Source organism: Temnothorax nylanderi, unplaced genomic scaffold, assembly GCF_030848795.1.
Source record: "Temnothorax nylanderi isolate EJ_2023f unplaced genomic scaffold, tnyl_v1.0 TNYL_tig0012_pilon, whole genome shotgun sequence".
In the NCBI taxonomy this organism is placed as follows: domain Eukaryota; kingdom Metazoa; phylum Arthropoda; class Insecta; order Hymenoptera; family Formicidae; genus Temnothorax; species Temnothorax nylanderi.
The window spans coordinates 2,106,730-2,331,822 of NW_027249074.1; the positions used below are offsets into that span (position 1 = coordinate 2,106,730).

A 225,093-nucleotide genomic window follows, 5' to 3' on the forward strand; every position below is an offset into this window, starting at 1 on the left:
GAGAAATGAAACAATAAAAAGTACAAATACGTATACGTGTATATACTGTATATGTACGTGGCGTGTATATACAATGTGGCGTACATGCATGTGGCGAAAAGGAGGAAATAAAAATTAGAAAGCAAGAATACAATATATTTAAAGAAAATGAAAAGTATAAATCATTAAAAAAAAAATTATGTACCTTTTCGAAATTGAAATATCTTTACTAAACGTATTGTATTGTTATTGTTAGTAGTAAATAATATCACACCGCGTTTAAAATTCGAAACAGTAGAAGAAAATGTGCATGTTATCAATTGAAGAAATAATAATTTTAGATATTAATTTTAATTTAAATAATTCAATATATTGCGGAAGTGTTTCATATTTAAAAAATCAAAATTTTTTGTTATTGTAATAAAAACTTTAATTATAAAATCCTACGAATACAATGAAAGTGAGAAATTTTAGTAACAATTATTTTTCTACATTCGCTGTAACATGCAATAAGCATTATAGAAATAATATCCAAATTCTCTGTAGGATTTAATACTAACATTTTAAAAGAAAAATTGAATTATTTGAAACTTTTACATTATACATTATTATATATCATATATTAACATATTAATATATTAATATGTTAATATATTATTACAAGTAATTTTGTCCATATTATCAAAATGCTAAAAAACGTTTTCTTTAAAAAAATCAATCTTAATCGAGAATTATAAAATTAGAATCGACCGTGTCATGTTTGCTTTCCATTATTTTCAAAGTGTGATGTATATAGTATGAATAAAACGTGAGAAAAGGTATCATTCAATGTACGATTTGTGACAATACAAATTGTATTAATATTGGTCAGTGGAGATCTTGCATAATATGCTCTTCTTCAATTCCATATCGTGTACTTGTCGATAGTCCCACAGAAAGTTGTCAACCAGACACATGCAATCAAAACTAGGTAGACATATTTCGGGTATTTTGTCTTGTTCTGTGTAGATCTCGCACATGTCCATCACCATCTTTTTCACGTATCTTGCTATGATTATCGAACAACAGAATATCTCTAATTCTTCTCTGCTCCCATGCGTCAGCAATCCGTCTACAAGAAAATATTTTGTGTGTGTGTGTGTGTGTGTGTGTGTGTGTGTGTGTGATGAGTTTTGTTGTGATAAATACGATAAATCTTCCATATAGAAATTATAATTGGCAAAAAGATCCTTTGGCGAAAAATATTTCTTACATGAAAACTTTTATGTAAAATATCGTAGTCAGCATAGTAAGAAAAGTCGAATAAATACATGAATAAATGTGATAACAAAAAATTTATAAAACTAAAGCAAAGGATATATTAGATAAAAATTAATAATCTATATAAGTCTCTTTTTTCTAGAAAAAAAAACGACAGAAACTAATAGGAAAAATAATATTTGCGAAAAATAATGACTTGTATTCTCTGCAACATAGTTTATTGCTATATATCAGTAGTATTTCGTAGGTATTATATCTATCGAAAGAGCATAATTAAAGAAACACAGTAATTTTTATGTATTTAATATAATATTCAGAGAATGAAACTTCGTGGAGAAGCTGATATTGATAAAGAATGACAAGTGTCTTACCCTTTTCTTCAAGTTTGTCCAAAAAATTCTTACTATAAACAAGAGCCTTAAAATGATTAAAAATCTGAGGAACACGATAATCGGCAAATATCGTAGGAGGTTTCTCATTTGCCCATTTTAGATTAAGCCTATGCTTTGGACCAAAGTAGGTCACCATGCTGGCTGTCAATATCATAGCTTTATTGTACAAACAAACTAAAAGGAAGTTTGAGACAAATGCATTATATTATTAAACTATATTTACATCACAAATGTGATATATTATTTTAATTATCATCAGTCAAAGATCTCTATCCAGGAGATTTTATATTAGAGAGACTTAGCCCTCCCTTCCCTTCCCTATACATTACTTACAAACTTCGCGTTTTTATGCGGTAACTGAAATGGCTCGTGACATACAAGAGCATTCTCGTTGATCAGGTATATGTTCAAATATATTTATCGAATCTTGATTTAAAATTCTTTCAAAATGTGCTCGAAATTACAGACCAATCTAATTTTACGATATTATTTTGATTTCAGGACCTCTCTCTATATAATATCGCATATTCTTCATCATTCATAAATACCTGGTTGTTCGCCGTATTTTGTTAGACTGTCATCGTACGACGGGAATTTCTTAAGTATAAGCAACAACTTCGCGGCATCGTGTTCACATAATCTGATACATTCGCTGAAAGTACCTGACAAAACGAAATCTTATCCTCATCAAATAATTAAGTATTTGAGATTTAAGATTTACTAATTAAAGATATATATTTTTTCAATATACCCCATCCAGGACTTTCATGAACTTTTGAGTCATCTATATAATCGAGAATAAAACGAGAAATATTGATTTTATATTACAAGTCAATTTAGATCGTTGATTTTCTTTTCTTCGTGACAACATCTGTTTCTCGACAAAGAGCTCTAGTTCCGTTAATTTTTCTCCGCTATTTCCAATTTAATACTTTATAATTGTAATATGAATTAACATATTTTCATATAAAATATAAATTGCTTCATTAAAAATAGTATTTTAAATATCTGACGATACTTTAGTGATTCCAACAGACAACTTTTCCTCCCTTTTTCCAGAGAGAAAAGAAAAAACAGATCGGTCCTAGACGAGTTATATGAAATAAACGAAAATGCTATAAAATCGTGTATGTAAAATTTTGTCATGTGATAGTTTATACCTTTGTAGCTGTCCAATAAAATTTCTCCAATGTCGTGCAAAATCTCTAATCTTTCAGATATGCGTGGAATGTAATTATTGTCATCACCCCGGAATATGTTTTTCATATCTGTCATAGATAGGTCCTTATAAAACATAGGGCTCCACATTGGCTTCCCATCCTATCGCAAGCATTACACGTTAGTCTCAAAAAATGAAAAATTTCAACCACGTTTAAATTGAAAAAAAAAACCAATGATACAATGTAACAAAATTATGGAGACAGAGTTTACTACATATCATGTTCAATAAAATTAAAATGGAATATGATTTACGCGGTTATCGAATTTTTTTAAGGACTTGAGATTTATCTTGCCTGCATAGAAATACAGATAAATAATACACGTATACATATACAGAAAAATAAATATATACATATTTAAAAAATTAATTATTAATTGTATGAATATTTTATATTACAGACATATGTTACAAACATTACTTATCTAAAAATTTTAATAAATGATGGCATGGAACACATCGTGATAATTTTTTTTAACGGTTTATATCAAACAAGTGAACGAAAACAAGTAAATGCAGAATTTGCATGCGTGCACGACATTGTCAAAATATATATAATTTTGTGCACTATTATGTATTCAAATATGCTGTGAAAAAATAAGACTAATATACTAAATTTACGATATGAATTATTCACCTTGTATATGAATCAATAGCATTATGATCGGAATTAAAAGAATTACGTAAGTATTGTTTTTCTGTAATTTTTGTGGAGTTTAACCTATATATAATCAATACTAGATATTTTTTATTTGCAATATCTAATATTTTAAATGCAAATTTCCAGTTATACAAATTAAAAATAAATTAAAAACAAAGATTTCGTATATATCTTAAATTTACAATTTAGAATAGTAAAAATTCTTAAACGTTAGTAGATTTATTCGCGTTTCAAAGCAAACTCTAAGAACTTAAAATTAAGTCCAGATTGATACACGAAACTAATAATATTAACATTAAAAGTGACTGGCTCATCTCTTCTTTCAATTATATCAGTTTTGAATGATAGTTGAATTTATCAAACTTCTCAGATTTAAATATTATTATTTACCGATTAATTGTCGCCACTTTTCGTGTATACAAAAGAAATATATATATTTTAAAAATAATATAGAAATATATAAAAGATAATACATTTGCGAATTAAAAATTATTAATTGACACAGGGATTTAGAACGGTTTGCCGAGGCGGTTCCCAAGCCGAAGGGCGCCGTGCCCGGGTTTGGTCTACCAGGGTGGAAGATGATGCCTTTGGAACATAAGATACCTATGATACCTGGACCGAAGGGCGCTTACAGCTTCACGCGACGCAAAGTAGGAAAGAAATTGTGGGGGCCGAAATTAAAATTTGATCTGAGCGACCCTTATTGCCACGAGACCAAATTCCCTTATGAACCCTTGCACGACGAACATCTGTTCGAGTTCTTCTCTAGACCAATTAATCAGAGGTGTCTACTGAAAGCTGACCTAATCACGGACGGTATGGACGTGAAGTGTTCGCTGCGCGATTACAATGGGTATAGGAAATATCTGAGGCAGGTACACGCTGATCGTATAAAGAGAGAGCTGAGAAGAAGAGACCGTCTATTCGTCGAGAGAATAGCTTTGCGTTTCGCTGAGGACCAGGCGCGCAAAGAAGCGGAAAGGTATAATTCGCAATTGTTTGGCAAAGAAAATATCATTTTTAATTGGCAGGTTTTTTCAGACGAGAAAGAGATGTATCTTCATCTTAAACATACACTTTTTACTTCGCAATATCCTTTTCTTGAATATAAATATATTATTATTAACAGAATCTGTTTTATTATAAATTCAGATTGAAGGAGAGAGAGAAACTGGCTAGCGAGAGACAGCGTCTCGTGCAGCAACAGCAGTTCCAGGAAGAATTGAGAATCCGGAAGCTAAAAGAGCGAGCGTGCAGGACGAGGCGTAGATTGAAATTGTTAAGGCTCATTAGGCAAGAAGAACGAAGATTGATAAACATAAAATATGAAAAACGGGCCGAGCAAATTCGGCAGAAATGCAAAATTGCGACGGAGATCGCTCGACGTAAAGTAATCGATACGCTGGTGGATTGGAAGAAAAAGGACAAAGCACGAAAGAAAGCCAAGGAGAAGCGACTATTGGATATCGAGCAACGGAAGCAGAAAGAAATGGAAGAAAGGTACGTAATATTGTTTCATATAGAAAGAAAACAATAAAGCATGTCACGCGATATTTTCGATGTACAAGTAGTGATTTAATTTAATTTAATAATTCTCGTAAGCAAGTAAAAATTTATTCGGAAAGAAAATCCTACCATTGGCGAATTTCAGATGGAAAAAAAAGCAGCAGTTTCAAGAAAGAGATATTGCGAAACAAAAAGTTTTACTACAGCGTATAGACATTCGTCGTCAAAAATTTATAGAAGATTATAACGAGAGAATAAATAAAGAGACAGCAAAAATGAAAAGTAATGCTATGAGAAAAGATTGAAAAAATAGTGAAGACTACATTTTCAATTATAATGTTCTCAATCATGAATTATCATCGTACAATCGTTTGAAGAAATTAAAAGATTTAATTTTATTATCTATAATTAATTTCGCGCAGGACTTTTGGATGATACGAAGTTATTTACAAAATGTTACATGAAGAGGCGCTTGCCAGATGGAAGGACACTCATTTGCTGCAAGAAATACTTTAAAAACAATTTGGTAACTGCGTAATATAAAGCATTTTAAATAAGTACAAATTTTACATTAAATATTTTTTTCATTATATCGCAGGATGGAAAGAAAGATAAAGTAAAAAATAATTTGCAAAATTCAGTAAATCTTTCGTCGAAATTCATGAAGCGGAGAAAACAAAGTATAAAAAGTTGATACTTTTAATTTACGTATACTTTTATTGTACGTTGATGCTTCAAACTTTAATAAAAATTATTATTTCAAATAACAGATACAAGTGGCAAACGTCAGAATGTAACGCACAAATCGAAGCAGATCGCACAAGTCATAACAACAAAATAAAACAATGAACGGATAAATCAATCGTTAACAGAGAATCATTGGTAGAAAAAAAAAAGTTAGTGTTAACCGATGAAAATTGGGCCAACGGAAATAGAGGCAATGTTGTTAGCAAAGTCAATATTTATAGAAGACAAGCACAGATAAGTCACGTCGTAGAAAACAATGTACGATTAGTATTAAAATGTTAAATTTGATTAGGTACTCGAAGGCATTATTGAGACATATTGACAAGCGAAATATTAGTGTTTTAACAACATCACGTAAAGCTGAATAAATATATTCACGTCTATAGCCCTTTTAATAGCAGTGCACAATCCCATGTAGCCAGTTAGTCCATGAACTTTCCATTCCTGCTCATCCTTTCGGGTCCAGAGTGCAAAATTCAATGTATTTAACACAAATAGCCAGTCCGCTGCTCTGAGGTCGTTCGGTTTGGGGTGAAATCCGGATGACAATCGCACGTAACGAGATGTGACCTCACCGAAATTTAGATTTTCGTAATTACGAACCATATAAGTTATCACCTATGCAAAATAAGATCTCATTTAGCGGCGTACTTTTTCTACAATCGTGAAATTCTAATAAAAAGTTGACATTATGAAATTGTATATAACAAGATAATTTATATTTTAAAATATCGGCAGATTTTTTGTAATATTCTCGAATCATAAATAAATAAGTTTTAAATTTTCGCTGAATATATTCATATATATCGAGATGTATATAAACTATACTGACGGATATATCGTTTTCATATTACTTGTGTTAAAAAGAACGATTTTGAACGTCCGAGAAAGAATTAATATTTTTCTCAGTTTTCGTTCGATGTAGCACTTCGTTCATGATCAATACTAAGTATCTCATTTCTTAAAATTATAGAGATTACAGAAATAATAACGTCATATAAATTGAAACTGCGCGTCTGACTTATAATCGAAACTTTTAAATATTTTCGCTTTCTCAAGGTTTACGAATAAATTGTCAAAATATTGCGGATTAGTAAAATCAAATTTTCACAAAAGATAAGAAAAACCTCCATTGCTATCTCTGTTATGCCTGACATGTTGATGGATACGTCCTGCGCTTGGTTGGCAACAAATTTAATCGCATCTACCCCTTTCGTTTGCACATTTTCCGTAGGCTTATTTTCTGTAGGCACATTTTCCGTAGGCTCATTTCCCGTAGGCACATTTTCCATATTTTCAGACTGTGACTGCATAATGTTACGTTACGTTTAGCTTATCGTTTTAAACTACTGCGATCACCTCGACAAGAGTCTCACGGTTGCGGTCACCTCGACAAGTATCACAATCGAAAAATAAACATGACATGAAAATACAAAGTTTCTGACAATATGCTGAAATCTGTTGTTTGCGTTATCGCGTTTTAATTCCGAGATCGGCATTGCCACAATATATAGTATTGTTTTTTAACCAAATTACGTTAAACTTTTGTAATACTTATCTAACAATTTCTGTAATATTTATTTAAGATCATGTTAGTCTGGGATTCCTGATAGGGTTCCCTGCGGAAGCGGTAAATTTGTAATTGACGAATCTCAAGTTCGATTCCTCATCTCATGTATCTTAAAAATTAGTAATTTCCGTAAACTAAGGAAGGCCCTGAAATCTTCCTGGTTTTTCTAGTTAAAGATTGTGCATGTGACTGATAACTACATGAAACACTCATTGCCTTTCAGGATGAGACTTGGACAGTGAGTTAGTAACCCATTCCTGTAAAAAAATTCTATATTATAGAACCTTTAGGAAACTAAGGAATGTTAAGGCCCAATTATTTCCTGAGGGAGACCAGGGTTCGACTTCAAGTGTGGCTCCATTAGATGAATAGATGGCAGGATTAGCTTCAAATTTTTATTACAAATATTTCGTACACGACGCCAGCAACGGCGTTGTAAACAGATCGTAGAAATAATGCTTTTGAGGGAAGCTGGACCCCAAATATCCCCATTATTTCCGATCCAGAATAGGATCTATTGTTTGACCGCCGCAAATCTGTCCCCATCCGATCAGACGCCAGTGCTTCTCCACTCGTCTGGACAACGCAATCTTCTCGTCGATCTCCGTGCACACTGGATTCGTCAAGCTGATCTTTGCTAAGTCGGCGCGAGTAGCCAACACTCTGCCACCGGTGCTTAAAGATCCGATATTTACCAGCAGTACCTCTCCCCTCGACAGTTTCGGTACCTATCGAGATATTTACAACAAAAGCAATAAAAAAAATTAAAATCCTTTTATCTATAGAATAAGCATAATTTTAGAGAAAAACAAAGCTAGATCTAACTACGAATTGTACATAATCAGAAACTATATACATATAACAAGTGTACATGAGAGAACAAAATATTACATAAAATATTCTCTATAGCCTTAAAACTTTTGCAATATTTACGATAATATTAATTACAGATAGTCTTAAAATCATGTAGTTTTACAGAAACATATATTAATTTTAGAATGCAATAACATAGATCTTTAAGATTGTATAGAATGCTACAAATGGACTTACCCTAGCGCCCTTTTTATCACCTTCGGTTCGGACACCTAATAAACGTTTCAATAAATAATACGAGATTTCCAGCTCGATGAATATCTGTGGCAATGCGCCGACACTTCCAAGAATTTGCCCAACTAGACGATCAGCACGGCACAGAGTAGGCTCGATCTTGGTCCCGACACCTTATACATAATTTATTACTCTTATAAAATGATTAAGACATGCTACGATTCTGTTCATATTAGAGTAATTAATAAGGAACATCTACGATGAATATTATTTACCAATTAGACCACCAGGTACAGCAAATTGCAGTTCATTCTGTTCGGCGAACAGTGACACGATGCGCGAGAATATCGGACGACAGGTCAGCTTGCCCTCGCTATCCTTGGACACTAATCCTGGACGAACTTCAATTTCCATACCAACCTGTGACAAAAGTGGTATTTATGATACGTTTCGGAGAAATTAACCTGGTTTAAGACTGATCTAACTCATACTTTCAACACTCCTCTGAGGATGCTACCACCAGCGACCCCGCCCTTCAAGTCGTCCACCTCGCAGCCCGGCTTATTCACATCAAAAGATCGGATAACGATCAATCGAGGCTCAGACGTAAAATCTCTCATTGGCACCGGGATTTTCTTGGTAATGTACTCGCACAGTACTTCAATATTGTATTTTAGTTGCGCCGAAATCGGAATTATTGGAGCGCCTTCCGCCACCGTTCCTGATTTAAAATTATGCAAATAAAATGTAAACACAGATGCGCGTGTGCGTCGTTATGTATTAGCAATAATGGCAAGTAACCTTGAATAAACTTCAAAATTTGCTCGTATTGCTCCTTGGCTTGCGCTTCTTTAACCAAGTCGATCTTGTTTTGCAAGATGACTATGTGCTTAAGTTTCATAATTTCGATAGCGGCCAAATGCTCCGACGTTTGAGGCTGCGGGCATGACTCGTTGCCAGCTACAATTCAGTAAAAGAGCTTATTACTTTAGAGAAAGAACGGAACAAATAAATTTCGTATAATCAGTACAAAAAAATATATTATTTACCGATTAAAAGCAAGGCGGCGTCCATAACAGCTGCTCCGTTAAGCATAGTCGCCATAAGAATATCGTGTCCAGGACAATCGACAAAGGAGACGTGCCGTACCAATTGGAATCGTCCTGAGCAAATCGGGCGCATGCAAGGAAAGGAGTCATCTTTGCTAGACCCACCGGATATGTAGCGTCCAGGTCGAGGACATTTCGGACTTTCACACTCGTAAATCTTCGCATTTGCGTATCCTGAAATAAAAAAGAGCAATCAGACAACTCGTTCCTTCAGTCTTCTTTCTTTTTGAGCTTACTAGGATTTTTTTTCACAGAAAGGGACTAATCAAGCGCTGCACGCGTCGACTTTTAAAATAAATTCTTCGGAATAAATTGTAAGAATTTTAATACCAAAAGCATACATATATATAAAAAAAACAAACATTTTTCAGATAATGTTCTCTGATACTCCACGTTTCTCGTTGCTTGTCGCCTACATTCGTCAGACGGCTTCCTTGATTCATCATAAAAATTCTAAGCTAAAATTAGCTATATGTGTTACATTACTATATCGAAATGTCATCAAAAATAATCTCATCGACTCGTTCCATGGAAAAATAAACCGACTATATCATGTCATAGACTCTTTCTGCGATAATAGATTAATTTTATCAAAAGAGATAAACGCGACATTGTAATTCACCTCGTGCGAGATTTTATTTTCAGATTCATCCATCGACAAGACAACGACATGTGCACGAATCTTATAGTATCTTACAGGAATCTTATGCTTTCTTAACTATTAACTGTTTAATCTCTTATATTACCGACTTGTACGTATAAACAGTGTCGTAGGCCATAAATATAAAATGTATTTTCGTGATGTTTCGCGCGTGAAAAGACGTAAGAAAATAGTCATCGATTAAGATTCTCTGTGAAGAGAATATGACGACAGAGTGGCATATATATTCCGAAACAGTCCTGAAGCTCTAAGACGACATACAACTTAAAAGTAATGATTTATTTTTAACAACTAACGCATGTATATAAATTTACGTCGACCCTTTACGTTCCGATGTGGTAGCAATCAAAAGATACGATGACAACGTAAAACATTAATTATTTAATACTGCAATGCAATAATAACCATTTACTACCGTACTATTAATTGCGTGATATTGTTACAAAAAAGCATATTTGAGCAATAAAGCACGCAGTAACGTGTTCCATTTCGATATTTTTTAGTGGAAATTTAATCGAATCACTGCTACACAGAGAAATTCTTGGCAAATCTTTCAACGCGATCAAACTCTTCACTATAAAGAATTTGTCGAATTAGGCTTTATACATTGTGTAATGTGTACCTTAATTAATTACCTGCACTAAATTGCCTATTCAGAATGTAAACAGTCGACTCCCGGCATTACACCAATCTCCAGAAACCCTTACGAAGATTTACTAGTGACTATCAATTACCGTACAAAATATACAATATAGAAGTAATTGGAACACGCAATTTCTTGGAATAAAAATAGAACACTTCTTTGCCCGTGGCGTTGAATCGCGTTTATCGTAAAATTTACATATTAAATCGGACGACGCATTCCAGAAATGCAGTACCAAAGATTCTATTTCTTTACTCTATAAATAAAGACCCTAGTTGCACCCACGGACAAATTATTGAACACTCGCGGTTGTGTGGCGAGCAAAAACAAAATAAATATTCATAAATTCTATGACGCGCTGCTATAATATAAATTATGATGATATTACAATCAATGTGCTGAGGTGAACATTAAGACACCGAGAATGTGTCAGCACACGTTTTCACTATAGCAGTATCATTTTTTAATATATGATTTATGCGCTCAGGTGAATGACTCACATTCGCAACGTCTCTTGTCTTCTTTCGAGAAGGTCTTTGTTTTCCCCCCTTTAACTTTGTTTCTTTAAATGTCTCTAATCATTTAATTAAATATGAATCATTAAGATTTAAAAGGTGAAACAAACAAGGTTCTCGACTTTCTTCGAAAGTCTAATCAGAAGACACTGCAAACTTGATGCATCCAAAATGTAATACGTATATTATAGATACACGCAAGGAATATATACTTGCGTTCTCTAAGAAAAGAAAAAAAGAAACTAAAAAAACAACATTAATATACAAAATATATGACCAATTATACAATAAAAGCCACTTGATACTACCCCCACGTTACCACGCGATTAAAAAACGCGAATTTTTACCTCATATTTCTCGCGTTTGCGTCTAACTTTTGTACAATTAGCTGAATATAAAAATGAGCATAGAACGTATTAAAACAAAACTGACAAACAGCTTTGTCACACTCTCTTATAACAATTCAGTATACATACCACATAACAATTCAAGAAACTCAACATTATTATTATTCGATGGCAATATATTCACATAAAATGTCTATGTGCAGTCACATCCATCTCCTAGTTAAGCTCCTAGCATTATTTTCTTCTTCTATGCTCATCCACGACTCTCCACTAACCCATACACGACGATTTTCTCACAATTTAAAGTTTGCAAGTTTGTACTTTAAAGTCCCATTTGTTTGGCAGACGTCAAAAAATGAAGGTAAATTTTTAATCATTGTCATCGTATTTCGACACATTGTCACATCGACATATTGTCACCAATTGTGAATTATGAACACAATACATGCTACAATGTACATGCTACAATGAGACACAATAGTAACTTCAGTTATTAAGTTTTCAAAATTTTTCTTTTATTTATTACCTCGCTTGAAAGACTGTTTCATTTTTATAATATTGATTAATTATTTTAGCATTCAGCACTTAAAGGAACATAGATAATTTATTAAAACTTGGGAAATTGCCGCGATTACATACGACAATAAAATCACTTTCAAGTTAAATAAATTTAAGAAGATAACCGCAGACTATAAGTTTGAAGTAACTATAACTGTTTGGTCGAGTTACTATTCCAATCATAGTGCATTTTTTCTTTTCAAATTATAGTCATCGCTAACTCGGTAATATATACAAAAAAAAGAAAGAGGATTGAGAGAGTTAATCAAGGTCAACAATTGACGCTCGTGAAAGTTACGCGGCAGGCAGGCTCCTTAAAACAAATACCGCCGGCACGTCGCGGCGCCGCACTTGCAAAGCATCCTATTTTTCGTAGCGGCACTTCCGCTCTCCGGTTTGTCTTCCAGCAGCTGTTGCCTCTTCGCGTTGTCGCGTGGCGTCTGGCACATATAATCGAACGTGAGTTCCTCGTTCTGCTTGATGTCTTTGATAGCAAACAGTGCGAGATTCGGCAGATTTGGGTCCAGGCAGTTGATCCAGATTGCGTAGACTCCGAGATTGGGGTCGCACGAGTGATTGATGAAGTGCGAGACGTTGCCGTACATGGCAGCGTCCACGGTGTACGGACACTGGTCAGTTTCGTTGTAGTCGAGATCGAAGAGATATGTACGACCGGTCAAATTGTATTTTTTACCGCGCTTCTCCGCTTCCTCATTACTAATCACCTCACCAACGTATTGGGTAACGAAAGTGCCTTTCTTGATCGCGCGCCGGGTACGCACGCCCCATCCACGTCCATTGCTCGTACGGAAAATGCACAATTGCGTGCCGGTACCTTGCTGCACCACCCGATTCGGACAGGTCAACGCGTCGCAGGCACAACGTTTGTTGCACTCGTAGATAGGTGTACCCAGGGGCACGCGTATCCGGCGCGCTGACGTGTACGGCAACGACGTGACACCGTCCTGCGCGAAACAGCAGCCGGACTTTTTGCCGGTCCCGCACTCGCCGTCGCATTCGCAACCGATCGGCGGATCGTCCGGTATTATGACGCCCGCGCCTGGCAAATAGCTGTCGATGTAGTAGAAGTCTTGCGGCGCGCTCTCCAGATCCACCAGGTTCTCCACCTGTATCGTCGGTTTGCCCTTTGTAATACTGTTCATCTCGTTTTCCCAATCCTGCAGCGACTCGAGCTGATCGCGCCGCAGCTCGATCAACAGCATGCGCAATATCTGCCGTTTGATCCTTGCCTCCATTCTGAGACTCTGCGACGAATTGTTTAAGAAACGTCTGATTTCGTCGTATACCTCACCCTCAGCGACGGCGACGGCAGCGGCGGATGTGGCTTCAACAATCGATATTATCTTCTTATGTTGCCGTCGTTGATCCACAAAAAGCTCAACATCGCACATGTCCGGATAGAAATTCGTCTTCGCCTTGAACTGATCGATCAATTTCTGCTGCTCGTTATGAAATTCACGCAACAGATCCTCGCAGTTGACGAGATTGTGCAACGGTTCCCACGAATTGTACGTAATGTCCCAGTCTTTCCATTTGATTAGATAGGACGGTTGCCCATTCTGTTCGCGCTTCTGCAAGATTCTTTCTACCTCCCAGAGCTTTGTCTTCTTGTTGGACACAAGAGAGGACTCGTCGGGCGCCACTGCCGCTGATTTATAATGCTTCTCACTGCGCATGATATCATACAACATCACTCGCACCTCCTTCAGTTCAAGACGCGGAATTGTAACGTCCTCTCGCGCGGACAATCTACCATCGGATGACAATTCCTCATAGTCGGATTGTCGGCCATCGCTGCCCGGATCCCTCGCGTTTGTACTTTTGCTACGCGTGCGAGAGCTGCTGTGGAACGCTTTGAGCATCTGCTGCGTGATGGGTACTTGCCGCGTTCGCAAGCGTCTCGACGACGATGATAATGATGATAATGAAGATGATGACGATGACGATGATATAGACGATATCAATGAGGAGGAGGAAGAAGTGGAACAGAGCGAGTTTCGGCTGTCCAATCGATGAGACATGTTGTTGCGGCCTCCTGTGTTGAAGAGTCTGAGCATCTTGGCGCACGACGGTGCGTCAGTGATTCCAGCAGGGGAGAGGTGTCGTTTTTGGCTAACGGCTGACGTTTTGCAATCTACGCTGCTAGGTATACCTGCCGATTCACCGCTGCTACCGCAATCCACCGCGTCTGCAATGCCAAACATTTAAAACAGCGTCATTTCTCGTTCCATCTTTTTTTCCCTTGTTTCTAATTCGAACGATCACTCTCCCCTTTCCGTTCATTTTTCCTTTTCTTATGTTTCGTTTTGTTTTCGTTTCCGTTTTCCTCCTCCTCAACACTCCTTGCACCTTTTATCTCGGCTTGCCGGACGAGTGATAGCAATGAATAGCACCGGGATGCTTTGTTCATGCCATGAACGAGTGGTACGTAATAATAGTGACAGCGTGTGATTCTAATATCTTCTTAAGAGATATTCGGCTTTTCACCCTACTCACAGCTTCACGAATTAAAAGAGAGTTAAGTTTCTTTGCGCATTTTTACACAGTATTTTTTTAAAGCATACGATATATCATTTTGGTTTGTATTTTAATAATAGATATCATAAATGCTAACTCTCGGGATACAAGTATCACGCCAGACATCCACCATAAAACCCCCTACTAGATATTTTGTTTTATAAATAAACTCCAAGCGATAATGCATAACGATGTAGAATATACATAAATTTTTAGTAGATATTAACGTAATGTTAATATGATTTCCCATATACCACAGTTTTAATATTAAACGTCGATGAGATTTATATATATACATATATATGTATATATACATATATATACATATATATATATATATATATATATATATCTTTGAATATAGACAGAGTCGTAAAGTGCTAATTAACTTTTAACTTGCAGTATAAAGACTATACTTACCTGTTATTTCATTTTTTTCATATCAAAATTCACATTTTAAAAGATTTAATTAATCAAGATTTAAATCAAATCTTATTAATTTAAATAATCATTCATCATTACTTTAAAAATAACGAATATATGAATAATTTTACCGTATATTATTTTTTTTTATCACTAATATTACTAAACATTGTTACTTTTAACAGAAAGTAACATTTAAAGGATTTGTTCTATTTAATTTCTTTACTGAGTGAACTACATTCTTATAATATAATTCACTCGGTAAAAAAATTAAATAATTACAAAAATACTCCTTCGTAGAGGCATTCCGAAAGGTACATTTGTGCAAAATTTACTTCCCTCAAAATTAAATGAGGAAAAAGAATTAATATATTCAAGTGTACTCACCGAGTTTAATAGTAATATTCCTCTCTAGTTCATTCTTAAAACGAACAGTCTGCACTCCTGAAATAGCTTTCACAATTGTCGATTTTCCATGTGCTACATGCCCAATAGTGCCTGTAACAAGTTTACACATTTATTTATATCTTATAATGCATATATCAGAATATGTATAGCCTATACATGTAACTCCAAATACTTAAAAATCTTATACACTTACCAATATTGATTGTAGCCTGTCTACTGATCACTTCAGGCGACAACGCAGTTAATCTACTAACATCCTGCACAAAATCAAAGAAAAGGAGCATGAATATTTTTTTATGCAATACTTTAGGACTGATCAAATCAAATTCAAATAAGAATAAATAAGAATAAACTGTTTCACGAGCTAGTAAGATATTCTATTATTATTTCGACTTAAATTTTATCCACGGAACTTTCATTAATTCTTCATTAAACTTGAAACCGGCAATATCAACAGAAAAGGAGAAAAAAAGTGATTAAGATCGCCATGTGTACAAGAGAATGAATAAAACTATCATCGTGCACCAATCAACAATTAGGTTGCAAACTACAAACATTAAATGCTTAAGCATTTAAAAAACTACACGTTTGACAATTTACCCCTCTTACAGCTACCTACAGTTTAATTGACGCTAATGAGCATCCAATAACTCCCCCCCCCCCTTCCCATTTATTTTCTTCTCTCAAAAGCTGCGTTCGGGGAGCGCACTATTAGCGCTATTGCATCATTCTATCGCTCATCAGGTGTAAAACAAGGATAGAATAATCAAATAGCACTAATAGGCGCGCTCCCCGAATCCAGCCAAAATTCGTAGCTGATGATCTGCGCGACAGCTGAGAGAGCAACATATTTAAAGATCGATCGGCCACCATTTTCCGAATCACAGCGTTATCCTCCACGTTTGTACACACGGCGAGAAAGTTGATTTTCACGTTGAAGCGATACCAATCTCGTCCGCAACTCGCGCCATTAGGTCTCTTCGCGAGCGACTCCGTGAGACAACAAGGGACGTCTCGAGTCCTTCTTTTCTCTCTCTCTCTCTCTCTCTCTCTCTCTTTCGCCGTAGAGCTAGGGCATCGTGCGAGTTCGATTCGGACGAGGAGCCTCGTGCCCGAGGGGCCCGGGGTTCGGCTATCGCCATGGCGAGTCAGCGGTCAATGTGCCGGAGCACGCGAGAATCGAAGCGAGGTTAAGTCGCGTCGGGCGGCGGGCGACGGGCGTCCGACGGGCGAATGGCGCGAAGACGGTCGCGACCGTTCGCAACTTACGAGCTTCGACAGGTCCTGCTTGTGGAGATTCGGCTGGCCGGTGGTTACGCCTAATCCTTCCTCGCTGCCCATCTTCCGCGAGTCTCACCGATTACGGTATCACTCAGGTCGCCTCTAGCCTAGCAGGACCGTTTCCTTCCGTAGAGTCCGTCTTGAGGTTTTGCCTACGTTTCTCGTAGAACCGGATCGTCTGGTCGACGTCCTTTAGCTTTAAGCCACGAATGCCACGATGCGTTGGAACAGCGCCCTGTAGTCAACCGTCGTTCACATCGAATCGAGGGGGGCCATATGGCAGGAACGTTGCAACGAAGCGGAATCGACCAATCACAGCGGAGATCACCGAAAGTTCGAATCCTACATTGGTGAAAAAATACTCGATCGCGATTGGTCGATATCATCGTTCATGCGTTCCGCAAGAGATGCGCTATCGGCTATCCTATCTCATGCGAGATTCCGGAAACGCTGAAGTCGATCCCATCATCTAGCTAGATAATGGAGGATTCACACCGCGTCCAGCGTTCGACCGATAAATCCTCCATAACTAGAGACCTTCTAATTAAGAGTCTGGCCATAAGGCGATTTTGTCAAAATCCTACGAGAGAGAATACACATTCAGTACATTCACTATCGCTTTCCTTCTTTTCTATCTCCTCCTTTGTCTCTTTTCTATCTCTTTCTCTTTTTGTTTCTCTCGTGTTTGACAAAACTGGCGGAGCAATCAAAACTGGCTGTCTTAAGCCTTGTGTACACGATACTAGAAATCGGTCCGAGTTTCGGTTTAAGCCAATCAACTTGCAGCTCTTACAGAAAAGCAGCAGTTTCATTGGCTTAAACCGAAACTCGGACCGATTTCTAGTATCGTGTACACAAGGCTTTAAAGCCCGGTGTCCACGATGCTAGAACTGCGTCCGAGTTTCGGTTTAAGCCAATCAACTAGCAGCTCTTACAGAAAAGCAGCAGTTTCATTGGCTTAAACCGAAACTCGGACGCAGTTCTAGCATCGTGGACACAAGGCTTAAGCCTTGTGTACACGATACTAGAAATCGGTCCGAGTTTCGGTTTAAGCCAATGAAACTGCTGCTTTTCTGTAAGAGCTGCAAGTTGATTGGCTTAAACCGAAACTCGGACCGATTTCTAGTATCGTGTACACAAGGCTTTAAACGAGGTGAAAATGCGAGGCGAAATGTGAACAAATTTATTAGATTTTGACCAATGAAATCGTAGATACTCTAGTGAACAGAAATTGCATAAATGCAATTCCTGGAAATAAAAATTCATAAATTTTAGCACAAAATTTAAATTTACAACACTCGACAAGAATTTTCAATTCTTGATTTATCAACATCAAGAATTTTTAATTTTTGATTTATCAACATCAAGAATTTTTCGATTCTTGAATTTATCAACATAAAGAATTTTCGATTCCTGAGTTTATCAACATAAACAATTTTCAGTTTTTGATTTATCAACGTAAAGAATTTTCAATTCCTGAGTTTATCAACATAAAGAATTTTTAATATGGGATTCAAAAGATTTTTTGGAAGGAAAGGAAAGAAGATAATGGTGTAATACTTCATTGCTTCTGTAAAATACTTCAATTTTATTTTCCTTATTTTATTTACATCAAGAGACCTGGTGGATGGCCGGTGGATTAAACGCAGACCGATGGATGGTCGGCCATGATGTAAAAAAACTCCTCTACACTCTTTCTTTTGTATTATAAATTAGACATCACTGGCTCTACCAAAGAATTGGAATTCGACCAATCGGACCGCTTTTAAATTTCGCTGCGGAGTCCAAGACGGGGACTTGTGTCTATTTCTAGAAACACGTGGTTTTGTAATTGGATTGATTTATTGAACAACTTGGACATATAAATAACAGATAGACTTATAATATTCTTGATGTTTATCATGCAACTCCGCGGTTGATCGAACATCGTCCAAGTCAATGGGGAACTTTATCCTTCGGCAGCGTAACAGGTTTGTCTCCCCGTTCTTCCTTTTCCAGCAGCGTATTCTCTTCCTATTTGCCGGCACTATAAATTGATAAACTAAATATTCCCAGCGGGACACTCTTACTCCAAAGCGGCGGCACCGGAGATAATTTCGATCAGTTCCCTGGTGATCACGGCCTGCCGAGTGCGGTTGAACGTGAGAGTGAGTTTGTCGATCATCTCTCCGGCGTTCTTGCTGGCGTTGTCCATGGCCGTCATACGGCTGGACTGCTCGCTGCAGGCGCTTTCCTTCATCGAATAAAACAACAGCGAGGCGAGCGAGAATTCCAGATAGCTCTGTATTACTTCCTCGTCAAGTGAATCATACACCGACAGCTTCGGTGCAGTAACCACCGCATTCTTATCGAACAACGGTAGATCATCAATCGCGTACGATACCACGGACTTGAACCTGTTATATATTATGCGTCCAGAGCCGAAGGAATAACTGCAAAAGAGTAGCCATTATTTATATTATTTATACAGCGCTGCATTTTTAAAAAGAATATACAACTTATATATCCAAAAGATGTATAGTTAAGCAACAAACATTTAGGAAAATTTATAGTGAATAATCTCAGCTAATACTGCAAATTAACTATTTAAATTGTATAGTTAGTTCTATCTAGCCTTGGATTTATATGTTTTTGGCAACACAGCTAACGTACCCACTGTTCATTATCTGTATAGCTATCTTGGCCGCATCGTTGAATGTCGGTGGTTTACGGCCGACCTCAGATGCGACGAAGAGTATGTTGCTCGCGAACAGCCGCTGGAGGATCGCCCGGGACTTATCGCCGATGCATATGATCTTTGTGTTCTCACGTTCCTTAGGATCAGCCAATAATCGATCACGAATATTACGGGATATACCAGAGTGCACAGCGCCGCAGAGACCGCGATCGCTGGTCACGGCAACAACAAGCTTCTTCGGCTCCTCCGGCGGTGCTTGGATCTCAGCCTGCTCGTAGAATATCTTTGTGCCGACGCCGAGAGGACGAGCCTGCTTCAAATCGCGCTCAGCTCGACTGTATTTAGCTGCTGACACCATCTTCATAGACTGAGTAATCTTTTGGATATTCTTGACGGACTTCAAACGCATAGAGATCGCCTTGAGGGTGGCCATCCCCCTCTGCTGCTGCCATTGCTGCTCCTGCGCAGCCAGCCGCAGGATCATTGACATACGGTTGCTAAGCATCGTTGTCGGCTGCCAAATTCCTACAAATTTAAATTCTCAGGAAACCATTCTATTTCAATCACGTTAATATAAGTCTTAAGTAATTACGCATCTTGTGTAAGTTGCAAAATTTAATTCTGCATTATTTATAGGATATTTACTTAATATTCCTTTATAACTAACTTTATGACAGAAATGCAATCATTTGCTATTTTCAATATCGTTCATAGATAATTGAAATGTGTAATCCAATAGAGCATCAATACAGTAAGTAGGAACAGTATCAGAATATAAAATATATGACAGAAATTACAAATAACCCAGTCATTCTATACGAGTAGTTTTGAGACAGCAGCTAATGCAAGTCATATTTCTGATGATAATGACAAATATAACGAAACGAAAGGGTCTGTTGCATTTGTGGGGGTAGATTTCTCTGACATTTTGCCTGACACAACCTTCCTTGTGTCAAAAATCTTTCGCGAACAAATACGCTCTCGCTCACGAGATGAATCGTAGGACGCACGCTGCGTTGAATCCGTGATCGAGTCCAAGCTTGAAATTACGGCGATGCGTCAAGCTCGACGGTCAGGAAGCCCCGACAGCTTCGAACGCGGCACAATATTGCTCCGTTTACATAATCGCGGGGTGGACTGGCCCCGGACGTGCGCCCGGGTAAATCCTCGGCTCGACGCCGCTCGGGTCGAGCCGAACGCGGAGTAAGGGCGAGGTGCATCGCCTCGGGGACGACGCAGGGGAATCGACTCACCAGCCAACTCGGAAAATAAAGCCCACGGATTATCGAGAACCCTCCGCCGATCAGCCTGAGTGGTTCCCGCACACGGACGGAGAGGAGCACCACACAGTCACACGTAACCACACGTAACGCGGCCGCAAGGCAGATTAGGCAGATTCTCAATCGTTTCAATCACGTCATCTGTGGGAGTCGGATTGGACTGACAAGAAAAGAAGGTCGACCTCAGCGCGATCTGGAGACGAGGATAGTGTTCCGCTTGTCTTATCAACGTCGATAACACAGTAACTTATTATTAATGAAAACAAAAATATAAAAAATATTTTTGAAAATGAATTATATAAAATTAATATTATTATAATAAAAGAATAAAAGTAACATGATTATTAATATCTGTATATTGTAACACGTAAAGATATATATCATTTTACAATTTCAACATTCAGCAGATATTCTGAGCTACATTCTTGTCACAATTCTACGTGGATTGATGAATGTTTTAATATTAATTTAATAAATGTCTTAAAGTAATGTACAGCGAAAATATTCAGAGAGAGAGAGAGAGGAGTAACACATATTGCAATTCTTGAAATGTACCTCACTCAAGAAACATTCCCAGGGAAAGAAAGATGAGTTTTCAAGCAATAAACTGGTGCGACAAGTTTTCTGTAGGTAAAACGCTTTTGTTGTCTATCAAGTTAAATCCTTTTAGTCCGATACATTTACACGTAAACTATGCATTTGCCCGGCGAGAAAGGGCGCGATTTAATACAGATCGAGTGGCGGAGTTGGCTCGAACACGTCCTCCTTCTTTTCGCCGGCCCTCAGCCGACGGTTTCGCTCGTCGCCCATCAGTTTGACGCGCCGACCTCTCTTTACTTTCATCACGCATTCGTACATGTCCTCGAGTATCAATCTGCACTTCTCCTTGCCCCTGTGATAGCCGTACGCCTCCATGCAATCCACGTACTGCACCTCGTAGGGCGCGCACTCTTTGACGCACTGAAAATTGCGTATATGGAGGAAGAGATCTGTAAAGGGACTCTTCAACAAGGGCGTGCCGTATCTCATGTAAACGATATTATCGTGGTTTATCATGATGTACCTGAAAAGCACAGCGTTTAAGAATCCCAACGATAACATATTTCACTTATATTTCAAACAGCGCAATTCTTGTTATAAACAGGCATTCTCCGAGATCATGAGAAGCTCGGCACAACGATCCCCAAAAATATAAAGCCCCGATCCAACGTGCTTTTTCGCCAGAAAAATTTCGAAATCTGATTAATTTAATTAGCAATTAATTCAAATGGAAGAGATGCCCGAAACAAGATTTCCAACTATATAATTTCTCGTTGTTAATCCACAATCCTTCTTATAACACGTTAAACAACAAAAATAGATCATTCTGTCCATGTTAACAATAGCATAGGCGTAAGTTAATCACCAATTAAGTTAATCAACGTTTGGCCACAGTCGGTCTAAATATATAACCGTGATTCTTGATTTATGGATAACATCAAAGGAAATCTCTGTAGATGCCATTGTTGTATGGTAAAAACTCATCGCAATTTATTCGCATTGCAAAAATACTGATTCGATAAAAAAAAATATTTTCATGAGAAGGTATAACCCTAACCCCAAAAAATCACATGTACGCACAATAATGTAACTTCTAATCGCGCATGTAGAAACGAGAGGAACTGTACGATGATACGTACCGGTGATAATCAATACCCCGATTTTTGTAATTATTATATACGCTCTTGATTACTCGGAGAAATCTTGAAAACAACCTTCCTACGTCTGTGTCTTTACGTAATCAGTGAATATGTCAAGCTAGGTTATGCTGGTTAAGGTTTTTATGGCAGCGGGAAAATCAAAATTGTCATCGCAATAAAAGTTATCCCAGATTTTGCGGAAAAACTGCAACAGTTGAGAATTCGCTAATCTTACGCAGTTTATCCTTTCATTTCATTAAATTATTTGCGATTTAGACACTGGTTGTCAAAAATTCATAATTTGAACTAATTAGAATAGGTAATGAAGCAATATAAACGTGGCAAGTGTATAGAAACTATAACGTATCGTTTATGACGGAAATTGATTTAAGGAGCTGAAAAAAATTTCGAAGGAGAATATAAAGTAATTTGACTCTGGAAAAATAAGCTAATACATACAAATAACATGTTATTATGTTTAACAAATCTCTTAATATATTTCTACCCTGTTAAATGTACAATTGTTCTCGTTGCGTTACCTTGTGCGCAAGATCTTGAAGCAAATATTCTATTCATAATAAAAAGTCACTGATTTTCTCTCTCATACTCTTCAAAGCTATTCTTTGTTTGACGGCGAACAATAACGGCGCTGGCAAGGTGCGTAAAATCTCTGAGCTTCGAAATATCCGTCTGCAACTGTAACAGAGATATCTCCAAACGTCTTCCGCGGTTACTTGTCTCTTTATATCGTTCTTACAACCACACTCGCCACTGTCGTTACAGCATTCTTCGTTATCTGACTGCGAAACGAGGCAATTCGATTCTCCGTTTTCTCGATTACCGGGAGAACTTGCATTAACGGATTTGGAAGACGCCAGTTTGGAAACCTCAATTGCCCTCATGGCAGTCACTTCATTGCCAGAAGTCACGCAGTCCAATCTCCCTTCACAAAGCGCGCAATTATCCTCTATACTTTGCTGTACGTTACTCTTTGGGCTCATTTTATCGGCTGTACGGAATACGGTGGATATCGTACCGGAGAATTGAGATTCCAGCCCCGTCGTGAAATTACGCGCTAATGCCTGTATGGAAGTTGCCGGTGCACTTGGTTCCGTTGATTCAACAGAATTTATCCCGTGGTGCTCCGAATAGTACACCAATTCCTGCTGCGTGAAGTCTCTCATCGGTTTGAGTATCTTGATGTCGGCACACCGAGCGTCGCAGAAGTTTGCTTGCGTGGAGAGTTGCGCGCCTCGTCCTAGGCACACATCTCCGAGCACCTTCGCGGCGATGTCCACACCGGAGTCGGCTACAAATATCTTGTTGCAATTAAGTTTTCGAGCTGCCGACAGGAGCAGCCTTCGACGTAGCTGATTGGCAAGATCCGTCCTTGAGGTATCATCCGATAAATTGGCCAATATTGCACGCAGCCGATTATCATTTTCATAGTTTATCTCTTTGTCCATCGGTTTTACGTCCAAAGTATTATCTTCGTTTAAAACTTGACTCATTGATACAGCATAACCGTCAAATCCAGAAGCCTTTGTTTCCTCAGTGATTCTATGTCGTAGCATGTCCCTTTCCTCACTTGTTCTTTCCACAGCGCTGTCTGTTCAGATATTAAAATCTTTCTCAATCACAAAATTCCATATGATAAAAACTTATTGACTTACGAGAGACTTACCGTCTACATACAAAACTACTGTCTTGAAGATAAGTCTCTTGTGAGCAGATTCACTCATGCCAGCTTTAATGAGATGTAAGAGCACGGTGGAGTTTAATTCCCCTGAGTGATCGACCAGTATCGAATCGCCATGGCGAATAATCTTGGATTTACCAAGCGCCGCTCTGAACTTGTGATTTGTAACAATCAGGAAACAAGTCTTGCAATAACCGCTTTGGCCGATTAATAAAACGTCAGCGTTCTCACATTTGCATTTTCTGCATAGTGTCACAACACTCACAACATCTCTGTTGCAAAAAATAAGTATTATTACCATTAATATGATATATATCTTATTACATTATTTTATAATAATAATAATATAATGTAAATTTTGGAATGATCTTATTATATCCTTTTTCTTTTATTTCATATAACTCTACTTACGCCAGTAAATCTTTCCCTTTGTTTTTAGTTATTTCATCATCGTTATCATCAAACCTGCAATCATTTACCGAACACATCTCCCCTTTTGCGACTTGTCAAACAAATTGTATAATTTACAATTATATTTTACAATCAGACGTTACGAAATATTTACAATAATTAATCACAGATTGAGTGTCTCTAGAGCCCGTGAAAGCATCTTCGTACACCTGATTTTAGGTTAGAATGCAGCGTGTATGTACGTGATCACGTGGCTACGTCAAGTTAAATTTTTTGAACTATACTTGTCTCACTCATGCCCATTTCTACCAATGTAGATTAACTTTAATCTCGGTTTAACTTACTTTCTATCTTTTTCTAACTTTTAGAACTAGGGAAAGATGACAGGTAAGTTAAACCAAGATTAAAATTAACCTGCGTTGATAGAAATGGACATCATAGTTTTAACTCGTATGTACTTGCATTTAGATTTAAGATTTAGATTTATTTATTGTTTTATTATGATATGTAGAACGCTCAATGCGGTTGGATCTGATATTGGCGTGGTGGAGTCGTGGACGTGGACTGGCGTGGATAAAGCTACTCATCAAATTATATAGTAGACGCATTAATTTATTATCTACTAAAATACCACAAAGATATAAAAATACTATTCTACGTGTAAATATGGTTTCCAATACAATGTATAAAGTCATGTAAAAGTATCGCGTCAAATCGGCGGCGGTCGGTGAAAACTTTTCATTAGAGTCCCTCGAAAATTCTGTCATGTCGTTCGAGTGTAAATAATTCAGAATTTAATGTTGCGTGGAAAGTTTGATTGAGATAAATACGACTCCATCAGAGACTCTCTCTCGGGTTACATTAGCTGAAAAACATGTTACAAATATGATACCACGCAAATTGAATTCAACAAAGTTCCTTCTTTGTTATGTTTTGCCTCACTTTGCCTCTTGAAAATTTTTCTATGTCGTAAGTTTAATTTTTTATCTTTTGAAAATTATGCCAGATCGCGACTTCAGTTGAAGGCGGAGATCGACGGTGCCACCGTAAAGTTATGCTACGTCGCAGACGAGTTCTCTGCCTTGTGGTTCTTGCCAGCCGCCAAACGTCCTTTCGATTTCTTGCGCAACGGCAATCGTTAAATGGTCACAACCCGGATTTGCGACAATCTGCAAAAGCAACGAGGTCAGGAACGAAGTCAAAACTATAGTCAAATGTAAATTGATAATCGATTCTTAGACATACAGACTCGGCGATTGCAATATTCAAAATTAATGAATTCAAAACTATACGATCTGGATACAGCGCAGTAATGATCGATGAAATGATGAAAGAGGAACATTCTACCTATTTTGCATCCTTATATATCATCGTTAATTAATTATTTTCTTAGTTTTGATTGCGTAATCGTCGAGCTGTCGAGTTTTGATTGCGTAATCTCGCAATCTACAAACGAAGCTATTATATTAGCCCACTAATTTGCATTTTTTTGTTTACCTGAACTCCAATCGGTAGTTGGTTTTTGTCGAGACCAAGCGGACACTGTGTAACCGGAAATCCCAGGACGTTGAAGATTATCATGTAAGTGTAATTGCATATGTTGTATGCACACTCGTGAGGATAATGCGCCGACGAGGTAAAAGATGGGCAAATTAAAACGCCGTTATCACCCAACAACTCCTAATCGAATGTCATTGAACATTGTTTTAATATTAATATAAATCACTATATTAATACATCATACAGACAAAAAGTTCAGAAAATACTATATATGTATATAGAACTTTACCTCAAATTGCTTTTTCAATCGCATCCTTATCTCCATCATTTTTTCATAATCGGAGGCCGGTGTTCTTTCAAAAATGCTCTTGATTATTCCATAACAAATAGCGGGAAAAGTGTGCGACGACATGAAGAAAATAAACTTTAGTGCTTCTGTGAGCACCCTCTTCGATTTCTGGGAAATTGATTTTGAAATGTGTATTCATTTACTGCGACACATCTTAACAATATCTCATTATTTAACTGTACCTTAGGATCATCCCATCGATTAAACATCGAATATACGTCACTGATCTTGAGAAGAATGATCAACCCTAATTCAAAAGACTGTTTCATATCTTCCAAATTTGTCTGCAAACAATAAAAAATATATATATTATGCTTGTCTACAAATACATCAATACTGTTATCTTTTAAATATTTGATTTTAATTCTTTAAAATTTTTAAATATTGTACAACATAGGCTTTAAATCCATATGTGCCCCAATATCACCATTACATAATTTTTTAACAATTATATATGTAATATACGATATCATGTTGTATTATTGTACGTAAACATATTTTACATACTGTATAAGTCATTTTTAATTAATTACTGGAAAGAAGATTCAATCATTGCTGCATTATAATGCTACATGCTCAAAGAAATCTTCTTTTATAATAAATTAAAAGTAAATTACATAATGTAAAGACCTCTGAACGTCTGACTTACTTTTTGCACTTGGACATGACTAGTGTCTTCGAGGTGTCTCATCAGTTTGTAAATTGCATCTTTTACGTCAGTTGTCATAGAACTTGGGATCGGGCCGTAATCATCCATGTAAAAAAACTTTATGTCCTTCAGGCATACCTATACGAATATGCAACTTAGATTTACGTGATCAAACCTTGTTTAAATAAGCATAATAAAATAATATATCTATCTATATTAATTTTATTCATCATTTATATTAATTTTATTATTTAATTTCTTTTATTAACTAATTAATTTATTTCTTTACATTTCTTTTAGTATCTTATATTTAATTAAAAATTTGTAAGAAACCGATAGAAGCATGATTAACCCCTGGTTTCCGTGCACGCGTTTCCGCGCGTCATAACGCGCGTCAAACATGCATTTCCATAATTACCTCAATCAAATGCGTGCTTTTTTTTAAAACGGACGCATTTGACGCGCAATTTTACGCACGGCAACGCATGCACGGAAACTAGGAGTAAGATTAGCATGAAGCAGATGATTAAAATAACAAATTCTGACCTTTTTGTTAAAGGTATTCCTAGCTTCATCCGATTGCGACATTACTGATAACAGGAGAGGCAGATCCGTGGCATATCTAACCATTGAACCGATCGCGAAAAATGAAGGCCAATTTTTATCATTTGCGCTAGGTTTGTGACCTTCTACTGATATCCAGTCTAAGGGAGAAAATATAAAATTGTTCTACCTGTTATTTATTAGTTTATACAGTTTTATAAACAAGTATGCAAGATTAAAATTTTCGTTATTTCATTGTTCTCTTTTTTTTATTGATTGTCCGATGAAACTTACTTGGTGTGGGTTTATGGCCAAAAACGCCGCAAAACATTGCCGGCAGCCTGGCCGATCCACCGATGTCCGAAACCAAGCTCAGGATCGAGGCGCCAGAACCGACAAGAGCAGCCTGATTAAATACACAAGAATTTCTATCTTTTATAAAATTCCATTATGTATTATTTAAATAAGAATCTTTAATTTCTACGGGTTTTAGGAGAAAAAGGAACTCTGGCGTCTACGTAAAAAAAAAAAGAAAATGTACAAACCTCGCCACCGGAAGAGCCACCCGCAGTCCTCCGTGTATCGTAAGGATTCCTGGTGGTGCCAGTTATTTTGTTGGAGGTGTGCCACCACATGCACAATTCCGGAGTGTTGCTGACGAGAAGAGGAATTCCACCGGCCTCGCGGATCCTCGCTACAACTTCGGCGTCTTTTGTCGCCCTCGAGGGAGTATCTTTCATCGCCACGGTATAACTCATCCCTAAATATAGATAAATTATTATTTTGATTGTGTATTATATGCCATAAGCTACGCTATAAAATTATTCTACAGATATTGCATCCAGATAATATATTTTTGTTATGTACTTGCAGAAATTATACAAAGTACGATGTCTTCGAGACGGAAAGTGAATAGCGTATTATCCCTTGGAAAATTTTACATCGATTTTTGTTCGATAAAATTTTCGACATTCAGTAAGTATAAGCAATTTGAATTAAAATTAATTCGCGGTTTGCCATGGCATGCGTGTATTTTCAAATAATATTTACAGAATGCCTGACTATGATCTTGAGTCCAGAGATCTCTGCGATTACTTGCGATTTTATATTGATTTAAATATGCCAATGTACCACTTATTTGAACATACATAGTACTCAGTATATAGAATGGCAAATCGATGTCTATTGCGCTAACATACTACTTCTAAGAAGAGCTCTTAGCGAGTTCTAACACTCTTCTGTCATGAGTTTATTGGTGGGAAAATAATTTCGTTAAACCGTGCGAATTACTACATAGTAGTATGTACAAACAATGAGTTGTCTAAAGTGACTTAAACAGAGAAAAAGATGAGAAGATATTAATATGCAAGGAAAACATCAAAAACCTAGTGACCTTGAGATCTCATATGCGGTTGATATTTAGTTGATATTTAAAAAACTTCTCCTACATTTGAATATACATTATATTTAAATATAAATGCATCCTAAATGTCATAAACATTAATTATTTCTCTTTAAAAAAAGATTATAATAATGCGTGTTTCCGACAATTCTGTTGAACATATATTCGAGAAATTGCGCAAGTGATTAACGTAAATATGGACTATAAATAGTTTTGATCACGAATATCAGGCATGAAATTCCTGATGAATTCCATGCCCTTGCTATTTACTATTTAAAATTTTGTCGTATAAGTTAATGTTTCCCAAATTAAAATGTTATGTAAGAGTATACATATTAACAATAAAAACAAGATACATACGCTCGATAATAGCAAAGCTAAGGAAGGTTAAACGGCCAAAACTCGAGCAAAGAAATTTTAGATGTTAGTTTAAAATTGAAATTTAATAAACATATGTATATATAACATTTACGTTTCGACGGTCTTCTTCAGAACGTTCTAATCGATAAAATTACATTAATAAATTACGAAAAATAGATATAAAAGATTGAGAGAGACAACGGCTGATGGTCAAATTTAAAAAAATCGCATACAATAAAAGAGTTATAACAATTTTCGTCGTTGGACAAGCGCGTTAGAACGTTCTGAAGAAGACCAAGTAGGTCGAAACGTAAATGTTATATATACATATGTTTATTAAATTTTAATTTTAAACTAACATCTAAAATTTCTTTGCTCGAATTTTGGCCGTTTAACCTTCCTTAGCTATACATATTAAATTTAACTAAAATGAGTAAATATATATGGAGGGGTAAAAACCAGAGTGGTGTAAGTCAAATATTTAAAAAAATTTGACTTACACCACTCTGGTTTTTATCCCTCCATATTCAGAATGTGACTGAACTATGTGACTCACCTTGAACAGCGATACTTTCTTTAATCGTCACAGGTAGCCCGAGCAGCGGTTTCTCGCTCGCGATTTTCGCCTCGTCTATAGTTGTTGACTGCAGAAATTTGTCGATTTCACGTGCCTCTTGAATCGCCACATCGAAACGATCTTCTACGATAGCGTTGATCGACGGATTCACCTCCTTGCATCGCTTCACGTATGCGATGATCACTTCCTCGGAACTGATCTGCCGATAATTGAAAGGATATAACATTAAATAACTTTGGTTTGATTCGACTTAAGATGATTTCAAGTGCGTATCCTACATTGATTTGGCAATAATATTGCCTAAAAACCGTTTCAACAGATTGACGTAAATTTACCTCTCTCTTGCGGATTTTCTGCGCAATTTCAGTCGCCGACAGCAGCAAAATTCGATCCTCGATCGGCGGGCATCGCCGTCTCTTCCTCAAACCTCGCAGTTTGAAGAACGGGCCGAGCAAACAACGGAGAAGAAATAAGCCGTACTTTGCTATTATCCTCACTATTATCGCTTGGACCTTCGGTATGAAATGATATATGTTCTAACAATTTCTTAAGTATATCTTTAAGAAATGGAATCTGAAGTAAATATATGTAGAGTTTTACCATAATGCTGATAACGCTTATCACGTTTTTCTCTACAAGTTGAGAGGGTCAGTTTCGCAGTTTTGAGATTAGTCACGTTGATATGCAATCCATACAGCTTAAATATTTCGATTGTTCTAGATACATAAAGATTGAAAGTTATAACTTTCATTAAATATTGTTATCGTATATCATCTTATATTATTAATTTAAACTCACCGAATTGACCAAACGGAGATCACTGTAGAAGATGTTTAATGATGACAATGGAAACTCCATAACGCGTTGTATTACGTTATTGCGATTTATTACGGTTGATTGTTCCTAATTAATCCATCAATCCCATTGACAGTACGCTTACATTAGTTACAGGAGACACGTGTTGCAAAAACTGAAATTACGAAAGCATGTTTAATTTAACTTGAAGTTTTCGAAGTTGCCATCAACAGAAGAATTATCTTTTTTAAGAAAACGTTCCAATAATTGACCGAGAAGAAAAGAAGATCGAGAGTTGTTTGGTAGGTATGTTAAATTAAAGCATATTTAACTCTAACATTAATTATTAATTAACTGATATCGAATTTCGTCAGAAATTCTTTCAGAGAAACTGTCTCGATAATTAAACGAAAAAAAAAATAAGATCGAGATATTCAAAATGTTGTCACAATATTTTAATGAGTACAATATATCTAACTGACGCGATTTTGATATAAAAGGCAAATACCTCTAAATCAACTTTTCCGATCGGGGACGATCGCTATATACGGAATATCGCCGTAAAAATACATACGTCTCGTCATTTGTTCACAGAACTTAACTGGAAGCGTAGGCGATGGAAGTACATGTGAAATACATTGCTTAATTTAACGTCAATGTGAAATATCGCGAAATATCGTCACTGAGGGAAACTATTCATTACACAGAGCCGATTTTACGATTTTAGTTTTACGAAGAATTAGTCATTGACGTTTATGTTAATTCCACGGATGTCTATAACGCAATACTTTGTGGACACTTCCTCGAGGTTTTAGGTCGTATACCGCGCACAGTTTGCCATTGAAACAGCAACGAAGTGCGAGACGAGAATTTTAAAAGACCCACCCTACCTCCTTTCTTCGCACCAACATTCATACGCAATAAGACGCATACCGGTTATCTCAAACGGGTATGACATAAGTTTTTGGCTAAAGGTGCCTTTTCGTCAAAGCGAAACTATTACGTTCACCTTGTTGACGTTCATTTTCAGCGTCTTATGAATTGGCACCTTAACTCCTTCTTTTTTGATTGATCATGTTCAGTAATGAATATCATTTCCGAAAATATCCAATGTTATTGAACAAGATACAATAGTAGACATTTGTTGCTAATGGAAATTAATTCGTCAATAAAAATTAATTTGGATCTAAATCAAGCATTTTATCGCTATTTATTATAAACGAGAAAAAGATTGTTGCTGACAAAAAGAATTTAGTTCTACGAGGCGATTTGTTAGAAATTATGTAATAGAACTTCGTGAGTTTACCTACATACATGCTAGTATTGATAGAATAGTTATGACAATAAGTTTTGCGCGCGTGTGTGTAAAAGAAAATTAATTTAACTGTATAGCATTCTCAAATGTGGGAATTGTCGTTGAGTTTGCAAATCGACTCAAGTTTCGGGAGTTATTATTTCACATGAATGTTATATTAAAAAATTCACGTTTTATATAATTTGTTTCTTGCAAATTATAATTAAGTTTTCTTCTTAAAAAAAGTTTTTTAGGGATTTAAATTTAAAATGAGTTATATTTTGTTTTATTATGTACATTTTTTTCATGCATGAAGAGTAATGATGAGAAATTACTTTTATTCGAAAGAAAGTACTTTCATTTGAATTGATTAAAATTACATAATTAATAATATCGTATCGTGTAACGTGTATCAAATAAATATTTGCTTATCCTAATTACTATTATCTTATTTACGAAGTATCAATTACAAAACAAGTAGATTCTGGTCAAGTTCATTGCAAAAGAACTGCATTTAAGATGTAAATATTTATGTATATGCTACTATTCGATATAAAATTGCGTCAAAACACATTAGAACTATTTAATCTTGATTACCTCAATTTTCATATTAATAATATATTACACTTCTTATAAATATAATATGCTAATATCATCGTGCATCTTAAAATTATAATCTAGAAAAAGAGATAGAGCGAATTGTTAATCTGGTTGTTGCAATTGAAGGATTTAGCGCCACGATCTTTTTATTTAAAAACTTTAAGGAAGTTAATTTAAATTTGAAATAAAATTAAAATATTATAATTTTATATTATACGCATTGGTATGATAGAACACATCTGTATTTGCAACTTTTATATTTTCTCTGAATCCATGCAAAATATAAAAATTTATACATAAAATAACGTTTGTACATTAGTAAATATAAATAAGAAAATTGAGATAAATTCTAATTATCTCACCTAATATTGATTTTTACGAATTTGCAGGAAAGCGTGTCGGATCATTCATTACGTACCGTAGGAGACAATCTTGATAAGATACACAGGATTCGAAGCGACTAATCCAGTAGCATCCGTTACAGGCCACGATCGTTCACGACTGATTCGCATCGATACGCACGAAAGGAAGCAACCGGCATCAAGCGAACTTAAAAAAGTGGGACGAATGCCGAAGTACGTTCCACGGCGCTTTGTTTTTATCATTCTCGATGACGCGCGTTTCCTACAAATACTCTGTATTTTTATCATCCGTGACTTTTTTTCTTAGTACTCACTGTTGAAGCTCCTGTGGTCCATTCACTTATGCCTGATTAGAGGACTTTATAGGTATATTTGACCATTTACGTCAAAATCTTTTCCTCGAAGTTGAATAAATTTAATAATTATAGTCGAAAAAAGTAATCGATATGTAGACCTGATATCTTGTTATTGAATATTAATCAATGTGATTTAAAAATAATTGGTATCTCGAAAACATAAATATAACAATAGTGGACTTTGCTTTCTGCGAACGTATATGTACATAGTATGTGTTTTGGTCGTTGGTCGACTCGACAATCAAGATACCGTAATATTTGGAGAAGAGAAATCTGTATGAAATGAAAAGTGGCACACAAATTCAGAACGCTCGAAAATCATTGAAAAACAGAAAGTATGGATGTGATAACATTTTAATAATTTTTCTATCTAAATACTTTTTCCGATTTTTGCACGTAAAATTATATTTTATTAAGAAAATGATTTATACAGAGTATTTTGAAATTACTGGGAGAAACTGAACCGGCTAATAGAATCTACAAAAATAAAAAAGTCTTAGGTAATAATAGAGAGAGATCCGTAAATTAAACGTTTTTAATTTTTTATTTTATAAGTTAAGTTCTTTGTACGATATGTCATATCGTAAATATATCTCAGAGCGTAAAATATCAACAATTTCTAAATCTAAAAATTCGCAGAATAAATAACTGAATATCTCAGAAAGGATCACTTTGCAGACCTACGTTAAAATTGTGTTACCTGTTTGTGGATTCTATTAGCCAGTCTGATTTTTACCTGTAGTTCCAAAACACACTTTGCATATACAAGAAAAAAAGAAAGAAAACAATTCTTGAGGTGATAATGAAAAGACTAAACGGGAGTTATAAATAAATTAAGCACCTTTTATCAAGCGTTATATAAATCTCTAGCAATTGAAAAATAATTTGGTCGAAAAATAATTTGATAAATAATTATAAAGAGGAATTGATTAATTTTTCGTAACAAGTTCATACAGATATCTGTAATTCATAGAATTTATACTATTTATGATAAGAAGAAAAAAGTAAGCGGATACAATCGGAACGATATTTATTACAGAAAGATTACAAGATTATATTCAGGACTATAAACATTTTAGACGCGGCCCATGCGCCGTGATTAGGACGCGAGGGTTTCCCGTTTAATCATGAAAAATATTATTTACATTGCACATATATCACTAGCGTTACTATCAGACGAGCGGACAGTTGGTCGTTGAGAACTCCCCGCGAAAGGCCGTTCCGAACGAAAAGAATACAACCTCATTTCAACACGATCGTCTTCCCCGACGCGTAAAGAAATGATCTCAAGAGGATTTCTAGCGTAAAAATGGTCCCTTTACGCGATCGAGTTATCGCTTCGTGTTCACAACTCGACTGATCAGATTATCAACGTCAAATCAGTTTCTACAAACCTTGCGTTAATTTTCATCCTTTCTAATCTTAGCAGATTACGATTACTTAGTGCGCGTAATTTTGACGCTAGAAGAGCCGAAGATTCGGCAATTTCTACAATCTTGTAGACAGCCGTCTTTCTTTCTCGAGACGTTCAGCTAAGAGCTTGAAAATGTCCTCGAAAACTTACTTTATTTATATCTAATAGAGATCTATAAAAGTTACAGAATTTGTGAATACTCGAGAAATATATTCCTCGTCAGTTCGGCTCTTCCGGCGTCGAGTTTTTTTTTTTTTTTTTTTTCGATCTTTCGCTATTCTTCCGTGTGTATTATTTTAGGATAATTTCGAAACGTGTTGTTCGCAGATAATTCGCACGACCGTGTCGGACAGTCGCGTTTGAGGCACTCGCGCCGCGGAAAGTCGCTCAAGAGGAAGGTGAGAAAGGACGCGTGTTTTTTTTCTGATCGGGGGAGATCATCGCTAAGCGTCTAAACATCACGAATGGATAGCAGTTGCGGATTAGCGTCGAGACATCGCTGGTATATTCGTACAAGACCAAAAATAGCCATTTGTAACCGGTTATCGAGAATGAATGAAGTAGTCTTCTAGTAGGCGACTATCGTCCATCGCGAACGGGCGCTATTGTTACCGTCTCCGAAGAACGCAGGCGAGTATTTTTTGCTCTCGCTCTCTCCGCTTCTTATCGCCTTTCCTTAAGTACCGAATATAATATTACCATTACTATCATTATCATTTACGTCTACATGTTCAGCGTGTATACGCGCCGCCTTCGTCCCTCGGCGCTATCACCTTACTTCGCTGTCATTAATCACTATTTTGTGTCGTTATAATAAAATACGTCAATATATATATATGCAATATGTATATACGTATACATATACAAGGTTCACGCGATCGAACTCTTAACGTCTACTGCAATGAAAAAAATATGTTTCCATTTTTATGACTTTTTCTCAGCACTTCGGAGTCTTCCTAAAGATTTATCGTTATCGTATACGCGCAGATTGCCGAAAGAAACGACGAAATTACGTCGATACGTTCGTGACGAATCGAGTTATCTTATTTAAGTGGCAATAATAGTCGGCGACCAATTATTATGTTACTTGTGCAATTCGCGACGCGCAGTTAGCCCGAGAGTTGTACAATTATTCTCTTCAAGTACCGACTAAAAAGCACTCGAAGTCGGACGTTGCGGATTGGAGCTTTTGTGGACGATTAGAGTGTTGGCTCGATAAAAATCCTTTGTTCATTAATGCAGCATAAAATCAATTAGACGGTGACGTAGACGAAGATAAATAAGAGCTAGTAAGATATTGTGTTACATCAATTGGCGTTTGCCGATGAAACACCGTGATATCTTTTTTTTTGTCGATAACGTTGTCGTGACGGTAATTTCTAGAAATCGGAAACGGAAAATTGTCGAGAATTATACGGGGAATTGCAGTAAGACGACGTAGACCGCCTGACTACCGGCATTTGAAAAGCGTCTGAAGCGGGAAATATCACTTTCTACGGGGACAAAACGCGTACAAAAACCCTAGTCGTATAAATAAGTCTATAAGCGCTTAACAGGACGATATCTTAAGGTAGTCGTTACATAGTAATGCGATAGCGTGTTGCGCGCGTTAACTTTTCTTTCCTTTTTTTTTAACGGCACTATATATAATATGTTATTACCAACAATGTGCAGTTTTTCGATTTAAAAAAATGCGATACGGGATGCTAACCCGAGAAATGATAGGAAATAATCGTTTACAGAACTATCCCTAAACGTAAAAGTAACCGTACGAAGTTCACGATATGCCGTTGCATTCGTACATAGCCGTACGAAACGATCAGTAATTTCTACATTCATATAATAGCGACAGTATTTTTACATCCGATAATAGAGCGGCGGATAATAATAACAAAATTGCAGAACCCGCGAGCATTACGAGTGGTCTTGTTCGCTTGCGAAAAAGAGACGCGTTTATTTAGCATTTTCGAAACACCCTCTTCTCGAGATGCGCCGACACTTTGTACTGAAAATCGCGCTGCCGGCTGTCTCTCCTTCGCGTATCAGCGGTGCAATTGATAAAACGCAATAAATTATGATTGAAACGTGTTTGGAGAATGTTCGGAGAAAAGACCGAGTCACAAAGTCGAACGCGCCGTCTTAGAACTATCGTCTCGTTATCCTTATCCACTCGATAGTAGTTTTCTATCTCTCTCTTTCTGTTTGTGTTGTGTATGTGTATATGTATGCGGTGAGTATACAGAATACATCCATGCGCCGTCGGAGAAGAATGAGGCTTTAGAGCGAACACCCTAGGCATTTGCTGGTGTTATCAGTCACTTGTTTCCGGAACGGCAGCGTGTTTTCGCCGCCAATTCTTCGAGACGGAGGCAGATCGTGGGGTTAGCGATTAATAGATCAGTTTAAATAATGCAATTGTATGTGTGAGTTAGCGAAGACAGCGTGGTTGAGAGATTCTTTGGAAAAGTTTCGAGAGGACGAGTGGCTCGTAGATGGTAGACGGGCTCATCGCGCGTCTTTCGCCGTCAGTTTCTCTATTAGCTCCTGCAGAGGCGCCAATTCTCTTCTCTCGATCAAATTAAATTCCTATAATGCGAAATCAAGCGTTAGATATCAGAAATAAACATTAGATATCAGAAATAAACTCAAATAATAAAATATTACAGCTATATGCATTATCATATCACCTGAAAAAATGTTATCATTACTCTTGTTATCGATTTACCCTCTTAATCTTTTTTAAATGAGATTATGATTATATACCTGAACGAAGAATATGAAATGCTTGAACGACGTGTTTAAATGCGCCTCCTCGCCGAGCTGCACGACTTCGCTAAAGTGTTGATGGTAGATGTGAGCGTACACTCTGAATAACCGCTTCAGGATAGTCTTCGCGATAGACAAGAAATTTTTAGGGAAAGGAACTCCTGCAAAGAGAATAATCAAGAATTAGTTTTCGGCTCGGGGATAATTGGCGAGAGTGAGAGAAAACGTAAAGAAAATAATATAATTACCGATTTTGGATGGAAATAGAGTCTCGTCATCCAATTGATCTTGCACCCAGGTCATTAAGTAGTCTATGTATTTGGGTGCCGAGCATTTGATAGGCTTTTTCACTGTGTGACCGTCGGCCCAGTGATATTCGTACTTCGGTCCGGCCGACATGATGGGACAACTCTCCTCCGTGCAGAATTCTGTGATGGTGCCGTACAGCATGTTGATTTGATTGAAAAAATCAACGGCTGGGGAGAAGAGACAGAATGACGTTTAGATCTGGTCGATGCGAGGTACACAATGAGAACGGAAAACGGGCGTTTCGACTTACTGTTAACGGCGACCCACTCGTTCAGATCCTCTCCTTCGGGAAGCATAACGGCCAGTCGCAAATTACCGGACCCTAGCGTAGCAGCGGCGTGTTTCATCAGGTCGTACTGATGAGTGCCCTCCGGGATATTTTTCTTTGGTTTAAAGGTCTTCGAAGACCTGCTCCCACTGAGAGAGAAAAGATAAAAAGACAAATATTAGAAGAGCATTATTTGTGATTTCTATTTGCTACTAGGAGATTCGAAGTTATTTTTCTAATACTTTATATATATATATATATATAGATCGATATTTACTATATGATACTATAATTAATTATGTATCTTTACTTCGGAATCTGAAGTATGAAACGAGACAAAAAGATATCGTATAAATGTAGGTCGTTTATCGCTACAGATAACTCGATTAACTGCCGACTCATTCCTGTTATTGATAAGATTAAAAATGGCAAGTATCAAGAAATTTAATTAAAAATTAGAGATGTGTATAATACGTGATTCCAAGTTTACTCCTATTACTTTATTTACCAAAAATTTTGTTTTTCAATAATTTTATCTTCTAATTTACCAGGAATTGCATTTCTTTAACAAACAAATAAAAAATAAATTCTCCATTTAACTATGCTCTGCTACACTTCCTGAAATATTTAAATAAAGTCTGAAAGTCTAAAATATATATATGTATATCTGTTTTCTCACACGCAGAAACGCGTAGAAGTGATTTTGTATTAAACTTTCTATTGAATATGATATTCTCCTACATTCAAGCAAATTCACCCTCTCTTCTTTCTCCCCCAAAAACACGCCTACACTTGCTGCGTAATGAGCAACAAGAAGCAAGTGAGCAAAAGAGCAAACATCATCTCCCTTTCTCTTTCTCCGTTTAGCTACGTCTCTTTACGCTTTCTCTCCTCGATCGCCTCTTTTCTCCCCACGGAAAAGCCTAAATATACTTTTCGTTGCAGACGCGAAAAACGTGAAGGACGGCGCAGCTGGAAGGAAAAAAAGAAGAAGAAGAAGAGAGAAATCGCGCTCGGCCGCGAGTTGTGACGCTCAGCTGATCGTGATCGCACGCAGAAAGCGGCGGCTGCCGTTATTTATCGCGGATGTCAAAGCGGACTCGAGAGCGTCGGCGTCGAGCGGGACTCTCGATGACGAGGAGACCACAAGGCGCGGCCACCGAGACCGATGATTCATAGATTACGCGCCGCGTCGAGCGATAATCCTGACACGGTCGGGGAACATGGTGGGTCCCGCGGGAAGACGCGCAATGGGAAGAGCCGCCCGCACGATAGGCGTGCTATTTTTACCCTCGATCGATCCACCGGCGGACGGCATCGACTCACCCTCGTCGAGCTCGTCGTCGTGGAGAACGATAAATTCGATTTTTAGATTAGATATAGAAAAAAAGAGAGAAAGAAAGAGGGAGAGAGAGAGAGAGAGAGAGAGAGAAGAAAGGAGAACGTCCCGGAGTAGAACGAGAAACAAAGATTCGCGGATCCTAAAAGGAAAAAAAAAAAAACAAGTCGTCAGCTGTCACCGGAGGAGACGGACAAGGGAGGGATCCTCGTCGGCCCCGTCGCGTTCTCGTACTTCCCGCAAGGATGTATCGATCGGACGAGGGCGGCGATTCAATTCGACTCGACTGGACTCGACTGGACGAAGGTGGAGAAAGTCGCGGAGGCGAAGAGAGGAGCAACTCACAATAGGAAACTCATCGTGACGGCTCGTCGTAGCTGTAGCTGGGTGTCGCTCCCGCTCGTTGGGCCCGCACTCGACCGTTCCGCTCGGTCGCGTGGTCCGCTGCCTGCGTCCTTGCTCAACTGGACTTACTGGACGCGTAACGAGACGACGGACTGTGCGATTATCACGACGACGAGAACGAAGACGACGACGACGAGAACGTGTCAGCCAGCCGGCCGCCGCACTCGCGCGCGCGATCGCCTCCTCGCGGTTCTACCCGCTCTTCCCTGTCCTGTCCCGTAAACGTTGCTGTGCCGGGAAAGACGAGTCGCCGTCGCGCAACCCAGGCCGCCCGCTGCGTCGTCGTCCGTCCACTACTCCGCTAATAAGTCGTCCGGTTTCTCTCGCGCTCCTTCTCTCTTTCTCTGTTTCTCCTTCAGCCTGCGAGACGGTGCGGGAGCACCGATCCGGCGAGAGTCACGGCGACGTGGCAGAAGCCACGATTGACTACTACGACGGCGAGTGCGCACGTCGCACGTTAGAAATTCACCAAACTATAATATGGATAGATAATATGATATAAATTATAGATTTATATAAATAGATCGTAGATTTATATAGATAGACCGTCGATTTATATAAATAGACTGTAGATTTATATAAATAAATCATAGATTTATATAAGTAAATCATAAATTTATATAAATGTAAATTAAAATTATATGCGGATAAACTGCATTACAACAGCTGACAGCACATTAGATACAGAGATATATGCATGATGATCAAATGCTTTCTTACATAATACATCAGAGAGAAAGGATATATAAGAAGAGTGTAAGAATAAAAAGAGAGAAGATAAAACGGATATCTCCTAATGAAAGATTTATTTCCACAAATATTGCACAATAGAAAAAGAAAAGCATGTTATATGACTTTAAATTCGCTATCGTTCTCTGTTCTCTCTCACTATTCACTAATGGCCGCGTTCAGCAGGCACAACTGTTGAGTTCGTCTTATCAACACTCTGCGTTGATTGGTTGGTTCTAAAAGTAAGAGCCAATCACGTTCGACTGCTGCTGAACGCGCCCAATGCTCCGTCTTCGCGCTTCCGAAGGGGGCGCGCGCAGTCTTGAAAATCCTATGGAAACGCGGCTTGCGTTGCTCCTACCGAAATCATCAAACGCGCCGCCATCGCGCGCCATTTTGCGTTCGCGAATCTTCGGTTCATCGGTGGTGTTGGTCCTCGGTTCGTAGGGACCGATTCCGAGGACGATACTGTGGGTGTTCCGTTTTTCTAATTGATCGCTACAATCGACCTTGGGTTCTCGAGGACGGTGTGTTTCGACGCCTTCGCGGCGGTAAGTTGAGCAAAGTTGGATTCCGGCATCGCGAATCCGTCTTCGATCGCGTTTCTCGCAAACGGCGTTTCCCCATCCAGGTAGGTTTTCCCCGCGAGACACTCCGTAGATTCTCTACGCATTTGTTTCCTGCGTCTACGCGCAATGTGATTTTAGCTTCTCCACCTCGTAATTCTCCTATGTGATTTTGCTTTCGAATTAAAAGCGAATGCGCGAGCGCAGTCGAGTCCGGACGACCGAACCTTGTCTCGTTCCTCTGTCAATATTTTCTCGTTTAACCTTGTCTCGTTTCTCCCTATCGATACTCAGTATCCGAAAGCGATTCGAAGTCAACGGAAATCCGGGAAATCCTCGTGGTATCCCAGTTTTCGTCTTTTTCTTCCTTTTTATTATTTTTGTTTACGATCGGTGTATATTTCTTGCACGGGCGCAGCTCCCAAAATGTCGACGTAAACCTTATATTACGTTATATCTTGATATTTCGGAAGCTCGACCGCTGCGAAATTGCTGGTACTCGATATGCTCGAGTCTTGTCTCTGTTGCACTAATTGACGTCGTTAAGTTAAACCAAGCGAAATATCTCATCTTTGTATTTACAGGCATTGTTCGGAGCGAGATCATATTAGATTAGAACCATGTCGAGCGGCAGTGGGGATCACGAGGAGGAAGGATACGTTGTTAAGGTGCGCGGGCTGCCGTGGTCCACCACCGTGGACGAGATCATGAAGTTCTTCGGCGACTGTTCAATCTCGAATGGCAAGAATGGAGTTCATATGACTACGTCTCGCGAGGGGCGCCCCAGTGGGGAAGCCTACGTGGAAATGGATACTCCGGAAGATATCGAGAAGGCATGCAAAAGAGATAGGGATCATATGGGCCATCGCTATATCGAAGGTTAATTTATTTATATTTAAAATTAATTCTCTTAACGTATTTAGAATTTCTTTTATGGTTCTTTATGACTTGTTTATCTATTTATGAATGTTCCCGAGATACTGAGATACTAAGTTTCTTATTTTTATATTTTTAATTTACGAATATATCTGTAGAATTATATATTATAGAAATATATTTGTAGAAGTATATTAAATGAACTTAGATGTTAAATAAGTATACTATGATAAATAGGAAAGTTATCTTTTTTTCTCTTGTTACGATATATGTTATATTATCTGTGTCACTAAATATTTTGTAATAATTTATGTATCGTTACTGTTTTATAGTTTTTAAAGCAAAACGCGGCGAGATGGAATGGGTCGTGAAGAGGAGCGGTCTTAATTTGGAAAACGCGATGGACGACGGTTGCGTGAGATTGCGCGGCCTGCCTTTTGGTTGTTCGAAAGAGGAAATTGCGCAATTCTTCTCAGGTACTTGACACGCGACAATCAAAGTATCCAGTATCAATGCTTTTTAATTGATACCCAAGTGTCATTGAGATTTTATTTAATCCTTGGAAAGCAGACACCTGTTCATCTTTTTCAAATACGTAACTTTCTTTCTATTTTTATACTCCCCTTTTCATAAGACGAAAGTAAATAGACGAAATTTGACAATTATCTCAGGAACGCAGCGACGGAATACTTTCGATGGCTTTAGCAGACTAAAATTACTATCTCGCATCAGCAAATCCTAGCAAGCTGCGCAACAATTGCTCCCTGATGTTACATGCTTACTCTAAAATTGGCTACTAAAAGTAACAAGATAACGAGAGTGTCGAGTAGCAGAAATTAAATACCATCTAAAGCGATGTCTCTGTATCCTGATATCGACGATTAGCCTCAGTTAAGATTTAAGATCCCGCAAAGATCTGAGTTGTGCCATACGAGCGCACCGTTAATTTATTATTTTATGATTTGTACGAACGAGACAAAAGTATTTTCACTGCGCGACTCGGTAATCAAGCTTAATTCTTAACTTTGGTTTTCGGCGTGGCAATTTTAATATCCTAATTCATATAAGGAGAATCACGAAGAGAAAGAAGGAAGAAAGAAAAATAAAATGCGCACTTATATGCGCGATATTAGAGTTTAAAAAAAAGATCTTGCTTTTTTTTGTAAGGGTTTTAAATAAGCTTGACCATAACTTCTTTTTCCTAATGGGTTTTCCTATAAGTTACAATGTCGATGTTTGATTATGTGTGGGTCAGGGTTGGAGATTTTGCCGAACGGGATTTCACTACCGACAGACTACACGGGCCGCAGTACTGGGGAGGCTTACGTTCAATTTGTTAACAAAGATGTTGCGGAGCGCGCTCTGCAGAAACACAAGGAAAAGATAGGACACAGGTGGGGCACTGAGACGGTATAGCTGGGTTCGGGTATACTCTTATGACTTTTCCATATCATTTATATTATTGATCGTAGTACATGTAGGTATATACATTTCGTTCAGTAAATAGTGGGAACGAATTCTACGATACGGATGCAGCTTCTTTATCATTCCTTGAAGAGGAGATTTCCCGCGCGAATATAAAAATGGAGAAACCGTTACATTTGTATCGTTATTAAGCTACTCAGCGTATATATATATATATATATATACATGTGTGCGTGTTCGCACGTTTTAAGAGTTTACGACGTAAATTAGTTTGAGAAACTCCTGACCCTCACCGTGTCGAGATGGTTCCTCGATGAATTGCAGACTTTATGACAAACAAATGAACTTTTTTTTTCCTTTTTGGTTGTGAAAGAGGATCGCCTCTTGAGAACTTTTTTCCTATCTGATATAAAGAAACTGCCTCTCTCAAAACACAATTACAACCAGATAATCGTAAGCGAAAGTACTGTGGACCTGTGGAACTACTTATATCCGTGGGTGGGTGCCGGGGGGCGGGAGATAGCCCCTTACCATCATCACCAAATCCCATGGGAGGTGGGTAGGGCAATCCAAAGCTCGGTGGGCACTACAGACAGAAAGAGAGAGAGAGAGAGAGAGAGAGAGAGAGAAAGAGATAATAATCATCGATCCAATACGGCACGTCTATGCTACGCGCATAATTGCATTTTTTGCAGATGAACGTTAAACTTCGAGATCAAACTATTTTACTTTATTACATTAGGAAATTTTTTTATGTTAGCGTGTGCTAAATCGATAATCTACGAGTTTCCACGATTTTCACGTCAATAGAAATGTTCATCTGCAAAAAAGGTGCAATTGTGAGCGTGGCTTGCCCGAAGATCGTCGGCGTCGCATGGGCTTGTGGGGTACATGTGGCGTGGGTACGTCGGGAAGCGATTTCGTCGTGGGAGGGTCTCTCTTCGCAGGTTTAATAAAAGAATGCGGAGGTTTAGTATGAACACAGTTGTTCTGTCACATTTGTAAACTCAACTTTAATGCCAAACTGACAATTCACAAGTTTCCTCTTTTATTTATTTTTTTTTCTTTCTATTGTAGACGTCAGATCGTAAATAATTAATCTCTGGCTACTGCAGGAATGGCTCCTCTTTCCACCTTTTCCATTTCTATATAGAGTCTCCGTGTATCACTGTTTTTTGTTTTTTCTTGTCTCTCACCATTTGTGATCTCTCGAATTAAGTCCGTATCGTTAAGTCTTGTCGAGTTTTCAATTTGGTGGCATTTGTATGGTGAGAGTAATGATAATGATAATGACGATGACGATATTTATTTGCTAACGTGTCGCTCTGCAGATCCTCTCTAACGCGTGTATCTTCAATCGTTAACAGATATATCGAGATCTTCCGAAGCAGTTTATCCGAGGTACGCGCTAGTATCGGGCCCAAAATGCGCGGCGGTCCCATGGGCGGCTTCAATCAAAGGCCCGCGCCGTACACTCGAGGTGATCGCTTCGGTGGGATGAATCGCTTTAGCAACAATGGCCGAGGATCCAGAAATAGAGGTGATTCCTTTCATCTATCGAAGTACGAAGACTGTCGTGCAGGAGAATACCGTAATAGAGACTTATTATACAATTCACGTACTAATTCATTACGTATGTATTTACATGTCTACCATTTACTTCATTTAAATCTCGTAATCTGTTTCCGGCTTTATCGTAAACTTTGTAATCTACTTTAGACTTCGATAACGGCCCATGGGGAAGCGGGAACAACTACGGATCTCGCGGCGGCAATATGGGAATGCGCGGCAGCATGGATATGAAGGGCGGCGGCGGCGGCAATTACAGAGGCGGCAACAATGACTCCTGGGGCGGTAACTCCGGCGTGTATAGTATCCATATGCGAGGACTGCCGTTCAAGGCGACGGAACAAGACATAGCTGATGTAATTCTTATAACCAAACGATAAAAACTCCATTTTTGAAAGACCCTTTCCCAATTTTTATCCCTAACATTTTTATTTTATAGTTTTTCAGACCAATCGAGCCGGTGAACGTCCGCATTATTCTTGAGAATGGCGGTCGTCCATCGGGAGAAGCTGACGTGGAATTCGCGACTCACGAAGAAGCTCTAAAAGCAATGTGCAAGGTTTGTGTCTCCTTTTCAATTATTTTTTAAATCGAAGTCAACTTTTAATTTAAAAACCATTTATATGGGACGATTTCCACCCATGAAAAGACCGTGTATTATACGGTAATTCGTATACAGCGTAAGATAATTTGATTTTAACTTGTTCGTCTTATTGCAGGATAAAAGCCACATGTCGCACAGATATATCGAACTGTTCATGAACTCAACCGGCGGGTCGAGTAGCATGTCACTAAGCGGTATCGGCAATTTCTGTGGAGGTAAAATTGCTGGATCATATCGAAAACTGAAAACGCATAACGGAAGATAAAACGTGTAATTCTTTAAATTAATTTGAAAATATATTAAATGTTGGAATAATCTCTTATGATTGTAAATGGTTCGTATATATTTTCCTTATATTAAAATATTCCGAAACAACTCTGATTTAATACACCTAAATTACACTAATCGCAGGAAATTGTTCAACAATTCGCATTTATCACGTCATATTGATACAATATCGCACATTTATTTAACATGTTTATGTATACATGCATATATAGGTTTCTTTGTACGCAGGCTTAGGTACCAACAACTTCAGGCCAGCATACTCGCCAAACAACAACAGAGGTTTCAACTCGCAGTTGGGCGGCAATAACTACAATAGTTTTTGAGATCGGGCAATGCGTTTCTAACGCTAAACGACGATTTATATTCGTTCAAAATCAAAGTGATCAGTGGTGAAAAGACACTAAATTACGCTGATGCAATATGAATAGTCCTTTTTTTTCTTCTTTTTATTTTCTTTGCGTAGTCTTTAATTATATATTAAATATTAATCGTAAGCCAAATCGGTAGTGTGTAAGTACTTGCTTATTCTTTCTTTTTATAACTTGTATGGGATATTGTAATTTTAAACATAGGATAGGGATAGGATAACATACACAGGGATAAATTACATGGATGATGTAATTTAATTTTCACTACTTGAAGGTGGAAAAACGACAATTTCCCCCTTTATCTTCGATAACGTATATCTTTTTTTTTTCTTTTCCTTCAAACTGAGCGCAATGTCAACAGACAATCGTACGTCGTCGAGATGAAATCCAAAGCGAGTTTCTTGGGGAATATATATCAGGGAAGGGTGTTACACACTTTTATTCAGATACTATTAAATTAAGTGTGAAAAAGGTACCTCTTGTTTTCCATGACGACGTACATATCTTCTGATCTAATATCAAATAATTAGAGTTATAATTTTATAAGATACATAAACATGTTATATGTCGTAATGGCTTTGATGCGAGCTTAGACATAAAGATGATCGTCAATATACGTTGAGACGTAGCGACGAGCTGTAAAGCGCAAAATATACGATTGTAATATACACGGACTGACTAGTAGCTCGCGATCGCACCTCAACAAATTCATCGTATTGTCTTGTGTGTGTGTGTATCGAAGGAACCTAAGTCAGAGAGCTCATTTTTCATCCTAACGCGATAATGTACTATATGACGTATTGTGTAACCTTTGAGTAAGAATTATTAATTTTCGTTGTGTAGGTGTTGCGAACCGCATAAGGAGATGCCAACTGGCAAGTGTCAATGTTGTGTATATCTTAACGCATAAGCCTTATAGTTTCGGTTTATATTCTCCGAGATGTTTGAATAAAAAAAGAAGTAAAACACAACGAGAGGAAAATACGTAAAATTATGCGTAATTCCTTAGATTATACGAACAATACGAACGTGAATGAGTTAGACCTGTCATTTAAATTGAACGTTCAGCAGAACGTTTAAGCAGAATTACGCCGACTAAATAAATCTAACTCGTTTATATTTGTATTGTTACACATTCTTGGCCTATGTAATATATTCTTACAATTAGAATAAAATTCTCGTCCAAGATCATGTAGATTAAGGCTTAGAGGAAAATCCATCATTGAAACCACTTGAAAATCCAGTCAATGTCCCACATTCATCCAAAGCCTCATCTGTCTCAGAATTCGCAGCATTTCGTTTGAGATTTTTTATTTAATATTCGCACATTCAAGGATATATTCTGGATACGGGATCGATCATGAAAACAGGACTCGCCTTTAAGGATTCATTCATTTATCCATCTACTTGAGTAGAAGTGCACAATTTCATTTATTCAATCATTCATTTACTCTCCAAAATCTTGTGTAGACTATTCGAAATTTATTCAACGTCAACAGGTGTCGGAAGTTTGTTCGACCTATATTCAAGTCAAGTTTCGTAGAAATGTTACAAATGTTTTATAATTTATCATTTGACAAGACACTTGAAGGCTGTGATCAGCTGTGACATAACGATCTTTTCGGACACCGCGTATATAGCCTGATATAGCCGCGACCACGGTTGACACGTCGCTCGCATATAGACGCTTCATCACGTCCAGCTTCATTAAGTAAACAATGCACGCAGAGTTTATCGTGCTTGTAAACGGAAGTCCCAGGAGGAAAACCGATCTGTCAGAAGACGAAGCTGAGATTGCAGATATGACGTTGTTCGCCCACGCTTTTTCAGAAGACAAAAGCGGGCGGCTGCTTCGATAGAAGGCCAGTGTGGCTGGCCAGTCCTGCCTGCGCGCAAAGCGCAAAGTTCTCGAGTATACGCTCGAGCACGCTCGAGTACATTGACCTCGATTCGGATCCGTATTGTCGACCGAAAGGGAACTGGTAAGGGATTTCGGTGATTTTTATTTTCGATGCTGTAAACAAAGGTATAAACGAGCACCCGCCGTTGGTCGCGTTGGATTTCCAAAGACAGGAAAGGCGTATTTTCACGCGCTAATAATACTCGAATTTGACCTTTACGCGACGATAACAGTGTACCCGAATGCCGCCGTTAAATGTTATCATCGCTGTTAACAGGTATTCAAAGCCATCCGATACGAGAAGGTGCGTCAGTGTGCGTGCCATGTGCACAGCACGCCAGCGTGTGCTCCCTCTCCCTTCGCCTCAGCTGAGCGCGTGGACGGAAATTCAAAAAATACGCACCTCATTAATGATGTCGAGAGATTAAACCGATTAAACCCCCGCTCTTATCAGTATCGTGCCGATGTAGTCGGCGATTACTTGTCGATGCAAACAAGCGTATCTCGTCTATACTAATTGGTGAGTAAAAACGGTATAACAGAGAGAACTCTGTCGGATGTCATTTATTTACATGTTACGTGTCGATGAAAATATGTGGGAATTGTGTGCCGGGATTGGAATGTTGTTTTCAGTCGTGTCACGCATTTCGCAATTGTGTTGAAGAAGCTTGTTTGAGCTTCGGTATTCCCGAGATATGTACCGAATGTATATGTAATCTCTACACAATTTCGTTTTATCTCCTCGCGCGACGATTACAGATGTTTATCTAGTTTATTCCTCGAGATGTAATTGTGATGTGAAATACAAATTTCAGGTTCTTCGAGTATCATTGATGCGTTTGTGGAAGTGAGCACGTTGAAGAATATCCTGTGAAGATGGGCCAAACCGCAGAAGGCAACAATGATAGTAATGACAAGCGGACTGAAAGTAACACACAGCATAAACATAATGAAAGGTACAAAGTCATTCCACACGAGTTATTTTCCGTGTTCCTTGAGAGAAATCGAATTAACGAAGATATAACAATTCCTTTCAATCTTCTGTTAGATCTTTGGAGCCAGATAGGCAACAGCAGTCTCTCCTACCAAAGGCAAGTGGTAGTACAGCGAGACAAGTTAGAGAATACATGCCGAGGTCTGGAATGAAGAAGTACAATAATGCTTTGAGCAACTTGATACCAGTACGGTACCAAAACCAGTATGTATCGTAATCAAAGTCTCGAAATAATCTTTCGTGATAATTCAAAATGATATATATTTAATAAAATGTACTTTTATAAAATATATATCAAGTGTAACGAATGTAAGAATATTTTAGTGATGAAAATACGTTTTACAGAAAGAAAGAGAATTCACCAGCAGATAATGCTGGGTTATTTTCGTATGTGTATATAACATGGATGACACCGTACTTATGGAAAGCGTACAAGAAAGGTCTTACGATAAATGATTTGCCGGATATTTCAGTATATGATACCTGCGAGTACAATGCACTCAGGTAAACTTAATACATTAGCGTGTCTCCTGTGAACATAGTTACAGTATAAATAAGAATTTTTTTTTTTTTTAGACTTGACGTACTTTGGCAACAGGAGCTAAGTCAAAACGGCCCTAATGCAGCATCTTTTTCTATGGTTGCGTGGAGATTTGTACGCACACGAGTTTGCGTATCATGCTTTTTATTAACATGTTCTCTTATTTTTGGATTTATCAGTCCTGTAAGATCATCCTTATGTTAACAACAAATTGTTACTAAATGTCTCTGTTATAATACAGAATTTTCTTTTATATACTTAGACGATAATAATGAGGAAAATATTGGAGCACGTAGAGTCTCCAGAAGAGAACTTTTGGGATGGCATTAAATGGGTTTTTCTATTGACGGTATGCGATTCTCTGCGAGCTTTCTTCTTCACCTGGACGTGGAATATGAATTACAAGACTGGATTACGATTGAAGTCGGCTTGTACAGCTCTGTTATATAAGAAGATTATGAGGCTAAATAGTCTCGGCAATAAAAGTACAGGAGAAGTAAGTTGCTCAACTTGTTTTATAAATTTTTAAACACAATGAAAGTGCTCTCGATATGACATGTGATTTCTACTTTTAGGTAATCAATTTATTTTGCAACGACAGTCAAAGGCTCTTTGATGTGATCATTTATGGGCCGATGATTATCAGCGGACCTATAGTTATAAGTTGCGGTATAATTTATGTATTGTGGTTATTCAATCCCATCGCTCTGGTAGGAATGGTAGCTTTTCTCTCGTTTTATCCATGTCAGGTAAAAAGTTTGTTATATACGCGTATTTTTCACATACTTCATACACATATTTCGATCAACAGAGCAATATCTGTATTTTAGTACTTCATCTCTCGCGCGACTGGCTACTTTCGCTCGAAGTCGGTAAATATTACGGACGCTCGAGTGCGACTCATGAGTGAGATCTTGGAATGCATAAAGTTGATTAAAATGTATTCCTGGGACAACTATTTTGGCCAGAAACTTCTCGGTGAGAATAATAGAATAGAAAATTAAAAACTATCTCGTATAAATAACAATAGAAATTATTGAAAGCAATGTTGTTGATGATAGAATGATAATTAATTTTTGTTTTATATAATATATATATATATTTTCTTTATTAGAAAGATACATGTATTTATGAAACATAAGTGATTTGATGTTTTTGCAGCCATACGCAAGAAGGAGGAACGATGGCTTCATAAGACTGCTTATTTTCAAAGTCTTAGCATTTCTCTAACGCCTGCTATACCTGTAATATCCGCGATCATCACGTTTCTAGCACACATTGCCTCGGGCAGTGGATTAACGGCCGCGCAGGTATATAATACAATTTATCAATACAATTTCTGATTTTCAAGATGTACAATATTTTTATAAATATCCTAATTTTATGTATGTCAGGAGAAATCGAATAACATCTAATAGGTAAGCACTAAGCAGTTTGATAAAACGATAAAGTTTTCCCTTTGATCAAATCCGTTTTCACGAATATTTGCATTCCTCGTTACAAGATAATTCCTTTCTAGCTTTACACAATCGATGGATTACATTACAGGCTTTCCCAATGATCACGTTATTTGGAAATTTGCTTAGACTGGCACTCACGTCACTTAAGGATACCACGCGATATTTTATGAGCGCCCTCATAGCTCTTAGAAGATTCAAGGTCTCCAGTGTTTTTTGAGTGATTTCATGTACAGCTTAATGGGTCGGATATCCGTACCTATTATTAGGAAGCCAGTTCTCGTGTTCAACAAGTTCGACAAGTTTATTTTGTGTGAATTGTTATTTATTTTTATACAATTTTTATTAAGATTATATTTAAAAAAATGAATAACTTTAATAAAAAGTTGATCGAATGATACTCGATCATTGTAACAAAATTATAATAGAGTAATTTTCACAAAAAGAAATTGGAAGAAAGACAGCACGAGCACTATTCCTATAATAATACGTACATGAGGTCAATGTCGTTTTAATGTAAAAAGCACAAGCTTTCTAAAATGAGAATAATTGTGATGGGCAAACACTGCATGCCTGTAAAGCATCCTGTTACATTTAAACAGCTGTTGTTAGCGATTCCTTTAGTATACCGAATACTCGAATTGCCAGCTGTAAATAATATCGAATTGGGGGCATGACGTTCCCACGCTTACACGTAGTACAAATTGTACTAACATGATCGTTCTAATTCTACACTTTTCAGGTGTTTCCCTTCGTATCGGTGCTCAATGCTCAAATTCGTACCTCTTTCATGTTTTTACAAGTGGCCTTAATTAATATCGCTGCAGTAAAGATAACTTTTGGCAGAATAAAGGTGTTTATTCTTGTTTATATCTATAGGAATGCACAGTCGACTGCACCATACGTGTTGTATCGTAACATTGTGGTCAATTAACATTTTCAACTTTCGATATAACCGAATAATAATTAATCGGCTTTTATTTTGCTAACAAAACGTTTGCCTATTGCTTCGTTTGTACTTGTATCATGTAACAATTGTGCCCAGATTTACTCAAACAACAAGTATATCGCTACACTAATTTCTAGTTTTAGAAATTAATGCATCCGAATATTTCGCCCTAATATCGCTGTGTACATACTGCATACCTTTATCTTATTTTTCTACAGTTACATTTTTACATATTTATGCTTGTTTGCTTTTAACGTGCTTCTAACATAATGGCGTTTCTTCAAGTACCTATTAAATAGATAATCCGATTAACGAAGCGATATTTGCACAGGGCGTATTGCTGTTGGACGAGGGCAGTTGCCGAGCGTCGAAACCGATTGTGAGATCGCAAGCGGTTGCCATTGCTAATGGCACCTTCGTTTGCGACAGCATAAGGCTTCAAACGGATGCATCAACCGACAGCAAGAAAAAGTAAATATTTATTCCATAATAATTATCGTAACTCCTATAGGTCACGATAATCATTTTTCACGTAGGAAGAAATCGCCACCGGTCACGGACAATTCGCTTGAATTGGAAAACCTGAATCAACCGACGCAAGAAGCTAAGTACGTCGAAGTTCTTAGCGACGTGCATTTCGGAGCGCCCAAAGAAAAACTGGTCGGTATTTGCGGCCACGTAGGTAGCGGCAAGTCCAGTCTACTGCTAGCAGCTTTGGGACAGCTGAGGATGAAGAAGGGAAACATCCTGAGAGAAGGCACATGCGCCTACGTCAGCCAACAGGCGTGGATTGTGAATGGCACCTTCAAGGAGAACATACTCTTTGGCGAGGAGTTTGACGCCAAACGTTACTATCACACGATCACAATTTGCAACCTGAAGGAAGATTTGATCATGTTGCCGGGAGGAGACGATACCGAGATCGGTGAGAGGGGTGTCAATCTGTCCGGAGGACAGAAGCAGAGGGTCGCGCTCGCGCGAGCATATTATGCTAATCGGTGCGCAAAATCTTTTGCCGTCTTTCTTTTAATAAGTACATCGATCGTAAATTTGCTAAAATGAATATTGCAATTATATCTGTCGTTTCAGGGACATTTACTTTCTCGATGATCCTTTGAGCGCGGTTGACGCATATGTCGGCTCGTATATATTTGAGAAATTGATCCTCGAAGCTCTTGGAAACAAATCTGTTCTTTTCGTGACACATAACATTCAGGTGGGTATTTAAATAATTGGAATTAATCCCAAGACATTTTATTAATATATAAATGTGTTTTATAATTGACAATATGAAATTTATTTAGAATTTTAAATTATTCTGAACATATTTGTTGCAGTTTTTAAAACGTTGTGATGAAATCTACATGATGAATGCGGGCAAGATCGTAGAGCATGGAACCCACGAAGATCTGATGCGACTCGATAGGGAATACGCCTCGATGGTGAAAAACAGCACAGTTGTAACGGAAGATCATTTGTCAGCGTACGTTTAATATACATTGTACGTATTCTTCGAATTGTTCGAAAGCGGTACAGTAGGCCTTCCCTTCTTCGCAGTGTTAAATCTACGGGGGTGATGCAGAGAAATATTGACGATTCAGAAGTGCGAAAAGCGGAATCCGCGCACAAGGAAAATTATGGAAAAGAGAAATTATACAAAGGTGGGCGCGTTTAGTTGTATGATGTCTTCTGATTTGGAGACCTCTAATAATTTTCTTCTTTCAAATTTAGGAACAGCTTTAACAGTAGCAGAAAAGTCCGAGACTGGATCTGTCAAGTCATACACTTATCACACATACGTGCAAGCCACAGGTGGTTACTTGATCGCTGTTCTTGTATTTTTTACATTTTTCTTGAACGTAGGCAGTTCAGCCTTCAGTACTTGGTGGCTCGCTGTATGGATTAAAGCTGGCGGAGGCGTAAGTAACTCATATATTTAATATTTAAAATACACATTTTAAAACATCTATATCTTTTTTTTCTTCAATCATAAGATATTTTAATAATACTATTTGTTACTGCTTAGTTTTTCGAGTTAATATTGGATATATCGTATCAATCACGTATCTATTTCATTCAATTTTCAGAACGTGACTATGTCAGGAACTAATGATACTGTATATTCGGAGAATATAAACGCCAATCCTCACTTCTCGTTTTATCGAGATATATACGGTACCTGCATCGCCGGTATACTATTGACAAGTTTTATGCGTGGCCTAGTCATTATGTTTGCCACGATAAAGGCCTCGACTACATTGCACAACACGTTTTTTCGCAAAATCATTAGTTCTCCGTTGAGCTTCTTCGAAACTACTCCAAGTGGTAGAATACAAAACGTTTTCAGTCGAGACATAGACGAAAGTGAGTGGTCTTTTAATGATTTTAAACACATGCACTGTTGCGAATTAATACATATCATCTAATTTGATTGATACTTTCTGATTTGCAGTTGACAATTACTTACCCATATCGATAGAAAATATGGTGCAAAATATTTTTACTTGTAGTTTTGCTATTTTCTTTATCTGCGGCATACTGCCCTGGTTTTCGATACCGTTACTTCTGTTTGGTACATTGTTCTTCTTTGTTGGTAAACTGTTTAGGTAAGTATCTTAAATATCGCATAATTTACGTGTATAATTTACATGATCAACGGTTTCTTCTCATACCTCTGCAGAATAGGAATGAGGGATTTGAAGAGAATGGAGAGTGTCTCGCGGTCTCCTGTTTTGAGTTTCGTCACAACTTCTATCCAAGGTTTGAGCACAATTCACGCGTTTCAAAAGGAGAAGAATTTCTTATATAGGTAATTATTCAGTGAAACGCCGCGTCGGGGGTAATAAAAAATAAAATAACAAGGAAAGACGATTAAATTTTTTCTCATCGACAGGTTTGAAGAGTTATTCAACACGAATAACTTATGTCAGCATCTGTGCCAAGCCGCGATGAGATGGTCTGCGGTGAGGCTGGACAGTTTGGTAATTGCCTCGTCCTGCATAACCGCGTTACTCGTGATATCTTTCAAAAATGAGATTTCGCCGGCCTTTGCCGGTCTGGCTATGGCGTATGCCACGCAAATGACTGGCGTCTTCCAGTATACAGTGAGACTGATGTCCGAGACGGAGGTGCGCTTTATAAGCGTAGAGAGAATCAGTTATTACCTCAAGGTAATTTATTTCCGTTTAATTGATAATTCCGTAAATATATAAATGCTAATTGTGCGATTGATATCTACATCTCAATCTTATTACTTATCTCGTTGTCTTCTTATTCAGACTTTGCAGAGGGAAGGTGCAAGGAGGACAGTCGCTCTTAAACCAACCGATGATTGGCCTTCTCATGGCAAAATAGAGTTCAAAGCTGTTCAAATGAGATATAGGGAGGAGCTACCGCTCATACTGATCGACGTCTCGTTTAACATAAAGGCCGGAGAGAAAATCGGTAATGACTAAATATTTCCCTAACTCGTTTGTCGCACTTTCTCACGCGAGAGATTAATATAATTGTGAATTATTTTAGGCATCGTGGGTCGCACGGGATCGGGCAAAAGCTCCTTGGTCGTAGCTTTATTCCGACTAGTCGAAATTTGCGAGGGTGTTATTAAGATTGACGGTATCGATATTTCGAAATTGGAGTTGGATGTATTGAGAAGTAAATTGTCGATTATTCCTCAGGATCCAATTTTATTCAGCGGCACTATAAGGTAATAAATTTAATTGACAATTTTTGCTGACTGCTCTTTTCAATCGATTCGTTTTTCAGATCTAATTTGGATCCCTTCCAACAGCACGCCGATCGCGATATTTGGAGCGCCCTTGAAAAGACTCAGATGAAAGAAAAGGTATCTGTTATGCCGGGAAATCTCGACGCTTCCGTTGGATTTGGTGGAAATAATTTGAGCGTCGGCGAGAGACAGCTTCTTTCTCTTTCAAGAGCTCTATTACATAGTGCAAAGGTAACACACTTTGTGTGATTTCTGCAATATTACATGTATTTAAAATTGATTTTTGGATTTTTTTTAGAATGTTAAAATTAATATTAATGATTACACTGAAATTTATCGTTTTGTAGGTGCTGATTCTGGATGAAGCCACTGCCGCTGTTGATCCGGAAACTGAAACGACGGTGCAGAACACGCTGCAGAACGAGTTCGCCGATTGTACTGTACTTACGATCGCTCACCGATTGCAAACGGTCGTCACATGTAATCGCATTCTCGTCATGAGCGAGGGCAAGGTTGTCGAATTCGATGAACCCGCGAAGCTTCTCTCTCGTCCGGATTCTGAATTTTCGAAACTGATGGCTGCCGCGGATAAAAACGCGTGAAATAATTTCCGCAGAGATCTGAATCGCGATCGCAATGCATTTTAGTCGCGTTTTATCAGTAAATGAAAACTAATTGCACTAACTCTCGGAGGTCACATAAGTAAGTGAAAGAAAAAGAAAAATATATATTTCACAAAAATACAGCGAGTAAATTGAATGAATGGTTATACTTTTCTATTAATGAATTACTAAATTATTAATTAAAGATTAAAACTATATGTTATTACAAGTTCGTATTCTGTATCTGTATAAATATAAAAAGAAGACAAGAAAATCTTCCCATTTTCTCCATTTTTTCATATTCAATCCTCCAAGTAATTAATTTGTTATAATAATTTAATCTTTATTATACTAGTTGCATATAACTTTTAGGTATACTGGAAATTATACATAATCTCAAAACGTATCTCAAAAAATCAACATTCTTGCCGTCAAGATGTTACTGGTAACATCTTATGATTTAGCAACAATGAAAGAATCGATTTAATTAAACGGGGATATCTTCTGGGCAAAATTAAACTGCGTTAAAAATCTGGAAGAATTTCCGGAAATTCGCGCGCTTGGGAATAGTGAAATATTGATTTTCTCACAGGAGGTGGAGAGCGCATACTGCTCATGCCCGTTCGCTCAGACTTTCGGCCGTGCTGGCGACACGGCCGAAACATGTTCGCCGCGACATTGCCAGCTTGTTATTACCTCTGAGATGTTTATTACATGTTGAGCTTTATCGTTGCTTTATATCGAGATGTAGTCTATAGAAATTGCCGTAAAGGCAGTGTCCATCGTTCCGTGAACAGCTAAAAGAAAGGTAAATCCCTTGATGATGTACATACGAACAACACACCGTTTTTCGTAAATTTTTCAAGTTATTTTTTAACTAGATTAGATTCCTCTTTGATTGTCATTTTTATTTTAATGCTAAATTATTATTTTATATTATGCTTCGAACATGACAGGTAATTTGAATATAAATTATCTTTTATACAATATAATAATACGTGTCTCTTCCAAAGTATTACTGGAAATTAAATATTTATTAATAATTATGTCAAATAAAGTTTGAAATTCTATGTACTATGCTCTATATAGGATTGTTAATTTAATAACACATATATTTTAAAGTAGTTGATAAAATATATATGTCATCGAACGTAGAAGCAAAAATGTAGAACGGTGGAATGCATAATTACCCAGTCAATTATAATAATTTTATTTCTAATAATTGTTTTTATTGTATATATAATGGCATGTCTAATTTCGGCCACAAATGTTCGTTCCCTATTTCTAGGCCTCACCATTGCGAACATAATCCCTATTATGATGCTGGGGCGGAAGCAGAGCCTCAAGGGGGAACCCGTCCTGGCCGATTACGGTCCGGAGGAGTCCCTCAATGAGAGCGCTGACATAGAGTGGGTCAACAAGGTGAGCAGAAGCACGGATCGACTCGGGGGAGATAAGAAAATTGCCCGAGTCCCGAAAGTGCCGTTTTCCTTTTCTCAGATCTTTCCTGAAAACCGCTTTACGTGATTGCAGTTATGGGTGCGGAGGCTGATGCGTTTTTGCGCCCTAGTCTCGTTGACTTCCGTTTGCCTGAACACCCCGAAAACATTTGAGAAAGTACCGTCCCTCCAATACGTTACCTTCATTTGCGATTTGATAGTCACGTTTCTGTTCACCGCCGAGATGATCGCCAAGATGCACATACGGGGAATACTGAAGGTGAAGTCTTTATCAAAGAGGATATGACTGAGATACCTAACCGAAGAGCAATTAAAATTTTTTATTTTTTATTACACCAGCAACATTATAAAACGAAGAATACAATTTTAATGCAATTGTAACGACAATTTACATAAGTTAGAATGAAATTGTTAATGGCATTGCAGAGGGATAAGTCTTATTTGAAAGACCACTGGTGCCAATTCGACGCGAGTATGGTGATCTTCCTCTGGTTATCTGTGATCCTGCAAATGTTCGAGATGTGGGGTTTCCTTATAAAGTTTAGTTACGCCTCGATCATGCGGGCACCACGGCCGCTGATCATGATACGCTTCCTCCGAGTCTTCCTCAAATTTTCGATGCCCAAAGCCAGAATCAATCAGATTTTTAAGTAAGAAAATTGCACTGGCGATTAACGTAAAAAATTTGTGTTGCTTAAAAACTAGATAAAGAGCAAAGTATTATAGCAACTATTAATTTAATTTAATATTATCGATTACTAACAATATAATTTATATTTATAGACGCTCGAGTCAGCAGATCTACAACGTAACGCTCTTCTTCCTGTTCTTCATGTCCCTTTATGGCCTCCTGGGTGTGCAATTTTTCGGCGAACTGAAAAATCACTGCGTGCAGAACACAACCAAGCCCCATTACATCACGATCAACAGCCTGGCTATTCCCGATACGTTCTGCTCCACCGATCCTGGATCCGGATATCAATGCCCTGAAGGAATGATCTGCATGAAGCTGGAATTGACCAAGTATATCATAGGCTTCAATGGATTTGACGAGTTTGGTAGTTAATGTTAATTTTACTACACCCATGTCGTTCCTCTGCGCTTCGAATCTATTGACTTCAGTATCATCCCTCTGAAAATATTATAAAACTAATTAATTTTCTGGAACATTTGTTGCAGCTTTCTTGAAGCTACAATAAATTTACATCTTTTTACATCTTATATCCTATATTTTATGTATTCCTATGCAATATAATAATTATAACAGCTTTAAAAATATAAGATTATAAATATAATTTATCGAGTGCAATTTTATCGAAATATGTATATCTTTTATATGTCAAATTTAACTCTTTCCTTAGCATTTATCAATTAAAATATTAAAATCTCATTGCAAGCATTGTCTGAAACTTTGATTCTGAACTTGGATTATTTAGCTACCAGTATCTTCACCGTGTACCAAGCGGCTTCTCAGGAAGGATGGGTCTTCATCATGTATCGCGCGATCGACAGTCTACCGGCATGGCGCGCGGTTCTTTACTTCAGCACGATGATATTCTTCCTGGCCTGGTTAGTGAAGAACGTTTTCATTGCTGTTATCACGGAGACTTTTAATGAAATCAGAGTGCAGTTCCAACAAATGTGGGGCGTCAGAGGACACATCAGCAACAGTTCGGCATCGCAGGTCGGTTGTGTCAAAAAAATATCTTCGAAAAAAAAACATCTTTTATTTTACTTTAAAGTCAACGTGTATTTTTAATAAAACGTGAACAGCATTTAAAAATAATTTTAGGCGAATAACAATATGATTTTATTGATAATTGATATATACATTTACTTTGTTAATTATTTTATTATTACAGATACTGACCGGAGATGACAATGGTTGGAAATTAGTGACATTAGATGAGAATAAGCATGGGGGTTTAGCCTCTCCGCTCTGTCACACCATCCTCAAGTCGCCGCATTTTCGCTCGGTGGTAATGTGCGCAATTCTGGCGAACGGTATCACCACCGCGACGATGAGCTTCAAGCACGACGAGAAACCGAGGCATACGTACTACGACAATTATTACTGGGCCGAGATTGTCTTCACGATATTGCTGGACCTAGAGACCCTCTTCAAGATATGGTGCCTGGGCTTCCGGAGTTACTATAAGCATTCGATTCACAAGTTCGAACTGCTGCTTGCCATTGGCACGACTATACACATTCTTCCGTTCTTCTATCTCTCTGGATTCACTTACTTTCAGGTTTCTACCTTTATCTGACCTCTCGTCTTTCGCGTCGCTTCATTTTCTGCATTTTTTTTCTACGAACCTATGCTCTTTTCAACTTGTTCGCGCGTTTTAAACTCTCAACTGATTTTTTTATACTTCTAAAAATTCAAACATTTGGACAATAAGAGATCTTTAATTTGTCATCATATTTTTATGCGGACAGGTTCTCAGAATGGTCCGGCTCATTAAGGCATCGCCGATGTTGGAGGACTTTGTCTATAAGATTTTCGGCCCCGGCAAGAAGCTCGGCAGCCTCATTATTTTTACCATGTGCCTGCTGGTGATATCCTCCAGTATTTCCATGCAACTCTTCTGTTTCCTCTGCGATTTCACTAAGTTCGAAACCTTTCCCGAAGTGAGCCACTTATACTTACTTTTAGCAAATTGTCATTACGCGATATTTTTTACTCAAACCGCTAAAATATAAATTTCCAGGCGTTTATGTCCATGTTCCAAATTTTCACGCAAGAAGCCTGGGTCGACGTAATGGATGAAACTATGTTACGAACCCACGAAACGGTAGCACCGCTGGTTGCAGTATATTTCATCTTGTACCATCTCTTCGTCACATTGGTAACCATCGCGCAAAATCTGCTTCGTGCGATACAAGCCACAGTTTTAATTAATGCTTAATTATCCCATCAGATCGTGTTGAGTCTTTTCGTCGCGGTAATTCTCGACAATCTCGAGCTGGACGAGGACATTAAGAAACTGAAGCAATTGAAATTTCGCGAACAAAGTGCCGAGATAAAGGAAAGCTTGCCGTTCAGATTGAGAATCTTCGAAAAGTTTCCAGACAGTCCACAAATGACGTGTCTTCACAAAGTGCCGTCAGATTTCAATTTACCGAAGGTAAATATATTCGCGAATAATTATCACTAACTCCTTGGTTTACTACTAATTTAATTAATTGTAATTATTATTAAAACTTGGATTTTTTTTTCACCAAATGTGAAATTTATTTTGATTGTTTTAAAAGGTTTTAATTTTGTTAAAGAGATAGATTTTCAATGTCTTATACCTTTAAGATTGTAAAACAATCTGCTTCGTTTTGTTATTCGAATGGATTGAATTAGTACTCGAGTTATTACTTATCTTTCCTAAGGTGCGCGAGAGCTTTATGCGACAATTCGTGCTTGAAGTGGAGGACGAGGAAAACGAAGGTGCAAAGAGAACTAATGAAACCTTCGACTCGAAAATAGTGTATAGAAAGCAACGCCCGGTGAAACTCTTAAACAATCCGCCGAAGGTGAGAAGCGTTGTTACTAATCTGAAGAAAGCGTCCGTTATTTATATCATAAAGTAAGTAAAATATCATTCGCTATTACATCTTACGAAGTTTACGACTTAGATTTTAAGTCTTTCTGCGTTATATAGCGATTCCAACAATCAGAGGCTTCTCTTGGGAGACTCCGCCATGATTCCAGTACCAGGAAAAGGACTTCTGAAACCGCAGGGTACTGTGAGTGGCGCCAAGCAGCTTCGCATCGATCCGAAAAAGTAAGAATAAGATAGATATACTTGTTGATAAAAGAAATCTCAAAAGAATTTGGATTGATAAATTTAAAAATTAAAGAAATGGGACAACTTAAAGATCCAACGGCAATTCTTTTCTAAATTATTATTTATTCACATTCTTTAATACGGTATCGTAAAGACATCGATTATTTTATGTTTTCTCAATTATTTATCCTATGGTTTCTATTTGCGTATGACGAAAACAGATCAATCAGAAGAAGTGTCCGAAGTGGATCAATCAAGCTCAAACAGACGTACGAGCATCTCATGGAAAACGGTGACATAGGGGGAATAAACAGAGTCAGTTCGTCGCGTAGTAGGCCGCACGATTTAGACATCAAGTTGCTGCAAGCTAAGAGGCAACAGGCGGAGATGCGAAGGTATCTAGATTACGCCCACGCGCGCGATTCCTGGAATTTCCATAATCTTACACAATCTGTTCTTTCTGTTCCCATTTCAGAAATCAACGCGAAGATGATTTGCGAGAGAATCATCCGTTCTTCGACACGCCGTTGTTCGCGGTACCTCGCGAAAGCAAATTCCGAAAATATTGCCAGCTGTTTGTCTATGCGAGATACGACGCGAGATTGAAGGATCCTTTGACGGGCAAGGAAAGGAAAGTGCAGTACAAGAGTCTGCAGTAAATATCGCAAAATTAAGATATATTGTCCCGTCATGGGCGAAGCAAAGTTGGCCAATTTGGCGAATTCTGTATCTCTTTCTTCCAGCAATTTCCTCGGTTTAGTGACATATCTCGACTGGGTAATGATATTTATCACGACGTTGTCGTGCATCTCGATGATGTTCGAGACGCCGCGAAAACGCGTGATGGAGACACCGGCGTTGCAGGTCACCGAATACTGCTTCGTTATTTGCATGAGCATCGAACTTGCGTTAAAGATCTTGGCGGACGGTCTGTTCTTCACGCCCAAGGCATACATCAAGGATGTTGCTTCTGTGTTAGATGTCTTCATTTACATTGTGCGTCTAATATGTTGGAAATATCAAATTTGACTACAGTACAAAATATCTCATTTAATTCTATATATGTAATGAATTGCAGCATCTATATGTGACAAATTGTAAGGAATAATTACGACATATAATGATTCTGTACATATATATGTAATGTAATAAACGCATGCACATTGTTGCAGGTAAGTCTCGTATTCTTATGTTGGATGCCGAAGAGCGTGCCACCGAATTCTGGAGCGCAGCTACTGATGATATTACGATGCGTCAGACCGCTAAGAATCTTCACCCTTGTACCGCACATGAGAAAGGTCGTTTACGAGCTGTGCAGAGGATTCAAGGAAATTTTGCTGGTAAATGCTGTTCTTGCTTTGGAGATTTTAGACACATCATTATTTCTAGGAAGGATCAGTCCGTAAACGACGTGGACATAGCGAAACAAATTAATGAATGAATATTTTATCCAGGTATCGACATTACTGTTCCTGCTGATGTTCATGTTCGCGAGTTACGGAGTACAACTGTATGGCGGTAGATTAGCAAGATGCAACGATCCCACGATTTTGAAGCGCGAGGAGTGCGTCGGTGTATTTATGAGACGAGTGTTCGTGACGAAGATGAAACTGCGACCGGGAAAAAACGAGAGTTATCCATCCATATTGGTACCGCGCGTTTGGTAAGCTAAATCGTGTAATTCCGGAAAATTTTCTTTGACTAATATTAGCTGTACTTTATTATAAACATTTCTAATATAACGATACCATATATTCGTCGTACTAATTTTATACGTATTTTTCAGGGCTAATCCTAAAAGATTCAATTTTGATAATATTGGCGACGCTATGATGGCTCTGTTCGAAGTGCTTTCTTTCAAAGGCTGGCTTGACGTGCGGGATGTCCTTATTAAGGCTCTCGGACCTGTAAGTAATTATCTTCTCAAAATTTGGGATAAGAATATTATTTCCATCGTATCCGTCAATATCTTATTGCATTCTCTTTTCAGCTTCACTCAATCTATATACACATTTATATTTTCCTCGGTTGCATGATCGGCTTGACATTGTTCGTGGGTGTCGTGATCGCGAATTACTCTGAGAATAAAGGCACCGCTTTGCTCACGGTCGATCAAAGACGATGGTGAGGCGTCGCATATTTGATCAGCGAATGTCGCGATTTCTATCACGACTTACAGATTGCGAATTTTTGTTGGGATGTAGGTGCGACTTGAAAAAACGTCTGAAGATTGCCCAACCGCTGCATTTACCACCCAGACCGGACGGCAAGATGTTCCGCGCTTTCATCTATGACATCACGCAGAACATTTATTTCAAGAGGTTCATCGCCGCAATGGTGCTCGCGAACAGCGCCCTTCTGTGCGTTTCTGTAAGTTAAACAAAGTAATTTTCAGATACATGAGACCCAATAGATAATAAATGTGGCATATTTGCTCGTGTTTAATCTGCCGTCTTGCTTCCTGCTCTTTTTTTATCCTGCTCACCCAAAGTGGAGACTCGAGGAGAAACACACGGAAGCTTTGGCTACAGTCTCCACGATTCTGACACTGGTCTTCCTCGTGGAAGTAATCATGAAAATTATTGCTTTTACACCACGTGGCTATTGGCAGTCCAGAAGAAACAGATACGATTTGCTCGTGACAGTCGTGGGCGTTATCTGGATCATCATACACTGCACGATGCAGGTATACTCAAGAATCCTTTACATCGTACCTTTCTTTCGTCTACCACTCGTCGTTCACTCCCACGGTGTCATTTTGTTTTACTATATTGTTTTCAGAACGATCTGTCCTATGTAATTGGATTTATGGTCGTGATCCTGAGATTCTTCACCATCACCGGCAAACACACCACTCTCAAGATGCTGATGTTGACGGTCGGTGTGTCTGTCTGCAAGAGCTTCTTCATCATATTCGGCATGTTTCTCCTTGTCTTCTTCTATGCGTTAGCCGGCACCATAATCTTCGGCACGGTGAAATACGGAGAAGGCATAGGAAGGTATATAGAATACACACGCAATGTTTAATATAGATTTTCCAAAATAATACTAAATTTTTCTTTTACTCTACAATATTTCTTCATCTTGCCCTGCCTCTGCTTGGTATATCAGAAGTAATCTCTTTGCAATCTAGACGCGCTAATTTCGAATCACCGGTTACTGGCGTGGCGATGCTCTTTCGCATAGTGACGGGGGAGGATTGGAACAAAATTATGCACGACTGCATGATACAGCCACCCTATTGCACGCCGGCGGATAATTACTGGGAAACGGACTGCGGCAATTTCCACGCTTCTCTAATTTACTTTTGCACCTTTTACGTCATCATCACTTACATCGTCTTGAATCTTTTAGTGGGTACGTATACGACATACTTGTGCAACAAGGAAGCTTACACGAAATCACGTAGATTACATTAAAAGAGAAATCGTAACAATATATTTTGTAATCAATTTTCTACAGTGATTTAATACAAGGATAATACAAAGATTAAAAATCTTTCTTTTCGAACAGCTATTATCATGGAGAACTTTTCCCTGTTCTATTCAAATGAAGAGGACGCGTTGTTATCGTACGCCGACATAAGGAACTTCCAGAACACGTGGAACGTCGTTGATAACCATCAGAAAGGTGTTATACCGGTGAAGCGGGTATGGTCTTATCTCGAATCAGAATCCTCGTTATATTGACAAAACGCAATCTGTAAGGAGCAAATGCTGACGTTAGCGCATTTTAGGTGAAGTTTATCTTGCGGTTGTTGAAGGGCAGATTGGAGACTGATCCGCAAAAGGATCGTCTGCTCTTCAAATACATGTGCTACGAACTGGAACGATTGCACAATGGCGAAGACGTTACCTTTCACGATGTTATTAAGTAAATTCCACAAAACGGATTGTGAATATAATATTAAACATTTAGCAGCTTCTCAAGTAAAATTCTTAGACGCTCAGATTTCTCAGATCTTTGATACGATAAGACGCGCAGAGTTTCTTCTTTTCCCTTTTACATCTTTCGATCTGAAATTTTCACTCATATAAAGGACAATAATAATATTTTAATATTTGAATTGTATTGAATTGTATTGTCAGTACTTTTCTAAATTAAAGAATTTTTTAGTATGTTATCGTACCGCTCAGTGGACATAAGGAAAGCGCTTCAATTGGAGGAACTTCTTGCACGAGAAGAATTCGAGTACATAATCGAGGAGGAAGTCGCTAAGCAAACTATCAGAACTTGGTTACAGGGCTGCTTGAAGAAGATACGAGCGGTGAGGATAATTTGATCTAAAATCGCATTAGGGAAATAATAATCGCTTTTTTTTGCAGAAACAAAACAATCTTATCGCCGGGCTTCGCGCTACAAATAATGCGGCTATGCTCGCTCAAGATCTAGAGAAGGGTAAAGAGGAGAAAGGCAAGGAAGTTAGCGTCGATCGTGAGGAGGAGATTGAAACAAAGGTGCGTTTTAACTTACATTTTATTTGCTTCACTACTCGAGCATTTACTGTAGAAAAGTGTGAACGCTAAAAATAAAATGTATAATACTTTTATATTACAATTAAAAAATTAACGACATACAACAGTAACATTTTTTGTTTAAAAAACTTTTAAGACAAATGATATTTTATATTCCTAAAATATTGCTATGCTAGAATTCGCATCATCACTATGGTTTAAAAAACAATAATAAAAATTATATTAACTGATAGGAAAATTCAAGTTATTTTGTTCATTTTCCAACCATTAGGATGTCGAAGTCCCGAAGTATAGGGCCAAGAAACCTATGGTGCTTCCAAGATCGGACAGCATAGGAAGTGCTTCGGGAAGGAAGTACCTAGCACCGACTTTATCGGATCCCGCATCCGTTCGATCCGAGAAGGATAAGATCGCAGCGTCAAAGAAGAGAAATAGCAGACCGCCATGTAAGCTGAATCGATCTTATGGCTTTCGTACGATGTATCGTATTGTCATTTTTATTAGCGCCAAATTATTTCGGATTACTTTTTGCAGCAATGGTGAAAAATAATTTGCACCACCACTTGACGGAGAATACGGAGCAAAGCAGACAGCAACGGGAGGCGTTGAGCAACAAAACAACCGCGCCTAAAGTTTCCAGCGTCATGTTGGAGGTTCGAGAATGGTGGAAGGAGCAGTTAGCTTGCAGCAGCGAGTCCAGCGAGGACGAACTCTGAACTTTCCGAAATTACGGATCGTGAATAATTACGATCGCAGCAGATTGTGGAGTGAGGATTCCTACTTTTAGCAATTGTAAAAGACGAATTCTTAGCCTAAGAATTTTGCATCCAGCGAGAAGGAAGATCCAGGGAGAAACGTGGAATGTGCCTAATAATTTTAATCACAAGCTCGAGGAACTTTAACGCGTTGAGCTTCGACCGTAATTCGCCACCTTCACTGCTGAGAACTATATTAATATTTTGCTACGCCCAAGGCAGTGCGCACAGAGCGAGCTAAAACGTTCAAATTTTTCGTTATACGTTCCACGAAGCTCATCGTGTTAGAAGAATCGATTTCCTACCGGAAGAGAAAGAGAGAGTTACAATTGTCGAAACACGTACATATTCGCGACACATTTCGCATCGAATTCGGAACATCACTGCCGTGTGTCAAACAGATCGCCCATACGAAAATGCTTGAATCCTTGAATATCAGTTTGTTAAAAGATTTCGATGTATGTTTTGATGAATTTTTCCGTACGTCACTCGCGCGTATTGTCATTCATGCATCGTGTGATTCAGCTGTTTTTAAAACGTTATCTCGAGGTAACTACAATCGTATTTAACAAATTTTGTACGACACGAAGTTAATTATCGCGCGGGTAATAGCTAGAATCGATTATGGTGTTATTAAGGGCAACTGTGAGTACAATTAGCATAGGACGCGATTCGTCGTAGATATTTTTGTCGTGAAGAGGGTACTGATTCTGTGTAAAGAAAAAAGAAAAAACATTAGGACGTTGCAGATCGTCGATTGTTTCCTCCTTACAACAAGAATACGTCCCAAAGGCCTGTATCGTAGATCCACGCGATTGATTTGATATCGAACAGTTGTAAAAGTTTTAGCGCGTGACCGTTGATGTTATATTACCTCTGTTATTAATTAATACAGTAACGCTGTTACGGGTGTCGCTTTAGTGAAAAAGAGGGTTGTGCAGTCGAGAGAATTACTTGGCGGAGGGCGTAAGTTATTTTGAAACACGAGTGCGTCGGCTCTCTATATTGTGTATGTTGAACATACGAGAGATAAATGGAGCATTTATATTAAATATACGACTGTCGTAAGTTTTTTGTAACGAGACGATGTGCGAGTACGTCGTAATAAATTTGTGAGACGAACCTTTAGCGGAACGCGATCGATGTTAGCGCAATAATACGCATACGCACACACGCACGATGAATGTTATGCATATATATATATATATATAAATATATTTACAGAAGCGGAAAATGGATTTAGCGTTGTGAGCCGCATTACGTTTACATCACTGTAATGAATGTTGATGATTGTTGCTAGTTTATGTGCCAATGTGTTGTCTTATCGAGTATAGGGCAAATAAATGTTGATAGATATCATTATTCGTAAACGTGTACAGCTTATTATTAATATTACTCAATCGCTAGCGTACATTACAAACGGTATAAAAAATATCTCTCTCAAAGACGCATAAATTACAAAGAGCATAACTAATTATTCACTGTAGCTATAATAAATGATTTTTTGTTTCTCATAATTTAATGTAGTTGCAGCGAGTGATCAGCTTTATTTTATTTGATTAACGGTCTAAAAATATCACTCGCTTTAGTTAGTGAAAACATAATAACGAATTGTAATAACGAAACATTACAAAAACGTTTTATATCAGGAAGATGTAGTCGTCCACAGCCATGATCTGATTTGCGTCCGTCATGGTGATGATAGCGGCGTTAATCTCGTCAGGTGTGAAGTTCAGAGAAAGCGTTGTGTTCAGATAATCGATGACTTCTGTCTTCAGAATATTCTGAGCCCTTCGATCTTGGAACAACTTATTAAGCGATGATTTGAAAACCGCGAGTCTAAAATCAGAGAGATATTAGTTCAGAATATATCTTCTATACGACTTTCGTCTCGTTTTCTGGTTTTAACAGGTACAACAGGTTTTAGGAGAATAAAAGTATAAAAATAACATGTTAGAGATATTTAAGATGCAAAGAAAAAGTCGCGAGGGAAGCTATCATTTATTTAATTATTTAATTAACGATTCTACTATTCCACAAAAAGCATAATTAATTTAACAGTTCATTTTACAGAGGATTATTTACTTCGAGTGAAATTACCTTTCTTGTGTGATCGTCGGCGTCGCTGTCGCTGTCGCTATCGCGGTTTCGGGAACGGAGGATTCCGCGCCATCGGTCTCCATATGACTGCTGTGCGATGTGCTGGTCTGTTGCGTTTGTGTCCTGGTTATTCTTCTGGTTGCTTGCTCGATATGGTCGTCGTCACTGTCGTATTCGTACGGGTCGACTTCACCTGACTTTTCCGTCGCCCTTTTAGAGCGCTTCGCCTGTCTGGCCTCATCAATTTCGTCCGCGTTCTCCGATGCGTCGCTATCGTGACGTCGTCGCTTCCTCTTTTCTTTCTCCAACACGCGTTTGAAGTAGGCGAACTGTACGAGTTCTATCGCGGCGAGTGCATCCTCGCTCTCCACGTTCTTCGAAAGTCGCGCTTTCGCATATGCCGTGGATAACCGAATCAACGTTTCCAGAGTTCTCGCGGTCACCGGTTGAGTCTGAAAGTTATTTGAAAAAATGTATCAGGCATATACTTGTATATATATCTTTTTATACGAGTCTAGGACTTTTCTTCTACTCACCCTCGCAACATCGGATTCCACCATATCCTCCGATCGAAGTTTCGAATATTCCTCCGCGATAACGGCGCTAGCCTCTTCCGTGAGCTTGGGCTTCATGCACCGCGCGATGTGTATGTATTTTCTCATGAACTGTATGGTGAGGATCTGATCGCTGAGAAAGAAATTCGAAAGATAAATTTCTTTATACGAAATCTTTACGCGATCGGAGCTCGATATTGTCTAAGATTGATTGAATCAAAGCTCACATATTCAAAATAGCGAAATATGTTACGGTATAATGAAAGTGGATTGCAATGTACTTTTTAGAACGCGTTTGGCCGTGCAGAAGCGGATCGTATTTCTGATAAACTTCGGATTGCGTCTCCTCAGTAGCTACATCATCCGGATTCTTCGTGGTCAACATGTCCAGCTTTGAGCCCAAGCGCAAAGCCTCCCCGTCTTGTTCCAGAGGACTTCTGTATCGATGCATCCGGACAACGTGATCGCTAATTATGTGATCCTGATCTGAATCAATCACGTCCAGCATAACGAAGAGCAGATCGAAACGTGACAACAGAGAATCCTGTAGGCCGATATTCTCCATGGGAGTCTTGTACTGATCGTACTGAAAGCAGAGGAAAAGAGTTTTCTTTAAATAATATTCATATATTTCTTATTTATTATATATTATACTTTATACGAGCAACTGCAATTTTTAATATAGAAACATTTTTGCAAAAATGCGAATCCAATTTAAGTATATTTTTTATAAATCGCATAGAATTTTATAAGTTTGAATTTTTTCGTATTAAAAAGAATTAGATACAATTAGCTTCTTCAAGAGGATCCGAACTTACTCTCCCGTACACAGGATTCGCAGCCGCTAGCACCGAACAACGCGCATTCAGGCTGGCGTGAATGCCCGCCTTCGCGATCGTGATTCTGCCTTGCTCCATCACCTCGTGTATCGCCGTCCTGTCGATGTCCGACATCTTATCGAATTCGTCGATGCAAATGACGCCGCGGTCCGCCAGGACCATCGCGCCCGCTTCCAATCTGCGTTCACCGGTCTCTTGATCGACCGTAACCGCCGCCGTTAAACCAACGCCGGAAGATCCTCTTCCAGTAGTCGGAATTGCTCGTGGAGCGGTACACAACACATAACGTAATAGTTGTGACTTGGCCACCGACGGATCTCCAATTAATAACACGTTTACATCTCTGTAATGTATAAAAAAATCTGAATTATATCAGAACCATCGTTAGTAAATATTGCGATAGGCAAAAAAAGAGGCAAAGCTTCTGCTACTTGCAATTAACTATTAAGTCTTAAACCTTTTTTATATGTAATTATAAATATTTTTTCAAACAAGCCTGTAATTAAGTCTCTAATTTAAGTCTTAAATTGTTAAAATTTAAGCTGTTTAAATTTACTAAGAAATAACTGTTGAATAAGTTACATATCTTTTAATTGAGCCACAGATATTGAGAATATTGAAGTTTTTCTTTCAGTATGAAATTATGAAGAACTCTGAAAACTTACCCTCTCAGCCTCGTACCGTTTGGCAAGATCTTCTCTACTCCACCCAAGAGAAGGCACAGAATCGCTTTTTTTATATATTCATGGCCGTGTATGGACGGTGCAAGGGACTTGGCGAGAAGTTCGAAGATATTTTTGCAGGGATTATGCTTCGCCAGTTTCTTGCACATAGCTACATCATCATGGGAGATCGCAAGATTGGCTTCTTTACTGAGTTGCATTATGTTGTTGGCAATTAGGACCGTCCTACGCAATTATACGATAATTATTATGATATGAAGAAGATATAAATAAGGGATGCGACCCAATTAAACTGGGGGTCCGTTCCGTTTCACGCATTTGCGCGCATTTATCTATAGCATACGTAACGTTTACTATAGAAAATGCGCGCATATGCGTGAAACGGAACGGACCCTGGGAAACAATCCTCGATTCTTGTCTAAAACATACTTGAAAGTTCCGGTCGTGTATCCACCCTGTTTTCCCGGAAGGCACCGGTAATTTCCGACGATCTGCACTCGATCTCCAGGCTTGCACAAGTCCACAAGATCGTTATCGCAAATTATATCCACGCTTCGTGGTAACTGACCGGCTGGAGCTTTCTCCGGCATTTCTTGTATGGTGAGCGTCTGATGATCCTTGTAGGTCGACAGACCGAATTCCGTTTCGAGCGGATTGCCATCTTCATCCTGCAACGCGAAAAAACTCAGTCTCCAGACTGAACAACAAACGCTCCTTCATATTTTATTCAAATGACAGGAATAATTACAGTAGTCGGATAAATAGCAGAGTGGGGAAAAGCCTCCAAGGAAGTCAGATCTGAATAGGCTCTCTCCAGGACTGTCTTGGTGACGTCGCAATAATGGACGCTCCTCACAATTTTTGGTCGTACCAATGAACCTATAAGTATCTTTATTTTAGAAATTATGTTATTCTCATAAATATAAATTGCACAAAACTTAATAAATTTGATATACAAATAGAGATTTACAAAAATCTATTAAAGTAAGATTAGACTCTCAGATAAATTCTGCAAGTCTGAGCAGAAGTTAAACTTGACACTTTTCTCTCAGATACTTGCATTTTGTGACGATACCCTCCAGGCACACCAAGTTACCCAGGTAACGAGAGGTAAGCGTTCTCGGTGTGACGTGCTTGTTTCCGAAGCTGCCTTCAAAAGCTACGAAGAATTCCTTGTTGCCCTTGGCGTAATCGATGTCTACGCTCGAGATGTATTGATTCAGAGCGTTCTGAAACGCCAGTTGCTCCTCGAAGGAGTTGTTTAACAGACTGCAACACGACCGGTTGTCATAATTATTCCTAACATTTTACAATGTATGCTGAGAGTCAAAGCAACCAAATTTATTGTATACCTCGCCGTGCGGGCAGGATTTTTTCTTCTCAAATCGTTGATGTTTACAACCAGTCTGTACTTCTCTTCCTGAATCATATTTTTAACCATTGTGGCATATATGCCTTGGTCCTCCTGCAAGATTAACAAGCACAAGAAGTCATGGAAGCGTCAAGCAAATGCAAATATTATGCAAATATTATGGCATGGGAGTGGCATTTAATCCTCTATAACGCCATGTGACTTTGACGTCAAATACTCATCTAAATATCTATATTTTTTAAGTCTCAAAGATTTAATAAATGTTTTCCTTTCTTCTACAAACAAAGAGATCCGACTATGGAGAATTAAAGGCCAAGTAAACATTGACAATAAGAAAAATTCTGGCGATGCCTACCACGTCGTCCAGGAAGTCGACATATTCGCGCGTTATCTGCTCCAGGTTCTGATCGATTTCCGTATCCATCTCCGCGGCGGGTGATCAACACTTGTCACGCTGTAAACTCTTAAAATAATCGTGAGAGGAGCTTTGAAAGCCACCCTCTGCCATTTACGCGGGAAAACGTGCACGTTAGTGCACGTGAGCCAAACCGTCGTTCGGAAAGACCCCAGCACTGTCCACGTGCTCGTCCTAGGGACTGGGACTCACCCTCAGGTTTCTCGGACTGCAACGTTTTTAGAAATGGCGACGGCATGTTTTGATTTCGGTGTGTGAGAGGTTAGAGAGGTTAGATCAAGTCGCCCGGTTCACCAGGTTGAGCCTTGTTTTAAAAACCGTTCGTGGAACGTCACGCCGAGGGAAATACACGATGGCGCAAAGCAGACTGGAGAAAATCGGCACGATATACACCAGGTGAGCCCGCATTCTCCTGTCAGAATTTTAGAAATTAAATTACCGATTGTACAGAAACCCTGCAGAAAGAAATCGTCGACGTTCTATTAATTTATTTCGAATTGATTGGAGAATCTTTTTGGACGTGAAGATTTGGATTAAATTGCTTACGTATCGCGTCATCCTTTTTAGAAGTTAGATTTTTTTTTAATTGCTGGTTTGAACATTTCATAATAATGACTGTACGTTACTGCATAATGGAATGCGTGTTTCAGAATTGCCTCGTTATTAAAAGGCAAAGGTCTGAAAGAGGAAGACACGCCGTTGTGGGTGGCGGTGTACGAGGCTTTTCCACCGAAATATGAACCTAGATACGACAGACGGCTGCCAAAGAAACCTGTCAGGCCAATCTTTTATGAGGAGGACCTTATTCGAGCGTAAGACATGTCTTGACACGTTCAATTAAATATTTATATTGTGCTGTGTAAATACTATTGGGCAACATTTCCCGCTGCAGAAGGTTCCATAGAGATCAGAGCTTCATACCGGCTACCAATCTGGCGAACGAAAATGTAAAATCCGCCACGCAAAACTTCCTGTCCATGTACGAAACGATAAAGAAGGTATGCAGTTGCTTAATATATTGATTAAATTAATTTTTCAATAACGCTAACAATATACTTAATCGGTAGCAGGAAGGATTGTCGGAAGATAGCGCGTATGAGCGAGCGATGAAACAATACACTTCTGAGAGGCAGATGAGAATGGAGTCGAAAGAAAATGAATTATCTAAAGACTCTTGAGTGACTAGAAAAATATATTCTTACCGTAAGTTCTGTTGTAAATAAAGATCTCGTTATTTAAAATCTCATCCTGATATCAATGTTAATTGCATTCGTACATCGTTGCGGAACTGGATAGATGTGACGAATTAACGAGTCTCTTAACTCAACAACAGTGTTTATATTTCGTGACAATCAATACATTAAATAACAATGAGTTCCTGCAAAGTTATAACTTACGTCGATGAGTACGAGATGAGAACCATAGTAATCCTCACGTGATGAGTAAACGTGAATGTACAATGATGCACTTAACGTACGGAGATCAATCGCGTAGAATTCTCAATCGCGATAATTACGTATCGTCGCAGTAGTTACGTTTTGTTGCAACATTAATCATCCGCCATATTCCAAGGCATACTTAATAATAGTTGAATAGGGCGATACACGTAATTTCTAGCTCTTTTACAATAGTCGTATTATAAAAAAAAAGAGGATACAAGCTGCGTATATCACTGTGGTTCGCTTCGCGCGCTGCAGGTACGAGTATAATTTAAAAAAATAAATATAAAACGCGCTATATATAAACTAAAAATATTGCATCGCTGCACCGAACGCGCCGGTTCGAGAGTAACAGTCAAAAGTGCGGATGTTATATATTGAAAATACTCCCAGCCGACCATATTACATTTCTTAATAAATATCCATTTAGCCCTTTAAATGCCGTTTCTCGTTTAAATGCGTTACGGGCGAATTAAATGTGCAAGTTGTATTACATCGTTATCTTCTATTTTCATTTTACTGCTATAAGAGCTAATAAAAATCCCGAACGCTTAGCATGAAAAGGAACAAATATCTGGCAAGCAAAATAAAATTTCTAGCAAATATCCTGAAGAATTTCTTGTCGATAAGCGCAAAGAAACAAATATCTGGGCAAGCAAAATAAAATTTCTAGCAAATATCCTGAAGGATTTCTTGTCGATAAGCGCAATTAAAGAGCGTCATAATTGAAAATAATATAACAGTTTTGTGACAATATTTTACGTTCTCTCTTTCGCTGAGTATTTCATATATCACATCGATTACTTTTTGGGATACACTGATCGTTCCCGTGTAATTAAATCGTGGATCGAAATTTAATGGTTTCATTGAGCAAGACGCTTCTTTGTGTGTATGTGTGGTCTTGTATCTACCTAGTGTTACATTGTAGTAAATTAATGCTAATCTATTTATACATCAAGTCCCACAACCTTCGGTTCGATTAGATTTAATATCTGTAAAACTCGCGGTACGGCTCGAAAGATATTACTTTGGACGTGATGTAACTGAATCGTAGAGAGAGATACGCGAGTATGGTTTAGAAATCGTATTTCTATATCGACTCAAGATTACGACGTTAGCGTCAGCAGTAAAACTTATCGAAATCTTAACACTAACGGTATTATAAAAGGTAATTGATGGTGCTAAAAATAGTTCTTTGATATCTAAAACAGCTCAGTTAATATCAGGTTGAGGATATTCGAAAAATGTTTTCCTTCCCCTTTATCCCATGTTTTGCAGTGACGAAAAACAGATTGCATTAATATTCCTCTCCTCTTCCGTTATATAAATACTTAAATAGCGTGACTCTCATATAGTCCGATTATACTTATGCAAGCGAAAACGTACGTTAAAATACCGTTAGACTATTTGCTTATGACTTAGTTTTATACAAAATAAGAATGTTTCTCTTATACTTGGTAATGCTGTAACTTGGACGAACGAAAGAACATCAGCTTACAGCCTGTGATGCATTATTACAGGGTGCTCATTAATAAGCGTGCCTGCGGGAGCGCTATGAGACCTGCAACGTCATTCTCTTCTCCAATTTTTACGATTTACTTCCCGTAAGCACGCTTATTAGCGTAATCAACATCCCTTACATGCTAGGTACTATAATATTGGACGTATAAGATTCACTGAGCCCACATATTGCTCCATTGAACTTCGCACCACTTAAGCACTTCCGGTATTATACTGCCAAAGAAGAGTATCCTGCGGTCCCATCACAATGAACTTTCATCACTCTTCGAAATTTTGTCATATTGAATTATAACACCTGATATATTGGCACCGAATCTTATTACAACGAAAACTTCTTTTTACCAGCATTTATTGAAAGGACACTGAGCCAAACTAGATCCAGCTTCTCACTGCGCATTCAGCTTTAAATGTAGCTTACTTGTGTGTATCGTTATCTTTGTATAAGTCAGACGGATCGCGTGTAACGCTAAAGAAAAAACGGTTGCTAAATGCACCTGAAAATGTGGATCTTACGATCTCCGGGGGAATCAAGCTGCCGACCAGTTCTCCGAGCGCCACAGCAGGGTGTACATGCCGTGCCTGAGCTCCTCGTTCTCCAAAGTCTTCAGCGGGAAGTCGGTGTACCGCGTGATCAGGCTGCGATATCCCTGGCCGACGGTCGCCAGCACCGTCTTCTTCTTGTCGGCGGACTTGAGAGACACGATCTGACAGACTTTGCCCTCAAACGGCCGGAACACGGTGACGGGACGTAGGGTGCCGCACTCGGCAACGACGATGCAGCCCCAGGTGGTGCCGATATACAGCTGACCATCACTGGCCTCGAGCGCGGTCACCTGGCACTTCTCCGTCGATAGGTTTTCCTCGATGGCGATGGACTTGAGGCTCTCGGAGCACGGCACCAGCTTAGACATATCGAGCTTATTGACGATTTGCCGGCTGTCGACGTCCCACTGGTACACCACGCAGCCCGGATACGTGTACGAGAAAACAAAGCTCTCGGTCGCCGCGCCGATCAGGTATGTGGCAAAGAGATTCCTCATTGCGGCGTCGTTGGCAGCCCCGGTGCAGTGAGTCAGCTGCGTTGTGTCAATTAGATTGCCATCCTTCAACGTGTAAACGGATATCCGGCCATAGCTCTGACCAGCCCAGAGCTCCAGCACGCGTCTCTTCCGGCAGACCGCGGCAAGCGAGTAGGTCTTGACATCGGCACCTTGGCGCGTCGTTTCCGTGCCAGCGCTGCCGCCGGTGACCTCCGTCTTCCTCATCTGCGTGAACGAGTTGGACAGCAAAAAGATTCGGCCGCTGTGCAAGGCTATGGCAAACTGCTTCAGCTGCTCCAGATGGATCAGCCCGACCACCTTGGACTCCCTGCTGTGATCCGCTTCCAGACTGTAGCTGGCCACGCAGCCGAAGTTGCCGCACAGATAAACGTGCACCTGGCCGGCGTTGTCGCCGATCCAGATATAGCCGTCCACGCCGCACATGGCATACGGTATCACCGGCGTCTCGATGCGCACGTGGCGCAGCCAGCCTTTCTGGGTGCCCAGCAGCATGTCCACCTCGCCGTTATTGTGTCCGAACCAGATCTCGTCGCCGTTGAGATTGTCCGCCGCGTCGTTCTGCCCGCTGTTACCGCAATTGGTCATGGTGACCGCCGTCACTTGCGTGCGTTCCGTCAACAGGGTGACGTCTATCAGATGCGTGAACTCGGGCGCGGAGGCGATCGAGACGATCTGACTGGCGGTCGGCCGATCCTTCGGGTTCTGCGCCCAGCATATCACCATCAAATCGAGCGCGTAGCATGGATGGAAAGTCTCACGGTACATGATCGGTGGTCTACCGCCCTCCAGGATGCATTCCTTCACCGCCTCGTGGCCCTCGAACGGTTGGCGCAGCGTGATAAGCTCGTAGATGAACATGCCAAACGAGAACGAGTCCACCTTCTCCGTGTACTCCTCCTCGCCGTTGTATCTGATGATCTCAGGCGCCATAAAGCCCTCTGTCCCACCGAAACCCTTCGCTCCCGTAGGCAGCGTCAGTCTCGAGATACCGTAATCGGCGACTTTGACGTGCACCGGGTCTGGATTCTCCTGAAACGGCAACGGCATCTGCCACACCAGCACATTCTCTGATTTGAGATCGCGGTAAATAACGTGCTGTTGATGTAGGTACTCCACCGCCTTGGCGACCTGAAGGATTATCGCCTGAAGCGTGTAGGGATCCAGCTTAGCCCCGGAGCGACGATAGTTCTTCAGGACGGCGTCCAGCGCACCCTGAGGCGCTAAATCCAGCACGAGAGCTAAAGGACTGACGACTATACCGATCAGCGGCACGATATTGGCGTGCCTGAGCGTTAGCAAAATATTGAGCTCTTGACGCGCCATGCAATACGCCTTGCAAGCATACTGCAACGGGTCACGGTCCCACTTGCTCTGTGACGCCTTGTACGCGAGGATCGCCGACTGCGTGGAGTTCGGGCCCGGCGAGACTGGTTGCAACATCTTGATGGCCACGTCGGCGCGAACGTACGTGCCGGGCAGTCGGCAGCTACCGCGGAAGACGAAACCGAAGGCACCGCGACCTAGCAACTTGCCCCGCTTCAAGTCCTCCGACTTGATCAGATGCTTGGCACCTAAATCCATGAAGATGATGTCTGGCGCGACGTGCGACAGTGGGATCTCCGAATGCCTCGGGCAGCTGATGGGTTTATTGCTGTACGCCGCCAATATGCACTCCTCCACCATCCAGGAATACGCAAGAGTGTTTTCGGAATGCGAGGAACTCTGCTGTTTTGACATGTCTGGATGCCCCTCGAGCGACGGCATTCTGCTGGACGTCAGACTGTCGTAACCGACGCCACTGTCGCCGTCGGACTTGTAACTGTCCTGGCTCTGTCTCTCGGTACGATTTACGGCGCAGTACTTCTGAATGTCCTCGATCAACCGGCCATCGCTGTCGCTCGACTCGCCGTCACCGTTCTCAGTGTTGCCGAGCAAACAGCGCGGACACGGTATCAACCTTGTGACCAGTAATTTACCCTCCGACGTGTGGACGAAACGTGTGCCCAGTGTAGGATACCAGTCTTCCAGCAGGATGTCGATGTGATCAACAATCAGTGCCATTAACTGCGGTATGCTTTCCGGCCGTGGCTCCACCACAATCGCTTGGTAGCCCATCGGCTCCTCGTCCACGGAATCGGACATGATGGGCTGTTTGATCACCAGAGTGTCTACCGGGAACCAAATCTCTAAGATAGCAGAATTCTTCAGGTCCACCGTGCACCAAATACCATCTTGTTTCAACTTGAACTTAAACTGCCTGTAATCATACGGTGAATTTTTCAGATTATAACAGACTTCCTTCAAACGTAGCAATGTAATGCCCGAGTATCGCAGCTCGATCCCCGTCTGCCAGAGCACCCACTCAGCCTGTAGATCCAATAGACTAGCGAAAATGTTGTCGTCGACGAAGTCCTTGAACGGCGCCAGGAACGACATGACGATATCAACGATGGTGTCGTCCGCGAGGATGCGAGTGATCAGTCGGGACCAAAAGCCGCTGGGGAAATACGACATGAGCAACAATCTAGTAACAGAACAATCGGGTTGTGATCTCGATGTAAGCACGCATTCAGCGTTATTTTTATTGTCACTGGTTGGTGCACCCAGGCACGCAAACATGGGCGATGTAATCTTCTTCGCACGTACGTGCCAGCCGCGCGTCTTCACCGGTACCTTGATGATCTGATTATTGCGCAGAATATCCTCTTCGGTCGGTAAGAGGGACGGTATCAACAGCGTACGGCAGTCCCATGTCAAAGCAACCTCGAATTTGTTGAGTAAGCTAACAATATAGCCCTGGGTGTCGATCGATGATATCGTAGAGGATTTAAATACATGTTGGATATCGTCCAGTTTCATTATACCTGATCTGGCGAACGGATTGATCTCCCGTATGGTGACTACGTGGGCCAGCATGTCGCAGAGCCATTGCGGATCTAAGAAATACAGATCTTTCAAAGTGGCGTCGTCATAATGCAAGATTATACCGTTCTCGTGAAGGAACAACGTCGCCTGATGTAACTCGGCGGGGTCTCTGAAGGATCTATGTAACTTTTGAAGCTCGTTATTGACGGCTGCGTAATATTGGTCGGCCTTTAGCACCGGGTCCAGGCCAGATAGCTTTCTGTCGTGCGCCAGTTGGATTACTACGTCTTCCAGTGCTAGGTAACTCGCCGGAACTTTTTGCTCCAGCAATAGTTCCTTGCTGCCAGGCGATCTCAAGCTGAAGACAACGTCGTAGACGAGGTTGCACAGCATCTTGATGTTGTGACGCGTCTTGCAGCTCACCTCGATCGTCTCCATGACTTTGGGCAGACCGCACTTCTCGGCATCGACAACGTTGATGAATTTATCGCGTATGTACTGTTGCAGACCCTCGCTATGCTCATAGGAAACGTCATAATGCGTGCCGACGATGATAACCGGGGAGTTGGGCGCTCTGCTCTGAATGTTCACCAGCCACTGAAAGATCTCGGAGACGCCTTTGAAGCCGTCTGTGATCCGCCACACGACCAGATACAGACTGCGCTTCGATAGGAAATACTGATGCGTCGCGTAGTACTCGCGCTGACCGCCGAAGTCCCAGGTTCTGAAGTAGACTGGCCCGTGGGATGATTGTCCGCGTACTTTCTTCTCGTAAATCCAGTCGCCGATGTCCACGCCCACGGTCGAAATGGTCGTACCCTTGGCGGTCTTCGCGTTGATATTCTTATTGCCCATCCGCTTGGCCCAGTGTTCGGATGCCTTCTTCTTGTTCGGCACTTCACCCTCCTGCCGTAATTGCTCCAGCAGACTTGTCTTGCCGATCCCCTGAATACCGACGATCATCAGTTTCATGCGCGCGTACGCCTTTGCGTCCTCCAAGATCGACTTCAGGTAACCGATCACGTCCATCGTCTTGTATTTCTTCGACTCGATCATCGACTTGAGCGGCTCCTGCAACCGACAACCCTGCGTGTTCAAATTCCACAGACGACCCAGCAAACCCATCTGTGGCGGCAGCTCGACGATCTCGTAGTTGCCGCTGATATTCAGCACCGACAGATTGTTCAGCTCGTAGATGTTGTGCGGTATCTCGCGCAGTTGATTATTGCTGATGTCCAACATACTGACATTGGGAAAGAGCAAGTACAGTTTTGATCCGGGATGTCCAATCTTCGAGTCTCTATCCGAATCCCCACGTTCTTCCTCCAAACACGGCATCTCGCCGTCGTCGCACGACGTCAGCTGGATGCGATTCAGCAAATTGTTCGCCAGTATCAGGGTGCGCAGGTTCTCCAATCGTAGATGCCGCCTATGCACGCACACCGACTGCAATACGATATCACGCATCGACGCGGGTGTCTGCCTGTTGCTGGGTACAATACCCGGCGACTGTGCGTTGACAGCCGGACAGTAGCAGGCCGTATTCGCTTGCTCCATGCTGTCGGAACTGTCGACCTGCGGCAGACTGGGCCATCGTGAGATCTGATTGTTTGACAGGTCCAGCTGTTTCAGACTCGCCGGATACGAGGTAATGTGGCTCATCGAGCGCAGCGAATTGTACGCCATGTTCAGCCGCACCAGGCTCACCGCCAAACACGGTAGCGCCACGGGGATGCTGTTGAAGAGATTATGCGCCAGATTCAACGACGCTAGCACCGACTTGTTGCCATTCTCCGTGTCGTCGGTCATCCTCTCTGATACTTGAACCGAGCTGGTCCACACGTGTGGCCGTTCCATTTCGATCACCTGCGCGTTCGCGATCTTCGTGAACGAGTCGAATTCCATGGAATCTATTCGCGGTATAACAGCTAATCCGCGGAAGGTAGTGCCGTTCTGCTGCGCTTCGTCACCTCGTTGCGGCTTCCTCAGGACGTTCTGCGACGCCTGGCTAGGCAGATCGCGCAGCAGATTGAACGACGCGTTCAGTTCCTTCAGTTTGGGCGCGCGCCACAGATTCTGCGGCAGACACTGCAGCTTGTTATTGGACACGTCCATGATCTCGAGTGCCGGTAAGTTCATGATGAATTCCGGCAGCTGCTCCAGTCGATTGTCTTGCAGGTACATCTCCTCTAGAACCGGGCACAGCTTATCCTTCGGATTCTTCGAGTCGGCCGTGAGGGTGTCGATCTTGTTCTGTGCCATGTTGAGGTACCGCAGGCTCTGCAAATAGAACATGATGGACGGTACGGTGGTGATGGAGTTGTGGGAGATATCGATTCGCGTGATGGCGTACAACACCAGGTCATTGTTTTTCGGGCTCAGTTTCTTGTTAACATGCAATACTGCGTCGATCAACCACTGCAGCCGGATCTGCGAGAGACGACACTGCTGGTTGTGCCAATTGATCATCGTGGGTGTCTTAGGGAACAGAGCGGAATAGGTGACGTGGCCGAAGGATGACAGAGCGGAGAAGTGCGAACTCTGCGTGCACTCGGTCATCGCTTTCTTGTTGATCTTGTACTCGGAGTCCGGATGCGCTTTAATCGACAATAGTTTCGCAGTCAACGCCTCGTCGCGATTCTGCGCGGCAATCTTAAGCGCCTTGCACTCGTTGTCGACAGCGCCGTGCTTCAACAGTAGGTCCGCGATCTTCACATCGCGATTCTGACACGCAATCGTTAATACGTTCGAGTAACTACCGTCGGGATCGCTCTGATCGTACGGGACTTTGACAGGCAGCTCGAGATTGGCGCCTGCCTGAAGAAGAGCGTTCACCACCTCAGTATGTCTGCCCCTGACAGCCGCGTGCAACGTCGTTTCGCTGCCGTTGTTGCAGTAAAGATCCAGATTCACCGGATATATCATTTTATCGTCCTTCTTGTCCGTGGGCGCCTTGCTGCGGAAATTCAGCGACGACATCAGCCTCTGAATACCGCTGGAGATCTTGCGCTTCGATACCGGGAGTTGCTGCGCGCCGCTCACGCCATCCTCCTCTTTGGTCGTCCTCGCCTTCACCCGGTAACTCAGGAGCAGCTCGACGCACTTGACATTGCCCAGCATACTAGCTATGTAGAGCGCGTGTTGGCCAGTGACGTCCTGCGCGTTAATGTCGAACGGTAGATCGTACTCGAATTCGCCGGACGGATCCTTGTAGCGTTGGTAGACGTGCTGCGGATACTCAAACTTGAGCAGCGCATCGATCACCAGATGATGGCCGTTTATTGTCGCCGCATGAATCGGTAACCAGCGCTCCACCGTGAACTGTTGCGTCTGCTTAGGAAAGTGCCGGAGCAACAACTCGACGATCTCCAGCTTGCCGTGATAACACGCTATGTAGAGCGGACAGTACTTGGTTACCGGATGGCTCCTGCAGTCAGCGCCGTGGTCCAGCAGCAGCCGAACGATGTCTTTGTGGCCGCTCTCGCAGGCGACGAAGAGTAGCGTGTTGGCGCCGTTCGGCACCATGTTCACCACGCATTCCAGATCGGTCGACAGACCCTGGATGATGTTCCGGGTAGCCACGGTATCACCCTGAATACAAGCCGCGCGTAAGGAAGCGTGGGTCGCCTGTTTCGCGAGCTCGTACTTCTCGGCCGCCGCTTTCAGAAGGTGGATGCAGGAGTCGTGGTTGCCCTTCTCGGCGACGTCGAGAGACTTCAGGCCGTCGTCATCGCGGATCATGAGATCCGCGTCGAAGTTCAGCAGCTTCTCCACGTTGCCGGCGTGGCCGTGTTCCGCGCAAACGTGCAACGGCGTCCGATGGTGACCGCGGGGGCCGCAGGTGACGTTCGGGTCGGCTCCGGCAGTCAGCAAAACGTCCAGGCAACGGGAGTTATCCGTGATCGCGGCTGCGTGCATCGGCGTCCTGCCCCACGAGTCCTTGCTGTTGATGTACTGGGCGTGCTCGCCGCGCAGCAGGTCCTCCAGCAGCTCAGCGTTATCCCAGAGCGCGGCCTGGTGCAGCAACCGGCCCGGGAAGTCCTCATCAATTGGCGTATAGTCCTCCATCATGGAACCTGCGAGATAGGTCGCACTCGAGAATCTGTTCGACAGCGAAAAATGCAACAATTGAAGAGCTTACTCTTTAGAATTCTTTTACATTCGTTAAAAGAAAAATGAGAATTGGGAATAATCTTTCTTCTCCTTCAAATATAAAATTATGCAATTTTAAAAAATATAATTTAGTACGGTTTGGAAATAAGCTCTTCAGTTTTCTCCTCAATTTTTTTCCTTTCGTTATTAGCCAATTGAATTACTCAACATTACCGACATTATCTTTTTATTGTATGGTTATTATTTATTATATAGTTTATATGCGGCACGCTATCGTTAATGAAAGAATCTTTTAGTGAAAGAAAATTTATTCCATACATTCACATAGATTAACAAATATTGGAAGAAACAGTTGTTTGCGATCCTATATAAATGACGAGAGTAGAGACGGATTTCTCCAATTAAGATCTATAGATTAGTAGGGGTTATTAATGTAATTAGAAATGTACCTACAAATCTTGTTTATGACCCCGTTACATGGCTGCTATCGCTAATGCCATTTCTCTCGGTTTCATCATCCCCTCCGGAGTGCATTCTGCAAACGCATTGAATATAAGTTGAATATAAATCGAATAAATTGAATAATCGAATAAAAATTGAATGTAAATCGAGCTGCCAATTTACAAATATCAATTCTCTAAACATTACACGACGCTTACCTCGCTAACACGCCGCAGATCAATGCACCGTAGCCGAACTGCTCGTCGCTCGGGAAATTAAATCCGGACTCACGTCGGCTCGATGAGGCTTCGCGAGAGCTGTAATGCAAGCAGAACACTCATTTATTTAATTTGTTGCAAGTACAACGAGCAACTTCGAGAAATTGTCGTGCGCAAAAACTAATCAATCTCTTTTCTATAAAAAAAAATTCTTTGTTGTTCAATTAAAAAGGAAAGTAATAATGTCGCGTAAAAATCAGAGAGTTTATCGGTTTGACGATTTAGATTAGATCAATAGATCTAACAAGTAAACAAACAGAAATGTCCCATTTTAGAAAAATGAAATAAATCTTTATAGTTATAGGTCGAGAAATTTTCGCGCGCTAGTAAAACACATACATATCATTTTTCGATACGTAAACAAAAAAAAAAAGTAAAAAAAATCGCGATATTCGAAAAAACAGCTGATTCGTTGTTTCAATAATAAAGCAAATTGTCAGTCGCGCAAAAGCTAAATGTCAGAATCGATCTCTCTATAAAAACAATCCTTCATTGTTTAATTAAAAGCGAAAGTAAATGTCACAGTAAATAACAGAGCTTATCGGTTCAACGATCCAGTTTAGATCGATAGAGTTAACAAGTAAACAAGCGAAACTTCCACCTTTAAAATGGAATAAAATAATAAAACTTTATAGTTATAAATCGTTCAACAAAGAAAAGCGGGCTTAACAAATGAGCTGTCATTTCTCGCCCGAGCGCGTGTCGCACATTCGCGGCAGGGGGGGGGGGGGGGGAGGAGGGAAGAGCTGTCACGACAGTTTTCTAACCTTCATGTTTAATTGCTCGTGAATCCAGGGGGGGCGAGGGAAAACGGTTATGAAAGCGATAGAGCGTCGCGATTAAGCGAATGTGAAACTCCAGCGTCCAATAAATCGAAATCAAGTAGAAGACAATAAAAACTCCCACGCGTTCTCGCGTCGTGAAAATCGGAGCGGCGGGGATTCTCGCGGTAGTTTTTCTGCTTGCAAAGTGGAATGCGTGCAAAAAAAAAAAAAACTCTCGAGGACGTGGTGGACGGCTCGTCATCGTGACGCCGCGCAAAAAAAATCTGCGAATCAGCTGACGAGCCGCGCGGCGTCGATTAATTCGATGCAATTAATTCGGCGGCCAGGCCCCCCCCCCCCATCAGGAGGGAGAATTTCTCGGCGAATCTTCCCGAAGTTCCTCGACGCCGCGGTTCATTTACCTTTTTCATTTAACGTGCGAAGCCGGTGGCCGCGTCTCGGGGAATCAGCGACGGCGAAGCGTCGTCCGTCGCGGGGGGACCTCGCGCGCGTTTTCCACGGGGACCAGGGGCTCGTGGTCACATCGCGATCGACCCGGGGTCCGCGGGTCCAGGTGACACTCGTGAAAAGACATTCCTGTCATGCGCCGCTGACAGCCTCCGAAAACCGCGAACAGAACGGCGAACTTAAAGTGTAACTGAACGGAACTGTCAGATGTCAGGCTACTTGGACTACGTCGCGCAACGGCGCGCACCGAAACACCGAAGCCCGAGAGTAGATATGCTCGCCTTTTATTTGGGAATCCATCCACCAGCGCCTGCATGCGCACGACCGCACGAACGTGTACGTTGAACTACGTTATAGTCACGTTCGCGAATAATTTTCCTACGATAAAGAAAGCATTATTGACGCAAGACAATTGCGAAAGTAATTTTACCTATAGCAGGTACTAAAGAAACTTGAAGAAACTTTATTATCGATTATACATGTGACTGAAGGGAAGATGTCGGTACGCCGGTAGGTGCGCGAGGATCGATGTAAATAGAACGCTCGAAAGAAGAATGGCACATGTGACGGAAATGTGATTGATATAAATAGTGTCGTTATAGCGCGGACTGCAATTATTTTGCACAAATTTTGCAATTTCTATTGAGTGGATGTGATGATGATGCCCGGAAAAACTCCGGTACAAGGTAAAGGTCTATGATCTTTCATTATCATCTCTGCCGGGATCAATACTTAACAGACTTGATAATTGCTTGATAATTCCTGTTGTTCTCCTCTTGTAGAGAATCCTTTGGGCCTGTCTTGGCACGACAGCGCCTGGATTCCCGTCCTTAATCCAAGCAACATTATGGATTACTTCTCGGAAAGGAGCAATCCATTCTACGACAGAACTTGCAACAATGAGATAGTTAAGATGCAGCGTCTGAGCCCCGATCAGTTGACGTAAGTCTCGTTGAGAGATTTGGCTGCCAAATTAAATGCTCAAACATGATTACCGTAGGCATATTTATTATGGCTATTTTCCAGCAATATGACCGGCTTGGAGTACATTCTGTTGCATGTACAAGAGCCGATCCTATACGTGATTAGAAAACAACACAGGCATTCGCCAACTTTAGCATCGCCAGTTGCCGATTATTACATCATAGCCGGCGTTGTGTACCAAGCTCCAGATTTAGGATCCGTCGTGAGTTCTAGACTGGTGAGCGAGATAAAATGTACATTTGAAATTTTCAAGATGCTAGCTGCCATCAGAATATTTTCCGTATCTTCCTTAGCACGGTATATGTTTGACGGTGTTGTTTTTAGATTGTTATACTTAAGAGATGTATCTTGTGTAGTTGTCCACAGTTCACCACCTACAATCCGCCTTCGACGAAGCAAGCTCCTGCTCTCGATATCATCCGAGTAAGGGCTATTCCTGGGACTTTAAGAATGGCAAGGCCTTGGCCGCCAAGAAGGAAACGCCGGTGCGCGAGGAGCCTAGCTCATTGTTTCAGCGGCAGAGAGTGGATATGTTACTCGCAGAGCTCACTCGTAAATTTCCCTTACCGGTGCCAAAGCCAGTGCACCAAGTGACAGAAGCTTGTATGTAGCTAGTGTAGCTTATATTCTTTTATTTTATCTTTTATTTCTAATTTTAATATTATTTTAATACTATTTAGTACCATTGATTCTTTCTTTGTTATTTCAGCCGTAGAGATTAAGCAGGAAGTGAAGACCGAGAAGAAAGATATGAAACCACCACCAGAAAAGAAACCTAGACTGAATTAATAATAAGGTTAGATGTAAAATACACTTATATCAAATTTTTCCACTTGCAAACTCAGAGAAGATAAGAGAAAGCTTGGCAATTCCATGTGGCAATTCCGTATCTATATTTAACTAAATATTCTTTCAGTACGGATAATAAAATATTTGTGTGTGTATCTTTAAAATATACTTTATAAACATTATATATATTTTAAGCTATAATAATTAAAATCATTATTTTTGAAAAGGTCTCATGCTAATTTTTAACTGTAATTTTGTTAACAAAAATTTTAATAAATTCTGCATTACATTGAAAGCATTTATTTTGCAAATAACTTCAGTTACATGTGTAGCTTTAAAATATGATATTATGTTTGATCAATGAAAATTAGAACCAAAATTAAAACTTAAAAAAGAACTAGAAAATTTGCTCAATTTTTACAAATAATCGTTATATAATATAATTTATGAACTCTTAATGAATGATATTTTATAAAGTTTAAAAGCAAGGGAGAGAAATGGGCACTTTTGGTTTATGTTAAAGCATGAACTTAAGATGATCCTTGACGATGTTCTGACATCAATTCGCGGTTTTTATTGATCAGGAGAACTGTGCGTTATTTCTTAACTTCACCTTTTACAGTCTGAAAAGATATTTCTGACGAATCTCGTATGATGCAATTAATTAAGCGGGAATTAAATTACAAATAGATTTAAAATCAAATTAAATTCAGTTCAACTTTAAAAATGTATGCTTTTCATATCAATCGCATAGTCTATTATTTAATCTTACAAGTGCTTAATTTTAAGAGGAGAACCTATGAATATAAAGAAAATTAACTTTAACTTAATACGCAGTACAAATATAAAGAAAACTAACTTCAACTGTAATTTAATTCCTGTCTGTAGAGAAATAGATTGGAATGAAGGTAAAAGATAAAACGTGAATAAAGGTAAAACGATCGCGCCGTTCAATTTGCATGCCGACTCGCTTGCATCTTCAGCTGCGTCCGCGGCGGATTTATATCTAAAAAAAAAAAAAGAAAAAATAAACCTTTTACATCGCACGGATCGTCGTATGTGCCGCGATACGCCGATATGCAATCGGAAATGATATGCGACGCGCGTACATGCGGCAGTTGTCGGTATCTGGAGCAGGACGACCGGACGGCGAGCCTCGCGGAGTTCCTGGCGAACTGTCAACACGCGAAATGCAAGGTGGTTCGTCTGGTCCGTCAGCAAATAAGTAAACTGCAGAATATGCAGGTACGGGTCCCCGCATTTCCCGTAATTGGACGCGATCGATCCTCCGACGCGTCCCCACGCGCCGCTAAAATCATCCCCCGGATCGTTTGGAGAACCGTCGCTCACTCCGTTTTAAGATACACCCCCTACGGGCACGGAGACGGGCCGCGCGACGCGCGTTTACGTACATACGCGCGTGTTGATTTTGCTCTTGCACGCGATAATTCGAAGCGTTTGTGCAATTTGCGACGCGATATTTGGAAAAGCGCAAGTGCACCGGAGGAAATTAAACGTATTTCCAGACAAGTTAAATACAGATAAAAAATATTAAATATATGCTCACGCGGGCAGAAATATCATTCTCGACGAAGGGAAAAAGAACGCAAGAACTTTTTATCGCGAAAAATGGGGGAGGGGGAGAAAGAGAGCATGCTGTTTAAATTATTCAAATTTGCGCACTGCAAAAGTTATATATAAATAATCTTTATTAATTTTTATCAGCTATCATTTTTCTGCGAAAAGTAGACGAATTTAAAAAAAAAAGAGATGGAAATTGAAATGGGATAGATTAATCTTGCAAGTATCCTTTTTCCCCTCGCGTCTGACCTTTTCGACACTTGTGCTACTAACGATTTTATATCTCGGTGTTTTATTTTAATTTACTACATATTTTTGATCGTCGCCTAGAAATATTATCTTTTATTGAGACGTTATAAAATCTCCTGTCGGTACGGAAAGCTAAAAGACTTTCTTCTGGCAATTAGCAGTCAGCAATTTTGTACGAGGAAACCTTTTTGCCGTAGTACGAGCGTTTCCGGGAGGCGAGCGATGAGGCGCACGAGAAGATGGGTAACGAAGCTAAAATGCACGAAGCGCGCGACAATGAAGTCCAGGAAGTATACGACGAAGTACATGGGCCGTACGACGATCTGCACGAGGTAGAAGGCGAAGTAGAGCAGACGTTCAACGAATCGCACGACGAACCGTACGAGATGCAGGAAGCAGTTGCAGTCGCGAGGCGAACTGGAGCAACGAACGCAGTAGAGGTGGGAAAAGGGCAGATTCTTCTGGCTTTGATCATTCAGAGTTTCTCGATTAATCGGTTATTAATTAAGTAAAGTTGGTTATAGTTATTAATAAAAATAAAAGTAGGTATATACAAAAGATGCGATGTCGGATTACGCGATACACAGAAATTTAACTTGAGAGATTACTAATGTAATCGAATTATTTGTCTCTAAAGGATGGGATAACCGGTTATGAGAATTATTAGGTATTGTTTGTCCCTTTTGGATAAAATTAATAGCTCGGCTCTCTTATGTTCCCCCGGATGTTCTCTGACAAGCGCGCATGTCTAGAACGCAGCGACCGCATCCTTGCGTCGCGCGGCGTCTCCTGGGAGAGCGGTGGACCGCAAGTGGATGCTGCGGATCCTGGATCGCGTTCGTCATCGAGCGCATCTGATAATGGCGGCGGCTGCGGTCGGCGTGATAGTCTGGACCGCTCTGGTGTACGGTGTCTTCTTGGGCGCGACGGCCTGCGGAAGCGGTCGCACCTGCTTCCGTTCGTCTCTTAAATATACGCACGCTAAACGCGCGCTGTTTTAACCCTGTAACCCTTTAACTAACCATCGATCGTCTCCGTAAACGGGGGTTAAAGTTAACCGAGGTTCAACCTGTCTCACTTCCGCGCCTGCGAGAAGAGATGAAAGATGGTTGACCACCGGCTAGCTTTAATGAAGATTTGGAAGACTCGTTTTGTAGACACATCCTTTTTTTGCGAAATTATACGAAGAGTGTCCCGGTATATTTGTCTGTCGTAGATGTCTTCAGTAAATCCAGATTTTTAACGCTGTCATTTCTAAGAGGCGCGTGACAAAGTACTATTTTAAATTTACTTCATATGCATCTATATACATACACACATGCTTTGTTTCTATAAAATTTTGAATAAATATTTTTTTGAAATAAATACAATTAAAAATAATATTATCCGCGGTCGTTTCTTTTCTTAGAGAGACTAAATACTAAATTAGCTATTATACGCGAAAATCTTTCTGCATACAATATTGAAGATAAATTCATATTTTAAAAGCCAGTATCTTTTCATAAAGTCTTTACTTTTTATTCTTAAAAGAAATCGCTTGATCTAATTTGATAATCAAGAAGAAAGTTGAGTCTGGACTAATATTATTATGGTACAAAGATTATAAAGAGGATTATTATAATATTATTATAATTTGATCGGAAGGACGAAATAGATTTGGAGCGTATCCATCATCTCAGTATATCAATATCATTTATCAAAAACGTATAAATTATTAATAAGACGAACAAGATAAATTGAGGTGAAAATAATTCAGAAAATATATAAATAATGTACACACATACAGGACAATAACAAATTTCTTTCAGATATTTAAAATTAATTCAGCATGAATGAGTAGGACGAATTGAAATAGAAAGCGGGGAAAGGTATATATCAGTCGTGATAATACGGCGCTATGAAATGACGAGACCTTTCAAGACTTGACACAAAATATATTAAACTTGGAATAGTACACCACGTGTAGCGTTCGGTTAAATTATGCGACTAAATCGTCTCGCGACGACTCCGCGACTCCTCGCCCCGGTCTCGCGCTGGATCGGCGGGGAAATCCTAAGACTCTCGATGATCTCGGGAGAGATCGTGGCGCGCCACGATATGCTACGATATGCTGATATGTCTGCTACGATATCGTCATCGTGATATGTCACCCCGGCGCGCGTTAACAAGCGAGACACGAGATTCGTTGACTTTGTCCTTGATATCCGCGTGTATCCGTCGTGGCATCCGAGCGACGGCGCGCGATACAGTTTTCAGGCTTCCGAAATTGATCGTCCTTATGATATGCTGTGTGTGTGTGTGTGAGTGTGTGGTATCGTCTTGTGTGTAAGTATGTGTGTTTGCGTCTCCGGATTCACTCCCACGATCAAGTTTACACGCAGCTCTCCGGGCCCGGTATGGAATTGGCGATGATGATCTCCTTCATCAGGTTGCGATCGGCTTTGAAGCTGATGGGCTCCCAGGACTTGGCGGAGAACGGGTTCAGCTGTTAAGTCAAGAGGAGATATCGGGTCTAAATCTAATTAATACTCTCTCCACGCGCCGCGCGGAGAAACAGAATTGGGAATCGAAAGTAGTAGCGATCGCGCTTCCTCGGCTTTCTCTCCGACCTCCGAAAGATTGATATTATTCATAACGGTTATATACCGGTCGCGCGACAGCTAAACTGAGATTGGTTAGATAGCCGGGCTTAATTTATAAGCGATCGATAGAAATTCAATCTACGGCAGATTAAATTTCTAATCTTCCAAATCGGAGTTCGGAATCTCGCCGCGCTTATTGAAACTTCCTATCTACGTGAAGAATCGAGGGGAAAGAGTCAAAGGCACATTTCACGTTATTATTTACTTAATTATCTCAATCCCTCTTTCGAGATAATTTGAGAACTCATTATACGGGGCGATTCGTTAAGGATCAAGACACGTACATCACTCCGTGGCAATTATCCCGAATAAGAATTAAAGTAGATCTTTCCCTCGAGTACGGTGCGGTAGTAGAACATAAATTGATATCGGATTAATTTATACAGACTGCAACGGTGCAGTATTTATGTTATTTCAACCGTTGCCTTTTTTTTTCAAAAAAATACCGCTGTATATTTTTTGGCATGACTTACGCCGCATCTGTTCGTCTGCAGTCCCTGCTTGTGAATGTCATAGGGCGCGAACAGCGTGTCCGGTCTCACTGGCAAAAACAGTTGTGGCTCGCGTTTGATCTTCTCTTGGTCTGAAACATTCACGTTATTCCGCTTTACATTGACGGCTCTCGAACAATTTAAATAAAGCGCTGAGGACGAAGACCGGACGGGGTGACTAAAAAAAAAAAAAAATCTAGTCAAATGTACTCTGCAGAGAAGAGCGTTCTTTAAATTATAAGTTTCGTTTTCTGCAAATAGTTTTTGAAAATGTCTATCTTTCGCCGTATTCAAATAAAAGTTTATTATTTGGTAGGAACGTTTGCTGCGAAGTGTCGAACTCAAAATAGCGTGTAACACGATCGGAAAATGACAGTTCGACAGAAATCACAAGGCTCCGTTGTTGCCCGTTCGAATCTCCGCTTTCCATAAATCCTTAAAACGACTCACTCTTGACGCGATTCCCTTTTCCTATTACCTCGCGACAGATATAATATTAGACGAATATTAGATCGATCGGGGTTTGGTCAGATCGCGAGGTGACATCTTTCATCATGGCGATACCTTGCGGCGACTGTATGATGTCCGGTTGATTATTGAGCGCGTAATCGGTGACCTGCTTCAGCGTGTACTCGACGAAGTACGTGTGGTCGCCGTGGGTCACGTCCAGCATCGAATTGTTCCTCGAGTCCGGCGGCGTGATTATCGGCTGCTTCATGTAAGGCTCGATGTGGACCGGCGACGTGGTGCCGCGTCGTCGATACATCATCAGCATCACGGAGATCACGGTCGCGCCAAAGGCCAGCAGGCAGCCTACCAGCAGCAGGATCAACGGCAGCATGCTGACCCCGGTGTCTGGGGAAAAAAAAAACATTTCGTCCTGCGATGGGGATCTATGCGCGCTGCCTTCATCACGCGTGATAAAAAATCATCCCTCGTTACGCTTCAGCTGACTTTTTATTCGACGATCGTTAGTTGTACACACAAGATTAATCGCAATTAATCGCGGCAGGATAAAATTAACGTTATTAGAAAATATACTTTATCATAATATAATTAGACGAATTGTAATTACCGTCAATTGTGTTAATTATATGGTGCGCGGCAGCGATTGCGTTAAATTGCTGTTGTCTTGAGTTATGATATAGAGTGGCACTATTCTCCTTCTATTCCAGAAAATTTTAATATGTGGAAGATATTTTAATTAAAAATAAATTGGTATTTTTCTATTCGTAAAATGAGAACACATAGCAGTAGTTTTGTTTAGCGAATCAGATACATTGCAAATCTCTAATAAAAGATGAAACGTGATTTATTACCAAACGGAAAGAGCATTTATGGATTTTCCCTGTACAGCAGATAATAAACTAAAAATAAGAGACATGACATGAATATTTTTTAATCATCGAATCTGTGTAATTTGTGGAATCAGCTGAATTATTGTTTAGATTTATTATTACATTGGACATGATTTCTATTCTGTCATGGTTTTGTCAAAATGATTAATTGATGCCAATATATCGGAAATGGAGATTAAAATAATCTTCGAATTAGTCGTTTCAATTTTAATAACTGTCGAATTGTATTATTTGCAATGAATCTCTGTCAATCTTTTTTAAGATGGTCTTCCACAGGATATCATCAATTTTATCTGATTTAATTTGTTCTCGGGGGAAAACCTGAAATATACATTCTAAATCGGGTTCCTCAGTCGAATCAGTTACAAAAGGACAAACCTTCAGAATGGAATGGTCTTTCCGGAAATTAGAACAACGTTTGGGAATATATCTGTAGAAGAACCGTTCTTTTAGGGTTCCTATTTCTGCCATCTATTATTGCTATTATAGATAGCTGGACAATATATCTATAGATAAAGTATAAAAGGAAAAAGAGAGGAATGAGATAAAATCATGCATGAGATGAAAGTTCAATTCTAACATATTAGAATGAAAAGTCCGTTCTACAACTTAATTACTACCTGTGTGCTTCTCGGAATCGCGCAGCATTATGTCTTCCAACAGCGACACTTCGCTGCGGCCTTTGGCGTTCACGGCGTAGGTCACCAGGTAGAAGTGCGTGGCCGGCAGGAGATCGGCCACGGCGATCCGGAAGATCGGCAGATCAGTCGACACGCTGGACGCGTTCACCCGGAGGTTGCCGGTCAGCACCTCGTAAGCCTCCAGCCGGAACTCCTGGTGGAGCCCGCCGTCGTATCCCGGCACGCACTCGACCTCCAGGATTTCCGAGCTTTGATTGAGCGACGCCTTGATGGTGCAATTGTTCAGGGGATTCGGCTTCACTGCTCAGACATATTTCTCGCATTGAATTTCGGTATTAATCGAAAGAGACGTCTTTACCCCTCGAGATTTGAAGAATTTATGCTCTAATCCCTACTATCGAGAAAGTGAAAAAAGTTACATGTAGGGTATATAGAGAAAAGAAACTAAAGAAAAATATATAAATTAAAGCGTTTTTCATTTTCTTGAGCGTCTGAATTTCCCTCAGATGCAAAAGCGGTACGATTTAAGTAAACTATGATGGAACGGCCGCGACACGGCCCGTCTCGCAGAAAATGAACGATAAAACAAATATTTTCGAGTTTATGACGTACGGCGCGATAAGCCGGCTGCAAGCGAGTCGAATGGGGAAGAAAAAAGGAAAGCGTAAATATCCGCGTAAAGTTATAAATATGAACATCTAAATATTATGTGTTTTCGACGCGAGATGCAGCAGTACGCACGGTATTTAAATATTTTCACGGAATCCCCGACGCGTTTGTTTGTCTCCTGAAAACAGGAGGGACGGAGCGTGGATTTCTTCCGGATTATGATTCGCAGTGGAAAAAAAAAGAAGAAATCCAGTCGAATAAATTTCCGTCGAATAAGTTTCTATCTCCAACTTTTTTTTCTCTCTCTCTCTCTCTCTCTCTCTCTTCCTTCGATATGAGCGTGTAAGATATCACCTGCCGGAATGACTTGATAGATGCAGGGCGCCTCCTGCTTCCCTATCGCGTTCCTACCCCAACAGGTCAGGGCGCCGTAATCCCTCTCGGATTCGGGGGTGTAGACGAGCTCGCTCGTGGTGCCGTTGTTGCCGTCAAACTTGGCCGGCGCGACTTCGAAGTTCTCGCCGCTGTTGTTGAACTCCCAGACAAAGTCCACCTCGCTCGGATCGGCGTCGACCTCGCAGCGCACCTTCACGGATTCCTCCAGCGAGGCCCCGATAATCGTCACCTCCTTCATCTTGCAGACCGGCGCGACTGGATCGCACGTGGAAGAAAAGGAAAAAGGGAACACGCGTCTTTGGTCGAACAGACGATAAAAATGTGGAGTTTTTCTTCCTGTGTTTTTTTTTTCTTTTTTTCTTTTCACGTCTCTACTATTGATCGGCGGAACTTCGACAGCGGCATTATGCCGAGTTTAAGAGCCGTTTTATTCGCCCTTAATCGGGAGAATTATATTGTTCGCCGTAGGGCTTAGACGGGAGGGTTGAAAATAAATTGGCTTCTAAAATGTAATCCCTCATATCTGACGTCCGAGATATTTCGCTCCCGAACACAATTATACGCGCGGTTGGCATATTGTGTAACGCGTATTTCGGAGTTTACTAGAGGAAATAGAAACAACGTTAAATGTGTAACTTTTAGCAGTGAAAAGGTCGGAGGTTAATTCTCCCATAATACCTTTTTAATAATTAAACATGCCAATAATTTACTTTTACATAGATTGCCCCGTTAATTTGTGATATAAATAAATGCATATATTTATTCATATTAATATTCATAATTGTTTATATCACAAACAACAAGTGTAAGGATCTAAATTTATTTGTGTGGAATATAATAAGTGTGCCGTAAATTTTTCGTGGCGCAAATGTTTTCCCTATTCGCGGAGATCCTTCAATTTGAAATTCGATTCATCCTCGTCGGCGTGTACTCGCGTCGAGATTACACATTCACTTTCCGAAGTCCTCTTGTTATCGATTCGAACTTGTCGTATCTACTTACACTGCACTCTCAGGTTCACAATCGGGCTCGTCGTCTCCCCGCGATCGTTGCTGGCGAGACACGTGTAATTTCCCGCGTTGTCGCGCCCTATGCCCTGCAGCACCAGGCTCTGGGTGCTCATGATGATACCGGCGGAATAGTTTTGCGTCAGCACGCCGCCCTGTCATTGATGGATTAACGCGTTTAACACGGAGGTTGAGATTCCAGAACGATAGCTTTTTCCGCCATATTTCTTCGGTAATAAGAAAGGAACGTGACAAATAGATTTCGTGTAAAGCTTTTCGTCTTCGCGCGAACCCGTCTTCGTCGCCGTCTACCGGGGGATTCCCTTTTAATGGATTCTCTTTCTCCGTATAAATATTTCATATGTATATTCCGCCCGGCTTCGATACGCCTTTCCCAAATTTCCCGTTTTACGGAGACGGTAGAGGCGAAATTTTCCAAGAAAATGCCAAGTTTATTTCCGTTTATGAATAGTCGTGTCGCGAAATATCCACGCAATAAACGCGAGGCGACAAGATATTTGCCGTTCTCGGAGAAGTAAATGCACATGTAGACATGAAGAGACGAACAATTTCTGAGCTGCCCTCCCTCCTCCCGCGCAAAATTGTTTTTTTCTTTCGTAAAACTGACATTTTCTCGCAAGTTTCAGATAACGCTTTAAAAGTTCCATCGTAAAGTATCGTGACTCGAACCGATCCTTATCGAAATAAAAAAGCCATTACCCATTCTCGTGCGAATAGAAATGTAAAGTTCAGGCATCCCGTATTTTTCGGACCGTGTGTGTGTGGGTATGCGTGTGTGCTTTTCGCGCTTAATCACTAAAACTTTTTTTTTTGTTTTTGGAAAACTCGGAAACTGTTTGGTGGCTCGAGCCAAAGCTCGAGCGATCGAAATTTTAAAAGTGAGACGGCAGCCTCGCGGAGGCAAACACACCGGGATTAAAGTGGGTTCGTTACTGAAGGTGGAACTTACGTTGTGGCGCCAAGTAATTTTGTGATGCTCCGGATTGGCGCGGACTTTGCATTCGAAGTACACATCGTCGCCCTCCTTTATGTTCTCCGCGTTCAGAGTGCTGCCCAGATGCAGCTGTACCTTAGGCGGGACTGGAAGAGAAAGAGAGAATTTCTCGGTTCTTCAATGTTTCACGTGCGCGACCGTAATGAAATATTTCGGTGTGTTCCGAGAAAATGGACGTGAAATATTGAAGCCGGCGGAAAACGCGAAAGAGCGAGAAGGTATTAATAAGACATGCCGGTTATTCGCGTACAATGGATTTAACAATTTAACAGATTTCCATTTTCACACATTTTCCACCGGGAGAAACACGGCGAAACTTGTTGAGTGCCATTTACACCATATTCGTGTGCAGATTTTAAATCGTTCGACCGAGTCTGAATTATTACCTGCTAATCAGTGAAGAAATATCGTTACAGCCAATAAACGTCAATTGATCGAGATATCTTCTCGACATCCTGCGGCTTAAATAATTTCTATCTACATCGCAGATGTGCTTCGCACAGATAAACGATATCGTATATACCGTAATACCAAAAGAATTACTATTAAAAGATGATCATAAAATAGCGATATAAAATATAAAAATATAATTTTATAGATATATAACGTTTCTCGCGGGACGTTATCGGCGGCAAATTGATTTCGCGGTAATCGAGGTCTGATTTGTCGCGTGATAAAAAGTGGCGCCGAAGAAACGGCGCCCGCCACTTACAGACGACATTCAACTTGAAGGAGTCCTCCAAGTACGCGTCCGCCAGGGCCGGGTTCTCGCCGCGGCACTTGAGGATCTTGTCGTGATCGTCGGGGACGGGTGAGAACATCAGGGTGCTCAGCACCGCCGACGCGTTCCCGCTCTCCATTACCTGCTGGAACAATTCGAAAGTTGCTGGGGACCGGCGATAATTCGGGGGAACGTGTCAAAAAGCGTCGACGTGCGCGACGTCGACGTTTGAAAAAAAGTATTTCGTTATCGACCTTGCCGTTCCGGAACGTCTCGTTTCCCTCGATCCAGGTGATGCGTGCGCGGGGATGCGAGCCTGCCGTCTCGCAGGTGATGGAGTAGTCCTTCTCCGTCTCCATGACCGTTAGCTTCGACAGTATCTTCACGGTGAGCGGTTTTACTGGAACCAACCGGCGGAATCGCGTTTATTGCGCTCTCTATATCGCGGGTAATATCGTAGCTTTTTATGCTCCCTTAAAAGTTTCCAACACGATCCGCGTCAAAAAGTCACGAGGTCATAGGAATTCATAATTAATACTTAGAACGCAAAAATCTTCCCTGGTGTCCATTCTAAACCTCTGTGACGACTATCGCTTTTTAAATTTTTTCACGTCTCATCGCGTTATAGATTGCAGGCGATGATTTTTTAATTAAAACAGTTATATATAAAGTGCATTTAACGTTAATCCGATCGATATCTATTTCGGAAGGTTATAAACAGCGCTTTTAATAAAAATAAAATTGTTTGAAAGGGACGAAAAAAAAATGAACCGATTATTCCGCTCGTTCGAGATTTGTTCAAGTTGAATAATTAAAGGAAGCTGAATTTATTTTCGCGGTGCGCGGGCCATTGGTTATCCACGCACCAGGGTCGCCGTTCCTCTACCTTCAACAAACCTGCCAATAATTTATCGAGCCGATACCAGAAACGCGAAAGGATTACTTTCCGCGGTCGAAATTAAACTAATATGAATTATTAACGGGTTGAATGCCGCGGGGATTTTGATTAACTTTGCAAAAGCGTAATTAGAGATTGTACAACCAATATTGCGGTAAATAAATGCCATATTTTTGTCAAATGTGCTCGTTACCTCGTTTAATTGAGATCACGACACACGCGCGACTTTCTAGAATGCCGACTGCACGCTTTGATCGCGTGTCAAACGGGACGACACGTTCAACCCTTTTGGACGACACTCGCTCTTTTTATAACATTTCGCCGTTTGGCAGCTTTAAAACTCATTTGCTTTTGCACGAAAAATTATCACACGTGAAAAAAAAATGTAAATTCCCACAAATTTTCACGCCGCGTGCGCTGTTGGCTAGAACCAGAGAGATCAAGCGCTGCCGAAGAAAAAGGGTTTCTGGAGACGGAAATTTTCTTCGGCCACGTGGGATCGGGTAAAAAGGTACTCACGATAAACGTCGAGGATCACGGTCTTCTCCAGCGGCGGGATGAGATGCGTATTGGCCGCCTGGCATTTGTACGTGGTGTTGCGGTGTTCCCGGCGCAGCTGCGGCACCGTCAATTTGCTGACGACGATGTTCTGGCCGAACTCCTCGAGTCTGCCGTCCACCTCCTTGCCGTTCACCAGCCAGCTCACCACCGGCGTGGGTTTCCCTTCGCGCGCGCGGAAAGCACGGAAATTATACGCGGCTAATTAACTCCCCCCCCCTACCCTCTTTTCCTCCCGCTCGCCTCGTCGTCGATCAGTCTCGCGTGACAGCAGACAAATCACCGGGGCCATAATTACCCTTAATACCGGGTGTCTCCGATCGGGCGCGCCCGCGTAATACCCGGCCACTTGGAGGCCGGGCTCGTATTTAATTGCTAACGATAACCCGCGGTATCTCCACGCTTTTTATTTGTTCACGCGATCTTGTGAGGGGGGCGGGGGTCACGCTGGGATTTATACGCGCGTAAAGAGAGGGCCCGGTCGGGTAATTTGTCGCTCTCTCGCCGAGATTCGTATCTCGACTAAACATATTAATGAGAAAGCTGATTTCTCTCAGGGAGAGGAATTAACGGATAAAATTTTACAAACTCGAAAACGCGTGGTTATATACGTGTATATATACACATGTAATGATAAATTCATCGCCACTTTTAAACTATATGCGACGAGAAATTTGCTTTATCTCCGAAATACCGTATCTCACTTCCCGCCTCTGTCATTTAATTATGTTAATTGTAAAGAGAGATTATAAAGAAATTTCGATACGTGCGGACTGCGTGTCCCAAATTATAATTAACCGCGACGATAACGTTGATTTACCATTTTCATAGCGGGATGTCAAATATGCACAAGCGCCAAACCGAGAGCGTATAATGTAAATAACCGCGAGCGGAAGTTCAAGGCACAGATAAGGGCTCGAAAAGCCCCGTCGTATTTGCACGAAATTTATCCTAAAGGACAGAAATCACAAAGAGACGAATCGGAATACGGATTCAGTGCTCACCTCCCCTCACTTCGCAGGACAGACCGAACTCCACGCCGACCTGAAACGGCCCGGCGACGCTCTCCACCTGCACCCCGGAACTGTCGTAAATGAGTAGCTGGTGCGGCGGCACTGCGAACAATTCCGCGAACCGGCGGTTCGCTTTCCATAATTGACGGATAATGACCCGGTCGGTCTAGTCCGACTTTTTAAGGAGAGCTCGCGAAAGTTAATTTTAAACTTGCAAAAATGAAATTTCGATTAATTCATCCCCTTCCTTCACTTCATCCTCTCCCTTCCCCTCCCTTCCCTCTCCCCTGACCCTCCCTTGCCCTCCCCCCCCCGTGGAACTTCGAAGGAAAGTGGGTTAGACTACCGCAGCGGCGGGCCCTTCAATTAGCGAAACCGCGCGAGACGGGACGGAGATTGTTCCGGCAAGTTTAACTTTGCGCCGAGATGAAAAAAGACCCTGCATATCGGCCGACGTTAACTGCAGCTAATTCCGCTCGCTCTCCTTCTTCTTCTGTTAGCGCGGGACTACGGGACGATCCTCGGGGGCGTTTTACGCGTTACCGCGGGGCCGCAGTTAATCATACCGGGAGCGCGCGGCGTTACGCGGTCGTTACGGTAATGAGTTTCCTCACCGATCACCGTGAGATTCACTTGGAAGTTCTTGGTCGGCGAGTTCTTGAAGTCCACCCGGCATCTGTAGATCCCCTCGTCGTCCAGCTGGACCGCCTCCAACGAGAGCGCGGCCGGCCTCGTCACGGTGATGAAGTAGGCCCTGGGTCCCACGGCGGTGCTGTCCGACCAGTTCAGGGCCTTGTTGAACGACCGTCCCCGCACATCGAAACTGCGTACATTTCATCCCCACTTCTCTAAGTAATTCGCGAGTAATTCTGAATTTTCTTTTCTTTCTTTCTAACGTGTTTTCGAGCCCTGAGGAGCCCTCCTCTCTTCGAGCTTTCCTCGGTGGCCCAGCTGCTTACCTGTATATGGGCTTCACCGCGTAATCGCGGAACCAAAGGACCATGTAGACGCGATCCTCTCGCGTGGACGGCTCAATGTCGCAAGGCAAAGTGGCGGTACGGCCAAGTACGGCGCTGACCTTAGACGTGGACACTGGAGACACGTTGAAGAAAGGTGGTTAACGCGTTAATTGCCGGCGCAATGACTTCGTGACGCTAGCGTTAAATTTAATTAAATAAAGCAGCAAGCGCGCGTATCTATCAAACGCAACATTTATTTTACCATGCACTTATTATCAGCGGGTTTATTTATTGAACGTATTGAACGCGTGCGCACAAAGAAAAAGGTTCAGATAAATGTTTTAAACCGAGATGAAAATATCACTTGCGTGGCATATTCAACGTGATTGATAAAGACAGCCAGATTATCAGCGAAAGGATATTATTGCACAGTAATTAGTGGTTAAATAACTTCTCTGTGCTGTAAATAATCTTCTTCAATCGATAGTTTAAATGGTTGAAATTAAGATTGAAGGGGAATCACGAAATCTTTTCAATGTTTCTAATTTTTAATGGTTTCTTTGAAGCTTGCTGTAAACAACAGTGCGACTTTTCTTTCTTGGTTAAATCTCATTAACTTGAATGCTAAATAATTTTACTTACAATACCTCGTCTGTTTTCTTAGAGGCAAGCATTACGGGTCGCTTAATAATTGAGTTAATAATTCTGTCGAATGCACGGAGGTATTATTTAATATTATGTAATTTTGAATTTTAAATGTAAATTCAAAGACCATTATGTTTTAGTAACTTACGACGTTTTGTGAATTGCTAATTATATGGTTAATAAGTTAAATGAGCCGTAACGCCAGCTTTTATGTCACGAAAGAACGTAGAAAGTTATTAAGTTAGTAGGAAGTATTATAAGTAAACTAAACTCACAAGCCATTCAGGTAAACGAGATTTAGCAGCGAAAAACTTGAGATTAAATTTTTTTTGCTCCCATTGTTTGGCGTGATTTTAAATTACCCTGAAGTAACGCAGCTGTGTGAGGATCTTGAACTCCGAGCGCGTAATATCATTACGCGTTTCGCGAAATAGAGTCGCTTCAAGGATGTGTAGATATCTTAAGAGACATTTTCCTCCAATTTAACATTCCATTCTGACGCGAGAAAGAGTTCTGCCGCGCGCGACATATAAAAAGGGAGCTGCTTTGCTTCTTACGAATAAAGAGACGGGAAAGCAGCTTGAAAAATATCACTAATGAAGTTCGTTTTCGCGCATAATGGAGAGTTTCCATCCGGCAGCGCGAAATATAATTACGGCGCGCATAACATTTCTTTGAGCAAGTTTCACGCTCCGAGTGATTTCCGGTATCGCAACAAGCTGGCGCGCCTGATTTCCCGTTTTCCGATATGCCGCAATTTTCATCAATCGAACGACGTCTGTAACACGAATACGAACTCTTCCGGCAGGATATCGCTTTTACGTTTGTTTGTGACGCCCCGATGAAAAATGTACGTGCCACGAGCCATTTATCTTTTTTAGCATCGTATCAGCGCGATTATTATCTGTTCCATCTATTTAAACGCGTGTCATTTTTTATGCGGAAGGCATTTCGAAGATTATAAATAAAAAACTGACAAGGCGCAAATGCAACTGGAAAATAGCTGTGAATATAAAAGTTCGAGATAAGAGATAGCCCTTTTCGTGTAATTACGAAAAAAATTGAAAATATGAGTGGAAAATTTTCAAACAGCTGTAAACGGGATGGATTATAAATTCAAAACTTGTAAAAGCCTCGCACTTTTCATCAAGGCATTAACCGTAGGTATATGCATTAACAGGAACTTATTTACTATTTCACCACGTTTTAAGGGAGCATTCAGCCTTGCTTTTGCGTTTTTGACCCAGTTTTATTTTAAAAATGATAACTTTGTAAATATCGATTCTAACAGTTTTCAATTTCATGACTTTGTCAGTTTTCCACTTTTCAATATGCATTTATGAAATACGTATTGGGTTCCATTTTGCGCACAAAAGCCATATAGAGTTCTATTCTGCGCCGGACATGCTGAGTGTGCACGGCAAACGAAGCTACCAGCAGAATTAAGGGACCCATTGTGGCTCTGATCAAGGAAAATTTTCCTTCTTTGTTAATCTTTGGCGATATATCGCGCACAACGAAATAATAATACGATCTACGGAAAAGCAGCGGGAATCGCTATAAGCGTAGCTTCACAACCACTTCCTTCCCCAGGTATTTTTGCGGGAAACCGACCGCAAAAAAACATCCTTTCTGTTTTTTTATTATTCAATTTTCTCCTCTTCCTTCTCTTTTTTAATAACGCTCGAAATAAAATATATTTTTTGTGGAAACACATACGCGCTCATATATACGCTTCTTTTTGTAACCTACTCGTTTTTTATCACATTTTCACATTCCGTTAAAAAAAAAGAAAAAAATAACAAACGACCGTTTTGTGCCCAAAATCACAAAATGAGTTTTTTCAGCTACAATTTCCTCCGACTTATGAATATCGATTTCCCAACGAGAATATTGAGACACCGATAGTTTTCGAGTAATTAGCAATTGAAGAACTCTTCATTCTAAATTAAATTAAACACGTATCTCCAATTTCAGAAATGAAATTTTATTAAATTAAGGTTCGAAGAATCGATAAATATTTCATTATTAAATAACGAGTTGTAACTTTAAATGAATGTTACTTTAACGGACTTTTGAGGCTCGATTCGCCAGGAAAACGTGACACAATTAAAAAGTTATACTTTTTAATATTAGAAAATGCAATGACGAATAGACACCTCTCGTATCTCCTTTGTTTAATGAAAAAAATCGGGAAAATTGATTTCCAGTCGGGGGATAACCGGTAATTTCGGGACACGCTCGAAAGGAATACGTATATCGCTCGCGCGGGTCAGGGAAGTGGTTAATCTCGATCGTTCGTGCGACCGGTTCGTGCTCGAGTTCGCCGCGCGTACCTAGGTCATCGTCCTTATCCCAGTTGCCGCTGGCGTTCACGTAGACGACCACGGCGAATATGTAGCCGCTAATCACGAGTCTCACCGCTATCTCGGCCAGCGTTCCGAGTGCCATCCCACGAAGGGGATGCGACACCTTCGCCGGGCACTTGGGTGGCACGCTCAAATCCGTCGTTCCCTGCATAATACCACCCCGCGGGTACGGCGCCCCCTTATTGTCATTCCACACCGGGAAGGACCTGCCCCCGCCGGCTCCTTGTCCCGGGCGCGCGTGCAGGGACGACGAACACGCAGGACACCGACTCACCGACTCGCGCGTGGATCCTTCAAGCTCGAAGCTCGTCTGCTGTCGAGGCGCATCGAAGTGCCTGGCTGACAAATCCTCACTGCCTTCACTGTGCCCTTTAGTCCGAGTCTCGTTGTACTGTATCACTGTTAAATCAGTGCAAAAGGATTGCCGGGCCTTTCGTTGTTACTTTAGAATGTTAAAATACATATTGCGCTGTTCTTAAAATTGTTATATTAATTGTATCAAATTTTGCGTGTTAATAAGTAAAAAAGAAATGTTTTCAAATAATAAAATTTTGTTGGTAAGCAAAGTTCTTCGTAAAATTCATTTTTACCAATTTTTACATATAATACTTAAACTTGCAAATTTTTGAGAATTTTCGTGCAATTATTAAGATTGATAAAATTGATAATAAAGAATATCAGAAATAATGTCTATAGAGACAAATAAGAAGTCATACGGACAAACCTTTTGCATCGACTTAATATTTCAGGATAACGTTCTCGCGCCTATTACTGTCACTATTTTTATCCTTTCCCCGATCGATCCGTTGCTAAAATATATCGTCGTCTTTTTTTATTACGTTGCGATATCGAGTTCAACAGCGGTTACTCGTTGTTTTCACGTGGTTGCCTTTGATTACCCTCACTTAACGTTATTGTCCTCGGATTTAAGGGTGTACAATTGCTCTCTTGCTGCAGCTGCTACATTACCATTATTTTTCTCATGCCCATCAAACTCTTCTTCGTCGGTATATACTCGGTAACACGATTTCGTCACGCAGCCCACCTTACTGTATCGTCCTTTCCCGATCACGCAAATTCTCCCGTTGTCCACACTGTGATTTGTTAACGTTCGCTTATCGTTGTCGATTACGTCCCGGCATTCGTCACTCGTCCAGGAAGATGCATGGAGGCGCAGATTACTCACCGTTCAAATTGACGCCTGTCGCCGGCTCAAATAAAGATGGACATTTGAAAACATCCGGCCGGCATCGGAATTCCGTCGATATTCCTCGTCGCTTTATGATCGATTATTACAAATTATTTTACTGTTAACGCGTCGCGTACGTCTTATTGTCGTTTCGCGGATAGAGACGCGCCTCGTCCAATCATTCTCCGCGACTTGTGTAATACACAATTTTACAGAGATGGTAGGGCCATACTGCGAAAGATCTCTTTAAGTAAATGAGTTCTTTTCAGTAGCTCAGCTTGTGAGCTTGGCTTGGGTCGGCCGGTCCGCCTGATCAAGCGCCGACCCTCTTCCACTGGCTGCACACGATTCTAATTTCGATCCACTCTACTTATCCCGTCTCCTCCCAAATTCATTCGCGTTATTGTCGCGCGCCTTGCCCCTCGCGCTGCTCTATGTCTGGAAAGTTCTTCGACGGCCGGATGCAACGAAAGGATTAGCCGAGCAACTTTATCCTTTAAGTCGGGGAGGGACAATCGTTAATCACTTGATTAATCGTTGCACTCGTTACACACCGACACGTATCTTATCACGTTGAAACGTTCCGGACGATCCACAGGTCGATACCGGGGAATACCTTCTTATTATCGCGAGAGAGGGTTGGTGTGTTAATACATTTTAACAATCTTGTCGGCCTTAATGGGGAGACGTGATGTCTCAATGCGCGGCGCTATTCGAATCATCGTTCGGTTTCGAGTCGGTAGATTTATGTCTAAGTTACTCGATTCTCTCTCGAGTTATATTTAGTCAGTTCTGTTAACAGCCGGAACTTCTTAGCACTTGCAAAACAATCCGTCGTCTCGCGAGAGGACTAATTCCCTCTCTTTCTCTCACTTATACCCCCTCTCTTTCTCCGTCTCTACCTCTCTCTTTCTGTCTGTTCCGTCGATTAATCAAAGGGGAGTCTTATTGTCATTCCGTCCGAGATCAGACATCCACTTCCACCACTTCCAGCCCAGCGGCGAGAGGGCGAAGGGGGCGAAAGGCAGGCAAGGGAGCAGGACGGGCCCCCGGCGGGGGATGCTTCGCGGTCTGATCGTCTCGCGAGCGTTCGAGAGGAGTGATTTCACCGCGACGGTATTCTCCAACGATTTTCCACCCCTAAAGGCCTCCCACCCCTCTTCTTTCTCTCTCTCTCTCTCTCTCTCCTTTCCTCTCTCCTTCCCTCTCTCTCTGTCTCTCTCTCTCTTTCTCTCTCTTACCTCGAAGGTAGACGGCCTCCTCCCACCGTCAACCCCGCGGCGATGTCCTCCGGCGAGGATCCTCTCGAGATGGTGGGCGCAGCGGGGGGGAGGGGAAAGGGGAGGGCAACACGCTCTCTCCGAATAGTACGAGGATCTCGAGGAGTCCTTCGGCAGCCTTCCTTAATGTTTCTTAATTACCCGCGTTCATTAATCACCGGGTCTTTTGATGTCCGTTGAACGCTTTCTTTCGCCGCGTGATTCGCGAGAGAGAAAGCAAGCTCTCTCGCCTAAAGTAGCCGAGGCACGCTGAAGCACTCGAGCGGAAGGCTCGAGGCTCGCACCTGAAATGGCGCAACGCGTCCTGACGAAGCACCGCCTTTCTCCGCGGGGATTATCGTCCTTCTGGGGCTGCCTCCCTGCGGGGGCTTAGGGCCGCCGTTAGGCGATTCGACAATGGCGATGACAGATCGGTCGACCCGCTGCACGAGGCGTGCACTTCGACACACGCACGATACTTCCGTTGTTACTCTACTGGTCCTCAATTTCCGCCGTGATCGATCATCCCCCCGTATTATTTCGTGGATTTCCTTTTTCCGCGAAGAAAAGACCGTCAAAAATATAAGATGTATAGGGGTGCTATCGTCCGTAAAAAAACGACGATATAAAACACATGTAGAAAACGGCAAAATCGTCGAAACCGACGAGGTGAATTCGTGAAATTCGCTCTCGAGTTAATCGACTCTATTTTTCGACAACGGTTCCGTTTTTTATTGACGCGAATCGTTCTACTTCTTGACAGTAAAAATTTCACCGCATCAGTAGTTAGTCATACATGATCGTTCTCGTTTCTCTGCCCTTTCCCCGCTTTCGTTGAAACCTCTCTCAAAGATTCAAAGGCTAATTTAGGACCAATTTGGGGTTTCACTTTTCCAGCTTCTTTTCGTCTTGCCCCTCGACAACGGTAATTGACAGAGCCCAACGATTTCTTTCGCAGCAGATACGGACAATCGCGCACAGCCGATCGCGTTCGCAAGTTTTCCCCCCAAAAAATTCCAGTCCCAACTTCCGTGCTCCTGCGAGGGATTACCCCTTTTTTAAATCAGTCAATGGAAGTACCGATCACACGCGCACCTCGGGCCGAACCGTTCATCTCGTTTTAACCAGCCGGCTACCGACGCTGAATCTCGACGTACCCATCGGCGAATTGCCGATTCTCACGCTCTTCCCCAGACGATCTCGCACTCACTCGCAGCGGGAAAATCTCGATAACGATCGCGGTCCGATCGCGGGCCGGCGACGGCGGTGGCGGCGGCGGCGGCAGCGGTGGTGGCAGTGGCGGGTCGACGACACCGGCTGAATTTCTCACGAAATTTCTCGCCTTCAGGCGCGAGGCGCGGCGCGACGGCTTCAGCCGGTGTTGCGAGCAGGAGCCGCGCTTTTCGCTCCCACGATCTACCTCGCACCCTCGTACCCGACGGCGAAACACCTCGTTCTCCGCGACGCGTGCTGTCGCGTGCGACGCGCTACGCTGCGCTGCACGCTTCCTCGTCGCGCGGGCACGCCGCTATAACCCGCCGCCGAGAGAGAGGACGACGACGCGCGCGAGAGACGGGGCGCCGATCGATTCGCGTGTCAGTCCGATCCGGCCGCCTCGCGTTTCGACGCGTTTCGATGCCCGCGCGATGTACAACCCCCTACGCCGACGGTGGCGGTGGTGGAGGCGGCGGTGGCGGAGAACGTGCCGAGCGCGCTGCCGCGCAGGGCTGTCCGTGCGTGGGGTGCGCCATAGGGTGTCCCGGAATTGACCGACAACGTATATACCCCCGTTATCTTGCTGCGAGATTCAACGCGAGCTTGCCCTCGACGCGAACGTCGAGGCGGATCGTCCTTCGGCTCCTTTGTATTTTGATGCTCGATGTCCCATTGCCTGCTTGCTTGACTTTGACAACGCGAAATAACGCCAGTTAAGCTAAATTAGATGACCGGTAACGTTAAGAATTGATTGCTGTCTCTCTATTTCGAGCGATTGATCGCGAAGCAGTTGAAACTTTAATCTATGTAATTGTAGTATTAGAGAGAAATGTGATGCAATGAAGAATATATTTGATGCAGAATTTAGGAGCGCGATTCGATTTCACGTTTTGTTTTGTAATGCTATTGGATATCAGCTTTTCTCTCTAAATTTTTAGAACTTTTGCTCGTGGGCCGAGAAGAGTCCGAAAGCCTCTCTATAATCCATGATATTATTGTTTCACTATGTATAATTGATGTAATAATGTATTACTTTAATAAATTGTGAGAAAATGTGAATTTTATCAACTCATATATTCCTTCCTTTTTATAATTCTGATCTTTGTTCCTTCGTACAAATATCCATTAAAATTAATGGAAATTAAATTAAGATAGTGATCGAGGTCTACCCTAAAACTCTCATCCACAGACTTTCCTGACGACTGTCTGTATTTATTGCGAGTGCGACTGCGCAAGCGGTGCATTCACGCCGTCGCCAGGATCGGAGGAAAGTATTCATGAGAAAACAAATTGGAGGCACCGGGATCTAGCTGGTATACGGGGTGTTTCATAAAGTTTACATCAAACTTGGAGGAGCGTATTCTCGGCAAATTTGAGGATCAACTTTTCTTTCGCGGAAAGTTGAGCGAGAGCGAAGTTATGTGCTGACTCTCAGCCTTGAAAATTCAAATATAGATTGCATAAACTAATGGATAATAATGACTTTTGCGTTATGCACCGTCGAGGTGCCGATCTGAAGCAATTTTAGCGCAGTTTCAATTACAGGAATGTGTTAACGTCGAAAGTCCTAAGGTTGATCCCGAGAAGATCGGCTTTTTCGACCGAGGTAAGAAGTCAATTAGCAAATGTCTCGAAATTAATTAGAAATTAATTATTAAATGACTTTCTGAAGTTCGACGTGAGGAGCCGGTGAGCCAGTTTCGCAACCCGTGCAAGATCTACCGCAGGAGAGGTGCGCAAAACGTTGTGGCCCGTTAACTTCGGCGAGAGCTCGAAATCGAATTCTCTTTCAAACAGTCGTTTCAAGAGTCGCGTAGAGAGAGATGAATGGTTACCGGCGCGCATTCCCGCGGCATTACGTATCCCGTTATCGATAGGACACACCCTGTATTTAGTGGCTCGCGCGAAATGACCAGGTCATCTGTCTTACGTGGTATCTCCGAAGGGAGACGAGGGAGACAGAGAGGCACGAAGCGTCAGCGGTAGGCCAAGATAATACAGCGGAGAAGGCTCCGGTTGGAAAAAAAAAAACGAGCGCGATCATCTAATGTCCTGGAAGCCCGGGTTTTTTTCCCCCGTATCCAATCCAACCCTGCGTAGTAATAGTCTCGCCCTTACTGAGCGAAGTCACGATGCCTTAAGGGTGGGTGATAGACACAGGAGCGTATAATACGACACCTGCTCGCGTTATTACGAGCCTCGCGAACGAACGAACGAACGAATGAGCGAGAAAATTTCTGCTCTCTCTCTCTCTCTCGTCCTGCGGCAATTCGAGTCGCGAGTCACACGTAAACGTAACACCTGTCCGCGCTATTACGGTTTTTCACGAGTGAGAGAATTCCCCGCTTGCCCTCGTGTCGAACCACGATCCGCGGAACGATGTCGTTCACGAGAAAATTACGGCGTGACAAATGATCTAATTGGCACAAAAGCAATAATGTATCACTTTTCTATCAAATTATTCACGCTGTAAAGTAAATTTATTTATCCCGTTTATCGTCCCATTAAACAAGTCATCTGCGAGGATAATTCAAAATAAATAACCGACATTCGGCTCAATTTTAGTACGCGAAAATAGTTAAAAATGAATGTTTAGTTATCTGCTTTCGGATTATTTCGTTTAACAAGAAAATCATTAATCTATATTCGCAACGTTCATTGAACAAACATGCATGGTATATTAAAAAATTGTTCTAGTTTTTTGTGCTCCTTATGTCAATGATATAATTCACTTCAGTTTAGCATGAGAGAATATATCTGGCGAAATCTTTAGATAACGATAAATCGATGACATACATCATGCCTCTGAATACCTTTCTTAATAAAAATGCAATTTTTTTTGCAACGCGGTAAATGTTAATGCGCGAGTTCCTTTCGCCATCTGTGCGACCTGAATTTTGATTTAATTCGAACTAAGTTTTGTAATATCAGGCAATTACGGAGAAAAGCTCCTCTGCAACCTAAAATAGAGATTATATATAGACAGTAGCTATCTTCGTAGCGCAATATATTTATATTATATTACCTGAAAATTGAGTAATATATTAAGCTTTGCACTTAGTAATTAATCCACGTTTTCGGAGAGTAAATCAATATTTATGACAGCTAGGTTAAATATCATTAAATCAATGTCACTAAGAATCAGATATCGATATTTGACGTATCTTTTACGTGAAATAATAGAAATTTAGGTGCAGACACAAGTAAATTAATAATTTAATTAGTCGTAATTGATTATCGGTTCGAGTGCCGTTATAATTAACTGTAACAAATGTACAGATATCGGAGATTATCCGGGCAGGAAATCATTTACGACGTTTTAAGGATAAGAAAGCGTGACGCGACGTTCTTTGTGAAGCTATGTCGCGAGCAGACGATGTTAGGGGAGGAATCAGACAGGGGTGGCTCAATATTCGGTCGTTGGGGTCCTTTAAACTGTCGGGTGGCGCTTATCGTCTATATCAATAACGTCATTATTTTATATTATGTCCTACTCTGAAGTTATCTGAATACGGGGGGAAAAGTTATACGTCCAAGGGATACGGGAAGGGTCGTGTATTTTTCATTATATTACAGCATTTATGGCCCTTGAAAGGCCTCCGATCACAAGATTTATATACAAATTAATATGATCTGTCCCTTCCTTTCAGAGTTTATCAAGATAATGACATAATTAAATAAAAGAAAGTTAATTATTAATTTTTTTGGACTTTTGGATTTCTTGTAAAAACAGGCTGCAAGTATAAATATTGAAGATATATCTTGAGGATGATAGTTGACTCATTTTCCAAACAATTTATTTACGTTATTAAAAAAAAAAACTGTACAGATGGATGATGGAAAACTGTTAAAATTACTCCGTTCTTTGCACAACTTTGCATGTCCATTTAACGCGTTAAATATTCAATAAGCGAAAGTGCATCGTAACGAAAATGATTAATATTAACTAACTGCGTCAATATTTATCTCTCATTAAACGCACGCCACTGACAATATGAACTTGACGATTGTCCGCATTTTCGTGAAAATCCAATCGTGTAAAATACAGTTCGTCGTACTTTCTTAATCCCCTTCGTCGAAAATCGTCATTGAAATGCCCGCGATTAGCCGGCCGATTAAAATAAAACGCGGACATGAATCTCCCCGTATTTCGTCGCCCACGATCTCGATTGACTCGACCGCGCGGGAACGGAGTGAACGTGGAATTATAGCTCCGCTATTATCTCCTCGCCCACCTGACGGGAAGCGGCGCCGGGTGACGAAGTCGTCGGCGAATTGACTTGTTACCTCGGCCCCACTTCGACAGCTCCTACGGCGTTCGGCGTTACGGTATGCATAACGATGCGCGTGTCAACCGAAAAGCGGTGAGGTGTCGCGTGCGTGTCAGCGTGCGTGCGTACGTGCGTGCGTGCGTGCGTGCGTGCGCGTCAGATTCGAAACGTGGTTGCCGTCGCCTTTGGGCGTTTCCGCAGGGCGATCGTTAACGCCACTGCCACCCGCATCCAGAAGTGTCGAATGCAAGACCCGATCTTTTCGAAACTGTCACTCTTTGCCGGACATAAACTGCAGAAAGAGAGAAAAAGATAGAAAGAAAGAGAGAGAGAGAGAGAGAGAGAGAGAGAGAGAGAAAGAGAAAAGAGAAATAGAGGGGGAGAGAGAGAAAGAGAGGAAAAGAGAGAAAAAAGAATTCCGGAATAATTACGCGATGTAGATGAATTAAACGACGATTGCGTTTGCACAAATTAACGTTGTTAAATGGCAGGGAAGCTTCGTCGATCTGCACCGCGCGCGGAACGCAAAAACGACGTGCAATCGACGTGCAACCGTAAAAATGTAACTAATTTAATTGTCGTATGCAATAATCGACGTTTTATTGTACTCGAATATAATAATGCCGAGAGGATAGTAATTCTCTTTCTCCCTTTCGTCCTTTCGACCGGTGGTGGTGTGCGCCGGTGGAATAAAATAAAACACATTGAAATCAAACGCGGATCGAATAAAGCGGGGACAAAACAGGCCAAAATAAAATCAATTAAAATAAAATGGGGGATGAGAGGCCGAAATGAAACAGAATTAGGCAAAGTGGAATAGGATAGGGCAGCGCGCGAAATGAGACTAAATTAAATGAAGTTAAATTGAATTATACGGTATGGCGCGGGGAATAAAATGGAACATGATAAGGCAAAAGTAGAAAAGGATGGCGAAGAGGACGGAAGAGTGCCAAATAGAAAGGAATCGACGACCGCGGTGAATTCAGCGAGACGCGGGGGTGACGGAAACGGCGCGACTCCGCTCGCTCGTTCGTTTCGAACGGGAACGCGCGCGGCCCTTGGCACGCTTCTTTTCGCAAAATTACGGCGCGGATCGATCGCGTGCCGCCGCCTCTACCCGCGTATAATGATGCGCATTGTGCTGATCTCTTTTTCATGCGACACACAGGTTCGGGGGGGCGGCGAGGACGGGGGAGTGGGGCGCGGGGTCGCGGGGGGTCGCCGGACGCCGATGGACACGCGTGAATGTTTCACGAAGATACGGCCGATCGACGAAAGGGCGACGTAATTACGAGCGGGCAGCAATTTTGCGCGCTGCGGATATCCGCACTCGATAGATCGAAATCGCGAGAGGGCAACACGGCAGGTCGGTCAGCGTGACTGGGGGCCGATCGATCGGATTCATCGCCGCTATGTGCGCGCGAGCGGCCCAAGACGAGCCCTGTCTGCAACGTCGGAGTCGTTGCGAAAATATTCATGCTTGCCGGCCATTCATGTGTAATTGAATTCGAGCATATAAGCGCCACCCTCCTCCTTTCGCCTTCTCTTTCGCCCTCTCTCCCTCTCTCTCTCTCTCTCGCTCTCTCTTTCTTTCTATGCGGCAATTTATACCGCAATTTCAGGTCGTAGCTGGAAACGCAGACGGAAGGCAGGGCGTATACTTAAAGCGACAGCTACTTTGACATCGGGCAATCACTTTGGGTTGATCGTCCCGGAGTAATCGAATCGGCCGCGTGTGGCTTTGGAAACACAATTTCGTTATTACCGTGTTATTAATGATCAATGCTGATGAACTGGCCCGATATATTACCTTTACATTTGAAAACGCTCTTAAGAGGAGCGATTTAATTAAACCCTCGTCGTCTACGCGTCGTTTCCTCCAGGTTTTTGAGGTATAACTGAGTAAATGAATCACCCTCCCTCGTCCACCGTGTGCAGCAAAATCAATATTCAATAACGATACATCAATAAACGTCTAATAAATGTTTGGTAAATATCGGGACACATATTAATCTCGCTATCTAAATATTAATCGTTGCAAGATCAAAGCGCGAAACGCAAGCAATTTACCTCGATTTTTCTCGGACCTATATATTATGTAGGTCGTAGGTCGTGTCTCCGCGAGAGCGAGAAGCACTGTCCCTCCTACGCGTCCTCCTCATTATTTCGCTTCGCGTTATTCGAAAATGAGAAAAATGGGTTTTATTTCATCCGGGAGGAGCGAGATATGCGCTCCGAGGAAAACGGCCGGTCGCAGACGACCGCTTAAGTTTCGGCGCGTTATATTACACGTCGGCGGAAGACGGCGCGCGGAATTATGCAGAAGGATTTGATGCCTGGATACTCGCCGCTCGTTCCGCCCGTAATCGACCTTTGCGTGCCTCGAGTGCCGGCCTTTACACTCTCGCCCTCTCGTTATTTTTAGTGTTTCTCCCCCGTGCGCCGGTACGTCGAGGTTGCGCGGCGAAACGGCATATCGTAGATATAGGTCGAGAATTTTTCACGCGGCGCGGCGCGGCGCGGCGCGCCGCCCCGGCACCTCGTTACGCGTTTAGGCGTAATTAAAAATGCCCGGAGATCCTCCGAGGCGTGCGCCCGCACGTTTATCATTGTTCGCGTTGTTTTACGAGCTTCTAACGAGACGTCCGCCAAGAGCTATTTCATCCACCCTCGCGCTCTATTCTTTACAATTCCGATAATTACTACATGACGAGCGTTTCGATGAATTCGGGGAGAAACTCGAGTCTCGAAAAGGGAATCGATCGCGCGAAATGCGGGAAATGAGGCTATAATCCTCGAGATATCCCGCACAGTCGTTAACTGTAGCTGGCATTCATTTTTTTTACCATTTTCGATGCAGCGGAATATTTTAAAATTTATTCGCTGTCGTCAACAAAGGGAGATCAGAGGTACCGGCGAAGGTATATTATTTGAATAACGCTCTCGTATTTATCGGAATCGGTATTTTCATAACTCTTTCGATGTTTTTAATAAATGGTCAGTGTTATTTGCCCGTATTTTCTATTAAAAACTGACGTTTTATTATTTAACTCATCTATTCATATTTAAAAAAATATCCACCGGATAAAGACGTCGTTTTCAATCATTTTTAATTCCGGGCGTAGATTACCTCTAATCCTTTGAAGAGTTTTAAATATAATATATGTATATAATATTCTATCTCTCTCTCTTTCTCTATCTCTTCTTTTACGAGTGTACTATATTCGCGCAGCCAGTAATATAAAAATATACGTTCCTAAAACAGAAGTATAGCCCAAGCATGGCGCATTGCCTGACGTAAAAATGGCGTAAATCTTTATTACAACGAATAAAATTAGCGTACTCGTACCTATTTATACGCGTGACACGCGAGTCACGTATTTCTCGGTAAAAAATAAAATCTACCATCTACGTCAACCTGTCTTTATAATCCCGCGAGATATCGCCTAAAGATATTTTTCTCTTTCTGGTCGATAAATTCATTTTCGTTTACATTTATTTCACTTGTGTAATTCGCGATACAATTAGCTATTTTAATGAGGCTGCCAATTGGACAGTTTTTGCGAAAGGATTGAATAAAAGAGAGAGAGATAGAGAGAGAGAGAGACAGAAGGAGGAAGGAAGGAAGGGAGGGACAGGAGGAGGGAGTATTAAAACTGACGTGCAAAGTGTCCCAGAATATCCCCCTTTAGAAAGATAGCGGTAAAAGTCTTGATCTTAATAAAAAAATTCGAAATTGCATTTTTCTGAGCCAAGATTGCAAAGACCGTAATTTACCGTGAATTTTTAACGTTTAACTTTAAATGTCTCCGTAAATGAACCTGAAATTAAAATTGTATCAAGGCGAAGTCTGTTGGAAATCAAATTAAAGATTTTATTAAGTTAAGCTTATTTCGCGAGGGGGGATTCCGAGAGAGAGTAATTCCGATCGTTAATAACTCAAAGGGAATTGATGAGTCGATATATTTATCGGAAAGGGGTCACCCCTTTTAAATGGAATAAAATATTCGTGAGATGCGCTATAAAATAGGTGGAGACATGGTTAACCCGGATTGTATAAAATCATTCATCTCGGCTGTCTTTCCCGCAAACGGGCGAGATCTAAGAATATTCGAGCGTCGTTCCGAAACGGGAAAACGGGGAAGGATGTGACGCCAAAAAAGACCAAAAAGACTTCATTCTCGCTCGTCGCGACGTCAGTCAGCTTTTAAAAGGGACATCCGCTAGAAATCGATATTGTACGAACCGGGGAAACGTCGCATTTGGTCGCAACATTCCATCGGCAAGCATCAGCGAGCTCGGATTTTTTTTCTTTTTCCTCTTTTTTTTTTCACATGATATATATTTTAGGTAACTCGTCAATATGAAATGAGAACGGCGCGTGATACATCGCTCCGCGACACACGCACACGCACATACACACACGTATGTTCTGTTAATAATAGCATTATATTTGAAATAGTAATGTTTACAACATACAATTGCAATTTGTTACTACAGTTCCAAGTGTTCGATAATGTCTCTCGCAAAGACGTCACGCATCATCGTCTCGTTCCATCCACGAAATTTCTTATTTCACGCTTTTCTCTCACGCACACGCACGCACACATACTCTCTTTCTCTCTCATTCTTCTTCTCCTTATCTCTCATCAACTTCGCCATCGTTATGCTTAGGGTAGCTCGCGAGTCACGGGGGATCGGGGATGGAAGCGGCAAATCTAATCGCAGACTAACGGCGTCGAAAAATAAGCCGGCGTGTGTAATGTACAATAACGGATGCGTGTATTCCGGGGGGCGAGGGAGAGGGGATTTGGTGCAGAGTAACCGAGGCGACAGGCGGATCGGAAATCAATCAATCTCAAGGTGTGTATTGTCGCATATATTGGTGTATCTGTAGACGCTCGAGAACGCTATATATCCGATTTTCTCGGGAGGTCGCCGGATCTCTCGAGTCACGTGTCGCGACGGCAAAACGTAACTCCTGCTTACCGTCGTCCCGCCACCTTCCTCTCTCATTCACTCACGCTCTCGCGCTCACGGTTCTTCCCCCTTTCGCTCTGCGTGCAGTCACGGTAATCGTAGAACTAATTGCTCGCGCAATTAATAATTGTCCTTCACTCTCTCTTTCTGTCTCACACACTCTCTCTCTCTCTCACACTCTCTGTTTCTCGCTCGCTTTCTCTCGTGATCAGCTGCTGACGCTATATCGAGTTCTATATGTAATCATAATCGTGTACCTATGGACTATGGCACTTGGTGCAGCTAGAGTTGAGATTTACGGGTTGGATACGGCTTAAACGGTGTGTCGTTTAGGTACTTATCGTTTAGAGCATTATCGATGCTGTCATTAGAGTATAGTGGTATGCGAGACACATGGTAATTCGTGCACATATTTTTTTCTTCCCCGTTTATTATGGTACACGGGCGGCCGTGGGGCGCCCCGGTCCGATCACGCGAACCGCCTCGTTCAGGGCCCGGCCGCGTTTCTAAGGGTTTCCGCCGTCGGGGAGGGGGATGGGGAGAGGGGGGTCGGTTGGCCGTTTGCCCGAACCTTTTCCCCACCCCTCTTTGCGAGCGTACGCGTCATTAAGCGCTCTCAAATGAGCCAATTTAGCGACACCGCCATATCGCGCGTTGGACTCGGCGCAAGACCGCGTGACCCGCTCGAAAGTGATTTATGATGAAAGGGTCAAGGTTTTTCCGCGCCTTAAACACCCTTTGTGACCGACTTTACGACTTTTCCGCCCCTTCGCAGCCTTTAACTGTAACGCGAGCGGAGATAGGTAATTCTATTAGCCGAGCGTAAAGCGACGTTGATGCAGTCGGCTTTTATGTCGCGCGCGAGCCACGGTTAATTAACTCCGGTTTAATGGTTCGCGTTGCGCCGTGAATCATTATTCCAACTATTTTCCTGAAAAATTGTTGCGTGAAGTAGGTGAAGGTAGGGATCGACAGTGATTAATTGCCATTTCAAATAAACGCGACAAATATGATATATGCGGTCATCCACTCCAATAATGGTCATTTTTCTCGTCGACTGCGTATCTTCTGTAAAACACATCAAAATAAGAAAAAAACAGATAATTAAACATACAAATATATTTTCTCTCGAAATTATTAAGGCAGTGTGTGCGCGCGACAAAATCGATCGTCTGTTCCCGTCCTAAATACATCGTCTATTTATTTCCTAAACACTCTCTCAGAATGTACGATTTAGGTGTTGCGCGAGATATTCGGTATACTGCACGAGAAAATATTGACACCCCGGACGCGAGGCGCGCTCGGAGCCGTCAGCCGCGCTCACGTCAGCCCCATCGTCGTCCCTTTAAAGCGCTTGGCCCTCCAAAGGGACGCGAAAGCGTACCCAGCACTTTGCGCAACGAACGGGAGCGGCTGCATCGGGCCGGGAGTGAAACATTAATCGCGTTACTTCTTACCCTAGCCTTACACGTACGTATTGTACTGTACACTTCGACGGTCCTCCCGTCGTGAGCGATCAGCGTAAGCGATTCTCTCGCATCGATTCGCTTGATGCACTTCCGTCGCGACGACGACCCGCTATTGTAATGTTCGGTGCTCGCTCGAAGAGACGAATTTGAAATAATAGGCCTTTCGTCCAAATCGCCACGCGCAAAAAGTCCCCCTTGCTCCGAAAGAGTTTAGTCCGAGATCGAAGATCGAAATCAATAAGTTTCACTTTACGGAATAAAGAGTATATTTACTCGTTTTCTTTTCTCGCAGGGCGATCGAGATCGCGGTCGACGAAACTGTCATGCCGATTTTTTGTTCTCTCCGCTTTCGATTTTTATTTCCCTCTCGCGTCAACCCGCGATCGTGGATCGACCGATCTTCAACCGCGATCGAGGGAATTGCGCACAGATATAGATGCTGGGAATTCTGCATTCTATGGGAATCAGAGCAAGGCTGAAACTTTTTGCGGGCGACGATTTATTTATGTACGCGGGAGACTCGCGTGTTGCAATCAATTCCCCGGTGCTATCCGTAGAGTCCGCGGCGCTTTGCCTCGTACCAAACCGGAAACGCTTTGCGCTTTAGCACTTTGGGTTTTCTCTCCTGCTAGAAAAGCAGCTTAAGATCGATCGCACCCCGTCAGTCTTGGTTAATTAACAGTTTAGATCGTATCTACCGGGATCGATAAAAACGTGCTATTCCAGAAGCGTGCAAAGATGCTCTACAAACACTGATGTATATTGCAAAGGCATGAAAAGAAATAATCCAAGCTTACGCGGGATTCCCTTACAGAATATATTAAAAGTCTCTTTCTCTTTCGGTTCATCACGTATCGTATTTCCTGCTTGTAAAAACCTTAATTTTAATATTTAATTAAAAATTAATTAATTTCATTTGGCGGTCGCAGTATAACTATAAAAATTTTTTGACACTAGATTTTCTCTGCTTGCAGTCATTAATAAATTATACATATACGTATATGTGTATGCGTATTTCGGCCAATTTCTTTTCACGGCATTCCTCTATCTGAAAGAATGCATTTCGGAAGATAATTACGCTTTCATCAAGCACAGAGAATTAAGAATCATCCTACGCGAGCGAAGTAAACAGCGAGCGCTACATTAGTAGACCGTAGCTTAATAATTGACCGACGTTCCGAGTGGCCATGAGGGTCGCATGCAGCCCTGATGAAGTTATTCTGAGTCTCGAGCTGTCCCGGTTTATAGTCACATAGTAGACACATCTATAACACGGATGAATAAAGAATGCTTTGTTAACTACGTCTGACCGACTGACCAACTAACTCTCGTTAACAATTCGCCCTTAGACCGAGAAGTATACCTCAGAATGACGTTCCTATCCACGACAAAGATAGCAAAGCGATAACGGTGACTACATTGACAGTTTAACTACGTTAAACGGTAAATGTACCGATCGTACCTAACTCGCGGCTCTAGTAGTGAGATTTCTCGGAACGCAGCTCGTACCGCGGAAATCACCCTTTCGTTTGCAAACTAGCGACAAATGAAGACGTTTTTCTTTGACGTAAAATCACATTTTACGTTAAAGTCGACCGAAAGATCCGCATGCATAGACGAAAGATGAGTCAGTAGGCTTGGAAGTATCTCGGTACAACGCACGCGGCGCAATATGGGGGTACAATTAATCACAAAGAGCGTTATTAATTGACGCGGGTGCGAACGGTCAATCCGGGGGCTAACTGACTCCGATTAGCGATTTTAGCTGCCTCATTCCAGATCATGGCCCTGTATTGTAACGGGTAGGGGAATGAAGAATACTTGGACGGTCGATTAATCAACGTTGGCGCAACCGGCTCGTATATACCTCGTCTCGTCGGCTCGCCAAGTTCGGCGCGGTGGAGTCTTTAGCGGAAACAAAGGGAGATTAGCGAGCAACGCGGATTACATCGAACACGGATCGCGGATTTTGCGGGGAATTCACGCTAGATATTACGGCTTCGTCTTAACCCCCCCCCCCCACCCCTCCTGACGCGCGCCGCGAAGTCAAAGTTCCGGCTAATATAATTTTCATCGGTGGGAGGAAGCTCTCTCGCGCGATACCGTAACTCGGACGGGACCGGGCTGAACGCCAAAGTCCCCGTATTGTCCGCGACGTTAGCGTTGAACCGTGATCCGAAACGCGATATAGCGAAAAGTCCCGAACAGCTTAATACCTTGGGAGCGGGAGCGAGACTCCGACGATGCCGTTCCGTGACCCGCGAATAAAAAGGAGGAAATGTTACACGGGGTGTCCCAGATTTTCGCGCCCGCCTGCCTTCAGATCCGCCAGATTTTTAGGCAAACTTTTGGAGCCAATATTTTTCCTCCGGGAAAAATCCAATTGGCGCGTTTGCTCCCAAGGTATTGAACTGGATTTTTACATTTTTAAAAATCCTGATGAACGAAACGGTGAATATTTATAATGCGCGTTCGACGAAAGAAAAAAAAAGAAAGGATGGAAAATTACGATGCACCGGGGTTATCTCCGACGTGCTGAAAATGCATCGGAGGGTTAAACGAATTGGCACTGCGCTGAGCTCGATTAAATTATCGTTGAATTTTATATTCGTTCCATCGCGGAGCCCTCGCTCGCTCGCTTACGACGTAATAAATGCTAGAGTGGTGACAATAGTCCCTCCCCCTTTTCGTCCTTACAATGTAATAAGCGTGAAAATGGTGATATAACAGTTTCTGCCCCGCTTCTTTTTTCGTCCGAGCCTCGCGAAGAACTGAATAAAGGCTTCGTAAGCCTTAACCGGAAGCGCATACATAGGTCACGTATAAAATGTCAAGAAATTTGATACGTTATCAGTCTTGATCTACCCATTACTCAATTATCCCATTATTATCGTGTCTACTGTAAATTATTAGTTTCTTCAACATTGTAATTTATGATCCTTTCACGTGAAAATATTATACATGTAAAAGGGTACACCGCCGGTTAAGGGTTGAAAGGTCTATCTTGAAAGATTATCCTTCGGGGGTGGCAGAAAGGCACGCTGTACTGCCTGCTCGATTTAACCCTCATAAAGATTACCCCCGCAACACACACACACGCATAATATTTACAGATTTGGATATTGTACACTTTGCGGGAAGCGGAAAACGGTAGAATTTCGACGAGTCCAATTTTCCGCGCTGCGGAAAAATAGATTATTTTACGCCAATCGTCATTTCATCGCGCACGTCGTAAACAAATAACTTTTGCGTCCCTACAGCCTCTGTTCTCGAAATTTATTTATGTATTTCGCATTCATATATTTCGAAATAAATTTCGACGAAATTTATTTTGAAATTCTTTGCGAGCTTATCGAAATTAAACCGGTTCGAATCCTCGACATTTTCACGACTGGTGATTCGTGAAAACTGGAAACTTCCATCTAGTTTGGAAGAACAAAGTTTTTTTTCGTTACACCTTGCACGCATCCCTCGCGTGCAAATATCGTGTGCAATTACATCCCCATAAATCATAATCCAGCTCGTCATAATTCAGTGCCAGAATTCAGATTCGCGTTCGCGAATTAAGTCTCGTTAATTAATCGCTAAAGCTGCGCAACCGTACATCGATGGGGATTATTTAATTAGCAAGATTAATACTTGACGAGAATGAAGTCGTAGAACCGCATTCGACGTTGAAATGTGGACCGGAAGGATCTCGCGAAAAATGATCCTTTGATGCGATCTTTAATTATTACTAGTCGCGAGGGGCTGCGTGCGCTCGTGCATGATTCTGATTCGCGACGAAATTCGCGTAATTCCAAAAATAAACGTAGAACTTTACGCTTCTCTATCTATCGCGCGAAGATACATCCGTCTAACAGTTACAATGCTTCTCGTATGTATTATATTAAACATCAACTATTTTAAGGCCATTTTATGGGGGAGTCGCGCGGAATCGTACAACATCAGCGAAAACCATCCCTTCGTTTCTTTTGCTTCCCCACCCCTTTCTTTCCTCCCCTGCAATCCTGCGTCCGACTGAAATTCGATACGATCGCGATCCCGTTTCACATCTCGTCATCGGAGATTGATACCGGGTGTAACTCCAGCGAGTTCAATTCTCTCGATGTCGCGGATACGGAAAAATAAACCTTACGGCTATCGCAGGATTGTTTCTGTTGTCATGAAAAAAAAAACACACACACACACACACGTAGGTATCACTTTCGCGTGCAGCTAGTAGCGATATTTGATCTCGTGAAAATTGCAACGGTCTCGCGATCTCTGATCAGCACGAAACTATAAAAAAGCGGCCGCTCGCTTTTTCTTTTTGTTGCAAACAATTTCTTTCTTGCATGACAGTTAATAATAGGAGACGAAACGACCATTTTTGCAAAACGACTCATTCTTCCTCGCGCGACTTGCGGAAAAATTTTACGATAATCTTTCATTGCAAATACATTCATTGTCTCGGTCGATCGAAGGTTGACTTTTCCGCACACGAAGGTAATTCTTGTAAAAATGTGAATTTAGTTATTTCTGGTAATTTCAACTCGTTAACTAATTATAAAAAAAAAAAAGGTAAATTACGTACGTGCTGCAGGATAATATCAAGGACGAAATTATGTTCGCTACAGTACGAAATTTAGCACATTGTATATTGCGCAATGTTATTTATCTCACCACACGCGTGCGATACCCGAACAATCCGCCTTATATGCGATTTTAATAGATTATAGATAATGACAAAGAGCAAAACTGCTGTCTCTTATTGTCGTTTTATATGTTCTGTGACATTTCGCGTAACGTGACGAAATTAGATTTTTCGGTTCTCCTCCAATTAACGCACGCTACTTAGCTGCTGCGTAATTATCACGCGCGAGGAATCGCAGTCTTAAACGAACAATCACGGTGGGAAAGAGCGACCTACGTTTTTCCTTTACCCATTTTCTCTCGTCCCTCTTTCCATCCGTGCCGCTCGAGTCGGTACGCGCGGTACCGGTAAATTTCGTTCGCTCGCGACTTTAAACGTCACACTCCGTAAATCTAACCGGTTGACCGAAATCTACTTGCCTCGGGGTAATTATTTGGTGGTATCGTTTATTTGATCGTACAAAAAGACGCTCGACCTCCTTCTCGTTTTCTCCCTCTACCCTAGACGCAAAAGGAAACGCAATTCGATAGACCGAACACATTTCCTGACGTCCCGATAAAACGAAAAAGATACATAAATTAACAATAAAGGATAAAAAAATAAAAATTATAATCGACAATAATATATTTTTTCATATAATCGTGCAATCATTACGTTATGTATATATATATCTGTATGTATTATTCTATATATATATATATATACATATATATATATATAATATATAGAATGGTCAAGTTAATATTTACACTATACGTACTTCTATGATTTTTGCGGATCCGTGTGTTTGCACAACAATCTTCGTATGTTCTTAATCTACCTAGCTTCTCTACCGCACCGGTATGGGGCTATGGCAACTAACGTAATAATGGCAAGTACTTGCTGACGGAAAATCGAGAGAGCCGATACTTGACGGTGGGTGCAAGTATACAGACTTTGTGTGGAAAGGAGCGATCGAAGAGTCGCGATGAAGAGAGACCGATTTATCTCGCTTTGCGCAACATCGATAAATGTATCGTATGTGAGATTCTTGGTCAGATTACATCCTCGAAATTTAATAACTTGTACCTGACGTATTTTCTTTTTGCATTTTTTAAACCAAGATATTTTTAGAATATTCGAGACACCCTGTACACGGCGAGACGCCGATTATCCGAATATAAAAAATGGGGAAGAGAGGGCGACCTACATAACATATCCGTTATTGATTACCCGTGCAAAATTCTCACATGAAGAAAAACACAAACAAAGCGTAATAATAAAAACACAATCATGATACAAATATGAAAAAGTATTTATATAAATTTCCGCATAAATATTTTGTATAAAAATAGAGCGATTCAATAGAATATAAAGTAAAAAATGTTTGCCTGTTCTTTTTTTGCTTTGAATATCGATCGTGCGGAAGAATTTAGCGTTCAGGATAATCGGCGTCCGACCAATTGACGCTTTGCAGCATTTCGAGACTTTTTGCGAAACGCGCTCATTGCTCGCGACTAAGCCGATTAGCTCGACAATCCGGCACGCACAATCAACGTAATTGCTACGTTGTTTCACACTCGTCGGTTTTTTTTTCACGTCTAGATCTCGACTCCTGTCAGATACAAATATTTTCATTTATTTGGCCTTTCTCTTCTTCCTTTCTTTTCTGTTGCAAGATGCTCGCGCTCTTCTCACTCTCAAGATTTCGCAAACATATCGTGAAACGACAATCGTCACTTTGGTGGGAACGTGCGATAAAGCTCTATTTAGCGTCAGCGGATCTTACACGCGGAACTGTGGAAATGACAAACACAACTGGAAGGACGGGGGGTGGAGGATGGGGCTTTGCTATTGCTGTGATCGAGTCTTATCTCTAATACATTCAACAACTAGAAACAGAGAAACACTGAAATCGTGCCGCAGCCGAATATGAAAGTCTCGACCCACTGTGTGTGTGTGTGTGTGTATGTATGTGTGTTTGTGTGTTGTATGTACCTATGTGGAAGTTCTTTGTGCAAACCTATTTTTACCTATCTCTCGCGTCTAGTGCGTATGTGTGTGTTCCTCCTTTCTCCCTCTTTCCTCGTTTTTTCCCTTTTTTTTTTGGAGTTTTAGGTCACGAGGGTGTAAGCCGTAAAACGCGTACGCTCGAGCAGGCGGAGTGTGGAAGCAGTCGGGAAGTTATTATACGAGCCCACGAATCGCTCGCCGCTTGGTTACTGCCTCATCCTACAATGTACATACATATATACACGGCTGCTGCGCAAAAACAATGTGTTCGAGACATTACTCAACATACATACTTGGGGGAACTGCACGGAGAAAAAGAACTCGCCGACACGGCCGAATTTGTCACTGTCGCCGGTGAGTTTCGTTAGTTGTTATACTATGAACAGCAAAAAGACTTGCCTGGGAGACGCTAATCTTGCTCGCTAGAAATTGCCTTCTACGATTCTAATTACAGAATCACGAAACAGTATATTCTCGAGGCACTTTTGTTGTATTAACAACATCTTTTCAGCCCGATATTTCTGGAGTTTTTCGCATAAGCCGTATCGCGGATCATCTTGCTACAATGATAAATGAACCACAAGTTTTCGTCGACGGAAAAATTTTGTAGGATATTCAACAAATTTTTAATATTATACTATTAATTATTAATATAATTTCAATGTCAGTAGATTTAGACAAGTCTCACTGAATCGCTAAATAGATAGCAGCAGTGACAGTATCGCTGTGACGGGGAAGCTCCTTCTCTTGCTGCGTATGTGAGGAGGTAGAAATCGCAGAAAAATGCTCCCCTCGCGTATTCGGGAGAGGGGAAAAAACGACTCTGCAAGAGCGATGATAAATTTATACCTCCGAGGGTTTCGTTTTATTCTCCCTCGGAAGAGAGATGAAGAATGCGGGCGTGTACACGTGCGCACGCGATTCTCTTTCAGTCTGCTTAGATAAAAAAAAATAAAAAAAAAAGATGAAAGAATGTATTTACATATACATACATCTCTGCAACACATATCATGTATACAATAAAATAATTCGATCCAAAGATAACGCAGAACATCCAGTGTTCAAATTCAATCATTAATTTATACATTCTGATAAATAATCTGATAAATAAATTTCTACGATCACCCTTTCAATTTAGAGAGCGGCGTAAACTCTGATCGATAATTCCGACGCGAAAGAAGAGAAAAAACAAAAAAAAACAAAAAAAAACCATTTGTGAGTGCGCGCCCGATATATAATTGCAATATACGTAATATAATTTAATCGCGTACCATTGCATCGCCGCATTCTTCTGCAGTTCCTCCGCTTCAAACGTCGGACAGAAAAAGATCCACAAACTTTCGTCAAATGAACAATTATTAAACAAAACAACAGACCATACGATATATCACTCAAGAACCCAAAGATTTGATATACATCTCATCTTTTCTCCTTTAAATTTAATGCAACACACGCTGCGAAAAATGCCTTTCACTTAATATCTTCTCCCATTCAGTACTATTTGTAGATATATACATACCATATATATGTTATGTATCAGAGATATATGTATATAAATATACATATATGTATGTATATATGTATATATGTATATATGTATATATATCCACATATTTCTGATACAAAGTTTGCAAAAAATAAATTTAATCTCAAGGTAACTGAATGTGTATATGTAGAAAATATTTCTGATATATATATATATATATATATATATATATATATATAATATTATATATATATCAGAAATATATATATATACATATATCGGAGATATTCCCTAAAATTCTTAGTGTCGTATATTCAGAATAGCAGTCCGGAAATTAAATCCGGACCTTTGCTCGACATGTTCTGGCGACTGTTCTAGCATTCAGTTATACAGTTTATATATGTATGTATGTATTTATATATATATTTAAATATATATATATGTACGTGTATTTATATATACATATATATATATAGACACATACATATATATATATGTACAAATGTATATATTTATATATTATCCTCCTGAGTCGGTAAAGCTGAAAGGCAATTTTCATGCGCCTCCTTGCCGTACACGACATACAAAAGATACCACAGAATATACACATAGAATAACGAATTACGTTGTTAAATTCCGAACAAAATTCACAATAATGATGCCTCACGACAGTCCGCTCCTCTCTACTTATCTATATATGTATACCATTTGCGTAAATAAAGGTGATTTCGGTCTAAAATTATATCGCTAATAGGCGCTTCCTTTCCTCGCACGGGAGCGCGCGCGCCGCTCCCGGAAAAATTACACGTTACAATAAGGTAATTAGACTTCTTTTACTCACTAACGTAATAATTAAAAAAATCTGATTACTCTGAAAAATTCGAGATTACTTTTTAAAAACTGTTCCTCGGACAGTACATCTTCTATTTCGAACGCTTAACTGCTTTCGTTTTCATTTCTTTCTTTTTTTTTTCACTGGTATACACCGTCGTACATTCCCGCGTATACGCACTCTTTTTTCCACTCTTTCCTTCGTGATTTCAATTTAGTTTTCAACATTTATATCTTGTCCTTATTATGCACTTCCCCCGTGTGGGGGCAACTTAGGACCATCACAATTCACTATTGCGATTAATAGAATCGTTACGCGTTAATTACGAGGTATGTTTATGTCGAAAAATTAGCAGCACGTTTATTCTTATTTTGATTATTCCACCTGTGTGAGTTTTGTATATCACATATTTTAGACATTTGTTCCGGTGTGTCTTGCAGATCTTCATCGTGTTGATTACCCGACCTCTTTGTTCGTTTCCTCTCGTTTTTTTCTCCTCGAGATTTGTACCACATAGATTCGACAAGTCAACGAAGTTGCACTTGATAATACGTAAATGATCGTGACGTTCCGTGACCCGGTTGGTTTACAGTCCTTTACTTTTTATTTATTTGTGAAATGATTCGATTTTAAGTTTTGAAATTTCAAGTGCGGCACACGCACTGCTTGCGTTCCTTTTGTACACTGGTACGATTAAGTCCCCTTTTATTACAGTGCAAATTTTATTTATACGCTTTACGTTCTTTCATTGTGGATTGATGCTTCTGTTCAAAAGTAGATAATATGATTATATTATTCGCTCTCGGCGTTACTACTGCTTCGCGTTCGATATATACAATTTACATTCCGGATACATTGTTTCACACTGTGCGAACTTATATTCGTCCTATCTACGTTATCGCAGCTTCCGTTAGAGTTTTAAGCAGTTCATTAGAGCGTAATATGAGGCGTCGAGTGTCATTATGGCGTATACACATGTTTCTCTTCCTCCTTTCCTTCGTTTTTTACAGCACTGCACTCTTGTTATATGAAGATTTTAAGGATTGTAGAACCTCAGTAAAAAGGGTCACGTGAAAAGTTCGATTTACGATCAGCCTAGCGTTCCCCTCGTTTACACATTTAAATTAATTTGATATACCTAACATGATACTGTATGTTTTACACATATGAGGGCTTTCTTTGTTATTTTATTACTATCGCCTTCTTGGCGATTTGATTGCCGAGTTCTTTATTAGCCTTGGCCACAGAAAGAATCGTCTCTCTTAAAAATCTTTAACAAGAACCAATCAAAGAGAAATAACATTTGCAATAAAACTAATGGATTCGCAATATTCATCTCGTAATTTTAAATAGACTCAGAAGAAAGATAACCAATTGAATGATTAAAATAATGTGTATAAATTAAGGAATATAATTTATTTGTAAAAAAATTTATTATCTGCGCGTAAAATGTGATGTAATAAGCGTCGATATGAAAACGTAATATATTCTCATAAAAAAGAAGAGGAAAAACATTACACTTAATAATATACGGTGGACAAAGGTGGCAATTTTGATAAGAAAAATAAATGACGATCATATTACAATATCTTTAAAAATAATATTACTGTCACACAGTGATTTACGTGATTCATTGCATCGTAATATATTAGATATTAACAATAAAAACAAAATCATCGTAATAAATAGAATTTCTTTAAAGAATAACAAATACGATATATATAGACGAGTATACAAAGGGAAGATTATTATAAAGAACTCGGCAAGAGATTCATATACTGCGAGTGCTCGCAATATTACTGGACTTACGGCTCTAAACATTGTTTGATTGTTTAAATTATTTTAGGTTAGTTCCTAGTTGACCATAAGTGTATGTGATTCCATGGGCGCCGCACTATCGTACAACGTATCCGTGTCTTGCGTAGGCTCGCCCTGCAGCTGACACTGATTGCTCAACGTTCCGGCGCCGCAATCGCAAAAGAATCTAGAAATATTAATGCACACGATTACATTATGGTTACTCCATTTATGGCGCGTCTAAATAATGCACGGAATCAAGCGTACGAGCTCACCGATCGTGTCTGATGAATTCCACATCGTGGCCAGCGTGACAAGTTTTTATACAGTTAACGCATATCGCGTTCCGATCCGTCGTGTTGCACGTTTGACAACGGTAGAAGTCGTGCATGGGGAAGGAAGTGTACGAAGAGATTTTGTATAAACATTGGCCGTTCCCAACCGCTTTCTCCACCGCGTCTTGGTTATTAAATATTTTATTGCCTAAAAAAAGAAAAGAGCGCGTGCAATACTTTCTTGTTAAAAGCACCGGCAATTGGCCACCGGAAGCGAGTGGTGTTTACCTCTAGTCGTCGGTTGCACCCCGCTCGCTAGACACAGACCGCCGAATCGATTATTGAATATTTGATTGAATTCCAGGGTAGCCGTGGCGTTATTAGTTATTTCGACGCCGGCTGCCAAGCCATCGAAAATCCGGTTCCTCCTCAGGATCGGCTGCGATTGCGTCGATATAAGCACGCCCGCTTGCGCATTGTGAAATATGTCGTTCTCCTCCAAAATACCTGTATCAAGACGCGCAAAAATCACGATTCTGTCTAATTTTCAATGAGACATAATGTATTCAATCTCATCCATTATATCTGCATGCAAGGATTCCTTAATTTTTATTATACTTTTTATAGTAATCAGTGTTTAGAGAATTACTATAGAATCATTAATTTTTCAGATCAATTACTTACAATGTATTTTAATATGTATCGAGGCTTTCTTTAGCCAGTATAAATTTTAGTAAAAACAGACAAAATATGTTTAACTTCTAGAGAAAATTATTTAAAAAAATTCTGAATGTAATATTTATTAGTTAGTCAACGACTGAAAAATTATTACCAAAATCTTGCTAAAAAGAGAATGCTTTACCTTTGCCTCCATTGAATATACAGATTCCGCCGTCTCGTCCATCGAATATCTTGTTCCTTTTAAGAGTCGGATTGCTGTCTGTCTTGATCCAGACGCCAGCCATTGCATTGTCAAAAATCTCATTTTGTTCGAGTAAGCCTAAGCCACTATTATACACTAAAACGCCGCCGTTTTGTCCTCCCCATATTTTATTACCGCGTATTACTGGATTGCTGCCAGTCCTGGAGAAGAAACACCGATTTTAGCCGATTTTCTTATCGTTATATTTCGCTTAAACATCAAAACTTTCAGCTTACAACCCTTTCGGAAGTGACAATTACCTTATTTGTACTCCTGAATACAAATGATTGAAAATATCATTGTCCTCCAATTTTCCGTGGCCGTTGTCGTAAAAATATACGCCGACCTGTTTGCCACTGTGAATTCGATTTCGCCTTAAAACGGGCGTCGAACCCGTTGTAATCCACACGCCTGCTAAAGTATTGGCATACACCTCGTTCTCCTCTATCAAGCCCTGGCCCTTTTCGTGCACGTAAATGCCGCCGTGCTGACCGTGATGTATTTTGTTGTGCCGGACGATCGGATCCGAATTTGTCCTGATTTGTATACCAGCTAGTGCGTTGCCGTAGATGTTATTGTGCTCGATCAAACCTCTGCCCTCGCCGAATATGTACACTCCACCTTGATGGCCATTATATATTTCGTTCCGACGTATAGTCGGATTAGAGTTCGACGTGATCCATACACCAGCAAAATTGTTCGAATGAATTTTGTTGTCGATGAATTGTCCCAGGCCATTCTCATGTACATAGATGCCGCCAGTCTGGCCGTGATGAATCTCGCAGTGAACAACGGTAGGATTAGCACCGGCTTTCACCTCGAAACCCGCTATCCGATTGTTGTGAATATCGTTAGCTTCGAAGTAACCGAGCCCGTTGTCGAATGTGAATATTCCTACATCGCGACCGTGATGGATGTGATTCCGTCGCATGATGGGATTCGCGTAATTCTTCACCCAGATGCCAGCGAGGGCATTCCGCGAGATCTCGTTGTCCTCGTATGTGCCCTGAGCGTAGTCGGTCACGTATAACCCGACGTTCTCGCAATCCGATATGTCGCAATTCTTCACTAACGGATTGGCACCGACGCCTGACACGCAGACCGCTGCACCAACTAAAAATTAAAAATACGTAATCTTAATGAATACAATTTCTAAATTATTTATATTGTGTATTGAACAAAGTATGGAATTTGAGAATAACTTGCTTTATTCTTTCAAAGATTGTAATGTATGTTGAACAGTCATATATATCTTGTAATCATTTTATTATAAAGTCATAGAGATTTATTTAAGTTTTTGCTACGGCGATAATTCCAAATCTCAAGTTCTAAATTTTAATTAAAACATTTTCATCAATCTTATATCAGTCTATAAAAACATTACGCATACACTTACCAACGCTCGAGCTTCTGATGATGCAGTGATCGACGGTGGGACTGCAATTTTCGCCAACTTCCAAACAATAGTGTTTGTGATGGGGCACCGTACTCGTGACGTCGGGCGTGAATTTCAACGTGAGATGTCCAGCGTAAGCGCGTTTTGCACCCTCCACAAACATAACCGTTGACTCGCTCTCTCGCTCCAGAATGACGGACTCTGCGACATTTCCTGGCGCGGCACCAATCAACGCTACATCGCTGTCGATTACAAGGAACTCGCCTCTATACGTGCCAGCGTGTAAAAAGACCAAATGCTGCGTCGATGTGTCCTCCCCGCTTGTTTGCGAATTGCTATTGCAGCAACCCTGACCGCCCGCAGCTGTAGCCCCACTGTTTGCCGAGGCGCTGTTGCTCCTGTACTCATCGACGTAGTCCAGCGCGCCTTGAACCGTATTGAAGTACGGCAAGTTACGGCCCTTAAACTTCAAGTCCTGAAAGCCAGGCCGCACGTGCACGCCTCTGTATAGCTGCCTGAAACTCTCCTTCCACGGATTCTGGTACTCGGACTCGTCCGGCGAGACGAATTCGAATTTACATGGCGCTGGATTAAACAGCGGCAGATCGTACTCGTAGACTTGCTGGTACAACGATTTCCACAGTTCCGTGTCATTTGCGATCGCTTGGAAACGCTTGCAGACTTGCGATACTCGGCAAAGATCTTGCTCCATAAGATAATTGAATATCGTGAGCAGCACTTCATCCGGTAGCTCGTACTGGAGGTAATGCGCCGCTGTGTTAGTGTTTATACCTGCCGCGAGAAATTAAAATTAGTAGAATCTAATGAAATTTAGCGAATTCAGAGTTGAATTTCTGATCCATGTGTCAAGAAATGAGCACAATGTTAAATGGAGCATTGGAATTTTTACGTTGCATATTATATCATTACTATTACGAGAACATTAATATTTACGATACATCCACCATTATATGTTAACCCTTTGTCTTTCGATACGTACAGCAATTTCTAATTCTACATGTCAAACGTTAGTAATCGCGTATATTGAGACGTACCGTCCGTGGACAGCGAACATGTCCGTCTCGGACGCTTTCTCGCCGGTAGGGACGACGAACCAAAGGTAGCGGCAATGCCACCCGATGGCGGTAGGGCGGAACTCGTGCCGGGCGCCGGATCTGGATGCGGTGGACTTTTTCGTCTCAGGTCATATGGCGACGAGTGCGATTGAGGTGACGGGGAGGGAGCAGCTACTCCGGATACACTAGGGGACGAGCCTCGTCCACCACTTCCTCCGCCTCCACCGCCAACTACTACTGGAAGGAGCTGATTGGATATCGGCAGATCGCATGGCTCGGCTAAGAACACAAAACGAGATCATTAGAAAAATGGAAAACATGAAAGAAAAGGTGAGAAAACACTTCTTTCATAAACCCCTCAAAGATGATAGAATTTCTGAAAGTTCCCTGAAAAGAGAAAAAGACCGTTTTAGAGAAAGAAGTTTTTATTCCGCAGATTTGTAGAAATTTAATTCGGAGGATAGAAAAAGAGCAGTCTTTCTGATTTTTCTATCTCTTTTTCTGTTTCTTCAATCTCTCTCGAATACAGTCTCTTTGCGCGAACATGAATAAGCTTGCGTAACATTATACTTGTACATCATATTAATACAGTTGTATAATATATCATATTATAAACAAAAGGCATTTGTAGCCGCAAACATTCGCTATCTGCTGTGTAATTTATAGCAAGCCAGGGATCATTAGAGAAATTTGCATGGTGACACGAGGTGGCCTTGTTTTACAAATGCCGCGGCATAAATTGTCAAGTGTATAATGTCGCAAACCCGCATGGAGAATCCGTTAATAAAGAACAACGTTACGATTACGTGTATTTCAATATAATTGTTGACACGCAAATCCAATTACGCGTCAATGCGCGATGACGAAATCACGAGCAACGAAAATGGCACGTACATACGAGTCGCCGCTTCAATTTTTTTTTTTCCAACGTTTCAAACGTATCGCAAAGTCAAAGAGCGCGTATCGCACATACAATAAACTTCAATGCGCCGCGTGTACCTTTTCCAATAACGCGCCTCTGCGTAACGCGATTACGATGGAATGCACGAGCACGCGCGATATGTTTCGTCTATCAACGCGATCTCCGTTATCGCGAGACCGAAATTCACGCCGGTACGCCAAAGCGGCAAAGCTGACAGAACTGAAGCCCGTGGACAATAGGACCCGGTGCTACGACTACCGTCTCTCCGTTCATCGCCGAATCGTTATCGCGTCGACGCCGACGGGGGCACCGCGATACCACGGGCGAGTCGTCGCGCGGCTCCCATTCCGCCCGTTCTGTAAACAGCGTTTCTCGACGTTTCACTTTCTAGCTGGCTGACACACGCGGCAGACGCACGCAGCGCACGATCCGCGAGAGACGCGTCGATTTCGGGGGGCCCGGGGATACTCTCGATCACGTTTCCGGGTCACGCCGAGTCCTCTCGCGAAAGTGGAGCACCGGTAATTCATCACTCGAGACCGCACCGCCGGCGCCGATACCGCGTAACAGACGTCGGGGGGGGTCCTCCCTCCCCTGCATTTTTTCCTCTCCTTCTGCAAAAAAGCTCCTTTAAATGCCTCGTCTTTCAGTTGGAACATTGTGAGCGATTTAAATTCGGCAATCTTGAGATTCTCGAACACCCGTCACGGTTAAACCGACTGCTAGGTTTTATCGGGTGACACCATTTTTATTCTTATCTAATTTCACAATGTAATACAAATATTCGAAATACCTGAGTACCAACTATACTAATGTTTTTGTTCTTATCTAATTTCACTTGAGAGTGCCAACTATAACAGTCTATATATGTTACATTCGAGTTTAATTAATTAATTTTTCAATCTACAATTCTCATAGAGGATATACATTGCTTTCTACTTTTCTAAGAATTTCAAGTATCACCCTGGCGTGCGAATAATCAGTCTAATAAATGATAACTAAACCTCTCCGAATATTCGAACGCCTCAAGAATGTTTGCTCTCTCGTCCTCCCATTTTGCCTCCGTCTGTTCTCTCGCTTCTGCTCTCCTCCTCTCAACGTTTCTTCCTCGGCTGCTCTCCCCCTTTCTCTCTCACTCTCTCTCTTTCTCTCTCGGGCCGCCGGAAAATTCGGCACCGATCGACGCGTATCCCGCAAGCTGCGCCGCGTTCCAGCTGGATCGTCGGCGATTGAACGAAGCGAGGAGAGAGAAAGAGAGAGAGAAAGAGAGAGAAAGGAAAAAAAAAGAAAAAAAGAATGCGGGGAGGGAGAGGGCGACTCCGGAGCCGACATTCCGGCGGATTGATCGCGAAGCGGAGATCGCGAATCGATACGATCGGCGAATCGCGGGGACCGCTTCTCCACGAGGCGCACAAAAGCAGACGTTCTCCAATCGAGAGCGGGGGGGGGGAAGGGGGAGGGGGGAGGGGGGCTTCACTCGCGATATTGCGTTACAATAAGGGTCGCGTTCCCTCGACGGTATCGCCGTGTGGGGTCGTTCAACCCTTATTATATTATAGCCCCGGAGACACGCGGGGCCCCGCGAGATACGTGTTATCGCAACGGTGATCCACGCTCACCGTTCCCCGTCGGCGAGGACGCGGCGGGCGCCTCGCCTCTCCCCCTCGTTTCGCGTCCTCGCGCGACTCGGGATTTTACGATTTTGCGAATCCGCCGATTCGCGTTCGTTCAAGGCCGACGGGATTTTCGGGGATCCAAATGATCCGTACCGTTCGCTCGACTCCATTGTTTACTCGCGGATCGGCGCCGCGAGCCCGCGACGTCGAGAGTCAGGATTGTCAAGAGACGCCGCGTTCCGCAGCTCATCCGGAAAGAAAAGAAAAAGAAAGTGTCGCAACTCGCAACCTCTCTCGGGGTCCACGGCCGTGCTCCGCTCTCGTGGACGGCGTGGACGCGCAGCCGCCAATCAGAAATTATTCACAAATACCGAAAAGCAATATGGCCGTTAGTAGCTGCCAATCGGAAATTGCCCGCAAATCCGAAAAGCGATTCGCGAAAGGGGTCGCGGGGATCCGGATCCGGAGTGCTTGACGGCACTTGACGGCATTGCGAGGCTGGCGTTCAACTGTCAAACACGCGACTGTCATCTGATGTCGGCCACGGTTTGCCTAAAGTCCCTTTGTCGCTTGCAGCTGCGAGGCTGCGAGTTGCGTTGCGACGCGACTCAGGCCGAGTCCTCCCGAGTCCCGAGCCTCCGATTGACAGCTTTGCCACATTCGACGCTACCTAACCTCAGCCGCGACGCGTTGAAATACTCGGAGCAGCCGCAGCAGCCGCAGCTCGCCAATGTTTAGAACACAGCCTATTCCCCGCTACATCACAATTACTACTATAACGATTACGCCTAACTCTTAAATCACTGGACACAGACAGTTTGAAGTCACCTCTTTTTCAGCACCTTTCCGAATAACATATACTCCAAGCGAGAGCGAGGTTTCGCGGGGGGAAAAGGGACGGAAAAGGGAGCCAGAGAGCGAGGATCGTGGGAAAAGAGAACAAGTCGTCGGAGAAATGGGCGGACAGCGGAGCGAGCAGGAAACGCAGCGCGTGCCGTAGTCCACAGGGGAACAAAGGCACGATGGAGATGGTGGAGATCCGGGATCGTCGCCGACACGCGGGCATCCTCGGGACCTCGACGCGGTTCCGATGGCGGACGGGGCTCCTGGACGGAGCCGCCGCGACACGGAAACCCGTCTTTGTCTCCTCGTCTCCTCGCTCTCTCGCTCGCTCCCTCGGTCCGTCCCTCTTCGCTCACTCGTACTCGTCTCGTCTCGTTTCACTCGCTCCTTCTTCGTCTCGCGCGTTCGCCTCGCTCGCTCACTCGCTCACTCACTCGCTTACCCGTTCTCGACGGCAAGGGGATCCTGTTTGTGTTTTTCCGACGCGACCTCCGCACGTAGCTGCGCGACGACGAGAACGACGCGCTCGGCATCTTCGTGTCGTCGGAATCGTCGGCGGCCCTCGGCGGTCGTCCTCGTGTCCGTCCTCGTTGCCGTCGTTGTCCTCCTCCTTTCTCCGCCGCCCCCTCCTCCACCGCCGCCTCCTCCTGCCGCTCCTGTTCCGCCGTCGATCGCGGCTCGTCGCGCTTCCTGCGGCTGCGAGGTGGGCGCGAGGTCCGGCGGTACCCTTCCCGGCGTCCCCGGCGATCGGGCAGCCGCCGCGGTATCCTGGTCGGCGGACACCCACGGCAGAAGCTGCCAAAAGCTTAGGATACACTACACAATAGCGACACTACCACCGTGCACGGCGGCCATCTTCTTGGTATCTGCTCGCCGACTGGCCCAGAGGGCAGCCGCCAATCGGACAAGTTTCTGCCCCGCGAGTGCGTGCCGTGCACCCCCCACCCCCCATTCGACCCGCACCGTCAGTATACCGTCACCCAGCTCCCCAACCCTCTGCCTGGCTGCGGCGCTTCTCTCTCACTCTCTCTCTTCCCCGCGAACTCCGCCGACGCCACGGAGCTTATTACCGAGCTCCCCTTCCGCAGTGGAGCGCGACACAGGCGACCGACATCGGTTATGGAGTTATGGAGGCCGCGGAACGGAGTACCGATATCTCGGCGACCTGCGTCTTCCCGATCCTCGCGTGCTTCGCGCTCTCGATCGTCTACGTGGCGAGCCTGTATGTCTGGAGTTCGCCGTACAGCAGGTACGTTGCGGTAAGCGGTGTTCGCGTCCTCCGCGCGGTGGCGAACAGCGTAGCGGCGTGTCTCGAGTCTCGACGTCAACCGTCAACGGCGTCAACGTCAACGGGCCGTTCCCCCCCGCGCTCCTCCCACCCTCCCTTCAAGCGTCCAAGTGAGACTCCTCGCGCGGAGGAGGCTCGCCCCTCCGTCTCGTCGGAGCGCACTTGTCTCTTGCCTGTTCGGTAAACCGCTCCCGATCGCGAACCGTCCCGCACCGATCGGATGGGTACTGTGTGACTTGTGACTGTCGAGTGACGCACGCAGTTGTCCGCACGTGGTGGCGCTCTCTGTCGCGGCGCCACGCCGCTCTCCTGGAGAAACCTGGAATTTCTGGACAAGCGGCGCCAGCGCCGCCCGGGGAAACGGACAACTCCGACTCCGAGGAGAGGAGGACGCGTTCGTCGCGTCGTGTGCCATCTACGTAGCGCGCGATAAGCGGCCTCCGTTTGGCGCCGATATTCAAATCCGAGCGCGACGACGTTCGTTGTTCGACAATAGAATTATCGGAGTAGTTAACGTGATTGCTTTGTAATTTTGTATAAAAATTACTTAAATTTGTAACACCGTCAATTTCTAGCGCGTTACGTAACGCGTAATTAATTTATCTACTTGTAAAAAAGATTTTACATGTCATACTATGACGTTAAACCTCGCACTCGATGGCTTATGTTTCAGAGAGCATCCGTCGACTATAAAGAAACGATTTGTTAGCATACTGGTCATAACTCTCATCTCGCCAGCGCCAGTGTACTTTGGACTAGATGAGAAAGTATTTCAAAAGGTATTTCTCGTTTGCGCACGATTCAGACACGCTATCCTGTATAGATAATCAATTTTTATTATACCTAACAGGCAACCATCTGGGAGATCCTGGGCCTTCGATGGTCGGGTCTGATACAGGCGACTGTAATATCGTTGCTCTTAACGATGATCCTATTCCTAGGTCCTTTGAGTTTACAGGGATTCAACGGGCTGTTGCACTTGTATACCGGTTAGTATCCGAAATCAAGCTGAGAGCCTAACAGCTCTCAACAGTTACTGGATGTACATCTGTTTTAGAGCCCATGTATTGGCTGCAAAGCGTACGAACTGTAATTTGGTGGAGAAATCAGGTAGTCGCTCCGTTGTCCGAGGAGTGGACTTTCAGGGCTTGCATGATGCCGTTGCTCCTGCAATGCTTCAGCCCGACTACTGCCATATTCGTGTGCCCCTTGTTCTTCGGGGTGGCTCACTTTCATCACGTGGTGGAGAGGGTAAAGATGGGAATGAGCGTCAAGCACGCAATATTTATGTCCTGTAAGTTTCGAGGATGTGGGATATCTGGGAATCTACGATGTCCGTCCAACTAAAATAAATTGCATTGACTTTAGGTTTCCAGTTTACGTACACGACGATATTTGGAGCGTACGCGGCCTTTCTCTTTGCGAGGACAGGTGGGATCATTTTACTTCCTTTTCTTGTTCTGAAAACATTAAAGAGGTTTTAAGAAGAGATTTGCATTTATGTACTTTTTCTCTTAGGACATGTTGTTGCACCGTTTGCTGCACATTCATTCTGCAATCACATGGGATTTCCTGATCTTTTTGAGATAGCGGCGTACAAGGACCCACTGAAAAGGGCCGCGATAATGTGTCTGCTTGTAATCGGCTTGGTCGCCTGGTGCTTCTTGTTGATGCCGATGACTCATCCATCATTGTTCAATAATAATTTATTCTGGACTAAACTCTTTGTATGAGACACGTCTAATCTCTAAGGGTGCGTGCGGTCACATGGACTGATATTTTCCGCGTAACGCGTATCGCGTAACCAATCAGAAGCGCGAATATGCGTAACCGAAAATGCGAAACGCTTCTAATTGGTTACGCGGTTACGCGTTACGCGGAAAATACATGCCATGGGACTTCAGCCTAACAAATATTAGGACGTAACAAATACTAAGGCTAATGTTAAATGTTTTTACGCAGAATTTACCGCAATTGTTCCACCGGTTTACATCGTTGTGGAATATTTGTATTTATGTCTAACAGAGTACAATACTTATCTGTCGAAGCGGGAATTAAAATTACTTCAGGCTAATTTCAACTATGTATTCAATAATGGTATACTTATAATTTAACAGATCGCGCAGTTCGACATTGTTACAAAGTACATCACTATTGTGCCTGAGAGTTTAAATTTTTGAAATGGTGATTACAAAAATATCAACTATATGAACTTGGTTGCGAGACCAAAATGCAAAGAATCTAGCTAATTATTATTTACGAATTGCCGCATATATTTATATGCCGCAATATTACATTACTTTACAATCCGTTAAATGTTACCGATATTTTCAGACAGAGATTTTTATAAACAAAAATTTTTGTAATATAGTTTGTTATAGTTAATGCAATCTATTGAGAAAATTTCTGAAACGATCTTTCTAATCGTTTACTTTTATAACAGTCAATATATATATATATAGTGTATATATGGTATCCATATGTACAATGGCAGTGATAAATATTCAAACGATAAGCGATACCGCCATACACATAGTTTATTTAAATCACAGAAGTAACGCGGTTACCCAACAATATTACTATACGTTTTATATATGTATGTACAAGTACATCGATGAACGCATATACATTGTATGTGCAGTAAATCTATAAGTATTTATGTATATAATGAGAGTCTAATTCGAAGAAACGAGTTTTCGATTATGTGTAATCTTTTAATTGCATACATAATGTATACCTTTAATCGAGAAATAAGTGGTAAAATCAACTTCTTAAATGTTCAGAGCATGAAATGTTGATAATGATACAACGTTGAAATAGGTTTTACCGTCGAAACGCAAAATCGTTGTACAGAAATTTATGTATAACGATAGTCACACTAATTTACAATAAATGTCTATCAAAATTTAAAGGTATTTGGTGATCTTGTTTTAATGCGTTGCGAGATATTAAAGCGACGTTGCAAATAACATGATTTCGTGTATGATCATCTCTTGTATCTGATTCAGTTTATAACATCGATACAAAATATATAACTAACAGAACATTCAACTTACATTATCTATCAGTTCATGATTTTGTCGAATGTCTATTCTTTCCCTTACCTTATTAACGAGACAAAATATAAAAGTTTACATAGAACTATGAATATTGTAAAATCGATCTGTCTTAAGAGGATTTAATAGCCATATTGGAACAATAAATAGTAAACAAGATAAAACGTATAATTAAACTCCTAGATATTTATCAAATTTCTTAAAGAGTAAATTTCGAGACAAATTTTGTTACGTCAATATTAATAACAATAAATAAATAAATACTCTTGGGTATGTTCAAAAGTGATAAACTTTCCTAAAAATAATTTAATAAACATCCACATATACGCACAAGAGCAAATTCCCTATTAAAATAATGATTTCAACATTAATAGCTACAGAGTTTATAAATGCAGTCATGTCCTTTGCTATATTATTTTTAGATTGCACTGTTTAAGCAGATAAATAGTAAACTCCGGTCTCATTGGAAATGCAAAAGTGGCGATTTAGGAACGTTACTACCGCTATCGACTTTTGGCGGCTTATAGCGTCATTAATAAATAAATAACTAAATAAATGCAGATTCTGATTGCGTGCACTTCGTCACGACATTACCTCGATTAGGCGCATCCTTACACTTGACTCGGTCCAGGCGTTGCGTCTGGATTTTGCGATTGATTGAGAAATAATACGTTACTTGACTTAATCCTAGGTCCAGCCGTGAGCAACGAAGGAGATGGACTGATGCAAGGCGTTGAGCAATGGCTGTTGCTCAGGTCACATTGATCTAACAATTTCCAAAGTTCCTCTGGCGTAGGTCCACCGGAGGTATCTGTTGCTAAAAGACATGGAAATTGTAAAAATCTGGCAATAAATTTTAATTGGACGAGATCAAATGCATCAATCACAAAAAATCTTTTAAAAAATTAATATAGAATTAACATTTATCATTAAAGAGATAATTGCAATGATTTACATATATAGGCCATTTCTTATCCATCGTCTTATCTGACGATCTGAAGAGAAATTAATTTTATTATAAGAAAAGTTACTGTTACATATATTACATAGAATATAGTTTGTTTTCTAAAGGCCTTCTCAAATATATGATTTATGTTAATTTTCTGCTGTATTTCCTGCGGTATTTTACATATGTGAGTCATGCTCGCCGATTCCGTTACGTCACTACAACGGGAGAGAGTAACGTACCTTGAGTGGCATTGAAAGACGGATCCAATGCCGTTGTGAGATCCCACATTTGAATGGTGCCGTTAGAATGACCAGTGAATATGAAACGTCTGGGCCTTGAGCCCATGCGACTAGAACCTTCACACTCGTGCACATAGAATGAGCTTATAATGCTGCCGTCCACTGACTGTATTACGCAAACTCTTTTTCCATTTGACGCTAATCGCACAAACAACTGATCGGTTTCCGGTACGACTTTCTGTACGAACACTTGCTCGTCATCTTGTTCGCCGAATGGTCCTACGTATATTTTATTCAAGTATTAAATAAACAAAGAAACTTTTGCAGCTTGAAAAATATTTAACGAAAATAAAAACATGGAAATAAAAACTGTTGTTTAAAAATAATTGCAGATTGGAGAAAGAATGGTGATAGTTAAGAGCTGCAATATTACAACGTACCAAAATCGTTGCCGGCATTATAGCTGACGCATGGATCAATTGCTTCCAAAGAAACAATTTTGAAGCTTGCCTCGGGCGTTGATCCCGGTTGAGTCGAAATCATTCCGCGAAATCTGGTCACCGCCCAACTTCTGACGTGATTGTATTCCGAGCAAACCGACACTAAGTATTTTTCCGAGAGTGTTACCTGTAGCATAATTCGCACATAAATCAACGCGACATTGTAATTTAACACATACAATTTTAATATAAAACTGTTGGGTATATATTGGTGCTGAACATACTTTGGTTACGCTGCTCTGATGCACTGTGAACGTTTGGAATAGCTGCGGACCATGACCAACAGTTTCGGGATGTTGGACGATTACTCTAACACTTCCAGATTTCGTGCCATAGGCGATTTCTATCCAATTTCCGCAGAGACCTATATTGGGAGTAATGTACTCTTAGAAGAATATGTTTTTATATTGCATTAACCACCTGATACACTTTGAGAATTAGAACAAATATCACATATCATTATCTGTGTGATCATACACATAACATTTAATAATATTATACATTAATTGAAATCTTTATTTCAAATTAAATCTGTATTTATCAAATTCAATACTGTACTGTGCATAATTTATAAGATAAAATTTTAAGTGTATCAGAGGATTAATTATCGATATAATAACTACAATAATGAAAGATTTTGAAAATATAGACGTAACATGAGACGTAATATTTAAACAACATATGTGCTCAGGTGAGTATTATTAATAAAAAGTGATATGTATATGATGTCTTGAAGCTTACAATGCCTCATGCTGCACATTGCAACAATAAGCAGAAGCTATTTATGAAAAAAATATAATGTATATAATTATAATGGTATTTTATAATTAAGCAATAATGTTTACGTGTGCAGATATTAATAAATTAATGTTATTTAAAACCAATTTTTTCATAGGTTTAATTTAAAAAAAGTTAAAATTACCCATAAATTTGTTACTACCAACGAAAAAAAGTACACAAGCAAAGATCCATATTTTCTATTACCTCCCTTTCCCCTCTCAGATGCTGGCATGGAACATATTACTATGAATAGAAAGAGCAAGCAAGCAGCTCTAACAGACAAATCTGGATTAACTGAATCTACTGCGTAAAGTAATATAAAGAAATAAAAAGAGAGAACATCGCGTTAGTACAACTGGAACGCATAAGGATAGCAGGGTTGTGCAGTCTCTAATATCATTTCATAAGTGTTTCATATGAATTCGTACTTGGCATATAGAAAGAGACGTGTACCAATTTGCGTTCAGATTCTACTAAAACAAATGTGCTTTGCGACAGGTACGCTTCTATGTATAAGTATTTATTTTTATATTCTATTATATATAATTATGCAAAAAAATATATAATTATGCGCCAGTGCGTCGATGTAAAACTTAATGCTATCTGGAGAGGAAGAGGATGTACGTTTGTTGCTATTTAGTCGCACGATTCACGTTCGATGCAATCAACATAAAGATGAAGGCGAATGACGCTTCGTTTTGACGTACAAGTTTGACGTGAGAAAGCAGAAAGTCTGCTTACATCGACCCATACTTGCCTTGTGCTATTTATCCAGTTGTACGAGAAATGATGAAGCAAAGAATGTAATAATAAACTCTCATTAATATCTTTAAGGACCAACATCAAACCTTATAACATTCCTATAATATCTTAATGAATAAAATAGACGCCGGTTAGTAAGAATAATTATATTTACACCTATGATTATTAATGATTGATATATTTAATGACACTAATTTTATTTTAGCATGAGTGAAATAATGATCGCAAAATCAAGATGTTGCGATGGTGACGTTTGTTATTACATTCTGCATTAAGCAGCCTCAATAAACAATCTTGATAAAATACGTCACTCGTTGAAATCGCTTCTTAACGAATAGTACTAGTTGCCTCTAAAGGAAAAAGTTTTACCTCGGATTTCTATGTCTTATTATTTGTCGAGATCCTTATATTAAGATGAGAATAGGCATAAAGAGAGACTTACTAGTTTTCGGCGTCAAATACACAGATATTGCAGTTATGGGATCGTAACTCGGATCTCGATATAATTCGGTCACGAGCAAGTCGTTATCCTTCATTCGCAAAGGAAACTTTTGCATGTCTGAAATTCATACAGTAACCGAAATTATTAACAGAAATCTAAATTAAAAAAAATGGTTTGTGTTTTATAAAGAACTCTGGATATATTAAATATTCTTTTAGCGACTCAAATACTTTTAAATATTTTAGGCTTAGAATATGATTTTTACATTTTTTACTGATTGTGCGAATTTTACTTAGAAACGTAATATCTTTTTTTTGCTTACCAATATAATAAATGGAACCGTTATTGCAACCTAATAGAAGAAAAGATCCAGCGGTGTCAAATGACAGGATGGGCACTACGTCCTGTATCTGCCAGTGATGAGTCATCGCGTGCCATACACCGATTTTTCCGGTCGGCGACAACGCGACTAACTGGCTGCCAATGAAGAACAAGTATTCCACACGCACGTTTAAATTGAACGTGCCCACGTTGATCTTGATCCCTTCCTCGGACACACCCCAAAGTCTTACTTGACTTCCATAGGAGATCGCAACCATCTTGCCGTCCGCGCCACTTCCCATTTTTGCGTTTATCGCCACGCGTTCTATTATGCACTCGATATGCGGACTGGTGAACACGTGTTGCCATCCAGACGAGTCCTTCAGCCGGTAGCACGTGATGAAATGTGCGTAAGCAATCACTATCCAGTTGTGGTGCGCCTTTATGATCTGCACTCTCAGAGGGTCCACCCATGACGAAACTGCAATCAATGTAGCTTCATTAATGTTAAAAATGGAAAACGAAAAGGAAGATGGGCATCATTTTCTTTTAAACATTATTACTATATTTATCTTTTTATGAAAGAGTAATCTTTATGTTACGTATCGTACTCTAGAGGAGTAATGATCCATTGATGCTTACCTTGCTGTGATCCAAATATTAGACCGATATCGTTTTTATACAATTTATTCAGATCAGCCGAGTTGTTCCTGGCATGTCTCAGATCTAAAGATGGTGTGCGAGAATGCGGGAGACCGCGTTGTGGCAATCGATAATCTAAAGAGGAGTTTCTCATATGCGTCCCCAGTGCTCCTTTGTGATTTTGTGGACCTGTCGGCAAAACAATTCCTTGTCAGTTTTCTCTTTACTGTTGCGTTATTCAACTGTTGCACACAAATTAACTATTTCAGATGCATATATTCCTATTAATAATAAAGTCATTGATAAAAATTGATAAGTACCATTAGTACTTTGATTAGTGGAGTTAGTGGTCGTTGCAGATTGCGAGGTAGATGGTCCTTCGACTCTAGAGCTTGAGCTGGAACTAACCCTAATATGAACTGATACGTCACTGACATTTGCTGTTACTGCAACCGGTTCTTGAAGCGGTATGCCTTTAAAGTAAACAGAACCGTTACAATTTATCACAATATATGATAAATAATACGGTTAACTTACTTGGAGGTGGTAAGTAACCATAAAACAGTACGTCGCCGCAGGATGACTGAGTCAAGTCTTCGCAGAGCATCAACCGTTTAACTAGAGGAGTGATGCCATAGTACTCGGCCTCGTGCCTTAAAGTTCGAATATCTACATTTTTCAGATCAATGTCCTTGGTACGAAGATAATTCAATATGATGGAGAACAGCTTCGGATCTCTATCTATAAAAAGCGCACCAGTCTCATCCTTGTGACTGTCGATTCTGTTACTTAACAATGCTGTGAAAAAAGAATCCGGGATCCATGTCAGAGTTTGACGAGATGTGGAGAATCTGAAATGAGAAAGAATTTGTGTGTGTTTCTATCAAAATAAACAAATCTAATAGATCGATAGAATTTAACATAAGATCAAGATAACAAAAGCATCAAGACTAAAATATGACATCTAAAAATTTAAAAAAAGATATAAATCGACACTCTAATTTGCAGGTTTAAAGAATTAACGACATTAAGTAAAAATTTATGATGGAAAAACGATTGGAGAATGATAACCTACCTGGTGCCGCCAACATTCAGGTGAACGATATCGCTCACGCCTAAATGAGGCGCAGCCATTCTCGGGGCTATCGTGTATTTTTACAATGACAACTCATATCCCGCGAGATCGTCGAGATGTCACGATTTACAATCGTTACGAGCCAAAAACAACCTTTAACAGGTTATACGTGCGTCAACGCGACCCCGCTACGCAAGTACGCACGCGCGACTGACCAGCGAGTAGCGCGACCAGCCGGACCAGCACCAGCGAGTCCAGCGACTCTCAAGGCTGCTCGGGATGTCCCTCGTGGTCCAGCGACTCTCAATTATGTGAAGTCGGAGCGCGATGCTATCGATCGTCAACGAGATCGAGAGATCATTATTTGAATTCAAATAAAAAAGATGTCCTTTATATATATAAGTTGAAGAATTTTAAGAAAAACTAGAAAAAATCAAGAGACACGGTAGTGTCTCGCGACAAGTACACGCGAAGCGAGACCGCACATTTATTTTTAACGCAAAGTGCGGAACGTACCAATGACGCAGATAACCCTCTAGCGCAAAATTTCCCTGTAATAAAATCGAAAATTACTTAGGAAGATAGAACTTTTACTCTCACCTATTACCTTCTTACTTCCTACACGCTTACCATGATTACATAGAATATTCGTAACTACATACTACCCCTCCTAAGTCATTGGCGTAGAATCTGAAATAATCCCTCGACCATCCCAAAGTTAAAATCGTTAGAAGAACGTTAGTCAATTATATTTTATATAGCCATATAAAAATATATGAAAGTGATGCAGAAATATAACATTCGATTTTTCACAATCAATGATAAATTCTTGCACGAAGATGCGCACGATTTCATGCCGAGAGATGACAATGCATTTTTCCTCCCCCGTCGAAAGGGAAACAAGTCGACATCTATGCACGCGAGAAGTTTGCACCGCCTGTTAGCGAAAGTTTCGAACTTCGGGCGTTATGCCACCTACGAGAACGATATCCGGTCGTTATCTCGTCGTTCGTGCGATCGAATCGCAGGAATAGAGGGGAAGAAAAGATTGGCACTTTCGAGATTGGCACATAGACCTCTCGCCGGCGGTGAGGGGACGCGAACGGTGACGCGCGGACTTCCGGCTTTTCCGCAGTCGCGAAAAGTCACGAGTCGCGATCGCATCGTCGAATCACACACGGGCCAGAGAAGAGAAGATATGTCAAGAAGAAGAGAAGAACGTCAAGTGTGTACTGATGAAGAATACGACGATTTAATCAAGCCCACCATGATAGCTGCCAAATTCGCCTGTTTTTGGCCTTTGAACAGGGACCATTCAACCAGAGTGGAGCTGTTCAGGACTTGTCACTTACTCTGGATGTTTTTTGTAGTATGCAAAATTAATATCTTGCTTAATTAGACGCAAATAAAATTTTTAAATAAGGGAAGGAGATCTACTTCTATTGATTAAAATATTAAAAATCTTTATAACAAAATTTCTCTTGTAAACTTTTCTTCATAAATAGATTATGATAGCATTAAATTTCCTCAGATAATTAAGATAAACACTTTGGATATCATCTAAATAATTCAACGTATTATTTGCAACATACAGGTCATCTTAACGTGTGCCGGCCAAACGAGTGACATGGTTCACAACTTTAACGATTTGGACGAATTGACAGCATGCTGTCTAATAAACTCCGTATTTTATCTCGCCATAATACGTCTCATTATCTACTCGTCTCATCAAAAAGATATGCTGTACGTGGTCGAAACCATGAGAAAGGACTGGACTTGTTCGTCTTACGAAGATAGAGTTATTCTGAAGGAGAAGTGCCTTTTTGCGTTCCGGCTCGCAAAAACCTTTATAATTATGGTAACTGCAACCGTAACTTTCTTCGTATGCACATCAATTTTAGAGGTACGTACAAGAAGTAACATATTTAATATTTCTACAATTTATAACATGTACAGATTGTCTCAAGGTACAAAATTTGTATAAAAGAAAATAAAAATCCAATATTTTTAGATTTAAAAGTAATTTTCTGCAAAACAAATTTACAATTAAAAAAATTTTTGTTCATATATATTTTTATTTTCAGTGCTTAACATTTTAACAATACTTTCAAAGTTTTCATTTTATTTGTAGCGTTACAAATTTTCAATTTTATGACAATAAAAGAGATTTATTTTGAAGTAATATGAGGTGGCATTAGAATATCCTTTAGTGATAAAGCTTAAGATTTCTCCGAGCTCCAACTTATTGCTTCATACTTCTCGCTTCGTACTTCTCTATATAACTTTTTAATTGACTCCGTTATTAAATTGTACCTGTAGAGAAATTAATTGCGGAAGTTTCTTTAAATCTTTCTAACTGCCTATTTTCTTAACAAAACGATGTTTAACGATAAATTTTAACTGCAAGACGATTATAAAACAAACGTTCTCAAACGAGAGAAACTGCTTCTGCAGATGTCTATTCTGCGTTCCGCGAAACGACGGTGACAGATTGACATATGCGACACACGGCGACGCAAACTGCGCGATGATTAACGCTGACATTTGTAGCTTTTCGAAATCCTGCTTTTTCTTTTTTTTTTGTAAGATATTGTTCTCCCGAAATTGTTTATTACCGCTTCGTAAATGCGGGCGGTTGTGTCCTTACACGGGAAATTGTTTTCCGATGGTCGTTTCGCTTTACGAGCCTTTCGAAAACACCTGCACGCGCACGCGTACGTAACGTAGATGTTAATCCCTTCGCCGTATTTATTTCCCCGATATACAAATAAATAAATTGTTAGTAAATTATTAACAATTATGGAAAATTAATTTGAGCTGGAAAGGAATACGAGACAATAATAATCAATACTAAATGATATAATCTAAAAGGCAAGGTGGTCATAAATTCCGTAATTATCATTTGCGGAATTTATGACCACCTTGCCTTTTAGATTATATCATTTAGTATTGATTATTATTGTCTCGTATTCCTTTCCAGCTCAAATTAATTTTCCATAATTGTTAATAATTTACTAACAATTTATTTATTTTCGGTTTTCTATTGCAGAATTATAATTTTTACAATAAGAAATTAAACAATAAAAAGATAATTAATTAACCATAGTATGATAATCGATTACCTAGTTTGTCCTAATTGGCTTCAAGAAATTTTCATTTGTTTAACTAGATATATATTCTTGAAAAGGAGAGAGTACTTCCTTTCCGTGGTTATTTCTTCTCCAATCAGACGATCTCACCTGTCTTTGAGTACATCTTTATCTTCAATGTAATCAGCGGCTATTTCGAGAGTGGCACGATAGTCGGCGCAACCACTTTCAATCTCATTGCGATAACACATGGATCAGCGAAATTTGCGGTGCTGCGAAAGAAGCTGGAGGCAATGGATAGTAATGATCCCGATGCTGACAGAGCAATGGTCAACTGCATTAAGGATCATCAAGATGCTATCACGTGAATATTTATATTATATTAAGTATAATAGGACGAATTGTTGTTTAAATTCGGAAAGAAATAACTTCCGAAATAATTCTCTAACAAAATTTAAAGAACACTTGAAGAATATTAGCAAATGTCCACTACACTTATGACAAAGAGCTATCTTTGCATAAATATATTAGCGTGAAATTTATTTGTAATGTTTATACGGAATTCCCTAAAATTGTTATCAATGCTCTCCGCTTTATTTTAGTTTTGCGGATACGGTCGAAAGAATTATAAATATCTTGACGTTAGGACAATTTGTTCTCAGCACCGGCTTGGTTTGCTTCGCGGGATTTCAGATTACTGCGGTACGTTCGTTTGCTGAAGATGCGTTATAACGAAAAATATCACGTTGCAAAATGTTACTCTAGATGTTGGAAAACAAGGGACGCTTGATAAAATATACGATGTTTCTAAACTCCGCCATCCTCGAGCTTTTCATGTTCAGTTTCAGCGGAAACGCGTTAATAGATGAGGCGAGTATTCTATAATTACTAATTAATTGATCAAAATTGTGAAGCTCGATAAACAAATAATTATTTGAATTAACTTTCTACCTATAATTAATTGGTTAATTTCGATTGCAAGTTGAGTTATTACAAAGTCCATTATTTTTTGCAGAAGCTAAATGTTATCGTAAAATTTAGATCAAATTAACATCGCGGCGCAAAATTGTTACTTTTTTCCATAAAATTTATGTGCCTTATTAAGACATAACTGTTATAGTTATGTCATTATATAAATATATATATACATCAGTTTTTGTTCGATGTAGATTATTAGATATCGCGTATCAGATTGCATGCGTATAGCAATTGCACGAATTTTAACGAGCGATGGAAGACTCAATGCACGGTAATCGTATCGATCGATTACCAACGCATGTATCTTCATTAGTACATAGTTCGTTGAGCTCACAATCGCCTGTAATTAATTTACGGCCAACGCTTGTAACGAACCAGAGCGATGCTGTGGGCCAGTCGGCTTACTGTAGCTACTGGATCGGCGGCACTTTCAGTCGCAGTCTACAGATCGTGATGATGCGGTCGAAAGTTCCTTCCAAGATCACCGCCGCAAAGTTCTACAGCATGTCTCTCGAAAGTTTCTCTCACGTGAGTGGATTATTGTGTCAAACAATATCTAAATTTAATTTTAAGATAATATACCTCAAGACTTAATTACATGATTGTCTTGTGTATGCAATGCTAAAACGTTCGCCGATGTTGACGAATAATTTTGACCACCAAGGTTTAAAAAAAAATTAAATATTTACTAATAAATTAATTAACGTTAATTTCAATTAACTCTTAATTTATAGTCATATTTAAGCTACGTTATACGATATATATTACAATAAATATTGCTTGCAGGTGCTCAGCACGTCTTTCTCCTATATAATGGTTCTGATGACAATGAGCGAGGAGTAAGGATCAGCAGTATTGGCAATCGTAGCGCGTCGGTTCTATCTCACAGAGAATATGCTAGTCGATCCGTTAACCCGAAAATATCATGCGCGGATCAAAGTGGAACCTCGCTTGAAAGTCACGGCGCGGTGCACTTTTAAGATATAGCATAAAAGACGGATAAAGCGCTTCAAAGGAATCAAGATGAAGGCCATGCGCGGTAAAATGGAATACACGTATGAGGGGAACGGGCTGCGATGACCCGAGAGAGCCTTCTTAGCCGGCTATACTTGTTCTCTGTTAAATATGAGAGACGTTCCTCCCTCGCGGGTGAACGCAGGCACAGTAAATTGCCCTCTGATTAATTTCCCGCCGATAGACCCGCGTTAAGCCGCGGTCGTCACCGTCGCGCAACACGATAACCCAGTAACTCCGTTAAACACCGAGACATGCCGGTGACTATGCCCCCGTTGTAGGGGGGTAGCGTAATCAACGATACCGCAACAGCAACGATTTGTCCTTGCTCGTTCTACCGAGTTCTGGTCTATTATAAATACAGGACGATCCGTAAGTCGCGGCTTATTCCACGATAGGAGATTTAAATAATAAAATTAAAAGTGCGCATTCTGTCGAGATGACGATGAGTATCTTTTGTGGAAAGCTTCATTTTACGATAAGAATTAGACTCTAAGGATCCATTAGAGATAGATACATCCTCTGTTGGAATCTTGCAATATCATTAATTTTAAGGATTTCAATCTTTCAGTTCTTGAATTTTTAAATCGACGAATGCAGGTCTTTAAGGTTCTCATGTGCTAAGATTCCAGATTATTAAATCTTTTAATTTCTTCGACTTGTAAGTTTTCTTAGAGATTATATATTTTTAGATCTCTGTATTTTTAGATCTTTGTACTTTTGGAGCGTTAGATCTTTGAACTCTTAGCTTCTGAAGTTTCTGAAGCCCTTATATTTTTAGATTCTTAAGTTCCTGAGTACATAGATCTCCAATTTTGACATCCTTGAGCACTTAGCTCCGGCAAGCACTTAAATCTCTCAATTCTCGCATTCACAAATCCTTCATATCTCCGACAACGAGCTCGATGTGGCAAGCTGCCCGAAATCGCTTCTTCCAAATCCTAATCGTAACTACCATCTGGCGTTTTATGGAACGCCTTGTACACATAATTCACCGGCGATTCGCGGTGCTCTCTTTTCCGTCCTGATGTCGTCGGGGGCAAGGAATCGGGTAAACGTCCAGGCAAAATGGCACGGTGAGTTCAGTCGAGGTACTCACTAAACTCGCTCGTTCGCTCGCTCGCTTACTCCTGGTGGGGTAAACCACGAAGCGGGATGGTCTCGAAAGCGACTCGAGGATATTTTCATCGCGGCAGTGCAACATGTGCACCCAGTACTACCGGTGCACGCATTCGTCTCGATCACTCTCTACCAGCTCGCGTTACCAAATTTGTGGCGGTCAGCGGGTGCGTTCGACCTCCGGCAGATATGAGTCGCGTCAGTGATAGCTTTCGTGTAGTCTGCTGTTAACTTCTGATCGATGATGATTAGTGACGATCTCAGTGCGATCGGCGCCTTATCGTTGGAGAACATCAGCGAAATGTAGATAGTCGGATGACGACAATATTATTACCCGCGAGATGGTAATATGGCGAACATTAAGGTGGCCGTGCGCGTGAGACCGGTATCTGTTAGGTGAGTATGATAGCACTTCTTGTCTTAATGAGATAATTTTTCATGAATATCTAAATCGCTCGCTAAATAACAAACGCAAGCATTAAAATTTAGAGAGTAACTGTAATTTCTCTGATAAATGTTACCTTTATGTTGTCTGCTACATGAACTTCAGTTATTTTTACACAGTTATTTTACACATTTTTTCTACACATTTATAATATACTATGAATAATAGAATTAAAAACGCAAGATGAGATCGTCAGTTCAGAACAGTCATTTTTAATAAAAAAAATGTATCTGCTGACTTCTTGAAAATATTTAAAAAAAATCAAGTGGAACGAAAGAGTAATAAGGCAAGATAATTATCAACATAATCTCTAGCTGAAATATATTTTCAGCTGTGCGTGTCGTTAATGGGACTGAAAATAGTTCGGTTTGCTTTGTATTGAAGTTACGTTGAGTTTCTTTAGTTAACTGAATTGAAAAAATAGTGAAAAAATAAAATCACTTTCTATCCTATAAATAAATTAATTTCAAGTAATATAGATAATGGTTTAACATATTGATAATGATAATGTTTAATTGCATTATTTCTTCGCAAACGCATTTGTATTTAAACAAAAAAAAATGCAAATATGTACTTTTAAAATTATTAAAAATCAGCACAGCAGAAAGGATCGCGTAATCTCTTCTTTTATGCTTTTGCGAATTTTGAGGTATATCAATGTAGGTCAAGGCTTATAGCTTTCTTCATTATTCTTTTCTGCATGTGCACGTAACGTTGGTATGTAATGTTTTAGGTAATTTAGGAAGATGATGATTAGCCTACTGTTATTTCCAAGCATCAGCATTGGCGTGAATTATTATAACAATAATGCATAGTAAACTATGAAGAAATTAAGTCGTTCGAACAATAACAGGAATACTAAAGTTAAGATTTTCCCAGTAAGTATCTAATATCTATGCTAGTGAGGGTCAAGGTTTATGTCTAGGCTGCACTTTGAAAGAATATTTACCTCAGTTTCTTTTACGCTTCACAGCTACGCTTATTCAGAATATTGTAAAAGAATATATATGTATATCCTTTCAGATTGCATATAGATTGAGACATTCAGATGTTTCGTTCCTAGACTTTCCGATTTTATAATCTTAAGCCTTTTATTATTAAATCTTGAGAATATAATATGTTGTAGGCTCTCGGACTACTCCGGGCAATACTTTTATTGCCAAGCCCTTGGATTTTGAGGCTTTTAAATTCGATCTTTCAGGAAATTTTTACACCTTCGAATTTGTACGCACTCGTGCGCGGCCTCACTCGGTGCAAACACTTATGAACTCGTTTCTATACTTAGACTACTAGGGTGGCGGCAAAAAGACGATCGCACGCGCTCGTCCGCGAGCAGTAGAAACGACCGAAGCGGAGTCACCGGAAGCGCAGACGAAAGCAATTGAGCGTCGAGAACTTGAGGACCTTCTACGAGGGTTTCCGTCGCGAGTTATTGCGCGTTTATTCGCGCTACAAACTGTAATTAAAGCGTGATTCATTGCGCCGGTGCACCCGGTCGCGGTGCATTAGCCGAATAATTTAGGAGCTTAATTGTAGATACTTTCTCTTTATGTCTCGAGATAATTGGGGGTTTGGTTGACTCTATTTTTATAAAGCGTGTATGTCGTGTTCACACAAATCCTAAATTATCTCTTACAATTTTAATGAAGTTCAGTTTCTCGAAAAGTTGCTTTTGAATTTTCTAAATCCATCCCTCCATACGAGTGCACGAATCTAGTGCAATCGGTACTTAAATCCCAACCGCGGATATTTCAAGGTGCAGAATGAGGTCTCACGAAATTCGTTTGCAGCAGGAAATGAATGATTTCACGCGCCGAAGTTTATTACACGTGGCCATGCGAGGAGTGTTTAAATTTCGCTTGAACTTTATTTATTTAGATATGTACAACTTGTTATTGCTAGATGCAGTAGAATAAACTAAATTTTTATTGCCTGTTACAGTTCTTAAGAGAGAAAAGAGAAAATCTTTAAAATTACTTAATTAACAAATATTTAAAAATTTCTTAAATCGTTAATTTTCTAAATTCTTAAATCATGAAATTCTTATATTCTTGAATCTTTCAATTTTTATGTTACGTGCAATTTGTATATTTTTTAAGATATATTCCCTTTTAATTAAAATTAAAGGTTTCAAGAGAAAATAAAAAATCAATTTGAGATAAAAAGATTTTGAATATGGGGTCAGGTTTAATTTTATGAGACGGAACCCCACAAATTATATGCACATGTCAATTATCTCACTCTTGCACCAAACGTTTCAATTTTCTTCGCGAATAAAGAGACGCATCGATATTCCCCTCGACTGCGCGTCGAGGTCGCTTAATGATTCCGAGAGCGGGTTCCACGCCGAAAATACTCTCATTGACTTAACGTGGGGTGCGACCGTATGTATGGTAGATCGAGAGCGGGACTATGACTTTGTGACGGGGCGCAGGGCGACCTTACGTTGACAGCTGGCGCATCCGTTCCGTTTATAGTTGCCTTCGCTTGACAGGTATGCGTGTATCGTCTTAACGCGTTGGCATTGTTATTTTCGTACTACGGTGCCGTGAAACACGAGAGTCGTAGGGGATACGCATGTCTCGTTTAGCGCTCGCATTGGCCGACGCATATAATGATTCATGTAAAAAAACTTTATAGTTATATGTGATGGCAAACCTCAAAAGTGACCCGTAATTTATAAATCCATCGAGTATATAACAATGGTCTATACCTTCTAAAAGAGCGGTATATTATTGATATATTAATACAAGAAATATTTTCTCTTCCTTATATTTAATGCGCGAAGCAGGACGATGTATTTTTGCCCTTTTCAAAAGTCCAACAATCTAAAAATGAAAGATTTTAAGAGTTCGACAATCTAAAGATTAAAGGGTACAAAATAGCAAATACTAAATAAAAGAATAAAAAATTTAAGAACTCAAGAATTCAAAAAGCTAAAGATTTATAAATTCACATTCTTTTTGTTCCTATATGATTTTATATAGATTGATTGTAAGGGAGAAAAGAAGAGTCGCTTGGAAAGAAAATCATCATAATTGAGGTTTATATATAGTAAAAATAATACTTCTTATATCTACTCAGCCTGTCAACGGTCCCGTTGGAAGTAATCTGTTTCTAGCAAGCTTTTCTCAAGCGATTAAAGCGCGAAGACAAATAAACAGAGCTGAGATGAATCAACCACCTTGCCTTGCGCATACCATAAATCCATAAAAATCTGTTGCGCGTATCTTAAAGAGTGTCGACTTTTAAATTGAATCTATAGCGTTATTTTTCACTAATTTTATAAAATTATTTTATAATATGTTTATTTTATATTTCGTTTTAATATTGTTGTTACATTTAACATGAAAACTCCTGGTATTTTCGCCACATATTTAATGATAAACGCAGCTGTCTGTTTCTCATCCCAATTTAATGTCACACAAAATGTACCATACTATCTTTAACATCAAATGTGAGAAAAAAATATATAAGGATACATTCATGTTGCATAGACTCTTTTATAATCTCTCAAAATATGCCCTTTTTGGCATGTAGACTTTTTTGAAGCACGGATGAATTGTCATTTGTCTCTGTAACATATTAACAAGAGTTCCGATTTTATTTGTGGTTACAATGCAAGGCGCAGCACGAAATTGTACCGAAGCGTCCGATTAGGACGAGAACGAGTCTAACAAGGCCGACGAGATCACGCGAAACCCAGGGTTAAAGCACTGCAATGCTCTCCTGCGCGTATGCGCTACATGCACCGAGGATATCGCGCACATAATCACGCTTCTATCCTGTCGCGGCACGCAAAATATAGCGTCACACGACACTGATTAACCCGAAAACGCGATCACCCATAATTCGCGATGTAAACCTCGATGCCCCCGAGACTTGTTGCATGTCTTTGGGTCGGGAGATATACCCCCCTTCCCCCTTTGCATCTATGAATCTTCTCTAACATACATATATTCGGATATCTACAGTCCTCAATTTTTATTTCTTTTATTAAAGTCCTCGGTTGTTCTTTGAATCTTTCAGTGTTAATTTTATATTCCTTGAAAGTCACAAAAGTCGCCTTGAGCGGTTTTTTAACAACAGTAATAAATCTTTATTTTCTTAATAAGGCAGAACTATTGACATTACGTTATTACAAAAAAGAGACTCGAATTCTCGAACATATTTACTGTTAAATTGCTCATCAGCACCTTTATCTGCACGTTAAATGCGAATTTATTAGTTTCGTATGCGGCTAAAAATACTTGTTGCAAACGAAGTGTTACGTGTCGCTGTTCTAAAATTAACAAAATATTGTAGCCTAAAGAAGATAATTTTTTATAAAGCAGTCGTAAACGCGACCGGTTGCGCGGAATGCTTTGAGAAAATCGGGCAAAGCCCTCTATGGAATAACAAGGGGAAATGCGCGCATACCCCCGTGTGAATGCGACGCACGGTCGCATGCATCACCGCTACTGTCGCTGCCGCTACCGCTTTTCGATGAATCGATTCCGATCCACGAAGCATGAAAAAATGTGCTTGGCAAAAAATGATGAAATAAAACAAAAAAGAGAACGGCGACGGGAGATGTAGACGAGAAAGGTGGAAAAACGATGCCGGCTTCGAAAATGTTGGTGAAGCTGCTTGCAGTGCTTGCATGCGTTTATTGACTTCCCCCTCGCAAATATTTGCGACGATATCACCCGTTATTCTTCGTTCGATCGTCAGATCGACCGACTTTGCGAAATCTTAAGAAAAATAAATTTTGATAACATTTTTAAAGCTCCAATATGATGTGTTTTGTCTGAACATCTTTTCGTTCACATCCTTAAGAGAGAAATCTATAGAAATTTCAAGTTTTCTTGCAAGCTTTAATTTTTGAATTCTTAAATTTCGATATATATATTGCCAGATTCTTAGATCCTTTTTATTATATTCTCCGAATTTTTTTAAGACGTAGTAAATTTTTAGACTTTTATACATATGGATATGATATATTTTCGAATAAACGAATTACTAATATATATATGTGTATTCTTTATGTGCAGGGAATTAAATTTGACGGGATCCGCAGTGGTGGTTCGCGCGGAATCGAATGAGATCTCCTTGACGAATTTGAAGATATCGTCGAACAAAGTCGGAGACAGTCGCGAGAGGACTCGGAGATATGATTTCGATTACTGCTTCGATTCTTCGGATACTGAAGCGAAGAATTACGCCACTCAAGCGACAATCTACGAGACATTAGGACAGTCCATCCTGGATGCTATGTTCTCTGGATATAATTCTTGCCTGGTGGCTTACGGACAGAGCGCGTCGGGCAAAACCTACACCATGATGGGCACGAAGGTGTATAATTATGCCGTTGTTTTATTACAATTTTCAGCTGAATTATTCGGACTCGAATTACCGTTGGAATTTTATGAACGATCCACCGCACATTTAATTTCAACATTTTTGTTTGCATAGACATAATACAAACTGCTCACGCAATGCATTAACATAATTTTAAACATTTTTATTAATTTTATACTTCAAATGCGCTTTATATATATACATATATACATATATATATATATACATAATAAATTTATTTGACGTAGATTCTCCATAATCGGACGTATGAATAATTGAGCGTTTTGAGCGTAGCTTGTTTTGACTTTGTAATGAGACACGTTACGAAACACAAATATGTGCATTAAACGATAATTTATAAATATATATCATAAACTATTATGAAACATTATATAGCGTATCTTAATGAAATATTATTAATATCAATTTTTGTTTTAATGCCTAATGTGTTTAATTAAAATAACGGATTAAAAAATCCGATTATATTAAACAGTAGAAAAAAGAAAACTTCTCGATTGTCTTATTGTATTAAAAAAGTTATCTACATTATCAAAATAAATTATATCAATATAAAATAAATCGGTTTCTATAATATATTTAAGAAATTTGTATCAAAGTTTCAACTGCGCGTAGAGAGATGCCCTATATACGGAAAAAATTGCATTTGCGATTTCAAGCATGTCCTCATCGCCCGCTAAAATACATTTTGCATTTTATGTCTATTTTATCAATGTTATTTTCGTGCAGCAGCATTGCAGAACTCTTTTGTCGTCCGAATAAATCGGTGATGATGTGTTTACGGGTCAACGTGCAATGTGCAAATTGTTTCGATTTATCTCGTAATAAATCTGATTGGCACTTTATTTTCATTTTTGCGGCGCATAATAGACCTCCTCCATACATCGTCAACCCACTCCCCGTTTTGTCGATATGCCGGCGGTATTATTTTCAAAAGCAAAGCGCGTACCGTACCTGCGCGAGTCGAGAATTATCTTTGATTTGTCTCGCGTTTTATTAATACATCGCAAAATGTTTTTTTTTATTTTCCGCGCACAATGCGGCAGAGAGGGTGCTATTTGCTTTTATTCCGGATAGCATTCTGTTGTCATCAGCGTTGTACTCGCTGACGTTTTCGCAATACCCGCGAAAATATCCGTACAAAACGCGTGCATACCGTGATCCAAAAGTTTCAGCTCGCAAATCTAACAATGAATTAATTTCGAGACACTTTGTCAATTTCTTAACGCGAAGATCGAATAGATAATTAATATTCCTATCCCTTTGAGATTTCCTTCGATGATTCGCAATTTTCTCATTTGCATTTTGCAATTCGCAAATCTGCAAAACAACGCGGAGTTTTTAATGAGGATGTGCTTGGTACATATAAAATATTGATAATGAAATACTATAGTGGCTTATTATTGACAAATATCTGTTGAATTAACAAGCTGTTAAATTGCTATATTTTCCACAATTCTGATTTTATTAAACATGCGCGAATTAAAACATTGTGCGTAGAGGGCCATATAAAAATGCCAATATATATCATCTATAAAAATTGACAAATGTTAAAACAATATTTAACAAAAGTTAACTGTTTTATTGTTTGACTGAATTTAAAGCCTTCTGTATGTTTAATTTTTCATGTAATGGTTTATAGTATATTTTGCATTTTTGTGAATATTTCGGTTAAATAATAATAAAAAACAACATTTTTTCGATCTTTTCAAATTTGCTGATATCGGATATTCTCATATATTTTATTATAATATATTAGTTCAATATTTAAATAAAAATATTCTTCATACACAATTTTTATATTTACTTTGATATTATATTTATTATTTTAATTAATTGGTCGTTATAAACTTTTCTGACTTTCTCTTGATAATTATAACGTTTTTCACTATTTTTATTGTCCCATCATTAATTATTAGAACTTTAAATAATTAAAATGGTTATTTACTCCAGAATACCGTTCCCCATCTTCATATTCCTGAACTCGGATCTCGTAATCGTCGTTTTATCTTCCAATATTAATTTCTTTTTAAAAACACCAAATGTCATAAAATAATTTGAATATCGACGAATTTTTACGTTTTGGAAAATAAAGATCCTTCATTTCATGTGCACCCATACAATATGATTATTACATTGATTTACTTTTATTCATTTAAAATCTCTCTTACCTATCATATTGACAAATGAAGTGATATCGGCGGAATGAATTTTCCGAGGAATATTTAGTTTCCATCAGCTCAAGCGCTCTCGTATAACAGTCTCGCAAAACTAGATGTTTTGCATTCTGCATAAACTGGCCGATGCATATTTAGAGTTCAAATAGCATCGACCTGATTACCCGTTGCTTTCCTTTTCCCACTTCGTATCTTCTCCTTCCCCGCAGTCAATCCCATTCGTGAAATTATTATATCGCATCGCTCTAATTGGCCGACGAGGGAGAAGGAGAACTCGTTGCCGGATCGAATCGACGTTCCGTTTCTCGTCCCGAAAATTTCAAACAGTAAATTGAAACTGTTTTTGCGGAATGGCGCTTAATTAAATTGTATAGCGGCCTCCGCTGGCATATTCGCGCACGCGGTCGGGAGATGCATCCGGGTGCGAGGGGATGCATGGCGCAGGGGTGAAAAGGTGGATGGCGGAGAACGAGGATGGGTGAGCAGACTTTTAAAAGCGCAGCACGTGTTGCGGCTGTACAGCGCACTCGTTTGTCGGGTTTCAATTATAAAAGGGACGCTTCGAGCGCTGGTTAATAATGCATCAAATTTCGAAATTGACAAGAATCCCCCTCGTTAAGGTGTCGCGCGTTGTTTCCGATTTGAATATAGACTTTATTGACCGGGGACTTTCATTCTTTCCACAGAACAAACACTCTCTCTCTCTCTCTTTTTGCTTATCCTCCTCTATTTTCAGAAAAATTTCAGCCATTTCGTATTTACAGAAACGCATACTGCACAGAACTTAATTCAGATAAACTGGCTAATCTAGAATTAATATTTTAAATAAATTTTGTCACGAGTTAAATTATTTATTTTAGGTTTTATCATATCTCTTCTATTGTCCTCAGATAACGTTTCGATAATAATAAAAGTTATAATTAAGTAGCATCAGATATTTAAATCTAACGCTTGATATATTTGTATGATAATTTTGTCATTATATATAATCCTTTTTATTTTTCCAGGAGGATCCAGGACTAATCCCACGGCTCTGCGAAGGAATCTTCTCAAAAATCGAGCAGGAGAGCGAGCACGAGAGGATCTATCGCGTGACAGTTAGGTAAATGCATCATCCGACAAAAACTTTTTAAACTGTTCCGAAAATAAACACGCATACGAAGTTCTTTAACCATGATTTTGAAAGTAAATTCTCCCGTTGACACCTCTTGTGCCGTTTGCGTTCGCGCGCAGAAAAACGGAATGTAACCGCATGGTCACTTAATTTAATGCCCGCAGATTGTTGTACTTTATGTTACTTTAACAAATGTCTAAAAAAATAAAATACATCCTCGACTATTTTAATAAAAATAAATTACGTAACGTTAGATAATATCATATTGCTTCATTATTATCATGAAAGTTGTAATAATCCTCAATATCCTGATACTGCGGCTAACGCGATAAGAACGTCGACGAAAATTGCAAACCCTCCTCGATACTATCGACAGGAAACTTTCCGATCGCCACTTAAGATGCTAGAAGTACTCCGATACTTTGTACTAAGTACTCAGGAAGATACTTGCAAATCGCGTTGCACGTGCCTTATTTCCTCTCGCCACCGGAATTTCGCCGCACCTTACTACAGACTCGATAAAATCTGCTTACATTCTTTTATTTTCCTTGCCGTCGGTCGGCTACGGCGTTTCCAGATTTTCCTGAATATATTAATCCTTCTCCAACAATCCTTTTTTATGAACTTCTTTATATTTTTCAATTCAGCAAATTTCAACGCAAAATTATAAATTGCATATAATATATAAAATCTGCATCTTTTTATATAAAGAATAAAACACTTTAACAATATCATCGACTTTCGACAAAACAGAGGAAAAATTTAAAAGAATTAATTCCTTATGTATCAAATCACGACTTTAATCCTGTATTAATATTGACTTATATTAAAAAAGTATATGTGTAAAATCGATTCAAGTATATTGTTCTCTTTGGTCGAATATTTAATTATGCGTAAACGTTCATATATTAATGATTGGAAAAGAATATCTAATATTTTACATATACATATATTAATATATGATATAATTGATAAAAACTGCAGTATAATGTTGTTGGTGATTAACATTCATGTAAGACACAATATTGACGCCGTTAGTACATTTTGCAGAATGGTGTTTCAATTTAATCACGCTGTAAGTCGAACAGATAGCCTTCGGAACACCGATAACCGTGTCCGCCTTGATAACTGTGGGAAAATCAACACCCTCACGTGGTGCCCTTTGCTCGCAAACACCACGCGAATACACGTACGCGAAATGTGGATACAGGATGATCGAAAAGTCACGAAACTGAATTATATACGTGGTACCGTACATGCGGCAGTTATTCACAAAAATGTATTTAAAAAACCACTATTAACTGTTATTACGGATATTTCGTCGCATGGCAAATCAAATATAATTTAGTTATCTCGTTTTTTACTAGCACTGCATTGTCAAAATAAAAAAAAATTATAGTTTACAGTTGTGCACGAAACTACATATAAATAATTTTATGTTTTTATTTTGTATATTACAGTGCTTTTTATAGAACGTGTAAAGATTATTTACGCTGTCTCTCATAAAACACTAGCAGGATTAAAATATGTTGCGATATTTAACAACCGCGACAACTACGACAATAGAATATTTGATAGTGCGTAATATCGTGATATGACATGTGCAATATTAAAATAATGCTAAAATCACCGCGACAACTGTAGGTTGCATATAACTTTTCGATCATTCCGTTGACTATCAAATACTTTGGCGTCGGCAAAAACATTGATGGCTTTCGGTCAAGGCCCGTCAATCGGCGTGCTTTTATCTGTTACTATCGATAGCTTCAAGTTCGTTCCTTTCGTGTCAGCGATTACGACGTCGTTTCGCGTCTAATCACCACCGCGAATTACAAGCTTCTGCTCCGTATTACGCGCCAGCACCAGCGAAAACCCTCCCGCAAGTGTAATAATGACAAATTGATACTGCATCGAAACGCTGTGTGGATTGCAAGAGTCGTTTCGCCGATCTATCGTCGTCGGCATGCGGATTTACTATTTATTCCGTTTTAATCGCTTTTGCATCGTTGTTCCATGTATCGAAATAGTTCCAACTCGCGGGAACAAATCGCTCGCGATAATTGCCAATCGACAAAAAATCCGCCGAGACGCACCGTGCAGAGTTCGTGACGCGAATAAATGGATAGTCCGACTTCGCGTATTTTTGGCAGTAGTTAAACGCGACGCTACATGAAATCGAGGATTAGTTCGGGAAAAGCTGTAACTTGCGTTGGCATAAATTCAATTCCGGAATCATTGATCGCACATCGTTGTGAACACATCGAAAAGACAAACTTTACGATAAGTTGTAGCACGAAGCTTTCGAGTTTTCCAGGTGCATGCTCGTTGAATTCAATGAGTAGAACGCTGCAGAATTAGGAAAGAGTTTAAAATTGAGCAAATCTCAGTATTTTAAATTCAAACATCGGAAAATCTTAAAATTCAGAGGACTCAGAGATCTGAGGTGTTCTAAATATTTTCCAAAATTTAAAAGATCTATCTTTAAGTTCCTGCATTATATAATTTTAAAACGTAAATATCTAAGAATAGAGACGTAAACAGCGTGCTAGAGAGTCAATCATTTATAGTTTCTGTAACTAACAATCGCAACCTTATAATAATCTTGTTTCACGATGACTCAAGAAAATTTAGAAAGGAAAATACTATGAGTTAAGTGAAGGGTTGCGGTGGGCGGTGGAAGGGAGAGACGATAGACGTAGAGTTGAGTTTGCGAGTCGCGAAGCTTGCAAGCGTCGGTCTGTTGGCCTGGATGTGTCTTGCAAGCTCAGTGCCCCGTGACTCGCAATCCCAGACGGACGCAATCTCGCTGTAGCTCGGTAAGAATGCACCTTGAACGTCGAATGCACTGTCGAATTTCTTGCGTTTTTTTGCAATGTTTCACGCATTTTGACCGTGATTGAAAAACATGACAAACTTAGCTTCTTGGATCCTTCACTTTCCGACGCGTTCTTAACAGACACTTGGATTCTGCGGTCCTCGGATCCCAAAAACTCTCACATTGAATTGAATCTATAAATCGGCAGAATTTTTACACTTCCGAATCTTTAAATTATTAAATTTCTAGATTTTTAAGTTCTCGTACTTTAGAATTGTTAGAAGAGTATATATTTTGAAATACTAAAAAATTATAAAGTCTTAATTCACATTCCAAGATTTTTATATTTTAAAAAGTATTGACATCTTTTTTAGAATATTTAAAAGTTACTTAATTTCAGAACCTCTAACTTCTTGAACCTTTCTCAATCGCATTTATGTCGCTTCGTTTTTTCTTTCGCGCGACTCGCGGAATGAAGGGATAGTAGCCCGTGAGGCATAATTGCGGTTGTTTTGGTATCTTTCTTTTTTTTAATCTATAATATACAAAATTGTTCTTTCATTTCATATTTCATAAAGCAGGAAGTTTCTCGCCTATATTATAGGTATTATGCAATATAAGCATTTTGTGTGTAATAGTAATGTTCATAATAATTTTATGATTCGATATGCAAATTATCAAATACTTATGAAAATAAATAATAGAACATTATGGCATAGCGATACTTTTCGAAATCACATAAAAAATAAATCGTTTCGTTATTATTGCCATTATTACTCGCGTATAATTTCACAAATAAATTTGAACGGGTTCTCGCTCACGTTCAATTAATATCTCTCTTTCCCTCGACAATTAAGCGAAGCATTTTATTGTGCGTATCAACGATCGGTTAGCGGGATAAAGTGTAAATGATAAACGCTCGGTAACGAATATGATCGAAAAAATATTTAAAAGTATTCTCTTTTCTATTTTAATCTTCCCACTTGATGAAATAGTAATAATTCTCTCAAAGTAGATTTTCTATATATGGAGGGGTAAAAAACACAAATTTTTTTAAATATTTGACTTACACCACTAAAACTACACCACTGTAGTTTTTACCCCTCCATATAGTGCTAAATAAATACGTATAATAGTATGTGTAATAATAGATATAGTAAACAATATAAAACCGCAAGACAGTAGTAGAGTCTGCATATGTTGCAGGCAATAACGAATCACGCTAGGAAAAAATTCATAGCGATTACCTGTTAAAAGAAAGGCATCTTTTCGGCATCGATTACACATAGACTGATATTGGTTCAGTGTGAAAAAGCGAAATCAGTCGCGCGTTCCACGTTTTGAGGCCGATAGAATCGGCCCATCAGGGGCCGGACGTAAAATCGTTAAGTGGGTCGAGCAAGAAAGTTCGTCCGAGGCATTTCTACTTGCCGCCGTCGACTGTTTAGGGATAAATTAAATTCAGCGGGGCGGGCGACGGGAGATAGACACGTTGCAAAAACTTTGGCGCTCGCGTTTCCTATTGAGCGAAATGCTTTTCACTAGGCAATGATCGGATCAGAATGTTGTTCTTGAAAAATAAAGGAAGCGTTTTTAAATCACTTTTCAACGTGTCATCGCATTGTCGCAAAAATAAATTGTCCACCACACTGCGTGTATCCCGAGTAAGAATTACGCGTGCTAGTCTAAACGCGGAACTTGTCGAAACTTATGCATACAAATTTTGTAGACATTTATTCGATAGGAAAGTTGGCGTAAAAATATTCCTCGTGAATCCCCATATTGTTTCTTGCTACAACGTTGTATCGCGACGATCAAAAATGCTGGCCCCGATATTTCATCAGAATTAATCGTTGCGATAATGGACTGTTCGACACGCGTCGTGTGTAAAATGCGCGGCGCCTCGTAATTGCGATCGATATATCGGCCGTGCTTGTGAAAAATCGGGGACGCGGCGAGTTTCCGACTTGAAAAAGAGCCGGAAGTCATCATGAAATATCGCGTCGCGGATTAAATGTGTGTTAACAGCAACATGGCGCTGCTCGGTAATCGATCCCGACGCGGATTCATCATTGAAACGCGCATCTATAATCGATGGACGCATTAACCCACTCGAGTCAGCTGCCCAATGTACCCGTCAAGCGTGATTGATCGGATATAAAGCTTCATCCGTAATCATCAAACAATACAGCCCAAGTGAAACGCATCGCGAGTGTAACTGATGGATGAGAAGTAATGTTGTAGCGATCTGCGCGCGGATGTTAATGCTATAAACACTAAAATTAAAGATGAGATCTGTGAGCAGCCGTTAAATCACAAGTTGACGCAATTAGTGAAAAAAAGGGTCTAATATAGAGATAGCTATTACGTTCACGTTACTTATTATACCTCTAACTTGAAAACTACCGATATCTTCATATATTAACAACAGTATCAGTCTTTATTCAGTCTTTGGTGTCAAATGTACTAATATAAAAATAAGTAATATATATTCTATTTTAGCGTACAATGTTAATTATGCTAATACAATATAAAAATATATATCAACACATTATTTATATCTTCTACTCAATTCACGCGTAACACTCACCTTTCACCAAGAACAAATGATGCATACATGTTGAATTCAATTTTTCATTTTTATGTCAAACTTTGGAAAGTCTTTTCTGTCGGGCCGTTTCGGAACGAGCAAAAATGCAGCTACGAGAAAGAATTTCGCGATGTTATTTCGCCCGTATTGGCGAAAAGATACGATTCGGCTTTGCAGCAGCCTGTATCGTCGGATATTAGCGGCGATGGCGCGGTATCACGGTGGTATGATCTCGTGAATCCGAACGATAAAACGCGATGGCGTTTTCCACACAGGCACATTCGCGCGATCGGGCATACGTACACGCGAAACAGATACTAAGTCCGTGGTCTGACGAGGCGCAGAAGGTGTTGCACGCAACGCGTATAAATAAGCAGCTGTCCCGATATCCATATCTGTATGCATGAATTTGTCGAGAGGGAAACGTTCAAATTATCTACCTATATACGCGGTCTCCGTACGCGGCCAGCAAAACTATCAAACGCGGAATGAATCCAAAAATCACAGTGATATCCCTAAGTTGTCTAATATATTATATTTTATATCATTTAATTTGATTTTATGTCATTTATAATATAAAATTCAAAATTTATATATTTTCGGAACTAAGGATAAAGAGCTTCATAATTAAGAGTTTGCTTCTACGTGTACCAAAGCTTTTTAATGCCGATATATATTACGAAAGTTATTAGATAAGTTTTGACATTCTAAGATCTTCGAATCGTACGATTTTCTCGCGAGCATAAATTTTCAGACTATTACATCTGATTATATATAGAATGCTGTAACTTATTTCTTCTTCAAATGCTAGATCTGCGGTTCTTCGGATTCTCATATACTTGCTTTGACTCTGAGAGATTGCAAACAGAATCACATTTCGCAGACGTATTAAAATACTGTTAGTTATGGTATTTGTTTGCGAAATATGGTACACCGATTGATACAAGAGCCGGAAATTTTCGTAATTTATATCCACGAAATTTTATATCTATAACTTAATCTTAGATTTCAAAGATTTTTATTTTTGACATGTAAAATCGTCGAATTTGAAAATAATATTGAACCCTTGTGATCTCATATAACGGGGCCAACCGATGTGCCCTGCGAGAATGACGAGCTTGACGTGCCGTGAAATGATACGGCGCTGAATATTGGTCTACCCTAAAGGAAGATCGCAGGACCTTCCATTGATACGCGAGACCGAATTTCACGGTTCCCGACAACACACGGATATGTGCTGTCGTCCATACCAAAATTCAAGACGATGCGCTTGATCTCGAGAGCTGTCGATAAATAAAATTCGATCGTATGAATTACTATGCGCTGAATCGATCACGAAATTTATCCTTGTGATATGTTTTGTTGTAAAAAGATTGGGATGAATAGCTTAAATAAAACATGGAAAGAAAAATAAAAGAAGAAAAAGGAATTTAAAGAAAAGAAAAAGACAAAACGCTATCGTATTTGGAACGTTAATTAATTAACGTTATTCTTGCTCCAGTGATATACGTGTTTTAGAATCGAAGAGAGCTTGAAATAAGATAAAGTCGAACGTGATAATTAGATAGTACTCCGCTAAAAAAATTAACTGTATATTTTATATTTTATTTAAGGGACATGCTGAATAAAACTAAGATCCACCTTGCCAGATGCGAAACAAATGTGTGCATTTATCAGTAACTTACAACTCATTCGCGCTCGCTCGAGGAACTAATTAACTACTTTCCGCGAGGGGTAGGCTTTTCCAAGCGGCGATCAGATCGTTTTATCTACAAGCACGCGTTTCGCGCATTCGTACTTTCATTATCATGTACGTGAATGCTTACACAGACAAATGTAATAAATGAATATGCGGGCAACGAAGCGAATGTACCGAAGTGTACCCGCGAAAGGGGTAGGAGTTCGATACACATGTTTTGTTGCGCAATTAATTATATCTATTAGCGAATCGTGCTCGCGTCAATAAACGCCGATCGAGCGCAGGTATAATTAAATTCACGAGCTAACAACAATACTACCTCTGACGCGTGCCTAAACGTCGATACGTTATAACGTACTAATATCATACGGAAATTGTCACCTGGCCTGTCATCGGTTTCGGGATCCCGCGTGTTTTCCCAGTACAGGAAATTTGTCTCACGACATATCAGAAGCTTGTATTCTGTCCTATCTATTCTGTTAAATAAACTTTCGTTCAATAAAAATTTATTTCAACGTTTTTATTTCATTTATTTTCTCGTCGTCTATTTTTAAATTTGTACAGAACATATGTATAGTTTTCTTTTCCATATCTGGGACAAACGTTATGAAATACAAGAGTTGGTTGTAATTTGATCAAGATAAAGAAAAGGCTATTTGTAGGCAAATTTGTGCAAAGCAAATGCTAAAGACGAAGATTACATCAGTTTTACATATTGTTAAAGAGATCATTCGAAATTACAGTAATTTTCAATCGATCCGGTAATTTTAAATTAAATTGAACCTAACTGAAAATTAATAATGCAAACAGTAATGCAAACTTCTATTCATCATACATTTATAATGTCTAGCATTATAATACGTCACGAAATTTCAGGTTTCTAATTTCATTTTAGATGAGTTTGTTTTTTCAGTAATGTATATCAATCTCTCTTGGTAACAAAGCAAAATATCCTGAAAAAATTAATTAACAAGATATATATCTTTTTCCCATACATACCACGCGTCGACAGATATGAACATTACATTTTCTATGTTCCTATAATAATGTATGTCCAACGACAAACTCGCGTTGGAAACATGCACTGTTTAAAAAATAATAATGTTCGTTGCACACGACTGATGTAAAATACGAGTTGAATAGAATGTTACCTTTTAGATTACAAGCGATATTTCACATCGTAAAACTTGAGTGTGTGTTTTACTTTTAATTATGAATATGAAAAGGGACTATTTAAAAATTGTCTACTAGTAACTTTTAATTAATGTGAATATTGTATATGTTATATAATATTTTACATTGTATCAATTTTCTTGCTAAGAACGCCTCAGTCAAATTCATTCTATATGAAAATCTATTTCAGATTACTTTTTATCTTGCATAAAGCAAATTTTATACAAAGTGTATTATATTTTTCAAAAATTAACAAAGAATTTTACAAAAAAGATTGGTTCGAAAAAAATTATACAATATCAGATAAAAGTCTTGTACGTGTACGCACACATTCTGTTGAGTTACTGCGATGCAATCACGAAGGTTTAATTTATACAAGAAAGGAAAAATTTTTCCAGATGCTCTACCAAAAAAATCAACAGAATTTTCATCTGATCGTAGAGATGGCAAAACTTTGTGAAAGTTTCCTATGCAGTTTTCTATGTATACGTGGGTATGTGTGCGTGCGTGTATGTGTGTCCGTCCGTTCCTCGGGTGGAGCGGTGTATGCGCTAAATGATGGCCCTCGGCAAATAGAGACGGCCGAATGCCGATCGAATTGAATTTGCGATTCAGTCGCGATCGCGTAATGACCAGGGCGGTAATCGAAAACGCGCTCGGGGTCAAATTAAAGCTCCGTTGAGTGAAAGAGGGCTGAAGAAAGACCGAAGGCACACAGAGGGTGAACTCTATCGATCAATCAGCCATAAGTAATGCAGAGCTTTTGATGGCTTACCGTTTCATTGCGGGCGGAAAGAGCCGACCAGCATGCTATCACATGGAATGCGACTTTAGTCGCATTAAACGCCAATGCCTAATGACGATAATTGTTGATCGATGGTGCACTCGACGGATTGTTTTGGTCCCGCGAGGATAACTCAGGTATTACGTACATTGGTTTTGTCGAATGATTAGGACCGATCGTATCAACGTTAATTACCTATATTGTCCCCGTATAAAAAAATCAGCAAATCAATATTATCAGATATTTTGTCTGTTACTGGGTTATATAATCTAAAAAAGGAGCAATGTAACAAAAAAGAATAAAAGTTTAATATAAAAGAATGAAAGATTAATATGCACGAGTTTTGGCTGCTTCCAGCGATACCAGCTGAATATAACAGTCGAATATAATTATGCCCCGCGAATATTGTATGTTAAAAGTATTTCATTACAAACGATCGTAACGCAAAGCCGCGTGATATTTGCGTTTATTCCTCGATTACTGCTATGTTATTGATAACATGCGAAATTTCTCGCATTTGCATTGTAAATGTATGAACAGATTTATTTTCTGTGTCCGCGAGCTATACCTATAAAAGAAATAATTAAACGGATTCACATTGTACAAGGCATTACGTGACTTGCCATATACTATTCTGATTTATTTCAATTGGCTCGTTATACATCTTCAAAGTAGTAACCTGTTTATATTATTATTTGCTCTTTTATATGTGTTGGACATGACTCTTTTCATACTTTTCTCTGATTTAAACGCTAGAAATAAATCATGAAGTACGCCATAAAAATACCTGAACGTGTTTTTCACAAAAATAAAGATTACTAAAATGCATTAATTTTAATTAGATAAATAATTAAAGACTCAACGCTGATTATACACTCTCTCGGTTTAGCTACACTTTTCATCTAACAAAACTAAATTAAAAATTTGGCTATTTTCCTAAAAAGTTTTCTATCAAAATTATGTTGCGCCCAAATTCGGCGTGCCATTTTATACGACTAATACGAACGCAAATAGAGCATACAGGAAACGTTGACCCAGGTCAGTTAACCCCGAGAGATCCCTTTGCAGCCTTTTACACATAGGGCTATCGAGGGTGATCGGAAGTGTCTTTATCGCGAGCATACTGCTCGTTGAAGCTTATAACTTGCACCTTTATCATTCTCACCGCTCGAAGCCGGAAGCCCTTTGTCTCTTTGTCTTCCCTTGCCTTTCTCTTCGTTTGCTCACCGACGAAGCGATGCGTAAATCGTATTTTTAAAACTAGATTGTTGCTCCCGAAAATATCTTTTTTTTTGTTCGTCAAAAAATGATTATCTTGTTTCTCTTATTAGAGGACTTAGTTTTTTACATATTTTGTCCGCGCATTTTTGGCAAGTATAATATTAATTTATTAAACAGGTTCTCAATATCTGGATTATATATTAAAAAATAAATGCCTTTGCCAAATAATAGCCAAATTTTCTATAAATTTTGAAGAAGCTTGTCATTAAAAAAAGCTAGAAAATTGTTAAGAAATATTATTTTAATTACTCTACTTTTTATAATAAAGAAATTCTATTGCACACAGGTAATAGGTGAACACGCCCAGTATTTTCTCTTAATAACGCTAGAATCAAAAAGTAAAAAGCAAGGATTGCATCGCGCGACAAGCAGATCGTTTAATACGATTCCTTTTCTCGCGATCGACATTACCCGTTTTCCAGGCATTGGGGCTGCAGGATCGATTCTTATTCCGATAGCGTAATATTCGTCAGGCACGAGAGAATCGGCCGCGTTACACGGCACAGCGCCGGCTTTCGTTTACGCGCGAAAACTAGCTGCCCTTCGTCTCATTTTCAGTGCTCAGGCGGCAGGGGGAGACGGAGGATACTCGAAAAGTTTAAGGCTCGTAATAAATGGCTCTCGGCGCCCCTCGTCCGCCGGGGCCCGGCGCGCCCGGATATCATTAATTAACAGTAATTAACGCGCGCGCCGACCCCCTTCGGCGAAGTTTCCGCCGACAGTCGCGCGTCTTGTCGATGAGGGATGAAATCCGCACGCGAACTGTTCCGATGAGTTTGGCGAGCTATGTATCGAGGAATATTGTCGATGAACTGGAATCATTTATAACGGCTGAACCGGGATACATATTTCAACATTTGGTATAATATCGCATGCGTTCAGGTAAAATAATGCGTCATATTTTATGATGCGAGACAAACTACTGGTTGCAGGAAAATTATTATGCACATAGACACAAATGTGTGTGTGTTTACTTAAACATAAAAATATATTTTACGCTCGATCAATGTCAATGAGACGTAATGGGCATGGGAGGTAGATCGTCCTGTTAAAGTAAACTAAGCAACGACATGGTTGTTCTGAATGTTCAACGAGATTGGACGTCATCGATTAGCGATAATTCAATATGGGACATTAATTTTCATTAACTATCGGATATCGAACTTTACTACCATGTTGTACGGTCCTCAGATATTCTCGAAGGAGCCTGCACCGCATCGATTTTCCCTTGAGAGATCCAGTGTCCTCAATGAGGAGATAACAGCAAGTTTGGAGAGACTCGCGAGAGAGAGAGAAAGTTGTATATCATACGAAAATAAACATATATAACCACCAAGAGTGCTCTACATTAGTCGTACAATAATTCAACTCTACATTAATCATATAATAATATATAATAATTGTGTAAGATACTCATTATATTATTGAAACTCATTATATTATCTAGTTATTATTACCTAATTTATTTTTAATTAATTAATATAACGCAATGCAGAAAATCTTACATTTAAGCAAATGCGTTCAATATACTTATTTTGCTACCAAGATTGCGAAAAGGGTTAGATGTCTCTCTCTTTCGTAGAAAATTTCTCCGCATTTTAAGTGAATTATGCTAACGAAATTAATTAAAACACAACAAGTTAGTTTCTAGGCGAGGATTAAATTAGTTTTAAATAATTTGATGCCATGTAATAAATTCTAAATTCATTTTCCGCGCCTTTAAATTCATCCACAAAGCAATCGCGAAATGTGCATAGTCAAATCGTCATTGCGTGATGGAAACGGTTTATCGTTGCAACGCAGGAAGAAAATGCATGCGGCATTCTACATTTCGCGTAATATTCCTTGCGATTTTTACATCCTTCTCGCGTCATTACCGAGAAGCAAAATTTGCGTACGAGAACTTCGACAATTGGTGAACGTCCAATCCGGTGCGATGGCGTAACGATTCTTGTAAATTTCATCGTTATAACTGCTCTTTGAACTCGACGCGAGTGTTCTGCTCGTTTCTCGCGAACGAGGCCAGAAATCGTAACACAGTATATTTCGCTTGTCTGCAAATTTTCCCTGCAACGTAATTTACGCCGTCGTAATGGCCGTCGTTCCGATAAGCGGTCGCATCTTCAGGTCAAGGAAAACGGACGACGTAACTCTTTTTTCGAGAAAAAGGGGCTGCACCTACGCAGTCGGTCGTAAACAGTTTAAAAAGTCGGGCGACCGTACAATTCTTTTAGGGACTATCGTATTCTTAAAAGAAGACAGAAATCTACAACCTACGATTAAGATACGAGAAAAATAATGGGATTGTAAAAGTAAAAAAGGATTGAATTAAATTATCACTCAGAAAAGCGGAGCGAGAGATAAGTATACGCCGTAAAACAGAAAAAAATAGAAAGTTTTAGTTTTAAATCGGCGGAAAATAATACAAAGCAATGGAAACGTTACAATTTATTTAATAATTTATTTCAGCATCGTTATTCCGCAAAGTAGCACATGTCCAACATTACTCTGTTATCTGTTATGAGTTCTTCGTCTATTGTCCACTAAAGAAAATTTGGGACGTTGTTATCTCTCACACAGATCGTTCATGAGTGATCGAAATTGTCGAAGACCTGTGTAGCGTAAATTCGTGGATTGCATCATATCAAATACAAACAAGAGAGAAAGAAGGAGACCGCGAGAAAAAATGAGGAGAGAAGGAAAGAGAAAAACAGACAGGTCTCGGGAAACAACGAGAAAGTGTTTTACCTGGTGAAAACGTGACCGTATGAGGCCGCGATCGCCGTTAAGCCGATTTACGAGCGCACGTGTGAGAGTTCTGCGGGCGCAACGGGACGGATAATGACGTTAAGAGGATCCAGGAGCTTCCGCACTCACGTGTCGTGTGTGCGAGAGCTCTTCACGTTCGTCTTCGTCTTCGTCGCCGTGAGACATATCACGTTCTCGCGTGCGTCATGTCGCTTCGCGTCGCGACGCAGCGCCGACGCGCCGGCGACACTTCGAAGCGCATTACGAAATGCATCCACAAGAACCGATGCATCGCGGTTCTCGCAGATAACGTCATCGTCAATTCGTACAGAATTCCCTTTCGCCCGGGCATTGACAAATACGTAATAAGACGGTGAATTGTTCACGGTAATATAACTGATATTTCGGTTGAGATTTGGTTGTGTTAAGAAAAAAGTAGTGTCGATTTGGTGATTATAATAACAAGATAGTAGTTTGGATAGTGTTATGCTCCTTTTGTCACAATGGTAATCCACTACTGCAGTTCGTTGCATTTTATATTAATTTTTATTTGTAAAGCACTTTAGATAATCTATAATTTGTATCAGATTTCAAGGTAGAAATCTGACGCATTTTTATAATTTTTTATGCCATATATTTTAGATTTATTATAAAAAAAAATATTTATATAAATAATGGAAAGAAAATATAAGAAAAGCCATGAGGGATGAGTGATCAAACATCTACAGTTACGGTAATTTATGGGAGCTTTTGTTAAAACTGTATGTAATGGATCTGTTTCAGTTATCTGGAGATATATAACGAGAGGGTAAGGGATCTCCTGAAGCCGTCGACGAGCACGAGCGGTCTTCGAGTTCGAGAACATCCTCGACTAGGACCTTACGTTCAAGGTATTCCGCTCGTTTACCATAAAACGTCGCGTACGGAGGACGTCGGCTAAAATTCCTCGAGTCTTCTTACTCAGTGTGTTACTAACAATAAGCGTGGCACTAAGTTCTACGCTGTTTAAATCTTCCTTTATTTCGCTCCAAAACTATCTTTCTCTATGCTATATTTCTCTCGTGTTATTACATGCTACACTCGCCGTGTTATTATAGTCCAATACAAAAATAAATTATTAAATATTATATCATATCGCATTAAATATATTATTAATCCTACAAGTAATGTTTATAACTTTATTTTGAAATTATTCCTTTCGTACGATATATTTAAAAATGTTTATTAAATTAAAAGGTTCTTGTTTAATATAATCACTATTATTCCCCATATAAAGACAGATACATTTTTTTGCCTTCTAATCTTAAGTTATTGCGTATTTGCATCCTTGAGTTTTCGATCGATTAAACTCATTAAACTATTCCCAGATTGTGAAATCCTTGAATGGATTGATTCACATATCTTGTCATTTTCAAGTTCTAGAGTATTAGTATAACTTTTGAATCCCTAAATTATCGATTTTTATAATAATAAAACTTTTCTCGATTACAATTTCTAAAAAATTTATGCATTGTTTCACGTTATAGACTATTCACCGTCATAATTTATTCCAACAATGAAATTCGATTGATATGTTTCACAATCGTGATACGAATTGATTGATACATTTTGTCATCGACAACTCCCCGTTTTTCTCCGTTCCTTTTAGGATTAACGCACCATGTAGTTCGCACCCTGGGGTCGTTGATATCATACGTGGAGGAAGGTACGAAGGCGAGGAAGACAGCCTCGACACTTCAGAACCCCAGCAGCAGTCGTAGCCACGCTCTGCTGACCGTCGATCTCTCGCAGGAGACGGCCGACGCCGAGCGTCCTAACGGCAGTGGTACTTCTTCGTCCTCCAGGAGGCAGGACGCCACTCCGCGCGGCGGTAGCAGGTTGCACCTAGTCGATCTGGCGGGCAGCGAGAGCGCGGCCACCTGCAGCGGCGTTCATCGACTGAAGGTGAGTCATTTCCTAAAAATAATATCGTCCGCTGGAATATTCGCCGGCTGAATTTCGCGCGATGAAAATCGATATTCGCGCGAGCCCGCTTCGCGGATGGATAGAGCCCCGTTATCAATCTCGTTCTGGCCGCCGCGTCGCGCGCTAATAGACTCGCCTAATCGACCGTCGGAGTTACTCGTGAAAGTAACAAGCGTGAAGAACGAGCGCGAGAAAGCGTTGGAACAAATCTAAAACTGTTTTGTTATCGAAACGTTTCTCTTTCTATATTGACGGATATCTTGATTTATCCGTAACTATTGGAGCATAAGTGTTTAAAAGGTCTAATGTCCGTTAGTGATATCTAGCACCTGTCTCCATTTTCATCAAGCATAGTTCTGTGCGATACATGCGTATCATGTGAAAATGGATTTATTTTCGATATGGATTTAATATGTTGAGTGAAAAATATTATGTAGATAAAGCGGATGTGTGTTAATGCTCTATAAACCAACCCACGTGCCATTTTGTCATTACTGTGATTAAGCATTGACGTTGATGTGATCATGCCTTCTATGATACGGAAAGAATCATCACAACGTTGCAAAAATTCAGGAATCATCGCTAATAGTATTTCACGTATGAAAGTCAAAGTATGTTTTTGTGATTAAAAACTCATACGTTAAACTAACAAGTTTTATAATTACATTCATACGCTATTGCTGATAGATATATGTATTATAAATTCAAAAACACGTGCAATGTTATTCAGTAACCAGTTGCAATATTTTTGCATTTATTTGTAAGAAAATAATTATCGATATTCTTAAGATTAAGAATAAAGAATAAAAATATGTACCAATAAAAATATCCAATTAGCCTAATAATTTTGATATCACTATAGCGTTATTTTTTTGTATCGTTTTGTAGGAAGGTGCGAATATCAACAAGAGCCTAGTCGCTTTAGGGAACGTGATATCCGCACTCGCCGAGAGAGGCTCAACCGGAAGTAGGCCAGGAAGAAGATACATCCCTTACAGAGACTCTTCGCTCACTTGGCTGTTGAAGGATGCACTCGGCGGAAATGCCACCACCATTATGCTCGCCAGTAAGTATCTGCCGGTATTTTCCTTTTGATCTTTCCCCTACCGTCCTCTCTGAACTCGTATTCTCCCCCTTTTTCAGCCTTCGCGATCTTAGAATGTTCCATCGACGTTAAGAGGTTTCCTTTTGGGAATATTTCGCCCGCGCAAATCGCGTTCCCGGTGTGTATTTTCGTGAGGAAATTATAAGCTCGCTTTTCCCCTCTTTTGATCTCAAACCCTCCATTTTAATATCCTTTCTGTTGCTGGAATGACGCACCGTTCTCGCGCGCAGATTGAAATCCAACGACCAATTCGACATTATTTAATTGACCCTTTTAGTGCGAGCCTTTCGCGCTAAAAGAGTTAATTAAGATCGGCTATAATCAATTCATTTATTTCACGCTCTTTTGTCTTTCATGTGTTTCTCGTTAAAAATTGTTCAAATCATTCAAATGTCTTCCTCCGAAAACGTTTCGTGAATGTTGGATTACAACGAAAAACCAACCATTTCTCTTTTCTCTTTTTACAACAGCAATTCCTCGTCTTCTCATAAATTCCATTAGTTATCGGAAGAGAAATATTATCGCGAGATTCGTGAAATTATTCCCATTTGCGATAACCCGGGCTGGATGTAATTGGTTTAAATGCTTTTCCAGGCGAGCTAAGACGCGGAGATTAAATTTCAATAGAGCCGAGATAGAGAGACGCGAAAAGCGGTAAATAAGAAATCTGTAGTGAGCTTGCGACAGTAGCTACGTGATCGATCCATCGCCAATATTCTTCCCGCAGTATATGGTAGTCGTTATCGAACATAATTCAATATTTTTAATAACGTAACGCAAAAATACATGCTTTACAGCTATAATATACACTCTCTAGTACCTATAGATTTAATAAAAGATTATTAAAAGCCAATATAAACAAGTTAAATTAATATGAACAATAAATAAATTAACGCTAGTAATGATTACGCGTCAAGAATATTTTTTAAATCATTTATTAATTAAATAATCAACTAAATTGTAAAATATTTAAACATACTCGAATTTTTATGTAAATTTTAGTTAATACATTTTTAATAATATTGTTAAAACTTTAGTTTTGTAGAAAGCATGTTAAAAATATTTAGGAACTTAATCCGACTTTTCTAGTAAACTAAACTGTTCATAACGAATTTATCTTTCGTCGTAGTGTCACCTTAGAAAGGTTTCGCCTGGTTATATTCGACTCTCTTTGAATGCATTAATCCTCACAACAGTTTCTCTTAAGGGAATAAATGTTACGTGAATTGGACAGAGTGTTAAGAAAACCATCGTCATCGTAAAAGACGATTAATATTGAAATTTTAAAGCAGGGAAACGCTATCTTCCCGTAGAAACCTATCGTAGTTAGATAAAGCACGTAGAGAGGATTGCGTTACACAGTTTACTAATAGATAAATCTTTACCTTTTCAAGCAAAAATTGATATCTTTTCCTCGGATTAAAATCAAATCAAATTAGCATTTAAAATATAACAATAAAAGAATAACGATAAAATACATAACTCACGGATGTCTATTTTGAAGATAAATATGAATTATTAATGTTGAATGTATTAACCTTTTCGCGTTCCTGCTTAATCTTCTTTGATTGAATTTGTAGTTTAATTTGACGATTGTGTGTACTAAAAACATGGTAATTTTTAAAATATACATTATATTCGAAATCGTTGAGATTGGTCTATGGAGAGGAAGACAGACTCTTCTATCTTCTATTTAACTGTTTACTTCGATTCATTGATTATCATGATATTTTTATCTCTTCTATCGTTCCGTGATAAACGAAACTGACGTAATTGAGCCGGCGCGGCGGCGTAGAGAGACGTTAATCAAGGGAAGGCGCGCCAGTCTTCCCTCTTTCGATTCGTCACAATTAATTGCCGAAATGGAAGAGTCGATCGCACGATTCGTACAATTGACCGGGGAACAACGGCGCGGCATGGCGAGTTTTGCGAATACTTCTAACAGTTCTAACCGGCCTGGCGACGTATATAATTAATCGTAGCGGAATATTCCGAGCCGCTGATCATCAGCAATTAATTGAATTGCTAATAGCATTTCGGTTTATTATCGGGGAGACGTTTAATATTCAACGGACCCGCATTTGTGATTGAGCGTAGTGCGTAGATGAATAGACATTACATTATCCCGCGGACTGCATACTGTCGCCGCGGTGGCGGATTTTATACGTCGATTCCGCAGTACGACGCGACGTCCGGAAAAGATACCGTCCGCTTGAAAATTCATTTCGGATTATCGAGCTTTCTCGGTGAGCCATGAGTTATTTCCGGTTGACTTGTCCACGCGGAGTTTCGTTCCGTACATTTCCTCTCGATTAATTCGACAGACGCCCGCCGTTGGAAGTATCTGATTATCTGTATATCTACGGATTTATGAATCGGCGAATCATATATAGATTTCATGTTTTCAAAGAGCAAGAAATAAAGTATTTCTATATTGAAAATGCACGTAACGTTCTTTTTAGTAAGCTGAAAATATTTCGCACGGTCCCATAGTCTCTGAATAGGCAAGCGATATTTTGCGATATTTCGCGATATAGACCCTTCTAGTAGATATTATTCCTAAAAAAATCTTTCATTATCGATATCTAATCGCTAATGTACTTAGAATGCAATTGGCCGCAGCCGCTAGTATTAATCAGAAAATCGCACTGTAACGATTAAATAGTTGTAGTTGAAACGTACGACAGTTTTATCATACATTTTTAAACGTTAATACGAGTTTTGGTGTTTCTTTCAGCGATCTCTCCGGCTAGCGGAAGTTACAACGAGACCGCGCACACCCTACGATTCGCACAAAGGGCGCAGAGCGTGGTCAATCGACCAGTGGTCAACGAGGATCCCGTGGAGAGAATCATTCGTGAATTAAGGGCCGAGGTCGCCAGATTGAAATCTTTATTATCGGAAAAGGCAAGAAATTTGCGAGTATTTTACTCAAATTTACGCAAATTATAAGAAATATATCGTATTTGAGGACCAAATACGATATATTGCTATAAATTAAGAAATAGACAGACATATAAAATCAAGAAATATGAAAACATCACAGATAGAAAAATGATTTTAGCTTCTTGAACAATCAAGATAATTACGTAAAAATTGACATAATATAATATACAATTGATAACTAAAAATTTCAATAAAATGTCAGTTGTTGGCACGTTATACATTTCGGGATTATTTCATACGGTTAAATATAAATCAACCTTTTACAAATTTTATCCGCAGAAGTGTTATTTTAATCGAATAAAAATTAACACCACTTACTCGTTTGTCTTCTGACGTGGCTGAAATGAAAAATCGAGCTTGGCGGAAGCGAGGCTGAAAACGCAAAAGGATTTAATCCCCGGCCTGATGTTGATCGAGCGACTTTATAAGTCGCGGCCGGAGATTCGCATGCTGCCGGCAGAAAATATTAATGAGTTTCGAGCGGCGCGCGATCGGTAATAGCGTGATATTATAAAACAAATTTCGCAATTTTGCCTGACGTAGAACGCGCGGATCCGCGATAAATAGCGGCCGATTTTTCAGTCGCGTTTTAACTCGCGCGCGAGAGGGTGTGCGAGTTTATTATCGGGGTTTACCAATACGAGCGGCGTTGCGATATTGTCCGATGTCATTACGTAAATGAGATTCATTGATCGTTTATTTGACACTTATTGAGCGCCCGTTGCGAGCGATTGGCCGAACGATTGCTGATAAAATATAGCACGCCGATGGGTTACGCTTAACGAGCGAACAGCGTTTCCATTTCCATCAGGTAGTTTCCATCCTTCATTTCCACACGTTGCATAATCGCCGATTAATTAAATTCCTCATTCTTCGTCCGCAATCGTAACTTCGTCGACTATCCACGAGCTTGCGCGTCGTATTTTAAATCCGAGATAAAATATTATTCATGCAGAATAATAATTTCTTTTGAAAGATAGAATATCATAATTATGATGTATATTGGAAATGGAAATATTAAAACAAAATCAAATGCTTCTCTCTTTCGTTAAAAGCAGAAAGCTAAAAATTGTCAATTCAAGTTGATATAATTTAAATATTAATTCTAAACATTGATTTAATTATTTATTTATAATTTTCAATTATATAACTTATAATTTACAATTTTAATAACGGTGGAGGTCATTGCAAATTTTAATATATAATAAAAAATTAAAAAGATATCATATGAGAAAAACTAGAATCTAAAAATAATTATGGAGAAAGCACATAACTTAAAGTACTTTATGCATAGTATGGCGAACAATTAAGACTATACAGCTTAAAGAAAATTTGCTATCCAAATATGTCATATCCATTCTCGGTTTAAATTAAAATCAGTTATACGAATCTTATTGCAGGATATCGACCAGACTAAGGCGCCGTGTTGCTGCGGCAAAGTTCAAAGTTCAAAGGATTCCGCGACGGACCCTCAGTATCGCAAAGAACAGGAATCGCTCAACACCTCACGATCGAAAGAATCTGATCATAAGGACAAGACTATACAATCGAAAGATAACAGATTTCTCAATGTACTTCCGATAAGAAGATTCAATTCCAGTGACAGTGTGACGGCTTATGAGACGGGCTCTTCAGGGTCCATCAGAAAATTCAAATCTTTCGAGCATCTGCAACTTCCGGATCGCTTTGTTGGCAGTTATAACCAGGCCAAGGTTACCGAGTTGAACGACGAGGACGACGAGGTGGTGGACGAGATCAATGAACCGGTTTTCGTGGATATACCTACGCTGGTAGCCGTGCTGATCAAGCCAGACGACAGTTTGCAAGAATCGTCGGCACAGATCGAGGAGATTTGTTCCGATGAAGTGCAAGAAGATTCGATCGATGCCGATTTTATAGAAGGCAGCAATGAAGATTTCGAAGGACCGGAAAAAATTGACGACGATCCTGATGATCGCAGTAGCTCAGCAAATTCCTGCATCTTGAAAGACTCGGAGATTGTTGATCTTCATCAGATTACGTCAGAATGCCCTCCACAAAGTCCGGCATCCGTTGGAAGAAGCAGACCGAGAGGTAAATTCAGTAAGCAAAATTCCGTCGATTTACCTTCGTCAAATTTGAACGTCTCAAAGAAGTTCGGCTCTATCGACGGGATTAACAAGAAGAAAGAACCATTTTTCGGTGTTCAGCGATCGCATACGAACTTGGAGAAACGTCCGACTCTGCCCGATCGTGGAAAGAAGCTCAATAATATTCGCGAGATCGACGATCGCAAAGCAAATATTAAATCGGCGAATATTTGGAGAGCGATCGGCAGCAAGGATCATCTGCAGAGAAAGAGCAGCAACGAGTCTGACAAGAGTCTGAAAGACACCAACAGAGCAGGTAGCTATAATAATATTGGCAGAAAGCCGAGTTTGGAAAGCTTGAAGAGGAAGACTAGCAAGGACAGTAGCTCAAGCAGCTCCAAGGACGAACAGATCTTGATCTCGAATTTGGCGCGCGACAGGTTAGCGCGCAGAAAGAGCTCCTTAGATCGGGAAGCAGCGACGGCGGCGGCGGGCGGTTTAAAGCATCACACAGTCATTCAGAAAGTAAAACGCGCCGAGATTGTGGCGGCCGTCACAGAAAGGCTCTACTCCAGTAGAAAGCCCATGGAAGAGGTCAACATGGCGAGTAGCAATACATCGGGTACGCGTTCACCGCCGGAAAGTACCGACGTGAAGATGCCAGGCAGTCTCCTAGCGCGATCGAAACTCCAGGAGATTTCGCGGAAAATGCTGATGAAACGACGAAGGATCAACGTGGACACGCAGACGGAAACGGCGTCGACGCTGCGCTTCAAGGATATGGCGTGTCTGACGGACGAACCTAAGGTGGTACTTCAAGACGCAGCGGTCCTCACAGACGATCATACGGACGTCGCGGTAATCGAAATGGTAGATCGTCGATTACCTGTTCTTAGGGTAAAGGACATGGCAACGTTGACGGATCGACGACCACCAACCAGCATCTTCCGCTGCAAGGATGCCGAAAGCTTGGCCACCGACCTCGACTTCGATGACTATGAACTTCACTCACCGCGAAATGATTCCGGTATACTTTCCGACGACGTGCAGAATTATACTGAGAGCAATCTGTCTAGCGCCGATGTATCCGAGTTTTATCCGGAAGGTGACAAAAAAGTACCGTGCGTGGATATCGTGGATAGTTCGACCAATACGTTCCTCGCGTCGCCGGGGAGGAATTCGGCGGTGCAAACGGCACGTTTAGAAGCAGCGAGTCAGCAAAAAAATAATTCGGAGAGCAGAAACTATAGCAAATGCTGTAGTTTATTTCACGAACTCAACCAACATGTACGAGCGAATAGTCCCGAGAAAAACGTTATCTCCATATCTTTACCGGAAATGATTAATATAACTATCGAGAGCACGAATGGTCTAGAATCAAGAATAGCGGTGATAGACGGCAATGATGATGCCGTGGAAGAGAAATCGAAACCTATTTCTAGCGACAAGGCAGCTCAGACGGATGAAGAGATTAAAAATGAACTCAAAGGATCTTTTTTAAAAGATTTTACAGTCAAATCGACAGCCACTCAGGCGGACGGCAGAGTTTTCAGGATCGAGAATATCTTTCAGGATCCGAGAAGCAAAAGCTACCATGACGTAACCTCCGATTTAAAGAAAGAAATTGCGATGAAGAAGTCGGTTACTTTTAGAAGTTCTTTAGGTACTTCTTCCGTCATCGAGACGAAAGAGAACAGCACAGAGACGGAATGGAACGGAATATACATTGGTGATGTTTGTCACAGAACGCGGCCGATTCCGAAAGGCGGTTTAACGCAGGCTTTCATCATTAAGAAACGTAGCTACAGTTTGAATCCTAGAAGGACAATACAAAGATTTGCCCGTCATGATCTATGGAAGAATTGGACCCTTCCGTATCCAAAACAATCGCCAGAATTTTCCGATTATAACAGAGAGACAGCTATGCCATCTTCTTCGCAACAAGATACTAATTTAGAACTAATTGATGACTTGTTCTCTTCTACAATGAACAGCGAATATACTTTTGTCGCTACAATTCCAGAAGAAATGGCTCAGGAATCATGTATTCAAGACTCTAAAGACAGCTGCAAGAACTTGAAGAAATCAAAATCTGTTTCGCTAAAGAACTTATTAAACTACGATTATAATTTTTCGGATGACAGTCTTGATTACGATGAAGACAACGTCACGAAGGAAACAGATGAAGCGAAAGCGGTGGATTCGCATGATGACAAGAATTACGAGAGCCCTTGTCCTCCGGATGTCGTTGCGCACACGAAAAAGGAAACTTTGAAGTCGGTGAGTCATGTAGATTCGGTTAACGTCGAGTCCTCGATAGATGACGATTTTGATGATACTCAGATCGAATTTCCGAAGAGAAAACCTACTGAAACGTCAGAGAAGAATCTAATACAGGATTACAAGGCATTAATCCTAGGAACATCATCGAATATCGTAGATAGTGACTCCGAAGAAGAAGCAAAAACGTGTATCAGGCAGTTTGATAATATCAGCAAAAAAAAGGTGTCTTTTTCAAATCCTAGTAACCTCGAGGAGATATCTGACGTTGTGACTAATCGTAAAATTCTGACATCAAAGCAAAACTCAGAGGTAGCTTTGAAGTCTATAATTAAAAAGATAAAGAAGAAGAAGCCAGTTGTGACTGAATATTTGGATATCGTTCAAATGTCGAGTGTCGAAAATGGTCAGTCCTTGCAACAGAAAAAGATACACTCGTCGAAGAGCGAGGAAGTTCTACCTACCTTGAAAGAAAATCATGATTCCGAGGATTCCGAAAAATCGCTTAATGATGAGAAGGAGGAGTTCTCCAATAAAGATTATCGCGAGGATTCTCGCAACGAAATTATCGAAGACAATGTCGTCATCAATGAAGACACTCGTTCTCGTACAGCATCGAAGAGAAATATTCTTGAAGATTATTTGAATGAGGCAATAACCTTCATGCGCAACATGAACTCTATCAACGAGTACATGAGTGCCACAAACATGTTGGAGAACTATGGAAAGCGTCGCAGAAGACGCGGTCGTCGTGGAAACAATCCGAGCACGGACAAAGATTACACAGAGTTCCGAGGGCGCAGAGTAAGCCTGAAGGATGACACCGACAAATACTTGCAACCGGATAATGATGAAGTTGTTGCTGTCGAATCCTACGTGAAATGTTTGAAAGGTATCGAGAGATTGGAGGCATGCATCGATAAAGTCAGCAAGCATAACCAGGTCCTTCGGGACAAATATGGTATCGATGTCGAGTCTGCTGGCGCTAAATCGAGTTTAGCGAGTCCCAGTGTAGACTCCGGTTTGTCCAGCATCATTGACAACGCGATCCATCAATGCGGGAATGCTGTTTCCGAAAATAATGCTGAGAATTGCAATGAGTCCAATCTTTCCAGGATTTCCTTGCCGCTTTTGTCTTCCACTCGAAATGACGTCACAAAACGGTCTACGTCAAATGAGCCAGAAAAGTATCGAGCTCTTACTGAGATAGACGAACACAATCTTGACGACAAGAACAACAATATTACAACTGAGGATGATCTCGAGCGTAAAATCTTCGATCAACTAATGGGCGCAGCCGATTTTAGTAAATGCTGGAGTCTGAAGCAATCCCGACAGGAACGCCTCCGGAAAATATCCGACCTTAGATCGCAAAGCCCGACAACTTACTCCAAGTTACGAGGGACTTTCCAACAAGACACTCATGGCATCCTTAATTTCGACCAAGTTTCTACCGCCGAGGATTATCTCGGCCACATTCGTGGAATTGAGAGTAGCGCCTGGACATTTAGGAAAACGAAACTCTCGGATCAAGCGGACGATACTAACTCGAGGACATCGATCGGTTTGAAGATTGATTCTGAAGAATTTTACAACGAATCGCCGAAAGACTACGATAATCTGTCAGACATTGAAGCGTCAAACGAACCGACGATTTTCGAGATAAAGCATCATGATTATCTGACAGATTCTGCAAAATCGATCGCGATAGGACAAACGCCTTATGTAAAAAAAGAAATCACGCGGAGATCAAGAGATAGTTTTAGAACTGAGTTAATAAATCCCAGATTTGGAGATTCTTTCACCGTGGAATTGAAATATCCCGGTAGTCCGAGGGCGAAATTTTTGGAGCTTTTAAAAGAGAGGAGACGTATCGTAGAAAACAGCAAAGGTACGAATGCATTTTAAGGAGATCATTCAAGCGATCTTTCTTTTAATCTCTACTTTTATTTATATAAATTACAAAAATATATTTCCAAGCCTATCCTTTTCAAGGCAATAGATTATATCTATTATAACATTTGTAACATATTCATATGTATATTCTTAATCTTTAATGTTTTAGTTTTTTCCGTAATAACTGTAGAAACTGTAGGAACAAATAGGTAACGAATGTATTCAGATATTTCATTAGATTAAGTAATAATACAGAACACTTTACCTCTATATTATCACTGTAAATAAAAATTTTTATATAATGTCTAATAAATTACATAAGTTAGAAAAAAACTGTTTGCAACTCTTTTAATATCTCATTTCATTGTACATACATTTATTTACTTTTGCGATATAATTTTTGTAAATCCATTGCCTCGAAATAAGATACATTGAAATAAAAAATAACTCACCGGCCGATGCGCAACAGCGGAGTTGTAATTCTGCGTTGATCTGTAACAAAAGAAATATTTTTAGCAATTATTAATTTATTACTCGACTAACTGGCCTATATGTACAAAGTATGCACTACGTTTCGGCTCAAGGTTCGAGCCCTTTTCAAGTGCGGTCTATATGGTCTATATCATCAAAATGACTCGTCATCACCGAAATATTTTTATATTAAAGCTACGTCCAAGATAATCGATAGTAAATAATTATCGAAGTAAATAATTATTGCCCGTTTTTAAAACGTCATTTTAACAAATATCTGATTTTAAAATGTAAGAAACAATCGCGGCCGCCGGCGCCGCAAGCGGATGGATATTTCCGCGTTAATTAGTTCGCATAATTAATCCGCGAAAAATTTTACAAATAATATATTGCGACCGTGCGAATAAGAGAGAGACACGACGTTCGCGACGTAATATCTCTTCTCACATATCTCGCATACGCCGGAGATCAGACTCGACCCGAAATTGCACCGTAGTTAAAAACCACGAAAGTGGCGGAGTCCACCACAGAACTGACAGGACGGCAAAATATAATAAATGATTAACAACTACTCACCCCACGGTCGCTCCGCCGTCGCCCGATGCCTCCCAGGCCTCCTTCTCCTCTCCACGATCCTCCAGGTCCTGCTCCGTTGCAGCGTTGGTCCCTTGTCACATCTCTGTCGGCGCACTCACTCACTCTACGCGTCGTCGCTTATGATCGCGCGATACTTTCGACACTTTGCACGGTACTCCGGGCATTAATCTTGCGACGCAGTGCGTACTTAATTACACGGCGTTGAAAGAATTACGTCGGAGAAGCTACGAAACAATACGATCCGCTCGACGCCCATCGGCCCGTGCCAGGATCCAGGATGTCCCGCAGGTAGACGTTGACATGGCCGCGGCGCGGCGCGGCGCGGCGCGGCGCGGCGCGGCACGGGCGGGGGCGGAGAGAATTTTGTAAATCGCGCGGCCAACTTCACTCGCCAGGAACAACCGCACTTGCTGCTTGTGAGGCGTTTTTTGTCAACTACAATTAAATCATCGATTTATGAACAGTGTCTGTCACCCGCGATCGCCAGATATCGAGGAACGATCAAATACGAAGGTAAATGTACGACGTTAATAGACACTGCGATTGTTAATAATTAAACACGTCGCGGCGTCACTCGATTTAGCGTCCATTCGTATCGTTAATGAAATTCTTTATCCGTGTTCCGAAAACGATGTCCAATCAGTCCAATCAACTTTGTTCCGAATTCCGAAGCCGCGCGACACGACGCGAGATGCGGAGTCAAATTGTCGGTAAAAGCGAGATCGATCGTCCGAAAGAATGTAATCGAAAGTCAATATTATCGGATGCGACGTACCTCGGTATCCATATAAATTTCGCGAAGCACATGTATTAAATTCGATATATCAGTTTTTCGTAATCTAAACCGCCGCGCCGGGACCCGGCGGGCGGCGATTCATTCGTGTATTATTCCGCGATGCGGTCTGATTGTGATGTGAGATGTGAGACGTGAGAGCGACGGCCGGCGGCCGGCGACGTTAAAGCGCGGTCGTGCGCGCCGCGGTAAATACGAGTAGTGGGGGTAGAGGAGCGGTATCGAGGCGTGCTGACGTCACGCATACCGAGCGCGCACCGTGCCTAGTCACTTGTAGCCCCCGATTCGTCCCTACCAATCGTGTTGACGAGAAGCCGTTAAGCTGGCCACACACACTTTTTCGTAACAGTAACAGTAGGATTTCGACCAATCGCGTTACTCGATTCGGAAACGTACGGCCGTACGTCGAACGGATCGTACAGCTTCTTCGCCGTAATTTTTCCGTCGCCGTGTAACTAAGTACGCGCCGCGTCGCGAGATTAATGCCGGGAGTGTCGTGATAAGGTCGAAAATATCGCGCGATCATAAGCGACGACGGAGATGTGACCCGAGATGTGACCGCTCGAGGATCACCCCATTATTTGGGCCAATGGCGTGTTTTCGTTATCGCGCGCGTAGTAATTTCGGCAAGTACGCCGCGGCGCGCCCCGCGCCCGGCTGCGCGAAGGAATGTAAGGGGTGGGGGACAGGGGACAGTTCCCATACTTCCCATGTTCCCATCAGGACAGCGCTCGGTACGGCTGCGACGTCGCGACGCGGCGTGGATCCTTCCGACCTTCGATCAGCTTCGATCGTAATCGACGTAATCGTATTCGGTCGCGAACGAGCGTGATGTGTGTAATGTAGTATCGTATTCGTCTCTATTGAACGGTACGGAAGGGACATGGTGTTCGCGAGTGTACATTCGACGATCTCGCAATAAGAATAGCCGACATGGCCGCTTATCGCGAAAAATGCGGGTTAATCGTTGTCCAGCATGGTGTACGCGACGCTTGCGGAGCCTGCGTTTTCTCGTCGCCGTGTCTCGCGCATGACGGTGGAAATGGTGGAATCCCTGGAATATCGACCCGCGATCGAGGCCGGCGGGCGGTGTTCGAGACAATTTTGCATCGAGGTACACATCGGAGGCATCCGAGTACCGTGCCTCGCCTCTCCTGTAAGTACGCAACGCTTCATATTCGTTCGACACGAGTAATTGCGCTCGCGAATGCGATCGCCATGTCGATGTCGTCCCGTCGAGAAGCTCGCGCGGTTTTCGTCGCGAGCGCGATATACATCCGCCGCCATGTTTCCCGTCGGTACCGTTTTCCTGGAGTGAAATTCGATTCCACGTAAATGAGTTGCACTGTCGCGGTCGCTGTCTCGCCGCATGCTATGATGACATCAAAGCGTACGAAGCAATAAACAATAGCCGAAGGCCCGTACTCTCAGCTCACTTTTATCATAAATGCGCGCATTTAACATATAGTTTACGTTACATGTACTGTAGAATCTTAGAAATAAATGCGCGCGTTTATCGATAAAAGTAAACTGAGAATACGGGCCGAAGTCTACTACGGTCTGCAGACTATATACCGTTGTAAAAATTGGATGTAGGGATATAAATTTAGTTCACCCCCATGCTATTATTCTTCCCCTTTACATTGACACATCTCTGAAATTGATTCGATGCACATAGAGCGTAACTAACGTTTCTTGCTGTTTCTGCGCCACAAACGTTACTTTCCTTTTGCATCTGCCGGAATTCGACTGAAGTTGATTAACGATAAATCGGGAAAAATATGCGAAGAATAATGTTTTACTTATTGGTGTTTGCTAACATCAAGAAGATCACCATTAAGAAGTTAATATAATTATGTCTTGCTCAATTTTGAAATTAATTGGATCTGAAAATTAAATAATTTTCTTTCGCACGAGCCGAAATAATTAATAAGATATTTTCTTTTTTCTATTATATGCAAAATGAAGATAAACCTCGAATAATATACGAATCGCCGGTTCGCCATATGCACACGTTTTTTCGGTACTTTCCTAGTGCATACATGGGTCAGTCATGTTCGACGCTAATTTTCTCTACTTTGATGTATTTTAAAAAATCGGGAAAAATTCACAAAACATCTGTCTGCATTGTAGTTGACGATTTTATGGTTATTTTGATGAACATCGTTTATTTAATATTTTCTGACAGGTTTACAAGTTTTACAGTTACGAACAGATATCATTTTGGCTCGGACGCCGTTGACTCACGTTTACACACGGAGCGTTAATTTAATTTTATGTACGTTTCTGTATAATGCCTTAAACGTAACTTAAAATATCTATGATAATAATAATTATTTCTTTATCTTTTGTCAGGGCACTAAGCGCGGTTTAACACAACTTTTGGTGAAAAAGGTGATGGTGTGCAGCGGTTGGACAGATAGGCAGAAGCATGGAAAGACTTGGAATACAAACCTACCGGTATATTTTATTACTTCAGATTTAATCTACACACAACACAAACACAATACATATATTTTGTATTATGCATGCAGAAGACTTTTACATACTTTTTTATAATACCATCCTTTTTATGCATATAATTTGAGCATATAATTAGATATATTACAGATTTTTGGTTGTACTTTTTCTCAGATTACATGAGGGAGATGCTGGTATCGGTGCAGCGAGTACTACTGTAGTTGTGTCAACTGGATTTTCGCTCGTGAGTGAGTGCGCCGGCAGAGATGCGACACCGGAGGAGGACCACGGAGAGGAGGAGGAGGTCTGGGAGGCATCGGGCACCGGCGGAGCAACCTTGGGGTAAGTATCATCTCTTATCTGCATAAAATTAATAGGTTTTTGCCATTTATTCGGACTGTTTTATTTCGATAAAAATAATTAGAAAAAAAGAAATTATTTAAAATTTTACAAAAATTTATTTTTGTAAATATTTTTTCCGGAAAATAGATAATTATATCAGTGAATCTAATTAAAAGACAAATTAGATGCGCGTAAAATTATGTGTATCTTTTGAAACATTAATTATTTTCAGCGCCTCTTTAATTTATATCTTTCGTTTTTGTTACAGTATCATCGTAGCTACGTGGCCGAAATATTCCGCCCGTTGCGCATCGGATCGGTGAGTGACGAAATTTTTATAATAGTATGGGGTAACGGATTTGCGAGACTAATATTAGGTATATTTATGTATTGTATCCATATAATAGTACTATAGATAAATGCGACTTCTCACAGATCCGTTGCCCTAAAATGGATAGACTTGATCAGACTAGGCTAAATAATTAATCCTGGGGCATCATTATTTATCGATTTATTGTGCTTACGGGAGAATGCACCCGTAAGCACATTCGTTATGTCGGTGCATTATTTATTAATGCATCTAATGTTCTTTGTATCGCAGAATATGCCAGTCGCCTGAAATTTATAGGCAAATTATTTAAATTTGGCAAATATACACGGAGAAAAAAATTATATTGTATCAATAGGATTAGTCTAATTGGAAATAATCTTGTTAATTCAATACATCATGCTTTTGTTTTAATAAAATAAGTATTTCTTTTAATCAAATAAGTATTGTTTCACTAATACTGTTACTGAATTAACAAGATTATTTCCAATCAGACTAATGCTATTAATACAACATTATTTTGTCTCTGTGTATATTTTATTATCAAGTATATAAAGTATATTAGTTGTGATCTTTCTTATACAAAATTAAAATCAATTATTTAGATTTGTTACATTAATTACATTTATCAAATTTATTTTTAAAATTATTAAGAAATATAGAAAAGACAAAGAACTAAAATAAAATTTTCCAAAATATAGAATAACATTTTTCGGATATAAAATTTTACTTCAGTTTTTTGTAACTTTTATATTTCGTGCAGAATAAAAATTTTTTAAATATTTAAATTTTTTATATACAATTAAAATAAATAGAAAATAATTTTTTTATAGATAGACAATAGATAGTTTAATTACAATTAAAGAATTAAAAAATAATAAGAGATGTAGGTATCTGTAGATAGAGTATAGATAGGTTTAACACATTTATTAATTGTGTTTTATAACACAATTTTCTTATCTATATCGTTCAATTTATTATATTTTATTTTTATTGTTTACATAATGCACCGATTTTATCCTAATCTTTTATAGTCTATCCATATAGGTTGTATAAACTTTGTATAAACAAACTAAAATAAAATAACGTGAGATCCAGTGAATATTTTGTTGCGGGACAAAATCATTTTTTATGTAGAATTATCTCAAAGTTGATCGTGTTAATATCGCTGCCAAGATGAGGTCGATGACGTACGACATAAAGTCGCGCGGGCGCATCGGCAGGCGCCGGTGGTCGAAGTTAGACCACCCGCCTACAAACCGCGGCAATAAAATGAATTTATCGATGCCGCAAAACGGCAACTTCTTACTCGCTCTTCTCCCGCGATCGTACTTTATTTTGCCGATATTAAATGCTGTAAATTCAGACCGCCAGCTTCGATCCCTCTCTTTCTCTTTGCCCAGTTCGCGCCCTAGCTACCTCCATCGCCGCAGGGTGCTCGGGGAATCGATGGACTCTTGTGTTTTGCGTGCAAGGCGTACGGGCATATCTATCGCGGTCTTTTCCAATGTATCACTCTTTTAAATATTTGTTTCACATCTATGTGCACGATTGCAAGTTTGGATACAAGCATTTGACGCGTCTGTTTTTTTTTCCGGGGACCCGGACCGGACGAAAATATCAGTTCGGTTCCGGTTTCGGTCCAAAATCACCTATTCTTGCATTAAAGGATCCTCATAAATTTCACATAGTTTTGATTATGACCGATCCCAACAGGATGTTCGTAATTACCGTACATAAATAATTGGTTGTAATTTAGTTTGCAACACGAACAACGCGTCGGAGCGTGCCATTGTGATATTATGTGCGCGTAAATTATAATAGACGTAATTAGTGTAATAGAAATTCTGTTATTATGCTATTCGTTGATGTATGACCAATTCGTTGTCTGGAAAATTGTATGCTTTCCATTCTTTAAGTAAAGTTTTGCAACAGAAAGCATACAATTAGTATGCAAACTCTCTTTGCATGATTATGTGATCGAAGTATCTCTGAAAAGCTAGGTTTATAATTTGGAACAGGGACCCTTTGAGGTGATTTTAATCGAAATTTCAATCAAATAATTAAAGAACGCCTCATCGAAATATTTCTTACAAAGAATGATTGCGAATCTTATTTTGCACAAAATTTATGTAGTTTTAATACCTGTATACATATTAGACGATCATAATCTTCTAATATTTTCGCGTTTTCTCTTTCAATTATTCACGTGCAATAACAGTTACAGAGTTTCAGAAATAAGTTCTTTTTACATGAGTTTTCGTTTACAAAGAAATCGATTTTGAAAGTTCGAGCCAAAGATCTGGACCGAACGAAAATATTGGTTCGGTTCCAGTTTCGGTCCATTAAAATACTTAATAAAGGTTTCGGTTTCGATTTCGGTTTTCTAGCTAACAAAAGTAGCGGTATTGCGCAAATTACAGTTTTTTCGGTTCCGGTTTATTAAAATTTTCTTATCGAAATTTGTATTAAATTAAATTGTTTATGCATACTGCGTGTATGAAAAGAACAAATTCTGAACATAACCAATATATATAAAATGCAGATTAAAAACAGAAAAGTTTAGGCTATTATGAGTCGTGGAGAAATTTTTATAAAATAATATTTTTTTTTAAGTTTTTAAGAGATTTATTTATAAACATAATATTCAAGTTTTAAGATTTTTTCAATCTTGTGATCTTCAGATCTTTTGAGTCTCGAATCCGTAAAGTTTTATAAAGTTTCTATACGTGTATCATTTGTCTTAGCGTAAGAAATAAGACCGGGATAGGGATATACGCTATAGACAAACGTAAGAAAGGAGAAGAATGCGTCGAGTTGACTGTACGGTTCGCAAAACAAACAAAACTGAGAGAAACGATCTCAACGTTCGATACCTCCGAGTCAGGAGAGAAAAACGTCGTCGAACAAGTCACGTAGAAACACGTCCGTCCGAAGTCGGTTTAATGATCTCCGATGTCGGTGGTTTGAGCGTTATGGTCGTTAATCTTCTCTAACTCAGATAACTTGAAATATGTATCATATGTAATCTTAGGGCAATTTATCTTTGACCTTTTGACTTTTTGGCCTTTTTTTTGACGTTTTTTTCAAAATGCACTTGTTTCATCCACGGGAATCCATTTATATGATGATGGGTTTGAAAATAATATACCCTTTCATCATCAGTTTGAGCGATAAAAGTAGAGTTGCCACCAGCTGCGGTTAGTACAATCTTTGTACTTTGTAAATTGATTAATTGAGAATAATATTGTAAAGAATTTAAAGAAGGGTCAGACAGGTCAGACGAAATATCCCACCAGTGATATATTTCTCCTTCATCCGTAAGCAAAAAGATGGTAAGATCGCTGTCATAAAGGATCATCTTTATTTTCTTGCTGAACATGTACTCCACTTTTCCTAAGTTTTCTGTTGTAATTTTTATCTCACCCGATCTTTTGTCATGATCATAATTCGTGCATGATTTCTGCGCAAGCCATTGTTGGTATCGTGGTTTATCTTTATCCATGTTTTGCTCCTGAGGCTGCTCCGGGTGCTCCGGCTGCTCCGACTCCTCCGGCTGCTCCATGATGATAATCTATAATAATACGTTGACACTTTCAAGTCTAGGAAGCTAATCGGTTTTGGTCCATTAAAATACTTTAGTTCCCCTTCAATCCACTGCCAATCCCCTTCAGTCTTCTTTAGTCTCTGCGCAGGCGTCTCTCTTGAACATCCTCATAGTCTTCTTCCTCTTCTCTTCTTCGTCTCTTGGCTGCTGTTGGATCTATACCAAGAGATTGGATATTCTTCTTTGTGACTTCATCCAGTTCCGTCACAATTCTGAATGATCTTAGGGTCTCTTGCTCTATTGTTGTTTTGGGAATCGTTGTCTCCATTTCGCTTATTATGTAGCGCCCCTCAGCTCCCAGGGATTTGTTGGCGATTGCTCGTTTGAGTGCTGCATAGTAGAGATCGGGATATGCTCGATGGTTTATTCTCTCAACTCCAGGTAAAGGATAGACGCGAAGGTAGTGAAACTTCTCATCGTACATGGTTCTAAGATCTGTAAGCGCTTTTTTCAGATCTACTGCTTGCTGTGCTATGGCTGGAAGAAAGATGGCTCTGCTTCCTGCTGTTATGAATGACTCCATTAGAAGTGCGGATTTTAATCCATAGTCGTAAAGGATCATCTTCACCTGGGCTAGAGCCCAGGTCCACTAAAATACCACTAAAATAAAGGTTTCGGTTTTTGTTTCGGTTTTTTAGCTAACAAAAGTACCGGTATTGCGTTTTCTTTCATTATAATCAACCATGATGCATTTAAAAATTGATTGTTTCGAGAGAAAGCTCTGCTTTTTTATTATCGATTAATTTTTGTAAAGTCATAACAAATCGATACCAATTTATTCAACTATATAGTAGAAATATCTGGCGTTGCCGTATTTATAGCAAACGCGAAGAAGACTTGAAGACGAGACGGATCGTTAAGATTTCGCAAGAAAACTTCCGAATCTCGTCGAGATGAGGGTTAATACTGCAATAATCCGGACTGTCGGGCTGCAGAATGACTCACCTTTTCGAGGCTCTTCCTTCCTTTCTTTCTTTTTTTTTTTTTTACTAAATCTTAGCGCGCATTGAGAGAGATTCGCTGAATTTATGAGACTTTGGCTTTAGGAATGAGAAACTCGGCGAGGGATTAGCTTTCTCGAGCAATTCTTTGGACTACGAGCGAATTTTGTGACCGGGGGAAGATACATTTCCAGTAATTAGCCGCTCTCACGACTGTGAATTTATGTATAGGTGGCCATCTATTGAGAGATAGAGTCATTTGCCGATTTCGCGGCAAGATCTATCGGATAAAATCGTGACGTGCAGTTAGTTGAACTGCGTCGCGTCGTTGATCGCAACCGCGCATCGTGTCGGAATTTTATTCGGGATGCAGCTCGTCGACGATGAGCGGGCTAGCGCAATATTGGCCCCCCCCCCCATAATCAGGCTCGTAAAAGCGAGGTTTACGGCCGGCGAGCTTACGCAAAAACCCAATCATATCCGCGTATAACGCGGCGGGAGAAAAATAGCGTCACGTAGCGAGCGCTCGGGTGTCGCATAAAATTCCGGATCGACGACAGGGATTTTCGTCCGATCGAATGACTGAGTCGCGGATTTATATGTTATAACTTAATGGTGACAACGAAGCAAGCATCGTTCGCTCGCTCTTTATTGCTTTATTTTAATCAGGTGTTTCTGAGACGCGACGAGCGCGTGATTCATCTACACGCGTCGTTGTGCGATTACAAAATTGTTCTCAACAATTTCAAGCAGGGACCCGGACCGGATGAAAATATCGGTTCGATTCCGGTTTCGGAACCTTAAAATACTTAATAAAGGTTTCGGTTTCTGTTTCGGTTTTCTAGCTAACAAAAGTATCGGTATTGCGCAAATTACAGTTTTTTCGGTTCCGGTTTATTAAAATTTTGTTATTTGAAATTTGTATTAAATTAAATTATTTACATATTATCAGCTTTTTATTTAATGATTTACTTTTAATACGTAATTAGGATAATAATTGTATCAATAATTATGTGCAAAGCATTAATGGACTTTTATTTAAAATTATAGATCTATTTTTCACATATATTTTGTATTTTGACAATTAGTAGTCCTGAGTAATGAGGAGGGGAGGGAAGTGGCTGACCACTTTTATTTAAATAAATTACAAAAATATTTTCTAGACTCTGGAATCTATCCATTTCCGAGCCTATCCCTTTCAAGGCAATAGATTATAATATATGCGCAACTTACAGTTTTTTTCCGGTTCCGTTTTGTTAAAATTTTCTTGAAATTTTTATTAAATTAAATTATTTACATATGCATACTGCGTGTGCCACTGTGAAGTTGGCACCTCATTTTCAAAAATCGTCTGGATGTATCTTCCAGAAGAAACCTTTCTCCAGCTTTTTTTTTATTTATTTTAATGAATTTTTGACTCAATGTTTTCCGTACAGAACCTTGCCAGCTTTTTTTATTCGCGGTTCTATAGTACTATAGTTTCGTGAACCATGTCTTTTATGTTCACGTTGCTTGTTCGTTTTTCCGTCATGTCTGCCTCGAGCATTGCCGGGAAGGCGCGACTTTGTTCGGCGGGAGTGCGCTTGTGCGCTTGGGTCTCCTTTCATATTTCGTAGTCTTTGAAAACAGTTTTATGTTTTTGTTTTCTGTTATATGTACTTTTTTTTTGTTGAATCAATTATTCCGATGTTCCGGAGGAGGGTCTCTCCTGGCGAACTTTTGACACCCCCAATTCTTATTTTTGAGGGGTGTTTCTGTATCAGTGCTCTCCATTATATGTGTTTTTTCCTTTTTGGCATTGATGATACCGGATTGGAGTGTTGCATTTGGCATTTGTGACTCCCTGCACGAGGTGGGAGTGATGTGGCGACGGGTAGTCTCTGCTTTCTTCTGTGCTCTTGGTGTGCGGTTCTGGGCGCCACCTTGCTTTTTGGTTGGCGCCTTCTGAGAGGGGTGGAGGCTTTGATTTTGTATTTGATTCGCAGCTTGAACTGGGGTTTTCGATTTGTCCATTCATGCGACGGTTTTCGTATTTGGGATTTCGTGCGGCCTTTTGTAGCGTTCGACGGGCCGATACTGGGGGTGACCGACGGTCCAGCAGACATTTTTCACACTGATTACACACTTGTGTTAATTTATCGACATCTTATGAAGTTGAAATTATCGCAGCTTGAGAGCCAGACACTGCACTACAGACTAGAATAGTTGATTTGCACATACAGTAAAGTTGTCTTCGAAAGGTTAACGGATTATAAATGAAACGCTTGGAGTTACGGGATACATCAAGAGATAACTCCAGGCGTTTCATTTATAATCTGTTAATTTTCGAGGCCGTATGTAACGGCCTTCCTTGTGAGGTATTAGTCGCCCCGGATTCGCGAATGGTCTAGCGATAACTCGAAGGACCAGAGGGACCGTTCCCTCACGAGATGTAACGACATGCAACACGAAAGCGAACAAATGCGAGCGAAAAATGCAAAGCGACTCACCGTTCGTTGCCCGTTGCCCCCTCGGATGGTATTCTCTCGTCTCTCTCTCTCGATTCCTCGCTCCTTCGTCCTTCCCTCGGTTAAGTCCTCCGTGTAAGCGAGGAGGCGAGCTGGCAAGCAAGCAGGCACACAAGCAAGCAGTGCAGGAAAGTAGGCAAGGCCGAGATAGACAGGCGAGCGGTGCACAGAATAGGCAAGCAAAGCACAGGCTCGAAGGGAGTCGACTCCGCGTGCTCCAAAATGTGAGTAGTTGAGTTCGCGTTCGAACAGCGAATGTGTGTTCCGGTACTCCGTCGTCTCACGCACCTGCGAATTGCGGCGCGAGCGAGTACCAATTTCTCCAGCAATTGGGCGGGCCACCCGCGGGCGGGCAGCACGAGTCGGGTGAGTCGCGCGAGTGTTGCCTATTTATCGCGATCCGCCAACGTCTCGCGCGAGTCACGAATTACGATTTTGGTACTTCAATGTACGCTAAATACATGCAACTTATTAACTAGTATGTACAACTAACACTAAGGATATTGATATTGGCTATATACAAGCGAGCGCCAACCACATATCTTGTATAATGCATATTTACTTTTTCTTTTCTTTACATTTCTTAAAATGCCGAGCTCTTGAGTCACTTCTACTAAATTCTGTGCCACATTGTGCGCAAATCCAAACATTGACCTTATAACTGTGGACAGTTTCAAGGTGTCTGTTTAGATTGCTTTTTGTGCTAAATATTTTACCACATTTTGGGCAGCTGTTCTGCAACATAAAAATAATAACAAAAAAGTAATAATCGACGCTGACTGGCAATATTTAATTTATTAAATCTCACGACGTTTCGACCGTCACTTTATCAAGTGTGTTTGAAGTTACATATTTCTTACAAACAATTCAGTCCTGGCATTGTGCCTGGCAAAATTTCGACACGTCCAATTCTTATTTTTGAGGGGTGTTTCTGTATCAGTGCTCTCCATTATATGTTTTTTTCTTTTTGGCATTGGTGATACCAGATTGGAGTGTTGCATTTGGCATTTGTGACTCTCTGCACGAGGTGGGAGTGAGAGGTGGCGACGGGTAGTCTTTGCTTTCTTCTGTGCCCTTGGTGTGCGGTTCTGGGCGCCACCTTGCTTTTTGGTTGGCGCTTTCTGAGAGGGGTGGAGGCTTTGATTTTGTATTTGATTCGCAGCTTGAACTGGGGTTTTCGATTTGTCCATTCATGCGACGGTTTTCGTATTTGGGATTTCGTGCGGCCTTTTGTAGCGTTCGACGGGCCGATACTGGGGGTGACCGACGGTCCAGCAGACATTTTTCACACTGATTACACACTTGTGTTAATTTATCGACATCTTATGAAGTTGAAATTATCGCAGCTTGAGAGCCAGACACTGCACTACAGACTAGAATAGTTGATTTGCACATACAGTAAAGTTGTCTTCGAAAGGTTAACGGATTATAAATGAAACGCTTGGAGTTACGGGATACATCAAGAGATAACTCCAGGCGTTTCATTTATAATCTGTTAATTTTCGAGGCCGTATGTAACGGCCTTCCTTGTGAGGTAATTGAACGCGGACTAGCTCGCCGGATCATGGGTTCGATAGGAGATACCGGTGCCGCGCTTTTGCTCGCGCACACGGTAATTCTGGTATGTTTAAAAAGTGGGCGCACCGCGCCCTATCCTCGCCCGACGGAGGATCAGTCGGGCGGCATCCGGAGGGTGTTCGCCGGGAATGATGCCTTTGAAAGGGGCGCATCGTTACAAATTTAAAAAAGTTACTATATATATAATTTCTATGCAACTAGTTATACCATATCAAACTTTCTTTAAAAAATAAGTATCTAAATTTTTTATAATTACACTCATCATTAGATAGATCTTTATTCTGCAAATAGGTACAAAATCCTTTATATCATTATAACGTACAATATCATCCTGTAATATTACAAGCTGTTCCAGTTTTTTACTGATTGAAGGCCATTTCAGCAAGATATTGTTCTTTTTGCCATCCAAACAAACATACTTGGCAGTGACAGAATGCAAAGAATTAAAATCTTCCAAAATCTGATGAAAAAGAAAATGATTAGACCAATGCATATCTTTTAAACATGGATAGTTATCATATAAAAGATTCACAAAAACATACTAGTTTATAAGCTCGTGGTCGTTGTAAGATGTTTAACCATTGATCAATAATGTACTCTTGAGGTCTTGAGGTAAAATTTGTTTATTAGTTATGAAACTTTTAAGACGGACTTTTTGGCATATTTTTTAATTTTGTAAACCATTCTCAAATGGCTCTTTATTTCTTTTATGCTCTGGTATGGATCATCCTGCGAAATTATTTTTGTCGAGATCGATCGTACTATTTGGTCATGGTCGACCTTAAATTCAGGATTTAAGCTCCAATAATTACAATTTTCTTTTCCCTTCACTCGCTCGTGGAGAAAATCCTTTCTTTTACTGAGGCAATCGCTCAAGTATTTTACTCACTGGTCACTCCCATAATCCCTATAATAGGCGCAATGTTTTAATGTGACCAATGTGCAGGTAGCCATTTCAGCAAGATATTGTTCTGCTTGCCTTTCAAACAAGCATACTTGGCAGTGACAGAATGCAAAGAATTAAAATCTTCCAAAATCTGATGAAATAAAAAATGATTAGACCAATGCATATTTTTTAAACATGGATAGTTATCATATAAAAGATTCACAAAAACATACTATTTTATAAGCTCGTGGTTGTTGTAAGATGTTTAACCATTGATCAATAATGTACTCTTGAGGTCTTGAGGTAAAATTTTTTTATTAGTTATGAAACTTTTAAGACGGACTTTTTGGCATATTTTTTAATTTTGTAAACCATCTTCAAATGGCTCTTTATTTCTTTTATGCTCTGGTATGGATCATTCTGCGAAATTATTTTTGTCCAGAGCGATCGTACTTACTATTTGGTCATGGTCGACCTTACACTTAGGATTTAAGCTCCAATAATTACAATTTCCTTTTCCCTTCACTCGCTCGTGGAGAAAATCCTTCCTTTTTGTAAGGCAATCGCTCAAGTTTTTACTCACTGGTCACTCCCATAATCCCTATAATAGGCGCAATGTTTTAATGTGACCAATGTGCAGGTAGCCATTTCAGCAAGATATTGTTCTGCTTGCCTTCCAAACAAGCATACTTGGCAGTGACAGAATGCAAAGAATTAAAATCTTCCAAAATTTGATGAAATAAAAAATGATTAGACCAATGCATATCTTTTAAACATGGATAGTTATCATATAAAAGATTCACAAAAACATACTAGTTTATAAGCTCGTGGTTGTTGTAAGATGTTTAACCATTGATCAATAATGTACTCTTGAGGTCTTGAGTTAAAATTTTTTTATTAGTTATGAAACTTTTAAGACGGACTTTTTGGCATATTTTTCAATTTTGTAAACCATCTTCAAATGGCTCTTTATTTCTTTTATGCTCTGGTATGGATCATTCTGCGAAATTATTTTTGTCCAGAGCGATCGTACTATTTGGTCATGGTCGACCTTACACTCAGGATTTAAGCTCCAATAATTACAATTTCCTTTTCCCTTCACTCGCTCGTGGAGAAAATCCTTCCTTTTTGTAAGGCAATCGCTCAAGTATTTTACCCACTGGTCACTCCCATAATCCCTATAATAGGCGCAATGTTTTAATGTGACCAATGTGCAGGTAGCCACTTGGTTCCGTTGATCTTACCACTACTTTGTCCAAAATTTCGTTGTGCTGATACACATAGGTCGTCACCATATTATCCTCTTTTTTATTTTGCGATTCCATGGTACATTAGATTAAGTTGTCGATTTCAGTTCTTTTAAGCCATTCTTGCGCGGCTATTATTTCATCCGATAAAATATCTGAAAGATTCTTGCATAAAATACGTGAAATTTAAAAAATCTCAATAAAAAAGTGTAAAATAAAATTTACCATCAATAGAAGGAGCCAAGTCATCTGTATTTTGTATTTTTCTCTTTTTTTCGGGGATAAAATTGCTCCCTTCTTACGCAGCCAGGATTTAGCCTTTGGGCCAAAGCACAAGGATTGTCATAACCGTTTACGACAATCTTTGTGCATGGGCCCTTTCATGACTTACTTTTACTCTGGCTGCGTTCTCGATTACATGCAACAGCGTGTTGCAAGTCGCACCTGCGTGTATCAACCGTTTCATCGAATTTACGTTTGGCGGTGAAAAGTGGTTCATCGAAATAATAAATTTTGATACGCGCTTCGATCGCCTCTTTCGTGCATTGGATGATATTTTTCGGCCAAAACGCCCGCATAGAGTTAATACATACTATTTTGCGTATTTCGGCCGGCACCCTGACCGCGGAGTGTTTTACATTTTGCGTAAACGCCGTCTCTCTCTCCATAGTGTGGAGAATGGTCTCCGGGACCCAATTGCGGAAGGGTATATCGTCGAGAACGATTCCATCCGTGTGTCTCTGTTTGAATCTTTTCCAATCTTTTTTGTCCCGTACGATGATCGGGCGCTCAAAGTGCGCGAGCGCGAACTGTGTTTTGCCGATTCTGGTCTGTAAAGAAAAAAAAAAACAAAACGCACACGTATATATATATATTTTTAGCGATTATAGAAGGCGAAAAACCAACGCGCGCGCGCGCGATTTACCAGCCCGACGAAAACGAGCGTTTTATTGTCGGGAAAATCTTTCAAGGGCTCCGAAAAGTCTTCCGGTGCGTACGAGGTTCCGTCTCCTTTGGAAAAATGGGCGGTGTAATACGCCGCGAGTTTTTTATCGTTCATTATGTAAAAACACGTGTTGCTCATCTCGATCGTACGCATAGCTTCCTCGTACGATTTGCTGTTGCGGCACGCCAAGAGCATTTCGTTTCTCTCGTCATTTTTCTTTCGTATGAATCGCGGGACGTCTCCGTGAACGTACACCCGACCGTCCCATTTCGTCTCGTCCGTGCAATATTTGATCATCGCACCGGGGTCGTTGGTGATTTCTATGTTAGGCCCGTCGGGCATCAATTTTTGTAACGACGAGAGATAACGTGGGTTTTTGAAGCCGAACACTAGTTGCACGTGACAACTAAACCTACTAAATCTTTGCAGAGTTTCCTTTCGAGACGTGGTTGATACGTCTCCGGCGTCAGCTCGATATAAGGCCGAACCCTTGGAGCGGGCGGACTTGGCGCCGGCACTTGCCCGTGGCCGGGACAGCCACGCTGCTTCCTCTTGCGCGGCAGCTTGCCGAGTGTGCTGGTGTTGTTTGGAACCGAAGGCCCGGAGCTCTCTCTGTTACCAGAGCCTGGGGCACACCCCGTTATGCATAGGCCCACTGTAAAAAGCTCGCTCTGATTTAGAGGCCCACAAGAAGCTCCGTATTACGGAAGGCTATGTTCGTCGAGGACGATTCCGTCCGTGTGTCCCTCTCTAAATCTCTTCCCTATAGTTTCGTAGGAACTGTTTTCCGACCTTACAATCTCGATTGATAGCCTGTCGTACAAAAAGGCATCTCAACTCGAGAGAAGGTTCTGAAGTTCTCTCAGCGTGTGGTCCTCTTAAAGCTCCCCAGCGAAATCTGGCTCACGCGAAACTGGATTTGTGCGAGAGATGCGTCCATGCCCGATCGCAGAGTTTGAGCTGTATGTTCGTAAACATGTACGACTCTGATTGGAACAGGGAGTTGTTGTTGTTGTTGTACATGTGATCCAAGATTGTGTAGTTTGCCATATGAGAATGTTCCTTTTCGGGGTAGTACGAATAAGATGTAAATGTTTGGAGACCCCGGGCGGGCGTTGATGATAATTCATTTCCAATTGGCAAAGCATTTGAAGAATTTTTCGGTATCTCAAAATGAAACAATCTATCGTCGATTAAAAGAACAAAGGACTTGGGCATTCACACACTTGGCAGCTGACGCGATGTGTGACGCATCGCTGAATCTCTATCCATTACAAAAAAATTGCAAATCGGAAATTTGGAATCGAAATCTATATTCGCAACCTTATAGTAGAGGCTTGAAAAAGGTTGAATTCGAATTATGAAATAAATAATGTTTTCAACATGTTTATTCCATGGATTATTACAAAGGGGTTTGTTTGGCAGAAACAGTTTTGTGTCGACCGTGGTTCGGCATATTACAGCGCAATGTACATTACACATTGATTGCCATTACACTGGCTTAACAAAAAACAAGAGGAAATGTATTAAACTCAACAGAGTGCAAACAGTCGTGAAATGTACAAGTAGTAATAACTTGTTGCCTGAATTTGAAATAAATTTTTGGAAAATTTTTCTCAATCGGATCGTTGACACGTTACTGTACGCATCGAATAAATATATCGTATAATTTTTTGCGCGCCGCCTGGACCGATAGCAAAATTTTTAAACTTTAGCCGATATTTATCTCGCGACCGTAACGAGAGCTGGTGTCGACCCGACAAAGCTCAACATACGTGCAGCGGTGCTGAGTTACCATTAATCTTCAGTTGGCTAGGCATTTGTATTTATTGTATGGATCATACTGGCCGGATATCGTTGCGATTATCAGTCGGCGAAATTAGCTTCCATCAACAATAAATTGCATAAACAATACGTGCATATCGTGTTGCTCGATTACACGCAACAGCGTGTTGCAAGTCGCACCTGCGTGTATCAAACGTACCGTACAAGAAAATTTTTAAGTATGATCGTTCTATGAGAAAATCCTCGAATAATAAAAACAAAAATTAAACTCTAAGGTAATCATGATTCAGGGACCTGGACCAGACGAAAATATCAGTTTGGTTCCGGTTTCGGTCCATTAAAATACTTAATAAACGTTTTGGTTTTGCGTTCAAGGTATATCACGAAGAATCTCTGGTGAGTGTACCAGAGTAGTAACAATTCTCTTGACATTATGTACCGCGCGACGTCAAGAAAATTGTTTTTCTAGCAATACCATGTGTAACACCTGAATATTCATCACGTTCGCTTATAACTCCAATACAATCCTTTTCCCCATTTTTTTCGACTTTTTTTGATGAAATCTCCATTAGTCGACAAACAATGCCGTATTGAATTCTTTCAGCCGTCATAGTCTCTATAGTATCGATAGTGTTTCAAGAAATAAGACTAGATTTCGGATAATAAAAGTTTTTTGCTAGGCGCCGAGACGATCGCCATGACGATCAGCTCCTTGGTGGTATGCGGCGGTGGCACGGGAGATCGACGTCCTTGATTCTCGACACTTCTCGATTTTGTCGGACTTCTTCGTCATCCTTGTCGATTCTTTCTTTTCAGCCTCGGCTGAACCAATTTATAATCTGTGGTCGAGGTGACATTTTTTCATAGCTATGAGTTTGCTGATTTCTGGACTTTTCTTTCGCACGTTATATTTAATCTTTAAATTGTCATTGCGTAATGCTTTATACGTACATACGTTCCAAATGTGTTGTAAGATCAATGTCGAATTTTATGTATTTTATGTATTTTTTTCTAATTAGTTTATGAAAATGGCACGTTCAACAAGAACATTTTTGTATATTTCTAGGACCCAGACCGAACGAAAATATCGGTTTGGTTCCGGTTTCGGTCCATTAAAATACATATTTATAAAGGTTTCGTTTTCGGTTTTTTAGCTAATAAAAGTATCGGTATTACAGTTTTTTTGGTTCCGATTTATTAACATTTTCTTATTGAAATTTTTATTAAATTAAATTGTTTATATAATAAATGATGATATTTCGACGTAGATGACATTTCTTCATTGTTTTTTATGTTTTCATCTTCTGGTCTTAATTTTTTTTAAGATATAATGACTTTTAACGGTACCGGTTTCGATTCCGGTCCTATAGGCTTTACAAAATTTCCATACGGTTTACAGTTCCGGTCCGACAAAAATACCGGTTACGGTATACGGTTTTCGGTCCCTGAATCACAGAAACATTCGATGTATCACAGTTTTCCGCAATCTTCCGAAAACGGGGTCCGACGATACGTACTCGACGCTACGATCTACGATCCGAGAGCAATTAATATGATGTGAAAGTATGTCGGATGCAACTCGTTCGCAGTTAAGGGACGTGAGGCTGCAGCCCGACGCTCGCAGATTTCTCAGTCGCGTAACGAACGGGCGCCTGCTTCGGGCGAAACGCGCGCTGATTCGCGAAATTTATTTGTCGAAAGTTTGCTCGTTAAAAGTGCGAGCGAGAACGCGTACGATTGTTCTGCAGGTCTTACTTGTACGCGGGCACGTTGGATAGTACTTTTCGCGCGCTGGCCTCGTCTCTTTCATGATTATTTTTCCCCTTCTTTTTTCCCCTCTTCTCCGCGCCGCCTGCAACAACGAACGCTGCAACTACGAACGTATCTGCCGGAGAGATAAGAGACGAGAAAAGCACTGGGCGAAGGTTTCCACGATTCACGCTCCTTTCTTTTACACCATTTTAACGCGAGTGTTTCGCTGTTTGTTTCTGCAGTCTTTTAATCCTTAACTGGACAGTGACTCATTTAAAGACGTACAAGTACTTCGCGTTTAATACGCTGTAATTTATGACTAATTTATTCGATGTGTGTTACGCACAATCACGAATAAAAATTATGTACAAATTGATTGTACGCTGATTGGTATTACACGTATTTCTAATTGGTAGTTAGAAAATTTTATTCTCATTGAGTAATTAATAAAAAATATAATTTATATTCCATAAAACTGATCTATTCACATTTTTGAACGCTGTAAGGCCTTCTTTTCAAATAAAATACTGAATTTCAGACAATGCATTTTCATTACTTTAATTATTTTCATAACTTGATTTACACGATGCAACACAAATAAAATATTTTATAAAATAATTTGTTTAATAATTGTAGTTGTTCACCAATTAATTCCGATTATTATGATGTAATGGTATTAAAATATTAAATATGCAAACAATTAATTATATAATGTAATAAAAAAAATTTACTCACCAGCCAGCCGTTGTTTCGTCGCAGTCGGTTGGCTCCGCCACTGCTCCAACACCACACGGCTGACCATATTTGTGATTTTGTCACTTACGACAGTCTATAGTCGATCTCACACGGCATTTCTAAATTTCACAAACGCGATATACTTTCACAAGCGCAAAGTACGATTATTCCGATCGAATGATTCTGATCGTGACGAGCGCGAAATAAAATTCTACTGGACGGTTTTGTCGAAAAAATTCGACGTTGCTTCGACGGGACGCCGCATATTTTTTCGAGAGAAGACGACGTCGCGTTTTACGGCGCTGGTTTTGATTTCTTGCGCAGTCTTCTCTTTTCGTCTTCCCAGTATTTGGCGAACACGAAGCAGTTCAGATTTTCTGTGCTTTCATCTAAATCTGACTGTTCGCTTGCGATCATTACATTTTATTTTTTCGAAAGAATATAATCCGACCCAAGTTTATGACTAATGGCAAAAGTGGTTTTCAAAAACTCAAATGATAACTTAAAATACAAATCTACAATATCATTTATCTAAATTATTCTAATACACTCTTAAGCATGTGTTGCCAAAAATTGGAGGTACACGTTGAAATAAAAACCTTATGTAATTACGAGGGACATAAGTACCATCAAAAATAGAAGGGAAGATGGTACCTTGAAGTCAGGAAGTACATTACGTACCTCCAATTGTTGGCGATACATGCTTACCGCATAATGTACATACTCTTAAGCATATGTACTCTTAAGCATGTGTCGCCAAAAATTGGAGGTACACGTTGAAATAAAAACCCTACGTAATTACGAGGGACATAAGTACCATCAAAAATAGAAGGGAAGATGGTACCTCGAAGTCAGGAAGTACATTACGTAACTACAATTTTTGGCGACACATGCTTAAGAGTGTACATACCTGCATTACTTGTTTCTTCCAGTTTTTTTTCAAATACGGATAAATGTTTTGTCGGTGGATGACCACATATATACACAAAATAAACGATTCTGCAGCAGCTGCTGCTGCTGCTGCTGTATCACTGTCTAATTTGCGAATGTATTCCATGCATTCGCACTGTGGCTCCCGGCACGCACCGCGAAATACTCCGCGAATGTCACTGCTTGTGAATATATTCATATTTATGTTAGTTACATAAATAATATAACAGTCGTATAAAACGGTCTAAGAATCCTTTGCTCGAGCAACGATATGACACGTCCGCGTCGATGCCACCTAGTGGCTATGCCACTGCTATTCGCGAATGTCTTTTGTTCAACAAATGTCGCGATCATGGTTGACGCCGAGTACCTCGTATACGAAGAAATCGATATAATTTATATTTTTATTTAAAAAACCGTATATATGCAGCACACGGAAAGAATGGTTTTGCTGAAGTGTCTAAAAATTTAGCTGAATACAGATCTGAAAGTAATTTTGTTGGATTATCAAAATAATTATGTAGAACACCTAAACTGATTGCTAAAATGTCAAAATTTTATACAGCATTATCATATTTTAACGACTTACTATAATTATTTTGATGGTGCAACAAAATTATTTTCAGATTTGTATCTAGCTAAATTTTTAGATACCTACAGTCGTTTTGGTTCGACCCAACTGGCCAAATTAATACTTTTACATAATAATACATATCAATAATTTGGCCAGTTGGGTCGAACCAAAACGACTGTTGTTTTGAATTATTTACTGGCGACGGAAGTTACTTGTTTTGTTTTTAGATACCTACTTCAGCAAAATCGTTCTTTCCGTGTACATATTTTTATCAGGGTCTAAATATCGCTAATATATATCACTAATGTAAAATGTATATAAAATAAGTCAGTTGTTGCGATTTGTACACTATACTTTCTAAGATCATGGATACGATAAAGTCTCCATCGTTTCCAGAAACAGATCAATATATGATTCAAATGAATGTTACGCGTCAAACTGGTTCGCAAATAAGTGTAATGAATTTTATATATGTACTAGTAAAACATTTAGCGTTCATGTACCACTATTATGATGTATCCCCCTGAATCAGCTTTATCATTAAATTCCACTTTGGATGATATATCAGTTAATTAGAATCTCGACATCTATGTTTTAGTATCATTTTACAGATACGCTTATAATAGATTGCAAGTTCGAAAATTTTCACGATCTAATAAATAAAACTGTACGTATAAATTTACAATCATCCACAGTAGTATTTAAAGGGGTGAAACGTTTTGAAGACTCGACCATTGAATTTGAGTCTAAGGATGAGAAATCAGTGAAATTTATGGAGAAGAACAGTATGTTATATCAAAAGAATTGTTGTACGTCACCAACAGTAACTATTTTAAGAATATATATTTTACACATGAGGGAAAAGAAAAAGTTATGACAAATGGATTAATAACGCGTAATGAGTTAATATTTATTTTAAAGTAGATTAGTGTAAAGTAGATTATGGCATTTAAAATTATCATGTGAACATTATTTGTTACGCTTTGTGAATCGTTTATTACCTTTTGTGAATTATGGCCGAAAGGATAAAAGGTTTATGGACATATTATAGTTATCTCACGAATCTCACGTGTTGGCGCTGAACGACCCTCCTTAAGAGTTCCAAGCTCATTGAAGCATGCGATTATCTTTCACTTTAGCCGGGGTGTCGAAGTGGCCGCCGGCCTTGCATCGTGGGAGAAGCGGACGCGATTCCCGCCACCGCTGCGAGTCGAGCCCCGGCGCCGGGTATGCTTGAAACGCAATGCCAGTGCACTACGTTTGACACACATGGATATCCATTCACGAAATAACTTATTACTATTTATTTCTATTTTAATTTGACACGGCTACTGAGGGCAAATCTCGTGGAGACCGTGGACATGTTCGGACGTGTTTTGTCCTGAATAATTTTTGAAGATTGCTAATGCAATCAGTGCCGAGATTAGATTGAATCTTTCGAGTCTGTATTTATTATCTTCGACTTGTTCTTGGCCGTTATGTGATCCTGAGGTGGATTAGGTGCCATAAAATCAAAGAAGAAGAAGGCTACTGGGGGCCACGGCACGAGTCTCGTGCGTCAAGAGGCGTAATCGTTTCTATACCCGATAACTGGCTCCTACTCTTGAGGGACCAGCTATGCACTCACTGGGTGTCTCCGTACTAACCGAGTCACCACTCTCGCATCGTGCGTGCACCGGACCATCCGAGAACCCGGGCATGAAGATTCATTCTCGACTTTTTCATATTTACTACGTGTTGGAAAGCAAACGGATTGACAACCGAGAGCTCCCCAGATAACTGTGCCCTTTCTTGGCCCCACAACTCACCATGGACAGCGGTACTTGGGCCCGTATCACTACAGGCCCTTAGTGGCGCATTCAGATCGCCATTGACGTCGCTTGGTTACTGCAGAGCGCGCCGACCAGCCGACATCAGATCTTGCGACCGAGCCGTACTGAATCAGAACAGCCCCATTGCAACGTTCCAGCGAGACACTGGGAGGTGGGCGCATGACTTGACTGGGAGAGGCTATATATTCGCATCACCAGACCAATTGACTCTAACTCTAGGCCCAAAGGAACTCGTGCAGAGAATCAAAGGCCTAAGACAGCCTGACTCGTTCGATACAATACGACAGTGCCCGCACCAGCGCAGTTTTCGAGCCACTCGGATCGCCGGATCCTAACACGGATCCGCCACTTTTTTCGCGGTCTTTTCTGCCACGATTCACAAAAGGTAGTAGCCTTGCCACTGTTAACAACGTGGACGGGAGCGAGGCCGCCGTGGCCAGCGTGATTATCGGTAGTAGGTCCGACGCACGTTGCACGTAACTTTCTTCAACTTTTTAATTCGTCATGATTATCTGTACTTAATGCATTAAATTATGCGTTTTACTCATTGATATTGTTTAACAATAATCTCATCGTTGCTTATTAAAAATGCAACGATAATCTTATCATTGCATCTTTAATACGCGTATATATCGATGCTGTGAGATTTATGTCAATATTACTCGTATATAGCCGGGTACTCACTAGGACCGTGCAACGTGCAACGCAACGGTTGCTACAATTTTTTCACAATGTGTTTGTTCCGGAATAAGACGTATTCACTAGTTGCAGCAACCGTTGCGTTGCACGTTGCACGGTCCTAGTGAGTATCCGGCATAACAAACTTCCTCCGTGATTATATCTCCGATTTAAGATGAGCTTAGTGTACTCTCAACGCAAATACGTGTGTTAGAAATTCGCGGTTGACTTATGGCCGCTGGACATTAGTATACTCTGCCTGTTGCGTTTCGCCGCGAAACCTAAGGCCGGGTACTCTCTAGGACCGTGCAACGTGCAACGCAACGGTTGCTACAATTTTTTCACAATGTGTTCCGAAATAAGACGTACTCACTAGTTGCAGCAATCGTTGCGTTGCACGTTGCACGGTCTTAGTGAGTACCCCATAAGATGGCTAATAGAATGGCTGGCATACACAAGTATTGTTACATATACAAGTATTGTTAGCGCCTAATCGCTGCACTTTGTTTACTTTCGAAGGAATGTACGCGCTCGAGCTCGAGCACCTTCTGACATTGCAACACAATGCGCAGTGTGATGTATAGGTATCTCTCAGGGATCCTCGTGACCGATTTGCCGGAAAGAATCGCAAGTCTGTACACGGAAAAAAATAGAAGTTGCTTCAATTAAATATCGATGTCACGGGCTGTTACGAGCATATGTAGTTAATTCAATTGGATATTATTGGACCAAATATTTAAATAATTAAAAAATTTATCTGATGTTTTTTGTTAATTAATATTGATGTGTTGCATCAATAAATTTTATCTTAATAACATTGATGCTGTTGATACAAAAAATGATGCTGTTGATACATCATTTTTTTTCCGTGTATATTTCCCTTATTACCTGTAGCACAGCGTGACCTTGCGATCTCGTAATATCAGGAATTGAGCGCTAGTCAAGCGAAAAGCGAATTTTTAGAGCTATGTCAACGACAGGAAAAATAAAATGTAATGATTGCAAGCGATCGGTTCCGATCGATCAGATTCAGATGAAAGCACAGTAAATCTGAACTGCTTCGTGTTCGCCCCAAATACTGGGAAGACGAGAAGAGAAGACTGCGCAAGAAATCAAAACCGGCGCCATAAAACGCGACGTCGTCTTCCGAAAAAATTCGCGGCGTCCCGTCGAAGCAACGTCGAAGAGTCGTCGCCGCGAGAAATGTAACCCGACGACGGCATTTCTTCGCCGGCGAAGTTTTTACGAAGAATCGCGGGCGCGGATTCTTGTGCCGACTTGTCGTCGACAGAAGTCCGGTTGTAAAATGCGTATTTTTCGCAACTGACCCGATTCGTCGTCGTATCCCAATCAAAACTTTGTCCCGTTGCTTTGTATCACAGTAACTTTTATACGTTTTACATCCATCATCCGCGAATTCGTGCCGCGTTTATTCCATCACCGTAGATTCCGCGCGGTGTGACTTGCCAAAAAAAATTAAATTTTCCGTCTGGTAAAACACGAGAAACTTGAGAGTTAATAAGTTTCGGACAGTTACAGATTCGGTCGGAATTCAGTCGACACTGAAATGCTTATGAAAGTAATCTTTGACAAGTGTCGTTGGCATCTATCCAGATTCTGTAGTATGCACAAGGGTTGTATTTTATTAATTATGAAAAAATAATTATTTTTATAATTCTTTTTTTTTAATTCTAGAAAACTGCTTTTTTCCATAAATGTTCCGATAAATAAATTTAAATAAACATTAAAATTTAAATAAAAGATAAAAAGTTGTAGTATGAAACATTTGTAATTTATGCTTATACATATATTTATGTGATTACAGTCTATTGTAAAAATAGATATATTACTGTAATAAGCCTTATTAAAAAAACAATTCATTTTATATGTGTTGCAATAAGAAATAATCCAAATTCAGTCAAGTGTTATAGAAAATAACTCGGAACTATTTGTGTGTGACGAATGTATAGCAAACATATTTGAAGTATTATCTCGCTATACATTTGCATGTATCAAAAATCAAAATTTTTGAAAAATTTTATAAAAGAACATCTACAAATAAACCCAGATCTCTTTCTCTCTCTCTTTCTCTCCGCAATTTTGTCTTAAAGAAATTCCAAAGCATGTTTTTTACCTCGCTCACAACTGCGCAATCCTCATTCACGAACGTGTCGAAAGGGAACGGAGCGCGTCGTTCGTCCGCGGATGGTGTGGCAACTGGCAAGCGCATTAGAATAACGCGACGCGGCCAGGCTGTGCCACTAATTACGTCCCGTTGCCTAGTTTGTATTAATGCGGACGTTAGCATTCAGCTACGGCCGTCCAGCTTTCCGCGTTACGTCGTCGCGTCGCGTCGCGTCGTGCCGCGTTACGTGCGTCACGACAGCCGCCCCGTTGTGACCGTTGTTACGGCCCAAAAGGGGCATGTTGCAACCCCCGCCCTTCAACCCCTGTCGGCCAAGGGATGCACAGGTCGGCAGGTGGATTTAACTGCAGGTATGCGCCACGTAGATAGGCACCCGGCATCGTTCCGAGCCCGAAATCACTTCACGCGCTAAGCTCGTTACTGCTCTCGTGCTTTATTCATGCGAATGTCGTCACTACAACCCGTCTCGCGATTAACTCTGTTACGTGGAACATGGCGATGGGAGTTAGAAGATGCCTATTGTCATGTCACGTGCCGATGAATTTACTGGTAAAATGGAGTATGGTGATGGAGCTTTATTGAGCTTGGATTATTCGCAATCTAAATTAAAGCACTTTAGAATGTCATAAATTCATTAATACATGGAGTAAAGTATTAATATATAAATAGACACAAAGTGAAACTACATCGAATAATTTATATCTCAATTGTGAATTCTTACTTGCGAGATACTTAGCAATTTTGCGCGAAAAGTTGAGCGCTTACAATTTCGACCTTTCCGCTGATTCTTTTATTCCATTTATAAATTCTATACGCGATACGAAACGATAGCAATATTCAATAATTTCGACATAACGGAAAAATAGGAAACGAGCAATAAAGGGATAAGACGAAATGCTAAAAATGCTTGGCTCTTCTAAATGGGAGTAATTTTCGTAAAAGCACGATGTACTCCAAACCCTAAGGATTGGAAATTTTTTCGATCCTATAGCCGGTCATTAGTCTCGATATCGTAAAACAGAAATGATTTTCAATAGAGTAAAGCGAGTGATAATATTACCAGACAAGGCAGCAACCACTCACTCTCCCTTTCGTTTCTCCCTTCTTCTTTATCAGATTACTACCTTTGCTGTCCGTGCTTTATTCGTTTTCTTCTCAAAAGGAACGCACCCAAATCGGGTAAATAATATTATATTAATACAAATTGGCAATCATTGATATTCATGGTACATTTTAAAATGTATAAATGAGATTTTCTTTTGTTACTTGTTTTGTAGTGTATGATATATTATTTTCATGTAATCAATTCTGTTTATATCCGACACAGAAGATCACATGACGTAAACAATATCAAATAGCAAATAGTCAACGATATTTAGAATAAATTGAAAAATTGTGGCCAGATAGCTCGTTTCATTTTTATATATCGTGTAACTTGTATTTGTTAAATAATTAATTAAAGTTTTAATCAGTACAAATAAATAAGGAGATAAATAAGGAGTTATTTACATTTACATTATGAAATTGGAAATCTTTTTCTCAAAATTAAACATTATCAGTGAAGGACTGACACTGTTTGATTGTAAACAATTTGCGGCAAGAAGTATAGAGAAATATAGCAGTATATCAATTCAGACTTGAAATTATTGGCTATTCTCTGCACACTTATATATCTGCAAACTTGTAGACGGTACTTTCTATCTTCAAAGGAAGCAAACGGAGTAAATAGTATCATAGAAATGCAAATTAGCCATAAATTGACGATACAGCGGCAAATTGGAAACTATATTCGTGGTATATGATCCTATATTTATACAGCGCACTTATAGTCTTTGTCATAATTGTACATCGATTTTAATATCTTTCCACACTGTGCACTGTTGTATATTATTACTGATTTACTGTAATTTTTCTTACGTAAATCGTTAAATAGCACAACGATATAAATTGTATTTTTAGATATTTTATACTTTTTTTGTTAACGAGTTTATTGATGGGGTAAAAAAAGCTTTAAAATGAGATAACGTTCATCCAACACGTTTATTTAATTTATTCTATACGTTTATCATGATTAATATGATTAATTGTCAACGACTTAAATTAATTTAATTGTCTCTATAATAGGGCGAAAACTTCGCTTAATTAAAACGCGGCCTGACATAGCTTGTGCATTATTTTTGTGTCCATAGCACCGGCACATCCTCATCTCATGTTAATTTTACGTTTTGGACAGGACAATGAGACAATGGAAATCGTAAGTCACTTTCATGTTGCCTAGTTTGCGTGAAACAATGTAGTCGTCGCTGTTCATCCGCGCAATTCGTATTCGTGTGCGCTCCATTCTTTTTCATTGTGTCTCATTTTCCGAGGATGACCAAACATAACGGCCATATCTCTCATAATACGTAAATTCTTCAAATTTACTTCTTAAACCTGTAAGGATTAATATTGTAAGAAACAAGATAAGACTCTGGTCTAAATATCGAAGTTCTGGCTCTTCTAAAATAATTCTAGTATAGTTCTCAACATATTTATGCATTTTCTGAAGAGTTTCCGGCAGTAGCAAAAGCACAGCAAAAGAATTTATAACTGAGCAAAAACTAATTTGTTCTTACAGCAAGAGAATTCGTAGAATTATTTTTCTTCGTGTATACTTATAAGTTTATTAATGTGATGCTAGTCAAACTTTTATATAAAAAATAATCTTTGTAATAGGATGTACAGGATTGAAAGAGGGAAATAATAGTTAGTGGACGATGAATTGTAATTATCGATTTCGATCGTCTGGCTGAGGGGAGAAGAGAAAAAGTTTCTTTCGATCGTCTAAGTTTTTCTTTTTTGCGAGATTAAACATAATTATTTCCGTCGCTTCTTTCTTTCGCCCAGCGACTCCGCATGTAATTAGCAAATGGAAACTAATTCACAGCGTTTCCTTGAAAGGGAGTTCTTCCTTCCTGTCGTTTGTTTCTATTTCTTTCTGCGCCGTTCTTGCATTTTTACTTATTTGTCCAAAGTATGATTTACTCGGGACTGTAATTAGCGAAATCTCTCTATGTAGCCCTGTCGAGATTAATACACCCGTGCGAAAGAAACTTTTTCCTTCCTCGTTCACGATGGAAATTAAGATGCGCGACGAACGTCTGAAGATAGATGGTGATGAGTACCTACTTCTTTCTTCACATGAATTTTGATGGGTGGAATATACTAATATAATTCAATGTATAAATAAAATTTTTACATTCTATTATTTAATTTCTAACTGTACATAGAAATATTTCATATTTTAAAATCTTTTTTCTATATAGAATCATAAAAAGATTTTTCTAAACATAACTGGATCTTTTAAGAATAAACAATTTTCTTCTCCTGAATGTAAAAATCTATAAAGTAAAACAATGTTTATTAATTCGATAAGCCCATGTATTAAAATCCTATACAAATTGCTGTCATATATCCATATATTGTTGTATATACAAATTCCTAGATTTCCAAATATCTAGGTTCTTGTAAAGTGAAAAATTTTTATTAAATCTTAAAAAATTGCTAGATTCTACATGAATCTATAAATTTCTGAATTGTTAAACGTATAAATTGCTAGATTTAAAAGCTTTACGTATTTGAAACTATCTGTAGAGGCAAACCACAATGACACACATGCAACATAGTTGTTACTATAAACAATGAGCCGATTTACATATGTCACAGCGCTACATGAGCATTGTACCGTCACACTTTATCAACACCGACTATCTCCCGACCGGAGTTATCGACCATCAAATCATCTTACAGATAAATCCTTCGCACGTGAATTATTACAGCACGTCGCATTTATCTTCGTTGCAGTTGCAATGAGGAAACGCGGAAATTTCGAAATCGCGTAGTGAACGAGCAAAACGAAAAGCGACTCGGATTTTCGCGCAACGTTAATTAACGAAGGTTTTTGCATTAGTAATTACACATTATGCCCATCACATTTATCATCCATCGGATAAAACGAGAGAATATATAAAAAATGCACTTTGCATTTTCGAAATTATCGCATCAATGTGCTTTTATGATCGGCCACCGAAAATTCAAATCCCGCATGTAACGATGATTCTCATCCTATTCCGCATAACTCATTTCTAACGAGCTGCTTCCGTGGCGACGAACGTTAAGCCATTACTAATTACAGGATTATTAAAAAATAAAGCAGACCCATTTCCTAAATATACTTGTATGACTTACGAGCTCGCGCAAAAAAAATCGGTGACATAGTCGTATGTAAATCATGGTACTTTATGAAATTTTTGATGGAATGTTCGATATTAATGTTACATTGGTATATTCATACCATACAAAATTAATTTGATTAAATGTAGTTGCAATGGTTAGCTGCATTGCCTGCAAAAAGATATTAAATATCTTCTTCATTCTTCACTAATATATCTGTATTTATAAATTTATTCCGGAGTTTGGAACAAAATGCATTTTCAAATTACGAAGGAACGTCAGTGATTGATATCATTACTACCCAGGCAATATGCCGTTACAATTTTCTAAATTGCGCCGCAATTTCAACACATTTTTGATTGAAATTTAATGTAATTAATATTCTACACGAAAAGTGACGGATGATACAATATACAATGCTTTAGTAGTGAAAAACGGAAAAGAATATGCTGCGCTCATTGGAATTTAAATAAGATGACATTTCTCCGATATTTATTCTATCACGTAGATAACAACGATATTTATCCTATCACGTAGATAACAAACACATTTCCTAGATTTTTCTGATCCGTTTGCCGATACACGTCCTGACGTCTTCCTTGCGATCCGCGTACTCTTTCTCTGTCACTAAGATTGAATCGTAATAAACCAGGACGTGATAAATTTTATTGACGAAATTGCAATGTGAAACGTGTTGCGAGACACGAGATGCATACATGAAGTAAACGACCGCGAACAAATTATCAGAAGCACGGGCGTAAAATCTTGCTTATTGCTGCAGCGCGGACACTTTTATTGCGTTGTTCGGTCGGAAGTTATTATAACAAGTCAGGCGAACTTCCGCATTGCTCTCACGTCTTACTTCATACCTGCCATATTTCCACGTATAAAATCTTTTAATTTAAATTTTTACCTCCAAGGTGCGCTCGCTCGCTCGCTCGCTCTTTCGAGAATGTCGAATTAATTTATGTCTCTATCATTTTTATTCGCAGTTCTTGCTTTAGCACCGATCTTCTCATCATATTGTTGTCTATTCGGCTTGATGACTTACTTATTTGTCTGTTACATTTATTTACTTCGTCTTTCCTAGATTTTATATTTTGCATATGCAATTTATTTAACCTGTTTGTTTTCGAATTTCAATAATTTCTTTGCTGAGTATCTGTATCTCGACATCTCTGCGAGTTCGTTAAATTTTTACCTCCAAGGTGCTGCTCGCTCGCGCTGCTCTTTCGAGAATGTCGAATTAATTTATGTCTCTATTCATTTTTATTCACAGTTCTAGTTTGACGGTAGTTGTAAAGATCCGATCTCTCTTTAGCACTGATCTTCTCATCATATTGTGTCTATTCGGCTTGATGACTTACTTATTTGTCTGTTACATTTATTTACTTCGTCTTTCCTAGATTTTATATTTTGCATATGCAATTTATTTAACCTGTTTGTTTTCGAATTTCAATAATTTCTTTGCTGAGTATCTGTATCTCGACATCTCTGCGAGTTCGTTTAAATTTTACCCCAAGGTGCGCTCGCTCGCTCGCTCTTCAGAATGTCGATTAATTTATTCTCTATTCGATTTTTATTCACAGTTCTAGTTTGACGGTAGTTGTAAAGATCCGATCTCTCTTTAGCACTGATCTTCTCATCATATTGTTTTCTATTCGGCTTGATGACTTACTTATTTGTCTGTTACATTTATTTACTTCGTCTTTCCTAGATTTTATATTTTGCATATGCAATTTATTAATCTGTTTATTTGTTTTGAATTTCAATAATTTCTTTGCTGAGTATCTGTAACTCGACATAGTTGCAATTCTTTCTCGCAATTCACCTCTCAATTGTCTTTTCTTCTTATGAGAAGATTCTCTTTCGATAATGTCGAATTAATTTATGTCTCTATTTATTTTTATTCGCAGTTCTTGCTTTAGCACTGATCTTTTCATCATATTGTTTTCTATTCGGCTTGATGACTTACTTATTTGTCTGTTACATTTATTTACTTCGTCTTTCCTAGATTTTATATTTGCATATGCAATTTATTTAATCTGTTTATTTGTTTTCGAATTTCAATAATTTCTTTGCTGAGTATCTGTAACTCGACATAGTTGCAATTCTTTCTCGCAATTCACCTCTCAATTGTCTTTTCTTCTTATGAGAAGATTCTCTTTCGATAATGTCGAATTAATTTATGTTTCTATTTAGTTTTATTTACGCTAAGTTCTTGCTTTAGCACCGATCTTCTCATCATATTGTTGTCTATTCGGCTTGATGACTTACTTATTTGTCTGTTACATTTATTTACTTCGTCTTTCCCTAGATTTTATATTTTGCATATGCAATTTATTTAATCTGTTTATTTGTTTTCGAATTTCAATAATTTCTTTGCTGAGTATCTGTAACTCGATATAGTTGCAATTCTTTCTCGCAATTCACCTCTCAATTGTCTTTTCTTCTTATGAGAAGATTCTCTTTCGATAATGTCGAATTAATTTATGTTTCTATTTATTTTTATTCGCAGTTCTTGCTTTAGCACCGATCTTCTCATCATATTGTTGTCTATTCGGCTTGATGACTTACTTATTTGTCTGTTACATTTATTTACTTCGTCTTTCCTAGATTTTATATTTTGCATATGCAATTTATTTAACCTGTTGTTTTTCGAATTTCAATAATTTCTTTGCTGAGTATCTGTATCTCGACATCTCTGCGAGTTCGTTAATTTTTACCTCGCAGGTGCGCTCGCTCGCTCGCTCTTTCGAGAATGTCGAATAATTTATGTCTCTATTCATTTTTATTATTCACAGTTCTAGTTTGACGTAGTTTAAGATCGATCTCTCTTTAGCACTGATCTTCCATCATATTGTTGTCTATTCGGCTTGATGACTTACTTATTTGTCTGTTACATTTATTTACTTCGTCTTTCCTAGATTTTATATTTTGCATATGCAATTTATTTAATCTGTTATTTGTTTTCGAATTTCAATAATTTCTTTGCTGAGTATCTGTAACTCGACATAGTTGCAATTCTTTCTCGCAATTCACCTCTCAATTGTCTTTTCTTCTTATGAGAAGATTCTCTTTCGATAATGTCGAATTAATTATGTTTCTATTTATTTTATTCGCAGTTCTTGCTTTAGCACCGATCTTCTCATCATATTGTTGTCTATTCGGCTTGATGACTTACTTATTTGTCTGTTGCATTTATTTACTTCGTCTTTCCCAGATTTTATATTTTGCATATGCAATTTATTTAACCTGTTTATTTGTTTTTGAATTTCAATAATTTCTTTGCTGAGTATCTGTAACTCGACATAGTTGCAATTCTTTCTCGCAATTCACCTCTCAATTGTCTTTTCTTCTTATGAGAAGATTCTCTTTCGATAATGTCGAATTAATTTATGTTCTATTTATTTTATTCGCAGTTCTTGCTTTAGCACCGATCTTCTCATCATATTGTTGTCTATTCGGCTTGATGACTTACTTATTTGTCTGTTACATTTATTTACTTCGTCTTTCCCAGATTTTATATTTTGCATATGCAATTTATTTAATCTGTTTATTTGTTTTCGAATTTCAATAATTTCTTTGCTGATTATCTGTAACTCGATATAGTTGCAATTCTTTCTCGCAATTCACCTCTCAATTGTCTTTTCTTCTTATGAGAAGATTCTCTTTCGATAATGTCGAATTAATTTATGTTTCTATTTATTTTTATTCGCAGTTCTTTCTTTAGCACTGATCTTCTCATCATATTGTTGTCTATTCGGCTTGATGACTACTTATTTGTCTGTTACATTTATTTACTTCGTCTTTCCTAGATTTTATATTTTGCATATGCAATTTATTTAACCTGTTTGTTTTCGAATTTCAATAATTTCTTTGCTGAGTATCTTGTATCTCGACATCTCTGCGAGTCGTTAAATTTTTACCTCCAAGGTGCGCTCGCTCGCTCGCTCTTTCGAGAATGTCGAATTAATTTATGTCTCTATTCATTTTTATTCACAGTTCTAGTTTGACGGTAGTTGTAAAGATCCGATCTCTCTTTAGCACTGATCTTCTCATCATATGTTGTCTATTCGGCCTTGATGACTTACTTATTTGTCTGTACATTTATTTACTTCGTCTTTCCTAGATTTTATATTTTGCATATGCAATTTATTTATCTGTTTATTTGTTTTCGAATTTCAATAATTTCTTTGCTGAGTATCTGTAACTCGACATAGTTGCAATTCTTTCTCGCAATTCACCTCTCAATTGTCTTTTCTTCTTATGAGAAGATTCTCTTTCGATAATGTCGAATTAATTTATGTCTCTATTTATTTTATTCGCAGTTCTTGCTTTAGCACTGATCTTTTCATCATATTGTTTTCTATTCGGCTTGATGACTTACTTATTTGTCTGTTACATTTATTTACTTCGTCTTTCCTAGATTTTATATTTTGCATATGCAATTTATTTAATCTGTTTATTTGTTTTCGAATTTCAATAATTTCTTTGCTGAGTATCTGTAACTCGACATAGTTGCAATTCTTTCTCGCAATTCACCTCTCAATTGTCTTTCTTCTTATGAGAAGATTCTCTTTTCGATAATGTCGAATTAATTTATGTCTCTATTCATTTTTATTCACAGTCTAGTTTGACGGTAGTTGTAAAGATCCGATCTCTCTTTAGCACTGATCTTCTCATCATATTGTTGTCTATTCGGCTTGATGACTTACTTATTTGTCTGTTTACATTTATTTACTTCGTCTTTCCTAGATTTTATATTTTGCATATGCAATTTATTTAACCTGTTTATTTGTTTTTGAATTTCAATAATTTCTTTGCTGAGTATCTGTAACTCGACATAGTTGCAATTCTTTCTCGCAATTCACCTCTCAATTGTCTTTTCTTCTTATGAGAAGATTCTCTTTCGATAATGTCCGAATTAATTTATGTCTCTATTTATTTTTATTCGCAGTTCTTGCTTTAGCACTGATCTTTTCATCATATTGTTTTCTATTCGGCTTGATGACTTACTTATTTGTCTGTTACATTTATTTACTTCGTCTTTCCTAGATTTTATATTTTGCATATGCAATTTATTTAATCTGTTTATTTGTTTTCGAATTTCAATAATTTCTTTGCTGAGTATCTGTAACTCGACATAGTTGCAATTCTTTCTCGCAATTCACCTCTCAATTGTCTTTTCTTCTTATGAGAAGATTCTCTTTCGATAATGTCGAATTAATTTATGTCTCTATTCATTTTTATTCACAGTTCTAGTTTGACGGTAGTTGTAAGATCCGATCTCTCTTAGCACTGATCTTCTCATCATATTGTTGTCTATTCGGCTTGATGACTTACTTATTTGTCTGTTACATTTATTTACTTCGTCTTTCCTAGATTTTATATTTTGCATATGCAATTTATTTAATCTGTTTATTTGTTTTCAATAATTTCTTTGCTGAGTATCTGTAACTCGATATAGTTGCAATTCTTTCTCGCAATTCACCTCTCAATTGTCTTTTCTTCTTATGAGAAGATTCTCTTTCGATAATGTCGAATTAATTTATGTTTCTATTTATTTTTATTCGCAGTTCTTGCTTTAGCACCGATCTTCTCATCATATTGTTGTCTATTCGGCTTGATGACTTACTTATTTGTCTGTTACATTTATTTACTTCGTCTTTCCCAGATTTTATATTTTGCATATGCAATTATTTAACCTGTTTATTTGTTTTTGAATTTCAATAATTTCTTTGCTGAGTATCTGTAACTCGACATAGTTGCAATTCTTTCTCGCAATTCACCTCTCAATTGTCTTTTCTTCTTATGAGAAGATTCTCTTTCGATAATGTCGAATTAATTTATGTCTCTATTTATTTTTATTCGCAGTTCTTGCTTAGCACTGATCTTTTCATCATATTGTTGTCTATTCGGCTTGATGACTTACTTATTTGTCTGTTACCTTAATTTACCTTCGTCTTTTCCTAGATTTTATATTTTGCATATGCAATTTATTTAATCTGTTGTTTTCCGAATTTCAATATTTCTTTGCTGAGTATCTGTATCTCGACATAGTT

General features: G+C 40.0%; 22 protein-coding genes and 2 long non-coding RNA genes across 46 annotated transcripts; 12 read left to right on the forward strand and 12 right to left on the reverse strand.

Moving 5' to 3' along the window:
* Window positions 1-456: 456 nt before the first annotated feature.
* LOC139767849 (queuosine 5'-phosphate N-glycosylase/hydrolase-like) lies at window positions 457-7,614 on the reverse strand. 2 transcript variants are annotated; one of them, XM_071697531.1, is made up of 6 exons: window positions 6,895-7,614; window positions 6,146-6,385; window positions 2,792-2,951; window positions 2,180-2,293; window positions 1,611-1,805; window positions 457-1,090 (listed from the first exon to the last, which is right to left on the reverse strand). In XM_071697531.1, the coding sequence occupies exons 1-6, from the start codon at window positions 7,078-7,080 to the stop codon at window positions 837-839; spliced, it is 1,149 nt and encodes a 382-aa protein (XP_071553632.1). In that variant the 5' UTR covers window positions 7,081-7,614; the 3' UTR covers window positions 457-836. The 2 variants fall into 2 exon arrangements, with proteins under 2 accessions (XP_071553632.1, XP_071553633.1); XM_071697532.1 differs by lacking the exon at window positions 1,611-1,805.
* LOC139767854 (uncharacterized) lies at window positions 4,078-5,222 on the forward strand. Its single transcript, XM_071697539.1, has 2 exons — window positions 4,078-4,496; window positions 4,667-5,222. Exons 1-2 carry the CDS (start codon window positions 4,093-4,095, stop codon window positions 5,049-5,051), a joined length of 789 nt encoding a protein of 262 aa, XP_071553640.1. The 5' UTR covers window positions 4,078-4,092; the 3' UTR covers window positions 5,052-5,222.
* A 104-nt stretch (window positions 7,615-7,718) lies between the features above and the next one.
* Su(var)3-9 (suppressor of variegation 3-9) lies at window positions 7,719-17,128 on the reverse strand. 2 transcript variants are annotated; one of them, XM_071697516.1, is made up of 9 exons: window positions 16,856-17,108; window positions 15,780-15,843; window positions 15,566-15,676; window positions 9,434-9,667; window positions 9,186-9,344; window positions 8,876-9,105; window positions 8,660-8,804; window positions 8,388-8,557; window positions 7,719-8,065 (listed from the first exon to the last, which is right to left on the reverse strand). In XM_071697516.1, the coding sequence occupies exons 1-9, from the start codon at window positions 16,925-16,927 to the stop codon at window positions 7,829-7,831; spliced, it is 1,422 nt and encodes a 473-aa protein (XP_071553617.1). In that variant the 5' UTR covers window positions 16,928-17,108; the 3' UTR covers window positions 7,719-7,828. The 2 variants fall into 2 exon arrangements, with proteins under 2 accessions (XP_071553617.1, XP_071553616.1); XM_071697515.1 differs by lacking the exons at window positions 7,719-8,065; window positions 8,388-8,557; window positions 8,660-8,804; ... (1 more) ...; window positions 9,186-9,344; window positions 9,434-9,667 and adding an exon at window positions 9,802-14,426 and having other exon boundaries at window positions 16,856-17,128.
* Window positions 17,129-18,435: 1,307 nt separating this feature from the next.
* Atpsyngamma (ATP synthase, gamma subunit) lies at window positions 18,436-20,960 on the reverse strand. Its single transcript, XM_071697540.1, has 3 exons — window positions 20,798-20,960; window positions 19,520-20,069; window positions 18,436-19,299 (listed from the first exon to the last, which is right to left on the reverse strand). The coding sequence occupies exons 2-3, from the start codon at window positions 20,047-20,049 to the stop codon at window positions 18,933-18,935; spliced, it is 897 nt and encodes a 298-aa protein (XP_071553641.1). The 5' UTR covers window positions 20,050-20,069; window positions 20,798-20,960; the 3' UTR covers window positions 18,436-18,932.
* A 587-nt stretch (window positions 20,961-21,547) lies between these two features.
* On the reverse strand, window positions 21,548-21,880 carry Nd-15 (NADH dehydrogenase (ubiquinone) 15 kDa subunit). Its single transcript, XM_071697364.1, has one exon. It carries the CDS (start codon window positions 21,878-21,880, stop codon window positions 21,548-21,550), a length of 333 nt encoding a protein of 110 aa, XP_071553465.1.
* Window positions 21,881-22,972: 1,092 nt separating this feature from the next.
* Ctu2 (Cytosolic thiouridylase subunit 2) lies at window positions 22,973-24,835 on the reverse strand. The gene is made up of 3 exons (XM_071697542.1): window positions 24,614-24,835; window positions 24,188-24,474; window positions 22,973-24,112 (listed from the first exon to the last, which is right to left on the reverse strand). Exons 1-3 carry the CDS (start codon window positions 24,688-24,690, stop codon window positions 23,076-23,078), a joined length of 1,401 nt encoding a protein of 466 aa, XP_071553643.1. The 5' UTR covers window positions 24,691-24,835; the 3' UTR covers window positions 22,973-23,075.
* Window positions 24,836-24,883: 48 nt separating this feature from the next.
* LOC139767862 (uncharacterized) lies at window positions 24,884-25,440 on the forward strand. Its single transcript, XR_011717234.1, has 2 exons — window positions 24,884-25,000; window positions 25,125-25,440. It is a non-coding gene; the product is annotated as an uncharacterized lncRNA (long non-coding RNA).
* LOC139767857 (fatty-acid amide hydrolase 2-A-like) lies at window positions 25,205-33,241 on the reverse strand. 2 transcript variants are annotated; one of them, XR_011717232.1, is made up of 14 exons: window positions 33,101-33,241; window positions 30,792-30,963; window positions 30,594-30,709; window positions 30,329-30,505; window positions 29,973-30,192; window positions 28,200-28,414; window positions 27,949-28,060; window positions 27,658-27,815; window positions 27,112-27,249; window positions 26,645-26,746; window positions 26,403-26,570; window positions 26,111-26,293; window positions 25,556-25,782; window positions 25,205-25,478 (listed from the first exon to the last, which is right to left on the reverse strand). XR_011717232.1 is itself a non-coding variant. In XM_071697541.1 (13 exons), the coding sequence occupies exons 3-13, from the start codon at window positions 30,594-30,596 to the stop codon at window positions 25,666-25,668; spliced, it is 1,593 nt and encodes a 530-aa protein (XP_071553642.1). In that variant the 5' UTR covers window positions 30,597-30,709; window positions 30,792-30,963; window positions 33,101-33,241; the 3' UTR covers window positions 25,205-25,665. The 2 variants fall into 2 exon arrangements, 1 of the variants encoding a protein (XP_071553642.1); XM_071697541.1 differs by having other exon boundaries at window positions 25,205-25,782.
* On the forward strand, window positions 30,378-34,421 carry LOC139767861 (uncharacterized). Its single transcript, XR_011717233.1, has 4 exons — window positions 30,378-30,510; window positions 31,041-31,090; window positions 33,072-33,257; window positions 33,352-34,421. It is a non-coding gene; the product is annotated as an uncharacterized lncRNA (long non-coding RNA).
* Window positions 34,414-40,278, reverse strand: Mats (MOB kinase activator-like 1). 2 transcript variants are annotated; one of them, XM_071697544.1, is made up of 5 exons: window positions 39,842-40,278; window positions 38,140-38,306; window positions 37,829-38,056; window positions 37,578-37,741; window positions 34,414-37,400 (listed from the first exon to the last, which is right to left on the reverse strand). In XM_071697544.1, the coding sequence occupies exons 1-5, from the start codon at window positions 39,853-39,855 to the stop codon at window positions 37,320-37,322; spliced, it is 654 nt and encodes a 217-aa protein (XP_071553645.1). In that variant the 5' UTR covers window positions 39,856-40,278; the 3' UTR covers window positions 34,414-37,319. The 2 variants fall into 2 exon arrangements, with proteins under 2 accessions (XP_071553645.1, XP_071553644.1); XM_071697543.1 differs by lacking the exon at window positions 39,842-40,278 and adding an exon at window positions 38,468-38,574.
* Window positions 40,279-41,003: 725 nt separating this feature from the next.
* On the forward strand, window positions 41,004-47,521 carry Glo (heterogeneous nuclear ribonucleoprotein glorund). Of its 3 annotated transcripts, none has more exons than XM_071697551.1 (9): window positions 41,004-41,261; window positions 41,781-42,075; window positions 42,405-42,548; window positions 43,328-43,466; window positions 44,865-45,130; window positions 45,217-45,422; window positions 45,506-45,625; window positions 45,786-45,885; window positions 46,187-47,521. In XM_071697551.1, the coding sequence occupies exons 2-9, from the start codon at window positions 41,817-41,819 to the stop codon at window positions 46,279-46,281; spliced, it is 1,329 nt and encodes a 442-aa protein (XP_071553652.1). In that variant the 5' UTR covers window positions 41,004-41,261; window positions 41,781-41,816; the 3' UTR covers window positions 46,282-47,521. The 3 variants fall into 3 exon arrangements, with proteins under 3 accessions (XP_071553652.1, XP_071553651.1, XP_071553653.1); XM_071697550.1 differs by having other exon boundaries at window positions 41,005-41,181; XM_071697552.1 differs by having other exon boundaries at window positions 41,008-41,181; window positions 44,865-45,037.
* Window positions 47,522-47,834: 313 nt separating this feature from the next.
* LOC139767863 (ATP-binding cassette sub-family C member 5-like) lies at window positions 47,835-56,770 on the forward strand. Of its 4 annotated transcripts, XM_071697546.1 has the most exons (26): window positions 47,835-48,308; window positions 48,504-48,746; window positions 49,042-49,182; window positions 49,275-49,424; window positions 49,566-49,724; window positions 49,797-49,944; window positions 50,024-50,257; window positions 50,337-50,510; window positions 50,592-50,739; window positions 50,923-51,071; window positions 51,310-51,420; window positions 51,961-52,071; window positions 52,499-52,638; window positions 52,704-53,165; window positions 53,257-53,383; window positions 53,505-53,650; window positions 53,725-53,828; window positions 53,899-54,086; window positions 54,255-54,531; window positions 54,620-54,773; window positions 54,848-54,976; window positions 55,061-55,337; window positions 55,446-55,611; window positions 55,690-55,873; window positions 55,933-56,125; window positions 56,242-56,770. In XM_071697546.1, the coding sequence occupies exons 3-26, from the start codon at window positions 49,103-49,105 to the stop codon at window positions 56,494-56,496; spliced, it is 4,266 nt and encodes a 1,421-aa protein (XP_071553647.1). In that variant the 5' UTR covers window positions 47,835-48,308; window positions 48,504-48,746; window positions 49,042-49,102; the 3' UTR covers window positions 56,497-56,770. The 4 variants fall into 4 exon arrangements, with proteins under 4 accessions (XP_071553647.1, XP_071553648.1, XP_071553649.1 ...); XM_071697547.1 differs by lacking the exon at window positions 51,961-52,071 and having other exon boundaries at window positions 47,838-48,308; XM_071697548.1 differs by lacking the exon at window positions 51,310-51,420 and having other exon boundaries at window positions 47,838-48,308.
* Window positions 56,771-57,112: 342 nt separating this feature from the next.
* LOC139767865 (sodium leak channel NALCN-like) lies at window positions 57,113-68,330 on the forward strand. Of its 5 annotated transcripts, none has more exons than XM_071697554.1 (29): window positions 57,115-57,304; window positions 57,785-57,918; window positions 58,030-58,215; window positions 58,383-58,606; window positions 58,740-59,014; window positions 59,393-59,640; window positions 59,819-60,208; window positions 60,399-60,590; window positions 60,671-60,808; window positions 60,881-61,087; window positions 61,341-61,537; window positions 61,595-61,735; window positions 61,960-62,133; window positions 62,214-62,393; window positions 62,482-62,734; window positions 62,911-63,078; window positions 63,193-63,401; window positions 63,525-63,645; window positions 63,729-63,862; window positions 63,943-64,108; window positions 64,230-64,424; window positions 64,520-64,737; window positions 64,872-65,095; window positions 65,252-65,388; window positions 65,475-65,611; window positions 65,855-66,005; window positions 66,064-66,195; window positions 66,485-66,659; window positions 66,748-68,330. In XM_071697554.1, exons 2-29 carry the CDS (start codon window positions 57,814-57,816, stop codon window positions 66,927-66,929), a joined length of 5,259 nt encoding a protein of 1,752 aa, XP_071553655.1. In that variant the 5' UTR covers window positions 57,115-57,304; window positions 57,785-57,813; the 3' UTR covers window positions 66,930-68,330. The 5 variants fall into 5 exon arrangements, with proteins under 5 accessions (XP_071553658.1, XP_071553655.1, XP_071553656.1 ...); XM_071697555.1 differs by having other exon boundaries at window positions 57,116-57,304; window positions 61,613-61,735; XM_071697556.1 differs by lacking the exon at window positions 57,115-57,304 and having other exon boundaries at window positions 57,827-57,918; window positions 57,997-58,215.
* Window positions 68,328-73,048, reverse strand: Mcm3 (minichromosome maintenance 3). Its single transcript, XM_071697559.1, has 11 exons — window positions 72,872-73,048; window positions 72,497-72,609; window positions 72,205-72,413; window positions 71,893-72,023; window positions 71,574-71,812; window positions 71,127-71,369; window positions 70,441-70,804; window positions 69,904-70,208; window positions 69,605-69,755; window positions 69,069-69,520; window positions 68,328-68,807 (listed from the first exon to the last, which is right to left on the reverse strand). Exons 1-11 carry the CDS (start codon window positions 72,938-72,940, stop codon window positions 68,609-68,611), a joined length of 2,475 nt encoding a protein of 824 aa, XP_071553660.1. The 5' UTR covers window positions 72,941-73,048; the 3' UTR covers window positions 68,328-68,608.
* A 94-nt stretch (window positions 73,049-73,142) lies between these two features.
* Mrps23 (mitochondrial ribosomal protein S23) lies at window positions 73,143-74,177 on the forward strand. Of its 2 annotated transcripts, none has more exons than XM_071697568.1 (4): window positions 73,143-73,327; window positions 73,582-73,743; window positions 73,824-73,929; window positions 73,999-74,177. In XM_071697568.1, the coding sequence occupies exons 1-4, from the start codon at window positions 73,284-73,286 to the stop codon at window positions 74,107-74,109; spliced, it is 423 nt and encodes a 140-aa protein (XP_071553669.1). In that variant the 5' UTR covers window positions 73,143-73,283; the 3' UTR covers window positions 74,110-74,177. The 2 variants fall into 2 exon arrangements, with proteins under 2 accessions (XP_071553669.1, XP_071553670.1); XM_071697569.1 differs by having other exon boundaries at window positions 74,002-74,177.
* Window positions 74,178-74,249: 72 nt separating this feature from the next.
* Lrrk (Leucine-rich repeat kinase) lies at window positions 74,250-86,255 on the reverse strand. 3 transcript variants are annotated; one of them, XM_071697564.1, is made up of 4 exons: window positions 85,836-86,255; window positions 84,590-84,688; window positions 84,384-84,465; window positions 74,250-83,893 (listed from the first exon to the last, which is right to left on the reverse strand). In XM_071697564.1, the coding sequence occupies exon 4, from the start codon at window positions 83,886-83,888 to the stop codon at window positions 76,419-76,421; it is 7,470 nt and encodes a 2,489-aa protein (XP_071553665.1). In that variant the 5' UTR covers window positions 83,889-83,893; window positions 84,384-84,465; window positions 84,590-84,688; window positions 85,836-86,255; the 3' UTR covers window positions 74,250-76,418. The 3 variants fall into 3 exon arrangements, with proteins under 3 accessions (XP_071553665.1, XP_071553661.1, XP_071553662.1); XM_071697560.1 differs by having other exon boundaries at window positions 74,250-83,919; XM_071697561.1 differs by having other exon boundaries at window positions 74,250-83,919; window positions 84,380-84,465.
* A 149-nt stretch (window positions 86,256-86,404) lies between these two features.
* On the forward strand, window positions 86,405-90,042 carry Med6 (mediator complex subunit 6). The gene is made up of 6 exons (XM_071697567.1): window positions 86,405-86,567; window positions 86,664-86,823; window positions 86,908-87,082; window positions 87,222-87,468; window positions 87,575-87,661; window positions 89,682-90,042. The coding sequence occupies exons 1-5, from the start codon at window positions 86,537-86,539 to the stop codon at window positions 87,652-87,654; spliced, it is 693 nt and encodes a 230-aa protein (XP_071553668.1). The 5' UTR covers window positions 86,405-86,536; the 3' UTR covers window positions 87,655-87,661; window positions 89,682-90,042.
* On the forward strand, window positions 89,683-90,864 carry LOC139767871 (uncharacterized). The gene is made up of 2 exons (XM_071697570.1): window positions 89,683-89,924; window positions 90,237-90,864. The coding sequence occupies exons 1-2, from the start codon at window positions 89,724-89,726 to the stop codon at window positions 90,483-90,485; spliced, it is 450 nt and encodes a 149-aa protein (XP_071553671.1). The 5' UTR covers window positions 89,683-89,723; the 3' UTR covers window positions 90,486-90,864.
* Window positions 90,865-91,403: 539 nt separating this feature from the next.
* On the reverse strand, window positions 91,404-109,500 carry Side-iii (sidestep III). Of its 2 annotated transcripts, none has more exons than XM_071697565.1 (15): window positions 105,531-109,500; window positions 104,774-105,236; window positions 101,793-101,925; window positions 101,448-101,656; window positions 100,825-100,935; window positions 99,782-99,985; window positions 98,619-98,764; window positions 98,356-98,506; window positions 97,599-97,729; window positions 96,624-96,783; window positions 95,580-95,876; window positions 94,596-94,916; window positions 93,182-93,472; window positions 92,600-92,709; window positions 91,404-91,969 (listed from the first exon to the last, which is right to left on the reverse strand). In XM_071697565.1, the coding sequence occupies exons 1-15, from the start codon at window positions 105,537-105,539 to the stop codon at window positions 91,856-91,858; spliced, it is 2,850 nt and encodes a 949-aa protein (XP_071553666.1). In that variant the 5' UTR covers window positions 105,540-109,500; the 3' UTR covers window positions 91,404-91,855. The 2 variants fall into 2 exon arrangements, with proteins under 2 accessions (XP_071553666.1, XP_071553667.1); XM_071697566.1 differs by having other exon boundaries at window positions 104,774-105,205; window positions 105,531-109,489.
* Window positions 109,501-117,170: 7,670 nt separating this feature from the next.
* Window positions 117,171-137,953, reverse strand: Fbxo11 (F-box protein 11). Its single transcript, XM_071697571.1, has 8 exons — window positions 137,425-137,953; window positions 133,581-133,880; window positions 132,526-133,317; window positions 131,390-132,242; window positions 131,070-131,290; window positions 130,496-130,714; window positions 130,208-130,415; window positions 117,171-130,119 (listed from the first exon to the last, which is right to left on the reverse strand). The coding sequence occupies exons 1-8, from the start codon at window positions 137,513-137,515 to the stop codon at window positions 129,990-129,992; spliced, it is 2,814 nt and encodes a 937-aa protein (XP_071553672.1). The 5' UTR covers window positions 137,516-137,953; the 3' UTR covers window positions 117,171-129,989.
* A 22-nt stretch (window positions 137,954-137,975) lies between these two features.
* Sras (Ras converting CAAX endopeptidase Sras) lies at window positions 137,976-141,325 on the forward strand. Its single transcript, XM_071697577.1, has 6 exons — window positions 137,976-138,231; window positions 138,944-139,049; window positions 139,121-139,259; window positions 139,328-139,564; window positions 139,639-139,701; window positions 139,789-141,325. The coding sequence occupies exons 1-6, from the start codon at window positions 138,110-138,112 to the stop codon at window positions 140,001-140,003; spliced, it is 882 nt and encodes a 293-aa protein (XP_071553678.1). The 5' UTR covers window positions 137,976-138,109; the 3' UTR covers window positions 140,004-141,325.
* LOC139767874 (BTB/POZ domain-containing protein KCTD3) lies at window positions 140,790-147,253 on the reverse strand. 4 transcript variants are annotated; one of them, XM_071697573.1, is made up of 11 exons: window positions 147,037-147,253; window positions 146,499-146,812; window positions 146,282-146,434; window positions 145,962-146,150; window positions 145,321-145,800; window positions 144,999-145,115; window positions 143,999-144,019; window positions 143,239-143,378; window positions 142,955-143,141; window positions 142,515-142,793; window positions 140,790-142,137 (listed from the first exon to the last, which is right to left on the reverse strand). In XM_071697573.1, the coding sequence occupies exons 1-11, from the start codon at window positions 147,093-147,095 to the stop codon at window positions 141,938-141,940; spliced, it is 2,139 nt and encodes a 712-aa protein (XP_071553674.1). In that variant the 5' UTR covers window positions 147,096-147,253; the 3' UTR covers window positions 140,790-141,937. The 4 variants fall into 4 exon arrangements, with proteins under 4 accessions (XP_071553674.1, XP_071553673.1, XP_071553676.1 ...); XM_071697572.1 differs by having other exon boundaries at window positions 140,790-142,143; window positions 147,037-147,252; XM_071697575.1 differs by lacking the exon at window positions 143,999-144,019 and having other exon boundaries at window positions 147,037-147,252.
* An 888-nt stretch (window positions 147,254-148,141) lies between these two features.
* Window positions 148,142-152,782, forward strand: LOC139767767 (odorant receptor 13a). Its single transcript, XM_071697370.1, has 7 exons — window positions 148,142-148,405; window positions 148,631-148,939; window positions 150,206-150,489; window positions 150,728-150,827; window positions 150,891-150,995; window positions 151,482-151,631; window positions 151,890-152,782. The coding sequence occupies exons 1-7, from the start codon at window positions 148,235-148,237 to the stop codon at window positions 151,944-151,946; spliced, it is 1,176 nt and encodes a 391-aa protein (XP_071553471.1). The 5' UTR covers window positions 148,142-148,234; the 3' UTR covers window positions 151,947-152,782.
* Window positions 152,783-153,051: 269 nt separating this feature from the next.
* LOC139767876 (uncharacterized) lies at window positions 153,052-188,014 on the forward strand. Of its 3 annotated transcripts, XM_071697580.1 has the most exons (9): window positions 153,206-153,632; window positions 154,415-154,559; window positions 158,715-159,015; window positions 162,224-162,318; window positions 176,204-176,310; window positions 177,069-177,364; window positions 178,274-178,451; window positions 181,228-181,397; window positions 182,837-188,014. In XM_071697580.1, exons 3-9 carry the CDS (start codon window positions 158,935-158,937, stop codon window positions 187,691-187,693), a joined length of 5,784 nt encoding a protein of 1,927 aa, XP_071553681.1. In that variant the 5' UTR covers window positions 153,206-153,632; window positions 154,415-154,559; window positions 158,715-158,934; the 3' UTR covers window positions 187,694-188,014. The 3 variants fall into 3 exon arrangements, with proteins under 3 accessions (XP_071553680.1, XP_071553681.1, XP_071553679.1); XM_071697579.1 differs by lacking the exons at window positions 153,206-153,632; window positions 154,415-154,559 and adding an exon at window positions 153,052-153,193; XM_071697578.1 differs by lacking the exon at window positions 154,415-154,559.
* The last annotated feature ends 37,079 nt before the right edge of the window (window positions 188,015-225,093 follow it).

Bases quoted from the DNA above. Each gene is read 5' to 3' on its own strand.
- LOC139767767 (XM_071697370.1), top strand. From the start codon at position 148,235: ATGTCAAGAAGAAGAGAAGAACGTCAAGTGTGTACTGATGAAGAATAC. The intron at 150,828-150,890 runs GTACGTTCGTTT...ATGTTACTCTAG, and splicing joins CGGGATTTCAGATTACTGCG to ATGTTGGAAAACAAGGGACG. The intron at 151,632-151,889 runs GTGAGTGGATTA...TATTGCTTGCAG, and splicing joins CTCTCGAAAGTTTCTCTCAC to GTGCTCAGCACGTCTTTCTC.
- Sras (XM_071697577.1), top strand. From the start codon at position 138,110: ATGGAGGCCGCGGAACGGAGTACCGATATCTCGGCGACCTGCGTCTTC. The intron at 138,232-138,943 runs GTACGTTGCGGT...CTTATGTTTCAG, and splicing joins TGGAGTTCGCCGTACAGCAG to AGAGCATCCGTCGACTATAA. The intron at 139,565-139,638 runs GTAAGTTTCGAG...CATTGACTTTAG, and splicing joins GCACGCAATATTTATGTCCT to GTTTCCAGTTTACGTACACG.
- Med6 (XM_071697567.1), top strand. From the start codon at position 86,537: ATGATGATGCCCGGAAAAACTCCGGTACAAG. The intron at 86,824-86,907 runs GTAAGTCTCGTT...GCTATTTTCCAG, and splicing joins CTGAGCCCCGATCAGTTGAC to CAATATGACCGGCTTGGAGT. The intron at 87,469-87,574 runs GTATGTAGCTAG...TTGTTATTTCAG, and splicing joins GCACCAAGTGACAGAAGCTT to CCGTAGAGATTAAGCAGGAA.
- Lrrk (XM_071697564.1), bottom strand. From the start codon at position 83,888: ATGATGGAGGACTATACGCCAATTGATGAGGACTTCCCGGGCCGGTTG.
- Nd-15 (XM_071697364.1), bottom strand. From the start codon at position 21,880: ATGATAAACCACGATAATATCGTTTACATGAGATACGGCACGCCCTTG.
- LOC139767849 (XM_071697531.1), bottom strand. From the start codon at position 7,080: ATGCAGTCACAGTCTGAAAATATGGAAAATGTGCCTACGGGAAATGAG. The intron at 1,806-2,179 runs GTATTTATGAAT...ACTTCCTTTTAG, and splicing joins AAAATACGGCGAACAACCAG to TTTGTTTGTACAATAAAGCT. The intron at 1,091-1,610 runs GTAAGACACTTG...ATTTTCTTGTAG, and splicing joins GGACAAACTTGAAGAAAAGG to ACGGATTGCTGACGCATGGG.
- Glo (XM_071697551.1), top strand. From the start codon at position 41,817: ATGTCGAGCGGCAGTGGGGATCACGAGGAGGAAGGATACGTTGTTAAG. The intron at 42,076-42,404 runs GTTAATTTATTT...ACTGTTTTATAG, and splicing joins GGGCCATCGCTATATCGAAG to TTTTTAAAGCAAAACGCGGC. The intron at 45,886-46,186 runs GTAAAATTGCTG...CTTTGTACGCAG, and splicing joins TATCGGCAATTTCTGTGGAG to GCTTAGGTACCAACAACTTC.
- LOC139767865 (XM_071697554.1), top strand. From the start codon at position 57,814: ATGATGCTGGGGCGGAAGCAGAGCCTCAAGGGGGAACCCGTCCTGGCC. The intron at 61,538-61,594 runs GTAAGTAAAATA...TTAGATTTTAAG, and splicing joins TCCGTTATTTATATCATAAA to TCTTTCTGCGTTATATAGCG. The intron at 65,612-65,854 runs GTAAATTCCACA...AGAATTTTTTAG, and splicing joins ACCTTTCACGATGTTATTAA to TATGTTATCGTACCGCTCAG.
- LOC139767874 (XM_071697572.1), bottom strand. From the start codon at position 147,095: ATGGCTGCGCCTCATTTAGGCGTGAGCGATATCGTTCACCTGAATGTT. The intron at 145,801-145,961 runs GTAAGCATCAAT...CATTGATTGCAG, and splicing joins AATATTTGGATCACAGCAAG to TTTCGTCATGGGTGGACCCT. The intron at 142,144-142,514 runs GTACGTTACTCT...CATGTCTTTTAG, and splicing joins GTCTTTCAATGCCACTCAAG to CAACAGATACCTCCGGTGGA.
- Mats (XM_071697543.1), bottom strand. From the start codon at position 38,559: ATGAGTCGGCAGTTAATCGAGTTATCTGTAGCGATAAACGACCTACAT. The intron at 38,307-38,467 runs GTAAAGATACAT...TTTCTCTCTCAG, and splicing joins TTCATACTTCAGATTCCGAA to TGGGAGCAGGTCTTCGAAGA. The intron at 37,401-37,577 runs GTATATAATCAT...TTCGCATTATAG, and splicing joins ATTTCATATTCTTCGTTCAG to GAATTTAATTTGATCGAGAG.
- LOC139767854 (XM_071697539.1), top strand. From the start codon at position 4,093: ATGATGCCTTTGGAACATAAGATACCTATGATACCTGGACCGAAGGGC. The intron at 4,497-4,666 runs GTATAATTCGCA...TTATAAATTCAG, and splicing joins GCGCGCAAAGAAGCGGAAAG to ATTGAAGGAGAGAGAGAAAC.
- Mrps23 (XM_071697568.1), top strand. From the start codon at position 73,284: ATGGCGCAAAGCAGACTGGAGAAAATCGGCACGATATACACCAG. The intron at 73,744-73,823 runs GTAAGACATGTC...TTCCCGCTGCAG, and splicing joins GAGGAGGACCTTATTCGAGC to AAGGTTCCATAGAGATCAGA. The intron at 73,930-73,998 runs GTATGCAGTTGC...CTTAATCGGTAG, and splicing joins TGTACGAAACGATAAAGAAG to CAGGAAGGATTGTCGGAAGA.
- Atpsyngamma (XM_071697540.1), bottom strand. From the start codon at position 20,049: ATGCTTAGCAACCGTATGTCAATGATCCTGCGGCTGGCTGCGCAGGAG. The intron at 19,300-19,519 runs GTACGTTAGCTG...ACTCTTTTGCAG, and splicing joins ATACAGATAATGAACAGTGG to TTATTCCTTCGGCTCTGGAC.
- Fbxo11 (XM_071697571.1), bottom strand. From the start codon at position 137,515: ATGCCGAGCGCGTCGTTCTCGTCGTCGCGCAGCTACGTGCGGAGGTCG. The intron at 131,291-131,389 runs GTAATTGTCACT...TTTCTTCTCCAG, and splicing joins TATTCAGGAGTACAAATAAG to GACTGGCAGCAATCCAGTAA. The intron at 130,120-130,207 runs GTGAGCTCGTAC...TAATATTTCTAG, and splicing joins GAATTCATCAGACACGATCG to ATTCTTTTGCGATTGCGGCG.
- LOC139767857 (XM_071697541.1), bottom strand. The intron at 30,193-30,328 runs GTAAATTTACGT...AATTATCGGCAG, and splicing joins AGAAAATCCGCAAGAGAGAG to ATCAGTTCCGAGGAAGTGAT. The intron at 28,061-28,199 runs GTTTGTACATTT...GTATTTAATCAG, and splicing joins GTGGCTCTTCCGGTGGCGAG to GCTGCTCTTGTCGGTTCTGG.
- Ctu2 (XM_071697542.1), bottom strand. From the start codon at position 24,690: ATGTGTTCGGTAAATGATTGCAGGTTTGATGATAACGATGATGAAATA. The intron at 24,475-24,613 runs GTAAGTAGAGTT...TTTTTGCAACAG, and splicing joins AAAGGGAAAGATTTACTGGC to AGATGTTGTGAGTGTTGTGA. The intron at 24,113-24,187 runs GTAAGTCTCTCG...ATATCTGAACAG, and splicing joins AGTAGTTTTGTATGTAGACG to ACAGCGCTGTGGAAAGAACA.
- Mcm3 (XM_071697559.1), bottom strand. From the start codon at position 72,940: ATGGATACGGAAATCGATCAGAACCTGGAGCAGATAACGCGCGAATAT. The intron at 72,024-72,204 runs GCAAGTATCTGA...AGATACTTATAG, and splicing joins GGAGGGTATCGTCACAAAAT to GTTCATTGGTACGACCAAAA. The intron at 69,521-69,604 runs GTGAGTAGAAGA...AATAACTTTCAG, and splicing joins TGGAATCCGATGTTGCGAGG to ACTCAACCGGTGACCGCGAG.
- LOC139767863 (XM_071697546.1), top strand. From the start codon at position 49,103: ATGGGCCAAACCGCAGAAGGCAACAATGATAGTAATGACAAGCGGACT. The intron at 50,740-50,922 runs GTGAGAATAATA...ATGTTTTTGCAG, and splicing joins TTTTGGCCAGAAACTTCTCG to CCATACGCAAGAAGGAGGAA. The intron at 52,639-52,703 runs GTAAATATTTAT...TTTTTCACGTAG, and splicing joins TCAACCGACAGCAAGAAAAA to GAAGAAATCGCCACCGGTCA.
- LOC139767876 (XM_071697578.1), top strand. From the start codon at position 153,586: ATGGCGAACATTAAGGTGGCCGTGCGCGTGAGACCGGTATCTGTTAG. The intron at 176,311-177,068 runs GTATTCCGCTCG...CGTTCCTTTTAG, and splicing joins ACTAGGACCTTACGTTCAAG to GATTAACGCACCATGTAGTT. The intron at 177,365-178,273 runs GTGAGTCATTTC...ATCGTTTTGTAG, and splicing joins GCGGCGTTCATCGACTGAAG to GAAGGTGCGAATATCAACAA.
- Side-iii (XM_071697565.1), bottom strand. The intron at 98,507-98,618 runs GTCGATAACGAA...TTGTTCCAGCAG, and splicing joins AGACGTTCCGGAACGGCAAG to GTAATGGAGAGCGGGAACGC. The intron at 96,784-97,598 runs GTAAGTTCCACC...CATCAATGACAG, and splicing joins AAATTACTTGGCGCCACAAC to GGCGGCGTGCTGACGCAAAA.
- LOC139767871 (XM_071697570.1), top strand. From the start codon at position 89,724: ATGGGTAACGAAGCTAAAATGCACGAAGCGCGCGACAATGAAGTCCAG. The intron at 89,925-90,236 runs GTGGGAAAAGGG...GCGCATGTCTAG, and splicing joins GAGCAACGAACGCAGTAGAG to AACGCAGCGACCGCATCCTT.